A 288,358-nucleotide genomic window follows, 5' to 3' on the forward strand; every position below is an offset into this window, starting at 1 on the left:
ATTTATTAAATAGAATTAAAAATAGGTTCAAAAACTAAAATCCACTTCTGAATAATCACTCTCTATAAAGTATGAAATATTCAGAAAAAATTCTCCTTTGAAATTATTCTACTAATATTATAAACGCGAAAGTTGGTATGGATGTTTAGATGTATGTTTGGATGTTTGTTACTCTTTAACGCCGCTACTACAGAAGCGATTTGGCTAAAATTTGGAATGGAAATGGATTTTACTCTGGATTAACACATAGGCTACTTGTTATCCCGAAAAAATCCATGGTTTCCCGAGATTTTCGAAAACTGATGATTTTAATGATATGAATATTTGTTACTCTTTCACTCCTCGACTACTTAACTGAATTAGCTGGAATTTGGTATTGAGATATATTATAGCATAGATTAATACATAGGCTACTTTAAATCCCGGAAAAATCCATGGTTCCCGAGGGATTTGTGAAAAACTAAATTCCACGCGGACGAAGTCGCGGGCGTCCTCTAGTTATGTAATTGATAGCCTAGTGGATATGAGCTCTGCCTTAGATTCCAAGGGAGTAGGTTTGAATCCGGTCCGTGGCCTCCAACTTATCAGTTGTGTGCATTATAAGAAATTAAATATCAAGTGTCTCAAAGGGTGAAGGAAAAACATCGTGATGAAACCTGTATACCTAAGAATTTTCTTAATTCTCTGCGTGTGTAAAGTTTTCTAATCCGCATTAGGCCCATGTGGTGGACTAAGGCCTAACCCCTCTCGATCTGAGAGGAGACTTGCGTTCAACAGTGAGCGGAATATTCCATGTTTCACTCCCGTACCTGTGGGAATATCATTATAAAGAGACGCCTATGTTATATACACTGCTATATGTAGCTACATTTTAAGGTTGGAGCTGTAAGTCTATGGTTTCTAAATACTTGCAATTCTTTGCACAATTTTCTTTTTTTTGTCTTTCCATAAGAACCCTTTGAATCTGCTGGCTTTTGAATAGATATTCGAAAACGACAAAAAAAAGTTAAACTAATTGAATGCTATGTCGTGGCCAAGTGAAATTCTTTTATGTATACCATTTCGTACTATAAATGTGTATTAACACATTTATAGTAGGTACTAGTTTTTAAGTTTAGAAGGACACCCATGGTTAAATACCACTTCCTTCAAAGACAAAATACAGATAAAACAATTCTCAACTGATACATCAGAAATGAAATTCAGATTAAAACATCAACTAAATAAACAATAAACATCCTCCATGTTTGTGTAAATAACTTTAAAGTTGTTTATGTTAACACGAAATACAAATCACTGAGCGCGTCCGGCATCTCTCAGAAATACTCGAGAATTCTACAAAGTCTGAGTTTGTAGCTATCCGGAAATTAGATTGTACACAATTCTTATGCTACATAAATACATCAATAGCTCTCCGGTTAGAGATCCGACTCAAAACCGAGAGGTCTTGGTTCGATACTCGCGTCGGCACATCTATATTTATACTTCACAAGTTAGCCCTTGACTACAATCTCATGTGATAGTCAGTGATGATGCAATCTAAGATGGAAGCGGGCTTACTTTTTAAGAGGAGAATGAAAATCCAGACCCCTTTCGGTTTCTACACGACATCGTACCGGAACGCTAAATCGCTTGGCGATACGTCTTTGCCGGTAGGGTGGTAACTAGCCATAGCTAAAGCCTTCCACTAGCCAGACCTGGACTAATTACCAGACCCACTTTTGTAAATCCACTGCGCATAACACTGCGCCACGAAGGCCGTCAATTTTTTTTTTCTATAAGCGTACATTTATTGTGTAAAAGAACAATATTTTCTTTTATATGTAGTCATGTACAACAAGTTAGCCCGATTCCATCTTAGACTGCATATCATTTACCATCAGGTGAGATTGTCAAGAGTTAACTTGTAAAGAATAAAAGAAAAGAAAAAAAATACCTAACGGTATGCGAAAGATCACCCATCAAAAAAAATATATAACAATTAGTGTCATCTAATAATATGTAATTTACCTTCTGGTTAATTATAGTAGGTACTATAAAATAAAATAAATTGTTAATATATGTATCTTCACGCATTAATGACTTAGAGAAACTAGTAATAAAATTTTTATTATCTTGTTTTTTTTCATACGACCTCACTGATCCAGCTTTAAAAACGCGGAAGAGTTATTTTTTATGTTCGTCTGACATTTTCATAGATAACAAAAATAATGTTTTATTTGTCAGAAAAACGTTATTTTCACCTACATATTGTACGAATTAAATATTAAAATTCCAAGCATCAAAATTGTTTTTTTTTATTTTCAAAACTTGATGTACGAATTTTTGGTATTTATAAGTATTATGCACATACTTTTTGGTGTTGCCATATAAAATAGGAATCTTTGGAAATATCTAACCCAAATCCTCAAAGCACTACACCAATTTCTAGTCGAATAACTAGTGTAAAAATCTTTCTTCAAAATCGCAAGATTATAGTTTTGATTCATAAAATAGATTTTATGATTCTAAATTTTAGATTTTCAATCAAATTAATCCCGTAAATTTGATTAAAAATTTAAAATTTGGATTTTATGATTGTATAACTAGAATTGTATAACTAGCGGGGCGTTTAATATATTAGATAGCCTAGAATAACTTTTTTCATTGTAACTACCATTAGATTTAGTAGCCATCTGTAGTCGAAAAAGCTCTTTATGGCTATTGTTTTTACATTACTGTCAAACAGTTTATGGATCCGTAAGTGCCTTTACGATGTAGTTTTGGTCCATTAGTCTTATACATAAAAATTTTTGTGTAGATATAACGAGAAAATGGTTTAGTAACTAATTTACCCTTGCCATTCTTTATAATTTTCATTTATTCCATTTGTTTGTTTTTTTTTTGTGTTATACTCGTATATTTGAACATATTATGCGTAATTTGATTTGCCTGTTTTTAAAATTCGGTTCATTTTCGGTGCAAATCATTATATAATATTATTATTTATAAATGTCATAAATATACTTTAAGTGGGTATATAAATAAAACACTGCAATAAAACTAAACATGTAATAACTTTATAACGCTTATATAAGTAATAACGAGATAAGCTATAAACTCTTCATAAAGTTATAACAACGGGCCATAAGTGCCAATGTAAACTGAGCAATACACCATGTAAAAGCTCGCCGTGTGTTTAATATATAACACGACTATTACATAACGTAATAATTAATATGTAATCTCTAAGATGCATTACTCTGTGCCCATTGGTTCATATTATTAGTATTTACAATAGCCCCTTTACTATATGAGCTCCTTCAGGTATGAATCCGCGTTCATCAGCGGTATAGTCTACTCTGTACAGAACTCCATCGGTGCCGACGTATTCGTAGAATCCTTTAGCTCTCATGCCTTCACGTTCGTTGTCGATCTTTTCGATCCTACCCGCTTCTTCGGCAAGGATCTTGTTCTCTGTCTCGTAGAGGTAGTGGTAACCGTCAGGTGATTGTTCTTTTTCGAAACGAATGATGCCGTATTTGTAGTCGTATGTGTTGACTTTAGGGTCAACTGGGTAGTAGATAGGTGTGGGTTTGACGTAGATTGGTGTGGGTTTGACGTAGATCGGTGTCGAGCTGACGTATTGGGGAGTGCTGGAAATTATAACGACGGGTTCGGGTGTGACGGGTGCAGCGGTGGTCACGGGTGCGGCGGTGGTCACGGGTGCGGCGGTGGTCACGGGTGCTGCGGTGGTCGCTGGTGCGCTGAATAAAATATGTATACTTACATTTTTGTTATAATTAATTGAAAAGTCTAAGCTGAGTTTGTTGTGGACTCTTCACGAACCATCTATGGAACCCTCGTAATTTTAATTTTAAGTTTTCGACTTTACTTATCACCATTAAATAATGACATAACTTGACGTTTCAAAAGTGCTTGTAAACTAAGCCTAATTTAAATAAATGAATAAAATTTACAATTTAAAGGTGGCAAAAACAAAGACTTGGAAAACCGATATTCCTTGGATTCCGAAATGCTATTAAAACAATGATATTGAGGCACACTTCACAAGTTATGTACACTATAGCGAACAAATCAAGTGGTTAAATAACGACAAACTTTTATTTAACATAAAACCATGATATATAAATGATAAAGCTTACAAAATGTCAACTCGAAAATCTTGCTTAAAGCTAAATGGTGTTTTATTTTGCTCAAATTTTGTGCATTTGCAAATTCCCCGCGATAATTCAATAACAATAATTTGATACTCTCTATCTCGCAATAACTCACTAGTACTCACTCACCTACTCTTTCTAACTCACTCTTTCTGTGAGAATTCTAAGAAGCGACTGAGTAACTATTTTAATATTACTTTTAGATCAGTCTACTCTTGGAAGCGCGAATCTAGTGCGCCGTTTTCTATCTATATATAAAAAATCTACCTATAGGCTTCAATCTATCCAGCCCTGTAGCCACGTCGATTCTCTTCGAAAATTAGAAAAATGTATGAGAATGACAGATCTTGATCACGTGACCTGTCGATAGCAAATGTCATTCCTATACATTTTTCTAGTTTTCGAAGCGTTAGCGAACGTAGAAAGAGAATCGACGTGCCACTTGGCTACTGGGGCAGTGTAGACGCCATCTTGTAGGAGGAACCGGTCCCTCTCTCTCAGTCTCTTCACTCACTCTTTCTCACCCCACTTTTTTCATAGTACTTTTAAAGTGTTTTTCAGATAGTTAGACGGTGACAGTTGCCTTATGACGTCCATAATACGTACTATTATCCCGAAAAGCGGCCAACTTTCAAGAGCGAAACGAACTGTCACCTGCACCATGCTAACTGAAAAACACTTTAAGTATGTCACTCTTGGTAGAGCCCCACTACTGCTGTTGGTATTCCATAAATATTTACCTAGGCTCCTTATCACCAGTGTAGGCGCCTCCAGGACCTCCTGGACCACCCTTGTCTGATGAACCGGTGTAGAAACCACCAGCATCACCACGGTCTGAGGATCCAGTGTAAAAGCCTCCAGCGCCGCCACGGTCGCCGCGGTCACCACTACAAAATAGTTTTTTTTTTAAAAAGTTAGCCCTTAACTACAAGCTCACCTGATGGAAGTTGATGAAGAACTTAGAAGTAGGAAGAATATCCATACCCTTTTTGGTTTCTTCCTAATAACGCTAAATCGCTTGGCGGTACGTCTTTGCCGGTAGTGTAACTAGACCAGTTAAGCGTACTACTACCTTTCGGAATGGTTAAGCGGTTTCCATGGATTAGAAGCATTTACAATTATTTTCCCATTTATGGTTAATCTAACCGAAACAGTACCAGAATACCTCTGATTAATTACGTTTGGTCTTATATCGTATACAAATTCACCAACAATAATATATATAACACTCGCATGATATGCGGGCGACATGGGGAAAGACTGGGCGGGTGTGAAATCGTGCGTGCGGGGAAGTGACGTGCATCAGTGGTGGGTTATTCATTCATCGCTATAGGCCCCCCGGCCCGCGCCCAACATCTGGAGTGTTACGAACGAAGTTGCCAAGCTATATACTTTACGTGTAGGGGTGTTACTTCAACAAAAATATTTTACAATATTTTATTTTACGAATTTTTCGGCGTGCATACATAAGCTAAAACACAGCTTTCTAGTGTAAACAGTATCTGAGCTTAGCCGTGGGTAAAGGGTGGTAAAGGAATAAGGGTTGATAAATGGAAAATATTAAAAAAAAAAAACATTGCGAACTTACTTGTAAGCTCCGGAACTGTCAGGGTTGTAACGTCCAGACTGGTCGTATTTGCTGGGGTCGTAACGGCCTGGGTCGTATTTACCCGCGTCGTAGCGACCGGCGTCGTAGCGGCCGGGGTCGTATTTGCCGGGGTCGTAACGACCCGAGTTGTCGACACTAGCGGGCCTTGTAGTGACCCTGTTGTAGTACCGGTACGGGTCGTATCTGGTCGTGGGCCTCAACGTTGTTGGGAAGTATGTTGATCTGCTGAAGCTGAGTGCAAGTGGGGTTGGCTTCCTAAAAACAAATAAGTGTTTAGTTTTGACTTACTGTGTATTTGACCGCCTCTATGGTTCAGTGGTTAATCTATGTGGCTTTGAATCACGAGATCCTGGAATCTAGTCTTAGGTCGGTCTATGAAATACTGAGCTTTTGTTTCTTTTAATTTGATTAGGAATTTATATTAAACCTAACTGCCTGGAGTTTAAATGTTGTGGTATTACAACCCCTTGCTCTTAATCTCTTTCTTGGGTCATTAACATGAATTGATTCGCACATCGCAGTTATGGAACCGTTTTGGGTTAAATTTTTACTTTTTGCCTCAGTAAATAACATAGTTCCCGCAATATTCTTGAAGTACAAAATTTCACAAAAACAGAGTTGGGGGCGTTTGTTAAAAACTGAAAAGACACTATAAAAATATTTAAAAAATAATTATTCTCACGCATATATTTTACCAGCTGACGCCGCGTGGTTTCACCCACGTGGTTCCTGTTCCCGTAGGAATACGGGGATGATATATAGCCTATTTTCTTACTCGATAAATGAACTATCTAAAACTGATGGAATTTTTCAAATCGGACCAGTAGTTCCTGAGATTAGCGCATTCAACCAAACAAACAAACACTTCAGCTTTATAACATTAGTATAGATACTACGCATGATTTAATTGATTCGTACAAGAAAAAGCTTTGTAACTAGGTAAGTAATTGACAAAGACTACTTAAGTATGAGCAAATATTTGGCGTAGCTTCTCAGAGAGAAATGCAATAAGCATTCTTGGCACTCTGCCAACGTGTCTACTTAAGCTTTATATTAGGTTGTTTTTAAATTAGCTACTCATTATTATCAGCCTATTTTAAAGGCCTAATACATGACCAGGCCTCCCTCTTTATAAGAAAGGGGATATGGATGCCCACCGCAGTCCCACCACGCTGACCCAGTGAGGTTTTTGCGAGCTTAGGGTAATGACATCATTAACAACCAATAATCGGCTCACTGTTGTGCACGAGTCTCCTCTCAGATTAAGAGGGATTAAGCTAATAGTCTATCACTGGCCACATGCGGATTGGCAGACTTCGCATATCTGAAATTCTCAGGTATGTTGATTTCCTCACGATGTTTTTCCTTCACCGTTTGAGACATGTGATATTTAATAACTTAAAATGCACATAACTGAAGAGTTAGAGGTGCCCCGGACCGGATTAGAACCTACACCCTCCGTAATCGGAGATAGCGATCATATCCACTGGGCTAACACATATCACGTATCCAAGATCATAACTTGTTATAATAATAAAAATAATAGAGATAAGAAAATCTTAGAATACTAACACGTCATCAGCAGCCAAAGCAACCGCTGCTAGGGCGGCGACCTGGAACAAAAATGTTAAGTTAGGTAAAGTACAGTCACACCAGTATTGTGTGTGTAAGTTCTATATTGCACTAACCAGAAGTAAATTAAATAAAGTTTCTACAACATTACTTTTAAAATTCCATTCTGACTTAAATTTGTTATTTATTTTAAACAAAAAAAAAATATTATTTTTTTTCACAATAGCAAAGGTGTCCAGAGATTCAAAAAAGTTATTGTATATTCGTCGTCGTCGTTATCAACCCATATACGGCTCACTGCTGAGCTCGAGTCTCCTCCCTGAATGAGAGGGGTTAGTCCAATAGTCCACCAAGCTGGCCCAATGCGGATTAGCAGACTTCACACACGCAGAGAATTAAGAAATCTCTGGTGTGCAGGTTGCCTCACGATGTTTTCCTTCACCGTTTGAGACACGTGATATTTAATTTCTTAAAATGCACATAACTGAAAAGTTGGAGGTGCATGCCCCGAACCGAATTCGAACCCACACCCTCCGGAATTGGAGGCAGAATTCATATCCACTGGGCTATCACGGCTCAGTATTGTACATTATAGCACACCAATAAATGTTATTTTAAAGTCGCGTGGGAATCTATAAACTTTTTAAACTTTTTCAAGGAATTCACTTGCTAACTTTTTTCGTTAATAATTTAATTCAATAAAAAATTAAGCGTATAAAAATAAATTAAATACATACCAGCAGAAGAGACCGCATTATGTATATATTTTAATACTTATTCTAATTTAATGACGATAATTCAAGACGCCCACCTATATATATACTGTTCCTCCTCAACTCTACGACTCATCACCTGCTCTCATTTTTCAATATTAGATTATATTAAAAACCAGCGGTTCCCAAACTTAAAGCATTTTTTATCTATGAAATTAGGTCGCACTTGACCACGAACTAACTTGACGGTCAGGATGTGGTCTAAATTGTAATACCTTCAAATTCCTTCAATTTCGTGCCTGGCAAGGCAAGGCAATTTTCCAACCTTACACGCTTTGGTAGGGTATGGAACTCCTTTCCGAAGCCTGTATTTTCTTATTCATACAACCATCAGCAAGCCAATAATTATGTATCTCAGTGTACCACTCAAATAATAAGTCACTAGTTTTTCAACTCTAGTCGTGACTCATTATTTCAGTGGTACACTGAGATACATAATTGGCCCGCTGATGGTTGTATTAATCAGAAAATACAGGCTTCGGAAAGGAATTTCATACCCTACCAACGCGTGTAAGGTTGGAAAATGCAAAACGCTTTGTATTCTTGTTTGGGAGATAACATTAACATGAAAATCATGGTGTCTTACAGGGACTTTAGCAAAAAGCATGATGTAACTTTTAATGTAATTGTCGATAGTGACATTTTGTATGCCTGTGGCCCGTTCCTGACATCAGTCGCAGTAGCGTGTTGCTTGTTGATTGGTCGCAGTCACACTTTATTCGGTGGATATAAACAAAGCATATGAATATGCAAGTGAAGCCTTTGTGGCTGATCATCGGAAGCTTGTATGAGAGAGCGTTATTTTTTTTTTAATAAAATTACATTTTCTATCCAAATCAGTATAATTTTTTATCGAATTTTCATTAATGAATAAAGATTACAAACATAGATATATAATATACTAGCGGACCCGCTCAAGCTTCGCTTTGACTTATTAATTTATTTATTTGCACTTCTTCCCTATCCCTACCTTACACTACCCTACTCCTACCCCTACCCTACCCCTACCCTACCTCTACTCTACCCCTACCCTACCCTACCGCTACCCTATCCCTATACCATAAACCTACCCTACCGCTACCCTATCCCTATACCATAAACCTACCCTACCACTACCCTACCCTACCACTACCCTACCCTACCCCTACCCTACCCCTACCCTTCCCCTACCCTACCCCTGCCCTACCCTACCCCTACCCTACCCCTACCCTACTCCTACCCTACCCCTACCCTACCCCTAAAAAAAAATTACCTATGTCCTTCTCCTGGCTCTAAACTACCTCCCTGCCAATTTTCAGCTAAATCGGTTAAGCCGTTCTTGAGTTACAAGTGGAGTAACTAACACGACTTTCTTTTATATGTATAGAGACAAATTATTAGCAATAAATTAAAATTGCGACTATAATTTGAGATTTAAACTATCCTATCTCTCAAGTTGGATCGAACTGCACATGGTGTGCGAATTTTATTATAATCGGTTAAGTGGTTTAGGAGTCCATTGAGGACAAACATTGTGACACGAGATTTATATATATTAAAATAGAAAGCGGCAGCACAATTCTTATTCTACTCGTATTACGATGATTACAAAGATGAAAAATCTATTTATGAAAATGTTTTCTTAAACACACTAAAATTTTATGAAAAATCGACATGAATATATAACACCGACATCACAAAACCTTCATGCCAAAATCGCATACCGCCAGGTTGTAATTTCCGGACTCCCTCTTTCTAAACTGTAGTTCTTGAGATTTGAAAAACCTCTTTACCGCTTTCAATGCGGTACGAGGTCAAAAAGTCTAGCGGCTTCAAGAGTTACGAGGTCGATCGACCTCGTACACAATTTTAGTACGAGGTCAGTTGACCTCGTAAGTCTAGCGGCTTCAAGAGTTACGGGATCAATGGACCTCGTACAAAGTTTTAGAACGAGGTCAAAAAACCTCGTACAGAAAATTGACGCCGCAGCGAACGTATTAACGCTGCAACTTTAATAGTTTTCTGGCACGTTTCCTTATTCAAAATAAATTCAAAGTAAAATATTTACGATTTCGCAAAGACATGTTTGCTAAATCGCTAAAAATTTAAACCCAGGTTTTGGTCGGATAAAAGATTGGACTATGAATATAAGATTATTGGTTATTCATGATTGGAGTTGGCTTACTTCCAAGAAGTTGTCGGTAACAGCCCAGAATTGGAGAGTTGATGGTGTTACATATATTACCTCGTTAGCCTCGTTAAACTCTAGCACCCTGAGCAATTTAATATATATTCGCATATGAATATTATTGCGAATATAATATATATTCATGTATTATCATAAGTGCTTGCAACAAACGGGCGCTTAGCAGTGGTAGGTTGGTACCTACATGTCTTAAGTTAATAATAGTTTATTACTTTGTAAATTATGTCCTAATTGTTTTTCCTGCCATTATTTTAAATGTTTATAAAGGTGTGTAACCCTGTACAAACAAATGACCATAGCATGTTAGCAATAAGAAATATTTATAAGTCTATTGTTCTAACAACACTGTTACAATATATTATATAATAAAGACATTTAAAAATCAAAATCAATCAATATATATTCGCAATAATATTTGCATTGGAACATGTGAGGATAGACCCCAATAAACCTTTTTACTGTCGGAGCAAAGAGATGTGCACAGCAGTATGTCAAGCTGATACTGACGATGCATAATATCTGTACTATGAATGATATTATAAAGCCTTCCATTTTGAATTACACTTCACGTATTTATATTTTTTTATTTATATAATCATCATCATTAACACCCAACATATGACTCACTGTTGAGCACCAATCTCCTCTGATAAGATCAGATGAGGATGAGAGGGGTTAGGCTACTAGTCCACTACTAGTCCTTTGCTATATTTATATATAGTCAGAATTCATTTATTTCAAGTAGGCTTAGTTTACAAGCAATTTTGGGTTAAGTTGAATTGAACCACCACTTTCTTTAGTATCTATATTAAAACTGTTTATCAACATAATTCAGTATAGTGAAATTTGGCGTAGAGAGGTCCACGTCTAAAAGCTGGGGTGTAAAAGCTTTCTCTATTTTAACTCAAAAAAAATCCCATTATTCTAACAGTAAACCTCTGGAATAATCGTGAAAACTACGCAAAAACTCTTTAACACGTGTTTGAATTGTACCTTTTGTGTAAACAACCAAAAACGGATTTCTCTTGTAAAGCTGTAGCCAGTTTGCATTCGACTCTATGTTTGTTATCTTTGCAAAAAGCTTTAAATATTTTCTTAAAATGTAATAGCATTGTTGCAAATGGTTTTATTTATTACCCGTGATAAATACTTTTAGTGTGCGATAGCGATAGGTTTTATTATTACACTGGCTAAACATCAAACGACCTGAAATATAGAAAACGTTCTTTATTTTTTTAGACCACATCTGTAGATAGAAATTAAAGGAACTGTATTATGTCAGTAAATGTAGGTTAATTCTTGTAATGTATGTGATATTTTACAGTATTTATAGGGAATATAAAAATTGCCCATGAGTTTTGCATTAAAACGAGCCTGTAAAATATGTTTTTATGTAAAGAATGTTTTATTTTTTTTTAACGAATTCGTATAAGACGCTACTCATAATATTATAAAGGATAGTAATCCTTTATAATATTCATCCGATCCGATATATCCAATTTTAGTTTTTAGTTTTAAATTTTTTAACTTCCTCACCTTTTTTCCAAATTTTATTTAATTTTTTTATTATTCAATAATAATTATTGTCATTATCATATATATGATAATGAATAGCCTTTTAAGAAGCATATATCCAGCCAGATATATGCTTCTTTTAAGGGTTTCCCAACACCAAGATCTTGAGTCGCACACATGCAACGGCGTCCTGTAAATCGCTTGATGTCGTTGGTCCACCAACACAGCACTTTCCGGTGTGGAATCGCTATTCTAACACATTTACATATATAATTATTCTTTTTTATATAAATATGAACTCTTTTTCGAATTAAAAGCACTAGATCTCTGCCAACTATTACAAAATTTATAGATAAAATTTAATAGATACATGAAAATGGATTTTTTATTATTTTTAATCAATTATCGCGATCTTTAAATACAATTTAATATATCATTGCTTGTCAGAACGAATAAAGTAGAAATATGATACAAAATACATATTTATTTTTTTCTTTAGCATGTAAATTTTTCGTTAATGACTTCAACTTTGGGAAACTTTAGCAAATAATAGGAACCTCATACAATATGCACTGACCGGATAGCTATACAAGTATAATTGATTAAAATATTCTCCTAGCAAGGACAATATTAAATTATCGAAATGTTAAAACATGGTAATAAGCCACATTACGTTTATTTTGATCTATATTTTAGGATAATTTTTTTATTAATTAATTATAATAAGACAAATGGCTACCACTTATAATGTTTATCCCTGTAATTTTTCACATTATTTAAATACAAACTTAAATCAATATGTAGTTAATGTATTATTACATAAAACAGTTTTTAGACCGATTATAATGTTTTTGTTTGTATATGAGTATAATTTTTTGTATGTAAGTAGGCACAATAGCCCAATGAAGTGTCTCAAACAGTGAAGGAAAACATCGTGGGGAAACCTGCTTTACAGAGAATTTTCTTAATTCTCTGCGTGTGTGAAGTCTGCCAATCCGCATAGGGCCGGCGTGGTGGACTATTGGCCTAACCCCTCATTCTGAGAGAAGACTCGAGCTCAGCAGTGAGCCGAATATGGTTTGATAACGACGAGTAGGCATAAGAGTAGGTCGTAAAGCAGATATTCTTCATTCCTACCTCCATTTTTCAACCGCGATTTTTATTTAAAAAAAATATAGGGCAGATCTTTCGCCGGTCATTACATACCTATATTCTGGCGTACTTATTATCTTCCAGAAATGTGAAACGAAATTGGGCCTGCGGTTGGAGTAGTTCCGATCTTTGCTCTCCAATCACGAGGCACGTGTTTAAACAAAGTTTCGTGCCGGGAAGGCTTCCACCCAGAGCCCTTGGTCTTTTTGTTTAACACTCACGTTTCTACGACTTTCAATTTCATATATTTAAACTAGCTGACGCCTAGCGTACTTTATCAGCGTAGTCCTCGTTCCCGTTATGGCGATAAAATATAGCGTGTGACACAAGTAAGTGTGGTAGAAAAAATTCTAGTGGTAGAAGAATTTCAGAAAGAATCAGTTTATTAGACCCAAAGATGATGGCGCGCAACCGAGGAGCAGCAAGCCGCGGCGTGCGCACGTGCGTGCAAATGCTTGCGTGCATGCGTGCGTCTGCTAGGGCGCGCCCGCACGCGTGCGGTAACGCGTGGTGAAAGGTGCGCAGGATAGGTTGCGCACAGAAACGTAACTCTGTCATTCGTTCATCGAATTTCACTGACACACACATTTCACATATTTTTTCATACCTGGGGCTATATATAAAAAATCCATTGTTAAGGAAAAAACTTCTAAGCAAATGGATTGATTTTGATACGTTTGTTTTTGTTCAAAAGCTATAACAATATCGAGATTGTTCTTAGCTACAGATGAAAATCCAATATGCCGACGGTTTTCTATTAATAGAAATATTTTCAACGTTATCTATAACTATATTATAAAGATTTGATTGTTTGATAGTTAGCTTGTTTGTTTGCATTGAATAGGCTCTGAAACTACTGAAACGATTGAAGCTCAGTTTAACACAGAAGGCAAGTAACACGACATATGATACAGATTTAGACAATCATATCAACAGGAACGTTTTGTGTATACTTTATCGAAGCCCCGACCTTCACCGAACATCTGTTCCAATTTTTTTTATACATTTTTTCATTCGTAAATATTTATAATATTAGCGAACTATACACGAAAACGCCTTTATTACTAGTGTAATTTAGGTTATAATTTGATCTAGTTTGGTCAAAATCATCAGTAGAAACATACGAGGTCCTATTGCCAACAACTTTAACAAACGTTGATGCGATAAGCATTGTGGTAAATTGGAGCACCTGATTCCACCATGACACATGTAGTTTTGATGGCTTGGAGTAAGTTGTTGACTCTTAAAAACCATGTTGAGATTCATAGATAAAGTATGCCAATTCGCGTCTTCAATCAATACAAATAAATAGAATTGAAGTTATATGTTTGTGATTTTCCAATAACTTATTATATCAAGTACTTATTATATGAGTACAAAATAATCAAATTTTAAATATTTGTCTGTTTGTCGGTCTGGGCTAATCCCTGCAACGGCCAAACCGATTTTAACGAAACTTTCACTGGTAAATAGAGGAAGTCATAGAGCTACATAAGTATACGTTTTATTCCCAAAAATTACATGGTTTCCACGGGATTTTTGAGTAATTAAATTTTAAGTGAATGAAGTCGTGGGTGTCCGCTATTCTTTAAAATAAAAATGTAAGATAAAAATCTTAAAAATTAGTGGTATTGACGGTTGCAAGCTTTTGGGGTGTGAGGATAAAGGAAATTATCATCTGAAATGCTCAAGTCCTAAAAAGAGTGAATTGTGACTCAGGTGGCCGGGTGAGGTTCGTCATCATCAGTCTATACCCGACCACTGCTGGACTTGGGCCTTTCCGAGAACCCGCCATCACACACGATCCTCCGCCTTCCTCATCCAGCCCCTTCCACTTCCCATTACGTTCTTAATGTCGTCCAACAAGGTTCGTGACAACCATGAACAGAAACTTGAAAAAGGATCCTTCTATGAGTTTCCTGAGCTATCCAAAAAAAGTTCACCAGAAAGACAACTGAGGAAATTGATATACAATGTGAAGGAAGTGGACAACGCATCTTGAGCGGATTCCAAAAGACTGGAACAGTCCTTTTATTCTTTACAAGTTAGCCCTTGACTACAATCTCACCTGATGATAAGAGCAAATGCAATCTAAGATGGAAGCGGATTAACTTGTTAAAAGGAGGATGATAATCGCTTGGCGGTACGTCTTTGTCGGTAGGGTGGTAACTAGCCACGGCCGAAAGCCTCTTACCAGCCGAAACAGTTGTCTCCGTCTGACCGCCTTTCAATCAGAAGAAGGCACTCGGTGATGATGATGATGATGATACTACGACTATATGTCAATAATACTCAATTTCTCTAACTTACTAGATTTATTATATAGCCGTGATAGCCCAGTGGATATGACCTCTGCCTCCGATTCCGGAGGGCGTAGGTTCGAAACCGGCCCGGGGCATGCACCTGCAACTTTTCAGTTGTGTGCATTTTAAGAAATTAAATATCACGTATCTCAAACGGTGAAGGAAAACATCGTGAGGAAAGCTGCACACAAGAGAATTTTCTTAATTCTCTGCGTATGTGAAGTCTGCCAATCCGCAGTGAGCCAGCGTGGTGGACTATTGGCCTAACCCCTCTCATTCTGAGAGGAGACTCGAGGTCAGCATTGAGTCGAATATGGGTTGATAATGATGATGATTATAATTGAAAAGACCTTCAGCCAATCGTAATCATATTTTTTTTTCGATAAATACTTGAGAAAATTACACAGGTATAGAGTATTAGATGAAAGCATCCACTTGTAATGATAAAAGTGAAATTGGTTATATTTTTATACTTTGAAGATTGGCAATTGCCGAAAAAAGCAAAATTATTATCGGTACGTTAAATGGGTTCTATTTAATAAAGGAAGGGACGATTTTTGTAAACATCCTGACCTCTTACTTTCAATATTATATTTACTTACTTTGTAAATACACTGATTAAATATTAACCAATACGTACTTTCGCAGAGAAAAGTGTCTTCAAGATATTCTATTTTGGGAAGAAGTTTTGACTTTAGTTGTAATAGTTTCAGTATAGCAGAAACGCAATGTTATAGTGATACAGGTGTGGTAATATCAAAACCAACAAATTTTGGATTTATTTATTTTGACTATTTAACAGGTTACCTACGAAACAATGTCAGTCTTCGCTACTGGTACCTACTTTCGCATCTATATAAAATAGGAATTTACTATTTCAGTAAAATAAACTCTTCACTGGCGCCAAACTATTAAGTTATCGAAATTTATGTCAAGAAATTCTTAGCAGAAGCTCGAAGTTGAGGAGTTGGTTTCGATTCACCCCGCTCCGAAGAACACTCGAAGCCGGTCGGTCTCGCGACTCTCAGACAATGATAGTGGGGGGAATAGAGATTCCCCCTTTGTTTTCGTACACACTTGTGCACTGTATCTCGTGTAATAATAGGAATAATAGGAAATCTCGTGTAATAAGAAAGAATTTGGACTGGTATCGCACTCAAATTCACCATCAAAATTATTTGTCGTTCTTTGAGGGGAACGAGGTATACGCAAACATCTAAAATAATAACTCGTATATCCTGTGTACTTACACTACACTTGGTCGCTGACTATGGGCCTTATTAGAATGCTCAATGTCACTCAGCGGGCGATGGAGCGAGCTATGTTTGGAGTTTCTCTGCGTGATCGAATCAGGAATGAAGAGATCTGTAGACGAACCAAAGTCACTGACATAGCTCAGCGAGTCGCGAAGTTGAAGTGGCAATGGGCAGGCCACATAGTTCGAAGAGCCGATGGACGTTGGGGTCCCAAGGTTCTGGAGTTCCTTCCAACACCTTCGGTGATGAGTCCGACCACTCTTACCGTTGAGCTATTGAGGCTATAATCTTTAAAACGGCTGGGCAGATTTTAATGGGAATTTTACTGACAAATAGAGGAGGTTGTTGAGCAGCATATAGGGTACTTTTTATCCCAGAAAAATCCATGGATCCGTGAATAAATGAATTTCACGCGCAAAAAGTAACGAGCGTCCGCTAGTATATCCAAGTTTTATAAAAACTTATAAAATTAACTCTCAATTAAACAGATATAAAATGACCACCTGGGGGCGTATTTATTAACCTTTGGTATATTTGGAATGTTTTTACGGAAGATGACTATCTAATATTATTTAATGCGATGTGATTAACATCGCAGAGTCACACTAATTGAGCTAGTTATGGTGAACCGGTAGCACTTTAGTATGAATTATATCGTGGTTTAAACGAAGATACTTACCATAACTATCTAAACGCCAAGAAAAACTAAGAATATCATATACCTACATAAATATTTATTTATCCAAACACTGACAAAGGCGTTTCTCTTGACAGTTTAATCTGTGTCAGAAGTTAACTATTAAGTTTTTTAAATTTTATATAAATTAAAAGTATGCTAATAGTAAAGCAATTTTGTAAAAGTAACAGGATATCTGCGATCATTACTTTCGGAGCTACAGGGATTTAAAGGTTCATATTTGCGATACCGTCAGATTAATAGACAGATCTCTAAATCGCAGACATGCGACTTGCGACGCTTCAATACCGAGCGTATCAAAGATACAATAGAGAACAATCGAGGCTCGAAAGTGTTCGCGAGAGATCTGTCTATTGGACGAAGACAGTTGACACGTTTGAAGACCGATCAGGGCAATATCATTTCTTCTAAGCCTGAGATCTTGAGTGAGGTCGAGAAGTTCTACGGACAGTTATACACCTCTACCCAAAAGCCTGTTGACAATTTGGCCAAAGATCCTAGAGCCAAATTGACCCGACACTATACCGAACATATCCCGGACGTCAGCCTAGACGAGATTAGTATGGCTCTCAGACAACTTAAGAACAACAAAGCACCAGGTGATGACGGAATCACAGCAGAACTCCTGAAAGCGGGTGGAAAACCGATACTTAAGGTCCTTCAGCGGTTGTTTAATTCCGTCATTCACGAGGGTACAACACCTAATGCGTGGCACAGGAGCGTGGTGGTTCTGTTCTTCAAAAAAGGTGACAATACCTTACTGAAGAATTACAGACCCATCTCGTTGTTGAATCATGTCTACAAGTTGTTCTCGAGAGTCATCACGAATCGTCTCGCCCGTAGGTTTGACGACTTCCAGCCTCCCGAACAAGCCGGTTTCCGAGCAGGCTTTAGTACCATTGACCACATTCATACGCTGCGGCAGGTTATACAGAATACCGAAGAGTATAACCAGCCACTTTGCTTAGCGTTTGTGGACTATGAGAAAGCCTTCGATTCGGTGGAAACTTGGGCTGTGCTGAGGTCTTTGCAGAGATGCCGGATCGACTACAGGTACATTCAAGCGTTGAAGTGTTTGTATGAAAGCGCCACCATGTCAGTCCGTATACAGGATCAGACTACGAGGCCAATCCAACTGCAGCGAGGAGTGCGGCAGGGAGATGTGATCTCCCCAAAGCTATTTACCGCTGCATTGGAAGATGTCTTTAAGCTTCTGGACTGGAACGGATTTGGCATCAACATCAATGGTGAGTACATCACTCAACTACGTTTTGCCGATGATGTAGTCATTATGGCAGAGACTCTGGAGGACCTTAGTACCATGCTCAACGACCTCAGCAGGGTTTCTCAACGTGTGGGCCTAAAAATGAACATGAGCAAGACGAAGATCATGACTAATACTCATGTACCGCTCCACCCAGTTATTGTTGAGGACTCTGCGCTCGAAATTGTAGACGAATATATATACCTAGGACACACAGTCCAGTTAGGTAGGTCCAATTTTGAGAAAGAGGTGAATCGCCGAATCCAGCTCGGCTGGGCAGCGTTCGGGAAACTCCGCGACATCTTTTCGTCCGAAATTCCTCAGTGCTTAAGGACGAAAGTCTTCGATCAGTGCGTGTTGCCAGTGATGACATACGGATCCGAGACTTGGTCGCTGACTATGGGCCTTATTAGAAGGCTCAAAGTCACTTAGCGGGCGATGGAGCGAGCTATGCTTGGAGTTTCTCTGCGTGATCGAATCAGGAATGAGGAGATCCGCAGACGAACCAAAGTCACTGACATAGCTCAGCGAGTCGCGAAGCTGAAGTGGCAATGGGCGGGCCACATAGTTCGAAGAGCCGATGGACGTTGGGGCCCCAAGGTGCTGGAATGGCGACCCCGCACCGGAAAGCGCAGTGTTGGGCGACCCCCCACTAGGTGGACCGAGGATATTAAGCGGGTTGCAGGGAGCCGCTGGATGCTGGCGGCTCGAGATCGTTGTGCTTGGAGGTCCATGCAAGAGGCCTATGTCCAGCAGTGGACGTCTATCGGCTGATAAGGTAAGGTATATTTGCGATACTGCCGCGGATCCCTGAAAAACGCCCACAAAACGGCAGCAATTAATGACGTCGTTGATCATAATGATCGTTAGATTTGTATGGGCGTTAATTAAAATATAGTGCTATCAATTGATATACCCATAATGTTTTTGATGACCTATCCAACGATATCCCACACTGTAAGATAAAGGTGTGAAAAACGAAAACGTGAAAAACCTCCTAAGGTCCTACCCAAAAAAATTATATTTAAAATTTGATTTGACATTTGTAATTTACATACTCATGCTAAATTCATGCTTTCTAATAGTAATACTTAGTCTCTGAGTTAATATGCTGGATATGGCGTTTCCGTGTGGACTACGGAACCCTAAAAATGACGTAACGAAACCTCGACTGGCCACCAGACCACACCTGTACCACAGTAGATATATTACAAGCAGTAGTTGGACTTCATACTAAAGGTCGAAACGCGAGCTATACCTACGCAGCTCGTACGTGGGGTGATCGTGGGGTGAAGACCGTTGCGACTGTGCCGCGGTGACGAACGCAGTGTATTGGATTTTTTAATTATGACGACTAGGAAAAAAGTTATTATTTTTATAAAGTTTGATTAATATTTTGTATTCTAAAGGCATAATTTAATAAATATATATATAAATAAATGCTTAAATGATAAAATTGTGTAAATAGGTAAATGACGTAAACGTTAATATAATATTATTAAATAATTATTTATTATCTTCTTCATTTAGGTTGTTTTCTTTGATTATTATGTAATACATAGATTTAAATCTTATGACATGTATGTTTTGTATACCTGTATTTTAAGGTAATAAAGAAGTTATGTAAAGAAGTTGTTTGAATTTAACAACATTATTGTGTTGCTCATACTTTAATGTATTTGAATAAAAAAAGTAAAGAGCCAGCTGATATCAATATACCTATCCAGATTTTTTTTATTAAACTACTAGCGAACCCGGTCAATCTCAATTTGTTTTTTGTAGTTCCTTCCCTACATGCCAAGTCAGGGTCAATTTTTTATCGTCTATTCTATAGTGTGGGGGTATCGTTATCGGTATTTTTGTACATTACATAAGGGGTTAAAGTGCTAACATAATCTACGGAACCCTACACTGCGCGTGGCCCGACACGCACTTGACCGATTTTTTATTATTTGGTCACCTAGTGTGGTGGTAATAGATAGATGGCATCACCAAAATAAATATATGAAGGTCCTTCAAGATCATTGATTAGTATCAGCTTTATTTAAATCTACCAATCAAAAAACAACACGCATTTTATTGATCACTTCCTATTTTACTACAATTTACAAAGTATTTTATTTGTTTATTTAAAAAAAGTATATTTACAATCACATAACTAAATGGAAACACAAAGTTGGCAAATGTAATTAAAATGCTGGAGGCAGGCAGCCCTATCACATGTTTACGGAGCGCGCGGCTGTAGGTATTTATTTCAAAAATATGGCCGAGTTATTATACTGCTTGTAATATATCTACTGTGCCTGTACAATGAACATGTTATAAATTGACCCCAGCTAGAAATTACGTCAACAAAACGCAGTAGAGGTCACCGAGAACAAAATACTTATGAGAGATCCCGGATTGTCATTTACTTTAACAAGCTCGTCCGGTCTTTTATTTGATCACTATCATTAAATAACTATTAATATGTTTAATCTATTCTTCCGATGACTTACTAAAAACAAATATATTAACCTTTTAAACTGCATATAGAGTGATCAAGTTAGTAACGGCTCGTTTACATGATTCCATTCACTGGATGCTGTAATTTTTTTTATTGTAGATCATCATTAACAAACCAAATCCGGCTCACTGGCCCAGTGCGAAGAGGCAGACTTCACACACGCCGAGAATTAAGAAAATTCTCAGGTACACAGGTTTCCTCGCGATTTTTTTCCTTCACTGCTTGGGAAGCAGTGATATTTAATTTTTTTAGAATGCACATACCTAAAAAGAAGAAGAAATACTTAATTGCACAAAATATCAATCGAATTTAAATATCAATCGAAAATTAAAAATGATAACTAGAAAAGCTGGGAGGTGCATGCCTTAGACTCCCAGAATCGAAAGCAGAGTTAATTAGCCCTCTGGGCTATTTCAGCATATAGAAAATACATAATAATTATTTATGGACCAAGCAGATGACCAACCTCACGGGTAGTGGAAATCCATCGCCAATAAACAGTGTAGGGACACGACCTAAAAGTGCAAAGTGCTTCCCTGTGTCCTACAAAGTCTCATGTGAAGCATTCAAGCATTCAATCCTTCGGTCCTATACCTCTTTCCTGTCGAGCCCATTTCCGTTTTATTTGAACTACTAGCAAACGCCGCGTGGTTTCACCCGCGTGGTCCCTGGTCCCGTTAGAGAACGGGGATAAAATATAGCCTACACGACTTGGACATAGTGTAGCTTTCCAACAGTGAATGATTTTTTCAAATCAAACTAGTTTCAGAGCCTATTCAATGCAAACAAACAGTCAATCAAATCTTTCCTCTTTACAATAGTAGCATAGATGACACTAAGAAAATAGTGATGTCACGCACTCGATCAAACCAGCAAAGACTCATGATGAGATCAACTTTGACCGAAGTTCTACCAGATAGGCAGTAGTATTACGAGTAATTACGTTAATTAATTCACAAAAGAAAATACCTACATATGTTTAAATTTAACGTAATCAGATCTTCAGAAAAGTTGGCACTTTTCCAAGCAAATGAAAATTTGAATTAACAATACATTTAATTGTGTGATAATTAAGCGATATTCTTTATTATTTAATATAATTTAATTTAGTTATACAATGAAATAACTAGTTCGCTGGAGGTTACTGGTACAATATGAAACAGCCCTATACATCTCCTAGTGACATTTAAGAGATTAGGTTTGACAGTTAAGTGCAAGTGGCGACGAACGTAAATCATTATTAACATATTATTAGCATAAGGAACAAGATAAATAAATATTTAGATACTTATATCCATATAACAACGTATAATATGATGATAACAGAGCCGTGATAGCCCAGTGGACAGTGGACATGACGTCTGCCTCCGATTCCAGAGGGCGTAGGTTCAAATCCGGTCCAGGGCATGCCCCTGCAACTTTTCTTCATTTGTCTCAAACGGTGAAGGAAAAACATCGTGATGAAACCTGCATACTTGAGAATTTTCTCTACGTGTGAGAAGTCTACCAATCTGCATAGAGACTGCGTGGTGGACTATTGGCGTAACCCCTCTCATTCTGAGAGGAGACTCGTGCTCAGTAATGAGCCGAATATGGTTTGATAATGATGATGATGATCCATGTAACATTTAAAATTTTGCAGATATAATGATTATAAGATTAATACAGGGCCAGCCCAACTTATAGAGGGCCGGAAGTAGAGCTTACCCACCACGCCACTCCTAAGCAGGTTGGTGGGTTTAGGGGTAAGTAATGAAATTTAACCACTCCCAGATATTGATATCTGATAGTAGTGATAATGACCCGGACCGACTTAACGTGATCTGAAAGGCACGTGGATGTAACACCACCAACTTTCCAACTCCAGACAGAATTAGCACTGAAAATTTCTTGAAAAAACGAAAAGCTCTCTCCTTCTCAAATGTCAGCTCAGCCCCCTTACAAAAGTGGCACGTCGATTCTCTTTCTACGATCGCTAACGCTTCGAAAACTAGAATGATGTATAGGAATGACAGATCTTGATCGCGTGACCTGTCGATAGCAAATGTCATTCCCATTCATCTTTCTAGTTTTCGAAGCGTTAGCGATCGTAGAAAGAGAATCGACGTGCGACTTGGCTAGGGGGGCAGTTCTGTAGGAGCGGCGTGAGGGTATAACAAACTTACACACTCATTTATACACAAGCTTCTGTCCATGACACTATCCAACTCAATTTATTCTCATTTATATATTAGTCCTTTTTTTAATTTTTAACAATGTTAATATAAAAGAAAAATACAAAACACTATTAAAAAATAAAAACTAAGTTAACCCTTCCGGTGCGGGACATTTGAGTGCCCAAGCAACGGGTGGTCAGGGCTCCAGAGTGAGGAACCTCCTCACAATACGCGCCGTCTCAAGAATCACTGCCTTCTGTATCCGACTCTTGATCCAACAGTTAAGTGAAAGCTTCTGGTGTGTTCCAACTCAGATTATTAAACTTATGAGCTCCCCAAATTCAGTTTATATTTTCTTCTCGTATCACAAAGAATAAAAATGCTTTCATAAATTAGTGACATATGAGAATTAGTCACTTAATATGAACACTGTAGTCATCATTCTATTTAAAATTCTTTTGGGGTCAAATGTACCATTCATCCTCGGTAATGTTCTGACTTTTAATATGACATTTAAAAATTAAAATGTTAGTAAACAGGGTCAAGATATATTTTAGATATCGTAGGTATTACAACCATTTGACACGGTCATGCTATTTAGTATCTGACTGTATAAACATAGTCAGATGATCGATGTAGGCTCGACTGAACCAACGAGGTAAGTACATTAAACCTGTAATTTATAACTTTTCAGTAATTTATTACTTTTTTATTAATATTCTTTTTTTTTAATTCTTTACAAGTTAGCCCTTGGCTACAATCTCGCCTGATTGTAAGTGTTAGGAGGAGGATGAACTCCACACCCCTTTCGGTTTCTACACGACGTCGTACCTAAACTAAATCGCTTGGCGGTACGTCTTTCTCGGTAGGGTGGTAACTAGCCACGGCCAAAGCCTCCCACCAGCCAGACCTGGACCAATTAAGAAAACCTCAATCAGTCCAGCCGGGGATCGAACGCAGGACCTCCATCTTGTAAGTCCACTGCGCATTATACTGCGCCACGGAGGCCGTCAATTCTTCAACCCCCAATTTTGAAAATATAAATACTTAATGTTACCCGCCTGGGAATCGAACACAGGACCTCTCAATTGCAAATCAAGACCAACGGCGCCAGAGATATCGTCCAAAAACCTTGCGAGTTTTTGAAAAACGATTTTTTAATTATCTCACCAAAGATTTTCGTATACCGTGAACTCTAAAGAAAATCATGAATAATGCAGAGACTAGAACAAAGTCGGCTATAAATCGTGCAAAGGTCATCCGGGCCCGATCGCTTAACACTACAGCCACCGTTATCAGCCACTTGGCAATAAAAAACCTGTCAAGTGCGAGTCGGTCACCGAGGGTTCCGTATTTTTTACATAAAAGGTGTCCCGTAAATATTACTACATACTCTACAGGGTGATAGCTGTCAGCTATTACCCTATAGAGTAGAGTCAAGGCCTACTAAAATAACGCAATATATTATGTTAGCCGAAATTTTACAGTTTTAAAGTTATTTTGATTTTTCTACAAAATACAAAAATTACTATAGTCATACCATGTGCTAAAAATTAATTAAACGTTGATTGTATACTTGGTAATTATTTTTGAATAGTAGTTTCAAGTAATGAAAGTTTAATTGTGTAATGTTGTAAAAGTGTAATAGTGTAAGTTTAAAATATATAAATAAAAAAAAGAAAATTAAAAAATTCGTCCGTCTGCCTGTCCTGTATTCTTCATTTACCTTACCTTACTGGTTGATTACGTACTTTATATAAAGGCTATATATTATTTGATTTAATAACAAATTTCAGTATTTATTACTTGTAGTAGAGATGTGTCAGATTTAAGATGGTAGTGTACCTAGTAGAATTATTTGCTTTTCATAGCAAGGTTAACGGAAAGTACTCTATAATTTATAATACCCTTGAGAGAGTCGAAATATACGTTTATTACGGCATAAAAATCAATATATCTTTGTTACGTTAACTTTGTAGATTATTTTTTCAGAGCAGTTTTAATTTAAAATTTATACCTCCACGTGGTCTTGACAGACAAATGGACAAACAGATAGCCAGACACACACTGACAGACAAACAGACTTTTTCCTTGTTTTTCCTGATCCTATAAATTGATCCTATAAAGATTCTGTTTTTTTCTTATCAGGTACGGATCTCTAAAAAACTAACAGATGTCTCTGACTATAAATATTAGCTTGAAAAACCCCGATTATTTTGTAATCGCTATATTGCTTTTCTATACGCGACAATGTTTCGTACCATACAAATACACATATACGCAAACCGGATACAATTAAGAGCGTAGAAACAGTGACCTAAATCTAATATTTATGAATTAAAATTGTTATTAAAATAACAGGAATTTGCGTGGGTTTTTCTTGTTCGGTCGGGTTGTTTTATTAGGCACTAGTGAATGCCCGGGACTTCGACTGCGTGGAAATTGTTGTATTTTTCAACCCCTATTTCATTCCTTTCGATTTATATTTGCTCATGTTTTGTATAATAATTAATCCACTAATCATTTTGCAAAAATATAACTCAAAACATGAACGATTTATGTTAAGAAAACTTCAAGCCCTTTTTAACCCTTTAGGGGTTATTAAAAATCTTGAAAGATATATACCAATTTTAACAATGTAATTTGAAATACGAAGGACTTTCCATACAAACTTTGAACCCCTATTTCACCCTCTTCTTCTTTTATTTTCGCCGATAAAAAGTATCCTATATCATTATGTAAATTATTATGTTCTCAAACCGTGTTGAGTTTCATCTGAATTAATTCAGTAGTTTCAGCGTGATGCCCGGTTAACATAAAATACGGACAGATATACAGACAAAACATACAAAAAAAATTACTTCAGTATCGACTAATTAATGTCCTCCAACTAAAATTTTCAATATCTCTATGTACAGAATTTGACCTGTTAGGTACAGTTTTAATAAAAGTATAGATAATGGGATTTTAATAATAATAATAATAATAATAATAAAATCCTTTATTCAGCTAAAAAATACAAATTAAAAAAGAAGAAGAAATTACAAACTAATACTAACAGAGCTTACAAACTACTTAAAGATACCTACTTAAATTACAAAGTTCCTCTGTCTGTACTTAGTATAATAATATAATAAAGAAATTCAGCTGAAAGGGGCGCTGCCTCAGCTCGATACTACAGTTGAGAGCTGTAGTGCTGATTTTCAGGCATGACCCCAGGGTGAGCTCACGGACCGATCGGACATACTTTTGCGGCGTCGCTAACAATAATTATAAAATAATATACGATTAGTAATAATAGGTACATATTAATCTTACATCACCAAGCTTAAAGAAAAGTTTAGGAGTATTTTACATCCTCCACATTCAGGTGCACTAGTTAGCCTCAATAGTTTAATGGTAAGAGCGGTCGGACTCATCACCGAGGTGGTGGTTCGATCCCCGCCCCGTTGGACTATTGTCTTACCCACTCCTAATACAGTTTTTCCAGACTAGTTGGAGGTGAATGGAAATATTGGTCATATTTAAAAAAGATATGGCAAAGAAAAAAAAACTGAGGGGGAAAAAAGGTTAATATGTTCATTTACTGTTGTTTTGTATAAACAAAAATCTGCGAGAAATATTACGGCCATAAAAGATGATAGGGGTCACATATCAAACGAACGCGCAAGTTGTCGTATAACACAAATTCAACGACACTTAAGTACCCCTATTTTATTATATTCGTGGATGTTTGGCGTTATATCACTCCCCAAAGTAAGCTAATGTTAAAGTCAAATAACCATCTAAAGATATCAGAGACACAATTATCCGCCCTCTTTAATATGACGCGAGTATATTAAAGTTGGTGGGTATTTGTGCCTCTGAGTGTATTATATTTCTATCCTTGAGGAACAGTACTTTTTGGGGTCTTTAAACTTCTACAAATTCCCAATTTCATATTCATATAACCTAAACCCAAAAAAATACAAGAGCATTTTTGTACACATTGAATCAATGGGGACGTTACACAATTTGAAAAAAATAAATATCATTATTGCTACATTACGCCACACATCACAATTATTTCAGAATACCCTGCAATATGTGGCATAACCTAGAAAAATGACCGGGCTCAGCATATTGCTATATGCTCTCCTTAAGTAAAGAGCATACAGCGCTGATTTTCAGCTGGGACTCCGTTCCAAGTGCCGCAAAACAGGCAACATAATATATTCAAAGCTTTATAAACCTATAACTAATGAGTAGAAAATAGTAATCTGATACAGAGTAGAGAATAGTAGTCGTAGACGGCTTCAGTGTGCTCATTGCTCGTGGCGTTCGAGCTGTTCACATTTCTTGTTGTGTAATTCTTTATGGGTTACTTGGGATAGGCGGGGAGAGTGACTTGGGTAGAAAAGTGTTAGTTAACTGTCAAGGACGTCCTTAACCCTACACACAACGTTCACAAGTGCGTGACTCCATTCTCAGCCATTCCAGTATCTAATTTTGGTTACAGTTTGATTTGTTGAATAAGTTGTTCTGATAAATTTTGTAAATCATAAACACTGTTCGACATTGGTTTTCTTATTTATTTAATCCACTTCTGAGCCTGTTAAAACTAGTTAAAATAATAAAAAAAATTAAAACTAAACTATATTATCTAAATCAACGTTTCTCAATTATACCCATGTTTCTCAAATTTCATTATAACGGTGTTTGTGACGTTCATAATTATAAAGTTTCAGCTTCTATTAATATAATTTATTTGAATCTCTACTTTTTGGGCTAAATAGACCGGACTAATTACTGTTTTTAATGAGACTGCTCAGAAAATTACGACTGTATTACGATTATATTATTATGGTCAATATTAAATGTTAATATTATTTACTATGTTAAGTTATTCGTTACACTAATGGATAATAAATTGGTCGTAAGTCAAAACGGATTGGCTTATTAATAAACATATATATTTTTTAAAATATTGCCTTTATTGACAACATATCCATAACAATGTGCTTGTATCGAATCAGATATAATAAATTGTTATCAGATATAATAATTACCTTATATTGTTATAGAGATAAAGATACGACGAGACGGTGAAGGAAAATATCGTGAGGAAACCTGCATACCAGAGAATTTTCTTAATTCACTGCGAGTGTGAAGTCTGCCAATCCGCATTGGGCCAGCGTGGTGGACTATTAGCCTAACCCCTCTAACTCTGAGAGGAGATTCGAGCTCAGCAGTGAGCCGAATATGGGTTGATAATAATGATGATGTTATAGAGATATTATAGTAATGTATTGTCTATACTAATATTATAAAGAGGTAAAGTTTGTAAGTTTGTAACAATTCTTTGAAATGGGGTAATCTTCGGAACTACTGGTCCGATTTTAAAAATTCTTTCACCAGTAGAATGCTACGTTATCGGGGAGTGCTATAGGCTATATTTTATATTTCTATCATATATAACTACTGAGTTATCGCGGGTTTTCTCTTACAGGTCGGACCGAAAAACTTACTTAATCGCATGTGCTGCATCAACCATTGCGTATAACTGAAATAAATGTATGGAGGTTTTTTGAACCTTTAAAAGTTCTACAAAAAAGTCCGCGACACCATATATCTATCTTTTATATTTTAGCAGATATAGTACCTTTAGTACTTTAATAAATTATTTAATTTTTAAACTTAGGTTTACGTCATTATTTACACAACTAAACTTAAATCCTTATCAAAATAAATTATTTAATAATCACAAGGATATTATAGAAATAAGATTTGCCCTTTACAGTATGTTAATTAGTTATATAGTTTCGGAGATATTACAAAATTTCTGAAAGTCGCAGAAATGCCGCTATATGACGCCCCGCGGTTTCAATTACGTGGTTCACGTTTCCGTGTGAATATGAGGACCAAACATAGCCTATGACACTCGCAAATAATGTAGCTTTCTATTGGTAAAAGAATTTTCCAAATCGGGAAGGGGTAGGATAGAGGTAGGGTAGGGGTAATTTAGGGAAAGTGTAGGGTAGGGTAGGGTACCGATAAGATAGGGGTAGTGTAGTGTAGGGGCAAGGTAAAGGTAGGGGAAGGATATGGAACGTATAGGGTAGGGGAGGAGTAGGATAGGGGTAGTGTAGGGTAAGGTAGGGTAGGGGTAGGGTACGGGTAGGGTAGGGGTAAGGTAGGGGTAGGAAAGGGTTAGGGTTAGCGGTAGGGTAGGAGTAAGGTAGGGGTAGGGTAGGATAGGGTATGGATAGGTTACGGGTAGGGTTAGGGTAGAGGTAAGGTGGGAGGAAGGGTAGGGTTAGCGTTAGCGGTAGGGTAGGAGTAAGGTAGGGGTAGTTTAGGGTAGGTTGGGTAGGTTTACGAGCAGGGTAAGGTAGAGGTAGAGAAGTTTACATCAATTTTTACGCGGACGAAGTCGCGGGCGTCCGCTAGTATTTAGATAATTTGATACAGCACTTCATAATCCTTACCATAGGAAAGGAGATTAAGCAAATATTATGAAGTTTGGGACATTGTGGCTTTGAGAGGAAGCGATTTTTTTTTCAATATCAATGTATTAAATATTTTACCAAAGTTGTTATTATTATTCCAAACTTAGTTGTTGTCTACCGCAATTACATAGGTATAGTAGGAATATCATTTGACCAACTTTACTTACTGTAACCTTAGAGCCTCAATCTCTCAACGGCAAAGCGGTCCGACTCATCACCGATTGTGGTTCGATCCCCGCTCAGTCGAGCTATTGTCGTACCCACTCCTAATACAGTATTTCCCGACTACTTGGAATGGCCAAATAAAATTAAAAAAAAATTTAAAGAACTGAGCTTTTATAACATGGCGAAGATCTATCCCTCTCTGTTTCTCGCTGAGGAGTACATACTACCACGTTCCAACTCTACTATCAAACCAGCTCCATAGTACTATTCTATTGCATGGTCTACACATCATCATCATCATCACCAACCCATATTCGGCTCACTGTTGAGCTCGAGTCTCGTCTCAGAATTAGAGGAGTGAGACTAATAGTCCATCACGCTAACCCAAAGCAGATAGGCAGATTTCATACACATAGGTAGGTAACAAAGATAATTCTCAGGTGTGTAGATTTCCCCACGATGCTTCTCCTTCACCATTTGAGACACGCGTTAATTTCTTAAAATGCACATGACTGAAAAGTTGGAGGTACATGCCCCGGGCTGGATTCGAACCTACGCCTTCCAAATCGAAGGCAGAGATCATATCCACAGCGGTATAACGGCTCTCCACATCAGGGCTATCACGGCAAGGTACCTATACTTAATTTGAATCCAATCGAACATCAGTGGTTCTTATTAAAAAAAAATAGCTTACATAAAAGCATCGATCGTAGATCGTTAGATGGGCCTCAAAGCGTCGCGGAATTGTCATCGATTTCGCACATTGAATACGTCATCACTCGTAACACATTTCTCTTTATTCATGTTGTGACTTGTGTTTTTAAACTTCCAAAATGAACACGAAGACATGATTAAGGGATTAAAATAAAAAAACAGAAAATATTTTTTAAATCCACGTCCACTTACAGCAAGCGCTTGTTACTTACTAAGATAAGATGTGCGTGCACGTCTTTGGGTAATGACATAGAACTGTGCGTTCTTTAGTATGCCCATCTAACGATTTATATCGATGCATAAAAGCTCGTAATATTCAAAGACTCAAATTCAGGAATAAAGCGACATTTAAATAAACGTTCAGAAATTGAATGCAAAGCACTTGAATGCACTTTAGCTGAGCAAGCAATTGCATTTGGATTCAAATCTTTTCGTCGGAAGAGTGAGTATTCGGCCACGTAACAACGCCCTACTTCAATATCAAGTCGTTGAAAGATGTTACAAATATTATAAACTAGCTGACGCCACGCGGTTTCACCCGCGTGGTTCCCGTTCCCGTAGGAATACGGGGATAATATAGCCTTCCTCGATAAATGGGCTATCTAACACTGAAAGAATTTTTCAAATCGGACCAATAGTTCCTGAGATTAGCGCGTTCAATCAAACAAACAAACAAACAAACTTTTCAGCTTTATAATATTAGTATAGATGCGAAAGTAACTCTGTCTGTTACGCTTTCCCGCGTAAACTTCTCAAACGATTTTGATGAAATTTGGCACAGACAATCTTTAGTATTTTATAACTTTATAGTTGTTTTAAACACTTCGTAAACTTTAAAATTAAGTTACTGTGAACAGTGAACACTGAAGACTGAAATTAATCTTTATCTACTCTCTTATTTTATATCTTATCTATATCTAACTTATCTCTTTATCACATTTTATCATATTATCATGAAAAAGTTATACAATTCAATAAATTTTTAAATTGATAAAATAATTTTCAAAATTGGTTTCGTAGATCCAGTGATTACTCACTAACTTTACATTGTAAATTATTCATTGATATCTTTTCCCATGTGATTATGTCTAACACTAACTACGTGACTAAAATAAACTGAGTAGGTATAAAATAATGCGGTAGGTACAGTTCTAAAATTTTAATTTTATACAAACAAAAAATATCTCATATTTATTCATTCGTTTATTTTATTAAAAACATATAAAAAATATGACTTTAAAATTGTTTTGGACATTATGAAAAATAAAAAAGGCCAAAATTTATTCCCGTACCGGGAATCGAACCCGAGCCTCCTGGGTGAAAGCCAGGTATCCTAGCCACTAGACCATACGGGAGTTACACATATCTTCAAATTTTTTGTGCAGAATTGTTTAGTATTAAAACTTAATACCTTTAGTAAGCTAAATGTGTGGTTGAATTAATATTTGGATGGGTGCCAACTGTTTACATTCGTTTTACCTTGTATACCTATATTATAATGTTATTTAGGTTGTCATGAAAAAAATTAGTATTCAACCTTATCTTATTTTCCATGCTCGTGAACAAGGTCCGGGTCCAAGTAATTGACAGTTTTTCCGTTTCATATTTCACTAGTAACATGACAACAATGATATAATTATTAATTTTTGTCGGCCTCCGTGGCGTGGTATGCGCGGTGGATTTACAAGACGGAGGTCCTGGGTTCGATCCCCGGCTGGGCAGATTGAGATTTTCTTAATTGGTCCAGGTCTGGCTGGTGGGAGGCTTCGGCCGTGGCTAGTTACCATCCTACCAGCAAAGACGTACCGCCAAGCGATTTCCGGTACGATGCTGTGTAGAAACCGAAAGGTGTGTGGATTTTCATCCTCCTAACAAGTTAGCCCGCTTCCATCTTAGACTGCATCATCACTTACCATCAGGTGAGATTTTAGTCAAGGGCTAACTTGTTAAGAATTAAAAAAAAAAAACATTTTTCCTACATTTCGTCTTAATCTAAAGGAAAATCATCTGGAAATCCTTCACGATATAGGGCCAGTAGTTATGTGGCACCTCAATTCTCTTTCTACAAACGCAAACGCTTCGAAAATTAATAAATGTATGGAAATAACATTTACTATTGACAGGTCATGTGATCGAGTTGTCGATCGGATCTGTTATTCCCATACATTTTGTTAGTTTTCGAAGCTTTAGCGTTTGTAGAAAGAGAATCAACGTGCCACATGCCCAGCTCCTGTAGCCAAGTGGCACGTCGATTCTCTTTCTACGATCGCTAACGCTTCAAAAACTAGAAAGATGTATGGGAATGACATTTGCTATCGACAGATGATGTGATCAAGATCTGTCTGGGCTGAGAGGCTGGGCACCTACTGTTGAGACCACAGGTAATCGACTTTAAGGATTTGCAACCAGTTTGTAAGTAAAGACATTTTTATTCATTTTATTTTCATCTAATTACTATTATTAAGAAAAACCTGTTAATCTTTTTATGAAGTAAATGGACGAGGCAACGAACATCAACAGCAATCTCAAAACATGGGCGTCACTTGTCAGTGAGTGTGACAGGCGCGTCCAAAATTGCAAATTTCATTAATTAATCGACATAATGAGGGTGCGGCGCTGAGAGCGGCGCTTCGTTAAATTCTATATTTTGATAAAATATAAATAAATATACCTAAAATATAAATAAATATACAATTAAGTCATTATGACGACCTCTTTGGCGCAGTTGGTTGGTAGTGCTCTGGTCCTCAATACAGAGGTTCTGGATTCGATTCTCAGTATAGGATTTTCATCATCATCATCATATCAGCCGATGGACGTCCTCTGCAGGACATGGGCCTTTTATAGGGACTTCCAAACATCACGATCCAGCAAATCCCTGCAACTCGCGTGATGTCGTCAGTCTACCTCGTGGGGGGTCACCATTCCAGCACTTTGGGACCCCATCGTCTATCGGCTCTTCAAACTATGTGCCCCGCCCATTGCCACTTCAGCTTCGCAACTCGTTGAGCTGTGTCGGTGACTTTGGTTCTTCTGCGGATCTCCTCATTTCTGATTCGATCACGCAGAGATATTCCTAACATAGCTCGTTCCATCGCTCGCTGTGTGACTCTGAGCCTTCTTCTAAAATCCTATGAGGATCCTATGGGCCTCATAGGATTTTGTTTTTTCTAAATTGACTCAGGACTGGTGAATTTCTATCTCAAGGCTAATCTAACTGTGCCTTTTGCACTACCTAAAAACATGGCGCAAAATGTTTTACCACAGTTTTATCGATGACTCCCTGTGAAAACTCACACCACCCAGTCTTTCATTTTGTTTGAGAAGGTCTAGGAGGTTGAATATATCCTGGGCCTGTAGCCACGTGGCACGTTTATTCTCTATCTACAAACGCTAACTCTTCTAAATTAAAAAAAAAATATCGATAACTTGATCACGTGACCTCTCGATTCCAAATGTCATTCCCATATTTTTTCAATTTTCGCAGCGTTTGCTTTGATAGAAGAGAATCGACGTGCCACGTGGCTAGAGGCCCTGAGCATATTTCGAATTATAACCTAACCGGACGCCCGCGACTTCATCCGCGTGGAATTCAGTTTTTCACAAATCCCGTGGGTACAATGGATTTTTCCGGGATGAAAGTAGCCCATGTGTTAATCTAGAGTAAAACCTATTTCCATTTCAAAATTCAGTCTAATCGATTCAGTAGCCGCAGCGTAAAGGAAGAACAAACATACTTACACACACACTTTATAATATTAATGTGAATAGCAGATGCTCTCAGTTTCTGCGAAGTCCCCGTTATAACGTGAACTATTGGTAAAAGAAATTTCAAAATCGGTTCATTTATAGATAGAAAGAAAGGAGATCATTCATTCTGGGTCCTTTTTAAAGTGCCAACCAACGAAAAAAATGGCACGATTCGTTAGAACTATTTGGAGTAATTGCTAATATGGCATGGCAAAATGTATGGCGCGTGAATTATCTCCTAGTATTCTTTATAGTATTAGTCTATAGGCACAAATAGCATTTAAATGTGGATTACACATCAAAAACATTTCTAATCACTTTATAAATATCCGTGAGCAACAGACTGTGCTATAAATAGACAACGTATAGAGCTCAGGGGTTAAAACCATCGTAAGAAAAGAGATTACTCGGGACGGTGAGCGTAATGGAGCGTATTGTAACGAAATTCAACTGTGAAAAAAATCGCAAGTAATTCTGCTTTAGCTGAGTCGACTTGATTTATGTTCCCTGAGACCATGTTACCCGATGGCCATGGCTTTTAGCGGCAGCACGCGCGGCAAAGTTGAGCGTCTCGATTCTACTAATTGTCTGTGAGTGTACCATTGACCATTACTATTTAGAAAACATACGTACGTCTACTTCATCTCCTTATTTTTTACTTTACGTAATGGAAACCAAATCCATGCAATTCGACAATGTCGTTCGGAGAAATAATTACGTACCTACGTGATTTCGCGTCCACCTTCTATCTACTGACTGACTGTCTAGAACAAGGCTAATTGGTGGCGGTGATTGGAACGCAAATAACAATAAGGAATAGCAACACTGTTTGGATGCGTTTACTGTGTCATCGCTAAATATTTACATTTTATTAGCAGTTACAAATTAGTACGAGATGTGTTGACGGTACAATCTAAACAAATATCTCATGATAATTAGTAAAATGTACATTTAGTTCAATGGATTAACGTGTTAGTTTGTTATTAAGCTTTACATGCCTGATACACTAATTTATATTTACTTATTACAAAAGCAATATATCTAACTGATAGAAATCAAAATATCTATCTAATTGAAATAAAGACAGTATCCACAAAGCGATGCCATATCATACTTACATTCTTAATAAATTACCTGTTTTGCTGTATTTGAAGTGAAATAACAAAAGCTACAATTACTAAAACAAACAAAACGCATATATTAAACATATCAACAAAGCCGTGGCCCCACCGTTAATCGTTACATTACAACAACCTTCCGCGGATTTAGCAAAAAAATGTTACACCGTAGAATATCTTGACTCGAACGACAGATGCTTGATGAGATTTATGATGGGAGCGTAGAGTAGGGGATTGAAAGTCACGTCAATATAATATATATGATCATGATCAAACATGGTCATCAAACTGCATCTGTAGAATCGATGTTTCAATGTGTTTAAATTACACGTGTGTGAATTACGATTTACAATTTCTATTACCTAGTCGTGTGTAGTATAAGGTCACAGGATATATTTGTTGGTGTTAAATATTTTCTATGTATGAGTTTACCTCGTCCTCCTCAAAAAACGACGGACAATTTTGTTGGTGAATTACAATAGAAGGTCTGAGCCCATGCAACTATCGACTCACTATTATCTACTTGATGATTTCTTACCACCTAGGGAGTCGCTATTCCAACATCTACCCTAACAATCCATCGTTTTGGCTGGTGGGCGACTTCCGCCGTGGCTAGTTACCACCCTACCGCTAAAGATGTACCGCCAAACGATTTAGCGTGAAACCGAAAGGGGTGTGGATTTTCATCCTCCTCCAAACAAGTTAGCCCGCTTCCATCTAAGATTGCATCATCACTTACCGTCAGGTGAGACTGTACCTACTAAAGAGGTAATTTGTAAAAAGCCTATAGCCACTTCAGCTATGCGACTCGTTGAGCTATCGCGCTATAACATGGGTTCTCATAGACTGGGGTTGGGACCTCGCAGAGATACTCTGAGAGTACTCGCGCCATCGCCTGCCAGGTGACTCAGTCTTCCTATAGGGCCCACAGCTAGCAATAAACTATAAAAAAAATATTCAAAAATTCAAAATTAATTTATTTCAAGTACCTATAGGGCCCACAGTTAGCAATAAACTTTAAAAAGTTTATTCAAAAATTCAAAATCTATTTATTTCAAGTAGGCAAAAAATTACAAGTAGGTACATTTGAAACGTCAAGGTTGACTCTACCACCGGTTCGGAAGGCAGATTCTGCTGTGAAGAGCCGGCAAGAAATTCAATATTTGAACACTATATTTACAAATTGTTAACATATTTAAATTTTTATTTAGTTTTACTTCCTGTCTAGAGCTAGAAGCTGATCCAATGACCCCCAAGCAATCTACATTACAAGTTACAGCAATATTACAGTAAGGTAATTTGTACATATACGGCTAAATAAACACTAAAATAAAGTTATGGAAGTCATTTGAAAACAACGATTTCAATTACGTTAGAAACGTTAATATATAATTAATTGTTTAGGTACTAAATTATAAACTCGAATAAGTTCAAAGACAAATTGCCTTACTCATTCCAAGGTTGGAAATGTGCGCTTACTTCCAACCATTTAGGTAAGTGGGTAGTCTTTCAATTATATTATAGAAAAGCTGGAAGATTGGTTGTGTAAACGACATTTTTAATTGAAGTTGAATTTTATTTCTATTTCAGGATTTATGTCTCTACTAGCGGACGTCCGCGTCTTCGTCCGCGTGGAATTTAGTTTTTCTATTTCTATTTCCATTCCAAATTTCAGCTAAGTCACTTCAGTAGTTGCGGCGTTAAAGAGTAACAAACATCCAAACATACATCCAAGTAACATCCATACTCGTACAAACTTTCACGTTTAAAATATTAGTAAGGTATTCCAAAGTCATAATATCGATAAATACTCGTAACCAGTTAGTAGAAAATACTTTAGATTATAAATAAAATTTCAAATTCTAATATATAATTTATTATTTAAATCGTCTTATCATAGAATACAAACACACACACTGCTGAAACTCACGTGATGGTCATGTGCTATTTCATACACGCGGCGTGAGTGAAACAGCCTGAGCCCTGAATGGGTTCGAAAATAGTAGAGCTTGCTCCGGCAATAATTAATTAGTTTCAGCCGAGTTTATTTCATTTATTATTGTGTATGTGTGTTAAAGGCTATATGAAGTTAAAATTAAATGAAAATCGTGGTCGATCAGACCACGCTGCATGTTGCATATTACAAAGTGACGAATGGTCTACGCCCTGCGAAGTGTTATAAAGTTTATTTATTTATTTAGGAAGACCAACCGCAGAACATTGTATCGTGTATACATATTGATTACATACGTTGTGCCCAATGGTGAATTTTCAACTTATTACAGATCTTCACAACGTTTACAATATTTAAAAAATATAATACATAGTTTATGTTATCTAACTACAATATATATCTTAATTCTAAAAATTAAAGTTGTAAATTGGTGTAGGCAGAACTAACCGTTAACTCTTATAAGTGTTTGTTGGTCTTAAACACATTAATTCGAATGCAATATATCTTTATCCGGGACGGTTATCTTCAATCCACTAAACTTCGCAAGTAACCCTTCTCTCTGAGGGGTGCAGCACATTGGCCCGACGAAATATTTGTCAGATATCGGGAAAGGACTCAACCTCAGCAAGGTCCAAGTGACGTTGTCAGTGGAGTACTTCACACAGACCACGCCGCCCACTTTGCTTAGCCGTATCCAAAATTTGAACGGATCACCGGTAAACACTCCTGCAAAGTTAATAAAATGCTCTTTGAATGGTCGTGCTTTTGTGAACACTGTTCATGTTCGTGTCTTCAAAAATGTCATACAACAACTATAATATTGTCAAATATCGTTGTGATACTTATTTTTTGGGGAAAGTTATAGCAAACCGCTATGGATAAAGTAATTTATTTATTATTAAACAAAAATTATCAAGTATTTTTTACTTTTATGTAAAGTGTGGGGCGGAGACGAAAGGTCTAGGCCGGGAATGGTCATCCCCCTTTACTTGTTAAGTTGCTTTATAGTAAGTCAAAATTCAAAGTCATAATTCATTTATTTCAATTATGATTAGGTTACAAACTTTTGAAACGTCAAGTTATTTCATGTTTTAATGATGATAATTAAAGTCGAAAACTTAACGAAACAAAAGTACCTACTCATATTGAAGTTACTCGACAGCGTGTGAGAGCTTTTAAAATACAGAGTATTTTAATTTTAGTAAACCTTTAAATCGATGCCGGTCCGGGGCATGCACCTCCAACGTTTCAGTTGTGTGCATTTTAAGATATTAAATATCACGTGTCTCAAACGGTGAAGGAAATACATCATAAGGAAACCTGCATACCACAGAATTTTCTTAATTCTCTGCATATGTGAAGTCTACCAATCCACATTGGGCCAGCGTGGTGACTATTGGCCTAACCGCTCTCATTCTGAGAGGAGACTCGAGCTCAGCAGTAAGAAGAAGAAGAAGAAGAAGAAATATACTTTATTGTACATTAAAACAAAAATAAACTATAACTTATAATAACACGTACAAATGGCGGTCTTATCGCTAAAGAGCGATCTCTTCCAGAGAATCACTGTGGAAGAGAAAAAACGCAAGCACAGTAAGCCGAATATGGGTTGATAATGATGATGATGAAACCTTTATAATATGAAGACAATGATTGCATAAGTAAACTTTCCTAAGAAATTTTTAATTTGATTCTTTAAAATGCTATAATCTGAAAAGTTATTTCGTAGAGGTACATGACGCAGCCTGGATTCGAACCTACGCCCTCCGAACTGAAGGCAGAGATCATATCCACTGGGTTATCACGGATTAAATATAGTTTTAGTTATAACCAAACAGTACCAGTAGCCCAATCAGAAACTCCATTGGTGAGTACACTGCCGATCATAGCTTGGCCATCGTTGTACTCAATGCCTGTTTTAAGCCAATGCTTCTCATCCACGTATATCATGAGACCAGCCTGGTCATACAGAGTGGTAAACGACGCTTCCACGCAAACCTGCGAGGAGTTCAAACAAATCTCCGTTAAACAATATTAGTCTCGTAATATTATAAAGCTGACGAGTTTGTTTGCTTGCTTGAACGCGCTAATCTCAGGAACAACTGGTTCGATTTGAAAATCTTTTTCAGTGTTAGATAGCCCATTTATTGAGAAAGGCTATGGGATGTATATTATCCCCGTATTCCTAAGGGAACAGGAATCGCGTCAGTTAGTATCTCATAACATTGGTCTAACAGAAACATCCTATATGTGTGGTGAATAAATACAAACAAAGAAGCCATGAATAACAAAGTTGCACTATTCTCTAGAGAACTCCTGAGCTAACCAAATGGAACGTATCTACGTATCTAATACGTTGAGAGGTTTTTCGTTCTTAACACTGGTTGGTCATTTTAGTGGAGAATACCAAAATTTTGTAAGCTACAGCCAGGTCATCTCGTCCCAGAAATAAATCCGGTTGAGGATACGGGCCTCGAGGCTTTGCCTCCTTGGCCGGGTAAGGCGTGGGGGATTTTGTTCCCACGGTCATGTTCTTCCAGCCACTTTCAGAGTATCTAGGTACAATGCCTTGAATACCAAGACCAAGCCCAAGGCCAAGACACTGTGATAGTGATTTATATTATTGAAGAAGACTCTAGGTAAACGGTATTTTTTTATAGTTAAAAAAATCGGAGTAAATTCTGAAAGTTATAGTGCAAATATTAGAATAACTTATTTGTACGTAGATAATGTATTCACAAACAAAAAAATAATTTAAACAAATCATGAAAACGTACTTTTTTTTTTAATTTGTTTAAATGATTTTTTAAATTTAGCGGGCGATTTCAGTCTACTTTCATTAGCCTATTACTCTACATCGAAATCTCGATAACTTCACAGATATTACTCTACATCGAAATCCCGATAACTTATCGAGATCACTTCCAATCTATTTAACTAACCTCCATTGTAAAATCCTCCTTGATCTCAATCCCATACACATGACCGCTGTTAAAAGTGAAGTTGTACCACGTCTCCTGCCAGAAATCCTTTCTATTGTCCGTTGTTACTTGAAGCACGTCATTAGATAAACTCCAGGAATTTGGTTCATTTAACCAGTTGAAGTTAGAAAACTTATCAGTGTTTCCCATTTTACCGAAAAGTAGGACAACTAGAACAAAATCACATTTTTTTGTATAAATTAAACTAAAAAGTTCCACATACTTTGTGGTCTGATAGTCTGATTAATATAACACAGTAGGTCCTATTTAATGTGCTCTTTTTTTTGTTTGTACTTATGTATTGAGGTGTTTAGATAAGTTATAACTTTTAACAAACTCTAATTACTACACTGAAATCAATTTGCTTGTAGTAGGTAGATACGGATAATATAAAATGAACTTCTTAACTCTACGGTTTGTTCGATAATGTTATTTGTGACTAATTAGACAATGCAGATTTAACATACCAACGCGTAAGTATGTAGGAGTACCTACTTACAAAACACACCGTTAACTGTAAACAAGTACCACGTGATCACAATAACAATAGCATTATCGTCATTGTTATTGGAAATATTTTAGATAACGTATAAAAACTTGGCCACTATAATAATCCTCTTACCTATATATCAATCGTTTAAAGAATAATATAAACTTGAGAAAACAAATCTTTTAAATCACGACGATGAATTAGCCACTAGCAATGTTTAGTTATCACTCTACTCGCAAGAACTACTGTCAAGTATTCTGATAAGATACTGAAAAGTTATACCTACGTCATAGATTATATTATTAACCGTTTTGAATAATAGATCAACAGAATAGATGGGTGCTGTAAAGCTCACATCGCAATCAAAAGCGATCCTATCTTCAAAAAGAAATCTTGTATTGGAGTAGACCAAGGGGAAACTGTACCTCCCTCAATATAAAATATGTATATTAATAACAACAGTATTTTTCGGACAAAAACAATAGTCATACCTGTAACAAATTTCATTCAACTTCACGACGAGTGAGAGAGTCACTTTGCTATAAAAGTGCTTTGATATCTAAAAATGTATGTCTTACTTTTATCTTACATAATAAAAGAGTAAATACCGAATGTTTGTACATTGAAATTCGTCATCATCATCTATTCGGCTCAATGTTGAGCACGAGTGTCTTAGAGTGAGAGGGGTTAGGCTAATAGTCCACCAATGCGGATTGGCCGACTTCACACACGTAGAGAATTAAGAAAATTCTAAGATATGCAGGTTGCCTCACGATGCTTTTCCCTCACCGTTTGAGACACGTAATATTATTTCTTAGAATGCACATGACTGAAAAGTTGGAGGTGTATGCCCCGGACTGGATTCGAACATACGCCCTCCTAATCGACGGCACAGGTTACATCTACTGGGCTATCACGGCTACTACATTGACAAAAAAATAACGAAAAATATTTGTTTGTTTGTCTATTTTATTACCTACGCTAATTTCATAGAATGAATTAAGGAATTAAGATAGATACCATGTATTAACACGTATTTTGTCACGAAAAAATATATGGTTGCCGCGGGTTTTTTGTAAAATTGAATTTCACGCCGACGAAGTCGCGAGCGTTTTTAATACTTCTAACGCAAATTCATATTGTAATATAAAATTTGTAACAAAAGGCAATAATATAACATTATCGAAAGAAAACGAAATGGAAATAAGATTCAATAATGTCAAAAATTGTTTTAGAAGCAATTTTCTTTGCAAGATGATATTTTTTGTTAGAGTGAGAGTATCTTGGAGGAAATTGTTTCATAGGCTCGCGTGAACATCTACATGCACAGACTTGCCGTTTTTATTCTAAAAATAGAGGAGTCTTTTGGAGTAGTTGCTTTGTAATAGAGAGATCTTGTCATTTCTTTCACATGATTCACTACCGGCGAAAATGTGTTAACAAGCAATTTAGCGTCCCCTTACGATTCCCTGTGGAAACTTGGAATGTGTGGATTGTACCTAAACCTATATCAAAGTCAAAGATTAACAATTGCCTACGCTACCTAATCCTTTCCTTCTAACTAGTCAAAATACAGGTTAGGTATAGTATAAAATGTTTGAGGTTAGGTAGATTTAAACCTAGGTCGAAACAAGGGATTGTTACAAGTTATAACCTTGTTACAAAAGCCTCTACGCACGTTTTACCCAGATACCGAATCATCCTCAGAGAGACTCTAAAACTCTGCCAAAACTCTACAACGCAAGTTGACTTTGCATGTCAACCTTTTTATACTTATTTTCCGGAAAGTAACACCTGCTTTTATTCAAAACTTTAATAAACGAAAATAACTGAAATGCATCAAGCACATCATACATTATAGTTTGACAGAACTTCATAATTCGCTTCGTTCCTCAAACAACCTAGTGCAAAGCCAACTAAATTCGTTTAAACTTTGTTTGCCACGACAGCCACAAGCCACAAATACTCGTTAATCGCTTATCAACAAATTCCATTTGTTGCCTCACTGTTTTCGATTGCTTTGTCAACATCACATGTGTCGCGTCGACCCGCCATCGAAAACTTATTCACGTGTAACTTGCTCGCTAACATTGCCAAAAATACAAATCGATATTCATTAGTTCTCACAATACCAGAACTAATATTGATTGGCATTAGAGCTGTCTCGAATTAACTTCGAACTTGGTTAACTTTATCAACAGGTCATGACGAGCAGATTTCTTATCCCGGATCAGACATAATTATCGAAAAAGGTTAGGTAGGTATTTCTGCCTAAGAAGGTAAAAAATTGAAAACATCCACTTTTACAGGATATTGAGAGTTTAACCTTTATGCGTTTGGATTGCCTGAAAAAGATCAATTTATAAACAAGGTCGCCTTTGGCTTGTTAAATGTGTTTTATTTTACTTAAAATATTAACCAAAATAAAAACAAAAATCGAAAATGAAAAAATATAGAAATCGCAGATTACCCTTCCCATGTTTCGTCCTTTTGTAACATCTACGGCAATTAAGCAGCAAGTTGTGAGGGGAAATCTATTTAATTACACTTCTTTGTGCAAGCAACGTTGATGTATCTGGTTATGATGCTTCGTTTGGCCCCGTTCTTTGCTGTAATTGCTTTTTATCACTGCCACTAATGTAGGACTTTGTTCAACATATTTACGACATAGCAATTAATTTCTTTCAAGCTCCTATTTTGTACATTAGACATTAGAGAATACGATAACGGCTTTACTTGTAATTTATGTATTTTGGCATTTCTAGAGACCTCGTCTGCAGGCGGATAAATAATAAATCAACTTACTTAGTCAATCTTAGCTACGCACTATACCACTCACTTCTCATGTTATGAAACACCACTGATGTTGCGACAAACTATCCCCCTCAAAACTACTTGTAGCCTTCCTTCCTTATTGTACTTTGTTTGTTGTTTGTGTAGCAGCCCTTATTGTCATGCAAACTCAGCGTTATTTCCGACGCGCGTTGGCATTTTAACGATTAGTCATTCGTTGATTTCTTATGAGCCACACGGTGCGTTGCGGCGCCGCATCGTAAAGATTTCAACGTAACAGCGGGCACACGAGCGGTGCGGCGCGGCAAAGTTGGACGGTTTGTAAATACTTGTAAAGTTGTGACGCATAAACAACTGAGCGGTGCCGATCCGACGTCGCAACGCATTCGTCTCGGTTGCAAGTCCGATGCGGCGCCAGAGAGCATCGAGTGACATGCCACAGATATTTCTATGTAAGACGACGCAGCGACACCGCTACGGCACCGCACCGCCGCCGCAACGCATCGTGTGTCCCCGCTCTAACGCAAAGGTCCGGTTCACGGTCCGCTTAACTCCTAGTAACATTAACCGTATTTCTTGACGTCAAGACTTTAACTTTTCCAAATCCTTGGTAGTGGCAATAGATATTAAAAACTAAGCTTCCCTCTAAATTATAAATTATTAGTCAAGTTCTATATCTGCTAAACCTATAACGTAATATTATCAGTAGATAATCATTCTAAAAATTGTTTTAAAAAAATAATCTAAATCATAGCAGGTCTTCCCTTCATCACTTTCTGGATACGATAGAACTTTTATAGCTAATGCCATAAATATAGGTATATATCTGAACACAAAAGTCTACCTTTCTATATCTGGATCGGTAATACAAAGTCGGAAAATATTAAAACGATCGCATAATTTTGTAATAAGCGGTTGCTTCAAAAGTATGCAAATTGTTCACGGCGCCATTTGTCGAAATTCAATTTATGAATTAAAATACACCTTTAAGTGCTTTTCTGATTTGATGTGAAAGAACTTAAAAGTTAAAAGTCTGATTTTTCACAATTTCATGGGACTGAACCTGATGTAGACCTGAATATACAGTTTAAAATAAACTTGATAGCTCCACCCATTCCCATATTTTTAGGGCAGTCAACTAATCATAATCAACTTCACTCACTTTAACTTTCACTTTTAAGGTAGGTACTTTTCGTGGTTTTTATGTCATTTAGAAGTAAGATAAAATATAAGTCGTCTTAGATTCAAAGTTTAAGGACAAAGCTAAAAACTATAGGTACAATGGTTATCGAGAGCAGTGATAGCCCAGTGGATATGACCTCTGCCTCCGATTCCGGAGGGTGTGGGTTCGAATCCGGTCCGGGGCATGCACCTCCAACTTTTCAGTTGTGTGCATTTTAAGAAATTAAATATCACGTGTCTCAATCGGTGAAGGAAAACATCGTGAGGAAACCTGCATACCAGAGAATTATCTTCATTCTCTGCGTGTGTGAAGTCTGCCAATCCGCATTGGGCCAGCGTGGTGGACTATTGGCCTAACCCCTCTCATTCTGAGAGGAGACTCGAGCTCAGCAGTGAGCCGAATATGGGTTGATGACGACGACAATGGTTATCAAATCAAGAGACAAAGTCTCTAATTAAAATAATTAGCGCGACGAGTTTTCACGAAGATCTGTCACTATAGAGCAACCAATTATTATTGATAGTTTTATTAGACCAATATTATTTATTTAGATGAGATTTACTTTCTTTTCTATATCGTTATCAACCCATATTCGGCTCACTGCTGAGCTCGAGTATCCTCTCAGAATGAGAGGGGTTAGGCCAATAGTCCACCACGCTGGTTCAATGCGGATTGGCAGACTTCACACACGCAGAGAATTAAGATAATTCTCTGGTATGCAGGTTTCCTCACGATGTTTTCCTTCGGTCCGGTCCGGCACTGATAACTGAAAAGTTGGAGGTGCCGCACCGGAATCGAACCCACAACCCTCCTAAATCGGAGGCAGGGGTCATGTCCACTGAGTTTTTACGGCTTTTCAATTTAATAAATGTATATCATGAAATCATCTATAATAGGATGCTCGGAGGTAGATTGTATGTAAGAACATACTTTCTTTAAATTTATTCATTTATTAACCCTAGAAGCCCAATCATATTTAAATAGCTATAAAGCCCAATCATACGTAAAAATTACGTGTAAAAATAAATTTCAGAGTTTTCCAATGTTTTTCTGGTAATGAACTATATTTTTGCATGAGTTATCATAATTTAAGTTTTAATTAATAAATAAAATACTTTTTAAGTTAAAAATACTCTTTATTAATACAATTATGGCACTTTAATCAAATCTTGGAAAAAAATCAACAAAAACATCAAGCTTCTAACACTATTTCTTAAAATTACGTAATTATAAAAAAAAATCAAGTAATTTTAAATGTTTTCATAAAATTAAATAAACTTGTAATAATACTATATAAGTCTCTTAGAAAAAAACAGTCTTTAAATGCAGTCTTGACAAACATCAATATTGTGTTCTCCACATATAGCCTTTAAGCATTTGCAACACTGCGCTTTGGTCATCCGCTTTTTTTTATATGAACAAAATCCACAATAGCGTCGTTTCTTTGGTTCTGGCTCATCACTAATATTTTCCGGAGATGGCGGTACCACATTTTTCAAAACATTTGTTATATTGTCGCGTAGAGTTCTCTTCAAAGTAGGTGCTTGTAGTCGTTCTTGCATCCAAGGTGTCGTTAGATCTATGCTTAATTTTTTCATAAATTCTTTGCGGCTCATTGGTTTTTCTTGTTTATTTATCTTATTGTGACAGTATATTATATAGGAGTTCACAAATGCCATATTCAACATCCCGTAAAAGACCGCCATTGGCCACCTATTAGTCTTCCTGTTAGCAGACATAGACTTACACATCTGATCAAAGGAATCAACGCCGCCTTTTGTTTGATTATAAAACAATATCATATCCGGTTTTCCGTTACTATTATTGATAACGGCATCTTCATCACAGGAAGACAATAAAAATACCATTTTCGACGGCTTTGGTTTATAGGAAACCAAGGTCAAAGGACCATCAAAGCAAAAAATTGAGGATCCTACCGGCCGTGAGCGAGAATTCTTGATCTCTTCAGGTATTTCTCTTTTGTTAGACCTGATAGTTCCTACTATTGTTCCTACTATTGGAGCCTGGAGCATGTTCTTAGCTAATGGGATAGACGTGAACCAGTTGTCGCAGGTAACATTTCTATTTGTGCCGTGTACAGTTTTAGTCAGCTCTTTTACATAAAACTCGCCCAGTGGTAAACCATTTGTTTTCGTACTTTTACCAAGGTAAGGTATGGCATCTAGCATATACTTTGTTGCAGCGTCACACATCATGGGGAATTTTATGCCATATTTATCAGGTTTATTGGGAATATACATCCGGAATGGACAACGGCCGCGAAAACCCAACAATTGCTCATCTACAGTCAAGTTACTGCCAGGAACATAGTTTTGTCTGCATTGATTGATAAAAATCTCCCATATTTTTCTCACCGGCAAAAAAGCATCATCGCTACGAAGAGTTGGTCGCAGTGTTTTATCGTCCATTCTCAAACATCTTATTATAAATTCAAATCTCTCTCTGCTCATCACTGATACATATCTGGTACCAGAGAATGTAGCGTCAAATAAGTCATCAGTTGAGAGGTGGTTATCTTTCATAACAGCCGTCAGAGTGAGAATTCCGACTAACGCCCAGATCTCCATTGTATTTGTATCCCTGTAGCTTGCTGAAATGTTTTTTAAATTTTGTCGTTTTACTGTCATCTCGACGTTTGTCCACTTGACTATTTCATGAATTATCTCGTCTGTTATATAAAGTTGAAAACAGAGCAATGGATCAACAATATTCCGACACATTCGCGTTGGTCCTTTATTTGTGCGTATAATATTGATAGTCGAAGTCCTTCCCGTCGTACGTCCCTTTGTAGTTGACCATATATGGTTGTTTTTTCCACGTATTGACCGCTGAGGCAAACAAATTATTCTGTGTGTAGTCAATGAAGTTACCTCAAGATTAGGCAATTCCCGAGAAGCAATATTGTTATCGGAGCCCTCTTGCCTTCTTGTATCTTAAATGAAGTCGATCATCGCGTCCTCGTTATCACTCCAGACATCATCTTCAACTACAAGATCTTCTTCCTCGGAGTCCGAATCCAGCGGAGAATAATCGTCATCATTTTCTAAAATTGCAACTATTTCGTCCTGGTTTAGCTGTTGACGGGATTCCATTTTGTATTCAACCTGAAAATATTAATATCATATGAAAAATGTAACGAAGCATTAAGATTAACTCAAATAAATCACAAAAATAAAAATTAGAAACAATTTCAAAAGTTACACAAAGCCCAATTATACGTCAAAATTACGTGCAACCTCTCTATTACAACAAAATGGCGGCACTTACCGAGATAACGCAACTGCGTCCTGCGAGGTCTTAATGGCCACTGAGTTGGTTCAGAAGTTAGCGGCGATCGGACGGTAAACGTGAAAGAGACAGAGATATTTCGCCGTGGTATACGTAAAATTTACGTAGATTGGGCTTCTAGGGTTAATGTTATAATGTAATAGTATTTTCAACAGATCATCTTATTTTAAAATAAGAACATAATATTACCTACATATACAATCAAATTAATAGCAAGTATCAAGGTAGAGTTTTTTTCATGAAAGAAGTCCCGCGGATAAAACCTGAACTAAAATTGATAGCGCCTCACACAAAATTTGACCATATGACCGGTATTATGAAAAAATAATTATCAGCGCCATTATAACACTAGCGTCGCGCCTGGGGGCCTTCTTTTATGAAAGGACTTTAGTTGCAGTGCTATGTGAATGTGAATGACAGAACACAGGGTTACCTGGTTACCACTGGTTACCATTTGAACAACAATAAGTGACTACAGCGCCCTCATTTATTTTCTACTCTTTTGTGGCACACTTTAAGTGATCTCAGACCAATTACTTTATACTTATGGAACCATCGGTGAACGAGTCCGACTCGGACTTATACAAATCAATAACAAAAGAAATCGTATGTAAAATAAAAGTGTATACCTAATCTATATTAAAACTATAATGAAAATCAAATCGCATGCTAATTAAAGCTCGAAGATGATAGGGTGCTGTATTACTTGCTTACCAACATTGGCCAAACATTGGCCATGAAAAGCGAAGTCCAGCTATGTGTAATAAGCTTTTAAATTTATGGTACTGCCAAAGACAATAGAAAGCACTCTTTCGAATTCTATTTTATTAATCTATGACACAGATTAATAGATACTACCTATCTATGACATAATTGTCTATGACACATCATGGCTGCTCACTACGGATGGAAATCAGTGCGGCTATATTTTCTTCATTTCTGTTTATTGTAGCCGGTTTTAAATGAGAAAATATACATTGTCTTATAACAAATAATGTAAGTCAATGTGTGTAATATAAATTTTGGCGTAAGTATGCTGTTATTCAAGTTAATTGCAGTAATTTCACGTATATCCTTGACCAAACTGTGTGGCGATGCAACTCACTTTCCGTGTTTATATTATCCGGTGTCTTTACAGGTATACTGAAGATGCCAGTTAATTCTTTGTTGGAAAATAAAAAAGGTGTTGAGAAACCGAAATTATCGCTGTCCCTCAATAGAAATAATGCTTCAAATTTGCGCAAGGAAAACAAACCTGCGAGTTTAAAGATTTTCATTTGGCCCGATTCTAAGAACAATAAAGAGAATAAACCAGCGAAAAGGTCTTTGAAAGACACGTATAATAATACACTACAAGCCGCTAAAAAGCTAAAGCCTCTGACAGACGTGCCTAAGGTTCAAGGTATGGACTCCTTAGTTTTTGTCATGATAAAATTAGACTGCTTACACAAAATTAATAAAGTGGTAGAAGTGGATGGTATTTTTTGTAAATTATAATACGACCAATAGCAGATTTACCAGCAGGTTAAGTCAGCTGGAGCCTAGGCTCACAAATTTGGCCTAAAAATGGTCTTTATGTAAGAAATAATAAAGAAAGACATCATTATAATGTGACAATTAGTCTTGAAAATAATATTAATATTTTAGTACTGTACTTACTGTGCAGTAAAAATCAATATAGAATAAGTATTGCTGATGTTAATGATATTTTTTTTTTTTTTTTTGTTCTATTATCCTCGTGCGATCAGTCGACAGACTATGAGCAGAGGTGTTGTAAGTAAATTTGGCGGTTAAAAGCAATCTTCCCCAGTGGGAGCAGCTCCATGTAAATGTTATTTCTGGCTTTCATGTTAATGATATAGGACTTAAATATGTAAACTTGCAATTTTAAATCTAATATAGTATTAATATGATAGCAAACCAAAACTGAGTAGTCTACTGGCAGCAAATTTGTAAGTCCACCACTGAAAAGCACACACGTCTTATATCTTATTGTATTGATCAACAGAGTGTGAGCTGGTAGTAGAGGTGCCGTTAGGGAACTTTGCCATGTTGAATGGCCACCACCCATCAGACAACCAGTATGGAGGGAGTGCACAGTGGAAGGCGCCTATCGCCACTCTCTCCAACCTTGGGAATACATGTTTTTTGAACAGTGTGCTTTATACTCTAAGGTTAGTACAATAATATCCTTAGCTAAACCTCATTTATAGATGATAGACATCCACTGCTGGACATAGGCCTCTTGCATGGACCTACAAGCACAACGATCTCGAGCCTCCAGCATCCAGCGGCTCCCTGCAACCTGCTTGATATCCTCGGTCCACATAGTAGGGGCTCGCCCAACACTGTGCTTTCAGGTGAGGGGACGCCATTCCAGCACCTTAGGACCCCCAACGTCCATCGGCTCTTCAAACAATGTGGCCCGCCCATTGCCACTTCAGCTTCACAACTCACAATACTGCTTTAACATAATTAACAGAAATGGAAAACAATTTTACTGTAGTCTGTACTATTTAAATTACTTTGGACTGGCAATGGCAGACATCAAAATAATTACACTATCTGCAATGTGTTCTTACAAGTACTCTGCAAGAATTGAACATCATAGTAGAATGATAAACATACATATGTGTTTGTGTTGCCTGTTCTATTTGCGGTCACTAGGGGTAGACTTGCGGTCTGCTCATATAACTGTTACTTATAACAAGAGGATATGTGCAGATGGTGGTCTGATTTAGCCGAAATTTTAAATGGAAATAGATTTTACTCTTGATTAAAACCATAGGCTATCTTTCATACCGGATATATCTGGTTCCTGAGGCATTTGGAAAAAACTAAATTTTTTCGCCGACAAAGTCACGGGTGTCCGCTAGTAAGTCAAGTAACATACATCAAAGTTAGTGAATTAGCCTTGCAGTAAAGATAATCGCTGGTAGATCAGCACAAACAACCTGCTTTCTTCATAAGTATGCCCAAAGGCAGGAGCGTGAGAAGTTTCACATTTACATACTCTTATAACAACTGTCCTGTGGCACTAACATGCAACCAAGAAGAGAAATATAGGCAACATATTGTGCAATGGCGTCGGAGTTGTCCTAGTCCTATCCCTTTCATACCAACAAAATAAAAGAGATAGCTGTATTTCTAGTTGACATCACAAGATTTTCTCATTGGTCTCATGTTAGCACCACTGGTCACTGATGCGGTAGTAAGCTGAATGTATGTAACTGAATATATGGTAAATAATGCATGCTTGCTAAATGTAGGTTATACTTAATATCTGATTCCACTGAAGCATGAAACAGGTAAATCCAGCTTTATCTATTATATCTTTATTAGTCTTATAATGTAAATGTTGTTCTGATATTAATATTATGATAAGATTGTATCAAAAAATTTATGTATAGGATCTTCCATGATTACTCAACCTGAATTTTTTGCTTTAGCGATATTAAAATCTAAAGGCCATCTATCTTTGCCTGTGTGTCAAGGAAACAATCTCATAGTAATTTATCATAGTCTCTTAACTCAAATTCTGTTTTGAATACATTGTCATTAACAACCCATATTCTGCTCACTGTTGAGCACATGTCTCCTCTCAGAATTGGAGGACTTTAGCCTAATAATCCACCATACTGACCGAATGCGAATTACCAGACTTTACACACAAAGAATTAAAAAAAATCTCAGGTTTCCTCATGATGTTTTGTCTACACCAATAGAGACATATGATATTTAATTTCTTAAAATGCATATAACTGAAAAGTTCAGTTAGTAAGTTGTAAGCCCCAGAGGATTCAAACCTACCCATTGTCTCTAACAGCAGGATGCATTTGCATTGCAGGATGTGTTATGATAACACATCCTGAAATGTTTTATTTGCATGTTTACAAATTTTGTGAGCAGATGTCAAAATTATTTGCTAGACTTTATAATTAATGCATTTCTCAGTATTTTTAAATGTTCAAAAAACCTTTAAATTCCTGTATTCATGTAATCATGCGAAAGAACCTCATTTAGGAGTGTTTCTACCAGACACTGTATCTTCAGATTATATAATTAGTAATGTCATAACACTGTAAATTGATAAATATTTATGTTTTTAGATATGCACCCCAGTTTGTACACAACCTCCACCACCTAGTGTCGGACCTGAGCCGGGTGGAGCAGAAGCTGGGCAGCATCAGGCTGAAGAGCTCGTCGCTGGGGCGAAGCGCTGCAGGACTAGCAGCGTCCGGCACCAGGTCGTGGAGCAGCAAGGACTTGCTGTCACTGGGCCAGGCAGACACTAGTGCCACTAAGAGCAAGATACAGGTATATTTTTTTTATTCTTTACAAGTTAGCCCTTGACTACAATCTCACCTGATGGTAAGTGATAAACTGCTGCCGAACCTGGCAGCAACCAGTATTGGAGGGTAAATCTAGTCAGTGGCGATCACAATAGATCGGTTATGGTCAACATGATACAGGGGCCTCAAGAAAACCTGCAGAGCCGCGACATCAAGAAGAAGAAGATGGTAAGTGATGATGCAATCTAAGATAGAAGCGGGTTAACTTGTTAGGAGTACGACCATCCATACCTTTCGGTTTAAACACAACATCTTACCGGATCAGTGTGAAGAAAGAAGTCTGGAGGGATTTTTTTCCTCCCGAAAAAAAATAATCATACCAGAACGCTAAATCGACAATCTAGTGAGCAGAGATCAAAGCCATAATGTCTTTTCATTCAATCTGAACCCTTTGTCATTGTATATGGTGCAATTAATTGCCAAGCTTTGATTACAATTTACATTGTAATGAAGTTTTTCTATAACTTATGTTATACTTATGCTTGGGTTTGACAAAATCCTTGGACTTATTGAGAGACATGACCTTTAAATAATAATAATTAATGAAACTGAAATGATGGTATACATAAGAAATACCAAGGGCCAAGGTCAAGACCTCCACATGCAATGGAAATCAATACTGAGTTTTATATAATGAGCTAATACCATACTTCCTTGACATTCTGAAGAGATTTATAAGTTATTTGTATTTCCTAAAAAAATTACAGGTATCCGAATAATATACAAAATCTGAAGCATAATCTTATTTATCAATATCAGATAAACAGCCTCTTTGACTGAGATAAATTTTGATATATGCCATGTCATTTTTAATCAGCTGATTGTGTATGCGACAAAAACAAGTATTTATGTAATCTTTTGCCTTCCTGATCACTAAACGAAAATGTATTCATTTTTAAAAGCAAAGATTTCAACAGTTAACCTATTTTGTTGGTAAAAATATTAACTCTTCTCTATAAATACGATTTTTAATGATACGAAACCAAACTAAAGTAGGCTATAAGCTTAGCCTACTTTTATGAATTTTGGTATAATAGATGGAGCAGAACATAGAATACTTTTTGTCGTGAAACTATAAATAAAATGAAGGGAAATAAAATAAAATTATTGAATGGGAGGTTAAATATTCATTTATATGTAAATTTAAAGTCTTCAATTTTTCAAGTTATACCTATTTATAAAAATTATTACTTGCATAATATGCACACGAAAAATTTTATAAATTAAAATAGTCTAAAATAAAAATTAAATATGTCTAACAGTATAAATCGTCGTTTTCGACTTTTTTCACGTTTTTAGTGTACTTACTCATGCTCAATTACGGCTTTCTAATAGTACTAATCTATGCGCTAAACCGCAGATAGACGGGACGGACATGGCAAAACTATAAGGGTTTCTTGTGGACTTTGGAACCCTAAAAACCGGTATCAAATAAATATAAGACATAGCTTCCCACGGGATTTGTAAAAAACAGAATTTACGCAAACACAGTCGTAGGCGCTTGCTAGTAGCTTATAGTATACCAATTAATTCTCAATACCTCCATAGGAGGAGGAGGGAGGACTCATTGTCTCCCTCCCTCCTCTTCCTTTTACTACCATCTGTACGGCCCAATTGTGGCGAACTCTTTCGTTCGCCCACTTTAGGTCTGGTCATCTACATTTTCACATTTCATATCATTTTCATATTTGGATATTTGGAATTCCGTGAACCGCGCATGCGAATATACATTATATTCGCATGCGCGGTTCACGGAATTCCAATATTGTCAACCTATTTTATATTTTGCGTCCCATGGGCTGTCGGGTATATATACAATTATAATAAGTGCAGTGAATAAATACACATAACAGATTACCACATTGTCTTGTATCACTATATCAACATAAAAACTCTTCGGCTTTTACAATACAAGGCTGTGGTCCCCGTCTCCTAGACTATTGTCGTACATACTCCTAATAGTTTTTTCCGATTAGTTATATTATAATAAATAAAAATAAAAATAGCCTTTATTCTCTGATTGCTGAATACATACGATATACTTAATACTATTACTTAATTTATATACTAGAGCAATCAGGTTGTCCTTCGACATAGGCCTCCTCCAGACTTTTCCACTCTACTCGATCTCTGGCCTTTCCTCGCCATCCTTTCGGCAGGTCATCCTCCCATCTCTTATGTGGTCGCCCTTGCCTCCTTTTCCCATCTCTGGGGTACCATTGAATGACCTTATTTATTAGTTATATTGGTCATGTTAAAAAACTTGGCAGATAGCAACAGAGAAGCTCCACGAGACGTACCTGAGCCTGCGCGTGGCGGAGAGCAAGTGCCTGCACAGCGGCGCCGACGCAGCGCCGGAGCCCTACGCCGCGGACTCCTTCCTCGCCGCGCTCAGGGAGGTCAACTCCACATTTGAAGGTTATTTGTTGTCTCTATATGTATAATAGGCTGGTTGACATATTTTTAAATAGGTTTAAATTAATCATTATCTACTCGATTGAAAAATTATCACATTTTTTAGGACGTGATTACATGAAAATTTTAACTTTTAAATATTTATTTAGCAATACAAACCAAAACGCTGTCGGCCATGATGGTCTATATTTCGAGTGTTTCATGACTGATTTGTCACGTTAACTAATCCTGTACCAAAACGGAGCGTTTGACAAAAATATTAGTTAATAATTAGTTTGACGTTTAGTACATCAAGTTTGTTAGTGACGTCACAAAATGGACGTTTATGACGTTTGGAAATTTTTAAAAAATAAGTGATAGATTAAGTTTTATAAGAAATCTTTAACTTTCATTATATATTGATATCGATATATTTCGGACCCTTATTCCATGTACCATACGAAATTAATATTTTTTTATATGAAATTTGAATTATTATACTTATTCTTCATAAATTGGTAAACTGATACCAGGAAGAAGAACACAAGCAATGAATGTGAGTGGTGATGTGTCTATGAAAAAGAAAAGCTAAAGGTTTTGCACCTTGCCAGTGTTTGATCGTTGTTTCTATCCAATTGCATCAGCGCGATTGTTTAATAATATTGTAATTAGAGGTTGGCACTCATAGAAGTTCTGATATGTGCGGAAGGTATTATTTTCTGAATTCTGCCATTATTGACCAATATAGGTTAGTACGTCGAGATATCCTACAAATTTATTAATTTGTTTTTATTAATGTTCGCAGGCAACCGTCAGCAGGACGCGCACGAACTGCTGGTATGCATCCTCGACAGCATACGAGAAACGTGCCGGGCGCTCAGCGCGCGCGCCTTGCGACTGCAGCTACAGGAGAATGGCGACAGGTAGTATATTTTTTTTAAATATTACATACACAAACACATTATCACACCTCATTCTCATAGCTCAGAAAGATTGCGCTCAACCTCTAATCAGGATCATCAGACATGGAGGTCAATACAGAAAAAACCTTCAAATGTATCCAACGCCCTAGCCCTTACCTATTATAATATGTGTTAAATACTGATGATTCGGATACAGGAGGGAAATACAGCGTGGAAGCAAAGTTAAATGATTACCATTTCAACTATACTAGTTCCCAATCTTTCGTTTTGGAATTTTCACCACCCAATCAGATATGCTATAAACCATGTCTGAAGAAAAGTGTGACGTGTCTTACATGTTGAATGGAAATATCAAGGTCCATTTTAAGTATATACCTACAATACAATCATAGGTAGGCAGGCTTCACGTCCTTTCACTTTCCACAAACCTTGCATATTTGCTCTTCCTTTCCCTTGGCCTGTATTTAGAACGTCCTGTGTTTTCGACAACACCGCGCGTTCTGGTGCGAATTCCAACTCTTTGCTCATTTGCTTTCCAATTATGTGCTATGTCCACTCAGCTTTGCCACTTGTTGAACTCGGTGAATTTAGCTCTGCGAATCTCATTTCTGGTTTGATTACACGGATATTTCAAGCATAGCTCACTCCATCCCCTTCTGAGTGACTTAAGCCTTCTTATGAGGCCAATAGCTAGCAACCAAGACTTGATCGCAAAGTTTTCTATTATATCTAAGATACTACAAATGCAATCATTACCTTTTACAGCAATGGTATAGGTCGCCAACCGACCCTAGTAGACGGAGACGGTGGTAAAACACTTGGCAACTTTCGCAAATCTTGGAAGAAACGCAAGGAAGTCAAAGTTAATGAGAAACGCAACTCGCCTTCAGAAGAGAGGCCGCCTTCGCCAGATCCAGAGAAAGACGAACGAGCAAGACCTGGATGGGACTTTGTTGCCGATGACTTTGAGGGTAGGTTATAATATAATTTTGTTAGTTGTGGGGCAGAAACCCAGACCAATTATTATTACTATAGGATCTGCCTCGCTAAAGGTTAGCTCTCTATCAAAAATATTTGATTGTGATCAAACATGTTTATACAATGTATGATGTGTGAGTTTACCTCGTCCCCCTCGTATTGCCACAGCCAATTTTGTTGCTGAATTTGAGTGTGGTACAAATCCAATAGAAGGTAATTGGTCCGAGTTCATAAGGTGTGTTTGGAAATATCATAGCTTTAATTTTGTGATTTTAGTTGTCAATTATGCCCTAGAAGCGGGTTCGAGAGGAATATATCTCTAAAATCTGCTGAAGACCTTGGCAACATTAAATCTGCAGCAAGTTCCATATAAGAACGAGTATCCAAAGCAGTTCTATATAAGAATCAAGTAGGATCATATCAAATTTCACTGGGTAGGGAAAAAAACACAAGCAGAGGAGTGTCAACATAATATTATCATAAAAGAACTCCCTTTACCTGTGTCACAAATCCCAGACTAAGGCTATGCTTTTTCAGTGAATCTGTGGAATGTTAAGTCTGTCTCGAGCCGTCAGAATCCAGCGGCTCCCTGAAATCCGCTTGATGTCCTCTGTCCACCTAGTGGAGGGTCGACCAATGCTGCACTTTCTGGTGCGGGGTCAGCATTCCAGCACCATAGGACCCCAACGTAGGCTCTTCGAACTATGTGGCCTGCCCATTGCTATTTCAGCTTTGCAACTCACTGAGCTAAGTGACTTTGCGGATCTCCTCATTTCTGATTCGTTCACTATTACTATTATTCATTACTTTACTGTATTGTGTCAGGCACAATGGTAGTACGGACGATGTGCCTGGAGTGCGAGGCGGTGACGGAGAAGGCGCAGGCGGTGTGCGAGCTGTGCGTGCCCGTGAGCGACGAAGACGCCACCGACGAGTCGTTCCGCTCCGCCTGCCTCTCCAGCGAGTACCTGCGCGACCAGAACAAGGTGAGAGACAACCTAGGCGATGTGAATGTTAGCTGTGTAAAAATTACATCTGTGTGTATTGCGAATCAAATTTATGGTTGTGTGTAGTGTAAGGATACAGAATGCATTTAGTGGTGTTGAATATTTTTTATGTGCGAGTTTACCTTGTCCCCCTCAAGAAACGACAGACAATTTTATTTGTGAATTTGGGTGCGATACTGGTCCTTCTATAATAGGCTACTCGCCTGCTGTATAAAACTAAGAAGATTTTTTGCATATAGGCAGTTTAGATGCCTAGAAACTAATCACATTTTTATTTGTGAAAATAATCTCGTAATTGTAATATTTTTATAAAACAAAATTGTATTTTTATCACGTCACCGCAAATGCCAATCATAAACTGCGACGTCATTCGCTACAAGGCATCGGTATGTGATTGGCGCTTGCGGGGACGTGATATATAACATCATTGCAAACGCCAATCACGATGTTATCTCTATGAATGACGTCACTTGCTAATGTGTTGTGTTTCAGCGGCAAAAAATTCACGTAGATATTTTTTCATTTATATTAATTTTTTACTGGTTATTATTGACGGGACAAAATAAAATGTAGCTTATAATACTTCCAGTTTAAACACTGTTTACAAAAGAGGCAAGTAGCCTATTGGTCTGAGGTTTGGAGCCGGCGTCGGGTATCAAGTGTGGTGATCGGTTGCAGTACTGGTGCGAGCGCTGCTTGCGCTACAACGAGGCGCGGCGCAGCGTGGCGTACTCGCGGCTGACTTTTGAGTTATATATATTTAGATGTATACCTAACGGTTATGGTATGTGGTGCGATACTGGTCCTTCTATAATTGGTCTGAGGTACCAAGGTGTCGGGTGTCAAGCTCAGACTAATTAGATAAAGACCTGCCTCACAAGACATTATTTTTTTGTCAAAGTATATGATCAACGATCTTATGCGATTATAAAAACTGTCTCTATAGAATCGATGTTTCATGGTTTACAACCGTGTCCGTCGGTTAAAAACCTCCGTAAAAATACCTTTTTGTGTATTTAAATGTGTAAAAAACAAACTAAAACTGCTAGTTTAGTATAAGATATGTATGAAATCTAAGCTCGTTTTCCTTAGAAAATGGCAGAAAATTTTGTTCGTGAATTTGGGTGCGATATTAGTCCTTATGTATTTAGTCTGAGGGTATCAAGTGTGGTGATCGGTTGCAGTACTGGTGCGAGCGCTGCCTGCGCTACAACGAGGCGCGGCGCAGCGTGGCGTACTCGCGGCTGCCGCGGCTGCTGGTGCTGCAGCTGAAGCGCTTCAGCGGCGGCATGGAGAAGATCACGCGCCACGCGCCCACGCCGCTGCTCATGCCGTGCTTCTGCGAGCCGTGCGCACGCCGCGCGCCCGACCAGGAGCCCGCCCACAAGTTAATAATGAAGCTTTTTTATTCCGTTATCCTCATTTCTTCATTCTTCATTCACGGACGCACGGACATGACGAAACTATAAGGGTTCCGTAGTCCACAAGGAAGAAGGCTCGAGAGGAAACTCAGAGTATCTCTGCATGATTAAATCAGAAATTAGGAGATCCATAGAAGAACCGCAGTCACCAACATAGCTCAATGAGTTGCAAAACTGAAGTGGGGGGGAGGGGGCATAGTTCAAAAAGGTGATGGATCCCAAGATGCTGGAATGGTGACACGAGAAAACGCAATGTTTTGGGGGACCCCTAAACAGGTGATCTGACTGACAACATCTGAGGGTGAATCACTGGATGCAGCGGTGGCTCAGGACTGTGGTGTTTCGATATCCCTACAAAAGTCCTATGTCTTACAGTGCACGTCCATCGGCTGATGTGATGGTGATGATGATGTAGATGTACTCTTACTAAAATGTCACATCAACTGGAGGCATGCACCTCCAAGATTTCAGTTATGTACTTTTTTAGAAATTCAATATAATGGCTATCAAACGGTGAAATAAAAACATCATGAGGAAATCGTCTTACCTGAGAATTTTCTTAATTCTCTATGTGATGAACTATTGGCCTAAGCCCTCTCATTCTGAGGAGATGACTCGTGCTATAAGCTGAATATAGATTGTTAATGATGATGACAAACCCAATTCCAGATACATCCTGTGGGCGGTGATAATGCACCTCGGTCAGACGCTCACGGGCGGGCACTACGTGGCGTACGCTCGGGACAGCTCGCAGGCGGACACCAAGTGCGAGCGCGAGGGGGGCGGGGACGCGTCCGCCGCCAACAGCGGCTCCAGCTTCATGCGGACACTCTTCAACAGGCCCAGGCCTTCGCCCGCAGGTGCGTATCACTACGATCCTTCCAATATCTCAATTGTTTAACTTCCTTATGTTCGCCTGCCGCGCTCGAGTAACTGCAAAAATCCCCATTTCGGCTCCTCTACTATTATTATACGCCCTTAGTAGAAATAGACGCCCAAAAATGTCCTTTACAACAAACAACCATATAACTACAAAAAGCGCCTTTTTGATAACTCGACCAATGAAATGTGCTAATGCAATGCACAAATGTTTTGAAACAAGGAAACCTTTACCGGCCCAATAAGATTTCAATGTGCTGCAAAAAATGGGAAAGCCAACAGAAGTACTGCAACAATGCGACACACCAAATATCACCTGCTCCAGCTAATTATCCAGGGAAAGATAAAGGGGAAACGAAGTCGTAGACGTACATCTTGGCTCAAGAACTTACGCCAATGGTTTAATATGAGTACCAGGTCACTCTTTCGGACAGCAGTGAACAAAGTTAAATTAGCCTTAAAGATTGCTGACCTCCGATAGGAGATGGCACTATCAGAAGAAGATGATTTAAATGTTCATGAGATTAGTTTATAATATTTATTTTTTTTTGTTTTAGGTTGTACAGCAAACGAGTGTTGCGTCCCCCGACCAAGGCCGGAAGCGTGCTGGCTTGCCTGCGACGACGACCTAGTCAAACCCATATCCAACGAGGAGTTTGAGGATCTCCTCTCCGCTGAACCCAAAATGAGGTCAGCGGCCACCCCATACCTCCTGTTCTATGTGAAGAGTGAAGTCGGCTAGTGCATTGTTTCTCCACAAAGAAAACACTTGACTAGTACCTTGATGACCTGTGTGAGACCAGTGCTGTTGTAATTTGTTCGAGGACTATGAAGTGAGGGTAGTTTTGAAAATATTATCGACTATAGTGCGATATAAAAGAGTAGATGTTAATAAAAATGGAACTAACAAACACTACATTTACTGTCATTATTAAAAAGATCTGTCACTATAGAGCAACCAATCAACAAATCATAGTGGAAACTCGGATTACATTAAATATCATTTATTTTGATGAAATTTACTTTTTGTTTTAAATTTAATAAATATATATCATGAAATCAGCTATTTTAGTGCCCATAATGTTTACTTCGCGGCTAGATAGTGATTTAAATTTATATTAAATGGTAAATTATAATTTTCGTCATAATATAATCTTATTTAAAAATAAGAACATGATATTATTTAGGTATAGAACAAAATATTAATTATTATCAAGTATCAAGGTAGTTGCTGTATCACCCTACCCTATACCCTATAAACGACAATAGGTGACAACAGCGCCCTCATTTATATTCCACTCTTTTGTGTCGCACTATATGTAAGCTTTTTGTAGGTTAGAGGTAAGAGGAACCTTACTATGGGTATGAAAAAGTGTACGTCAGAATGTGATACATTTGGCGCCACTGTAGCTATAGAGCGTAGACAGAGAAGTAAATAGACAAATGAGTGACATGCCACACACGTGACGTCAAATGATTGTGAACTCAAAAGATATACTTGGCGGAATTATTGCGAAACAATCGCAGTACAAAGTACCATAGACAAGAAAGAAGACAAAAGATATACGATTTTGACTTCCCTATACACTACACTGAATCTTTTTACATTGAACATGATTTATCAATAATAATAACAAAGTAGTAATATTTTGATTTTCCTTTAGACTGCACTGAAACTTTTTACACTGAACGTTTTTATTATCAACAATAATAATGAAAGCTGTATTTTCAGGGCAACATTATGTTTATTTTATAGTTAAAAATATAATCTGTATAAATTGTTGCAAACGGCACGTGTCATAACACCAAGACCCAAGTATTATCAACTGGTCTTGTCTCATTTAACGTTTTCATTTATTGTTTATGGACAACCCATATTCGGCTCACTGCTGAGCACGAGTCACCTCTCAGAATGAGGGGTAAGGCCAATAATCCATCACGCTGGCCCAATGCAGATTTGCAGACTTCACACACATAGAGAAATAAGAAAATTCTCAGGTATTTATTGTTACTTAAACTTAATTACTTCTCTGTCTATTCTATGTCTAGCACCATTAAGACGGATTTTTGAAGTAACAATTTCCATCTGTACACTATTTCAATAATTCATCCATACAACTTGTTTCTTCTTTCCTCTACCCTCATAATTACTCTTCTTTTATTTGCTGACACAATTTGAATAATCGATTACTTTTGTATTTGAGAAAATACATATGTAAATGAATAATTTATAAATTGAATTTATTCATCATCTTTCAAGAAATCATTGTCAAAAATATTTTGTGCTTTTAATATTATGTAATAAATTGATTGGACAATAAAAGACATTAATTAATATTTATTTGTCAAGGACACTCTTAAGAGTAGCTCATTACAGCGAGGCGGGAAATTGTGATTTCAATAGAGGACAGACTTTTTTTTGTATCTGTGTGTATTCACTCAGTTTAAAAGTTCAATGTAATAAAACATATTGGCATATTATTCACAATTCTGATCCTTATTATCAACTTATTAAAATAAACATCAAATCAACAGAGAAATGTCATCTACCTACTGTATGATATCCACCAGTAGGCACCGGATGACATTTGTTACATTGAACCTCAATTTCGCAACTAACATACGCCAAAGCTAGTGAATTAGCCTCCTGGTTATTTAGCTTTTATCATATCATTATAGTTTTGTAATGTCCACAATCAATAGATTGTAGTAGATCGATTGCTGCATAGCTTTAATGAACTATGACCTTTAGACTATCTCTTTAGTTTTTTCCCGATTTTTTGTGTATGAATGTATGTAATTGTATGAATACATTGAATTAGTATTTTTGACATAATATCGAAATCCCATGTGTGGGTTTTCATAATATTAACACAGTGGTCGCGCATTCCCAGTAGCTCTGAACAAATCTATATGTATATTGTACATAAATATGTTTGTTGGTATATTACCAATGGTGTTTCCTACTCACACAACTCTTCAGTGATGTAGCAATGTTTAAATGGTTTTGTGATGTAGAGGATTTTTCGAACTTGTGTTTGTCCATACATTTTTGTTTGTGATGCTTAAAAAGACAATTTATAGGAGGCAATGTATGTGTCAGCCTGAAGTGATATTATGAATGTAGCGAAAAAAAAAATGTATTAAAAACTAGAGTATTACAAAGTCTATCAATAGATATTATATTGTAAAGCATAAATATATAGCAATATCACATTTATCGCGTGTTGAAATCGGACAATATGAAGTAAAGGTATTTAAGGGAAAACTATAATTTTTTGAAAAATTTGTACCTTCCAATTGTTTAACAAAAGAAATATATATATATATATAAACCATTGTTAAATGCATCAAATATAACGAAAATGTACACATTGCTAAAATACTTCTAATATAAATGACAATATGGCCTAAGTACTTCTTGTAATTACTAACCCTGTCATATAAATGTTTATTATTCTATACATGTAATAAAAGAGAAATTAATGTGTCTGTATGTTAATGATTAATACAAAAACAAAATTTTAAAATGTCTTTTGAGTGTTAAATTGTAGTATCCATGCTTAAATGTAACACTATTTGAAGTGTAATATTAGACGAATAAAGTTGTATGTAAACAAACATTACAGTAATTGATAGCATGAGTTTTTTTTATGTACTTAATAAAAAAAATATTTAAAAGGTCTCATATAATGTAAAGGAATACTTCTTTGTATGTGGTTGTGCAGTCATTTTAATAGGGTAGTTGACTCAAATCAAATTTAATATAAACAATATTAATTTCGTGTAGTACATGGAGTAAAGGTCCGAAATATATCGATATCAATTAATAAAAGTTAAGGATTTAAATAACACTAACACTCTTGATGTACTAAACGTCAAACTAATTTGCTAATTAATATTTTTGTCAAACGCTCCGTTTGTAAGGGATTTATTATAGTGACGTCATTAAACAGTTGAAATATAGACTGTCATGGCCGACAGGCGTTTTGGCTCGTATTGTCATAAGCATGTTTAATAACCAAAATTTTCATGTCATGTTTTTCAAAAATAAATTTCAATCTAGCAGAACGTTAATGAACAATTTAAGACCATTGACCAAAAAAACATATACAGCCGAACGTAGAACCTCCTTTTTGGAAATCGGTTAAAAAGTGTCAACTAACCTATTGAGACGATAGGTAACTCCTTTGCCTGTGTTCCAAATTTAAATTCTGTTTTTAACAATCATATTAAGACTATTTCTTTGTACATGGTTGTATTCCAAGTTTAAATTCTGTTTTTAACAATCATATTAAAACTACTTTTTTGTATATGGTTGTGTTCCAAATTTAAATTCTGTTTTTAACAATCATATTAAGACTACTTCTTTGTATATGGTTGTGTTCCAAATTTAAATTCTGTTTTTAACAATCATTTTAAGACTACTTCTTTGTATATGGTTGTGTCCCAAATTTAAATTCTGTTTTTAACAATCATTTTAAGACTACTTCTTTGTATGTGGTTGTGTTCCAAGTTTAAATAATAATTTATTCTAATGATTATTTTAAATAAAATGTAGACTGCAGACTACACCTTAAGCCTTTGGTCGTGTTTCAAATATTTTAATTGAATGGAAGACCTAATAATGCTAATAATGTAACAAAGGTCGCTATGGACCAAGTCACCTCTTTCTAAATTCTGATTGTAACTAACTGAAAATCTTTTCTAAACTTTATATAGACAGACTGACACTCAATATTGTATAGCTTCTTTATTACTTGGCCTTAACCATTTATTACTGAAATAATAGTTCAAAGATAGAACAATATTATGTATAAAATAAAATAAATAATATAAATACAGTATTACCACGAATATTATAAGTGCACTTTGACCTATTAGATATATTTTAAATTAAAGAGAAAATATAGAATATATTAGTGTTACCTGATGTGTATAGCAACGTCCTTTATCTTAGTAGCATTGCCAACGCCACTGGTCTTCGTGGTAGCACTGTTCTGGGGAACACCGAAAATGTTCAATTTTTCCACATTGTTAAACTTGACTAAATGTGTCACACCAAAATTAATACTTCGGCCGAATAATTAAAAAAATAAATCTAATGTATTGTTAAATACTCAGTTTTGTTGATGTTTTTGGACGACTTTAGCCTAAAACAACAATATAAATTTTCGGGAGTATTCACACCTGATATAATGTCAGTTGGAAGATTACTTCGGTGTCTAACAGATCCCGCAAACATTAAATTGTAGAATATACAAGTGTGACATACACCTGCCCGCACATCTCCGACGATATAATTTAACTAATTAACAAAATTTCGATTACGTACAATGAAATTATAAAATTTTGCAATTTAGTTGTCCGATAGTCGACCAACGTATGTCTGCGGGATCTCTAAGGCCGCTATCGCGTTGGCAAGTAACATTTGTTGGCATTTCTCCGATGTCCAGGATGTGCGTATACGACTTAAGGTCCGTTTATATCTACAGACATTTAGCGTGAAAAACACATGACGTGGCCAGACATATAAACGGACCTTTAAACGTCGCGTTCCTAACTGCAAAGTTGAAGCCGTTGAACACTACTGTTCTTTACCGACAGCGAAAATTTCGTAAAAGAAATGGAAAGTATCATCGATAATTTTAGGGAAATTCTTTGTGTATACCATAAAGGATTTTTACCAAAATTGGAAACGGTCGCTTGACGCTGAAAGATTCGCATTTGTGTAGCCTTGTTGCTGGTCAAATGTTCACCAAATGAGGTAGCGGCCTCAGCAGAGTAATTATTATTGATAGTAAAAAACGTAATTTCGTTGAATTAACCATGTTAGATGATAGCAAAAACTGTTCAAGATAGGGCAAAGTTATACCAGACTTATCTGAAATTACAGCACCTTATACAAAATTGATGAATAAAGCGCGCAATGTCACTATGAGTGCCTCCGAGATTTCGTGACTTGAGTTTTTTATTAAGATAAAAGTTTAAAAGTTCAGTATAAAGTCATTAGTGTGCACGTATTTGTGACTCGGAAAGACAACTATGTATTTTCGGCTTGATGTTAAACAAATTCAGTACGATAAACAGGTGTGAAAGCTTCCTTGATGTATATTTTAGTATTGGATGGTAAAAAATTGTAAACATTTAAACTTTAACAGCATCTAAGTTTATATCTTACACTTTGTCTAGTTCTGAAAGTCTCTTTGGTTTTGCATGTAGTGGTAAGGTGTACATTGTCAGTCATGGATTAGCCTTTATGCTATTTAAGCAATTAGAACATCCTGTTTAAGGGGGCATGAGAGACCGGGAAACAAAAACGAGCACACGAATATTTTGAAAATCTGTGCGTTTTAAATTGGTGTGACTGAAGGAATGTTCATTAAAAACGAACATGCAGTTTATATACATTATACATACATAACAGTGACGAATATTTCTCTATATCTTGAGGTCCTATTACATGAACTTGTATTGTAGAAGAATTTTTCCAATTTTAACCGACTTCCAAAAAGGAGGAGGTTCTGCGTTCGGCTGTATGTATGTTTTTTTTTATAATTTAAATTTCTACGTGTAAAGCTTACCCTAGTTAAAAAAATTGTGAACACCACTGCTACATAAACTCCCTTGGTCTGTCATCTTACCACTCTATCCAAAACCTGCCCAAGGACTTCGCAGAAAAGATTTGACTATATTTTGATAGTACAATTTCTCAAAAAATTCATTATTTATGTACTACAAACTTTTTAGTTAGTCATTTTCGAATTAAACATTATTTTTGTTGTTTATTAATATAAAAATCATACCCACAACGATTGCTGCTTGCTTTATGTACGTTATACGACTGCTTTCTTTATAAACATTTTGACTATATACATACGAATTTGCTATTGTTTAAGAACTTGCCTTTCCTACAAGCGACTATTTTTCTACTTGGTACTCGTATGTAAGCCCCTTTTTGATGACTGTTGAATGCCTCGGATTTTGTTTTTACTAATACTTTAGACGAGCGGCAACTATACTGACGACTGGAGTCGATTGCAGTCGGCGACCGCCGTCGACCACCACCGTCGACCACCGCCGAGAGTCGCCTGCCGCCAAAACGTCGCCGACTGCCGTTGGCTGCCGCCGAGACATCGCTGACTGCAGTCGTCGGTAGCAGCTGCCGCTCGTGTAAATGAACACTTAGTCTCGAAGTCTATAAACTAATTATTACGAATAAACTAAGGTTAAGGATATTTCACCAACTTTGAATCTGAATCTAACATTAAATCCTTGTAAAAAATAAAAACTGAAATATAATAAGACATGAAAACACTTTAATTACCTATATGGACCCCTGTAGAACATTCTTGAACACCTATTTTTTTTTTAATAATGGTTTTGTTTTACATTTTAAATATACCTCGTAAATGTTTTATTAAATCCAGTATTCTGTGTGCATCATTTACATTAAACTTATAGCGGCCTGTTTAATTATTTTATTATTTGAATGCAATGAATTTGAAGATTTATATTACTGTTGAAAACATTTACATTCTTTGTCACATAGCAAAAGATTATATTAATGCTAAAAGAAAATTATTTGCTGTGTTATGAAATGTATAAATTATACAGAAATTTATCAGACCTCTTTAGTTTCTTAAAAATATATTTCTTTATCATATAAGTTATAAAAGAAAAACTTTTTATATATAAATAAATATATATATAAAAAGTATACGTATACGAGTACGTACCTATTGCGTGTTTGTATATAGATTATAAAAGTGGTCTCATGGTTTTATGTATTATTAATATATTTTAAAACATTACATCATCATCATTAAACCTTTGTTTATTTTCTCCTATTTAAATTGTAGTCTGTCTTTATGGTGATTGCTTTTATATTTTATGTGCTGTATAATATTTGTTGCGGTTGCCATTCCAAAAACCTTTGAAAAAGGTATATTCTTGTCAGTAGTTATACTTAATGAGTTAAATTTATACAAAAACCGTGTTACAATTAATTTTTAATGTAAATTTGATTGAAATAAATATAATTTAATTACAAATTGTTTTATTTGTATTCTTCTCTGCCCTAGCCTTTATTATGTAGCAATATTTGAAATAGAGGAGAGAAATCCAAGGAGCATTACATTACTATTTAATTTTTTTCATATACTTATTAGATTTTATATTAAAAAAATATATATCAGGAAGATACGTATCTACCTGTTGTTACATAATTAATTATAGTAATGAACCTTTACTTTATTATCATATCACATTCTAACTGCAATAATAAAGATAAGAAAATACTAATCTAATAAAGTAAGTTATATTAACTGATCGCCTGAGGGTAAAGTTTATTGACAACTGATACAGATAAGAGCCGATATACCTATATTTATCATCTGAAACGGTCGAATGGGACAAATCATCTAAAAGCTAATTTGCTGTTGATATTACGAGACGTGTTTATTTTATCTGAAAGTGTTACCTATCAAAATGAAGGCAATTGAATCAAGAAATAGAAAATTGAGAGTGAGTATGTTTATTGTCTAATTTACTTATATTAAAATATCAACCATAATGTATGAATATATAGGTAATAATGTACATGCAATATTATTTGTTCTCATATAGATGTATACTATTGTGCCTTAAACGTACTTAAGTACTATAATCTATATCTATGGTTAGTGTTTTTAATAACAAAACAACCAACAAGCTTAGAACAAACCTACCACGGACGGCTCTAAAGAAATATACTAACATAAAATACGTGTCGTATTATTTATTAACTATTAATATACCTACCTATGATGGAAATTTGTATATACTTACTTGGATATTTATTTTATTATCTGTTACGACAATCACAATCACAACAAATCACAATGTGTTAGTGGCGTTGTTGTTGGCTATCTATGGCTAGGCCAAAATCAAAATGACCGCCTTGTAACATTGCAATGACCTCTAAATTCTTCCTTCATTTCATTTCATTGATCATTCACTTGTGAGTTGCTGTCAAACTACTTGGTGACAAACTTTTTTTAATTATTTTTAGTGGCACTTTCATCAAAACACTCAAATGGCATTTGTAAGTAATTAATTATTAGTGTAACTTAGACTTACTGATATATCTATGTAGTTAAATATTTTTTAAAGAAAGTAGTAGGTAGGTTATACTACGAATCTTACTGTACTTCCATTTGCCGGTACCTACATTTTATGTAGTAAAAATGCGTTTTACTAAAAATAACTAGTTTCATTGTCTTAATTCAGTGTCAAGGATGTAAGTAACTTTTATTTAATGTATATAAATAACCAAGCAAAGTCAAGAAAACTTTACAGGTGCACTGTTCAAAGTTGTTTTTTTCCATTCAAGTATTTTTACAAAATTACTACCCAGTGAAAAAGATTTGATTTATTGAATGCAAGAATCCATTAATTGATGCAGTCGATTTTTCTGATACTAAATACTAGGTAATTGCTGTAAGTACATAATGATTAGGTAGTAACTAACTCTAGTATAACTGAAAAAAAAAAAACAATATTCGTTTATTTCAAGTAGGTAGGCTAAGTTTACAAGCACTTTTAAAATGCTAAATTTGTAACTTATGATTTGCCTTTCCACTCTTGATAGTAGCTAATTGCTGTTGCATACTCATATAACTAAAATGTGTAAGATCAGGGCGGTTAATTTGTACAGTATTATCTTTTTAGACAAAATAAGGTGGAGAAAAATTCAATATAAGTATGTTTCCCATAGAAAATGTAATAAATAAGCCCCTTCAAATTGGCCATCCTAATCTTACTACTCTGCTGTGCCCCAGCAAAACACTGTATCTTAATACATAAATTGTTGTGAAATTGCAGTTTCTTGTTTTGAATTCCAATGCTATCATCTTCTTCTTTCCTGGGAATTTTCTGCACTTAGCCACTAAAGGTTGGCTGTTGTAGGTCGGTCCATTTTGTGTTGGTCCCCACTCGAGCCAACCGAGCTCGTACTAATGGAGTGTTGCTGATCCCCCTACTATTTGCTCTATTGCTTGTATACTATTAATGCATTTCTCAGGATTTTTAAAAAAATATTTAAATATGTAACCATGTGTGTGGAACTCATTAATAGAAATTAAACAAAACGCTGTATCTGAAGATACAGTGTAATCATGGCACATCAGTTCTATTTATTTGTACTTGTTTCAGGTCAGATAGACTGACATATGACAGTTAGGGGCCATACAAAGTTTTACTTGTTTTTGAAATGAGAATTTAGCAACCTACATAGTAATCGAACTGAACTTAAATCTGAGAGGGTATTTGATTGATATCTGCCAATTGAATTTGTTGGATCCACCCCTGCAATTATTTGGAGTGTAACAGAGAATATTGATTGTTTAAAAAATCATGAACCATTTTTTGTAACATTTCTACCTAATTATGTTGAAAATAGTGAACTTTAAATTACAGAATATTCTTTTTTTATTAAGCTTAATTTTTCAATAAAACATTAGTGGAGAATTTTTTTGAAATGAATTTACTTCTAAATTATACTAACAAATTACTGTGCTTAAAACATTTTTAAGCAGTAATTTTAACATTGTTGTATAACCCAACACTTTTATTTATGTAAAGTCAAGACCTCACTCCATCTCTAGTTTTCATGAAACAGAAACAGAGATGAAAAAATACTTCTTTTTTCTTTTGAGGCATTGTTGTTCGTTGATAACACTCTCATGATATGCGGGCGACGGGGGAAGGACTGCGCGGATGTGAAGTCGTGCGCGTGGGATATCACTAGCCCCCTCCCGGCCCGCTACGAACGTATTTTCCAAGCTATAGCACCAAAACAAGCGTAGCCTTATATTGTGGGTACTAAGATAGCTAATTTGTCATGTTTTATATGTGTACTACATGTATAATGTATAAATACACTCAGACACTCGAAACACCCACGCTCTTTACACAAAATATTTTCCGGCTTTGGGAATCAAACCCACGGTCGTGGATGCAGAAAGTAGGGTCACTGCGCCACGCGGCCGTCGGAAAAATATTTTATTTTCCGCTGTTAATGTCCCAGAATACCTTTAGCTATTAAAACTTATACCTTATCCATCCTTAAGCTCACTGTGGATTTATTTAACAATACCATAGTGCTTCTATGCATGAAACCAGTTTAAATTTTTAAAATTGGAAATGGGCGGTTAGTGACCCGGAAACCGGAAGTGACGTTCGAAAATGACATTTATTTATTTTTTGAAAAATTTATGAAGTCTGTCACAATCCAGCAGGAAGTGGGAACGAACGCCAAACTTCCATAGTAGCGGGAAAACAAACTCGTCTCGATCAATAAATAGAAAGAAATTGACAATAGTCGTTAGTACGAAGTTTAGCACTGGCATCAGTTTTGGCACCCTTTCAGATGTTTAAAATAGAAATGCAAATTATTGTAACCGTTCTATTCAGAAATTTACGTTGTAGTAATTATTACATGTAAGGGGTCTACTGAAGGGTTGTTCAAAAAGGATTTGGTCCTTGAGATTATTCTTAAGTAGGTTTGATAATTATTTGGGTGCTTCTGTACTCACCCCGCGTGAATTCGATGCGCGCGCCGCCGTTTCTGATTCGGTATCCAATACGCAAGTCTGCGCTTCACTACAGACGAGAGCAGTTTTCCACGCTAAAGGGCAGTTCAAGATCACTAACATTGCAGTCTTTACCGCTTTATTGTAATTGTAAAAAAAAAGTTCACACCACTTTCTGTGTCAATATGGTTTGGCCCACAGTCTACGATGGTAAAACTGAGGTAATTCTTTTCTATTTTCGTACTATAGGTCAATAGTTACGTGCTATTTTGGACTGAGTTATTTGCTTGACCTTCCGTTTTCGTTAATTTATGACCAAAATGCCGGTCTGACATACCGAAAACAGACCTTATTTTTCATGTTTTGTTTTCAAAATATTTACGTATTGCTTTTAAATAATCAAACTATATTTTTAATTTAATAAATAAATTAATTTGTTACGTATTTACAATTTTGTAAAATCTTATTAGGTCGTATGTTAAAGGTATGGTGTAAATATGTACAAAAAAAATTATTAAAAATGTTAGTGTAAATATTTTATAATATTACAATTAATAACATAAACAAACCATTTACCAAAATAAACCAAAATAAAACCATTTTCATAAATCATAAGTGGTCATAAGTCTATTTTCTTCCTGGATATTGTTTGTACATTACAGAAAAGGTAGGATTAGGTATTATATATATACCTTTCATGTAGGATTTACTAAACTTCCTATGATGTCATAGCACTAAACACAGTTACCTATAGGCATTTAGCTCTTTCAGCATTCTATTCTGCAAATGACGTTCAGATATAGTACCTAAATGTTGAACAATTTTCAACTTTAACGCTCTACAATAAAGTACAAAATTGCACTATTTTGCATGTGCATGTGCAACATAATTTGTGTTGCATATGATAGTTATATATCAATACTAATGTTTAATCACGTAGAAAGATAAAACTCAAGTGTACATTAGTAATTATTATGTATAACTTTTATTTATTGTATTGCACTGAGTAGGTATACACTATTTGTTACAGTTATAATAGTTCAATGTCAAATGCATTAGTACTTACCTACGTCGATACTTACTTGCTATTCATTCGTACTGAAAAGCTTTGTTTACATTATGAAACATTACACATTTAATTAAGCATTCGCATCGGAAATACTTGGTTAAAATAAAATCTATACTTAGGGATATATAATAAATCTGCATGAAATATATTTCCATAATAACTACCAGGGGGTGATTAGTGATCGGTACCTACTGATGCCAAAAATGCAATCAGTAAAATTTTTGTCGGTTTGTCTGTATGTTCGTTATAGAAGCCAAAACTACTTGACGGATATTAACGAAACTTGGTACAATTGTTCTTCATACTGGGCAGGTTATAGTATTTTTCATCACGCTACGATCAATAGGAGCAGAGCAGTGAAAGGAAATGTTGGGAAAACGGGAGAAGTTACTCCATTTTTACAGCGATTCGACCTGTATGGGTTGGTTTAAAGAGGTTTAAGGGCGGACAAAGTCCCAAAAAATTTTTTAAGCTTTCGTCGCACGCGGACAAAATCGCGGGCGTCCGCTAGTTGGGTAATAAGATGTGGGTATCTACTTATTAAGTAGTTATGAGGAACATTTTATGTTTATTTTATTTAAATAAACTAATATTTGTCTATTACAGCAAAGGAAATCATAACTTCGACTTCTGACACGACATTGTTGATATGGGTTGATTATTAAAAAATAATTACGAATTAACTAAAAATGCTAACACTGTTTATGTCAGCAGCAATAAATCACGTATGATGTTGAACTTTGTATACAATTTAACACGGCTATTAATTACGAGTAGCAGTGTATTCAATCTATCGACGCTCCCTGAACGCACAGACTCTGACGTGTGTGGTATACCTACATAATAAATTAATATATGCTGAGCGAATAAGCATTAAGCAGACGTTAGGTAACCAAACCCCTCGGTCCTCATCTACACCGCTGCACGGTATGGAAATATTCAGCAACTTCGCCGGTGAAGACGAGGTCCCCGATATCTGGCTCTATCTCTGATCGTGAGATAGAGCCACATATCGTCCCTTTAAGCCGAGGTCCGAGTCTCAGAGAAGACACCCTTAGATAATCGTTCCGCCCATCTGCTTCTGCCTTTGGGCCCCATCAAGCGATGCTTCTGAACACGAGGTTCCTTAGCGACGTCATCCCCTGGTGACGTCGCTAAGGAACCTCGGTAAAAAAGGAACCTATAGAAATTCTGTATATGATGTCAGAGAGGAACGAAATAAACGTGCGCCTATAAATGAATGAATCAAGAATGCAACTGGCCCACTCCATACTCACTCTCATCATTTCACTCTGTCGTCACACCCAGCTCGCGTGTACCACGCAGACGAGTCCTCGCATAGAGGAATTAGAAAAATGGTCTAAGAGCCCTCGTAATGCGATTATAACACCTTTAACTGTCTTTTAGCATGTAAGAGCTAGCGAATGGATTTGTGTTGAGTTTGCATTCAGTACCTAGTGAGTAATCTTGTTCTGCAAAATTACATCTTACTCTCAGTGTTTAGTAGCGTAGTTTAACTGTGTTGCGAATTCGATTCGCATGTTTTCGAGCCACGCAACGCTTGCGTTTCTCATTCGTAGAATTACACTAGGAAGTTATCATTACTTATCTCCAATATTATTTATTTCTTAAATTCTACGAAGGGGATCGATAGTAAAGATTGCGCGGTTTAACCTCGTAGATCTCGTTCCCATTGAGACATCAGGATTGCATGTAAACCTACTCCATAAAATGGTATTGCGTATTTCTTTTTTGGAATGAAGTGTTTCAGCGCCGCTAAAATTGCCTCGGTGACATAAGGACTTAGTTGGCTTAGTTTTTGCGCAAAGCAAGGCTGGCTGTCCGACGCGTCAATATCATCCAAAGACGTTCAGCTCGTCTAAATTTACAAATAATGTGACTATCAAGCGAAAAGAACTGAACGTGTTTGAATTTTGGACCTTTGATATCAGTATACACCCTGAACAGTTTAGCTCTAAGTATATGTACACAGGTAGTATGTACCATACAATATACATATGCATACATTACATGCCATAGGGGTAGACAGACCACGTCTTTCCACTTGCTACTATTCTTGCCTCTCCTTGATCTTCCTTGCTTCTTCCACTGTCATCAACACTTTCATATAATTTCGTCTAGGGTACTCTTGACCTGGCCTTTAATGAGAATGTTCTGGATTTGGTCCAGGAACGTTCGTCTCTGCCTTCCCCTTTTCTGTTCACACTCGCTTTTATAAAATCCTTTTGTTAGGTAGTTCTTTCTTCTTTTCTTTTCTTCTCATCTCTTCATTCATCTTTTCATTCATCATGCATTCCTTTCTCAGCATACTAAGCAGAGCATTATTGTTCAGGCATTGATTGTTCAAATATTCTTTCACAGATGGGGTCAGCAGAGAAACCCGGGATGCAGCTTGCGGCCGCTGACGCGGGCTCGCATCTGCAGCACATGTGTTCCCTGGACATAGACTCCAAGGCCTCCTACGTCCGTCTCTCAGGCATCATCTGTACCATTGGTATGTACATTGTACACCCGAACATCTTTCGTGTCTTAATTACATTTTTTATTGATTTTTTACTATGTTAAAAAAATATATAATTACTAGCTGATGAACGCGACTTCATCCGCCTTTCGACCTCTTTAATGCGGTTCTATGGCAAAATCCTTAGCAGACGTCTAAGAACTGTAAATTACCTCGCTGCTAAATTTCATCTTTGTTCGTTAAGCGACCTAAGGGACCTTTCTTTAGTTCGAACAGACCAGTGGTCAAGCTTCGAGAGTGAATCTTTTCATAACATGCACCGTCTTAAAGATCAACCTAGCCAATTCCAACAGCCAAGCTAAGACAGCTTGACTGTTGGATCAACGGTTCCTTGACTAATTTTATTTTGTTGATTAAATAATGAAACTACATACTACAACTACATAAAACGACCTGTAGATCAACAATTCGATGATTCACATGATACGGCGATAATATCTTATTACATAGGTATTCAGGGACACTAATCTTACCATAAAGTAATACATTAGGATTAAGTGTGAAATCTTGAAACACAATCTGCTTGGAACCTGGTTATTGTTCCCACAAGTGGTTATTAAATGCTGACAACTTGGTTACCAAATACAAGTTCATGAAAATAAGACAATTTAACTTTTGATAAATACCTAGCTTAGTTGTAAACCATTTCTTTAATGCAGGCTTATAGATCCTTTACTGTTAAGTCAAATAACCGACAATGCGAGAATAGAGAGTGTGTCTACATTTGAGCATAACTTGTGACTTCATCTTCTTCGTAAATAGTTACTGGCCTAGGATGATCTTAGCCCAAATTTAGGAAATTTAATTTAGGCTAAAATCAAAAATTGCACATCTGAAAGTAACAATTATAGAGTCAAGCATTATCGCGTGGTCTGTCTCCAAATACGTTTTAGGGGAGAGAATGCCATCTGCCTAGCTGCCTGCAGAACTTAACTTAAAATAGTGTGTTGATGATGATTATTTATTTATCCTTTTTTAACAATGTTATTAATATAATACAAAACACTATGAAAAATTTATAAAAAAAACAACAACCCTCCAGCTGCGGGATAGTCGCTGCCTTCTATATCCGACCCTTGATCACAGTTAAGCGAAAGCTTCTTAAGAGTGTGTTGATGTTTTGTCTACAGGGCCTGCCTCCCGTGACGTAGCCATGCTAGAGAAGATGATGGAGACCGGCATGAACGTCGCGCGAATGAACTTCTCCCACGGCTCGCACGAATATCACGCTGAGACCATCCGCAACTGCCGTGAGGCTGAGAAGAACTACAGCGCTAAACTCGGCATTCCATTCTCTCTGGCCATCGCTTTGGACACTAAGGGACCGGAGATCAGAACAGGTCTTCTTGAAGGGGTAAGTCCTGGCATATAGAAATGTACTTCTTCGTGATGCGTCGAATATTCTGTGCATTATTTTCTTGAGGGGGTAAGTCTGGTATAAATGACGCGTGAATAAACTACTTCGTGAGGCGAAAAATATTGCTTTCTCTTTGCGTGTTATTCCTGACGAGCTGACGCCGCACGGTTTACCCGCGCGGTTTTACCCGCGTGGTTCCCGTTCCCGTAGGAAAACGGGGATAATATATAGCCTATAGCCTTCCTCGGTAAATGGGCTATCTAACACTGAAAGAATTTTTCAAATCGGCCCAGTAGTTCCTGAGATTAGCGCGTTCAATCAAACAAACAAACTCTTCAGCTTTATACAGGAAGAAATTTTTTTTAGTGCGGATATTTTTATATTTTGTACATAAACAAAATTTAATGATCACGTATTTTTTCTTTTTTTTTTTAACTCAAAAATAACAAAATTATCGTTAGCTAAAGTTATTTACTTTTGAACAGAATTTTAGGGTCACCCTATTGTGCGTTTATTTTATTTTCGTTTGATACCTAAAGGACGTCAGCAGATCACTTTTAAGCTGAATATATCTTGTTTAGTAATAATATGTACATTATTTTGTTATTTTAGAGACATAAATAAAAAAAAAAATTACATTAAATGTATCGAACTGTTTGTAGATTTATATTCTATTAATGATACAGAACCACGAAAAAAAATATCCGCACTAAAGACCGAATCACCCTGTATATTTTATATACCTCATTACTGAGGGTGGTGACCCATATCGAGGTCGCGCCATGTGGCTCGGCTTGTACCACTTGTAGCCCTGTGGCGACTTGTAGAGCTTTGTGTACATTTGTACGAGAGTGGTGCGGATTTGATCTGACCAACACATCGGGCTACGTCCTCGAGGTATCTTTCCTTCCACTTTACAAGTTTCTCTAAACTATCTCCTCTCCTGGCAATGTGACCGAAGTACTCGAGGATCCTCTGAAGACAGGTGGTGGAAAAATCAGAACAGAGCTACTTCAGTGACTAAGTGATTATATTATAGTGGCTTTATATTTGAAATTTTCGCAAGGCAAAGAAGATTTTAGTGCTAAACTCTGCATTACCGTCTCTCTGGCTATTGCTTAGGCACAACTAAGCTAACCAAACCAAACCACAACTGAAGAGGTACCAATTTTATTTTTAATGCGAGTACCTAATCAGAATAGTGGTACAGGTAGGTGTTTGTATATATCGCACGGCACAGATCTTGAGACGTATTTTAAATATGCAGATTCATATCTATTAACAATACCATATTATTCGTACAATGCAATTCATATTCCATATATGGCGCATAATATTAAACGTATCTTTATTTACTTCTAAACGGCAGACATTGTCAATAGCTTTGCCAAAACGTTATAATTTCCATTGTTTGAGGAAACATATGTTTAAATACAGCTGGTGGATATATTTTAATTTTGGGTTCACTGATGAATCTGAAACTACTAATGTCATTGTCTTCATAAATATATAGGTCATAGATGATACATTACATATAGGTATTAATATGGCTATTGTTCAATATCAGATGAAATAGGGAAGGAGGAGAGTCGAAAAACACACTTTTTCATTTTTCATTTTCAGTGAAGTGCCAGTTACAATATCTCATCGATATCGACAGTCTTACAACTACGAATACGTATTTTAAAATGATGCAAGGATAGATAAAGGCGTGTGTTACATGGATAGTCGGAATTATTTGAATTACTCTGTATGAAAACTTTTTTTTTTAGTTAAAAAAAAAATTGTTATGCAGTTCGTCTCCCTTAAGTGGACTTGTCAAAATGTAAGTGGAAAGGTGAAAATAAAAAAAAAACAACACGACGACTGTGAGACGCTTTCGTTTTGTTTTTTTTTTTAATATTGCGATATGGGTATCAAATTCAAGGGCTCATCAAGAGGATTATAAAATGGTATATCATGGCGATGTTAAAAAAACGTACAATAAGGAAAACGTTATGTATTTATCGCTATGCAAAATACGCGAGGCGGATGACTAGGTGCAAGCAGGTTAGGCCGTCGAGTTTTTTTATTATTGATTATTTGTATTTATTCTTTCATATTTTGAGATTGTGTACAAGAAAGATTTTCTTTATCAGGGTGGTTCTGCTGAAGTGGAGCTGAAGAAAGGCGAGACCATCAAGCTGTCCACCGACCCGGCGTACGCCGAGTCCGGGAACGTGAGCGTCGTGTTCGTGGACTACAAGAACATCACCAACGTGGTGAAGCCGGGCAACCGCATCTTCATCGACGACGGGCTCATATCCATCATCTGCCAGTCCGTCACCGCGGACACGTTGGTCTGCAATATTGAGAATGGAGGTACATACTTGTTACAATCATCATCATCATCATCATCTTCATCAGCATCATCATCATCATCATCATCATCATCATCATCATCATCATCATCATCATCATCATCATCATGTAAATCGTCATCTTCATCATCGTCATCATCATCAGCATTGTCATCTTCATCGTCATCATCATCATCATCATCATCATCATCATCATCATCATCATCATCATCATCATCATCATCATCATCATCATCATCATCATCATCATCATCATTATCATCATTATTATTATATATTAGAAGAACTACCACTGTTGGACTTGGGCCTCTTGCATGGACTTCCAAACAAAATGGAGCCGCCAGCACGTGAGGGTGTTACATATTTTTTACAAAAATCATCTTGAAGATTAATTTTAGCAGAAATATCCTGACACAAGTATCAAGAAAATTGCTGTGATAATATATGCCTGGATAAACACATAAGTAGTATTTTTTTCTCGGTATTAAGTAAATGTCAAAGGGTACAGGTGGTATTCAATAAAGATAAATCTATATCTTCTATTAAAAAAAAATAAAGAATAATAATGAAAAATAGTCTTAAAAGTAATTAGTTTTCCTCATTTAATACTTTGTTATTACTATTATTTTTATGGTTTGTTTGTATTTCATCAGGTATGCTGGGATCAAGGAAGGGTGTAAACTTGCCGGGGCTGCCGGTGGACCTGCCCGCCGTCTCTGAGAAAGACAAGTCGGACTTGCTATTTGGTGTTGAACAAGGCGTAAGTACAACCCAAAAAAGTACCAAAAAATGTACAAATGATCAGGGTAGCTACCGCCGTATCTGTGATACGGGGCCCCCGGACAACAGGGGCCCCTTACGTGCTTTGATTTTAGCAAAATTAAGTAAAATGTCACTGAATCTGGTGCTTCCAAAAAAACATATAAATTGCCTCTAGAGTTTCACTTCAGGAACGAACAACAGGACAAAAGATAAACAAAATTTATTTTCTCCTGGTTTTCAGAAACAGCCTATACTTAGGTTAGGTTACTTTTATATTTATTTAGAGCAAGCATTATTTGTTTCTTTTTTGAAAATTTTTTACCCATCAGTGGGCCCCCCAATTAATAGGTAAAGGTACAGAATAATTTGTGTGAACTAAACACAACAACCCTCACTAATATTTCTCTCCTTACAAACATACACAGTAGCGTACACTTCATAATGCAAAAAATATTTTTGATGGGAGGCTTCGGCCGTGGCTAGTTTCCACCCTACCGACAAAGACGTACCGCCAAGCGATTTAGCGTTCCGGTACGATGTCGTGTAGAAACCGTAAGGAGTGCGGATTTTCATCCTACTCTAACAAGTTAGCCCGCTTCCATCTTAGATTGCATCATCACTTACCATCAGGTGAGATTGTAGTCAAGGGCTAACTTGTAAAGAATAAAAGAAAAAAATGCATTGCTTAACCTGAGGACTCATTATGAACCTGACCTGTGTATAATGGTGTATGAGTTTTCATTTTTTACTTTTAATGACTACCCTACTTAAAAACCTTGTGCACATCATCGGAAATATGTACTCATATACAATTTTGAACTTGGACAGACTTTAAGAAGTGTGCATTCTTTCACTGGGTTTTTATAAAATTTTCTTAAGCTCACACTCGTGTCTGCTATCTATAACATGGCCAGAATTTCCAAGATGACGTCATTTATTGTGAGGTAAAAAAATGAATGGTAGCCGATATTATCATGGCAGCGCAAATCTGTAATATATACTAATAAAAAAAATAGATAAAACCTGTCATAGATATCATATCTGTCATATAAAAAAGTAATCAACATGGATACCGGTACAATTACAACAATGTGCTGTATAAAACAAACACAGATTAGCGATATCAGCACGATAGAGCGTGGGAGAGTCGCCAGAACCACGTGCTAGCGGCATGTATAACCGATAACTTTAAAACTACCAACAAACATACTACAAGTTACTGTCCGGCCGCTCAGAGATTGCGTTTCTGACACCTGTCAATGATAGAGATACACGTACGGAACACGACATTGTCGTAGCCGTTCCGAATACAAGATTCAAAAACGAATACATTTTGGTGTCACTACGACATGAAGCGTCACATCAGTAATTTTCAATATTAATTCAAGAAAAATGGCGTCTTTTGGTTTTAAATATTTTAAAAATTGTTTACAAAAATTAAAGATATAAGTATTTTTAAACAATATTTATGATTACACATTGCTAATTTTTCCGTAACGTTTAAGAAAAATTGGATCTTTGAATCTTGATTGCAGTGGCTTAAATTGAAAAAAAACTGATTCAAAAGGGAAAAATTTGAAAAATCTAAAAAATAAATATAACTTGGTCACCCTAGGTAGTTTGTCAACTATTCAAATTAGTTTTTGGATAATTAGGTGGTGTATCTACCACTTGCATTTAATATGTTAATTGTATAATGCTTTATTATAGCTTGCCAAATTCGTTCATAACACTCCCGATGGTCCACAGGGGACGGGTAGACGGTAGAGATGACAGGTAAACCTACAACTGATGCACCCCACTTCCAGCCTCTGCATCGCGCAGTCCTTCCCTCCCCGTCGCCCGCTTATCAAGGGAGTGTCTTCAAAGAACTTGCCAAGCTATAATTATGCTTTCTGCAGGTGGATATGATCTTCGCGTCGTTCATCCGCAACGGCGCGGCGCTGACGGAGATCCGCGGCATCCTCGGGGAGAAGGGCAAAAACATCAAGATCATCTCCAAGATCGAGAACCACCAGGGCATGGTCAACCTCGACGAGATCATTGCGGTATGCTCCTATATTTTCTTATTATAATTGGCTAATGTTTCAGTTTCTCGATGATAGCTTATTGATTACTTGCGTAACTGTACTAGCCAAGGGGGTGACATTGCCACGTAGAGTAGGGGTAGGGAAGAAGTATAGCGTGACCAGTTGACGACGACACAGTGGAGTTTTAGTTGGTTGAAGTCCGACATAACCGCCTCGCGGCGAGAAGGTATCCATGAGCATTTCCCCTGAAAAAACAGGGATACAATATAGCCTATGCCACAAATAACGTGAATTTCTAGTGGTAATAGGATTTACAAAACTGGTTCAGTAGATTCAGAGATTACCTCTTTTAATAATAGACTAAATAAAGTATAAAATAAAATCTACTATATGCATAAAAATAAGTCTGGTTTTCCTTCCTGACGCTATAATTCCAGAACGCACGAACCGATATCCACGGTTTTGCATTCGTTGGAAATGTCTCGGGCTCCGTGAGATTTATAGCAAAGAAAATTTAGGAAAAGGTAGGGTAGGGGGTAGAGGTAGAGTTGGGTAGGGGTAGTTGAAAGTTTACATCGCGGGCGTTCGCTAATTGGGCCAACGTGGTGGACTATTCGCCTATACCTTTTAATTCTAAGAGGAGACTCGAGCTCAACAGTGAGCCGAATATGGGTCACGATCAGACAGTAGCTAGTTTGCACCGGTTTGTATTTTCAAACCATTAAGGCTTGTTACTGAAATGCGGATGTCGTCAATTTGCAAAGTAATTGGGTCATGTTATGTTACAATACTTCGAGTTTGACCCCTTATTCAATTCAATTTGCTCAACTGGGATCACCATGTCAAGTAATTTTTGGATTGGAAATAAACAATTCTTTGACCAAATTTAAAATAACGTATGTCAAAATAACATTCGTTGTTAGGTAATAAATGATATCTTCATGTCGGTTGATATACTTGTTTAGCAAGTTAAAAGATTTAATACCTTTTTTTATGAAGTCGATAAAAGGTAACGGACGGACGGACCAGCACGTTTATTATAATATTAGTGTGGAAAATCCAATGCCACTGCCAATCCGCATTGGGCCAGCGTGGTGAACTATTGGCCTAACCCCTCACATTCAGATAGTTATTTCAGATTCAGATAATTAACCCATACTTATAATGATAATAATGACTAATAATACAAGATCATAAGACTTTTCATACTGACACTCTAACAATGTATGTTTAAATTTCAGGAATCCGACGGTATCATGGTCGCTCGCGGTGACCTTGGCATTGAGATCCCACCAGAGAAAGTGTTCCTTGCACAGAAAACAATGATTGCTAGGTGCAACAGGGTAACTATATTATCATGGATTTTTATACAAACTTCGTTATTTTTTCTAACATGGAACTCTAGTTCAAGATATATATCTGGAGTAACAAATTCATATCTACTAGCATAATCCAAATCCAAGTACATTTCGTATTAGTCTATGGAATGGGATAAACATACACATACAATTTCATAAGTGTAGTATTTTTGTATATGAATGGCCAGTGCTTAACCTAGACTTGTTTAGAATTTTAATTAAGTCCCGCAATAGTAATCGGTTCATAATGATAATGAATGAATAACTGAATGTTTTCTAACAGGTGGGCAAACCAGTAATTTGCGCGACACAAATGTTGGAATCCATGGTGAAGAAACCTCGTCCGACGCGCGCGGAAACGTCCGACGTGGCCAACGCTATCCTAGATGGAGCCGACTGTGTTATGTTGTCCGGTGAAACTGCCAAAGGGGACTACCCTCTGGAATGTGTTCTGACAATGGCCAACATTTGCAAGGAAGCGGAGGCCGCTATCTGGCATAAGCAGCTGTTCATTGACCTTAGCTCTCAGGTAAAGCCAATACAATGAAAAAAAATACATCGAATGATTGTCAGCATTGTCGGCACTAAGGCCACACGAGTAAAACTTGCGGTAGTTCTTGTTTAGATGTAGATGGCAACAGCTGAGACGAAAAGTTGTATTTATTATAGGAAAAATTGCCGATCGAGTCCGCGCAGTCGGTAGCCATCGCGTCCGTGGAAGCGTCCACCAAATGCATGGCGTCGGCCATAGTGGTGATCACCACGAGCGGGCGATCCGCGCACCTGCTCAGCAAGTACCGGCCGCGCTGCCCCATCATCGCTGTCACGCGCGTGCCGCAGACCGCGCGGCTGGCCCATCTCTACCGCGGCGTGCTGCCCATCGTGTACCAGGGTGAGCTTCTGATAATGCTAGTAATATCTAAGAGTACAAAAAAAAAAACAATATTAATACCACGATAATGATAATAATCTCTAATAGTACCACGATAATGCTAGTAACTAACTAATAGTAGAAAAAAAACGATTGTGTTGTAGACCACACAACTGCAGTGAAACTTCTTTCAAAAATAAAAAAAACAGCGCCATCTATGAGTCCTAGTCATCTGCAGTGCAACAGATTCTTGAAATGTAGGTACAATATGGGATTGTTTCAAAGTTCTCTAAAAACGCCATCTACTGGTAGTTTAAAATAACAAACTATGTTTTAATATGCATGTAGATGGCAGCACGCATCTTAAAGCCTTATCGACTCATTCTCCACTTTACTTCCTAAGTCAAGCTGAATAAAGAAGCTTAAAAGAAGTTTTACTTCAAAATATGCTTAAACAACTTAATTATTATCGGCATTATTATAATATATCCGTTTCCCAATAGAGTCAGTAGCCAGCGACTGGCTGAAGGACGTGGACAACCGCGTGCAGTACGGGCTGAAGTTCGGGCGCGCCCGCGGGTTCATCAACACGGGCGACCACGTGGTCGTCGTCACCGGCTGGAGACAGGGCTCCGGGTTCACCAACACCATGCGTATTATGTAAGACTAGTAGAGTTTTTTTTATTGAGAAATAATACAATTAATAACTTAATCTAACACATCCTATCCATATAATTATAAAAATCATGCCCACTTAGAATGGTAGCAAAAGAATACAGGCTGCATTTCCGCACTGGACAGCCAGGCTTTTGAGCAAAAAATGAACCAGCCCTTCTGTCACCAGTACATTTCACCACGGCCTGTGGTGAAATTAAATGAATTAAATTGTAATTTAAAATCGTTAAATTTAAGTAGAGGATTATTGTAACATCAAATGCGAATCCATATCTGTCTTCTGCTGAACCAATTGATGAATTTTGCTATAGAGAGATAAATTGAGCCTTGGAGCATTTAGTATTTGGTGAACTTTATATAAATAGAAAGGTTGAACCGGGTCAAAAGTTTGTAGGAAGAATGTCCTTCTTTTTTTAAAGGTCTATTTTTATGAAAATTGTGCATAAACCACGAGATAAATATAAAACGCAAAAATATGATCCATGAATTTTTGAAATTACACTTGTAAAGGGATGAAATGGTTGGAAATAGAGTGACCAACCATTTTTAAGATGTATTTATTAAAAATAGTATATACTACGATAGATAGTAGTTGTAATAGATAGTATAGTTTTTTTCAAATAACTCAACAGGTTAAATAGGGCTTGTAATTTTTTTTACATAATTGGTATATTGACCATCGCTAAAATGTAAATTGTAATGTGGTTAAAGAGGGGATGAAAGCATACACTGATTTCACAAAATATCGACGGCTTTCGTTTGTGTTTATTAATTGATTATTTTATTTTTTCAGCCAAGTGGAATAAGATAAACAAAGGAGAAGAACAAGAATATATCAAGAAAGTATTAGTGCAAAGAGCAGTGGTGAATATGTACAAGATTGACACCTTAGTAGTCACTGCCAGTGATACATGATATTTAATTATGTTGTATAAATGTAATTGTATCAATAAGCTGATAATTATCTCAAAATTCTACATTTAGTACTTAGGATATTTATTTATGCATATTGTTTAGAGAAGAAGTATATTTATTACATTGTAAGATGTGATTGGATTAAATTCTTATAACTGGTATTTTGATTTATTTTTCTACATAAAATATTAAAAATTAGTTTAGAGATGTCAGTGTGATGTTAGATTAGATGTCAAGAGCAGACTTCCACTCTCCTTTCCCCTATAAATTAATTAACTCTTTGCTCCTTTCCTTCTTTCCGCTTTGAATCAGCATGGTGAAACCCATTATTCGTGGGGAAAAAATTAAATGAGTATTATAATGCTCAAGTCTTCAAAGAAACTGCCACAAAGTCTGTGATAAAATGTGAAAGCGAAACTGACCGACGACGGTGATCTGACCTACAGAATCCCCAGATGGAGCACCTAGTATATTTTTTAATAAGCGGGTTGGTGAGCTTAGTGTGATAACATAAGTACATATAATGACCGTAACCGACGGCATAACGTGTTATCTGAGGCACGTTAAAACAAATCACATTTTCATGAAGTCTGACCTAGAATTCGAATCCAGGACTTCGTGATCGAAAACCACTTAATGTTGACCACTAGAACACCCTAGTCACCGAAACTAAATATTGAAAAAGGGTAAATTAATTCCTCTGAGATATCATTAAAGTAGACTGACAAAGAGAAATGGACTATTTATTATCTGACTTATTTTAACTATTACTTTAAAAACAACCTCCTCATATTTTTTTATCATTATAAATATAAACTATTAAATTAAATACAATTCTTTCGGAATTTAATTTACATAAATGTTTTTATTACTGGCAATACGTATTTGACGGAACATCCACTTCCTTCCCTTGTGTAGAAATGGCATGTCAGCCATCTTGAATAAAATCTAATAATGGCAAAAAGTGATACTACAAATAAAAATTAAATGCAGTTAATCAATCTCATTGTTTTCAAATTACAAATATAAATTTTTGTAGTTAATTTTAAAGTTTACTTAGCTTTAAAATAATTAGTCTTAACAACAGCCGTACTAAAAAGAGATCTCCAATAAAACAAATCAGCTGTTATCCGTCAATCGATGTCAACAAAATTACATAATTTTGTTTGGAAAAACAGTGAAGCATATTATTTTCGAGTGTCATTTTGAAATTTAAAAAAACATGTACATTTAAATCGAATTATTAGTGAAATTTTAAAAGTAAATGTATTCACTTATGATAAATGTGTTGGCGTGTTTTTTGTGTTTATGTTTAGAATGTAGCCAAAAATTATAGTCATGGATCGAAGCAATATTATCGAATCGGGAGGTTTTTATTTTATACATAACTTTGATTCGGGAAATCTAGGACATGTGGAGCGAGTACCCACCGAGTTTATTGGTACGTTGACAGTTCTTGACAGTGTCCAATTAGAGAGACGAATTAATCACTATTCATCACAAAGAGAACTAAAATTAAATATTACCTAAATTATTATAGCGCCAACTCTCAACCCGAAAACGAACGCGGCAGAGACCCCAGACTATGAGTTCAATTTGTGGACACGGCCAGATTGTGCGGGCACAGAATTTGAAAATGGAAACCGTACTTGGTTCTATTTTGGTGTACAGGCCAGTGAGCCTAATGTTCAGGTAAGAAATTGAAGCATATATCAACGAATTTACAATTATTGGGTGTTCTGAATCATATATCTTTGTAGCTTTTTAAATTTAGAGATGTGACTAAGTAAAGAAAAGTAGACAAAATATCATTGGAAGAGTTGTCCCAGTTCCATCGTAATGAAAGAGAGCTATGTTTCACAGCATTTTTTTGAAATTTGTCTATTTCTATTCACAAAATTATCTAAGTGGTTGCATGTTAATGCCACACATTCTTTTACTGGGCCTTTTCCGCACTTGGCCATTGAGGTTGGCCATTGTTTATGCCACACATCTTATCACAGATGTTGTTTAAATATAATTTTTAAAAGTGTAAAACTATAGCAAAAGTAGAGCATTAATTTATTTTTATTTTATTTTATTGAGGGCTTACAAACAACATCATAGTACATAATCATATTATGATAATAGTAATATAAATAAAAATTATAACTATGACACCAGCTTCGGAAACCACAGATTACAATACTATAAAGTAGACTACTACGCACCTAAATATTTTATATTAATTGATTATGAAACACGGCTAAAACTCACGTGATATCGTGATCACGTGTTTCACATTACAATGAAGTGATACAAGTGATAGCTGCTATTCCAATAAAAAAAAGGGAGAGGTTTCAATAAAAATGAATAAATAAATAGTTTATAAAACAAAAGTTTGTGTGGATGTATGTTACTCTTTTATACAAAGGCGAAATATATTTGGAATACAAATAGATTGTACCTGGCATAACACTCTGCATACATTTTTCTTGGGAAAGTCCATGGCTTCCTTAGCATTTAAAAAAAAATCACAAAATTCAAGCATTACTTAGTATTACTTAGTATTTTATTAATGAAATTTTTGTGCACTTTACATTAGATTTTCTTTACTTCTGTAATAAATAAAAGTTTACTTTACACTTGTTTGTGTATTATATTAGGTACGGCTTAACTTGATAAACCTGAACAAGCAAGGCAAAATGTACAACCAGGGTATGGCCCCTGTTACACGTACATTACCTGGCAAGCCACAGTGGGAGAGAATAAGGGATCGTCCTATCCATTCTGTAAGTTATACGCACATTTTTTATTTTTTTTCATGATTGCAATTCAAGAAAGTTATAGTATCGGTAGATACGAGGAATTCTCCGACTATAAGATTGGTACTATAAATTTCTTTAAACTTTTTGATGATTCTATACATAAATTATTATTATTATACATTAACTACTGGATATGTGATGGATATAATAATAGTAGTTTTATTTAAAAAACATTTAATGTTCATCAAATGAAAGTCTCGGCTCGAGATCGTTGTGCTCGGATTGAGATTGTTGTGCTTGGAGGTCCATGCAAGAGGCCTATGTCCAGCAGTGGACGTCTATCGGCTGATAAGATAAGGTAAGGTAAATGAAAGTCATCAGTTTAAATTGCTGCTTTAACTGGCCAGTATTAGTTAGGAAATTTTGGAGAAGTCTTCAAACGAATTTTTTGATAATTGAGCAATATCAAAAAGCATCATACACATAATTACATTTTGATGGCAGTAACTTTATCATAAAGAAATCTATTTAGAACTTTATTGTGAATATTAAATTATGGCAAAGTGAAACTATTAATATTAATTTCTTTCAGACGGACGACAACACATTCACTCTCACTTTTAGATACAGAACAGCTGAGAATCTCAAGGCAACAACATTCTTTGCATTCACTTACCCGTTCTCGTTTGCGGAGCTACAAATTGCACTTAACTCTATTGACCTGAAGATGTTACCTCTAGCAACCCAACAATCTGTCGATGACATTTACTACTGCAGAGAATGTTTAATATATTCTTTAGAAGGTTAGTTATTTTTCGACAAAACGATGTTAAAGCATAAACCTTCTTTTCGAATCACACTATCAACTGATAAATACTGCATTAAAATCTTTTGCATATTTTATAAGACCTAATGTCTAGCTCAGACTACTTTAGTATTTTAGTTGAGTACAAACAATTCCTGGGCGGTAAATCCGAAAAATTGTTCATACTTGACTAAAATACTACAGTAGTCTGAATTAGACATTAGTGCCTTATGCTGTGTTAAAACTTAGCTAAATTTATAATTATTTCTTAATTAAACAACAAAACTTAACTTTGAGGAAATTATATTTGAAAGATAATATCCGTTGAAACCTTACAATCGCAGTGACCCAATAGAATACAGTCAACATATTGTTGAGTGTTTTTAGTAAAAATATTTTAAGCATTTTTTTTTAAATTTCGGAATTTCTGGATTTTCATGTGCATTGTTTTTGCTAAAATAGCTATAATATGGTAACTAATATAAAATCAATAAATGTTTTAATATTTATGAATTTTTGATGTTGTAGGAAGGCGAGTGGATTTGCTGACTATATCATCCCATCATGGCATAACAGCAGAGAGGGAGGAGAAGTTAAGGAATCTATTTCCAGAAAACCAGGACAGACCATTCAAGTTTACTAATAAAAAGGTGAAGTTGACATTGTTAAAAACTAAAAAAAGGACGTATATAAATAAATAATAGAAGAATTTATAGGTGCAAAAATGGTTACAACTACTTAGTTATGTGCATTATTAAATGTAAAGTTACACAATTCATAAAATCAGATGCATTCTTTGTTTTGACTACAAAAGTCTTGTGAAAGTGTACTTGTTGGAAGCAGGCTCCTTGAGGTTGTAGTCTTTACAGAAGGCCACCTGTGGACGTTCATTGGCTGATAATAATGATGATTATCATAACTTTGTGCTCACCTTTGATGTGTAAACCATTGCAATAATATTTCTTTGCCAGATCATCTTCATATCTGCAAGAGTGCATCCAGGGGAGACCCCCTCAAGCTTTGTCTTCAATGGTTTTCTGAACTTGCTACTTAATAGGAATGACCCCATTGCGATTCAGCTGCGTAAGCTGTACGTGTTCAAGATGATCCCATTCCTGAACCCTGATGGAGTAGCGAGGGGTCACTATAGAACAGACACGAGGGGGGTGAATCTAAACAGGGTATACTTAAACCCTTCTCTAACATGTCATCCTACTGTGTATGCATCCAGGGCGCTTATAAGGTAAGCTTTTAGCAATGGAATTTGTTTTTTTTATAAGTCTATTAGTTTATGGACATTTCAATTCTACTTTAAGTTTTTATAGGGTGTGAGTGGTTTTTCTCTTATATTTAAATCTAAACCTATGATGTATGAGAATTAAGTTAACTAATTTTTATAGTAAATCTTCATTAATAATTATTATAAGAATTTATTAAGACATATATCACACATAACAGGTTGATAACTATTATTAATAGTTACATTGTTATCTTCAGAAATAGTCCAAAAACTAATGGTTATCTGCTTTCAGGTACTATCACTTTGGTCAGGAAAAAGAAGAAGATATTTGCGAAGAGACCAAAAGTTTCACGTCGCGAAGTATACAGAACATTAGCGAAAGTACTGAGGTATTTACTGTAGTATTATATCTGTCTAAAACAGTTCAGCACCAGGAGTCTTAATTTTACGACCCACGGGTCTAAAAAACACATATTTTTTTTACAGTTAACTGAGAAAAAGAAGAAGAAAGTTTCAAACTCGCCCTCTCATAAAACCGACAAGCAAAAGGATAAGGCCAAAGCTTCCAACAAGTCTTCCATCATTCTCAAGGACACATCCCTCGAGAGCTGCCGGGATGTGCAGTCACTGAGCGGCGAGGCGTCTAACTTGGCTGATCAGGTGAGGTTGACAGCCTGCGAGGACTAGACTGTCCCTATTGTACAGGGTGCTCGGGAGTATTTCCCATAACATCAAGGTGTTGGCATGTCCACTTATAGGAGCCGAACCGAATAACTAATTTTTTTTCCATGAAACACACGCCTTTATCTATCCTTGCATTTTAAAATACGTAATCGTAGTGGTAAGACTTGACGAGATATTGCAACTGGTGCTGAATATCAATGAATAAGTTCGACTATGTCATAATATAACATAACATAGACATTTTTAATAAAAGAATATAACTCTAGAGTTATAGGAACTAGAATAAAAATACTCCCGGGCAACCTATACATTGGATGGGATAACTATGGGATTTAAACATAGAGAAATTAGATATGGAGATGCATCACACCCAAATTCTGCAACAAAATTGTTGTTTCCTGAGGAGGTCAACTGTGTGAGTTTCGAAAATCGAAAATATTTTACACCAATAAATATATTCTGAGTTACAGTACTAAACACATAAACAATATAGATTTGATTCGCAATTCACACGTGTAATTATTACACAGACCAACCATTACATTGCTTACACTCGTTATACACAGTATTCGATTACTTGATGTACGTTTTGTTGTGTTATGAATTGATTCTTTTTAAATATTGTTTTTATTAAAAATTGTTTATAATTAAGTTAGAAATATGTAGTTAGAAATGAAACATAACTTCATCTTTTAGTGACTAGAAGATGTTGACTGTTTATGCCATTCAACTACACAGACTAGCATTTTTAGAGAGCTCTTTGCATGACAAAACGATTACAACAATGAAACCTTAATTCTATAGTTTAAGTCGCGTCATATCTGGCCACGGCCGAAGCCTCCCACCATCCAGACCTGGACCAATTAAGAAAACCTAAATCGACTCAGCCAGAGATCGAACACTAGACCCCCATCTTGTAAATCCACCGCGCATACCACTGTTCCACGGAGGCCGTCAAAAATATAAATTATATTCTTGTAAAGTTTACTAAACTAAACTAAAAGTTCCACAGAGTTATCAGAAAGTTAATTTTATATTATCAAAGCAGTAAGTTGAAATTAGATAACCAACGAGAGCATATTGCTAATTGAATTCATATTAGATACATCAAATGATATCAGTGCTTCAGTTTTATCTAAAACTCAACTTTATTACAAGATTACAAAAAAATCAATACGATCTTGTGGATTGATCGCATGTTTTTAGTTTGCAAAGAAAATGCTTTTTTTGTTCATTAAAACTAAACTATTTAGACAACTTTTCAAACTCATTCATTATGTTGGTCACAGAAAATCGAAAATATTGCTCTCTCTTTCATTTCTATGGGACGAAAGAAAGAAAGCAATATGTTCTTTCTCGTCAAGATATATGTCATTAACACATGCTACAGGTCAAGATATAACTGTATTAAAACATATATACAACCAAACATCTCCTCGTATTTAGAAATCGGTTAAAAACCAAACCATTATGTTGGTCACAGGTTTACGATATGAAGCTCCAAGAGAAGCCTTCGCAAATGAGCGACATATCCTCCAACATGTCGACGACGAACGTGGAAGAAACCTCGTCGCTTCTCAACGACAACGTACTGCGATCGTGTCTGGGGTCCAACGTTCATCTCAGCACGAGCGAGGAGTTGAACATCCAGGGCAGCAACCCTTTGAAACCCTTGAGAGACACTCTGAAGAACAGTATCAGTTTACTGATGGAGTCAAGCTCTTCCGTACTTGAGTAAGTTTGTGCAATAATCAGCCTATTTTGAAAGGCACGTTGCAGGGTTTAGTTTAGACCGTTAAAAGATAACAGAGCATTTTTGATCTTTGACATACCAATGCTGGTTTGGGGTAATAGACTAGTTGGCACTTTTTTTAAATGGTCTTAAATAGTTCATTATCGTTCTACTAGATTGAAATTTTTTTTTAATATTTTTTTGAGACATGATTACATTTTAGTTTTTAAATATGTTTTTGACAATACGACGAAAACTCCTGTCGGCCATGATGGTCTTTATCAACTGTTTCATGACGTCACTATAACAAATCTCTCAAACGGAGCGTTGATCAAAAATATTAGTTAACGTCGTTTTGTTTGTTTGTAATTGTGACGTCACAATATGGACGATACCGTTTTTGACGTTTGGAAAGTTTAAAAAAGTACATGATTTTTAAATTAAGATTTATAAGAAATCCTTAACTTTTATTAATTGATATCGATATATTTCGGACCCTTATTCCATGAATTAATATTGTTTATATTAAATTTGATATGAGTCAACCCTCTTCGAATTAATATTTGATTGAGCTAGTCAGTCGCTGATACAGTCCTTCTGAAAATGAATGCCCCAAATCTGTCTTGACATTTCATGATTTTCAATAGAGGTTATGCTACGAAATTATTTTTTTTAATAATCTTAAACAGTGTCTTAGTTGAAATGCTCAGTAAGACTCAGCGAATATTCTAGCTAAAATAGAAAAAAACGTTTGTATGGTGTAATGACAAAAAATCTTCTTGTCTATAACGTAGCGAGGGTTCCGGAGCAGAGACAAAAGGGCCCGCCAGTAAAGTGAAGATGGGCTGGTGTCGCGAGTGTCGGCTGGCGGTCGAGCGTCTTGAAGACACCATGCCAGGGATTACTAACCTCGTGCCCGGATATAGCGCTACTATGGTAAGATTTGGCTTGAAATTATAGATGAGTCTATTATCCTCATCATCATCAACTCATATTCGGCTCACTGCTGAGCACTAGTCACCTTTCAGAATGAGAGGGGTTATGCCAATAGTCCACCACACTGACCCGATGCAGTTTGGCAGACCTCACACACATAGAGATTTAAAAAAAATTGTCAGGTAAGCAGGTTCCTCACTATGTTTTTCCTTCACCATTTGAGACACGTGATATTTAATTTCTTAAAATGCACATATCTGAAAAGTTGAAAGTTCATGCCCAAACCGTATTCCAACCTACACCCTCCGGAATCTGAGGCAGAGGTTATATCTATCACAGGTCTTATTTTGGACATTGGTATGTCCAATTCGACAAAGTGAACCGCTGAATAGCTCGGCTGGGAAGCGTTCGGAAAACTCCGCGACATCTTTACGTTCAAAATTCCTAAGTGCCTCAAAACAAAAGTCTTCAAACGCACTGTTTATGTTGCCAGTTATGACCTTAAGATCTGAGACTTGGTTGCTAACTATTGAAGGTCAGAGTCACTTAGTGGGATCGCTTGGAGTATTAAATCTGTGATCAGAAATTCTTGGTTTCGATATCACACGCTACCCCTGTGTTACTCCAAAAAATTTATCAATACGTTTCTGTTGTGCTGTCGTTTCTTTAGTTAACAAACACAAGCACATAATAAATACTGTCATCTTACTAGTAATTTATACCTACAAAACCAAAAAAAGTTAAGCTAAACCGCGACGGACAGACTGTCATGGCGAAACTATAGGGATTCTTTGTTGACTGTGAAACACCAAAAACAACACATTTTTTTAGGGTTCCGTAGAACTTTTCGCTGTCGCGTGATGGTCTGCCAATAATCACTTATTTTTTAATTTTCTTATTTCAGACTTCAGAGAACGATGCAGACAACAATGAAAGCGACGATAATGTATACTTCTGTACTAATTGTTTCAAGAGATACATCGTTACCGAAAACAATGAAGAAATTGTAAGTCAAATCCTTTTATACTTAATATCAGCCATATCTTAAAATGTAGCTAATATTCTGTTCATCGTTCAAGACAAATCAAAACAGATCAAGACAAATCCATTGCTTAGAGTAGGCACAACAATGGTCTAGCGTGCAAAGATAAAAGTCAAAGTCAAAATTTATTTATATCAAAGTTTACAAGCACTTTCTTAACATCAGATAATATTATTAAGAATAAGAATAAGAATCATTTATTTGCAAGAAACATTACATTTAGTTATACAAAGATGTTCTTATGTATTAGGTAACAATGTTTCACCATTAATAGGTATATAATAATATATATATTAAATAATGGTGATAATAACTAGTCGAAAATTTAAAATTAAAGTTACGAAGGTTCCAATCAGATCAAAGAGGAATCGAATTTAGAATTGCTTGGTCTTTCAGGCTACTTAAAAGGGGAGCTATTAAGACATTTAACCATCTCATCTATCCTTTCTAAATGTCACACTATAAAATAAATGAAAATAAATGATATTATATCATTTATTTTTATGAGAGTCGATCAAGAGTTAAACACGTGATCACGCCCTCTACAAAATAATCTACTTCTGTTCCGCGCTCCTATTAAATAGGCTTTTGGTATTAAACTTTAGGGAACAATTGAAGGGTTTACGCTTGCCGTGTTTAATGTAAGTTATTGCGGTTTTGCGAAAAAAGCTGGTGAAGGGTTACGCTTGCCGTATTTAATAGATAGATAGATAGATATACTTTGTTTGCACACCACAAAGACAAATACAAGTGAAATAAAAACAAATTAGGAAGAGATCAGCATACAAAAGGCGGCCTTATCGCTAAGTAGCGATTTCTTCCAGGCAACCTTCGGTTTAGGAAAACTTAAGGACATCAGCAGGTAGGTTTAATGTGAGTTATTGTGGTACTGTGCAAGAAGCTGTTGTGCGCCGTGGTGGAGACGGCGTCGCACGCCAGCGTGGGCGTGTCCGCGGGCGACGGCAGCGACGTGCGCGCGCCGCCCGCGCCGCGCTCCCCCGCGCCCAGCCTCGGCGACTCGCTCGCTCCGGTACGTGGTACAACTAGCGTGTTGTGGATATCATCATCTTACAGCCCCTATCGCCATGAAGGTTTTATATTAGTATATAGTTATGAAGACGACGATGTTGATTGGTATATTTATTCACTTCACTTATTTTAACAATTGTATATGGATATAAAATAAAAGCTTAACAAATAGATGAAGTGGTGTGGAATGGAGAACTGGTAAAGATGTAATGAATGGGCGAAACAATTTATCTACGCATGCGCGGTCAAGGGAATTCTAAATATGAAATGAATCTGGAATGTGAATGGAGATGTAGATGTAGATGGCCTAACCTAAAGTGGGCGAACGAAAGAGTTCGTTCGCCACACCCCTGTTTCTTGAACTAGTATCGAATAATTTCCTTAGCTTACTAAGTTCCTACTTAAAATAAAAAAAAATAAATTAATTCCAAATAACTTAGCTTTAAATTTTATAATCATCATCTCTTTTCCCTTATCCCACTTCAGGGTCAGCGAAATATGTCTTTCGTCTCTATTACTCCTCATGTTATCATCCACTCCCTTTACACACATTCCAACTATCTCTTCTTTGACCTCTCCTTTTCCTTCGCTTAAAGTTAAATATTAAATCTATTTCCAATAAAACTCCAATTTCAGATTAAAATCTAGCTTAATCAGATCAAAATGATCTGATTTTGATTTTGCAATGCACCCAAAACTTGTTTTTAGCATTCATTATCAGGTCGCTATTATAAGTCTATCATTTTTATAAGAGGTCAATGCAAACAGACAATTTAGTAGTTCAGTTCTGAGTTATAGTCAAAAAATAACCAATAAAAAAAAAATTCTCTATCACATAGCAACCACCACCGAAGGACGAGAAGCCAAAGCTTACGAACACCAAGGACAAGCAACCAAAGAAGAAGCTCCCCACGGTCACTCCTGTGCCGTTGCTGCCTCGAGTCACACACAAGGAAATAGAGTCTGGACTGTACTTGTACATTGATTTACACGGACATGCATCCAAAAAAGGTATTTAATATTCGAATTTAATTTATTCTTTTTCAATATGATTTTGTCTCTTTATCTTTATTTGTAACGCAACGAAAAAGGGATATTTTTGACTAACAGACGCCCGTAACTTTGTTTGCTCTTAAACCTCCTTATTCCTGCCCTATTGCGATATCCAGTCTTCGCGGACGTCTGCTAAATATAAACTAACTCCCTAAATTTTGTTTTTGTACGTCAAGCCGTTTTTGACATTTCGCTATTATACATACATAGATTTCGCTGAGGTTGGTCGACCAATGTCTCTCTTGTCACGAGTTATAGGAGAGGAATGGGCTATTTCACACTTTTTTAATGGTCTTAAATAGTTCATTACCGTTCTACTACACTGAATTTTTTATTATATTTTTTTGAGATTACATATAATTTTAGTTTTTAAATACATTCTTGACAATACGAGCCATAACGCCTTTCGGCCATGATGGTCTATTCTATTCTATGATTTTAACTGTTTCATGACGTCATTACAACAAATCCCTAACAAACGGTGCATTTCACCTAAATTTTAGTTAATAATTATTTGACATATAGTACATCACATAAAATTGTGACGTCACAAAATAGACGACATCGTTTTTGACGTTTGGCAAATTTTAAAAATACATGATTTTTAAATTTACTTTTATTAATTAATATCGATATAATATTTCGGACATTTATTCCATGTACTATGAGAAATTAATATTGCTTATATTCAATTTGATATGAGTCAACTACCCTATTGTTCTGAAATCCAATTAGAAGTACCGCTTTGCCTTAGTAAGAATGAATGATGATGAACTATTTGCCTTTGATCTTTCACAGGCATATTCATGTACGGCAACCATTTCGAGGAGCTGGAGAGCTGCGTGGAGTGCATGCTGCTGCCGCGCATCATGTCGCTCAACAACCTGCACTTTCACTTCTCCTCGTGCAACTTCACCGAGCGGAACATGTATCTCAAGTACGTACTCTTATTGGTATGATACTACACCCGAATCACAAGTCCCACAATAGAGGAAACATCTCGACCTCGGGGTGTAGGTTTCAAATCCTGGGAATCGCTTTAGAGGGAACATCTCGAGCAGTTCTCCGGACTTGCGGCCTTGGGTGTACTCGGGTGACTTGTTTCCAATCCCGGGAATTGCTCTAGAGGAAACATCTCGAGCAGTTCTCCGGACTTGCGACCTCGGGTGTACTTGGGTGACTTGTTTTAAATGCCGGAAACTACTCTAGAGGAAACATCTTGAGCAGTCGGGTGTACTCTGGTGACTTCTTTCAAATTCCGGGAACTGTTCTTAAATTCTATCTCAAATTCTTAAATTCTCCAATAGGCTCTTTTATTATAGTCATAATAGCTTGAGAGTAACTGTTGTCTTAACATAACTTTTCAGTTATGTCCATTTTAAGATATTAAATATCACGTGTCTCAAACGGTGAATAAAAAACGTCGTGAGGAAATCTGCATACCTGAGAAATTTCTTGATTATCTACTTGAGTGAAGTCTGCCAATCCGCATTGGGCCTGCGTAGTGGACTATGGCTTGACCCCTTTCATTCTGAGAGGAGAATCGTGCTCAACAGTGAGCTGAAAATAGGAATATTTCTGCAACAGAGATAGACGCGACGGCATGTCACGCGAAGGATCAGGCCGCGTCGCAGTACTGAAGGCCACCGGCCTGGTGCGCTCCTACACCCTGGAGTGCAACTACAACACTGGCCGGCTGGTCAACGTGCTGCCGCCCACCGCGCGCGAGGGGCCCGGCGCTGTGCCGCCCGCCACGCCGCTGCCGCCCAAATACACCCCCCACATATTCGAAGAGGTAAACCCCTTCCAGGTTTGTGGGACAGACCATTTAAGTAGTCGTAGAAATTATGTACACAGGTATATGAATGCTGCGAATTTAGGGCATCACATCAGCTTCGAAATGGTAATTCAGTTTTATGTTAAACCCAGTACAGTTGTGATAGATTAAAAATATAGGAAATCCTCACAAAAACCCAATTTATCACCAAGCTGCAAATTGAAGCGTTAATAAACAGGGTATAGCTCAAAAACCAACATATGTTGGGGTACAATCTCAGGAGTAGGATGAAATCCACACTCCTTTCGGTTTCGACACGACATCGTGTCGGAACGCTAAATCGCTTGGCGGTACGTCTATGCCGATAGGGTGATAACCAGCCTGACTTGGACCAATTAAGAAATACCTCAATCGGCGGAAATAACAGTGACCTGCACCGAAAAACGTATTGTGATCGATCCCCCAAAAATTGCGGCTAAGGATCGTGGTGTTTGGAAGAAGCCCACGTCCAACTATGGACTTCCATCGTCTGATAATGATGATGAACGTATAGCAGGTCAATACGGACAATGTTTATGTCGGTAGTAAGTACTTAATCCCAATATACACCCGAACGAAGGTCACTAGTCTTCAAAACGCAAATAACAAGATACTAAAAAAACACTTATTCACATTGGAATTTGTGGTGCAAGGTACTGATTTTATGGAATTAACTCTATTTTCAGAGTGTAGACCTATTCTCTTAATTACAATAATGGCCAAAGTATTTAATTTTATAGCTAGCCTTCATAAAAATCTAATAATTGGAGACAAAATTAAGGTGACATGAATTAAATATTAGGCACAGTTATAACTTTAAAATGGCATTTGAGTATTTCTTAAGCTACTTTATACAATTCTACATCCAATAATAATGATCTACAGTTCTGACCATAAATAGTTAGTATAAGATCTGAAATAACTCAGATAGTGGATTTCAGAAGTCATACCACAATTTCAGGTAAGACACTGTCGCGCTAAGAATGTGGAGGGTTTTGAAGAGATAGACCCGGCGCAGGTGCGTTCACTTGCTTTCGTAATACTGTAGTTATTCTGTTTTTGTCAAAGGTAAAGTTAGTTGCCATCTTCAAACACAGTAGATATTGAGTGCTTTCTATGGATAGATAGTTCACTTTATCTCTTCAAAAATCTCCAAATTTTATAACATAAAACGGCTGTAAATACAATGAAAGCGCTTGTTTTAATAATATCTTATATTGAATATACAACTTTAATTAATTGACTAAATCAGTTTGGGCTACATTTATAAACAATAGTAGACTATTATTTAAACGGGTACATACCTCGATAAAACGACGACATTTTTAATGCCGATATTTCGCCCCAGTTGCAAGGATCGTGGTCACGCCAGGACTGAAGTTGCGAGATGCGAAGTTGACATCTGCTAGTGGCAGAACCGATCTACCCTCTTTCTTGTTCTTTTTTCTCTTTTGCATTTTCATTTTGATCCATGCAACTGGTTGTATTTTTTTGTTGATAAATTCATAATGAAATAAAATCAGTTTAAAATCAATAGTAGACTAGCTGACCGAGTAAGCTTTGTATTTATCTGCAGTTTCTTTATTTTTTTAATCTGTTCTGCCAACAAAATAAACAGTGAGTTGAGTTGAGATTAACGGACAGCAATCATTGTTTTTGTTATAACATAAATACTAACGGTCGGACGCAACTTCGCCCGCCCTCTTTAATCCGGCTCTGTCGCAAAATCCGTTTTTAGCAGACGTCTACAAAACTATTTCCCCGCCAAAATTCATCTTTGTACGTCAAGCGGGATTTATATCGCTTGTATATATTTAGATAGAAGATAGATCATAAACGACCTAAATGATTGGCAACAGGTGGGCCGTTCCCTGGGCTCGTCTATCCTGGACCTGACGGGGCAGCATCCCAACTCGCGCATCCCGTGCTCGGAGCACCGCAACCTGTCCGCCGTGCGCGAGTGGCTGCGTGCGCACACGCGCACCATGCGCCCGCAAGTACGTACACGCATTACTTGCGTACACACATTTATTACACGCACTGTTTACGTTCACACATTTATTACACGCATTGTTTATGTTCACACATTTACTATACGCATTGTTTACGTTCACATATTTATTATTTATGTGCACGAATGTTTAAACACGCGCATTTTTGACTCCAAAACATCAATGTTTTGTGCCAAGGGTGGAACGCGCTTGCCCTAAGATTCATATTGATGTCTTAAAGAATGTGGAGGTGCCAGGAATGCCAAATCAGGAAATACAGACTTCGTTATGGAATTCCATACTCTTCTAGCTATACGTATGACAAACATATACGTGGTATATTGCTGTGAAGTTCTACTGTTTCCTCGTGTCTAAACCTCAATGGTTAATCTGGCTGGAAACTAGACGCAGGAGTTAATATCACTCAGATATAGGATCGAAACACTATCAATTAAAATTGTCTATACTTGTATTGGTATATATAATTGGACAGCTTAATCGATTAACAATTGGTAAACTAATAAATATATAATTTTTATGTGTTATTAACGAGCAACTGTCTTTAATTTTCAGTGTTAAAACGCCCCCCAACTTCTAAATAAAATAAAATTACCAACTTAAAAACATAATAATTTGGGTAAGGATGTAGATAGTGTGTTCCGACTTGAATAACGTCACACTTTACCATCTACTAATACTATTGAATGTGACTGTTGATAGCTTTCATGTGGCCTGCGACCATGTGGCACGTCGATTCTCTTTCTACAATTGCAAACGTTTCGAAAATTAAAAAAAAAATATGGAAATGACATTCGTGCGCGATAAATTGATCACATGCACGCATTGTATGTGTCATACATGTACATTTTTTTAAGTCGTTTAAAAAATTTACATGTTTGAAGCGTTATCGTTTGTAGAACGATTATCGACATGGCTATAGGCCCTGTTTACTGATATGTGTAGACCATTTTTTCATCCGTGACTGTCCCTTAGTGGTAGGTTTAAATGATTGATTAATCAGTTCTTTTTTTCAGTTGACGATGTCTCGTCTCCGACCGAAGACTGCGTCCCCGACGAGGGTGCCGCTCTACGCTCGGTCTAAAGCCAAAGTGACGGACGAACGCAAAGAGAACGCATACGTCGCGGCTAAATCGGACTCAGAAAGAAAACGGAGCCCCCCCGTACTAGCGCAGCGCTCCGGTGAGACCATAAACATGAACATGAAGTTCGCCAAAAAGAACGAGCCCGTCAAAAGCACGTCCCGAACGCGTTATTTGGCCGAGAACGAACCGAAACCGAAAACCCTCTCAACAAAACGAAGGAACATACTGGCGGTTCGGAAACCTAATACTTCAAAAACGCAAACGAGCGGTATCGTCAAAGCGAAAGTCAACAGAAGAGCCGCAGATGACTCTGACAACTCCCGCGCGTTACTGACGACGAAGTTGAGTAAACGGAGTTTCTCGCGTGCTTTGCGTGTCTCGCGTGCTGGCACTAACCGTTGCCGTGCGATGGCTTCTTCCTCCTCCGATGACGTGATTGGCGGAGGCTGGGAGGACGTGTCGGGAGGGACTGCGTTGGGGGAATCCTCGATAGCGGCCAAGCGTCGCCCTTTCTCGAATACTTCGCCCTCTCAACTCAAAAAGATCAGACTAAAATCAGGTTTGTAGCGCAAACCGCGCGCGAGGATCGCCTCGGACTCCCGCTGAGGGACCGAGGACCTCAACGCGCACCGTCTAAAATATGTAAAAAAATCTCTAAGAACCACAAATTTGAACGGCAGATTAGGTGTTTTTTTAATTTGGCAATAAAAGTCAGCAAAACTTGTTATTCACAATGTTTTCTAATTATTATCGGTCGCTCAAGTCTGTGGTTTTCGTCGCGCGGTCTCTGTGGCGGCTAGTTCAATTTTAGATACATTTTGTGGTTAGCCTAGATATATTGATGTTTGATAATTATTACCGTAAAACTTGACTGCCACTACGTATTTAACCCCAAAAAGATTAGATAAACAATGATGATTAACGTAAAGGTAAATTGCAAAGGCAATATCTTTTACGAACGAATTAACATAACAGCCAAGCGTTTTCAAAGACTAAAACGTTCAAGTTCGTCGATAACACTCCCATGATATGCGGGCGACAGTGAAAAGACTACGCGTGTGTGAAGTCGTGCGTGCGAGGAAGTGACGTGCATGTCGTGGGTTTTTCATTCATCGCTACACGTCCCGTGGCCCACGCGCGACATCGGGAGTGTTATAAACAAAGTTGCCAAGCTATAAAAAGTAATTCGAGAAATTACCCCATTTTCGAGTATTATAGTACTCAGACCAATTATAGAAGGACCAGTATCGCAGCCAAAAACGAAATTGTCTGTAGAGACAGTTATTATAATCGCATTAGATCATTGATCATATACTTCAGAAAAGTAACGTCTAGCGAGGCAGCTCCTATACAATAATTGGTCTGAGTCGCAGTAGCTTATATGAGATGTGAATGCAATATATTTTTGTTCAAAATTAATTTTTTGAAAAAAGTCCTAGTACATTTGCACATTATTGATTCTCAAAATCTATATTGTACACCCAAATTTTTTTTTAATGTTTTTGAATGCATTTTATATTTGTTTTCGTTGCTTGCCTTTTAAATTCGGATTGTTTGATTGTGCATTATGATGGTCATATCTATAATTACAAGTTATTTTGTACAAAAATCTGATATTTGTGATGTGCATGTTCTTTTTTTTCTTTCACACAAAAGAAATTATATATTAGTATATATAATTTCTTTTGTGTGAAAGTATTAGTATATCCTTAGTCTTTTTAGTCTACTACTACTACTACTACTAGTTGGGCATACTCCGACCCAATATCACGTGAGTTTTAGCCGTGTTTCATAATCAATTAATATCCTTAGTCCTTAGACTGAGGAACAATAATATTTTATTCAAGACCGACCATTTTTCATACATCCATCCAGATTTAATGAACGAACCGTAGTCGTACGACATCGAAACCCGTTTATAAAAAAACCCGTGTCTTAGCTTAGCGCTCACAGGCAGATGATTAAATTAATAATATGGTTATGCATTGCTGATGCTTCTTAAGCCCTCATTCGCACGAGAGTTTTTTTAACGTACGTTAAAAAGCGTTAGTAAGAAGATAAATGAAGGTCTATTTACAACGCCCAAAAAACGCTGTCGTGTGAATTTTTAACGTCCGTTAAAAAAAACTCTCGTGCGAAAGGGGGCTAAGCCTAACATTCAAAGATTCTTCTGGAAGAGGAAAGTCTATAAGATTACCGAAAACAATTTGGTTAATGCATATGGCTGCTATTTGTTATAAATTATTATTATCAAAAATAATACCAAATATTCCGTTTGAACTTGTTCGCTTTATTCAAGAGCACCAATTTGCTAGAGCAATGTAGTCTTGAAATAGTTATATATTTTTTGACTTTAGTCAAACCTACACCCAATGATGTTAGAAGAAAAAAGAGGTAGATAGGTTACTTGGACCACATCCGATGTTTACAACTGGCACATAAATTATTTCAGCGGTATTGTCAACAGCGATGACAGTGCGGCGACTGAGCTCAGGTTTGCTAATTAGCATAGTTTTAACCTAACCTATCTATTTACTTCTTTTTCCTTGTAACATGATTGCCTACACCGATTTTTTAGGAATTGTTTTTTTCTTCGGACTTCCTTTAGAAAACACTTTATTAGGAATGAGAATTGTGTAGATTATATTGTATAATATATTATATACATTAAAATAAATTTAGACGTGGAATTTTGTTCTTTAAAAAGACAAGATGCTACATAAAATTGTAAACTTTATATGGAATAATTTATCTAGATCAGGGCCCAGGGGTAGGCAACCTGCGGTTCTTTCGATGTGAAGTTACGCTTTTTTAGTTCCATGCGTAAATATTAAATGTTTTATTAGGAAAACGTTTAAAAGTTGTGCAAACTTTTTCACCAAAATGCATCAAACTTTCGCACGCGTTTACTTAGTATTTGACTTTCCATTCCATGCTACGAATAAAAGATCAATCATTGGGAGAAGACCTACAAATACTTATTTTTTATTTTTAATAAACTAGTACTATGTTACAATTATATTACATGCAAGAATAATATTGGCAAAAAAAATTTAGTGGCTCTTTAAAAACATGAAATGTTATTCAATATTTTTTGACTTTTCTAACTCAAAAGGTTGCTGACTCCTGGGCTATATGAATTTCCACGAAAAGCGAGCCAGGGAAGTAATGATCTCACTGTAAATTTTACAAGCTCTTGATACATTTGCTGAGACAAAGTTTGTTTCAATATTAGTTTGGTTGGATAGTTTACGTAATAACTAAAACAATTAATATAGACAAATTTAGGTTTGTAATAAAATAATAAATAATGTTGTCTTGTACTGTAAAAATCCAATAGATTGTTGGTATATTAGATATTTAAGGTGATTATTATACTGGTGTTTGTCTAGTTGTATGTGCCCAAACACTTCTCTATACTATATTACTAGACCTGAATTTAAAAAACTATTGGAAGAAACTCTTTTGAAATGCTCCCATTCATTATATAAAATTTGTACCTAATTTTGAATATTTATATAGAGAAATCAAGGGAACAACAAGGCTCAGAGAATACTGAAAATTATTTGTTAAAAAACAGTTTTGCCTTGTCTAATAATAATAATCAGACGAAAACTATTTAGTCTGGTTAGAAATTATGAATAATCAAGGCCAATTTTATGGAGATGGGACTGTGGCTTTGAAAGATACGGGCCCAGACCCCCAACCGTTCATTGCTCTACACTCTACAGATAATATTTCATGTTGATGGGCGTCAGAGCAGTGCCCTATAGACATTCGTTCTGCAATAGGGGGTTTGTGTATGGTGTAGGTATGCCTCATAAAGCATAATATGATTTAAAAACAATGCTAATTTTGTAGAAAGTTTGGAACAAAAAATAAAGAGAATTGGAAAATGACAGAATTATGATAATTATATTTGTTACATTCTAAGAAACTGGTTGAAAGCACGTTCTAATAGGCTACAATGCTCTCATATGGCAGTCTGGCCGCTCAGAGATTGTGTTCCTGACTGGTCGTGATCGAATGGGCGATGTAACTTCAAACTGGCGTACAAGGTTGTTGAACTGTACTGTTGAAAGGGCATGCCAACTTGTCTTTGTAGTGATGAGACAAAAAACGAGGCAATTGTATTGTGTCATTCTGTCACGACTTGTTAAAAACGCAATCTCTGAGCAGCCGGACCTTAGTGACAAACTTTCAACCTTTCTAAAATAGTAGGTATGTCTTGGTTTTCTGGCTCTAAAGTCTCATTGTTGGGTCTAGTAGTATATTGAGAAGTTTTTGTATTCATAATCATAACAGTGCAATATTAAAAAGTTATACTTTTTTGATACAATAATGTAACATTTTATATGCATATAGGAAACTTACATAGGTACTTTAAAATTCATGTGCTCGTGTAAGATATGTTTATCATAGAGTAACAATATGTATATCAAATAGAAACTATTTATTTATAAAAACAAAATCTTAATATATTAATAACATACAATGTTCTCATAATTATTTTCCTTTGGCTTTCTTTCCTATCTCACAAGTACGTAGCAGTCCAAACCAGCACAGTAAAGTTGCTAATTTAACAATAGGAAATCCTGTGGGATTCATGGATTTTTTTGAGAATCTTCCAGTGAAAGTCCCATTAAAATCAGTTCAGCCATTAAAATATATTGTAATAAATATCTTTTCAATAAATCGCGAATACTTTTCTATTATGTTAAGCATTGTTCTATAGGTGATGCTATCTTACACCTCGCGCTTATTTAGAGGTTTATCAGAATTTATTTATTTGTTTGTTGTTATAGCAATAAGAGAAAATACATCACATTATGTGAAAATTTCAACTGTCTAGCTATATACAACCTGGTGACAGATGGTTTGGACCATTGGTATGATGGACAGACAGACAGGCATTGGAGACTTAGTGATACCATTTTAGACTTCGGTTACAGAACTTGAAAATATGGGTAAGAAATAAAAACATTTATAAACCGTAAACCTTTTTATTTCAGTCCACAGTTTACTTAAACTAGATTACAGCCTGCGTCCTCGTCTACCACCCTTCCTACGGGTTGAGTCTGATGGCACAGGTGTTACGTCTTCAATGCGGCCAATCTTCATGTTGGAACGGGCTAGGGCACGGAGAGCAGACTGAGCACCGGGGCCAGGTGTCTTGGTTTTGTTGCCACCGGTCGCACGTAGCTTGATATGTAAGGCTGTGATACCTAAGGTCTTGCATTTCTCAGCCACATCCTGAAAATAAAAGCATTATATTTTACTGCAAAGTTATAGTAACATTATGTTGGTTGATTACAAAACATTAATGAAATTAGCTAAATATGATGCATAAATATTATCATGGGTTTTATCATATTTGTCGGACAATTTTCAGGGGGCATATTTACTTTACTGATGGACACCAAAGTTTGGAAGGAAATCACCTACCATGGTTCACTACATACACATCAAAATTCATAAGAATAAGAATAATAATTGTTTTATTTGAATACATTTATTACATGCTTTTTATTAGCTACACTTGTAACTATGTAGAAAATCTTGGAATCTTAATTTTTTCAACTTGGTTCAGTTTACAAGCACTTTTGATATGTCAGTTGACTATTGGTTAAGATTCTTTTTGCCTAATTACATAAATGTCACATAAACAAAGCAGTAACATCAGGAAAAAGATATTTTATTCCTTGGCCCAATTACCATAATAATATGGGTGTTGTACACAAGAGACTTCTTGACAATATTATACCATTGGATTCTACAGAAATATATTTGGTGAAATTAGTTAACTTTACTATAAATCTTCAGTTAAGAACACGGATAGTTTTAGACAAATGGCTTGTTTAGTGTGGGCAGGTCTTTGTCATTATATAAAAGCTAAAAGTCAACTATTCTAGAGATCTGGCCTCAATTGGCACAGTATAATTTTTATATATCAAACACCGTGAGAATACAGGAGTAAATATAGTGTATGATACTCACAAATGTGGCTTTCAAGTGGTTAATTTTATTACATTTAAGTTTTTACACGACTATTTAAAAAAAACATTATTGTTTTTGGAGGTTAGGTACTGTTTACATACAACACAAAGAGAATATTACCTGGGCGGCCAACATAGCGGCGTAAGGGGACGCCTCGTCACGGTCGGCCTTCACCTTCATACCTCCCGTTACCCTGGCAATAGTTTCCCGGCCAGACAAGTCGGTAACGTGTACGAATGTATCATTGAACGAAGCGAATATGTGAGCCACTCCGAACACGGTCTCTCCAACTAAATGCTGGGGACCGAGGGTCACCTGCACCTCCTCTTTCGCAACTTTGTTTTTCCTCGGTGCCATGGCTCAGGCCTGCAAATAATGACACTCTTTACAGCACTTTTATAACCTTAAAAAATCTCTGCAATCCGCTTATGTATTTTCTCACAAAATTGCACCGATACTAAACAAACACTATCCTACTAAATGCTATTAATATTCCATTATTAGTCCACAAATAACACACAAGTTTTTGAAAAATAAAATCTTAAATCTTAATACCTTTAGCTTTGAAAGCTGTCAAAACAAGAAAGACATAGATAATGTACCACTTTGAGTCTTTGACATTGACACATACCCAAAGAATATATACCACATTACAGTTGACGTTTTATTCTCAATTTTATTGTGCCACGCTAAAAAAAATTAAACGTCCACAGATTAGTCAATAATAGACAGATGGAGCGCACGGAACACGACGGAGTCGTACTCGTCACAAATATGAAATTCAAAAACGAACACATTCTCGAGTCAGTACGACACGAAGCGTCACATGAGTAATTTTCATTATTATTCAAGAATAAAGTTACTTGTAAAAATGGCGTCTTATGATTTTAAATATTTTAAAAACTTTTTACAAAAACTAAATAAATAAGATGGAGTATTTTTTATTGTTATTTTATATATTTATATTAATGGTTATAGTTTTTTTTTCAGATAGCATGGGTACGGTGATAGTTCGTTTCACTCTTGAAAGTTTGCCGCGATTCACGATAATATTACATATTATATTAATAGTGTTAAATTTTGAAATAAAAATTATTAAAAAAAAGGTTGGCGGTTGACAAGGACACCCGTGACGTTGTACTTGTTTTTGACGTAGATACGTTTTAAAATTGCTTCCATTATGGGGTGTCATTCCAAAAAAACGAATATATGTAAAATATATAAAAAATGAAAATCGGGGGATACAGTTTGCTATTGTAGCTACGTAACTATCATATCTATCCAAAATATCATTACACCATTGAATAGCTGAAGAATCAAAGAATTTTATACGCTAAGTTACTTGTAAAATTATGATGTGTTTTATGCAATGGAGAGGGGTGCTTGATTACAAGCAAGTGGAACGGGAAAGACTGCCGTGAAAGTCGTGACAGTGATCGTTAGGAACCAAGTGAAACGCAGACTATAACAACGTAATAATATATCAAGTTACTGCAAACGCCAGTTACAAATCGATGCATTTTAGACTAATGACGTCACAGTTTATGATTGGCGTTTGCAGTTTGCATGATAAAAATACAATTTTGTTTTATAAAATACTACAACTACGAGATTATTTTCACAAATTAAATGCAACTTTAATTTCTAGACATAACTGCCTATAAGCACAAAATCTTCTTGTTTTAGTACTGCAGGCAAGTAGCCTATCCTATATTTGTTTGAAGTCTATGGATATAAAATATAATATAGTGGTGTGGTGTTTGACGGGTAAGCTCATAAATCGAAAAGAATAAATTTTCGATAGAGCTTAACCGTGAAAAACGACAGACAACTTTGTAGGTGAAATGGATGGGATGCGATGCAACTCCATAGTTAATTAATCTATGCCATTGTGCGTGCGTAATAATTGGTCTGAGGTATAAAATCTGATTTCTGACAACTAAATGCATTCCTAAACGTTAACAATGTGACAGTGTACCGGAAGTAGCATACGTCATTCATTGCCAACAGAATCAGATTGATATTTCATCGTATTTGTATAAGTATTGAGAAAATCGTCGGTTTTAACGACGAAACATATTGCAAATAAGTGTGAAACCTTGTGATAAACTTCCTTTAGTGTTAGTTAATCTAGTACAATTTTATCGAGTGAGTATTTCTGTTTTACATCTTCAGAAATGGGAAATTTCTTTCAACTACGCAAATGACGTACTGTCATTCACATTACTCAATTCATTATCGTAATAATACGGATTTGCGATGTTCCTTGACGAAAATGTGAACATCTGTCTCTAAATAAGTAACGTTTTTTATAGAAACAACGTCGTAATTGATAATGATGAGATGTGCCAGTCATCACAAATAGATCCTTTGTGAAACAGACTGAACTCTGTTCCAATATTAATACCAAAATTTAACACATTCCAGATTCAAAATGTTTATCTGGGATTGGTTTACTGGCGTCTTGGGATTTCTGGGTGAGTCAACAAAATCCTTTTCATTTCTTATTTAAATGTATGTACTTAAACACACAAGTAATGAACATGCAAATTATGAATACTTATATGTGTGAACTCTGGCCTGTTTAATCATCTGTATTTAGAATTATCTGTGTTGATGAAATTAAAATGAGGCCTTTTAAAGTTTTTGTAACAATTTATAATAATAACTTGTATGAAAAACTTTAAAAATAAATACACATTGTATCAATTTGTTTCATAATTCATTGTTTAATAAAGTTTCAGATTATTGGTAATTCAAAATACTAGAACAAAACAATGAAATCCTTTTTTTGGCCTCTGTACTCAAAGAACAATTTGAGGTCAAAATATACTTATGCTAATTTTGACGCTTCTTTGTTTACTAATTAATTGTAACTGCTTTTCAATACATTATTCTATCCTGAAATTAAATCCTAAAGAACATAATTTTCATTCTATCTTTTCACAAATATTACCTTTAGAAAAGAATATCTTTTAAATTTTGAATATGACCAATATCTTCACAATTAATCTTATAGGAGTGGGTACAACAATAGACCAGCAGGCAGGAATCAAACCCAAGACCTTTGTTTGCCCAAGTAAATATAACAGAAAATGCTATACAGTAAAGCTGTTGGGGCTATATTAGTAATATATGATATTATTAATACAATGACACAGTTACGCTGTATGATAATAGTGTATCATATTTGTTGACCTTATATTTAAATGGAATGAATATTTAATATCTTTAATACTCTGTATGAGAATAATTTAAATGAATATGGAAAAATACTGTAATAGTTAACTTTATGTTGTTATGTTTGATAATATGAGAAAGTAAGAGATAATTCAAATAAAATCAAAAGTAAACCTTTTTTTATTTAATACTTAAATAATGTATGATGTACAGGCCTGTATAAAAAATCTGGAAAGCTGTTATTCCTGGGGCTGGACAATGCAGGCAAAACCACACTTCTGCATATGTTGAAGGACGACAGATTGGCACAGCATGTACCTACACTACATCCCAGTAAGATTTCTTTTTTTTTATTATTGGAGTTAAGAATCGATTTTCCCTATATAGCTCCTGGTATGAAAAAAATATGGGCAGTAAAATTCAATGAATGAATGAAAGCATTACTTTTTGTGTGCAACCTTTCACTGTGCACTCCGTTGGCAGGCGTGCACATCGCGGCCTGCTGCTCCTCGGTTTCATGCACCTCACTTCAGGTGTAGGTATTGAGACACATGAGTAAATTGTGTATACTGAGAGGCAACATACACCTATTTAGACAGTTAATTTGAAAGAGTAAACTTCATTTGTGCATCGGAGCTGACTTTTTTTTGGAGAAAAAAGCTGACAGGATGCACTAAAATCTATTGCATTATAAGGCACTACAAGGTCACAATTACTTCAGTACATAACTATTATTAATATTGATGTTTAAATTACTTTTTTTAGACTGTTACAGACCATATCTAAAATTTAAATTACCAAAGAAGTATGAATAACTTTATGTCCTTCAAAGTTTTATGTTTTCCTATTTACTTTGCTACTATAAATAAAACTATTGAACTGGTTTTCTAAAGTAGTTTCCAAAGTCTAGTTTTATTGTTTTATACTTACATACTGATTGTAGCTTTTCCTGTGTGAAACTGTTAATCTTCTACTTTCTAGAACACTGTTTTTCATTCATGCAATTCTATGCATGACCCTGACAAAATGTATGCAAAATTTTATGATGATTCATTGGGTATTTAGCCTATCTAGATAAAGTGCTTGGAGGCCATCAGATCAATTTGCACCGTCATGTAGGAGGTAAAACTATAGGAAATTGTAATGATGTTACCAATTGTAAATTATAATACTGTATGATTTTTTCAAGAGCTTCTTGACGGTTCTTGAACAAGTGTTGAGTTATTTGTTGGTTCTTCTCAGCAGAACATGCTTTCCGAAACTGGTGGTAGAGTCTATAAAAAGTCAACCTTGACTTTTCAAAAGTGCTTGTAAACTAAGCCTACTGGAAATAAATTATTTTTTAATTTTGAAATTGTAAATCAACAAAAAAGAAACACTTTTTAATTTATAAATATTACTTTGGATTTTGTTAGTGTCATCATCTATTTTATAATATTTTACCTCATGATCATTTGACTTTTGTATCCTGTTATGAATCACAAATGATTTCTCCATCTTAGGTAATATACATTGATCAATACACCTGTGTCCATATGAATAATGGGTGTACAAAATAAACACAGGAGTATAACTTTATATAATTTGTGTTGCTTATTGATCAGAACTAATAAATTCCTAGCTTCCAAGCTGCACAAGTTTCTTTCACAGAATTCTGCACTGTGTTAGCTAGCTAGAGAGTGAAAAATTCCATTCCTTCACTATTGGTTGGAAATATATTTAACCTTACCTATTACTTACATTGATCCACCTAGTGCGGGTAAACCAACACTGTATTTTCTGGCGAGGGATCATTTCAGCTCTTTGGGATTTCAACATCCATGGTCTTTGAATTGTGTTCCTCCACCCAGTATCACTTCAGGGTCGTGATTCGTCGTGGCTGATGACATCAAGAAAGTAATGGGGGAAGTCAATACAATGATGTTTAAAAGTCCTTAAAAGGGACATATGTACAGCAGTGGACGTCCATCAGTTCATGATGATGACACATTATTTTTCTTACACCTGAGTAATGTGAGATACTGTGCCATAGTGTCAATATGTGTGACGTAGTGTGACGCAGCTGTCTCGTTCCAGCGTCCGAGGAGCTGTCGATAGGCAGCATGCGCTTCACGACGTTCGACCTGGGCGGGCACCAGCAGGCGCGGCGCGTGTGGCGCGACTACTTCCCCGCGGTGGACGCCATCGTGTTCCTGGTGGACGCGTGCGACCACAACCGGCTGCACGAGTCCAAGAAAGAGTTGGACTCGCTGCTGACCGATGAGACGCTCAGCAACTGCCCCGTGCTAATCCTCGGCAACAAGATCGACAAACCAGGCGCTGCCAGTGAGGACGAGCTGCGCCAGTTCTTCAACCTCTACCAGCAGACCACCGGCAAGGTTAGTGCTTTGACCTTCACACTACCGACTACACTCTGTGCCATGTAATTTACTCAACAAGTTGGATGCCACCAGTTCATCAAACTCTACCAGCAGTCTATCGGCAAGGTTAATGATTTGCATTTTGATTGTTAAATATCATGCTAAGTCAATGCTTAATATGATATTAACATCACTGGCTACTGAGTCAGGAATAGCCTAACTTTTCACAGTAAAAAGAAGACAAAGCACATCCTTTTTACATAGGTAAGTATGCACCAACTCACTCTGAACAGCAGTGTGCAAAAATATCTATTACTTACGAACCCTCAGTGTCACTCGCTTAGTTCCTGTGGGAATATGGGAATAAAATAGAGCTTTCTACATTTCTAAAGAATTTTTAAAACAGTCCCTGTAGTTTTTGATTTTAATTGTTACATACAAAAATACAAATCTCTTTATAATATTAGCATAAGTGTGTATTCAGTTTGGCTTACAACATCAGAATGCACTAGAGGTTGTTTCAACTAGTAATAAAATAAACACCAAATGATCATTATGGTGTTCTGTACCAATATTAGAAAGTAGTAAATAAAGAAAAAAACGTTTATTCTAAAATTGTGCCACCCACCGCAAATGCCTAAGCACTATTGTAGCATCCGATGCCTCAATCACCTGAGCTAGTCAAGAGCAAAACCCAAGTAGCATAAGCATCAAACTACGCACTGTCATGTTTGGCACAACCTTGACAAGGATATTAATAGGTGATGTTGTGTTCAGGGCAAGGTGTCGCGGTCGGAGCTGCCGGGGCGGCCGCTGGAGCTCTTCATGTGCTCGGTGCTGAAGCGGCAGGGCTACGGGGAGGGCTTCCGCTGGCTCGCGCAGTACATCGACTGAGCGCCCCCCTCCGCGCCGCCTGTCACTGTCACCCGTCGCATACGTACGCTTCCGTCACCGTCTACTGATGCGCACCGGTGCCAACCTTGTGATCGATCTAATGCCCTAACTGCTCATGTACAATCAATAATTGTCTGTTCTGTTCATGTACAATCAATTGCTTGTTCTGTTCACAATTGATCAATTGCTTGTTCTGTTCATGATTGATCAATTATCTGTTCTGTTCATAATCAATCTAATGTCTTATCTGTTTGTGATTGATCAATTATCTGTTCTGTTTATGTACAATCAATTGCTTGTTCTGGTCATGATCAATCAATTAATTGTTCTGTTCATGATCTATTGTCTATTCTATACATGATCGATCTTATTATCCTTTCTGTTCATGAAGAATCAAATACCCATTTGTTTATTGTAAAATATTTGTAATCTACGGTTTAATTCAGGAATGCCCAAACATGTTGACATTATACTTTTATATTTTCTATTGTCTATTATAAATTAATTAATTTAAATATAAAATATCAGTTCTCTAACTTCTTTTATTTAGTAGAGTGGGTGCTTCACATAGCCAATATTATTTAATTTTATTTTTTTGCTGTTTAAATACAAGTATAATTTAATTTCAATAAAGGTGATTGTTTAATAAAGAGCAAATAAACAACATTGTTATTCATGAAGATGTTGAAAGAAAGTTCACAAAGTTGTGAGAGAAAGTTCCATAAAAACATCTCATTAGTATACAAATGATGTTGCAACCTCAATAATTATGTCATCAGTAAAATAGATGTTTAAGTAATGTGTTATCATCATATTGAAATGATTATGCTTTGGCAATATCAAATACCAGTTGTCTATAATTCTGTGGCTGACTTGCTTAGAAATGTTGATATTACTTAAAAAAAACTACAATAAAATACAATATAACAAAGGTTTCTTAACAATTTACCATTAGGTCAGGCAACTAGTTGTTTTATCAGAGGGTTAGTGTTTTGAAACCTCAAATCGACGTATTGAACAACCAGTTTTATAGATTTTAGTTTTGATGGGCATTTCTAAACTGGCTGTATAGAATACTTCAATGAACTATTATGCAGTGACGTGCACTGCATACATGCAAAATGCACTGCATACTCTTAGTATTGGAGAAGGAATTTTCCAATTGGTACAATTTGTATTATGCCTACCCTAGTTAAATACCTAGTATACGCCACTGCTATCTTGGCTTTTTTTTAACTACTAGTATTTTTTTGAAAAATGAAAATTGACTTAGTTCGTTTGGAAACTGACAATATGAGATTGTATACACATTGCCCAATTTCCTATAAACTAAAATGCAGACAAAAATTTAAATGGCGCCACACAATTAATTTTTTTATTGTCAGTTGCAGATCTTGTAAACTTTCTGTCTATATCGTTACTTTTTGTAATATTTTCTTTTGAAAAGGGGAAGAATAATGTTTTAGATTCTTTACCAAGTTCAAAAGATATTTTTCTGTATGTGGAACTTCGTCATGTTTATATTTCAACCTTAAGGTTACTTATGTAACATAGGGTGAGTTTTGCTAATGGCAAAGATCTTATCGCTCTCATTATCGGGCTGATAATGATAGCGATAAGATCATCAAGAGCCAGCCTATAGGAGAGAAGATGTGGAGTGTGGACCCACCTCGCTATCCCAATGCGGATTGGCGATTGAGTCTAAATATTCGGACTTTATAGATAAGGGTCATTTACAAAATCATAGAAACGTGTTACTTTCCACTTGATGTTGCTTGATTGAAAAAAGTTGTGTTTTAAAATATTGTTGGAAACATGCAATTTATATAGGGTGCTGGGGAGTAGGTATTTCTCATAACTCTAGGGATTCTTTAACGAAAATTATTTAATAATGTTCAAGGAGCATGTGTTTTAAAATAATATTTTCGGAGTAAATAATTATTTTGTAGATTGATCTTAAATTGTGTCCTTTATATCGCATCCTTATATTATGACCTAGCCAAACTTCATTCATTCATTGATATAATTAGCTTACTAGTGAAGTGCGGAGTGCCAGTTGCAATATCTCGTCGATATCGACAGTCTTAACACTGCGATTACGTATTTGAAAATGCAAATATATTTGAATTACTTTGTATGAAAACAAAATGTTTAAAAAAAAAAATAGTTAAAACAATATTATTTATGCAGTTCGGCTCCTATCAGTGGACTCGTGAACACCTTCAAGTTATGGGAAATGCTCCCGAGCATCCTGTATATTGACTAACTAATGCATTATGTATTTTAGCTCGGGTTTATTTTTAAACAATATCAAAGCCTTGTTAGAGTATTTACTAACTCATACATAGCAGTCATATCGAGTTGGTGATGCGCCAAGCGTCGCTAGTCGGCGAACGAAATCAAAATCATTTTTAAAATAACTTCTTTTAAATAGCTTTCATTGTATTGCGTGTCAAGGTACTATGGCGGGCGATCATTCGTATAGTATAACTTTTATGTATGTATGTGCATATATTTAGCCATCGAAAACTTTATAACTTTTTTTTTTGGTTTGATATAGAATATTTTCAGGATTCAACTTTGTTTTTTCATAGTTAAACAATGCTAGTAAAATGAATATAATATTAAAGTGTAAAAGACAAATCACATGTACATTATTATTTTAAGGTTTCAATAGAATATTGAATTATATAAAATTTATTTACTGAAGTTGTGAGGAATTATGAGATGTCCATCCACGAGCGCAGGTAAATATGAATCACAGGGCTTGCTTTACTCTTCTATTTGTAATTGTAAAAGATTTTGAATACAGTAGTGCCAATTACAAAGAAACTAGTGTAAAGGATACTTGTACTTATCAAATTAATGCTAATTGATTACAAGTACCAACTGGCTTCATTCCATCAATAGAGTGGAAGAATACAGCAGTATACGTGGTGTGGTATACTTTAGTGATTTTCTCATAGAAGCGTGCGTATGATAAAGGGCGTGTATCACACACGGTGTCTACTAGTGCGCCAGTGGGCGAAAATTCGTACAGTACGATGCTAACGTTATGACATATCGGAAAGTCGTGCGTTAATCTGAGCAATACAAGATTTTAGGTATCAACGGTAATGCACGGGCGCGGCAACAAGGCATCACCCCGCGCCCGGCTCTCGCCTTGATTTACCGAAAGGGGTGTGGATTTTCATCCTCCTACTAACAAGTTAGCCCGCTTCCATCTTAGATTGCATCATCAATTACCATCAGGTGAGATTGTAGTCAAGGGCTAACTTAAATAAAAAAAAACGCCTGCGCGTAGCGACATCTGCAACTTATTTCCGTGACGTCATAAAGTTATCATCATATTGTACATTAAGCGGACTAAGTTGGTTGGTATCGGTGCAACTGCACTGCCAACGTATTGCATTATTTGCTGGCTCCATTCATTATTTCAGCATTACTTCCTGTTTACTCCTTTGTATACCTCTATTTATTATGGTAGTAATTATTTTTTTACTGTGTTTCTGTAAAACTTGGGTCATTGGTGTACGATTGAAGGTATATTTCAAATATTTAACGATTTTTTTTTATTATGGTTCTCATTCCAACTTAATTGAATATTTTGACATTTTCAATATGTAAGCTAATTTTGTTGTATATATTATTTAGTAAACGAGACATTATATTTTTGTAAAATACTTCTCGATTGTCATTGTATTATCTAATTACGTTTCGGAAAATTGTGGGACTCTTCAAATGGTTTTTAAAATGAAACGGCTTGTCGAGGCAGTATTTAATTTAATAGGTTGTAAATCTATTGACGTGTATATCATTAGATTAATTAGGTTATAGGATAAATTAATTAATTTGTACCTATGTCTTAATTATTCAGACACCTAAACGTGCTCATATTGTCTATGAATGAAAAAAAAACGTATAGTCTCTTGTCGTAGTATTTCAATTCATAGACGCTACAATAGCAGTGAGATGTCAGGTAAAACGGGCCATATATAAAAACCAAGTAAAATTCTTGGATGAATAGAATTAAAAACACCCAACTGTTTATTGATTGCCAATAGATATTTAATGCACAAAATGATTTATCGAAGCGATACAACTTTACAGAGTTGAATCCCAGACGATAAATGACAATAGTCATTGTCTTATTATGTTGTATAAATTAATAACAATAATAAGGCACTTGAATATTGTTTTTAGTAAACGATAATTAACTGAATTAATGTTAAGTGTTATTTGTATAAATTAAGTAGGTAAAACTATGAATTAAAATGAAATTATAATTGGAGACAATTGCACTTCTTTTATGGAAAAAACTCATTTTTAACCGACTTCCAAAAAGGAGGAGGTTCTACGTTCGGCTGTATGTATGTTTTTTTTATGTATGTCCAGCGATAATTCCGTCATTTATGGACCGATTTTGAAAATTCTTTTTTTAAAAATGTATATTTTGAAACTGCTATGACAAGTCGTTTCCAATCAGTTACAATCGAAGCTGACAACCTCTTCAGTACAACTTTGATTGCTCTTTGGTGTTAATTAATTTGCTGTTTAAGTCCAAACAAGTTTGTAATAAAATTTATATCGAATAGTGGTTTTTTTTATTTAATCCAAAATACCAATCTCACATTACTTTCAAATTTATACAAAAATAATTAACCAGAAATTTGGAGCATACACCCAGTATGCTGCTCCCATGTTGGTTGGCGAGTTTAAACTTCCCCTTTTGTACTTAACATGAAACTGATATTATATACTCAGAGGCACAATTATCCGCCCACTTTAATATGACGCGAGTGTATTAAAGTGGGCGGATAATTAACATGAAAGTAATTTTGTACAAACATCACTTTGGGTGATTCTTAAATTGCGTCACACCTTATGGTGTAATACCCCCGCAAGTGTATCGTACCTACTATTAAATGAACCAAAAAAGAATAAATATATATTTTTATAGAATATTTGCCATACCTTTTTAAATATAACCAATATTAGTCCCCCTCAATTAGTCAGAAAATTGGGAGTTTTCCGACTAATTGAGGAATTAGAGAGGACTTTTGGGAGTGACTACAACAGTCCAGCGGGGTTCGAAGCTCTTGGTGTACGGGCCCTTTAGCGTGATGCATTACTTACGGAGGCTTGAAAAATAATTACTTTAGTCAAATTTAGATCATTATTATCAGCTGATGGACGACGGTCTCGAGCCACCAGCATCCAACGGCTCACTGCAAATCGCTTGATGTCCTCGGTCCACCTAGTGAAGGGGTCGCCTAACACTGCGCTTACCGGTGCGGCGCCGCCATTCCAGCACCTTGGGACCCCAACGTCCATCGGCTCTTCGAACTATGTGGCCTGCCCATTGCCACTTCAGCTTCGCGACTCGCTGAGCTATGTCAGTGACTTTGATTCGTATTCGGATCTCGTGGCTAATTCGATCACAAAGAGAAACTCCAAGCATATCCATCGCCCACTGAGTGACTTAGCCTTCTATTAAGGCCTAATTAGCAATCAAGTCTCGGATCCATAGGTCATCATTATTCTATAGAAGTATAAATAAAATAAAAAACGGTGGCTATGTACTTAAAAGTTTTAATGAAGGAAAATAATATGACAATAAAAATATTTAAAGTATAGAATATTTCTAAAAGACAAAATTTCACTAGCACTCGAAAAATCCCGCAGTGAAGGTAGTCAGTTCCATTTTAGTTTCAAACACATGGGAATGCTTTCAATAAATAAATCGATGGAAAAGCATAGAGAAAACTATCACTTAAATTGTCTACAACGCATTAAATTATAGATAATAAACCTAATACATGATTATCGATTATCAATTAAATCTTCAAATGATCTTACTTGCAGAATGATCAATATTTACAATTTCGGTACTGACTCGATATTGCACGTTTAAAACTTAAAATAATTACATACACATGACAAAACATTCTCTGATGGCCACCGGTGAGTACAACCTATTCTTACTACCTTAAAGCCTACGCTAAGTGTTCCCAAACTAAAAAAAAAAATGTACAATACAGTGTTTATAAAAAATTACATATCTCTGATAAAAACATTACATACAAAAAAAAACATAAATACTCGAGTATTTCATATCATATATTGTGTATCTGGTAATTGAAAACACTTAGCGTGCAAGAAAACCCAACTATACTAATGCAGCTTCCAATTTCATATTTTATTACATTACAAAACATTTCTCACTAATTTATTTCCTAGTAACGACCGCCTCCGATACATTTTTATACAAACGAATATACACGAACTCAAATATGCACAAAAGCGATAAACAGGCAGTAGCGTGCATAAGGTTTTTAACTAGGGTATGCATTACGTACAGATAATATAAAATTAAAGATTTCAATTCACCTTCACCAATAGGGTAGTTGAAGCATAATATCAACTTTAATTTAAACAATGTATATTTTATTACATGGAATAAGGGTCCGAAATACAACGATATCAATCAATAAAAGTGAAGGATTTCATAGAAAACTTAATTTAAAAATCATGTATTTAATAAATTTTTCCAAATGTCAAAAACGCTGTCGTCCATTTTGTGACGTCACATGTTACTTGATGTCACTAGAGGAATAAACGTCAAACTAATTAATATCTAATCATTAAGTCAAATCTTTCGTTTGGTTAAGACTTAGTGTTAACGTGACGTCATCATGGCCGACAGCTTTATGGCTCGTATTGTCAAAAAATCATTTAAAAATTAAAGTGTTGATGCAAAAAATATGTTTTTTTTAAATCTAGTAGAACACTAATGAACAATTGAAGACCCTTTAAAAAAAGTATCAACCAGCCTATTGGTAGTGAGTTTTCGGGGTAGGCAATGCATTTATGCATCAATGAAGTGCGTGCCACTGTAAGCAGGGCTCTACACTGCGCACAACAGAAGTAGGTTACGCTAGTAGGGACGATAAGGAACTTACTAATAGTTACTTCGTTATCAGCCTATTTACATAGCCAATTAAAAGGCTTTATAGGAGATACGTGGAGGGTAACTAATTATGTTGAAATATGTATAAAGTAAATACTTTTTGTGATTTCATGTAATTTTTAACGTAAGTAATTAATGATACGTACGAACTAGATCCCTACGTGTGTACATATAAAACTGGTCAGGCACGATGTGGTATTACATACGAACAGCTAATGGTCTCAGATCCCGACTACGTGACTCTCCCTCATCGAGATTATTAATCAAAGATACAATTTATACATTTTGAAGGCCTCCATGGCGCAGTGGTATGCGTGGTTAATTTACAAGACGAAGGTCATGGGTTCGATCCCCACCTGGGCCGAATGAGGTTTTTCTTAACACGTTCGCTGCGGTGCGGTCAAATGACCTTGTACGTCTAGCGTATTCAAGAGTTACGAGGTCGATAGACCTCGTACAACACCAAAGGAAAGTACAGAAAAATCAGTGCCGCAGCGTAAGTGTTAATTAGTTTGGCTGATGGGAGGCTTTGGCCGTGGTCAGTTATCATACTACCGACAAAGTCCCGCCCGCTTCTACCTTAGATTGGATCATCACTTACCACCAGGTGAGATTGTAGTTCTTAGGGCTAACTTGTAAAGAATTAAAAAAAATGTATTAAAACCGTCTCCACATTTTGTAAAAGGACCTGTAAACTTCATCAAAATTGAATCAGTAGTTCGAATTCATGGGATATACATACTAATATATGGTCAAACAACAACCTCTTATTTAAAGTTAGTTTATGTGTTTGAGTGTCTCCAGTCAATCACACAAAGCGGCTTAACAGATTTTGATGAAATTTGACGAAAAAACTCTTAGTTCACATTTTGTATTACTAGGATACTTTTATGCCGATATATCCACCTATTAGGTCACTATAATTTTATCTAAATGGATTTTCTAACGATTTTTCTCACCCCTGGGCTCTTTATTTTCATATATCACTTTCAAATTAAGTATATTATGTTATAAACACTCGATATCTAATACCTACTTTGTTATATATTAATAATAACAGAATATTATTAAAAATATTTAGAGACCTTGTTTTTTTAGTACATTAACTGCAAAACAATATAATCATTAATATCAATCATTAATAATCTCAATAAAAGAAAGTCACTGTACATTTCGAGAGCTTGTACTATAACAACATTTGCTACAGACACTAAATGCATACAATATATAGTAATTGGTAACTTAACCTAACACTTTATATTTTCACCACTGAGATAGTCATTCATAAAGAAATATGACTAAGGGCCCCGTATGGGTTCGAAACTAGTCGGGCATACTCCGACGTAATATCACGTGAGTTTTAGCCGTGTTTCATAATCAATTAATATGAATAACACTCACGATAGTTTAAATTCTAAAAAAAAGAAATATGTTATTAATATATAATTTAATAATAACGAAGCAGTAGATGATTGCTTCACAATTATTTATATTTTATTAAATGATACTAAATAATAATTTACGTCACAATAGTAATAATTAATAATATAAACGACGATCGATCGATACCAACAGTGAATAAAATTTTACCCGATTAACAAAATATATGTATCATTATGATAAATGTCAAAGTTTATAAAAAAAAAGCGGTGATAAAAGAAAAAAATCCTCTAACCACTAATATAAAATTAAACTACGTATAATTTTGGAACATTCACATCTAAAAAACACGTTAAAAATTAATAACAAAAATGATTTTTTTTACTCGTATGTACAATCCTTTCCAATACAAGACTCTCAAATTAATAAATTTTTGAATTGTAAGACCCTAGTACGAATTGTTTTCGAAAACTCAACCCATAGCCAGCGTAATCTTTGGGATATAAAAATAGATAGTACAGTACTATATAAAAAAAAATCATAAATCTTTATTTCATTCTATCACACGAAAACCATAAACGTTTTCGATTTATCCAAACTCGTACTACGGGCACTGTTCATGTACAATTGTGACTATATTGTCTTTGCCTCATTTTATAAATAAGATCACACGTCGCTTTTATTATACAAAAGATAAGGGCGAGGCCACAACACTACAATGCGACGATGCACCATACAATCTGCACAATATTACCATTCATATTTTTATTTGTGTATTATAATAGGCTTTTTAAATGTATTAGGTAATTTTGGTATTTCCTTTATGACGAGATATTAGACTCAATTCTTTAAAAGATTTTGAATAATTTCATCTATCCTATTTACAATGTCTGAAGTTATTTCCTATTAAGTAATATTTCCTAATGGATAAAAATATCCCTTTCTGTTTCATTCTTTCATTTATTCATGAAACACATAAATGTCATTTCGAAATAGTCAGAATTGTGTCAAAATTAAGAACTAATGAAATGCCGCTATGTTGTCGTCTATCTCTATCTATTTCTAGGCGGGTAAAAGAGATAGCGGTAAAGGCTGGCATCAAGAGCGCCACGCGAGCAGACTTATCTTACTCGCACTCTACGATGCCTTTTACGCTACAGTATAGTATTGTGGACTCACCCGAAGCGCTTAACTATAACGATAGATTCGCTTACGAGTAGTAGTAGTAGTAGTAGTAGTATTAGTAGCAGTAGTGGTAGTAGTAGTAGAGTAGTATCACTTTGGTCTCAGTTCATCCACTTGCGGCAGTTGGGCGCGCCGCACATGCACATGATCTTGTGCGCGTCGTCCTCGATGTCGAACTTGTAGTCGTAGGCCAACTGGAACAGATTATATGTTCACTTGGTATAATACCATGGTAACTCGCTACATGGTAAACGCGAGGAATACCATGGTAACTCGCACTTAATAACTTTCCAAGAGGCGTACCACGAGATATCTCGTGACAAGGTAGAATATTTTAAATTTGTCAATATCTTTAATCTTTATATTTCATTGTATCACACGATGACCATGAACGTTTTCGAATTGTCCAAACTCGTACTACGGGCACTGCAGGTACGTGTCATCATCATTCATCTATCAACCCATATTCGGTTCACTGCTCAGCTCGAGTCTCCTCTCAGAATGAGAGGGGTTAGGCCAATAGTCCACAACGCTGGCCTAATGCGTACTGGCAGACCTCACACACGCAGAGAATTAAGAAAATTCTCTGGTACGCAGGTTTCCTCACCATGTTTTTACTTCACCATTTGAGACACGTGATATTTAATTTCTTAAAATGCACATAACTGAAAAGTTGGAGGTACATGCCCCGGACCGGATTCGAACCCACACCCTCCGGAGTCGGAGGCAGAGGTCATATCCACTGGGCTATCACGACTCTACGTGATAGCCCAGTGGATATGACGTGAGTGACGTGTACCTACAAAACTACAATTCAGCATGGTAGTTATTTTTAAATTTCTAATTCGTTGGCTACGCCAGAAGACATGCTCCGTCACACCTTCATCACCTGATGGTGATAATGATGATGATATCGATGATGTTGATGATGATTACCTCCTCCCCGCGCGCGATGCGTCGCTTGGCGAAGATGATGATGCGCAGATGGCGGTCCACCTCCACCTTCTCGGTGACGCAGTTGGGCTGGCACGAGTGGTTGATGTAGCGCGCCAGCCCGCCGCTCAGCGTGGCGTCGATGATGTCGATGATGTTGATGATGATTACCTCCTCCCCGCGCGCGATGCGTCGCTTGGCGAAGATGATGATGCGCAGATGGCGGTCCACCTCCACCTTCTCGGTGACGCAGTTGGGCTGGCACGAGTGGTTGATGTAGCGCGCCAGCCCGCCGCTCAGCGTGGCGTCGATGACGCGCCGCTCGTCCAGCCGGAACATGTAGATGCCGCGATTCTGCAGATTAACATTGTTATTTAGATTTCTGTGATTGTAATAAAGCTTTTTTTAATTTCAACCGATGGTAAGTGTAGATGGAAGTTCCACCTAAGGTGGAACGCGCTTGACTTGAAGATGCAAATTCACTCTTATCTTAATCTTAAAGATGTCAGGTTGTAAAATTCAGGAAACACAGAATTCGGGAGAGAGTTCCATATCAATATTCCATGAACCGCATATAATAATACCTTAGCTTCGTATTGTTTCTCTCTAATCTCCGAGAGCTCGGAGCGGATGATCTCGCCGATGTACTCGATGACCATGGTGTGCTTCTCCAGGTCGCGCGCCGCGTACAGGCCCAGCCCCTGGATTTTTGATCTGCACCAAAGTATAATAATATGTACTTTATCATAGATAGAAAACATACGTTACGTTAATAGGGATGATGAGTTTTATAAATTGTATAAAAAATTATGTAAAAATTAAAAGTATGCTGTATATGTATATGTATATTATTGTCAAAGCTTTAGACAGTGCCGCCACAACGTGTATCGAAGATAGTAAGAATATAGCTAACAACATTTCTGAAACTAGGTCAAAGTTCACTAACTCATATTTAAAAAGGATTAAAAAGGATGTTAAACTTTTCATCGATTTATTTTTTTATTTTTGCTAGCGTGTAAATTAGCTTGAACTCATTTTTAATATAGCTAAGGGGTTCCTTGTATTGGACACTTAAATGTCGCAGTTATGGATGCGGCCGCTGACACGGTGTACATACCTGGCCAGGTAGACGTTGTTGCGCCACTCCAGCTTCATCTTCTTGTACTGACTGCTCTTGGTGTGCACAAACTGCTTGGAGTAGGGGCAGGCGGGGTGCGCCGACAGCGCGTCGAGCGGGGGCGGGGGCGCGGGCTGCAGCGAGCGCGCGGCGGGCCGGCGCCACACGCGGGCACAGCGCGCCTCGCTGCGCGCGCAGCCTGACGGGTTCACGGCCAGTCCGCCCTCCAGCAGCGCCGAGCGCCCGAACTTGAAGCGGTAGTCCGTCAGGGTCTCGATACCTGAGGGAGTAGCACTGTTTCACAACCTATATGCTATATATGCGCACACCGACAGAATTCAAAATTCATTTATTTTAATTAGGCTTCTTATCTTCATATCTTCATCATCATCATTAACAACCTATATTCGGTTCACTGTTGAGCACGAGTTTCCTCTCAGAATGAGAGAGGTTAGGCTTATTTTACCAAGCTAGCCCAATGCTTACTGGCAGACTTCACACACATAGAGAATTAACTAAATTCCCTGGTATGCAGGTTTCCTTACCTTCACCCGACACGTGATATTTAAATTCTTAAAATGTGCATAACTGAAAAGCTAGAATTGAGACCGGATTCGAACTTACGCCCTCCGAATTGAAGGCAGAGGTCATATCCTCTGGGCTAACACGACTGATCTTGAGAAGAAATAAAGACAAATGTTGACCAATAGCGAGCAATCGAAAATATCTTCCCATTGCAGCGAAAGGGAGAGCGATATTTTCGTTTGCGTCGATTGGTCGAAAATATGTCTATTAGGTACTCTTCACTAAATATGTTGTTAATCCATGCTAGAGCTACTGGAGGACTTGTAAATATAATCAACAACAATGTTGTAACCCTTTATGACGTTGATACCAAAGCAACTTATCCGCTGAGTAAAGCGAATAGTCGCGAATCACAACTGTCGGAATTTTAAATCAAAACCATTAACGAACTTACGACAAACACATTATCTAATTATAACCTAACACAATTATATTGTCATATGTACCTATTATTTTTCAACGTCCAGTTACAATTTTCTGCAACATCTGCACAATTTCACTAACCTGGTAAACTCTCCAGTACTCTGACTACCGCAGGCTCAGTCAGCCCAAACAGATCTTCTCCAGTCACGTAGTTCGGCCATAGCTTCAAAACACCCTCTTCTCCTCTGCCCTCCCTTAAAACTGCTATTGCGTCCAAAACCTGTAACAATAGAAGCGTATTAAAATAGATATCAGTACTTTTAGTTTGTACACTTTTTTGCCATCTCCCGTTGTCATTCCATTGGGAAGACAACGCACCTAAGGATTTACATCCCGCGTTTTTTCCATGATGAGTTAAATCCTGGTGGCATAGAGTCTAAATGCGCAAATAGGCTACTCGCCTGTTGTACAAAACTAAGAAGATTTTTTGCACAGAGGCAGTTTAGATGCCTAGAAACTCTAATCACATTTTTATGTGTGAAAATAATCTCGTAATTGTAATATTTTTATAAAATTAAATTATATTTTTATCATGTCACCACAAACGCCAATCATAAACTGTAACGTCATTCGCTACAAGGCATCGGTTTGTGATTGGCGCTTGCGGTGACGTGATATAATCACATCACTGCAAACGCCAATCACGATGTTATCTCTATGAATGACGTCACTTGCTAATGTATTGTGTTTCGGCGGCAAAAATTTTACATTTATATTATTTTTTCCTGGTTATTATTGACGGGACAAAATAAAATATAGCTTACAATACTTCCATAATTCAGTTTAAACACTGTTTACAAAAGAGGCAAGTAGCCTATTGCCATTGTCCCTGAGAGAGGGGTACGTACGTGCGCCCAGGCGGCGCGCGGCGTGGGCGCGCTGAGCTCCTGCTGCGCCTCGTCCTGCGCGCGCACGTGGAAGCGCGGCCGGCCCTCCTCCTCCGAGATCCAGCACACGTAGCGACAGCGGCTGTTGGCGCGCCGCATGGACCAGTAGAACCGCACCTGTTCACGTAACATCATAATAAAATGATTTTATTTAAAAGGCAATCCGTGATAATTCAAGAGAAAATCGGTCCAGGCGTCTTTGAATAATCGGTGTACATACAAAAAAAAAAAAATACCGACGGAATTGAGAACCTCCTCCTTTTTGAAGTCGGTTAAAAAGTAGCGGAAAAAGGGAACCTGTCACGATCCGAAGCCATAATGACATATATCCTGAACCAACAAAGCAGTTATTGTATATCTTCTCTAACTGCGAAACACAGTAGCGCTATTCTGTAACGATGTTTTGATAGCTCGACAATGTGAGCCGTGAAGTCACCTCTATCTCTGTCTTTGCCATACTATAGAGAGAGATAGAAGCGAATTTGCGACTCACTCTGTCAAGTTGTAGAGGCAACGGTACACATTACTGGTAACATTTTGGCTGGTGGGAGGCTTCTACCGACAAAGACGTACCGCCAAGCGCTTTAGCGTTCCGGTACGATGTCGTGTAGAAACCAAAAGTGGTGTTTTCATCCTTCTCCTAACAAATTAGCCCGCTTCCATCTTAAACTGCATTATCACTTACCATCAGGTAAGTGCTGATGCAGTGTAGTCAAGTACTAATTTGTAAATAATAAAAAAAATATATATATATGTCATAGTGAAACTCACGATTTTATATCCAATGGGGTAGATGTAGTCGGGCGTGTGGAAGGCGGCGAGCTGGTGCGGCAGCAGGTGGCCGGGGCTGAGGAAGATGAGGCCGCCCACGCGGATGAGGTGGTTGGTGTCGGAGTGCAGCATCACGGACGCCACCTGGCGCTGCTCGTCGCGGCACACGAACACGCGCCGCCCCACGCTCAGCGTCGTCAGCTCGTTGTCCTTCTCGTTCTGTGGAGGTCCTCGTTAGTTAGTTTGCGTCAACGGTACCATTCTTGTCCTACTCACTCCAACGCTAATAATAATCTTTCTATTTTATATTCCTGTTATAGAATGAGAGAGAACTTCCGCATTTTATAAAAGATGAAGTTTTTCAGCTTGTGCTCCTACCATTGAAAAGTTCTAAGTACGGTAGGCTACAATGAAGTTTATACCATTGAGGATTTGGAAGGTTTCGATGTCGAGGGTCCAAAACCTCAAATATCCATAAAGAATTTTTTATATGAATCTGGATATTCATGAGAAATCATGTTCTCAGTCGCCAGTCACATTCTCCTAGCTTTGTGGCACTTGAAAGACTATTAAAGATCAAATTTCAAGCGAAAGGTTGCCTTCTTGACAAATATAGCAAAAATATAATCTTTAGAGAATACTTGCCTTAGGTGCGTGCGAAGCGCAGAAGGCAGTCTTGTTCTTGTAAAACACGCAGTTCTCCTTCACGGCACAACCGACGTGGTACACGCTCCCGCAGCGCACCTTGAAGCATCGCACGGTCGCTCCCAGCCGCCGACACACGGCGCACGTCGCGTTGGAGCCGTTCGCCAGCGCGGAGTCCACGTTCATCAGTGCACCGCTCACTGTCTCGTACACGCCCTCCGACCAAAGAGCACAGTTGAGGTGAACCCATCGGTCGACGTCACAATTCAGTAACCGCGATACACCGTCAGCGACTCCGTCTCCCTGAATGCCACACAATTCACATTTCCTCGAATCTTCGTTAGTGACCGGCATAATCGCTACTCCAGTTCTGAAGACTAACTCCGTCAGTTCTCGATCGGTTGGGCGTTTGTACTTAATCGGTGGACCGATGCAGCCCGGTGACCAAGTTTTGTACCGTGTTCCTCTAAATTTCTCTTTTTCGACGCTTTGATTGCTTTTCTCGTCCGTCTCGATACTTTTTAGGTCGTCATCGAGGGCGCTGACGTCGTCGCCGACTTCCTTCATCAACTCATCATTGTCTAACGAGTCAATGAATGAGAAGTCCATTTTCTCGTCTTTTATGTCAGGTTTAATATCTAACTCATCGGTTTCCATGCTTTCAGTTGAAGCAGTGTCAAAGTCATCTCTGTCTTTTGATAAATTTGTTTCTATATCAGATTTGCTGTCTTCTCTCATGCTCGTTTTTGATTTTCCATCTAAAATAATGTTTGTTGGTCGCCAAGCGAACCTCTCGTAGCACTGTGTACTGCAGAAATATAACTCTGAATCACTATCACACAAGATTTCTTCTGCGTTTCCTTTGTTAGCAGATAAAAGAGGAAATTCTGACGCTTTTGCTCTAACGACAGAATCCAAAATCACAACGTCACAGTGGCGGCAGAATTTTGCCGCTCCATTTAGAATACTTTGAATATCAATCGGCGTCCCTTCCTTGCCATCTTTACCTTTAGATCTGTAGAGACCGAGTTTATGAGACGGCGGAGTGGCCGTCCGTTCTATAATTTGATACGAAGTGGGCGGCGGTATGTGCAATATTCCTGCAAGCTCCTTTAATACACCAAGAATATCTTCTGCTGCACCAGATGTTAGAGTGAGAGTGACCGTAACATTTTCGTTGCTTTCCGTACTACTTGGAGAATCTTCCAATTTTGTTTTAAGCGGAGCTTCGGTGTCTAAAGTTTTCAACGATTTCTGATTATCTTCTTCATCTTTCAATTGGTATAACGAGAGCGGCTTAACTCTTATTGGTATAGGAGCTACTAGAGGTAAATCTGGTGAAACACGCCCTGATAGAGACGATTCTTCGTCCTCTTCATCATCTTCATTATCAATTGGCTTAAGGTATGGGAATCTATCATCATGATCAATATCATATCCCTCCGGACTTGAGCAACTTACTATAGTGTCGGGGGTATCAGTATCTCTCTCTTTACAAATAAAATCAAGTTTCTTGTCCTCAGGATCTTCATCAAATACAATAGGTTGGAATTCTTGATCATAAAATCCTCTTTGTGTTGATGACGCAGGTTTTTCAGGTAGCGGTTCCTCATCTCCAAATGGTTTGGTATTATAATAATCAGCCACGCTCGGTATTTTAGCATTACCAAAGTCACCCAATAAATCACCTTTCAAAATATCGTAATCTTTATTTTTCAGTTTCGTTAAATCTCCGGATCCAAACAACGGACAAACCGCAAAGTTTGTAGTTAAAGCAGGTTCCTGTATTTGCATTGCAGGAAGTAATCTTAGTTGGGCCATCAAGTTATCAATGAAGGTATCGTAATCTTCTTCATATCGCGAACCTTTCCGAGGTCTTTTTTTGGCGTTAACAGCATTCATGTTATTTTCAGCAGCCGCCTTCATATTCAGTTGCATTTGTTTTCTCTTTTTTTGTTGATATTCTCGTCGTTTACGTCTTTTAGCTTCAGATGGAGTTTCTGAGGGATTGATATCTGACGAACTCTCCATAGTAACACTTTCAGGAAACTCCTCTTTCATGGGCTGATCCAATTTACCTTGATCAGAAGCGGTAGAAACGCCGGATGTCGCAGATTGCTGCGAGCTTTCGTCGAGAAGTTCCTTTTTAACGTCCAGTGGTGTAAAAGGACGGTGTATAGGGCTTTGTTGTGGTGGAGCCACTTCTTTCTTTATGGTTTGTTGAAGTTGTTGGTTTTCTATACTTGTAGGATACACAGGTATAGTTTTTATCGTGGGCGAGCATTCTGGTAAAGGGGTTGTTTCTTCTTTATTTATAAATTTCATTGGAGTCTTTCTTACATCCATTAAGGATTGTGTCAAGATCAAGGGGGACATTGCAGATGTAGGGATTGAAGTCTGAATAGGACGATTGGAATAAGGTGAACTTACAGTCGTTATAATATGTCGAGGTGAACTCTTTGGTATTTCCACTTCTTGAGTTAAAGCTAGAGTTGGTGGCGGTATTGCAGGCCTTGCTAACTGAGCTTCCAACGATGGAATAGTACCTAAGGCTGGGGCACTTCTTTGTATTGTAACTGTTCTTTGTGGAACAACTGTTGATGTAGTAGTAGTTGTCTGTAGTAACTGTTTTAATAAAACATTCTGTGACTCATCGTTTCTTTGGTTCGCTGAATTTTGTTGAATTATTTTATTACCTAAATTATCTGTTGCATTTGCAGACATATTGTTAGATTCATCAGTTTCCATTGGTTCAGATTTAACTATAACCGATTCCACACTATGTCTTTTGGTAGGTTGAATATGGCCGACAATGACATCACTCTTTGGTTCGTCAGTTGATTTCGATCGTTTTAGTGGTGAAGTTAGTTGCGTATGTAAAAGTTTCGACGAAGTCACAAAACTAATGGGACCTTGTGCAGGTTTCTGTTGTATTTGCCCCATGCCAGTACTGACAATACTATGTGTCCGAACAGTAACATTAGGAGCAGGTTCTTTATTACCTATGATTGCCCTTGAAGTCATTACCAAAGCTGGCGGTTGACTGGAACTGATATTTTGAGGATTAAATTGTAAATTACTTGTACTTATTTGCCTGGTAGGTTGCAGTAAAGTGTGTCCTAATATACTAGTTGGCAATGATTGTGGTTTAGGATAATTACTAACACTTGTAGTCGTAATATTACTAGAATGCATTAAAGAAGATGTTGAAGGATTATTGTGAATTTTTGATAATGCTGGCATTTGCATCATTTGAGAAGTAATGGTTGTATTATGAGATTCGTCGTTTATATTAAATGTTTGATTGTTTATAAGAGGAGACTGTGCCGGAGATTTCATCATAGGGTTTTGTATTCCCACAGGTGAATTAATAGGTGACACGGTTGGCGACTTTCTTATTTGTCCCATTGTTGACAAGGTATTTAGCCTGGATCCAATCAGTTGAGCTGCACTCATAGGTATTTCTGAGCTGGAATTAGATGTTTGAGGTTTCTCTATTCTTTGTATAGGCGATGGTCGCGAAGTGGATATTTCTACTTTTGATGACGGAAGTAGAGTTTCAAAGTTGACTTGTGTAGGTGCCGTAGCGTCACTGTTTTTTCTCATAACAGTCTGAGTTTCAGTTTTAGGAGTATTAGTATTTAAAGAAGACATTATTGACCGTAATTGCTGTGATACATTTGCCATATTAGAAGTCAACTCAGCTGGTTGTGACAGTGGAGATAATTGCGGTATTGTTGCAGATTGCATAGCAAGCCTTTCAACTTCTCTAGTTGAAAATGGTTGATTTGAATGGTTTGGAATAGGTTCTTGTGATTCCCTACTTTCTTGTTGCTTAGACGCTAGATTTGGATTTAAATTAGGATTTTGAGCTAGCTGTGGAGTAGGTTTTTTAATACTTGCTTGCTTCATACCCAGTCTTTTACTATCATCTGTAATATTTTCCAGAAAACTCAACATATGCTCAAATGATTCTACATGTTTAGGTGCACCTTCTACCGTTTCGGAATGTTCTCGCATAGTTATATCATTTAAATATCTTTCTTGTGAAGGAGTTGGTGACGGTATTGATATCTGAACCGAATCTTGCGTGATATCTGAAGTTATCTGCATATTTGAATCAATTACCATCTCTTTGGTTTGATTTGCTATTGCTTTAATAGTCTTCACTACATTTTCTTCAGAGTTCTTGCCTGTAGAAACTGTATTCGGTATTTGTTGTTCCTGTAGAGTTTTATTGTAAGACAACAACAACTGGTTCTGTAAAGAGTCTTCTGGCTTGTCTTCATCGTCTCCTTCCATAATATTGTCTGGTATTTTTTCAGGTATAGGATCTGGACTCTTTATATCTGCCTTTCCTAGTAAAAGTGGAGTTCGATCTGACATACATAGAGTATGTGGTAACTCTGTTTGTTTACTGATTTCACTTTCGATATCAATGTCTTTGTTTGGTTGAATGGACGATTGTTGATCTTTTAGTTTCATTTCTTGCGATGATATAGAAAGTAAATGCTGGCTGACAGAAGGATTTTGTATATCCGTGTTATGTTCTGAAGTCACTGTGCTATCTGGTGATGCAGCATCATCTTGAAATATTTTTGCAGGCAAAGTAGCATCATGTGTTACTGATAAGCTTGAAAGTTTTGTGTTGGATAGTGACAATGCCATTGGCTTTTCTATAGTTTTCACAATCTTTTGTTTTACTTGTGGCTGAGTTAAAATGGAAACTGGTACCCTAGATGTACCTGCAATTGTGTTTGAGGTAGCAAGAGTAATGACTGGATTCATATTGACATTTTTTGCGACATTAGATGATATTACACTAATTACGGAATTCATGGGCTTAGGCATAGATTGAGATGACATGTTTACAGTCAGCGGAGGATTAGTTATGTTCAAAGGCACTTTCTTCATTTGGGGCTTAGGTATACCAGAAGCATGACCAGTGACGTTAGCTATTGGTACGGAAAGATTTTTTAAAACGGGTACTGAAATAGTTTGATTAGCAATTGACACAGACGCAACTGTAGCTTGCGACACTTCATTCAATATTTTAGTATTTGTATGTGGTGAAAGCACAGTAGCGCTCAACACCGGTAAACGCGAGAGTGCCGAACCTTGAGTTGCTATTTTATATTGCTGCATATTGGATGACGGTTGTTTCGCGGGCGCTAAACTTATTACTGCCACAGTTTTAGTCGTTGTTTCTGTGCGCGTCGGAGGTTTATCTTGAAAAGTCTCTTCCTCAACTTCATCTTCCGGCTTACCACTGTCAATCAGTTCCTCAAAATCTTCTTCTGTAGCTATTCGCTCTTCTGGTGATATAGCACCAGGTTCTACTACAACTATATCATCATCATCCAACTGGTCGACGAAATCTTGCATGTCTTCGTCGTCATCATCTTTGGAAAAGCTCATACGAGCAGAATCATCTGATGCACTCGAATATTCAACACTGCCTGAAGAATATAGAACATATTTCCTCGCGTCACTCGTTTCGCCGATATCATCGGAACGGGTTTCACTGCCGGGAGCGCCAGTCTTTCCCGCAAACCTCGGTCGAGGAGGCGTACGTCTTTTTAGTATGGAGACTTTATTTATATGAGTAGTGCGTCGCCGATCGTCTTCTTTTGTTGGCCACACTGGAGCACCACCAAAGAGACCGGGTTTGAAGTATCTGTATCCTGGGGGAAATGGTGCCATGTGGTGGTGGTGATGGTTGCCTCCGCCATGCTCGTGGTGGGGTGCTGGCGAAGCGGCAGGCGACGCAGATGGAGTGGGTGTACGAGCCACGTGAGGTGATCGTGACAGTGAAGGAGAGGCGGGCGCACCACCCATAGGACTGTATTGTTGTCTTTGAAGGATTTGTTGACGCTGTAACAATAAATATTATAGTTTAAATGCTGTCGCATTTTAGCACTCAAACTTGACTATTTCTACCATTGTTCTCTTATAATAAAAGGACGCGCAATCATGTAGAAAATTTTACTTAAAAACTGGCTAATTTTCTTGGCTTCGGCATTTTTAGAATTATTGGTAAAGAAAATTATACCTAATTGCCTTTAAATATAGTCCATCCAATATTCAATAAAATCCCAAATTCAGAGCAAATTCAACCTTAAGGCAAATGCGACTACTTGAATTGAGTGCCAAGAAGTTGTGTTTGGCACTCATTCAGTGGGGACGTTTTTCGCTGATTGTGCATCCACTTTTATATAGGAGATCAATGATTTCTACTTCATTATTTTCGTATTGAATAAATATTGTGTATTGACAGATTCAAATATATTTATCAACGGTTTAATAGTTGTTAACACTTACAGTCATTTCATTTGCGGAATTCCCAGGTGACGGCAGAGGTTGCGGACTACCGAGCGGTGAAGTCTGTTGGCGTCCCACAAAAGGTACACCAACACGCATTCCTAAAAAAATAACAACATTAGCAGTTGTTTTTCACCATTAAATCACAACTCTAATATCGTAGATAGATTTTGTTTTTAAAAAAAATATTATATATTTTTAAACCTTGCTGATGATGTGGTGGCCGAGCAAAACGTGTAGGTAAAGGTGAACACCCAGGTGTTGGTCGAGAAAATCTTCCGGTTGTATAATCATTCTAAAAACAAAATAAGACATTTTTAAAGATAAAAATTACTCAAAATTGCGGCCGGTTGTCAATGTAAAATGCTGACAATAGTTTCACAGAGTAGCCGCCAGTTTTTTTTTTCAAGTTTATTTGTAAATAATAATTTCTTCATTAAAAATATTACTTACGTTTTGTAGTTGTGGTGAATGCGAAGCAACAGGACTCTGTATTTGTGATTGTTGATAAATCTGAAAACAAGAAGAGATTATTAAAAACGTAATTTTAATTTAATAAAATATATGTTAAAGTTTACGAACAAGTTACCTGTGGACTGCGGCTAGGCGTAGGCAGTTGTGGACTTGTTCTCTGAGCTTGAAATTGATGTATAAAATGTTGCGGAGACATTGACGATTGTATCGGCGATTGTTGGGTATGCATCGGCGACTGTTGTAAATGCATCGGTGATTGTTGAGAATGCATTGGACTTTGTTGATGGTGCATCGGGCTCTGTTGCGGATGCATTGGACTCTGTTGAGGATGCATCGGGCTTTGTTGCGGATGTATCGGACTTTGCTGCGGATGCATAGGACTTTGCTGCGGATGCATCGGACTTTGCTGCGGATGCATCGGACTCTGTTGCGGATGCATCGGGGAGTGTTGAGTGGTCATTTGATTTTGGGAATGCATAGGACTCTGTTGATGTATAGGTGATTGCTGCGGATGCATCGGGCTTTGTTGTGGATGCATCGGACTCTGTTGCGGCAAACTAGACGTCTGTTGAACGTGCATCGGCGACTGTTGAGAATGCATCGGCGACTGCTGAGTGTGGTGAGGTGACTGCGTCGACGAATGCAATGGAGATTGTGACGTATGGTGGAGTGGAGACTGTTGAGAATGCAATGGGGACTGCATCGGTGACGCCATCGGGTGAAGAGGGGACTGGGGAGCCAGAGAGTGAAGGGGTGACTGTGAATGAGGAGATTGAACATGTAGCGGCGACATGACCGGCCTCTGGTTTGAGGGGCGCGGAGTCTGGTTTCCCACGGGCATGCTGTTTCGGACGTTAGCCATCTGTTGTTGATTGAACTGCACTATGCCGCTCACTGACTGCGGCCTCTCTTGCACTCCGGACAGTTGGCGGACCAGCTGTTGTTGCGGGGACCCAGTCTGCTCGATGACTAACGTTCGTGCTCCTTGTAAGATCCTTCCCTGACTGTTGAGGGGCGACGTGACTAAACCTATCCTCTGTTGAGGCAGCGGTTGCCCGTCCGAACCGAGCACGGTTTGTTGTGTTCGTATCAACGTTTGCTGCTGTATTGTGGTACCTTGCAATCCTATTTGCATGGGTCTGTTTAAAGTGGTCTGCTGTTGCATTTGTTGACCTTGGTTTATATTCTGATTTTGTTGAGCAAATACAGTTTGATTTGATATCTGCTGTTGATTTATAATTGTTTGTTGTGCCATCTGGGGGTTTAGTTGACGCTGTTTTGTTTCGTACTCCTGTAGAAATAATAATATTAAGTAAAAAGTTGAAACGCAAACATACAATCAAAATCTAAAACTATATTTAGCATTACTCAAACTGTAGAGAAATATATTATTACCTGAATGAGCATACTGTGCTGTCTGGCTTGCTTCCTAGCAGCTTCCAAGTGCTTCTGTAACGCCTGTTGTTCAGTCGACACTCGCTGGAGTTCCGCAGCGTCGTTCGGCATCAGCTCGTTCCCTGATTTTCTAAGTTGACGCTGCTTACTATTCAGTGACTGAAAAAAGAATGCGCACAGTGTAGGAGACGGCGGTAAAATGATTCGCATTCTAGCACCCGGTTAGTATACATCGACATTCGGTTAACACAGGTGCCCACTGCCCGGATTCATACCTGGAATAGAAAATGACCGCGAAGTGGAGGACGCAAACACGCGACTACGAAGCGCACGAACACAGAAGCGGACTACGGGAGACACCGCGGCGCGCGGGCGGTGCGCACTCACCTTGCGGATCTTGCGCAGCTTCTGCACCTCCTGCTCGTAGTAGCGCAGCTGGTCGGACGCGAACGTGTTGTAGGCGGCCAGCCACTGCTCGTAGGCCAGGCGCGCGTGCTGGTCGGCCTCGCTGGCGGCGCGCTCGGGCGGCGGCGGCGGCTGCGGCGGCGCGGCCGCGGCGAACAGCGGCACGGCGGGCGGCGGCGGCGCTGGCGCCACGGCCGGCGGCGGGCCCGCGCTCCACTCGCCCCCCTCGCGCTCCTGCTCGCGCTTCTCCTGCTCCAACAGCTCCTCCAGAAGCAACGGTTGCTCCTGGTTTACGTTCTGACGGTTAAATGTCTGCTTTCACATCGCTCCTCGACTAGAGCCGACCGTCGACCCTCGATCGTCGGCCGACAACTTTCTCACGTCTCGTCGTTCGGTGGTTAATCGTTGAGAGAGCGATGTGTCAGTCGTGTATCGAGTTTAGCACTTCGGTTGGCAATTCTGATTTTTTCAGATTTTATTAATGTATTTTGGAGGGGATTTTCATCTAAACACATTTATCTAGTTCTTTTTACCGACAAACGTAAATAATTTCATAAACAAAATTACTTTAAATGCTAGAAAACAAATAGAAGGTGCAGTTTATAAGACGGCCGACAGTTCTAATGCTACACGGTGCGAAATTTACGTTTACAATATTTCTATGGCAAAATAACAATAAAACAAATTAATGCTGTGTAAATGTTTGTGTAAACCACTACTTTTTAGGATTGTCGCCTGAGTTAAACATTTTACGTCATTAGCAATCATTATTAGTAAATATTCAATTAAATATTATTATTAAATTACTTTCCATATTCGATTTACGTTAATTTTTATTTCATAATTGAATGAACTACTGTGAGTTGACTTTTAAATATCGGTAGATGTATTACCCGTAACCATTGATTTCATGATCTTCCACCACCGGGATCCGATTGATAAGCGAAAAAGATGCTTTCCTCTGTCGAATTATGTCAACCATGTATTATAATCTAAGTTGTTTATTTTAATGTAACATTCTTATATTAGTGTGATGTTAGGATAGATGCTGAAAAGGAATAAAGGTTAGTATTTATGCATGCGTGCGGCGAGCAAGCTGAGAAAAAGCTCTAACTACGAGGTGATTAGTAGTGACAAGGCCCTCTACAGCAAAACCAACGATTTGAATCATAACCGTAACAAACGTTAAGGTTAATCGCTTGTCAGAGACACGATGCCTTTGTATGTCACGTGACAAAGTTTCTTTACAACCTTTATGTCGTCTCGATGGCCTCACTTTTTGTTCATATGTACCATACACATGAACCCCTTCAGAAGTAAATCGAGGGAACCATTCTATGGAGGATGGAGAAATATGGTAGGAAGGTACAGGTTAAGTAAGTAAATAACAGAATACATAACAAAATATAACACTTTTTCTTTCCTATATCTTTATAGTTGCAATGGAAATCTATAACTGGATATTTGGACGTGCATTTTGTGTTATTTAGCCGTGAATAGTTTACTTTGCGTTTCAATAAATCAATATTTTCTCTATAACATAATTTAGAATACAGCTTCTACTTGTGTGCTTAGGGCAGATTTAATAGTGCTTAACAAGTTGTCCTAATATCTAATATGTTGGCTTACTATACGTAAACATAACAAAATCATTAAGGTCAGCAACTATCAAATAATAGGGTTAAATGAAAAATGCACAAAAGTGCAGCTAAAAGACTAATGAGTCTCTAGAAGACTTGCAAGTTAGTGAAACTAAAGTAAATGTTTATTTTAAGAACTTGGGAAAGCTGGATTTTGGAACTGGGATAATTAAATCAAAAACTATTCTTAAAATTCGTAAAATTCGTAAAATTTTTCTTTTGAAAATTCAAATAAATATATAATTGGGAAATACGAATTTAACCTTCTATAAGAAATGTAATTTTGCAAGTTTTTTCACGCAAGTACTTGAGGTGAAAAAGGTAAGAGGACATTATCTACGGTATCTCCAATGTACCTTTTTCACGCAAGTTATTGATTGAGGTAAAAAAGCTAAGAGAACACTGTCTACGGTATCTCCAATGTATCTCTATAGCTTTAATACGAGTAGAATTTTTTTACAATATTAAGTAGTTTAACCTGAATAACCGTTTTGTGATTGTGAGCTGTACCTAACTAAAGTTATTATAATCAAGATAAGAGATAATATGCAAAATTATGACGAACTTAAGACGGTACTGCATGATAAAATACCTAAAAGTTTGTTTCTTGGCTATCGCACGTTTTGCGAACGTTTGTCCCGCGACAACGCTCTGTACACACAACGTTAACGATGCAATCTCTTAGCGTCAAGCACTCGTATGATCACAATAAGGATTTTCCCAAAATTGTAGATGCTTTTTTTTCTTTTACGTAATTTTAGTCTAGGAAATTTTATATAGTTTCTCTTTTCTATAGTACATTTCCTCGTTGGAATCTATTTTGTTGTTTGTACGCCGCCAATCGCAGCGTTTCCACAACAGTGTACATATAACATTGCAGTAGATAGGCGACGAATGTAAGCAGCGTCGACGCCGGAAAAACGCCGGCGCTGAAAAATCTTTAGCAAGGTGACGCTCCTTGCATTTTTCATCGCGTCAATTTGGTTTTTTTTGTCGTCACTTTGGTTTTTTTCGTCACTTTGGTTTTTTTCGCCACTTAGGTTTTTTTCTCGTCACTTTGGTTTTTTTCGGATTTGTTAGTAAAGGGATAAACTAAGGGGGATGTAAAGGGGGGCACAGTGAGGGTGGTGTAAGGTGTAGGGCATAGTTCGGTACCTGCAGCAGCAGCGGGCGGCGGTGCAGCCAGTCGCCCCAGTCCGCGTCAAAGGGCGCCTGCACACCCCCCATGCAACAACACGCCTGTATACTCCGCGACCACAGCGCACTACCACGACTCAGTCTCTCTTTCATGCTACCGGCATGTTACAAACCCAACCCTTTTGTTTTTTTTTTAATAGAGTGTATTTTAACGAAATAGTTCATTAAATCTGCACTTTTAAGATTTCTTCTCCAAATACGCGAAAAGTCTGTGGTAAGAATAGGTCAGCCATTAGTTCAACGGCCGAGAATTGCACCCTAGATTTAGAATATGGATTTTTTCGTGGTATTGACAGACCTGTTACTATAGTATTCCAAAGATTTTGTAATAGTAATGGACCAGCTATTAGACTCGACTTTTGGCATATTTTGATATAACTACTGCAATTTAAGTTATTCATTAGGACCCATTGATGGCAATTAGTTTAACCAATTTATCAAACAATAGTTTCTTTTAATTATTTACTCTTTTTCAAAATGTTCTTCATGTAAAAGGTATTATAGAACATTTTCGAAATGCTAGTGTATTCCGTAGGTTCGATTTCGATAGCACATTTTAACGAACTATTCCATTACACTCAACAAGTACGAAAGTGAGGCTGGTACTATAATTATACCCATGCAATATTAGTCTCTGATACTTGTTATTAATAAAACAAGCGATGTTTTTGTATATACCATTCGTTTGACATGTATTTACATTTTGTTACTGAACCTCCACCAAAAGTATGGACGATTTAATATTGCTCTGGATATGTTTACATCAATCGAAGTCATATAAATTGGCGATGCGGTCACAAATAGAAGCGGACAAATCACATGTACCGGGATGATATTTAAAAATCTTTTCCGACAACGAAAAGACCAAAAATATAATCCTAGTCTCGGTCGCATACATTTAAAGCTTTTAATTCAGTTCGCTTTATAAAATCTACACGTCAAAGCGAATTCAGACCAAAAAAAAAAACAATTTACAGATAAAATATTACGACATGCACAACATTAATAAAAAAATATCCTCCAAGACAAATATTTATATTATAAATTTTAAAATAATGCATTTATTAGTATTTAAAGACAGTTTTTAATTTTATTCATAACTTTTTAAAAAGATTTATTTATGCAGTAAAGACATTTATTGGCTTTAATATTTTCTAGTCAAATACCCCTCTCATTCTGAAAGGAGAAATACCCCTCTCATTCTGAAAGGAGAAATACCCCTCTCATTCTGAAAGGAGAAATACCCCTCTCATTCTGAAAGGAGACTTATAAGACAAAATTGTATGGTAGAAAATCGCTACCATATAGTGCGACCACGCCATTTACGCTCTTTTACTTATTAATTAACGTATTTTTTTTTAAAGTTGCCGTACTATAGCAATCTATTGCAATTGCCTAGAGAATACATATTTTTACAGTTGATAATTATCTTAATGACTTTCTACATGGGATAATTAAAGGCAACAAATGTCTTGAATATGTTACATAAGGGATTTCAGAAGATATCTCGTACAAGTGACTAATGCAAGCAGCAGTATTGATATTTTCTGTGAAATTGATTGTATGTATATTTTATAAGATTTCCTATTTTGAGCCATTTAAAATATTTATTAATACCTGACAGATAAAATGAAACCACTATATTATATAAAAAAAACAACCCTATTTCAAGAAACAATTTTATATTATTTTTAAATATTTTTTGACAATACGAGCCAAAACGCTGTTGGCCCTGATTGTCTAAATTTTATAGTTTCACTAGCGGACGCCCGCGACTTCGTCCGCGTAAATTTCGATGTCAACTTTACTACTACCCCTACCCTACCCTACTCCTACCCTACCCTACCCCTACCCTACCCCTACCCTACCACTACCCGAACCCTACCCTACCCCAAACCTACCCCTACCTTACCTACACCGTGCCCCTACCCTCCCCGTACCCCTAATCTCCCCGTACCCTATCCCACTCGTACCCCTATCTCACGCCTATCCTACCACTTCCCTATCCTACCCGTACCTCTACCCTACCCTATAATTTCTCTATCTTACTCCTACCCTTAGCAAAATCGGTCCAGTCCTTCGAGAGTGGTGGTATGACCAAGGGAAATAGAGACTTCTATGCTAATAATAGAAAGACTTCTATGCTAAAGATGTAAAGTTCGTGTGGTTGTAGGAGGTAATCTCTGGATATACTGGACCGATTTGGAAAATTGTTTTACCAATAGAAAGCTACGTTATTTGCGAGTGTCAAAGGCTATGTTTGATCCCCATATTCACACGGGAACGGGAACTACGTAAATGAAAGCACCGGGCGTCATATTTCTGCGTCTTTAGCGGAATTTCTGCGTCTTTTAGAAATTTTGTATTATCTCCGAAACTATTTAAGTAATTAACATACTGTAAAGGGCAAATCTTATCTCCATAATATCCTTGTGATTATTAAATAATTTATTTTAATAAGGATTAAAGTTTAGTTGTATAAATAATGACATAAACCTAAGTATATAAAATTAATAATTTTTAAAACACAAAAGGTCTTATATCTGCTAATATATAGAAGATAGATATATGGTGTCGCGGACTTTTTTGTAGAACTTTTAAAGGTACATAAAGTCTCCATACATTAATTTCAATTTTACGCAATAGTTAAGGCAGCGCATGCGAATAAGTCTGTTTAAGAGGATTTTCAGTCCGACCTGTATGACAAAAACTGTGATAACTCGGCTAATATATATGATACCAATATAAAATATAGCCTATAGCACTCCCCGATAATGTAGCATTCTACTGGTGAAAGAATTTTTAAAATCGGACCAGTAGTTCCGAAGATTACCCCATTTAAAAAATGTGACAAACTTACAAACTTTACCTCTTTATAATATTAGTATAGAAGTATAGATGATGTCACGGACATTAGTGTTTATATGACATCATGAAACTGAAATTAACCTTAAACGGTTTAGCGTTTGACAAAATTATTAGCTGTTAATTAGTTGATATTTTCGTTTAAGACAGCGTTTTTGACGTTTGGAAAAATTTAATAAATACATAATTTTAAATTAAGTTTATTAATCTTATGAGTTTTATTAATTGATATCAATATATTTCTGACCCATTGATTCCATGTACTACAAGAATTTAATATTGTTTGTATTAAATTTGATATGTCAAGTATCCTATTCTGTAACTGTCAATGATTGTATGTAGCAAGAAATTATTATTAATATATTTTTTTTGTACTGCTTGCATTAGTAAAGGATAGTGGGTGTGGGGTAGTGGGTGTGGGGTAGCAGCGAGCTGCACGTACCTGTAACTGCGGGTAGGGCGGCGGCGGCGGCGCGCGCAGGCCGGGGTAGGGCGGCGGGGGAGCGCTGCGGACTCCTGGTGCACCAGGGTTCGCTGCAATTAAAAAAGGAAATTAATATAAATGATGATTTTTAAAAAGAGGTATGAATAAAAAAAAATTCAAAGCCTCAGTAGCTCAACGGTAAAAGCAGTTGGACTCATCACCGACACCGTGGGGTGGTGGTTCGTAGATTATTTTCCAAGGTGGTTTTTTGTTTTTGTTTTCTTCTCATTGAGCACTAAGTTATTAGCTTCAAACCAATGTACTACTTTTTTGAGAGAGTTATTTACATCGTGATAATTTATTTCTCCTGTATTAATTTCAAACGTAAGTGATGTGTCATCTGCAAACAAAACTATCTCATAATTATCCTTGTCAACATAAGGTCATTAATAAAAATGTTAAAAAGAAATGGCCCTAGTATATATCCTTGAGGAACCCCTAGGTTAGGACATCAATGGAAATCAGTCTACCAGGTCTGTTGTAGACCCGGTAGACTGATTTCCATTGATATCTACTTTCTGAATTCTATAGTGTGATAGTCCTTATGTAATTAGTCTGAGATATTAGTCAAAATAAAATAGATGTAGTTACCAGTAAGCGCGGAAACGGCGAGCGGCGCGTCCTGTCGCAGCGAGGTGGGCGCTAGCTGTCGGGCCGCGGCCACCATACCGCGCGCTGTCAAATGTTAACAAGACAGTTGCAGAAACAGAAAAACTTATGGTTTACAATTTTTATATAGTCGTACATACAGTGAAAGATTTTTCTGCTTTTCAAGGTGCCTGGTAGAAATGGCAGAATTGTGATGAGATGCTATACTGATATTATATTTAAGTTCTGTTTGATAACCAATAATAATTCTGAAACAATATTCATCGCCAAATGGTAAATGTGACATTTGGGCGCGGAAACTAACGCCGTCGTGGCGTAATGGAGTTTTCCTCTGTGCGCGCAGAACTTTCAGTCGCGTAATGCGCCGCACGATGTGTCAGGGGCAATTGGAAAACCGAACGTTCCAAGCGGGACGATCCGCGTGGCTACAATAATGACCACACCGACCGGAGTACGGGCAGCATAGAAAGTGCCACAAACGGGACTTGGCTTAGACCATTAAAAATAATGGACCTGTTTCGCACCCAAATTCACCAACAAAAAAGTCTGTCATTTTTTGAAGGGGACGAGGTAAACTCACACATCGAAAACATTTAACACCATTATGTATATTCTGTGTCCATACACTACACACAACTATATAATTGACTCGCAATAACACATACGCGTAATTTTTACACAGACTAACCAACACAAAAGAATCGATTCTTTTTAGAAATCGTTTTTATTACAAATTTGATAAAATTATGGTAGAAATACTTACAAATGAAACGTTACTCCATCTTTTACTAAACTACAAGTTCTTGGCCATTTTTTTATGCCATTCAACTACATAAACCGGCATTTTTAGGGAGCTCTTTACACGACGATAACGATTACAACAATGAAACATCGATTCTATAGCAACAGTTTTTATAAACGCGTTAGATCATTGATTCTAGATCTTTGACAGAGGGGTAACGGTTTACGAGGCAGGTCCTTTCTGTTTAATGGTCTAAGAGGCCTGGCGCACGCCCATAGACGAGCGACTGGCACGATGGAGCAACCTGTCTACGTCGTCAACACACTGACCGGAGTGCGGCAGCGCGGCCAGCGCCACGGAGCGATCCTGGCGCACGACGCCCACGGCGCCGTCCGCGCCCAGCAGCCGCGTGCCGGGCGCGATGGAGCGGCCCGCCGCCAGCGCCGCCTGCACCTGCGCCGTCATCGCGTTCACGATGCTCTGCGTGCTGGCGCTCAGCGCGCTCACCGCCGCGCTGGGGTTCTGTCATAAATTAACATAAAATATTTATCATTATCAGCCTTTCGTGTAATATCGTTACCAGAGGCTAACTAATCAGTTACAATAGTTATCGATGTCGTGTCATGCTGTACCTGAGTGAACTGCACATGCTGGTTGATGATCTGTCCCTGCGGGCGCGCCGACACTTGCTGCGCCACGCCCTGCGGCCCGGCGCGGATCTGCTGACTTTGCTGAAACACAAACCAATAAAAACACATGAAAAAAAAACATGAGGTTTATCAATGTTTCATTTTCACAGAAATGTATTTATATACGAGTAGGTACATATATATCCCGTAATTATTGGATGAAACGAAAATGGTAAATACATCACCTAATTTCTTTTAATAAATATGTAGAACTAATTTGAATAGTTATGAAAAATATCTCTAGGGTGACCAATTTATATTTTATTTTTCGATTTTTTAAAATATTTTATCTTAATAATTTTTTTCAATGCTTTTTTTAGGATTTTTTTCAAAATTATTCAAATTACTTGTAAGTGGTGGCACTTAAAAAATAAAAGCTGATTAAAAACTGAAAGCTGACTGACTTACTTATTATAAAGTTATGGCATGGTTCCTTACACGCGTGGGCGCTATTAAAGTAAAAAGAAAAAAAAACAAGAATATAAAACGAAAATAAAAATGTAATATCACCTGAGTAGGTATCTGAAGTCCGAACATGTGCGAGAAGACGGGACGCGGCCATTCGCTCTCCTTGCTGTCTTCGCATTCCGCCTTCACCTCGCCCTTCACCGTCTGCATGGACTGCTGCTGACCACAGAATAGAGAATGATAGAATGAGTCATCACAAGTTGCGCACTGGAGGTGGTGAAGCCCATAAAAAAACACACGTCACGCGTGCATCTCCTTGACATCATGATCATCACGCTATATACCATAATCAAACATTTTTCATAATTTGTATTTCAAGATTTAACACTAACAACAATTACGTAAATTAATATCATAAAAGACTAATAATCAATAACTAGAACTACCTACTAAAATAACTCCATCTTTTTATATTTTTTCAGTTTTTGCGAACAGTTTTTAAAAATATAAGACGCCATTTTTCTTGAATCATATTGAAAATTACTGATGTGACGCTTAGTGTAGTATTCTCTCGACTCGAGAATGTATTAGTTTTTGAATTTGTATTCGCGTTTGTATTTGTATTCTATCTGGCTATTATTCTTTAATTTGTGCTGCTAACTAACACATTGCACGCTTGAGGGGCATTCGACTTGTGCCTACAAGTGTATACTTTGTCAAAGAATATAAATAACTAAACTGAATTTAGCAGATTATAGATAGCTTGAATTAAAACAAAATATTTTAAAATTCGAAATACGCCAGAAGTCGGAATTTAAATCCGACACATATGTGTCATAGTATTGCTAGAGTTAAATTGCTCATTTTGTAAATTACTAAAATTATATACATGATAGCAATGTTTATAAATACATACATGTAATGCAATTTGGTGGTTCTGTGATATTACTCTTTGGACATTGTCTTGGAACATTTGTCCCATGCTCGAGGAGACAGGGACTTCTGTTTTTGCTTCTAGAATCTCCGATTTAACCTCCCCGAGTTCAGATTTCACAGTCATCTTGGCGTACTCTATGTTCTTTACGGCTTTCTGTAGTTCGCTGTCCATCTTGTTGTCGCCTTTTTGCTCAGAGTCGTCTCTGTTGGATCAAACAATAAATTTGTTAAAAAAAAATATAGATTAAACGATAAAAAGAAATCCAAAAAAGACTGAATATAAAAAACTTTATCCACTTTTGTGACATTTGAAAAAGGGTAGAAATGTGTAATGCTTTTCAGTATTCATACTACTAATACAGAAAAACCAGGAAATACAAATACAGAAACGAAAATCCGGGTCCGCGTACTCCAGTATGTTGAACTGCTGCCTATCTCTGACGTCACACTCCAGCAGCTACTCACTCGGGAATGCGTTTCTGGTGCGGATGGTCGCGGTCGGCCACGTCGTCCGGCAGGTCGAGCCCGTCCAGCAGGTGCTCGTCGCCCAGCGCCGCCAGCTCCGGGTCCGCGTACTCCAGTATGTTGAACTGCTCGCCTATCTCTGACGTCAGAGACTCCAGAAGCTTCTCATCATCCTCACCACTCAGGCCCGTTAGAATGTCAACCTACGAGTAAAACACAATGATTATACAACAACCTACGCCTGCAATACCCAGGTAAAGAATTACACTATTTTTAGCGGAAATTTATCAATACAACTTTTTCGAAAAGTATTTTGAATTTGATCCTAAAATGGTCGTAAATAACAACAAACAAACTAATATTTTATTCAATCCAATTTTGCAATTTTACCGAAATATAGGGTAAAATTTACATTTAGTGAACACCAAATTACCTCTCCAATGTTGCCTGTATCTTGTTCAAGCTTGTCCATATCGCCGATATCCATTTCGTCCGTCCCTTGATCATGTCCACTATCTTGTTTATCAGTAGTAGCTGTAAACAAAATATTGTATTTGTATAATTATTTCATTTATTTTTCTCTTACTTTCCACACTTATTTTGTCTTCTTTCCCACCCTTTCTCATATTTATGTAACTTATAATAATGTCGGTATACTCATAGCATTGACGCTTTTTAACAACAATGCACAATAAATTGTATGAATATAACCTTTACTATGCTCCACGCTTAAAACAAGTTGATTATGTCTTGATACAACTTGCAGAACGACTGTGGAGATAATGAGGTGACGAGAAATAACTGTTCTTTTAAAAATAACAATTAAAAACATGATTTTTGTCAAAGATTCCAAAAGGCAATAGGCTAGTTGTCACTTTATTTTTAATGGTACTTAATAGTTCAGTATCGTTCTACTAGACTGATTTTTTTAAATATTTTTTTGAGACGTGATTACATGAAAATTTTAGTTTTTAAATACGTTTTTGACAATACGAGCCAAAACGCATGTCGGCCATGACAGTCTGTATTTCAGCTGTTTCATGACGTCATTAAAACAAATCCCATACAAATGGAGCGTTTGACAAAAATATTAGTTATCAATTAGTTCGAGATTTAGTACATCAAATGTGTTAGTGACGTCACAAAATGGACGATAGGTGATATTTAAATTAAGTTTTATAATGAATCCTTAACTTTTATTAATTGATATCAATATATTTCAGACCCTTATTCCATTTACTACACGAAATGAATATTCTTCATATTAATTTTGATGTAAGTCAACTACCCTAATCTCTAAATGTCATACCATTCCCCTGAGAGGCAGCGATTTGCTTCTGCTCGGCCATCTGTTGTGCGGCCGCGTTTGCGATGTTTTGTTGTATTTGAGAGTTGTCGCCTCCGATGAGACGGTGTTGTATAATCACTGCAACAAATTACATATTGGATATGTTTCACGCTCTTTTATTGTATGTATTCATGTACAGTGTACGAATTTTTTAGACAAACAAAAAATGCTTATAAATGAACAAATGCCCTACAGTAATAAATGACCAATGTTGCAACTGTCGACAAATTAAAAATTTGTACTGACTTTCGGTACCACTACTTTAGTATGGCACTAGGTTTTTAGACATTTATTTTTAATAATCTATAACACTATAACAAAGCCGTACATGAAATCAAGTACAGTCGTCCGAACAGTAACAGCCTTCTAAGCGTTAATCACGTTGGTTCATTACACGCAGGTAATTTTTTTTCAAGGACTTGTAGTCTATATATTAATAAAATATATTTGTAAAATATCTATATATCCATTAAAGATGTATGTACATATGTATTTATTATAATATTATATATGTAATCATGTATTGAAATAATAGTATAATATTTTTTATTAGGTCTATAGTTTAACTCATTTTAGTTCTTTTTGGTTATTTATTATTAAGTTTGTTTTTCAGTTTAATGTCATTGTAGGTATTAGTTTAGATTATAAGGTTGTGTTGGCTGTGTTCGTGGCGTTACCCAATCTGTGGTTCCAACTGAAAATCAGCGCTATATGTCCAAATTCAAATGGTCACGTAGCATTATGCTGAGCTGGGGCCATTTTCTGGGTTATGCCACACATCGCAGGGTATTGTCTTGGATGTCATGGTGTACTGGAGATATTGTGATGTGTGGTATAATTTTGAAATAAACGCATTTTTCTTTCTTTCTTTCTTTCTATATACTTTATACTGATAGTACACTCACTGTGGTCGGGCCGATGTTGCATGGGCATCTGGTGCGGCAGCGGCGCGCGCGCCCGCAGCGCCACGGGCGGCGGCGCGCGGAACGACCCGCCTTCTGCGCCCGCGCTCGCTGACACGCTGTCGTCGCCGCCGGGCTCTGCTCAGTACATCTTTACATTTAACACCTATACATCCTCTCTACGAGTTATATGTAGTATTTATTTATTTAGTTTCATTGAACTATAATACAAACAGAAATCATTTATATAGATTGAGCCGTGATAGCCCAGTGGATATGACCTCGGCTCGGTTCGAATCCGGTCGGGGCACCTCCAACTTTTCAGTTGTGTGCATTTTAAGAAATTAAATATTACGTGTCTCAAACGGTGAAGGAAAACATCGTGAGGGAACCTGCATACCAGAGAATTTTCTTAATTCTCTGCGTGTGTGAAATCTGCCAATCTGCTTTGGGCCAGCGTGGTGGACTAATCCTAATTTAACTCTCTTTCTTTCCGAGCCATTTATAAGTCTACAGCATGAGAGGGCAAAAAGTTTTTTTAATAGATATTATCGAGGTCTTCTACAGCGAGACTCAAATCTCAGTTTAGAGTTCAGACAGCTGATGTTCGAATAAATGAGGATTATGGGCTGTGCGAGCTGTGTCGCGCAGCTGTCACCTGACTCCACTGTGGCCGTGTATAACGTGACGGGTAGCAGCGACAGTGATTGTACCATCATTTTGTGGTAGAGGAAACACCTCGAGCAGGTCCCGGGACTTGTGACTTTGGGTGTTTTCTATAACACAATATAATGGTACAATCACTGTCGTTTTAGAATTTAAACTATCGTGAGTGTTATTCATATTAATTGATTATGAAACACGGCTAAAACTCACGTGATATTACGTCGGAGTATGCCCGACTAGTTTCGAACCCATACGGGGCCCTTAGTCATGAGCTGGTTCTTGCAGTTTGGATCGTGCCGCGATGCAAGAACCAGCTCATGACTAAGGGCCCCGTATGGGTTCGAAACTAGTCGGGCATACTCCGACGTAATATCACGTGAGTTTTAGCCGTGTTTCATAATCAATTAATATCACTGTCGTTGCTACCCGACACGTTATATTTCAGAATTTTTTTATAATAAAACTAGCTACCGCCGCGCGGTTTCACCCGCATGGTTTCTGTTCCTGTAGGAATATGGGTATAATATAGGCCTATAGCCTTCCTCGATAAATGGGCTATCTAACACTGAAATATTTTTTCAAATCGGACCAGTAGTTCCTGAGATTAGCGCGTTCAACCAAACAAACTCTTCAGCTTTATAATATTAGTATAGATTAGTATATATACTAATATTATAAAGCTGAAGAGTATCTGAGAGCCGTGATAGCCCAGTGGATATGATCTCGACCTCCGATTCCGGAGGGTGTGGGCTCGAATCCGGTCAGGGGCATGCACCTCAAACTTTTCAGTCGTGTGCATTTTAAGAAATTAAATATCACGTGTCTCAATCGGTGAAGGAAAACATCGTGAGGTAACCTGCATACCAGAGAATTATCTTAATTCTCTTCGTGTGTGAAGTCTGCCAATCCGCATTGGGCCAGCGTGGTGGACTATTGGCCTTATCCCTCTCATCCTGAACTCAGCAGTGAGCCGAATATGGGTTGATGACGACGATAGATTAGTATAGATAATAATATATACCACCCGTACTCGAGGAACACGTAACACGTGGTTACCTGTATCGCGCTGGGGCGGCCACAGCTTGTCGGGGTGCGGGTGCCGCTGCAGCAGGTCGCGCAGCTGGCGGTTGATGTCCTCGTTGGTGGCGTACAGCGGGAAGCGCTGCGCGGGGAAGGGCGCGCGGGGCGCGTCGGCGGGCGCGGGGGAGGGCGCGCTGCCGGCGCCGGGCGGGCTGCTGCCGTCGGGCCCGCGGATACGCTGCATCGCTGCTTGGGGAGTGAATACACGCTCACATATCGAGCACAAAGCAGTGACGGATTAAGGAAACTTAATGCCCTTAGCTATCTTCTCTTGAATGCCCCAGAATCAATTGAAAAAAAAATGCGTACTGTAGAATACGGTCAATCGACGTCAATTTAAAACGAGCGGTTGTTGATATTGCTTAAACTTTCGTGTGCTCGTTTTTTTCCATCCCGTGTCGGCCAACATTTTTATCTGATTATGTTATTTCTGTAGGCTCTTTAATGGAACCTCATTATAGTAATCGAAAAGTTTAAGCGACCGTAAAAGCTTTGCAGATCAGTTCAATTTAATACATAAATGATTGAATAAAATATGTTGTTTTTCTCTCGGATTTAAAGTCTTTTGTGTTAAACAATAAGATTGAATTGACTTGCCTAGTGATGTGGGTTTTAAAACTAAATCCAAGGTTGAAGCAAATTTGAACCATTAAGACGCTTTAAATGTTTTAGTAATGTATTAAATAGACCTTAAAGATTCTTTGGATCCTGTAGTAATGTATAATCAGTAAGATACTTTGGATCCTCCAGTTTCTATAGTGATTATATTCACAAAGATACCTTGGATCCTCTGGTCGTGTATGATCTGCTGCTGCTGTTGCGTTTGCTGCTGACGCATTTGCTGCAACTGCTTCCACTGCCGCTCTTGTTCAGCTTCGCGTGCGGTTCTCTGTTGACTGCACGCTCGCTCTTGCTCCTATCATATTAAAGTTCATTTTACTTTGGCCGCAAAATACGCGTTTGTATATTCAAAGCATTTAACTACGCGGCTTTCTTACGATTCATTTAAAAGTTTTATCGCAAAACAAAAAGTACTTAACATTCTCAGTAATAAATGACAATATACAGCATCCCCAGATCTCATCAAATCTTACGTTCTGATATTAAGTGTTGAGGTAACTTCAATTCGAATTCGACAACTTCATCAGTTAGAACGTCACTTTGAGTTTCATCCCTTTTTTAACGCCATTGCATTAAATATAAATCCGGTATCTTCTCAGCAGGACCTGCCTTCCGAACCGGTGGTAGAATCTTTACAAATAGTCAACTGACGTGTCAAAAGTGCTTGTAAACTGAGCCTACTTGAAATAAATGATTTTTTGATTTTTTTTTTAAAGTCTAGTTCAATTTAAAGAATAATAGTTTCATTGAAAATTAATCTCATAGGGGTGAAATTTTCCAAATTATTGTTATGAATGTGTTATATTTAACAGACAATTAACAATGACTGTTTAATATTTTTAAGGAAGAGGAATTCAAAAAGTTCTTGTTTTACATTAATCGACCATAAAGTAACGGTAATTGTACGGGGAGTGTAGAAAGTCATTGTCAAAGTCAAGTCATTTTCGACCAAGTATTTCTCGCAATTCTGTTGTTGTAAGGGCATCGGTTCGAACATGGGAAATTTTTTAGACAAATGACTTTTTTCATTTCGGCGAAGTGATGGTTTTTGTTCTTGTAGGGGATTCCGGCCTGCCGTAAGTAAAACCAGAGTTTACAGAGTTGCACCGTGTTTTAAAAATGGAGAAATGTCTATTCGACCGTCGACCAAATTCTGTCCAGGACGGCAGACAACTTCAAGAAATGACGAAAACGTCGATATTGGATGTTTGGAATGTCATCAAGTTCAAATTAGGGGATTTTATAATTTTGGGAAGTTGAATAGCAGCCTCAGCTTCTCCCAGGTGAACAAAGGAAGTGTTGGTTTCAGGCACGTTGGAGTCTCAAAAAAAAAACAAAGAAGCCCTGATTTTTCAGGGTGATTAATGAGGATGAAGAGATATATAAAATGAGGAATGAGAAGAATGTGTTTTACGACTGTGGTGAATAACAAAAAAATCGCTGGATGGCCTAAAGATAATCCCATTAAGTGAATTTAAAAAAAAGTTTGACCAATAGGACGAAGATTTTCAAAAGTGCATTGTGGTGGCAGGAGTTTACTTTGAAGGTCATCAAAATATGGTTAAAATATTTTAAAAAATCAAGAAGTTATGACGAAATTCCAGATATTTTTGGATCCCCCTTGTATTATGTCATGTAATGCACCATTTATCATAAATTCACCTAAAAAAATAAAGAACTTTTATTCAATCTGTCACCCCCATTGATTTATATTTTCGCTACAAAAGGTAGCTCATGTTCGGCTCCAAGGTCCAATTTATCTCCGTTTTTAGACCGTAGATTTGTTGAGATATGTGAGATTTTTTTAAAATCAAAAACTACATCAACAAACGTGCCAATTCTTTCAATATATTATATAAACTTCGTTATTATAAATTACATGCAAATACATATAAATCTAAATCGTTTGATATATAAATATCTTTGAAAACTTTACAATTTTCTATAAATCATTTGTATAAGTTTTGCTAGTTCATATCCACCTTTTCAATGGAGTTAAATATTGTTTATTATGTGTTATTTGATTTATAAATTTTGAAAAATATAATATATTATCATGCTGGAGTTATTTTTCATCAACCATAAAATTGCATCCGCTATTAATTTGTGTTTATGATATAAATTACAATTCATGTGCTCTTTGTTAATGGATGATTTTGTTATAAAAATTTAATATTTTACTGCAAAATAAATATTGATCGAACATTATATAAGTGATATAGTATTATGATGCCTTTTATTTACAGTGCAGAGTAGGAATTATATAGAGATATATTCATTAATAAATGCAAATCGCTCATTAGTCGTATAAATTTTTGTTACGCTGTTACCTGCAAACTTAAGGGCTAACTTATAAAACCTTATGAGCATAATAACGCAACTAAATCGTCAATTAATTAGGAAACAAAGTTAGAATTTGTTAGCACACCATCCAGTACCAGCCACCAAAGACATGTTAAAGCCAACTCTACCAAGACAAAGCGAAAATGAAAAATAAACAACGTTACGGATACAGAGGACGCGAGTCCGGGAGGCGTTTCGTGATTTGTGTCCTCGAGAAAAAAAAAAGCTAAAAGAAAATTTAAAAAAAATAATCACACAGCTTACAACGCCATTGAACAGCCAAAGTTTGTTGGGTGACGACTTGAGTTTAAATGAATTCAGTAAGCGCAGAGGACCGCGAGTGCAGCGCGCGATCACCCAACAATGTCCGAAAAGCTTCTCGCATACACACTGGACATGTATCGCACCGGTCGGTAGCGTGTCGTGTAGGATTGTGGAGTTACATATGTCGATAAACTATTTATGTATTGTGTTGTGTGACTATAAAACTAAAAACGCCAATTACAATATTTCAAGAGATTCAATATTTCAATATTTATGAGTATTAGATATAAAAATACATAGTACGAGATCCGCCATAAGAAATATATACCCTCATCTGTTATTCATTTGGGATAAGAAATAAATGATACATAATATTCACATTGACACATTGCAAATAAGTTGCCTAGTTAAATTGCGGCCGGATAGTATTAAACGATATTTTTTATTTAATTTAAATTTATTTAACCTACTTTCCTCAAAGGTTAATTAAAATAATCGTACACTACACCAAAAAGAATTGAAAACGACAATGTTTCTTGCATTCATAGTGCAACTGTGGGGTTGTTATATACCCTCATCAGTCATTTAGTCATATAATATGTCAAATGAAAGCTTTTTTATGCTTAATTGTATTAAGTTGCCTTTGATTTGGTTATTGGTTTCCTCAATTTTGTATGAAAAACATGTCTGACTAACTAAGCAATCTATTTGTTGACACTGTAAATATTACCTATCATTTATTTCTTATCAATGATGAATAAAATAACAGATGAGGGTATATATTTCTTATGCCGCATGTTAGACTAACACTAAATAGATATCATGAAAATCATAGTAAATTCCTATTCATAGTGTGAAGTGTGTAGGGTAGGGCGCGCGTGTGGTGTGTGTAGTGTGTGTGTGTGTGCTACGCGTGCATATGCGAGCGCCTGAGCGAGTACCGTGTGGCGCGTGGTGGCGAGGTGCGCGAGGTGCGGGAGGTGCGCGAGGTGGGCGAGGTGCGCGAGGTGCGCGGGGGGAGGCGCGAGGCGCGGCAGCGTGCGCATGATCTCGGAGGGGGTGAGCACGCGGATGTGCGCGTCCGCCTCCAGGAGCCCGCCCGCCGTCACCGTCACGTTGGGCGCGCGAACCGTGCCGCCGGGGCCGACCGTGGGCGCGCTCGCGGCGGGCGCCGGGAGCGTGGGCGTGGGGGGCGCGGGGGGCGCGGCGAGGGGGCTGGGCGTGGTGGGCGCCGACGCGGTGGGCGTGGGCGTGGCCGGGGAGCGCGCGCCGTCCTCGGCGCCGCCGGCTCCCGCGCTCGCCGGGCCGCTCGTGCTCTGCCGCGCCAACCAACGCTTAGTGCTTACTCATATACCCAGCGATCGAATCCAAATGGGCGACCGACAGTCTCCTTACATAGATTCCTACCATGACGACCTCGAGCTGTTATACAATTCTCCTACTATAAAATTAGCGAGCACTACTCATTAGGTGCAGTGATAAAGTTGAATTTTGTATTACATTCAATGACGGTCATCGTAGAATCCTAAGTAAAATGTGATACACAAACTTAAACATTTTATTATACTAGTATTTTATTATCTTAAAAACTTATTAAGAATATGTTAGTGATCCATTACAATTGATATTTTAACATCTATACATTTTAAACTAATTAGTTAAACAGTACAAAATGAGACTAGAATACCAAATCAAATTTTATTTCAATAGATTTCAGCACTAGTTTTAGTCTGCTTGAAATTTAGATTATCTAAAATGATTAAATAAATTACAAAATATTTTGCAATAATAACAATCTTTTGAATATCTGTTATAATTAAATTTTGTAAATATACCCAATGTATGTAAAACTGTATTTGGTGTAACAAAACTACGCTTTATTTACAGCTGTGCTGTGTTACAACAAGCAACAGGAACTACAGCTCGCTCTATTTGACGCAAAACAAAAGCCTTTATAATTAGCAGCTTTTACGAACCCTCTTCACACACAAACACTAGAATATTCCCAATAAATTAGTCTAAAAAATAGTCTATAATTTGCTAAGTCTGATGAATAAAACAGTAGACAATATTGTAATAGACTAGCATGTCACATCACTCTTCCAACACTAAAACCTTCCATGATTACTTATATTATTAAATTCTTTTGTATATCAAGTAGTGTTAGTAACGGATTGGACGAGGACAAGGCGTAGTGCACACCAGGCGTACTGTCAACTGCGGAATATCAGCGTCAAACTTTACTTGATATCACTAAGTAAAGACTGCATAACGTCTTGATGTCTTATATATAAAGATGAATATTTACTTCAAATTAAATTGCAATTAAAAATATAAAAAAATACTGTCATGTAATACAGAATAATATGAATAATATTTACAGTTCTTTCAACCGCTGTATCACGGAAATACTTATGAAAAAAGTGCAGATACATTTTTTGTAGGGAATCGGATAATCTATAATTTTTGTCCCAACTATTTTTGCTGCAAAACTCACTGTTTAACTGTACGCGAAAAACCTATTTTTGCAAACTTTCACCATCAATAAAATATTAACACAAAGGGGATTGATGGGGACTTTGAACAATTTGTTTATAATAGTATTCTGAACATAATCTTACTTATATTTCAAGAATTAATTTGACTGAACTAAAAATTCTCAAATGAGACAATGCCGATAAATAAATTGTTGATTTCTAAAACACAAATTTTTAATTGGAACCTAAAATAAAGATGGTTTTTTGTAATTGTATGAGAAAATCATTACTGAAGCAACGCTCGTGCCGCAGCGGACAGTACGCACAGTGTAAACCACGCCCAACACAAGCCGTGGTGGACGCGCGGACTAGGTGGGCACACGAGTGAGTACAACACAGTGAGTAATGGTTAGCACACACGTATGGAAGTCTAAGGCCGAGGACATACCTGCTGAGCTTTCTTCATGCGGATTGCGCTGCGGTTGTCCCTCGCGCGTTGGAGGTACGGCGCCTTCTGTTCGGAGGGCAGGGCCCGCCATTTCTTCAGTATCTGCTTGCACCGGTCGACCCAATTGGGGAACTCTGTTTTCCATTCCGGGTGGTTGGTGTTGGCGTATAGCACTGCTGATATTGTGGCCGCTGAACCTAGACCTGTGCACCGTGATTTGGGCATTAATGGTCTCTTTTAAGGAATTTAAATTTTATTTTCAAGTCGGTTTCACCCGTGTGGTTCCCGTTCAAGTAGAAATACGGAGATAATATATATGCCTATAACCTTCCTCGATATATGGACTATCCAACACCGAAAGAATTTTTCAAATCGGATCAGTAGTACCTAAGATTAGCGCGTTCAACCAAACAAACAAACTTTTCAGCTTTATAATATTAGTATAGATTTATAATAAGTATCAGAAAAAAGTGTTTAATCATATTTTAATATTTTTAGGATTTAATGATAATGTAAATGTGCCAATGCCAGCAGTCCCTCAGCCGATGGACATCCACTACGGAACTTGAGCCTTTTGTATGGACTTCCAAACATCACGATCCTGAGCCGCCTGCATCCAGAAACACCCTGTGACTCGTTTGATGTTGTCAATTCACCTCATAGAGGGTCGCCCAACTCGAATCACGTACCAAGCCCATTGCCACTTCAACTTCGCGACTGAGTTATGTTGTTTACTTTAGTTTCCTGATTTTCTCATTTCTGATTCAACCACGCAGAGAATCTCCAAGCAAAGCTCGTTTCATCATGCTCAGAGTGGTTCTGGGCCTTCTTATGAGTTCTTAGCTACCAAGTCTCGTAACATAGGTCACCGTTAGCAAAACGCACTGTTCAAAAACTTGTCCCAAAGTGACACTGTAAAGGGTAATTAGAATGGGTTACTGATGAAGGGTGATTAAAAATGGGTTACTCACTCTCGTCAGCGCGCATCTTGTCCGCACTGCGCTGGTTGTAGGAGGGCGGAGGCGCGGGCTGGTCGCTCCACGCGCCCGCGCCCGCGCTCGCGCCGGACCCACCGCTGCACTCGCCGTACAGAGGACTGAGGGCGCTGCTGTAACGGTACAATCATCATTACAGTTCGTTTTACTCTTGAAAGTTTGCCGCGATTCACGATAATAGTGCGTATTATGAACGTCACAGTCGACTGTCACTGTACTCATGCTATCTGAAAAACACTTTAACAACCCATATTCGACTCACTATTGAGTCTTCTCTCAGAATGAGAGGGGTTAGCTTTTAGTCCACCATGCTGGCTCAATGTGGATTAGCAGACTTCACACACAACTGAAAAGTTGGAGGTACGTGCCCCGGACCGGATTCGAAACTACGCCCTCCGAATCGAAGGCAGAGGTCATATCCACTGGGCTATCATATCCCACTTATCAATTATCGCGTAACATTACAATACGATGCTTAGTCTTAAAAACACAGATAACCCCCTATAGATTCTGCGCGTTGAAATATTGTTTTCGAGTTCACTCTGTTCTAAAATCTGGCATTAGAAATATATACCCTCATCTGTTATTTATTAGTGGTAACAAATAAAGATAATATTCACAGTGACACATTGCAAATAGGTTGCCAAGTTAAATTGAGAACCTCCTTCTTTTTGAAGTCGGTTAAAAAAGTTTCATCAAAACATAAACAACAAATTTGTACGAATATGAGAAAGTCTAGAAAGCACTTAACTGTGCATATTAAGAAAAATGCAATAAATACGGCTAGTTTAGGTATAGGTAATGTAACACAACTGACCCACTGCCAAACTCGGAATGATAAGGTGATGCGTATTCCATGGGGCTCTGTAGCTGCTGCCGTTGAGAGTATGGGGTCCCGGTCATCGAGTTCACGTACGATACTGTCGATTCTTGAGATTCCTGGACAGAACACGCAAGAATCAATTGAAAATTACATATATTAACTACGTAACGTGAGGACATTTTTAATCAATTTCTTCAAGGCACGAACCCTGCCCAACCCTTAAATATTTTTATTTATTTATTTATTTGCAAACTTACACTAGCATTACAGGTCATCCCCAATTCACTAGTGTAGCAATACACAATTTACAAGTAACAAAAAACTAAAACAATAAAAAATCAAAAAACTTATTTTACCTAGGTACTATAACAAATAGCCCACTGGGCAGCCTTTGTGAATTCACTCAAAGTACAACATAACATATAATATAACATTGCCACAAATCAAAAACTATTTGTTTCTTTAAATACCCGCAAAAAGTTAGTGATTTTCAATTCATTTATGACTGCTGTTTCTCATTTTACTTCATACTTCCACTAGAGGCCTTCGCAACAAATACCTTTGCCTCAAGTGTTACATCTCTACTTAGTCTATGTGAATAGGTGTAGCGAGGGTACCTGCGAGTCATCCGTGAGCACGCCCTTGAATATCTCGTCGACGTCGTTGCTGTCCATGTCGGGCAGCGAGTCGCGCACCATCGCGTCCAGGCTCACTCCCAGCAGAGACAGCTCGTCCTTTGGTGAGATGCGCGAAGACTGCGAGCCCACGCTTGTTTCTGTGTATCAGACAATATGTTGGCGATATTTACATCAGGGCGATCAGCGTTTTATATTGCGTCGTAGCAACGGATCAACGCGCTACGACGCTCGTGTCGGCGCGAGTAAGTCATTCTATCGGTGCGGAACATTTCATTCATCATTTGATTTATTTCGTGAGTTAGGTGGGTAATAGTGGGAGACCGATCGCGCGGCCTAGCTCATTCTTGTTGTGACCTCCACACTTTTTGTTGGATAATCCTTCATGGATTATTTTGGGATAGGCGGGGAGAATAACTGGAGAAGAAGGGGAGACTGGTGGAGAAGGGGAGTGTTAACTTGTTCTAAAAGACGTCTTTAACCCTACATCCCTCGGTCACAAGTTAGGGACTTAAGGTTATTCTCTGCCATTCTTGGTGGGAATTATTAGACCTGACAGACTTTCATTCAATAATAGTGTTTTGCCCTTTAAATTTGCTACTGATGTAGACCCGTTTTCCGACACACGCATGGAATGGTAGATGCTGCGATGACACATCGTATCGCAACGAACTAATGAGTAAAAAGCCTTAGTTGACAATTTAATTTTATATTTGTATGGTTATTCTTTAGCAATACAGCTTAAACCATTTGACGGAACTCGACGTAATAAGTAGTTAGTAAGATAGTTATGTCTCAGATGTGACACTCATATTATTTTAGGAACTGATTTTTGATTTTTTTTTTTTTTAGTTAATTCATTGGTATTATTGCACTCAGCTCAGAATATAGCACTGTTTTAACGTTGGCCTTGGCATTTTGTCTTTGGGCCTCAAGCGGTTTTCGATATATCGTGAAGAGTTAACTTCCGCTTTTATATATTTAGATAAAGAGCCGCCATGTAGTTGCTCAGAACTAGTTGGTCCCTCACCAGCACTGATGTTTTCTTGTTTGGGAGTGTGTAGAGGCGCATCAACGGGCGCGGCGTCGCCGTCAGCCGGCGGCGGGCCCAAGAGGGCGTTCTTCAGCGCGGTCGAGTCCTCCGTGTGCCTCAGCTGGCACTCCTCCGATGCTTCAGTCTTTATCTTTGTGGCGTCCAATAAGGAGTTCCCATCGTCTTTCTCCTCCTTAGGCCTCAATGATTGCAAGATGTCACTCTCTTCCTGTATAAATATTTAAGTTTGTTAGTGGTTACTGTAATATTTCATTGCACGGAACAGAGAAAAGATCATCAATAACGTATCATTTGAAGTGTATAGAAATATAATAATAGACTCTAATATAATAATAGACTCTTAACTCAAGGGTTACATTATTTAAGGAAAATTAAAAATATTTCTTTTGTAAATAGATCTTAAATTTTGTCCTTTGTATCGCATCCTTATATTATGACCTAACCAAACTTATTCTATTACTAGCTGACGCCGCGCGGTTTCACCTGCGTGGTACCCGTTCCCGTAGGGATACGGGGATAATATATAGCCTATAGCCTTCCTCGATATATGAGCTATCTAACACTGAAAGAATTTTTCTAATCGGACCAGTAGTTCCTGAGATTAGCGCGTTTAAACAAACAAACAAACAAACAAACAAACTCTTCAGCTTTATAATATTAGTATAGATATATTAATATCTCGTCGATATCGACAGTCTTACCACTACGATTACGTATTTTAAAATAATTTCGACTATCCATGTAGGATAGTCAAAATTATTTTAATTACTTTGTATGGAAACATAAAAAAAAAATTGTTATGCAGTTCGGCTCCTATAATTGGACTTATCAACACTTTGAAGGTATGGGAAATCCTCCACTACACCCAAATCAGTCAAACCGTTTCTAAATTTTACCGCAACCAACGCAAACGATCTATACTAGCATCTTACAGTGTTGAGAGTGATGAACACGCTGTTGTCGTGGTCGTTGACGGAGTAGAGCGCGGAGAGCACGTCCTCGCCGTCGCTGTCCGAATTGTCGAAGTCTCGCAGCTCGCGGTAGCCCTCCGGAGTAGCGCCGCGCGCGACCTCGCCCTCCAACATACCTCCTGCACCTACACACACAGGTACTGGACTTTATCGTCTTAAATTGTGTACAACATACATCTGCACGAGCGCACACGCACGCTCGCACAGACACATACATTCGAACCTATCCCCTCCCAATCGAAGGCAGAGGTCGTGTCCACTGGACTATCACGCCAAATCAAATTTATTTTCATTAATTTAGGAGCAAGTGAATAAAAATTTATTATTCACGTTTGTTGATAAAAATTGTACAGCGGGTTTGGCTTTACAATTGTGTCAATGAACTTTACGTCTAACGAGTGAAAAGTATGCTGTAAATAAGTTTCAATTCTAACTTCATGATAAAAATAAATAATGATTAAACGAACTTACCTGTAAGTGAAGTTCTATCATAATTATGTGAGTCGCTTCATTCGAAGATATAATTTTACCAAGTAGTTTCCCTTAACTTACAAGCAACAACGCACGTTTCAGAGATTTATTTTCTTAGAACCGGATGTCAACAAACAAAATATTCACCCACTATGCTATATCCCCACTATGCCACCTGTTTACGTGGTGGTAGTGTTTGCGTCTAGAGTGTGTGAAAAGTATGTTGTAAATAAGTTTCAATTCTAACTTCATGATAAAAATAATAAAGGGTGTACTAGTGTTACAATGACCACATTCAACAGACAGTTTTTCAAAAAACTCCGCTTGCTATAACTCAATATATTTTAAAATTATTTTGTTGTTGTTGAGTTGAAGTACTTCGCGAATATTCTAGATTGGGTTTAAATCTTGATTGCCCGCAAGGCATATATATAAAAAAAAATAAACACTCACCAGTGGAAGTAACAGCGGGTTTAGACGGCTCGAGCAGCTCTTTGCCGAAGAACGCCTCCTGCATGTAGGACGGGAACTGTTCCATCAGCTTCGAACGCGGCTTGCGGCGCGGCTTACGTTTGTTGCTCGGAGAATCTATATAAACAACAGTATATTAGATTAATTATATTATGATATATGTCAGTCCTGAAACTTTAAGCAAAATGGATCTTTTTAGAACGAAGTTCCTTATAGCGCGTTGCAAAAGGGGGTTAGACGAGAAAAATTAAGACCAAAAGTTGTAACGACACTTTTTGCTATAGTTGTAAGCCGTGTGGCGTGTTTTTCTCTCATAGAAAGCAAGCCAGTTATATTCGTTTCGTCTTTCTTTTTCGCATTGTCAGACACTTACCTTTGTGCCAGCTCTTTGTTAGAGACTCAAAGTTTTGACGGCCTCCTTGACGCAGTGGTATGCGTAGCATTGAGATTTTCTTAATTGGTTCAGGTCTGGCTGGTGGGAGGTTTCGGCCGTGGCTAATTACTAGTGGTGGCAAACGCCAACCGATTTAATGTCCTGGTACGAACTCGTCGATGTCTCGTCGAAACCGAAAGAACTGTGGATTTTCTTTCAACACCTAACAAGTTAGTCCGCTCCCATCTTAGATTGCATCACCACTTACCATCAGGATTGTAGTCAAGGAGTAACTTGTAGAGAATGAAAAGAAAAGTTTTAAATTGTTTTTCATGCCTACGGTACAAACTTAATAACATAAAGAAAGCTTTACTAAAACACTACTTAACAGTAGTAGTTATTGTCCAAAATTGTCATAAATTGTACAATCACTTACCACTAGAGCCCTGTGTCCCGTCTCCCTCTTTCTCGTCGTCCGCCTGAGCTTTGGTGTTCTGTCTCTGTCGCACCACAAAGCCGCCGATGCCGAGCTTGTTCAGATTCCTCTGTCGCTTACGTCTCAGCACAGTCAGCCCGGAGTCTGTGGTGTATATGGTGAAGCCTTCGGGCACCGGCCCGTCGTTGGCGATGTTCCAGAGGATTCCCTCTTTTAGATTACTTGTTGGTGTCAGACCTGAGTAACACACTTATATTCATTATCAACCCATATTCGGCTCACTGCTGAGCTCGAGTCTCCTCTCTAAATGAGGTGGGTTAGGCCAATAGTCCACCACGCTGGCCCAATGCGGATTGGCAGACTTCATACACGCAAATAATTAAGAAAATTCTCTTGTATGCAGGTTTCCTCACGATGTTTTCCGGCACCATTTGAGACATTTAATTTCTTAAATATCACTTGTCCAAACTTGTATTTTTTTTTACACTTTTTAAATATTTATCTTATATATTATTTAATTCTTAAACTTTTTACACTTTTAAAAAGGCGAAAATTTGTGTAAGTGTGTATGTTTGTTACTCCTTCACACCGCAAATATTAAACCAATTTTGACTATAATTTAGAATAAAGATTGTTAAAGAAAAACCTATCTTAAATAATGATAATGTACCTTTCTATTAGTAAAAGAATTTTTAAAATCGGTCTAATAGTTTCCGAAGCATATCTATACTAATATTATAAAGCTGAAGGGTTTCACTGTTGGGAAGATCTATTTGAGTGTCATATTTTATCTCAGTATTCCTACGGGAACGGGAACCACGCGTATAAAACTGCGCAGCTTCTGCTAGTAATTATAAAGTTATACCCACCCGGCTCCTCTTTGACTTCGGCGGTGCTGTCGGGCTTGGAGTCGTCGCCCAGCTCGCCTTCTGCATTCTGAACCACTGTTTCAATAGATGCCATTATTTCTATATCCAATAGCCAGCGTCCAACACACAAAAATTCATGTTAGATACTCGATCTTAACTAATATCTATGATAGAATGGTGTCAAATGACCTGGTGAAAAACTGACTGAGACTGAGCAAGAATGGCGTGCCATTGTCAGTCAAAAGATATTCGATTATTTTCACACCACGAAACACTACACTGAACCATTTTTTCACTAATATATTTTAATTTATTTGGTTACTTAAATTTTGCAACAATTAACTCTGTAATTATGTGCTTGTTTAATGTATAATGCGACAAAAAAGAGTAAAAGTCAGTAAAAATAAACCAGGGTGCTTCCTATAAGAAAGAAGGAACCCTGGACCTGTAGTGAGCGATTAAAATAGGCTGATAATAATTCATTATTATTATCATCATCATCATCATTAACAACCCATATTCGGCACACTGTTGAGCACGAATCTCCTCTCAGAATGAGAGGGGTTAGGCTAATAGTCCACCACCCTGGCCCAATGCAGACATATAAAAAAATTAAGAAAATTCTTAGGTATTCAGGTTTCCTCAAGATGTTTTTCCTTCATCATTTGAGACAGGTGATATTTAATTTCTTAAAATGCACGTAACTGAAAAGTTGGAGATGCATGTCCCGGACCAGATTCGAACCTACGCCCTCCGAATCGAAGACAGAGGTCATGATGATGATAAATGATGACCCTAATTCCGCCTACATTAGAGCGGCGTGGTGGGTTTTATTCCCTTATCTGCTCTCATATAGGAAGGAGACACCCTGGCCTTGTAGTAAGCCATTCAAATAGGTTGATAATAATTCATCATCATCATTAACAACCCATGTTCTGCTCACTGTTGAGCACAAAGCTCCTCTCAGAGGCCATACAGTCTACTTTAGTATTTTAGTCGAGTATGAACAATTTTTGGATTTACCGCTCTAAAATCGTTCGTATTCGACTAAAATACTAAAGTAGTCCGAACTAGGCCCCAGAATGGGAGGAGTTAGGCTAATAGTCCACCACCGCGGCCCAATGCGAATTGACACACATCACTCATTTAGAGAATTAAGAAAATTCTTAAGTAGGTATGCAGGTTTCCTCACGATGTTTTTCCTTCCCGTGTCATTTAATTTGGAGGTGCATGCCCTGGACCAGATTCGTTCCTAAGTCCTCCGAATCGAAGACAGAGTCATATCCGCTACGCTAGCTCAGCTTTTTTTTTTCTTTACAAGTTAGCCCTTGACTACAATCTCACCTAATGGCAACTGATGATGCAATCTAAGATGGAATCAGGCTAACTTGTAAGGAGGAGGATGAAATCCACACCCCTTTCGGTTTCTACACTACGTCATGCCGGAACGCTAAATCGCTTGGAGGTACGTCTTTGTCGGTAGGGTGGTAACTAGCCACAGCCAAAGCGTCCCACCAGCTAGACCTGAACCAATTAACCTCAATCGGTCCGTTAAAATCCAATATATCCATAGCTCCATAATAATTATTACAAAAAAAAAAAGCAGAACTCACCGGCATCCTTCTCATTGTTCTCGTTCTTGAATCTCCGCTTCCTCCTCGTGTGCGTTATGCCCATCTCGGCCTCCAGCTGCTTCATGTGGTGCGCGCCGCGCTGCGACAGGCACACGTCGTCCACGTAGTACTCGCCCGCCAGCCCCAGCGCCAGCGCGGTGAGACGCGGCCGCGCGGCAGGTGGAGTGGGCGGGCGGGCTGCTTCTATGGCGCGCGCTAGGTGCGGCGGCGGTACGTCCCGCCCGCGGCATAGTAGGCACTTGTACCTGACGTCATGTGAGTTTTATTTATGTATGTGTCGCCGAGTGAGTTATTTGAACGGTTAGCAAAATCTACGTTAATTATTGTGATAATATTAGAATCAGATTTTCATGTAATTGGGTTTTACTTATTTACTGTTTAAATAAATAAGACTGTGAAAGATTGATCACGTGACTCTCGTCCAATAGCATTGCTACCAATATGGCGGGCGTATGATACGCTTGATAGTGTATCCTGCCACACTGTAGCCTGCTGGTTGAGCAGTTCAGTGTAATAGAGTTCTCGGAATGTATAGTTGTCTTCCATTTGAAGATCGACCTTTAACCCAGTTACCAGCGGTTGCCAGCCCGTGATCTCGCTCGTGCATGGCTACCTGCCCTATGATAGATAACCCTGGTTTACATGTGATAGTATCAGCGCTGTACTTGATCAATATTGTTGTTAGTAAGTAGAATTTTATTAGTAAGTTAAATGATCGATTTGGTGATGATTGATAGTGTTACTTTGTGTATCTGCCATCCTTGACACGCAAAGCTTAGAACCTGCTCTTAGACTACGGCTTATCCGTTATCAGAAGTAAGATTTAATATGCTCCGCCGATATATGCATGATAGTAATAAATGAGGATGTGGCTTACGAGGGGGTACGTTCGTCTTGACGATACACAATTAGACGTGATTCTGAGATACCTACATTCAATGAGGGGTGCTAGGGAAAAAGAGGGATTATGATAAACTCTCCATGCGAGTATTCTGTGCACTCACTCTCATGCCTCTCTACTCTCTCCGCACTCACCCGGCTCGGCAGCAGGTCTCGGCGTCGGCCTCGCTGCGGATGGAGTCGCAGGCGGCGTGCAGCCAGCGCGAGCAGCCCGTGCACTGGATGATGAGCTCCCCGTCCGAGTACGGCTCCGTGCACACGCAGCACATCACCAGCGACGCGCACGGAGCGCATTCTGCAGAGCAAGACATCGTTACAGTACTATAATTCACGGTAAGAATAGAGTGAAAATAAAGCGTAAGGTAGAAGATGTGGCGTAAAATGTCTGGTGAGACACGTTATCAACCCATATTCGGCTCAATGCTGAACTCGAGTCTCCTCTCAGAATGAGAAGGGTTAGGCCAATAGTCCACCACGCTGGCCTAATGCGGATTGGCAGACTTCACACACGCAGAGAATTAAGAAAATTCTCTGGTATGCAGGTTTCCTCACGATGTTTTCCTTCACTGTTTGTTACTTAAAATAATTACTTAAAATGCACACAACTGAAAAGTTGGAGATGCATGCTCTGGACTGGATTGGAACCTACGCCTTCCAGAATCGGACACAGAGGTCATATCTATTGGGCTATCACGGCTCTAAAATTCAGGGTAAGAATAGAGTGAAAGCGCAAGCCAAAAGGTGTGGCGTAAAATGTCTGGTGAGGCACGCGCAGTATGTATCCCATGAAATGTTGCTCACCAGTGTAGTTATCGCACCAGAGCGCGGTGTCGCGCGTGCCGCAGACCAGGCAGCGTCGGCAGCGTGGGCAGCGCCAGGCGCCGCGCGGCACGTCGGGCAGCGTGGGGCGCGCGCAGTACGTGTGCCACGCCGTGTCGCAGTCGTCGCACAGCACGAGCAGCGGCTCGTCGCCGCGTGAGCCGCAGCCCTCGCACACTGTGCAGTCCAGGCAGCGCCAGCCCAGGCTTACTATCACTTGAGATACCTAGAAAGACATGCTTCGTATATCGTCGGTCTAGAAGTGATACGTCGTAACTAACAATTTTTGGTAAAAATTTATTTTGATGCAGAAAGCTTCAAACAGCTTTTCCAGTGGTAGCCCGTAAATATCATGTAGTAATTAAATTAAAAAACGACTTTTATTGATACCTTAAAGATGTTTCTTGTCTCTCCTGTAAAGTTCGTCAGTTTGCACTTACGAGCTATCACATCTAGACCGACGATATGTAAGTTATTATTACCTTAACCTCATTAGATTCATTCGTTATTTAAATACGCAAGTGAGATAGACATAGGCGTAAAAAGAGGCTGACTTGGAAAAGACACATTTAAATACTCAAACATATTGCTAGGGTATGGTGATTTGGAATAATAACAGTAGGCCCGTCAACAACATAATATCTTGTGAAGGAAAATATCATATTGTCGTCCAATAGCTACTGAGATGTTTGTTATTTGTCTTGTCTCAAGATATGTAGTAGCGCGCATCTTATGATGACATAGAAGAAACATCAATCAGTTCTTCTAAAATTCCAAAAATACACTTTCAAATTACAAATGCAGATCAATTATTGTTCAGTCTATCTACTGGTACTTACTAGCAATTGTGAACTTTAACTACCTAGTAATAAGGTTCTTTAAAACATTTTTATCAAAATCTAGAGGTTTTATTCATGCAATAGTGACCATGAATCCCTATGTTTACCTTAATGCTGACGCAATAGGGATGGTAAGTCTGCCCGCACTGCGAGCACGCTATGAGGCAGCCCTCCGAGTCCGTGCCGATGGCGCCGCACATCACGCACAAGTCTTGCGTCAGCACGAACTTGTCCTTACTCGAGCACAGCACCAGTTTGTTCTCTACTCCTGAAATATGAATAATGTTCACAAATCCTCTTTTAATCGTGATCATGGATGGTTCCTGCCGACAGTGTGGAAACCGCTATATCATTCATTGTCACAAAATAGCAAATTTGGAACAAGATAGTGTTAGTTTGGTTTGCTTACAAGAAGACGGGTCCAATCAAGATAACATTCAGTAACCATCAAAACCTTCACTCCCCACCCCTCAAGCACCTCTCTCAACGCGCGCTGCGCGCGGTTGCACGCGTTACCAATGTAATGGTACTTAATAAGTTATTGTAAATAAATACCAATAAGTTGTTATAAAAGTTAGAAAAAACCTCCTGCATTATTAACTTTTAACAATGCCACAAACCAATGATAAAAGTAAATGGACTGACCATATTAAAAACCACCTTAATATTATAATTTTGAAATTACCTGGATCATCGTCAGATGTTTTATTGTCAGGCGCTTGAGGTCTCTGCAGCCCCAACCCTGGGACCCCGAACACTCCTCTCATCTTCGGCTTAGAACCTCTCTTTCGGCCCAAGTCAAAAACAGATCTCTGCCGCTTTTGAAAGCCAAGTTTTCCAGCAGGTGGGTAGCCACCTTTTAATTTGTAGCCACCTATTTTTTTTTTGGCTACTTTTGATGAAACTGTATACGGTTTTCCTTTACCGAGGCCCACGTCAATTTGAGAAACAACCTGAATAATCAAAAAAGTAGCATCAACACAAAAATAGTACCTTAGGGACTTAAATTTTGAATTGAATAATGTTTATGACTGCCCTACTGAAAATGTTACGGTTTTTTATCATTATCAATATCATCCAGCAATATACAGACATCTATTGCTGACCCCAATTACTAATTAAAACTATTATGATCATTACTATATTACACATTAGAGACAGAATTATGTACTATATTTTATAATACCTAATTATACATTTTTTTGGTTAAGTTAATATTGAACAATGTGTATATAGGTGCCCAGCTGTAGACCATGCTCAAGTCTGGCATGGTCTACAGCTGGACGGCGAAAGCGTCTAACACTAAAGTTCTTGCCAGAATTCAGAGGAAGTCAGAGCTAAAACCATCAGGCAGCAGAAGATTTCGAACCTAGGACATATTTTATATGCGACACGATAGGTATTACTAGCTTCAAACCATTATGATAGGCAAGATGAAGGTTGCAAGCAAAAGAGGAGCAGGAAGAAGTCCTTAGAATATACGCGAGTGGACTGGCATAAAGACAGTCGTAGAACTTTTCCGCCTAGCCATGGACAAGAAGTTTAGAAAGCTGACTGACCTTCAGTAAGGGAGAGGCACTTTAAGAAGAAGATAGTCTACAGCTTAAATAGATGGACTGTTATAATGAGTATATTTGTCTCTGTTGTGACATAGAGAATTTATTGTTTTGTTACATTTATCATAACTTTTTACACAATCCTTCTAACATACATTCAAAAACATAATCCTCTGGCAGCCGTGATAAATGAAAAATTAATACCTTGGGTTCAAGAGCAAGAGGGTCTTGGTCCTGCGGTGTATCGTCACCAAACGATGAGTCTTGCGACGTCGACGCCATATTGTCATCTTCAAAGGCTGCAAACAACAATGATCATTGACACAATTCAGCCTAATATTTAATAGCGTTTCTGCTTTTAAGACTGCTTATCTGTTTCTAATCCAAAGTATTCAAATAAATTATTATGTTCTTACAATACTAATTGTATAATTTATTCAGTTTTGTAACTCTAGTTTTAATGTAGTGGTAAGACAAGCGTTTGACAGTCTTGTTTGTGTGTACAACTATCTGTTGTTTACACACACACACATTTGGTCTGTTTCGAGTCGAAGAACTTTCCGCCTAGCCATGGACAAGGAAATGTTTAGAAAGCTGACCGCTGTCCTTCAGTAATGGAGAGGCACTCTGAGAAGGAGAAGACCACTACATCCAAAACCAAATAAATTTCCTGGAACTGATTAAATTAATTTGCACTTAAACTTACTAAAAGTAGTAATGTTTAAAAGTATAAACTCAAAGAGAACTCACAGCCAGGTTTGGATCCAGTCAGCTGTTGGTTCGCTTTGCATATGGGACAGCTGTATTCGTAAGTCGGGTTTTGCTCTTTCTTATGTCTGTATTGTTGCGGATCCGCGTCCGGGTCACAAAGTCCGTGGACATATCTGTTTAAATAAATAAATATAGGGAGAAATAAATTAAAAGTTTTATAACTAAGATGCTAGTAGGGAGATATATCTGGAAGACATATGGTACAGTCAACCCATAAACAACATACTCCACCTATGAATCGCTTGGTATTCCTGTAGGTCAATGTCCTTTGTGACAGTATTTTGATAATGAACTGACTGAATATGTCTTTTTAAGAATATTTGATGATATGATGATATATAATTTAGATGAGTTTTCATAGTGTTAAACTTGTCGTTTTAGCTTGAACTGTAAATGTTGTCTCCTGTGGCACACTATGTACCAAACAAGACTAGAACATAATGTGGCATTTGGGTATGCCAGCACAACTTCTTTCAGGCGGTAACGGCCATGTCTATGATAATGATAATGATGGATGATGACGATAATGATGAATGATGATGGATGATAATAATGATGGCAGTAACGTACCTGCGACAGGTGGAACACCGTATCATGTCCCGGTAGGCAGCAGCACGGTAGGCGCGCCGGCACAGCGGACAACACGATCCCTGCAATTATATTTATTTGCTGTAAAAATTTGATTTGATACAAAATTTGGTGAAGTAGCCATTGCACATACAAACAGTAGTACTGAGGTGTGTGACAATATATACTAATAAGCTGAAGAGTTTGTTTGTTTGGTTGAACGCGCTAATCTCAGGAAACAACTGGTCCAATTTGAAAAATTATTTCAGTGTTAGCTAGCCCATTTATCGACTTATTGTAGGCTATATATTATCCCCGTATTCCTACGGGAACGGGAAGCACGCGGGTAAAACCGCGCGGCGTCAGCTAGAGAGAGAATATTTGTGATATAGGTTCCTATTCCTGAATATGTTCCAATTATGTTTAAGTTTATTCAGTGTAGAGATTATGAGGCGGCTACGGGACGTGCTTTTATGTAAACACCACGCCGCCGTCCTGCCTATGCCTGTGCATAATGTAAACGTGGCGTAGGCCTTTGACTATTTAGACTGTGGATCTGTTTCGCACCCAAATTCACCAACAAAAAAGTCTGTCGTTTTTTGAGGGGGACTAAGTAAACTTACACATCAAGAATATTTAACACCATTAAATATATTCTGTGTCCATACACTACACCAGGGAGGGGACAGTTCCATACATTCTGAGCAATTTGTTGACTTACAGGCCATCTAGATCTAGTAGTGAAACAACTTTTCGACTAAGTTGGTAAAAATATCTCAACAGATGGCAGCAATTCCATCGCTAATCTTAGTGTGCCCAGTATCAATATTTGCAACCATTTCGTAATATTTAATAATTTTAACGATAATGAAAAAAATAGTACCTCTGTAATAATTTCATAGACCACATCATGAAATATATATTTAAATCGTTTTGCAAATCAAACTTCTTCATTTAATAAAATATGTGACGCATAAGTTAACATAGAGTGTTTGGTTAGTTTTTAAGTAACAAATGGCAACTACGCAACAATCTATACTAATATTATAAAGAGGTAAAGTTTGTAAGTTTGTAAGTTTGTAACAATTTTTTGAAATTGGGTAATCTTCGGAACTACTGGACCGATTTTAAAAATTCTTTCACCAGTAGAATGCTACGTTATCGGGGAGTGCTATAGGCTATATATATTTTATATTTCTATCATATATAACTACTGAGATATCGCGGGTTTTCTCTTACAGGTCAGACCGAAAAACTTACTTATTCGCATGCGCTGCCTCAACCATTGCGTATAACTGAAATAAATGTATGGAGGCTTTTTGAACCTTTAAAAGTTCTACAAAAAATTCCGCGACAATATATCTATCTTTTATATTTTAGCAGATATAGTACCTTTAGTACTTTAATAAATTATTTAAATTTTAAACTAAGGTTTACGTCATTATTTACACAACTAAACTTAAATCCTTATCAAAATAAATTATTTAATAATCACAAGGATATTATAGAGATAAGATTTGCCCTTTACAGTATGTTAATTAGTTATATAGTTTCGGAGATAATACAAAATTTCTGAAAGTCGCAGAAATGCCGCTATATGACGCCCCGCGGTTTCAATTACGTGGTTCCCGTTCCCGTATGAATATGAGGACCAAACATAGCCTATGACACTCGCAAATAATGTAGCTTTCTATTGGTAAAAGAATTTTCCAAATCGGTCCAGTAGATCCAGAGATTACCCCCGACAACCACACAAACTATACCTCTTTATAGTACTAGCATAGAAGTCGCTTGGGAAATTATAGTCTTTTGGTCATTGCACCACGCACAAAAGGCTGGACCAATTTTGCTGAGGGTAGGGATAGGATAGAGGTAGGGAAGGGGTAGGATAGAGGTAAGGTAGGGGTAATTTAGGGAAAGTGTAGGGTAGGGTAGGGTAGGGTACGGATAAGGTAGGAGTAGTGTAGGGTAGGGGCAAGGTAGAGGTAGGGGAAGGATATGGAACGTATAGGGTAGGGGAGGAGTAGGATAGGGTAGGGTAGGGGTAGGGTACGGGTAGGGTAGGGTTAGGGTAGGGATAAGGTAGGTGTAGGGAAGGGTTAGGGTTAGCGGTAGGGTAGGAGTAAGGTAGGGGTAGGGTAGGGATAGATTAGGAGTAGGGTAGGATATGGTATGCATAGGTTACGGGTAGGGTTAGGGTAGGGTAAGGTGGGGGAGGGAAGGGTTAGCGTTAGCGGTAGGGTAGGAGTAAGGTAGGGGTAGGGGTAGGGTAGGGTAGGGTAGGGTAGGGTTGGGTAGGTTTACGAGCAGGGTAAGGTAGAGGTAGAGAAGTTTACATCAATTTTTACGCGGACGAAGTCGCGGGCGTCCGCTAGTATTAGCTAAATGGCTAAGATGATATGAAGTAATAATCTTTATATTATGTCCGGGAACAAAATATTTATAGTATGTGATATTCATGGGGAGGCAAAACATGGAGCAGTGGCGTTTTTCTTCCAAGCCATTTTCCAGTCCTTAATGCGTTTGATAGCAAATAATGTCTGCAAATTAGTTACGACTTCATATACTTTTCTATATTTATTCTGCAATTATTTTTTTAAATAAAAATATTTTGACTCCTCAGTTTTGTCCGATTGCCCGTGAATATTATACTTAAACAGTTTTTACAGTATGATCATGAATTAAATTGTGTTGGTTGCGATTGTAAGTTATTGGGTATAACAAAGTAAGCGTATATTAATTTCAACATGGCCATGAACTGTCATCTGGTCCAGTGGTGAACATGGTCGAACGGATTCTAACAAAGTTACATATGAATAGGAATAGTCATGGGTTCGAGCCCGGGTGGGGAATGGATTACATCACAATATATATTTTTTTTTTGTTTTTTTTTATTTGTTTTTCTCAATTCGTTTTTTTTAATATTTTTTGAGTTTTATTAAACCTCGATTAAAAATCTCCATTTAAATAAAATTGCCGCTGTTTTAGTAGTACCTATAAGTTTACTCCAAACCGCAGTTGGCGCTTCAATTTAAGCCACCGAAAATCTTCAAGAGGGCTCTCTTTTCCCATATACTTATTATACTCTTTGCACTACACACAACTATAAATTTGACTGCCAATACACACACGCGTAATTTTTACACAGACTAAACAACACATCGCGTAAACTATCCACAGAATATATACATAGAATGTTCGATTACTTGATCGATTTTTGCTGTTTCGTCAAAAGAATCGATTCTTTTTAGAAATTATTTTTATTACAAATTTGATGAATTTAAGGTAGAAATACTTACAAATGAAACATTACTCCATCTTTTACTAAACTACAAGTTTTTGGCCGTTTTTTATGCCACTTAACTACACAACCTGGCATTTTTAGGGAGCTCTTTACACGACGAAAACGATTACAACAATGAAACATCGATTCTATAGCAACAGTTTTTATAAACGCGTTAGATCATTGATTTTTGATCTTTGCCAGGTTAGCGAGGCAGGTCCTGTTATTAATGGTCCAAGGGCGTGGGCTCACCTTGTTGCGCTGCTGGTAGCACGAGTCGCAGACGGTGTAGTGCGCGTGCCAGCGCGACGAGGGCCCCGCGCCGGGCGAGCGCGCGCCGCAGTCGCTGCACACGCGGCAGCACTTGCACTTCCAGCCGTACTTGGGCACGGTGGCCATGACGGGGCGCAGGCACGTGGCGTGGTACAGCTTGTCGCAGTGCTCGCACGCCACGGCGCGCGCCTCGCCCGCGCCCGCGCCCGCCTCGCCGCGGCACACCTGGCACACGCGGCACGCGCGGCACGACCAGCCCGCGCGCACGCCTGCAACACACGCCGCTGTTATCGTTTCGCGACGTACACTTCGCCGAAACAGAACATATTTTTTTTTTTTTATTCTTTACAAGTTAGCCCTTGACTACAATCTCACCTGATGGTAAGTGATGATGCAGTCTAAGATGGAAGCGGGCTAACTTGTTAGGAGGAGGATGAAAATCCACACCCCTTTCGGTTTCTACACGGCATCGTACCGGAACGCTAAGCCGCTTGGCCGTACGCTTTTTGCCGGTAGGGTGGTAACTAGCCACGGCCGAAGCCTCCCACCAGCCAGACCTGGACAAATTAAGAAAATCTCAATCTGCCCAGCCGGGAATCGAACCGAGGACCTCCGTTTTGTAAATTCACCGCGCATACCAATGCGCCACGGAGGCCGTCAAACATATACAAGATGCTAGATCAAATACATTACAACTCTTACTACTACAATAGTAGCAGCATAGCACTGTTAAGTATGGAACCGGACTTCCAACACAAAGTATATGCCCATTCATCCCAGCAAACAATAAAACCAAAGTGTCGCCTTTTACGGATATACATCTAAAAAATATAAATGTAGGGTTAACAGGTAAACAGTAGTTTAATTTCCGCGCATTATTTGAGAAAAGTACTATACAAGCCTGGGCCGCAACTAGGCATTGATGGAAGAACGTGAGAATATAGGCCGAGGCGAAGCCGAGGCACACATATGTAAGAATCAATGCCTCTTTTGCCGGCCGCTGTAGTAATGTACTATTTCTTTCTTTCTATATATACTTGTAATAAAGTCTATAAATAGAATATTATTAGGCCTAAATGTCAGTAAAAACTTACCGGGCAGCTGGGCGAGCCCCACGCAGGTGCCGTGGTAGTGGCCGCCGCAAGCCACGCACGTCATCAGGTTCGTTATGTCGCCGATGGTGCGACACGTTCGGCAGTCTATGTCAGCTGAACCTACAATTAAATATTTCATTATCAATTCTGTATGACAAAATGACATATTTAGCAATGAATTGATCAGATAATAATAATAATAAATTATAATAATTCATTGATTTCAAGTAACCAAGACTCATTTTGTTAATAAAAAATTTAGTTATATCTATGTTAATTGTATGTAACCTAATATTTTGTTAGTAACCTAATAACCTAACCTACATTAATCGTCCAGAGACTAATCTCTAATAGACAGGAAAAAGAAAAATATATATATCATCAGAAATAAAAGCAGAACCATAAGTAAATAGTTGTTGCTATAAAAAAGATATTATTATGTAATTTAAATCATATATTCTTATGAATTGTTTGATTATTTATTTTAATTCAATAATTTTAATTCATTGAAATAAATTCATTTGACATTTGTATGTAACAGCAAAATAAATTAACAAATGAAACTTACAATCAACAGGCACTTGGTATAAATGATCTTTGCAGAATGACGATCTGCTTTGGAAGTCCATAAAGCCACCAGATGCAAGAACACACGGCAGATGGAAGTATTTACTACAGCTAAACTGTAAACAATAAAGGTATAATTGTATAAATCAAACTATAAGTATGGTTTATTTAGAGATTGAAATCTTGTAGAGAGGTCTCCTGTATGATGAATTTAATGCTTGGATCAATTACCACAGGACCTGCCTCGCTAGACGGCTCCCTCGGTCAAAGTATATGATCACGATCTAACATATTTATACAAACTGCATCTATAGAATTGATTTTTCATTGTGTTTAAATTACACATGTGTGTATTATAATTTAAATTTTCAGTTATGTGTACACAGTAACACAGGATATATTTATTGGTGTTGAATATTTTTGATGTATAAGTTAATAATGAGGGGGACAACTCTCAAAAAATGACAGATTATTGTGTTGGTGGTTTTCAGTGTACAAGTCCAAAAGTAATTGGTCTGAGATTGAATGTCATATAACAGTTATGAACAAACAATATTTTAGTTTAATTCGTTGTGTAATTCATTACCTATTTCTTTACATTCTTGATCAAAGAAGAAATGTTATAATTTATTAAATTAGGGATGAAATACTCAATACTAATTGTTATTAGTTTATTTTATGTCTTTGTTTCAAGTCATCAAAAAACATGTAACACTGACCTTGCAGGGTATGCTTGCTCCATGTCGCAGGCAAAAGGCACATTTTCTATTGAGGGCTGCTGTAACAATGCCCCTGACCCTGGCCTCCTCCAGTTGCTCTTTGTCCTCTTCAGAGTTACATGCAGCAGCAACTTGGTCGTGGAATGGGGGGCTGAATTCAAGGCAGCATCGGTGAACGTACAGCATACCGGATGATACCACTGCTGGCAGTTCCAAGCAATCCAGAAACCCAATGATGGATAGCTCATCTGTGTGCTCCATGTTGTATAATGGAGTCCTATAAAGATAAATGAAAATTAGCTCACATTTTATAGCACAATAACACATATTCATAAATACTACACAAAGAGTGTTAAAATGCTGGTAGAACTAGGATAACATATAATATATATCTTGAGACAAAAGAAAGAAATGTTAATTAATGGAACGGTAACTAAGGAAAGAAATATTGTCCACCTTCAATATACACTTTGAGGTATCATCTAACCAAATATAATATAATTGTTGCAGCTTGTATGTCACTTACTTGCATTTATTGAAAGCCTTCTGCCGTCTGCTCAATGGCATGGCCTGTTGCTGCTGGCTTCCATCCATCAGCTCTGGCGGTGGTGAGGCCAGCCCTGCGGGCAGGGTCTGCACGGGGGTGCTGGGCGTGCTCGTGGGGGTGGCGCCCCCCGAGTTGCTCACCACAGGGGTGGTGCTGCCGTCTGTGTCCACCGGACAAGCGAACTGACGCATCTCGCCCTGCCCCAGTTGGCTGCGTTCGCTCAGGTTGCATAAGGCACATACTTTTCCTGGCCTGAAATTAACTTGCCAGTTTTATTTTCATCCAGCAATTTTTAATGGCTCACTAGGGCCAGGATCTCTCTATCCCTAAAGGAGAAGGGTAAAACGGAAAGGACAATGCGCAACTAACCCAATCTCCATAATGACACTACTTAAGCCGATCAGTGACCTGCCTCTCAATAGGGTAGTTGACTCATATCAAATTTAATATAACCAATATTAATTAGTTAGTACATGAAATACGGGTCCGAAATATATCAATATTAATTAATAAAAGTTTAAATTTTTCTAAAAACTTTGACTTTGCAATTGCACGTTGTAAAGTCAACATCTCCTGAGGATGCTCCGGTTTTGGGGTGAAACGTACGTAGAGAGTATTTTGTCGGACCTGGGTGACGTTGTCGCATGGGTTCGTCGACTTTTCGCGGATGATAGCAAAATAAATAAATCATTATATAATCAAACTAATTGATAACTAGTAATTTCGTCAAAAACTAACTTTTGTCAACTAGCCTATAATGTCAGTGCATGATTCAAACCATGAGCTACTGCATTGTTTTGAATCATATTTTTGTTTCGTAGACAGAGATACTCGTACATAATTGATAGGCTGGGTGGCTAGAAAGCTTCCACAGCAAGTTTGACTGGCTGGTTTGGAGAGGGTACACAGTGGCCAAACCTTGGTCTCTTCTATCTTAGTAAAATCAAAATAATAGCATTGAAATTAATAGCACTACCATTTTTCTGGCATATAGGGTGGTTCTTCAGGTGCAGGCATGGTGAAGTCATCCTCATCTACTATGTCATCAGGGGCCTCATCTCGACTGGTGCGGTGTCTTTTTGCACCCCTGACGGAGCCAGCTAAATTGCCTCTATATCTGTAACAATACATTTATGTTATAACTTATTCCATAAAAGTCGCCATAATACTACAACAATCTATTCAAGTCAATGTGAATCACCATAAATATGTTTTTAATATTTTTTCATTATGATCAATGATATATTTGTGATCAATGATTTATGTTAACTTTGTACACTTGAATTTTGTTGTTTGTTAAATCTTCCTATTGCTTCAATGAGTCTTCAATCTTAGAATTTAATTGTGTAATTGTGTAAAGACATACATATTCCATAAATAGTTTAAAAAAATGAACAATAGAAACACATCACGAGCTGTTAAATTATATTAACATAACAATAGCCTAGCCTACTTCTTTATTACACATATAAAAAAAATCAAAATTGGTTCAATGGATCCAGAGATTACAATAACAACACACAAACTCTCAAATTTTAACTCATACAGATAACTACAACCACAAGCTGTCAACTGTAATTAGGCGGAAGGTTGCATTTTTCGAACATCTGCAAACAGAACCCTTCTACGAGATTCCTAGGTTGATCCTAGAAGGCAAGATAGTGGGGAAATGGGCACCAGGGCTACGGCGACGTAAATGGGTGGACGATATTAAGGAATTGACAAAGAGTTATTACAGCCAGCTGATAAATATTTCAAGAGATTGGAAAAGTTTTCTCCACCTGATCTCCAAAGTTTAATTTGAAGAAGGGCACCTAAAGGTTAAAATCAGTGTTTCTAAATCATGTATTTAAAATATTACTACAAAAGTTTAGTGAATCTGCCTGCCCCTGTAGACAAGTGGCACGTCAATTCTCTTTCTATGATCGCTGACGCTTCGAAAACTAGAAAAATGTATGGGAATGACAGATCTTAATCATGTGACCTGTTGATAGCAAATGTCATTTTCATACATTTTTCTAGTTTTCGAAGCATTAGCGATCATAGAAAGAGAATTGTCGTGCCACTTGGCTACAGGGGCTAATTTCTGTTGGACAGTTTCTGAGTTGTAGTATGTAATGTTATTCATGTCATTCCAATAGATCAAATGGAATTTGTTTTTTAATAATTTTGCAGGCCAGATTTAGGCTAAACATTGTTCAAATATTGTATTTCTCACTACAAATTTGATTGATTGATTGGATTAGTGCTAAAGAATTCTGTAATTCACAAAACACTAAATGTTGTAGCAACTTTTGATATAGACACAAATATTACCTATATTTGTATATATACCGTATCTATGCTTGTTTTTCTCTTCCACAGTGGTTGTTTGGAAGAGATTGCTATTTAGCAATAAGACTGCTTATTGTACTTTAGTTTCTAAGTCTTGTTATAAGTTTTTGTTTATTTTTGTTTTTAGTGTACGATAAAGTATATTTCTTTTTCTTCTTACCTTCTAACTATTTTCCCTTCACGTGCCAGCTTGGGACCCTCTTTGCGTGGTCTTCCCGGGCCCCTCCTCCCAGATGTAAAGAATGGGCGAGTATAGGCCTGGTGATGGAAGAATGCTGGCTGTGATACCACTGCCAGTGGCGAAGCTGGCTCCTCGCCCCGTGGTGAAGAAGCACATGATGTTGGTGTGGATGCTGGGCCAGGGTAGAAATCTGTAGGAGAGCAACTGTTATATCTGATGTCCCATTTAGAACCTGTTGATAACATCAAACAGAATTTTCATGTGATTCAATTTATAATAAGAATGAATACTCACAACAATGTTTTTTTAATTCACTCAGTTGATATTATGAATTTTAGCAATTAAAAAGTTTGTAACATCCCTAAGAAATGCAATAATAGTAAATAATACACACATAAAATGATATTTTCTGTATTGTCAAATTACACCTTAACATTAACAGTTTGAACAGATATTTTGAGTTTCTAGATTTAATTCTATTGCACAAATACCATACTTTTATAAACTTGTCATGTAACTGTAGAGCTTGGCTAAGATGATATAAAAATGCCAAACTTAAAATAAATTATTTAATTATTTAATTATGTTGTATAAAAGCCTAACATTCTGACCCATATTAGTAATGGGGGGTGTGTTTATTCAACTGGCACATTGAACCTTCCATTATTTTAAGACCTATCAAGATTGTTACAAATAAAAAAGAACAAATTACATTCAGTTGTAAAGCAGAATGGTCTAAATCTTATCTCACTTTCATGAGAGAGAGGTCTGTATTCATAGGTGTATTTAGTAGTCAGAGAATACATTTAAAGTTAGTAATAAAAGCTTGCGCGCCTTTTTTATTGTACATCATAGAAACACAAATTTAACAAATGACTATAATTAAGTTGTGTATAACTATGACTATAATATAGAATACATAAAACAAATGGGTACCTGAGGACGGCGGGACCTCGCTCTCATCGTCTGACCCATCATCAGCTAACAGATCCACATCCAGGACCCCTTCGTCTGGTCCGTCCATCTACAACGTACAACACTTATACTTTTCTAACAATACTCGCAAGTAATTTATATGCACTTTTTAACGCGTATTACTCACTACGCGACTCCAAACATAAAACTTAATGTAATCAGACGGCCATAATGAACGACAAGTGGATATACAGACACTTGTGAAGCGGGACTACGAACTTACCGCAACTTAATGCGACGGGCCGGAACGCTATTAAAATTAGGAATATGACATAAAATGCGATAATAAAATCATTTTTAGCTTATTTTATGCAAATACGAATAAAATTACGAAAGTACAAAATACAACATTCCCTGCGTTGCGAATGCGATGCACAACACAGATTAAAAAAAAAGTAAAAACTATCCCATAGACAAAAGTAGATAAGAAAAAAAAAAACATACAAAATAAAGGCGTAGTAGACGCGTAAACAGTCATACGGAGGAACCAAAACCAAAGAATTTAATACTCCAAGGAGAAGTTAATCTTAAATCTACATAAACGAAAATGTTGGACGTAGCAGTGAAATTATTTCCGCATACGAAATATTTTTGAGCAAAAGACCGCGGCAATTTTAAATGGATATTTTTGATTTTAATTTTTTTTTCTCATCGAGGTTTAGTAAAACACTTAAATACTTTTAAAATATTTGAAGAAACCAATCAAGAAATGTATAGAGAGAATACCCAAGCGTTCCTTATAATAAGTTAATAATACTAAGTTAATTGTATCCAAACTTCAAGGTTTTTGACCAATTAAAACGTGTGCGTAGTACATATTAAAATGAAAACTTGATAACGATTTCCGTTTAAATTAAAATATTTTTGTTCTCTGTGATCTAAAATTCTATTATGGACAAATCTCATTTTACTAACCTTGGAAGTTTAGAGTTTGGTTTAGGACCATGGTGGCATTGTGTGGAGTGGAGTGGAGGTACCAAGTTAAACAAGTTTGTAATCCAGACCCTCAATTATTCATGGAAATAAAGTAGTTTTTGACGTGACAACGTCTTATAATTCGATGGAGCCGGCTGCACACTCGAAAAAATATGACGTCATGCGTCGCTCCCTCGCTCTAGTATTGCCAACTTTTTTTACAAGAAATAAAGTATATTCTAATTTCTATGTTTAATGGTGTATTAAGATTATTAGACAGTATTTTAGAAAAACGAACACATTCTTTTGAAAAATGCATCCTTTCCATCAGTATTTTCTTATGATGCTATCACGTTCAACTATCGTCAGTAAACCGACTTTACAGGCAACTGATTTTTTTGAATGTTTTATATGGGAAATCATGTGAAATCCCCAGTACCATGCCTCAGTACCTCCCAGTACCTAACTTTGTGCGGCAACATTTCTCTTGAGTTTGTAAAATGTTTCTAGAAGAGTTACCATTGAGTGTCTAACGACTCAAAACATGACTTATCATGTGTTGAGGTAATTAAATGAAAGATACTTTGTTTATTTGCAAACAAATCCCAACGCACAAGTTCCAATTGGTCAAAAACCTTGAAGGTTGGATATAATTAATTAAATTAAGATAAACAAAAAAAAAAGAAAATAAGTACTTTGACCATAGTAATTTATTTCCGCAACCAGCACATGCAAAATCTGTGTCCAAAATGTCCAAAAGTCTTTCTACTAATGTTTCTACCCTTTGCCCCAAACATAGACTTAGAACATTTAGTTATATATATATGGCCCCAAACCTATCCAAACTACAAGTTACATAATATGTGAAATTATGATGCTGTCAGTCAAATAGTTGTATCTAGTGTTGGGTAGGACATGATTTGAAAAAGAGTTTGTAAGTGTTGCCTCTTTTTTGTACCGGGGCAGTACAATGTCCCACTTCAAATGAGGCGAGGCGTACTGAAGCTTGGCACTACATTTGAATTTTGAAGTAACGAATACAAATGTCATATTTGAACTTTGTTTGAAGTAACGTGTACAAATGTCATGTTTGTACTAGTACAATTATATAGCTTAGTAATCATAGATTTACGATTCGGTACAAGTATTCTATGTTAGTAATAGTTTGTCTTACATACTGATATTAAATGCCAAACCTATTTTTAACCTATAAAATAGATCGATTCACCTTGGTTATTATATTTCAGTTTTTAAATTATTAAGTAATTTTTATTTTTATAAAATGTCAATTGAATAGATCCAAATTCAAAAAATAATATTTCTAAACGCATCGTATACTATTTCCGTCGCGTTAAGGGATATAGTACAAAATTATATGACAGGACCACAGAATGACGTCCCATTCGACTTTTGTACTAGTGTCTCGCTTTCTCTCGCGTACGAGTAAAGCAACTACCGCGACAGAAAATGTGAAGTAGTACATTTTTAAATGTTGAGCCGCTCTTACATTGTGACGTCATGTACGGGACAAATGTCCTGCCTCTTGTATGTCCTACTCAACACTAGTTGTATCGTTGACACCTTGTATACTCTTTGGTATGGAAGCGAAATCGAAACGTGTCCGTTCATTTTTTAGTTACATTTTTAAAATATTAATTAGTTATTAAAAATTTTGTAATTGCAATGGCAGGAGTACCGACGGCTTCAAAGATAATTATACTTTTAGGTTTCGTTTCTAGTTGTGTTCATTCCACTCTATTTGAAAGCGATTCCTGCTATTCGTTCGGCAGCGGCAATGTTTTTCCCGGTGGTGCTCGAAAAATTGATCACAAATTGCAATTTACAAAAGCAATGAGTAAGTTTTATTTGAAAATTATGTTAATATTTTATTATTCAAAAGTTATGATAAGAATATAATAGTCCACGTTGGTTTTAGTTTCAAAACCGGCTCCCGAGTGGGAGGCGACAGCAGTGGTGAACGGCGAGATAACACAGCTTTCTTTATCTAGTTTTAAGGGAAAATATCTAGTATTCTTCTTTTATCCATTAGATTTGTAAGTATTTACATTTTCTTTTTTTTTTACGTCTATCAAACTTTTCATAGTTACAAGACCATGTTAATGCAAACCAGTACTAGCCCAACAATCTATATTTTCGAAATGTCCTAGGCTCTCAAGGAATAATAAAAATTCTTATCTATACTAATATTATAAAGCTGAAGATTTTGTTTGTTTGATTGAATGTGCTAATCTCAGGTCAACTACTGGTCCGATTTGAAAAAATCTTTCTGTGTTAGATAGCACATTTATTGAGGAAGGCTATAGGCTATATATTATTCCCGTTTTCTTATGGAAATGGGAACCACGCGGGTGAAATCATGTGGCATCAGCTAGTTTGATATAAAGCAGTCAGGTCAATAGTTATACTATTTATTGAATACAGCACAGCTAAATTGATCTTGATGAATTTTGGCATATATTCAGATTATAGTTTGGAATAATTGAAGATTATAGTTATAGACAACTTTTATCCTTGTATTAAAACAGGAGCGAGATCTATATGTTATAGCACAGGGCAAAGCTAGTAATAAATGAATTTCAAATATTTAGTAATTTACATTATAAATTTATTTTGAATCAATTTTATTTTCAGCACTTTTGTATGTCCCACTGAAATATTGGCATTCTCTGAAAGAGTAGAAGAATTTAAGAAGATCAACACTGAGGTTGTAGCATGTTCTGTTGACTCACACTTCACTCATCTAGCTTGGATCAACACTCCACGAAAAGAGGGTGGACTCGGAAAAATAAACATACCCCTATTAAGTGACCTCACTCATTCTATTGCTAAGGATTATGGAGTGTATTTGGAGGACTTGGGCCATACACTGAGAGGATTATTTATTATTGATGATAAAGGTATTCTGAGACAAATCACAATGAACGACTTGCCAGTAGGCCGGTCTGTTGACGAGACTCTGAGACTGGTGCAAGCATTCCAATATACTGACCAACACGGGGAAGTGTGTCCAGCGGGATGGAAGCCAGGACAGGATACTGTGAGTAATCAAGTATATTCTTCTCTAACATAACAAGCAAATATGAATGCTGAATTATAAAATTTATAAAATGAATTTATATTTTTTATCATTTACAGCTTAATTTTAAATCTGTTAAAGTTCCTGTTAAATACAAACTTATTTAATATTGGATAATAGTTAGTTAAAATAATATAACAAATTTAAAATTTTCAGATAATCCCCAACCCAGCTGAAAAGAAGAAGTACTTCCAAAAAGTTGCAGATTAAGACATTTTTCGGTATTGATTTTTTATACAATTTTAAAATTAAATCCCTCTTGAATAACATTGTTACAAAGACAAAACATGTATAAAATTCTGTGAAATAGGAATATAATTGAAACTATTAAAGTCATCATTTTTCAGTTGAAATCATTATTATTGTCTAACATAATATTAATAGTTAATTACAAGTAAAAATTTTCCATAATCCTTTTGATTAGTATTAAAAACTTAATCTAAGATTACATGACAATTTTATTGTATTGATAAAAAATGTTTTATAAATCAATTTACAATTTTATATCTATAAGTATGGTATGATAAAAATAAAAAATCAATTAATTAGGTTAATAGAAACTATGTCACATCATCACAATTTTAATATAGTGATTAATTTTTAAACTAACATGTCCTTATACATTTTGAAATCAAATTTATGGTGTGCAGTTAATTCAAAGTTTTGATATTCACGTGTTTTTTGTAACACTAGACTATTAACAACATAATTACATTTACATAGAGATTGTTTCATGTTGTGTTATATATACTTACAAAACCTAAGTATGTATTTGCTATGGAATTTTTGATTTAAGTTTTATATAAATTTTATTCATTGAGTTCATAAATAATGTACACAAAAGAACTTGGAATAATTAAGAAATACATGAAATTAAATACTGCATGATTTTAAATTTTTTGTAACTGATGCTTGATTTTTAATTTGTAATAAATGTTCAGTAATGAGAAGACTGATGAAAAACATTACATTCTTGGCCATCACAATAAATATGGAGAGCAATAAATTTATTTTCATATAAATGTCTTGTTTATTTTATGCTTGTGCGAATTTCCGAGTAATTAATATCAAAATCTTCATTTATTCTATATATTTCTAGTATGAAACAACAATCTAATAAAACTTCAGTTATTATCTTAGTGATAATACTCCAAGTTCAAATTAGTTTGTCCTTTGTATCTTATCAATAAATGTTAGAATATATCCCCAACAACTCCTTATCAGTATATTCTGTTTTGTAATAATGAATTGATTGGATATAAAAAAAAAAATAACATAATAGTAAATTTTATTTTCATATTAAGTTTAATAATTTATGGACACAGTAAATTAGAATAATTTAACCATTGAATAGACTAGTAGGATAGGGCTGATAAACTATTTTTTTAATTAACCTTTTTATTTTTCATCTATTTTTTTTTCCTTAATTCATGGTTATGTTTATTGTTATTTGGAAAGAACAATTATTTATAACGTAAATTATTGTATCTTGCTCGCCCAATCTGTCCAACTGCCAAGGTAGTTTTTCACACTAAAAATAGAGTAATCAAATTAGAAAACAGAAAAATATTATTTTAAGAATGTTCTCATTTTAAGTACTAACTTTTTAAATCCTAAATTTATAGCATTTTGCTGTGCCATTCCAGACCTCTTTCCAATCATGCAATAAAATATAATTTCAGTATCCTCAGTGGGTTTTGGCCTCTTGTATAATGTTTGGAATTCCTTATCTGACATGGTGCCTAAAGCTGTTGATACAGTTCCCACTGCAAAATAATATTTAAAAGTAATATGATTTTTAATTGTTTCATTCAATTGTTTTGCACAAAATAATTTATATGTAGCCATCTGTTCAAATAAGAAAGTCATGATTTTGTTTATACTGCATTACTAAAAATGTGACAATAGGACTGTCTGACCTTTTCACAGCTATACTACTGAACTGATTTTGATGAGTTATTAGTACAGAGATAAAAAGATCTTAGAGCATAGAGCTTCAGCTTAATAGACTTCTTTTGTTGTGAAAAAGGGGTTAAAAATATACAAAAAGTTTGTAGAAAGTCCCACATTTATCACATTAATTTAAGTTTAAAAATTAGTATTTTTTATAAACTTTTTACTAACTTACATGGAATATTAACACTGTTAGGAATTTTTCCATGTTCCTTGACTTCTTCAGGCTCTCTCACATCAACAATTAATGTCTTATCATTCAATGTTGCATTTTTGACTTGGTTATAATCAACAATTAATTCGTCAACCTTTACTTTTTCAGAGTAATGACGAAAAGGTACAGTTTGTGTATACCTGTTCTTTATGTGAGCTCCATCTGTAAATATTTAATCATAATGTTATATACATAATGATTTCATCTATTGACCTATGATGTAACATGACAACTTGTAGCAAGAAAACCTCAATATAATATTATATAGAGAACATTAGATGTATTTTGCCATTCAATCTGAAAATATACTGATTTTCATATTATTTTCGGAGTAAAACCAGACACATAAAAACATACTTGCTAAGATGTACTACTTAATTAAAACTGCTGCTGTACCTGGCGGGACCAGTATTGGAGGGGAAATGTAGTCAGTGGTAATCACTCTAGATCAGAAGCAATTAACATGATACAGGGACTGCAAAGAAACCTGCAGACCTACTTAATTAGTGCAAATGGATTTGTCTTTACTAATTAACTAGCTGACTTGGTCAAGCTTTTCTTTGACCCATTCCCTACCTTACTCTTAACCTACCTGTAATTTATTTGAAAATATTATACAGCCTATAAATAGTATAGCTTCCCAACAGTGAAAGAATTTTTCAAATTGGTTAAGTAGTTTTGAAGCCCATTCAATACATACAAACAAACAATCAAATCTTTCCTCTTTATAATATTAGTATAGATAAACAGAGAAATAAATACTTAGGACACATTGTAGTTTTGAATCTACAATGATCAATTGTGAATTACAATGCTCCTTATAGAAAAATTTTAAATTGAATGTTGTAGAATAACTTCTGAGCATGCTCCAAGGGAAATGTTAAATTTTTAGATCAGGAAGACACTGAGTAGTAAACGGGTTGGACTCAACCCCCAGGTGTGGTGGTTCGACCCCCTGTTTGTCTATTGTTGAACCTACTCCTAACACTCTTTCAAACCAACACTGTTGCTGTTGCTCGGTTATTTCATAGTGAATAGCAAAACAAAATTGATTATTTTCTAATTATTACATATATACTTCCAAAATGTGACACCTGCTTTTATTCAATACTAGCTGACAACCCGCAGTTTCACCTGCATAGTTTGTTTCTATTAAAAATATAGCCCATGTCACTCGCAAATAATGTGACTTTCTAGTGGTAAAATAGGTACTAATATTGGTTCAGTAAATCCAGAGATTAGAGATTTTATAAAATATTAATAATTACTAAAGATATTAAATGGTATAGATAAGGTCTTTATATCTAACTATAGTAATTTACTCTTTGATCTAAACTTTCCCAAAGGAATGAGATTTTCTCGGGCGACACCGACACCGAAAACCAATTGACAGTAATCATTATATGTAAGTTTATGGTGAAAAATAAGCGATTTACTTTAATTATGTATTTTATGGCTGATTGAAAACTTACGAATGGCAGATATATTAATTGCACATTGTCGTTTTGATTGTACTGCAAATTTCACGAATTGGATTTGCAATGAAATGTAATTTTTGTTATTTATTATCCGGCGTAACATTTTATTATTTTTCTAAATTTTATTTTGCTCGTATTATAATTGTCACTGTCATCCACAGGTTATTAGGGTTAATAGCAAAGATTACAGTGTATTATTGGAAATAGATAGGCTACTCTAATTTTTTTCGGAACGCCTGTGATAGCGCCATCTAGTAACTAGCCACAGAATTTTTAGTACAGTATCCATTATTGTTATAAAAATAATAATGCATATTTTTTGTAAAGGAGAGATTTTTTAATTTGTAATAGTTGAAGAAACCAATAGAGAAAAACAAAAAAAAAGACAAAAAGTTTTCCATCGATACCCCCGGGCTCGAACTTAGGATTATTAGATCGTACCTTTGTTATACACCACTAGGCCAAACGACTATGTGGAATGTCGTTGAAATTAATTTACACTTACTGTCTTTCTTAAATAATCCCTTTGCTTTAGAAATACAATCACATTCTTCCTATTACGCGTCATAATTAAAAGGAAAAATAATTCTTTTTTTTACGCTTTTTTCCGTGGTTTCAATCTCTAAAAACATTTTATTACATACACACCTTAAGTCATTGAATTTACTATCCTGGAATCTTAAATCTAGAATGTAGATGGCGCTGCTTCATAAAGATTTCACGTTCTTCTAAGTTCCCATGGCATGGTTAATAGCACAGACCACAAATGAATGTTAATAGCTTAAGTTGCTGTCAGTGTCATTTAATTCGATTAACAACATAGATATACGAGTCGGTATTCGATACGACCAAAGATTAAATACTCCAAGGAGAAGAAGTGAAGGTACATTCACGAAAACGTTGGACGTAGCAGCTCTAGTATTTCCGCAAACGGAATATTTTAGAACTAAAACAGCGTAAATTTAAATGAAGATTTTTGCTTTTAATTTTTTTTTATCGATGTAAACTTACCTACATTTTAAATTTGACTCCTAAATGGACGACCGGTCGCCCATCGTATCCGTTACGTGACATGTAAAACACAGCGAGCACAGTATCATGCTCCTCGCGATAAAGGAATATAAAGATTTTTTAAATGGCTCACAACGGTAGATTAAAACTGCATTCCCTGACTCGACAGTCAGGGAATGCACTTCTTCAACGCAGACGGGCTTTTCGATAAAATACTTGCGGGCAGTGAATGGTTAATAAAGAAACCAATCATTGAGAAAAAAAAAGAAAATTCTGTTACCTGGGATCTCAGACCAATTATAGAAGGACCTGTATCGCACTCATAGTCACGAACAAAATTGTCTGTCATTTTCTGAAGAAAATGAGCTTAGATTTGGTATGTATCTTATACTAAACTAGAAGTTTTTCCCCGTTTTTTTACACCATTAAATTGCACAAAAAGGTATTTTTACGGAGCTCTTTAACCGACGAACATGATTACAACTATTTAACATCGATACTATAGAGACAGTTTCTATAATCGCATTAGATCGCTGATCATATAATTTGACAGAAAAGTAAAGTCTAGCGAGGCAGGTCCTATATAATAATTGGTCTGAGCCTGAGATCGAACTTAAGATTATTGTAACATACCTTAGTATCATACCACTAGACCAAATGATTCAGTAGTACTTAGTAGAAATTAATGCTCGCTTCTGATTCCTGTAACTACTAATTTATTTTCGCAACCAAAACATGCTTAATCTCCTATGCCCAAAAATCTTTTTACTGAAGCTTCGGCTCTTGCCGACGAGCAAAACTTCGAAGTAAAATAAATAAACTCTTCTTGCTCATACTGTCGCTTTTACCTACCGATCACATCGATCTCAAGAAATAAGCAAATCAAATCAAATCAAATCAAAAATCATTTATTTCAAGTAGGCTCAGTTTACAAGCACTTTTGACACGTCAGTTGACTATTTGTAAAGATTCTACGACCGGTTCGGAAGGCAGGTTCTGCTGAGAAGATACCGGCAAGAAACTCAACAGTTGCTCTTTTGAAAAAGTCATACAGTATTATAATTTACAATTAATAACAATTACTGTTTACATTTCTTATAGTTTTACTTTCTGTGTGAAGGTGGAAGCTGATCCAACGGCCTCCAAGCATCTTTATCATTAAGGAACTCATCAATGTTGTAGTACCCTCGACTAAGTAAATGTTTTTTAACACATTGCTTAAAGCTATGCATTGGCAGGTCCATCACAGTCTTGGGGATCTTATTATAGAAGAGTACACCCAAACCTACAAAAGATTTTTTTACTCTTTGGAGACGATATGCAGAAATAACTAACTTATGCCCGTGTCTAGTAAGACGTGGGTTTAAATCTCCTTTTCGTTTGTACAAATTAATATTTTGTCTTACATATACTATACTGTTATATATATATTGACAGGCTACTGTTAGTATACCTATTTCTTTAAACTTTTGACGAAGGGACTCGCGTGATTTTAATTGATATATTGCTCGAATTGCTCTTTTTTGAAGTACAAATATAGATTGTATATCGGCAGCCTTGCCCCACAATAAAATACCGTAAGACATTACGCTGTGAAAGTACGCAAAATAAACAAGCCTAGCTGTATCAACATCAGTAAACTGTCTTATTTTTCTCACGGCAAATGCCGCTGAGCTAAGTTTACCAGACAGTTTTTCTATATGAGCACCCCACTGAAGTTTACAATCCAAGGTCACTCCCAGGAAAACTGTGGAACTCTCCAGCGTCATGCGTCAACATGTGGAACTCTCAAGCGTCATGTTGATTCGTACTCCTAATCTCTAAAAGTATAGAACCCACACCTAAAACCATAAAAATGCTTTGACAACTGACTGACAACTCCCTGAACAATATTTTTATTATTTCTCTGTGAAGTTTCTATCAAATGAAAAAAAATTGTCCTCGTAAAAGTAAATTATTTTCGATTTAATTTTTTTGTAGGACTAAAAACGAATGTGATCTGTATTTTTACAATTTTGTGTTTTTGCAATATTGTGAGTTTGTTTATGAACTGGCTTTTGATAATAAATTATATTATGCATCGTCAAACATGTGTTATTCAGTCACGTTAATTTACACGATTACAGTGTTCACATAGTAAAGAGAGCTTATCCTTAGTTTTTTTCTTATTGCAATCTATTTCTACGCATATATGTGATGTTTTTAACAGTGGCATGTGATTTAATTCCAGATGGATGTCGCATAGCATAATATTTTAGTGATATTAATATACAAAATGTGATGTGAATTGTGTTCATATTAACTTGTGGTTGTAACATAAAAAGGTCGCGTAATAAACATGGGGTCCATGCGACCGACGGGTCGTTTCCTCACGTTCGCTAACAATATTCAGAGGACACAAAAACAAACTGGTGAGTATTATGGTTTATGGTTGACAAAACTGCATACCTAACTCATGAATCATTTATGTTATGTGAATGCCCTTGTTTATCTTCCGTACCAACGGTTACTGTTAGTTTACACAACATACCTGCAATTAATTAACTTGTACTCAGTTTTTTTTTTGGTGAATTTCAAATCTCAATCATTCAATGAGGCTTATTTTTGAGCAACTTTTGTCACCATAATTGTAAAAACTAGCATATTTTGTATTCTCTCCAAGCTAGCGTAAAACATTTACAAAAGCAATTTTTGTCTTTATTTCTCGTGGGTACTTATATATTTTATTTGTTCCCAGTACCTAGTGGGTTTCCTCAAAGTCTGTCAGGCAGTGAGACAGATGTTTCAACGTCAAACGAGAACTTATCTAGAGAGGAGAGGTATGTTGTCCGCCACACAGCTCGGGTGGAGCCACAGGGTCAAGAGAACCACAGCCAGACCAACAACAATAACAACAATAGGAATTCACTCAAGGTAACTTGTTATATCTACTCTCAATAAGTTTACACAATGGCCCCAGTTTGTCAAACAAAGAAATAACATTGACACAGTGAGCAATGAGCTGTGAATATGATATTCAATTTTGTTTGTAATTAATAATAATAATAATAAATATACTTAAACAATATACATCACTATCTAGCCCCAAAGTAAGCATACAGAGTAGCTTGTGTTATGGGTGCTATGATAGTTGATATTATAATATTAATATACAATTATATACTACATATAAATACTTATATAATGTATCAATACACACAGACACTGGAAAACACTCATGCTCATCACACAAATATTTTCCAGTTGTGGGAATCGAACCCACAACCGTGGATGCAGAAAGCAGGGTCACTACCCACTGCGCCATGCGGCCGTCTAGATTACAACATGCAGAGAATGCATTTATTTTTACATATTCGTTATTTATGCCACTGTCATGTAATGTATGCCATTGTAGCCATAGTGCTTTTTGTGCAATGAGGTGGAGCCAAATTGCACTAATTTGTTTAGATAAGATTAATATTGAGAAAGAATACAATAAGGAACTTAAACTAACTTATCCTAATAACTATAGAAATCATGCCCAAATGGAATGATGGCAAGAATACTGGCTGCATTTCCGCGTTGGACAGGCTAATATATCCTACAGGATGTTTGGTAATACCTTTGTGATATGGTTTGGGTAGATTATGAAATGGTAGTAGAAAAAATACATAGAGCAACAATATTTTTTCCTTTACAGTGAGAGCTGTTGAGGCATAATAATTTGATTCAGCCATACATGTATGATATAATAGATTAAACATATCAGAGAACATCCTTCAATCAACAAGGGTGTGCTTATGATTTTTAACTAGGGTAGGGTACGACGGAGGGTGGGAAAGGTTACTCGTCATGAAATATTGAATCCACTTGACATACAAAGATAAAATTTGTTAGGGAGGTAGAGTACAGTTAGTAGACATCTGCAAATAAACGAATTTCGCAAGATGGCCAGATTGAGGAGGTCTAAGGAGTGGACAAAGTTATGTACAAAATGTAGAAGAATGAAATTTTCTTCTCCAACACGTTAGTAATGAGTTCTCAGGTTAAGAAGTGCATTTTTGCATCTATAAAGAACTTTATTTATAAAGTATAAATAAACAAGTGATACAGTTAAAAACCCTTACTTTAATATGTATGTATCACCAATAGGACAGTGTGTCAGGCAGCAACCGCAACTCGTTAAAAGACTCAGTTGGTGGTGGTAACAGCAACCGAAGTTCTTTGGACGTCTCCTCTTCATCATACAACACACTCATCATACACAACCAGGATGATTCCTGGTCGTCACGACCAACACCTATCCGGTAAGTATTTGCAGTCTTCTTTATTAAACAAACACCTAGGTGTATACAATGATTAAGAAATTTAAAACAAACGGACAAACAGTTACAATCCATACTTATACATATAGTTAATGTTAATTAGAATTTGGAAGTAATTTATGCAATAAATCCAGTCAGTTGGTATTGAATAGTTCTTGTTGTATTTTATTAAACAATAATAAGCTACCTAAATTTCAAGATGCTTAAAGAATGTTAGCTTTATCTCTTTAGGCCCTTAATCCTGAAGCTATTGAGATGAGAGAGAGAAGTTTTTAATATTTCTACATATATCTTTTTTTTTATTCCATGACAAGATAGCCCTTGACTATAGCTTGGCAACTTCGTGATGTCGTACCGGTACTAATTAGCTTTCTCTCTTTGGTAGAAGTAAGTATCCACGCCGAAGCTTACCAGACCTAAGCCAATTTAAATAAATTAATTAATTTTCGGGACCTTTTAACTATACTAATATTATAAAGCTGAAGAGTTTGTTTGTTTGTTTGATTGAACGCGCTAATCTCAGGAACTACTGGTCCGATTTGAAAAATTCTTTCAGTGTTAGATAGCCCATTTATCGAGGAAGGCTATAGGATATATTATCCCCATATTCCTACGGGAACGGGAACCATGCGGGTGAAACCGCGCGGCGGCAGCTATATTGAATAGAATGATTTTCGTCTACATTTATTAATAGGTCCCGACTGTTTCCTACACTTCTGGACTGTGCTTGTTTTTTTTCTTTTCAGTTTTTGTATCATTTATGCAGTCGGGTTTTTTATTTATTTAATTAATTAATTTATTTCACACTTTTTAGTTACGATAGATGGTGAATTTCGGATATATTTGTTACCTTTGTTACAAAGTACGATAATGTATACCTACGTTCAACCGAGGTTAAGTAAATATTCAAAAAAATCTATGGAACCCTCGGTGGGCGAATCCGACTCGTACTTGTCCGATTTTTATAATCAATATATTTAACTTAGTCTATTTTAGGTGTTTTATAACTACACTTCACAAACCTCGCACCTTATAGTCGTCCGCCTCGCGTATTTTGTATAGACAATTAATAAATAACGTTTTTCTAATTGTAGTTTTTTTAACATGACCATGATATACCATTTTGAAATTCTCACAAAAAGCCCTTGAATTTGATTCCCATGTTGCAAAATTAAAAAAAAAAAAAATTTTTTTTTCACCTCGATTCTATAGCGCCTCACAGTCGTCTTGTTGGTTTTTTTCTTATTTCTCCTATCTAAGAACACTTGGGTTATTAAAACAAATCTAACGATATCTGAATTACGTCAATCCGTTCAGCGGATATGAGGTAATAAAGAATATTACATACATACATACATACATACATACATACAAGATACGCGCGAAAAACATAACCCTTCTTGCAGTCGGGTAAAAATAAAAAATCCTAAACTGATCTGATGACCTATTCATTATTTTGATCTTTATTATCAACCTATATTAAAATAAACATGAAATCAATTGACAAATTGTTATTTATTTATTATTTATAATAAAAAGTAAAATAACAAATATGTATACCTACTTGATGATGTAATTTACTTGATAAAAAAGTCATCTACATTAGGGTAAAAAACATATTTCTTTTTTATAGTTCTTAAAATAAAAAAGCCTTTTATGCTCAACAAAGGTTAATGGTGTGGAATATGAATGTAAAATCATTGAATGGTGAAAGCTTAAAAAGTACTAAAAGTGCATGAAATTTCGCATTGAAAGTGACATTGTAATTTTATTATAATATTAAGAAATTAAATTTTACTAAATACTTTTATTCTTTTTACTCTTTGGAACACTTGTTTAACATTATCTGCTTTTATTTTATCATCAATGTTAAAAATGTGAAAGTGAATTTGTTTACTTATAGATTAAAGGCTACTATACTCGTAATGTATGTATAATTATATATTTGAAGATATTTTTTTATGACCAGAATTTTTACTTGTGACGGGAGAATCATATTGTCAACAAATAGTGGCAAAATCTCTTTCATTGCAATGGGCAAGAAGAGTGAGCGATAATAAACGTTATAAGAGTAGGTAGGTATGTCTTTTTCTCGTTACGGGAATATTAAAATGCGAATGTGCAAACATACAAGCTGTTTGTTACTCTTTTATGGTCACCAAAAAACCCAGTAGCCTTGTCTATACACATTGTTAGGTGTATGTAAAGAGCACGAGGGTACCTTTTATATAAGAACATATTGTGCCAGAGAGTTAGTAAAAAACGTCAACCTATATTCTCACTATTTGGTCTAAACCCTCGCAGAATGAGAGGGGTTAGACCAAATAGTCCACCACGCTGGCTCGCAGAGAATTACGAAAATTCCCAGGTATGCAGGTTTCCTAATGATGTTTTTCCTTCACCATTTGAGATACTTGTTATTTAATTTCTTAAAATGCACATAACTGTAAAGCTGGAGGTGCATGCCCCGGACTGGATTCGAACCTACGTCTTTCGGAATCTGAGGCAGAGGTTATATCCACTAGGCTGTCACGTGGACAGATATATAAACATTTTATATATATTTATATTTGTTGTGTCTTTGATATAGAGAACACGAACGAACAAGTAGTGAAGTCAAACATTCAAATACACAATCGTCGCCGTACCACACGTTAAAGAAGGAGGGTGTGAAGAAACCCAGCGGCATCCCCCTGCCAAAGATGCATAAGGAGCAGACTGTTACAACAAACGCTAACTACATCGATATCGGTGGACAGAGGATCTATACTAGCCCACCGGACCATGGAGTGCAGGTTTGTTTTTTTTTAACTTTTCTATGATTCCCAAAAAGGAGTTTAGTTCATATTAAAATCTGTTTAACGAAGATTCTACATGCAAAGGGTCCAAAATTATTCTTTCTCCCATAGTCTGTTATGTTTGTTTTGATATAAAGTTATATCTATACACGGCCCCCGTGGCGCTGTGGTGTGCGCGATGGATTTAATACGGAGGTTCAGGGTTCGATGACCGGCTGGACTGATTGAGGTTTTCTTAATTGGTCTGGTGGGAAGCTTCAGCCGTGGCTAGTCACCACTCTATCTCGTGAGACAAAATGACATTATTCGACCAATAACGCCGAACTGGAAACATCACTCTCTTTCGTTGCGATAGTACGATATTTTCGTCGACTATGCTTTATCTTCCCGATATTCATGTAGTGGGTACCTAGCCAACTGAACAAAGATGTATTCCACTGCTTATTTTCCAACTCCAGGCTGCTATTTCAAGATAGAACAACTCTACAATTTTGAAAAAAGAACATATGAATAGCTCAACCAAGGAATACAATCCAAACCTCATGACTCAAAACTAACAAGGCAGGGAATGTGCAGTATCATCATTATCATCCTATTTTTGTAACCAGGAAATCACTGAGATACCAGACGACTTCCTCAACCAGTCCTCAGTATTGAAACACCTCGCGAAGGAAGTGGCGCAGTCGCCGACGCCGCGCGGCCCCACCCCGCCCGCCTCGCCCCTCTCCCCGCACCCCAATAGAGCGCCCTCTAAACCAAGGGAGGAGAGGAAGGGCAAGGGCTCAAAAGCTAAACTCAGCAAGGAGAAGCTCAACTTGTCACGATCACAACCCGATTTGACTAGGTGAGTTGTTGTTTTACCTACTAAGGTCCTAAACTCAATAGTTGCCTGTAAATTATACAGGCACATGAGGTTTTAACCCTGTGCCTCTGCTTGAACGACGCATAGTGCCCCATTGTGCCCAATGTTGCATGTCTTGGCAAGTGTTAATATATTGTAGATGGTGGTTTTTATATAAATATCAGGTGGACTGTGCGATACTCTGTGGTATATTGAATATTTACTCAGTACTAAAATTAGAAATTAATTTTAAAAATATTGGCTGTCTGTTTGTCATAGACTTTATAATACGTAAACATGATGTGTTCCGTAATAAACTACAGAGACTAGTGACGATGAAACAATTAGTCATGTGAGACATTTTAATGTGTTTTCCTTGAATTTCGGAGGTGTCAACAGTAGATAGTTAGAAATTCATGCGTTACTTACGCATGAATTTCTAACTATGCGATTTTTGCCAGCATACATTAGCAACTATAGGATGGCAGGACAAAATGTCACGGGCCCCTGACTGGCCCCCAGCCGAAATCTAACATGAGTAACAATACAATGTGACCATATTTTCTGGGGCCTCCTCAAATGAATTTGCCACGGACCTCAGATACTTATTAGTTATACCACTGTAGACTCCATTAGTCTAGGCTGCCTGCAGCACTGCAGGTTACTTCACTAACATTGACTTAAAATTGAAATTCTATGTAACAAATGTCATCTGGTGCCTATACTGACAACCCTTTGCGGAAATTATGCAGTAGGTAGATGACATTTCTCAGTTGATTTGATGTCTATTTTAATAGGTTGTTAATAAAGATCAATTTGCTGAATAGGTCAGCTGGTGACAATGCTCTAAGGCTGGTTTTAGAGTCAGGCTGACAAGACTCTTCAGATTAACGCGAAGATATCAGAGCGTGCGGTGTTCAGCGTCCGGTCAGCGTGACTCTAAAACCAGCCCAATAGTATTTGCCTAGGTTACACTGGGCTAGGCTGCTTGCTCACTGATGGTATATCCCCATAGCGTGGGTGTGCGCGCGGCGCCGGGCGGCTCGGAGTCCAGCGGCTGGTGCAGTGGCGGCGAGGGCTCGCTGGAGGAGCCTGACGATGCCTTCGCCGCGGTGCTGGACACGCTGGCGGCGGAGAACCACCAGCTCAAGCGACAGCTGGCTGACGCGTGCGAGCGGGTCGCCAAGACCAATAAGGTATGTTTATTAATCAACTAGAGCAGTGTTTTTCAATGGTATTCATTTGCATTCGCATCCAATTATCTATTCTTCTATATCTTCGCAAGTTCTCTCGTCAGGGGTTGCCTGGTAGAGATTACTTATAGTAATAAGGCCGCCTTTGCATGCTAAGTTTAAATTATCTTTTTAATGTTTTAATTTATAATTGTATTTTGTGTGTGCAATAAAGTATTTCTTCTTCTTCTTCTTATATACTAATATTATAAAGTTGAAGAGTTTGTTTGTTTGTTTGAACGCGCTAATCTCAGGAACTACGATTTGAAAAATTCGTTAGATAACCTATTTATCGAGCCTGGCTATATTATCCCCGTATTCCTACGGGAACGGGTACCACGCGGGTGAAACCGTGCGGCGTCAGCTAGTATTAGATATAAGCTGAAAATTTCTGGCTACCCCCTTGTCTTGAAATTTGAAAAAAAAAAGAATTAGTTTTTAACAAGACTATCCTTCTCACTAAAATTGTGTTTTTAGTGTGGTCTAACTTGCCTTCTTCCTTCTGCCGTTGACTTCCCAACTAAGGCTTCTAGGGGTTGCGACCCATAGATTGAAAGACATAGAACTAAGTATAAATAAATATGTATAAGTTTAATAAAAATAATTATTAGTTCTACTTTAAAGTTTTCCCCATCCTGACCCTTCGTCAGGTTGGGGATGAAACATGACAGACACGGTAACTAAGTCACATGTGTGAGAAATATGAAGAATAATACAGTTCAAAGTGATTTGTAAATACAAAAATAGGCCACTCAAAAAGATATCGCGTGTATGACCGTGTGATTCCTCGTATATCTAATTTTGATTGTGAGTAATGTTTATTTTGGCGCGTGTGTGACGTCACACTGGATTTGAATGAATTTGAGCGCGAAAGTACATTGCACCGAATGTTGCTCTATATACCGATGTGATTCACAGAATACGTAACCTTGGGGCTTCAGTGTTTGCTTTCTTTATATGATTTACAATGTCTAAATGTATCAGAAATAACTTGGTAAATGATTTTGTAACTTCTGCTACTATTTCGTATTCTTTGTTCTATGAATGGGTCTCAGTTAGAGACTAAACTGCACAGTGCCAGTAGGCACTGCACATTGTAGTGCCTGTTTCCTTCTAGATGTTGTTCTGTGTCTTTTCAATACAGTTGCTTTTTATGACAAATATTTTTAAGAAAGACATCATTAAATAACCTGACATTTTTGCTGGTGTGTAATTCCGCGCAGCCTAAATTGGCGAAGTCTGTGCAATTACTGGTTAAAAAATGTTTTTTTTTTACATAAATTACATGTATATCTTAAATTCTCACCTCATATAATAGTCTAATAACATACAAAAGTCTTCGAACAGTGCGTGTTGCCAGTGATGACCTATAGTTCCGAGACTTGGTCGCTATCTATGGGCCTCATAAGAAGGCTCAGAGTCACACAGCGGGTGATGGAATGAGCTATGTATATAGATCGAATAAGAAATGAGGAGATCCACAGAAGAACCAAAGTCACTGACATAGCTCAACGAGTTGCGAAGCTGAAGTGGCAACGGGCGGGGCATATAGATCGAAGAGCCGATGGACGTTGGGGTCCCAAAGTGCTGGAATGGCGACCCCGCACTAGAAAGCGCAGTGTTGGTCGACACCCCACCAGGTGGACTGACAACATCAAACGAGTCGCAGGGATTCGCTGGATGCAGGTGGCTCAATATCATGATGTTTGGAAGTCCCTACAAAAGGCCTATGTCCAGCAGTGGACGTCCATCGGCTGATATGATGATAATGATGAACATACATACAATAAACAGACCTCTATTGTGAACAGTTGGAAGAGGAAGTGGAGAAGGTCCGCACGGCGCACGAGGAGCTGGTGGGGTCGTGCGAGCGGCGCGAGCGGCTCGAGTCGGCCGCGCGCGTGCGCCTGCAGGCGGACTGCCGCCGGCTGCACGAGCTCAACAGGGCGCTCAAACAACAGGTACAGGTGACAGGAGGAGCAAGTGGAGACGGTCCGCACGGCAGACCAGGAGCTGGTGGTGGTAAAGGTATTAGGGTTGAAGATATTTAAACTTTATAATAATGTTGTTCAGGTGGAGCTGCTGTCGCAAGGCGTGCGCGCGGACAGCGACGGCAACAGCGAGGCGCTGCGCAAGGAGCTGCAGAACAGGGAGATGCTCATCGCGCAACTCATTACACAGAGTTAGTTTTTGAACTTCAAGTCTATATTTGATTGACAGAACTGACTGGCAAACTCGATGTGAAATGTTTACCAACAAACAAATTAAAAATGAAGGCAGAAAACGAATGACATTTCATACATACTTTGTTTATTATTATGTATTCTTTTTTTATAAAATGTTATTCAAAAGACTGTATTAATTTTGTGGTTCTAACCTTATTAAGTTTTTATTTGTTTCTATTAGATAAAGAGTTAGCGTGTGCTAAAGAGCGGCAAGAGATAGAGATGGCGGCGCAGCGCGCGACGCTGCAAGAGCAGCGCACGCACATCGACATCCTCGACACCGCGCTCACCAACGCGCAGTCCAACGTGGTGCGGCTAGAGGAAGAGGTGAGCTTGTGTCTATATCTCAGCATCATCCAATCCTAGTGGCCAGTGCGGAACAGGCCCAGGAAAGAAGAAGAAGATCAGCATCATACCTTAGTCTAAGATCATTATCGGCTTAGCAACGTCTTCAAACTAATCAGCAGGTAGAACATCCTCCCTCTAATGATAATCACAACACAACCCATCTAGGTCGAAAATTCTTATCAATACAAATTAATCAAGCCCAAACACAAGGTAACTACTGTAAACCGTTAAAGGAGTTCCCATTAATTGTCCTAGGTCTTTATCAACACACCCCTAATGACAGTCACAACTCATCTAAGTGGAAAGTTCTTATCAATACAAATTGATCAAGCCCAAACACAAGGTAACTGCAGTAAATCGTTGAGGAGTTCCCTCGTCTGTATTTTGGCTCCATCATCGGAACGATTCCAAACCTCCATAAAATTGTAGTGCTTTAAAATACTTAATGAAAAATTTTATGAACACACTCGTCACGCATATAATTTTTTAAAGTTTCCGTCGATTTCTCCAGGATCTAATCATCAGATTCTAACATAGATATTGGCTATGGGACCACATAGTGAGGGTACTCTTTAAAAAAAAAATTATTTTTTCAAATTGGTTCAGGCGTCTTCGAGTAACCGATGTTCATACATGAAAAAAAACATACCGATCAACTTGAGAACCTCCTTCTTTTTTGAAGTTTCTGAAGAAGTCGGTTTAAAAAAATTGCTATTGAGAGCTGTTCTGCGTAGTCGATTAAAGTTATAAAGGTAGGGTATATATAGGGTAGGCATAAGATGAGAATAGGAGTAGGGGTACCGGGTAGGGTTCACGCGGTGGGCGTCCGCTAGTTTCATATACAAATGTATTTTGACGGCCTCCGTGGCGTAGTGGTATGCGCGGTGGATTTACAAGACGGAGGTCCTGAGTTCGATCCCCGGCTGGGCAGATTGAGATTTTCTTAATTTGTCCAGGTCTGGCTGGTGGGAGGCTTCGGCCGTGGCTAGTTACCACCCTACCGGCAAAGACGTACCGCCAAGCGATTTAGCGTTCCGGTACGGTGCCGTGTAGAAACCGAAAGGGGTGTGGATTTTCATCCTCCTCCTAACAAGTTAGCCCGCTTCCATCTTAGAATGCATCATCACTTACCATCAGGTGAGATTGTAGTCAAGGGCTAATTTGTAAAGAATAAAAAAAAAATACAAATGATGATGTGTACTTGCAGTGCCGGCACGCGAGCGGCTACGTGGAGCGCGTGCTCGGCCTGCAGCGCGCGCTGGGCTCGCTGCAGCAGGCGTCCGACCGCCGCGAGCACACCGAGCGCAAGCTGCGCGCGCAGCTCGAGACTGAGCTGCAGGCCTTGAGGTACTATATTGTTATGGAGAACCCTATTGCCGGAGAAATAGGGTTCATAATCGCTCGCCTCGCTCGAGTTGTTAACATCCCAGAATGATCTGGAAGCGCTCTGAGTGGCTACGCGACGGAGACGACGGCTTGGGGCAGTTAACTTCGAAACAGTGTGAGGTGAACATTTTTTTTTAAAGATATTTGCCATATTTTTTATAATATATTAATTATTATTATTAGTATTAATATTAATAATTAATATATTTAATAATAACATTACTAGAGACGACTGAAAGACAAATGTCTACCAATAGCGGCGGAATCAAAAATATTGCTCTTTCGTTGCGTTAAGACGAGAGTGAGTTAAAGATTGTTTTTGAAAAACTTCATGCTAATCACCCACCATCTGATAAACCCTACCTGGTCCAATCAAGATGACATTTAGGAACCGTCGGAGTGTGTAACGGAACCTTCACCCCTTAACCTCTCTCTCAACGCGCACTGCGAGCGACCGCGCGCGCCGATGCCTCGCAGTTTGGATCCTACCGCGTTGCAAGAACTAGCTCATGATTTTTGACCCCGTATAGGCTCACGTGTCACGTACATGTATGTATCACGTGAGTTTTTAAATGAATACTAGTTGTTGACTTTACCAGGAAGCGCGAGTGCGCGTGCGGGGGCGTGTCCAACAGCATCGGCTGCGCGGGCGGCGAGGCGGAGGAGCTAAAGCGCGCGCTGCGCGAGCGGGACGAGCGGATCCTGGCGCTGGAGGGCGAGTGCGCCAAGTGGGAGCAGGGCTACCTGGAGGAGGCGGCCCTGCGGCAGGCCGCCGTCTCCGCCGCCTCCATACCCAAGTGAGTCCCTCTGTTTGTACTGTGTACATTCAATCAGGAATATGTAATTATGCTTAGGCCCGCTCTTCACAGCGTTCGCACCGTGAACAACGTGAACTGTGTGTGTAAAGGCCTCTCGCGTTTGCGTGTTTCCCTTAGTACTTTGTCTTGCTTCAAAGGGTTTGCGCCTTAGTTCACGCCGTGCGAACGCGAGCACATCACACTTTTTAGTGACTTTTTGACGGGCTCCGTGGCCCAGTGGTATGCGCGGTGTATTTACAAAACGGAGGTCCTGGGTACGATCCCCGGCTGGGCCGCTCGAGGTTTTCTTAGTTGGTCCAGGTCTGGCTGGTCGGAGTCTTCTTTGGTTCGCTAGTTACCGCCAAGCGATTTAGCGTTCCGGTATGATGAGTAGAAACCCAAAGGCGTGTGGATTTTTGTCCTCCGCCTAACAAGCTGAAATCAAAGATGGAAAATCTTTGATTGCACCATCACTTACCATCAGGTGAGCTTCTAGTTTAGGCTTACTTGTATAGATTAAAAAAAAGTGATCGCGACTTGTATTCACGTTGCTGAGAACGCTGTGAGTAGAGCACGAAGCTATACTGGCACTGTAGGGGAAATCGCCATGTGAGAACAGGCCTGCCTTAAAGATAGCATTTACCTTCAATTTATTCATTCTACAACCACAAAATAACCAATGAATCTAATGTTTAGAGACGTGAAGATCGCGGCGTTGGAGAAAACGTCGGCGGAGTCGGAGCGTCTGATGGCGGAGGCGCGCAGCGAGAAGATACGCCACATGGACGAGCTGCACCTGGCGCAGAAGAAGGTCGCGGACCTCGAGAGCAGGTGAGTCGGACTACATCTTGTATACTACAGAAAACGTCGGCGGAGTCGGAGCGTCTGATGGCGGAGGCGCGCAGCGAGAAGATACGCCACATGGACGAGCTGCACCTGGCGCAGAAGAAGGTCGCGGACCTCGAGAGCAGGTGAGTCGGACTACATCTTGTATACTACAGAAAACGTCGGCGGAGTCGGAGCGTCTGATGGCGGAGGCGCGCAGCGAGAAGATACGCCACATGGACGAGCTGCACCTGGCGCAGAAGAAGGTCGCGGACCTCGAGAGCAGGTGAGTCAAAACTAAAAACGAAGTTTATTTACGGACAATAATTTTTTATTAGTAAATAATAACTTCAAATACAACATCGATGAAAAATTACATACTCTTATGAATAGAATTATTAATTATTATCATTATTTTTTACAATACAAAGAAGGAGTTTATTGAAAACAATTTTTTCGATAAACTAACTAGATATGTCAAAAGCCGATCGTGCCACGCTTCGCTTGCACGCTCGGCTTTGGCGGAACGTTACATTTTTCGTGTGTGCAGCCGGTATTCATCGATTTATAAGACGTTATCACGTCAAACAGTGTCAATTTTCAACTGGTATATAACCATACCAGCATCATCTTGTCATCCATGGCAACATAAATTAGCAGCTTTCCATAGTTATGTTCATAGACTGATGTCCATTCCTCTAACTAGGGATCAGTATAACAAGGAATTAAATACAATATATCGCATGGCATTTTCGAATGGATACAACCCGAATATTGTGAATAGAATAATCAATAAGAAACAATTGGTGTTGATTAGAAAAGAACTTTATGGAATTCCATTAGAAAAACCTAAAAAAAATTTAAAGCTAGTCTAACATACTTTGGTCCAGTGTCGGAACGTATTGCAAAAACACTTAGAAAGCATGATATAAATGTGGCCTTCAGAACAAATAACTCTCTTAAAAATATTTGCAATGGTAAAGATAAACTAGAAAAGCAACATAAATCGGGAGTATATAAATTGCAATGTTCTGAATGTAATGCAACATATATTGGTCAAACCGGTCGGAATTTTGATACACGTTACAAGGAACACATATCCGCTGTTCGAAATGACCGTCCACAAAGGTCGCACTTTGCAAAGCATCTCCTAGACACTGGTCATAAGCTGGCAGATAATCATACGTATGACATTTTACACACTTGCAATAAAGGCCTACGACTATGCGTTTTGGAACAATTAGAAATAATAAAACATAATAAGTCAGGAATTACCTTATTAAATGAACAAATAGAGTTATCGAAGTCACCACTAATAAAAATGTTTGAATGCGATGAGAGATAAATCGCTTATATTATGAGTATCTTGGCAACGCCCACCTCTTGCCCCACCTACTTTTTGGTCTATAAAAGACGAAGCAAAGGTCGAAAACGACACTTTGCAATTGCACGTTGTAGAGTCAACATCTCCTGAGGATGCTCCGGTTTCGGGGTGAAACGTACGTAGAGAGTATTTTGCCGGACCTGGGTGACGTTGTCGCATGGGTTCGCCGAATTTTCGCGGATGATAGCAAAATAAATAAATCATTATACAGGGTGATTCGGTCTTTAGTGCGGATATTTTTTTTCGTGGTTCTGTATCATTAATAGAATATAATTCTACAAACAGTTCGATACATTTTATGTAATTTTTTTTTTTTATTTGTGTCTCTAAAATAACAAAATAATGTACATATTATTACTAAACAAGATATATTCAGCTTAAAAGTGATCTGGTGACGTCCTTTAGGTATCAAACGAAAATAAAATAAACGCACAATAGGGTGACCCTAAAATTCTGTTCAAAAGTAAATAACTTTAGCTAACGATAATTTTGTTATTTTTGAGTTAAAAAAAAAAAGAAAAAATACGTGATCATTAAATTTTGTTTATGTACAAAATATAAAAATATCCGCACTAAAAAAAATTTCTTCCTGTATAATCATGATGAACTTCCGCAAAGTAACGCCTGCTTCACTTTGCGATGCAATTGAATCCAATATTCAATTTTCAACAACTAATAACTGTAAATGACTTACGAATTAACTAAAATGACAGAACTTCTGTTTCAGTTGAGTTCTAAGATTTATGTATTGCAAGGACAACCACAATAATACATTTCACTAATGTAACTTTATACTATTTCAGAGTAAAAGAGCTGGAGTCGAAGGTAGCGGAACGAGACGCGATGATAAAAGTGCTGCAGAAGCACACGAGCGGCGCGCTGCGGAACAACTCGAGCCGGGAGGAGCTCGGTAACCAGTACCTGAGCAACGGTAATACATTCACGAGTAATTTTTTTTTTTATTTTGGGCCACAGATTAAAGAATAACAGGCATACAGAGCGCACGGAACAAGTCAGTGATGCAGACATTCCAAATACAAATTCAAAAACATTTTCGAGTCAGTATGACACAAAGCATCAGTAATTTTCGATATTATTCAAGAAAAATGGCGTCTTATCCTTTGAAATATTGAAAAAACTTCACGAAAACAAAAAAAAATGTAATGGAGTATTTTTTTAGTATGTAGTTATTTATTAATAGTCTTTTGTGATATTATTAGAATAATAGCAACATTAAACACTAATAGGCTACTCGCCTGCTGTACAAAACTAAGAAGATTTTTTGCTTAGAGGCAGTTTAGATGCCTAGATTTTTATTTGTGAAAATAATCTCGTAATTGTAATATTTTTGAATAATATTTTTGAAACAGAATTGTATTTTATCACGTCACCGCAGACGCTAATTATAAACTGTAACGTCATTCGTTACAAGGCATCGGTTTGTGATTGGCGCTTGCGGTGACGTGATATATTACATCACTGAAAACGCCAATCACGCTGTTATCTCTATGAATGACGTCACTTGCTAATGTGTTGTATTTCAGCGGCAAAAATTTTATGTAGATATTTTTTCATTTATAATAAATTTTTTACTGCGTATTATTAACGGGACAATTCAGTTTAAACACTGTTTAGAAGCAAGTAATCTATTGTATCTGTGGCTGAACTAACTTTTGTATTGTCTATGACAGCCGTCTCTCTTATCTATCTTAATGGTTGTAAAAAGTTCTACAAATAAAACGTGGTTTAATAATACTTTACATAATAATAACACGTAATAATACATAATGATAACAGCTTGACGACGTAACTTTTGCAGCACGTGTACTTTTGTAGCTGACAACTAAATTAAGTCGTCAAGCTGTTATCGACTTTACGTTATGACTGTTATGAAATTGTTTCGCATCACTAATACAGCTGTCAGTTGAAACGTCTTACGGATCATCATTCGGCGCGCGAAGAATAATGACTTATTTTGTATTTTTCTCTGTTTCTTCTGTGTGTGTTTGGGGCAATCATTTTGCCTTTAATTTTAAAACAAAATTGAGTAAGTGTATAACTTTTCCAGTGGGCCTGTCGTCGGGCACGTCGTTCTCGAGCGCGGAGGGCGTGGGCGTGGGCGCGGGCGGCGCGGTGGCGGGCCGCTACCGGCACCTCGCGCGCCGCAACTACTCGCCGCACAACGACAACACTAGCGGTACTTTTTTTTTATTATTATTTACATATTAGCCCTTGACTACAATCTCACTTGATGGTAAGTGATGATACAGTCTAAGATGGAAGCGGGCTAATTTGTTAGCAGAAGGATGAAAATCCACACCCCTTTTGGTTTCTATACGACATCGTACCGGAACGCTAAATCGCTTGGCGGTACGTCTTTGTCGGTATGGTGGTAACTAGCCATGGCCGAAGCTAAAAAAAATAATTAAGAAAATCTCAATCGGACCAGCCGGGGATCGAACCCAGGAGCTCTTGTAAATCTACCGCGCATACCACTGCGCCACGGAGGACGTCAAAAATACTAATACTTTTTTTATACTAATACTAGCTTCCGCTCGCGACTTCGTCGTTCGTTATATGAGTGAGTAAGTACTAGATGAAATTTTTACCATTTACTCAGCGCGAGCAGCGTTAGCTCCCGAAAGATAAAAATTACCCGATTTTGAAACATTCCTCATTGGTGCTCCGCTCCTATTGGTCTTGGCGTGATAATATATAGCCTATAGCCTTACTCGATAAATGGGCTATCTAACACTGTACGTAAAACGATAATAATTATGTAATGTTGTATAAACAAAGTTAGATGGTTGTAAAAATTAAAATATGATAAAAAAACAATGTAATGACTGATTATTTGGTACACTGACATACATAATAAGTCTGCCGGTCGATGGAATGAATAAATAACATAATATTCTGTTTCAGGCTGCGGCTTCGACAGCTCGTCGCTCCGGCTCGAGGAGCAGCTGGCGGCGCTGGAGTCGCGCCTGGAGCGGCCGCCTGTGCCCGCCGTGAGTTTCCTCCCCGACCCGCACTCCGCGCACTCCTCCCACTCCTCGCACTCCTCCCACTCCTCGCACTCCTCCCACTCCCCCCACTCCCCCCACTCCCGCCCGCATGCCCACTACTACTGACTACACATATACGCGCATACAACGTGTACAGGCGCCTTGCATACATGCTCATTGCCATTTGGTAATGGCGCTGTCATCGGGTTTTAGCCGCGGGACTTCTTTCGTGGTACAGAGTCTAGTAGCTCGTGACCTGCAGGATTATTATGGAACTCGGTGTATCATTCAAATAATAAGTCGCTACATCGTTTTTAATCGTATTTTCGTAAATGTGATGATCTATCTATATCTATATCTATCTACAGCCTTTCTTGATGAGTATCGTTTACCAAAAGAAATTAGAAATGAAGGTAGAAAACGCATGTCATTTTATAACATATTTATTTTAAAATTCTGTATGGTTTGTTTATAAATTATATTAACCATATCTAATTGGTTTAAGCTTACTAATCAAATTTATTTTCATTAATTTAAGAACAAGTTATAATTATAATTATTTAATTATTATTAGGTGTGAAATGACCAGTCATTTATACCCTCATTTTTAATTTGTTTGTTGGTAAACAGTATTCAAATTCAACGAAATAATCTTAAGGACGTTATTTTACAAATGACAGTGATTTTCTTGTTTTACGATCATTTAACATGATTATTTCAACGAAAACACGTAATAAACGGGTTTTCGTTAAAATAATCTTATTACTTGCTACTACTACTATATTACTTCCACTTTACGTAAAATGAAAATGCCTATGTTATTTCGTTTAAAATACGATGTTAGACGAACACTAACGAAAATACGATGAAAACCGATGTAGTAACTTATTATTTTAACCTACACTTAGTTACATAATAGGCCTTATGTGGGCTACAGACCTTTTCTGTCCATTCTGGTCCAAAAAAGTCATTTGTGAGTAATACTTGACTGCCAGTCTATACCTGTGGGAATAGTAACCCTGCTGAAGGTCTAATGTGGGCTACAGACCTTTAAAGTCCATTCTGGCCCAGAAAAGTCATTCGTGAGTAATACTTGACTGCCAGTCTATAGTCTATACCTGTGGGGGTATAAAGTATGGCTGTGCTTGGGTTTTTTTCTGCCTGGAGAATGCAGGCCCGAATTCAATCTGTATTTTATTATTAATACTTCTATTTATTACTTACTAGTTATAATTCTTGCTATACTTTGAGGCTAGTCTATATAAATATGTCTCGACTTTCAGAACCTCAGGTTTACAATTTTATTATACGCGTTTTTATATTCACTATACATAAATATTCACTGTAAATTTTGTATAAACGACACTTTCAAAAAGATTTCTAAATGATTTATATAAAAGTGTAATGTTTACTTTGTTCAGATATCCTAATTGTTCCCAATTTTACCTGTTATTGAGAAAACTAATTTCCCAGAAATACTTTAAAATAGACAATGTCCTTTTACAATATAACAACAATTTTATGTGATATCTCTGTAACATTCCTACAATCTGTATTGAATGTTTGTTATAATAGCTTCCCTGTGTTCTGTGTGTTTTTAGATTGTGTTGTATTTGAAGTGATTTTGCCTAACAATGAGCTTTAATATCATTACAGTGTGTTTTACGAGTTTTTAAGATTTTGCCTAAAACTAAACTATACAAACTTTTATATACAAACTCGTTTAACAAACTGCTACTTTGTTGTTTGCAAAAATCGGCAATTTATGTAAGTTGTATTAAATGTAGTTGAACGAATAAATCGTGATACTTGAATTCCAATAAATGTGTGGCTCGACTCTGATAGCATACGTTATCAACCCATATACGGCTCACTGCTGAGCTCGAGTCTCCTCTCAGAATGAGAGGGGTTCTGATAGCATATTATGAAACTATTCGCAAGAATAGTTCGAAATGTTTTACTCAACAAACTTTTATGTACTCCAAAAGGCCTAAAATTCTAATTCTGATGAGAAAAAGACAAAAGTCGATAAATAGCGAAATACTGACTGAAATATATTGAGACGCATTTCGGATTAACTCAATATTGTTGAGTATCGGTCCTCCCTAGTCTGTTTTTCAGTTAATTTTGGGAGGAGGAGGGAGGGGGGGGGTTCCAAATAGACGATTTAATTTGTTGATTTTTGGATTGTCTCATAATATGCTATCAATTTTAAATAATATAATTACTTGTACACAGCATATATATTATACAGTGACTGCAAATCATACAGTAAGAAATTTGTGGCAACTTTTGAGAATCTCGAAATACGTTGGAAGAATTTTAACTCCACTAAACGTCGTAATTCATTTTAGAGTGTATTTTATTGATATTATATGTCTTTATGTCTTTATATCACTACTACAGTGTTTTATATACTCGGATATCTAGGTAATTAGTATTTTTTTTTAAATGAATATTTATTAAGAAGCCTATATTTTGTTAACAGAAATTTAAAATATTTTCCTAATAATATTTTAACTGTAAAAAACTAATGAGATAAATTTTGATTAAAATTACATAAACAAGCCTTAAACTATTTTAAGTTTATTATAAAACACGGCTAAAATGGATATAACGTCGGAGTGGGCCCTACTAGTTTCGAATCTTATGGGGGTTGGAAAAACCATCTCATGACTAAAGGCCCCGTTTGGTTACGATACTAGTCTGACATACTCCGACATTGTTTCATGTAAGTTTTAGTTGTGTTTTATAATAAATTTAAGCCTTAAACTAAGTAAACTTACAATGAAAATCTTTAATTCCAATATTTCCAACACTGTATCTATAATATGTAAAGCAAACGGCCTTCAGAATAGACGGTAGCTATATAGGTTTAATGGATTGGTCACAAACCTATGCCAAAGTTAGAAATAAAGATTATTCGGGTACTTACTCAAAATCTGTACAGTATTTCGAAATAATTTTGTAATATAACGGTTTTTATGAGAGCGATATTGTTTTATTCTGGTATTTATTTTAGGTATAATATTTACTATTTATATTAAGGAATGTGAATTTTTTTGATTCGATCGATACGAAAATGGAATTTATTATTTTCTATACAAACAGTAAAAAGATACTATTGTATAGCGAAATAACTAAAAAAACTATTGGTAAATTATTTCTAATCAAATATTATGTATTTGACATTTGTAAAAAAGTCAATTTTGTGAGGTGTTATTAAAAATATTGTTCCAAAATTGTCATTTTCATCTTTTTGACAAAAGACGAAAATATGATGAATTCGAACAATCACATATTTATAGGACATTTCACATTGCATACGTGTGCCTTTATTAGAAATGTCTGCCTGGTGTTCCTAACGAAGCTTACCTCTGGAGATGATTTTAATGTTTTGAATAAAATTTAAATAATAATTATTATTTTTGTCAAAGTAAACTAGACCTTCTGCGTCTCGTTTTACGGTTGTGTAAGTAGTTGCACCATAAGTGGTCGCCTGACGACCTTTACTGTCACTTTTATCCCATGCCTTAAGCGCGGCGTCGCCTCCTGGCGATATATGCAGGGCGCACACGTTGTCAAGACGGTTGATTGTTAGGATTAAGCAAACTAGCTTCATAATTGCATTACATTTTTATTTATATGCTGGCAGCTTTGTTATTAAATAATCTTTCAGATGTATTATTTATATTATTTGTTATTTTATCCTAGCTTGAAGGCTACAACTTGACATAAGAGAGATTATTATTTTCATGTAGGCGGTCGATCATTCTTGGTTGAACGAATCACGAGATAAGTCGAGTGGAATAAAAACAGTTTGTAAACAAACATTTTTTGAAAAGAGCTAATGCAGTGTTTCTTATCGATTCTTCTCTGCAATATCATCGGGATTAGTATATAAAAGTAATAAAAGAAGATATTCAAACAATCAAGAATTTATTATTACTTGAATCCTGAGAACGCTTACACGTATCTGCCTAACCAATACAACCTTAGGCTAGCGCTTCGTACCTCCATATATTTTGTGTCGCAGATTCTCGTACATATGATTCGGCTCGAAGGACCACTTTGTAACAGAAACAAAACACACAAATAATCGGCGAAAATGAGCTCTTCGGGAAGTATATCGGTACAAGGGATGTTGACAGTTGGATAATTCGTAACGGACTGAGTGGTTTAAATATCTGTCAATACTGACAGTTGCCCGGCCAGTTTATTTTATTAAATAGGTACAATGAATAAGGTCAGGATTTCTTTCTTAAACATAATTTGCGTCGCTAACACTGTACTGCTGATTTTTGGTAGAAGAATTTGTGCTTTAAAATTTTTGTGGTTAGGTCTATTTTATTTTGACAATGCAATATTTCTCATAGTTATGGTTAGGCCAAAACTAGTCTTTAAATTCTCTCGGTCTAATCTGAAAGCAGGCTTCGTTGGAATTCAGACTAACAATAAGATCTAATTTTAAGAAAGCGAATATTTTGGTAAGCCATTTTGTACTCGACATATTTTTAGAGGCATGTTGTTTAATAAATGAAACATGTTTTGTTTGTTGTAGTTTTAATAACCATTCCTAATATTAGAAGCTTTGAGTTTCGCTATCAATAACAAATAATGTCTATGCTTGGATTTTTGAAAAACATAGGTTAAAAGCATTTAATTATACATAGATAATAATAGGTGTTAAAGGTTAAAAGTAAACCTAAATTGTTTTGACAATAGATTTTGCTTCTTGTTCATTCCGTAGACGGAGAAGTAAATAAACAATGGATTGACGTGCCATTCTAGTTGAGTAAGTTTTCTTCTATTGCAAAATGTAAAATAATCATACATGGATAGAAATCGATGAAGACGTTTAATGAAAAAAATACATTTTCTTTCTTGAATATTGAATTTAATTTAAATATTTCTGCTACATAACAGATGCAAAATGAAATTTATAATAATCTAATTTATGCCCTATAGGGATATAAGATGGTATTTTATCCCAGCTCTGGTAAGCTACAGGGTCGATTTTTTTCTGTTATGCTACAATCTCGAATTGTATTAATTGTTTGAACTTTCTGAAATCCAATGCATAATATTTTTTTAAGCTAACAAAAAGATAGCTTGTGGAGTGACGCCTATACTGACTTAATTTATTAAAAAAACACGGCTAAAACTCACGCGACACAACAGCTGTGGATGCCTGATTAGTATCAAACCCATACGGGGCCCTTACTCATAAGCCAGTTCTTTGTGTGACTGCTATACTGACTTTATTGTATTAAAAAAATACGGCTTAAATTAACGTGACACAGCAGCAGCAGTATCAAACCCATACGGGACCCTTATTCATAAGCTGGTTCGTGAAACGTATACTACGCCAATCGTATACTACACTATTTTATAGAGCCTGGGTGGTGTTGCTGCTTTAATGCAGCGGTATTTGGCAGATTAACTAATCAATTCGTAATTAGCTCCTCTCCAAAGTGCTTATTTTTATTCCGCACATAATGTGTGCGGAAAATTGCATAATTGATTGTAGATAGGTACTTGTGCGTTGTAAGCTTTCTATTCAATATAAAAAAAAAGTATGTATCACACTCCTAGATAATAGAGTAGGTACAGAGATCACACTAGGTAATATTATAAAGGCGAAAGTTTGTGTGTGTGTGTGTATGTTTGTTCCTTCTTTACGCTGCGGCTACTGAAGCGATTTGGCTGAAATTAGGAATGGAAATAGATTTTACTTTGGTTTAACATAGGCTACTTTTCATCCCGGAAAAATTCATGGTCCCCGCGGGATTTGTGAAAAACTGAATTCCACGCGGACGTAGTCGCGGACGTCGGCTAGTATTTATGTATTTTCATCAGTTACGTTTATTTTCATTTTTAATATAACAATATCATCATCATCATCATCATCATTAAACCATATTCGGCTCACTGCTGAGCTCGAGTCTCCTTTCAGAATGAGAGGGGTTAGGCCAATAGTCCACCACGCTGGCCCAATGCGGATTGGCAGACTTCACACACGCAGGAGTGCAGGTTTTCTCACGATGTTTTCCTTCACCGTTTGAGACATGTGATATTTAATTTCTTGAAAAAATGCACACAACTGAAAAGTTGGAGGTGCATGCCCCGGACCAGATTCGAACCCACAACCTCCGCAATTGGCGGCAGAAGTCATATCCACTGGGCTATCACAACCATATAAATATAACAATATACCTATAAAAAGTTAAAAATTTTTTTTGGAAATTGTCTAGTCATAAAGTCTGTACACCTAAATAGATGGGTTTGTACTAAAGTCAGCTTGCGCTTTTGTGGTGAGTTCCTGTTGTTTGCAGAACCGTTTGTGTACGAATGAGGTAAGAACTAATGGTAAAGATTAATTATTTTTTGTTTATTTACTAACTTTGTTGTACGAATTTGTTTATCTATTGTTTGTTCAGTAAACATCTTTTTAATATGAATACAATAGATCATACAAATATGCGGCTACTTCAATATGTTTCAGTTGTATTATATGTATATACTTCACTATTGCTAAAGGTTTGTGAGTAAACCTATAAAAGAGCACAAAATATGTCAACGAATGTACCTATAAATTACGCGAAACAGCTAGTACGCTCAGAAAGAGAAACTTATGGTTGGACAGACATATCTCCTTTAAATCAATAGATATATATATTTTATACCTGCGCAATTCAGCGTGGTGGTGTAGAGTAGACTAGAAGTTTTCCGCGGACTCTACAAGTAGGTATTATTGGTACTAGGTAGCTATGTACCTACCCTTCTGTCTCTGTTAGTGCCATCTATCAGAGATTAGCAATCACTAAGGCTACCTAATTTAACTGCGTTCAATGCAGCCCGGATTCAGTAATCTGGTACTTATGGAACCATTGGTGTATGTTTCTTAGCCAAGATGTACATCTAAGACCAGGTGTACGTTTTTACTTCATCTTTCCTGGATAGTAAACTGGGACAGAACAGGTTATATCTGAAGCTTCGCATTATATAAGAATAAGAATTGTTTTATTTGAATAACTCAGTACATAAATAGCAATGGCATCCTGGCCCTTAAACTAGGTAAGCCCGTGTCTTAAGGGCTAGTGACTTCCCTGGGTACATATGCTACATACAATATCCAAAAGAATTCTTACAAGGATCTTAAAAGTACAATACAAAAAAAAAATTATAAATTATTAATTTTGTGTGCATGTGTTAGTGTGTGTGTGTGTAAATACATGTGTGTAAGTGCGATTATGTCTGTGTGCGTGCGTGCGTGTGTGTGTATGCCGCTGTGTGTCGTGCATAGACAGATGGTCCAGATATTCGAGCTTCCTCTTTGAATATACTACCTATGTACCCCAACCTATCCACAAAATAATAATGGAGATGGAGAATCTTATATCAGTTCAAATGTTCGTCACGTCCCATCACAGCGTGGTCTATGCTGTTTCCCCGGGCTGGGCACGGTGGGCGCGCGCGGCAACGGTCGCGGCGAGGAAGCATTGCTGTTGGAGCGGCAGGGCCGAGCGTCGCAGCAGACGCGCTCGTCGTCGCTGCCGCCGCCGCCGTCGGCGCTGCCCCGCCCGCCGCGCAAGCCCTCCGCCAGGACCACGAGATACGATCGTCTTGAGCACAGAGACGCAAGGAAGGTGAGTTGCACATTTCACCGGCTTAATCGGCATTCCTACGTCTACGTAAAAATAGTGGATGCGAGAGGGGGGGGGGGGGGGGATCAAGTTCATAATATTTTGGAGGATGAGAAAATATATTAATTATAGGTAGGTAGATACAGTCGACAACGACGAGTGTTATTGCAAGGCAAGTGAACTGAATATCCACTCAGGGCCGGACCGTCCATACGGCGAACGGAGCGGTCGCTCCAGGCGCCAAATCCTAGGGGGCGCCGAAATGATAAAGACAAGATCGAAAAGAAATTTATTTATTTTTTCTTTTCGATCGCCTATATTTAAAGCGAAGAGATGAATGCAACGTGCGTGAATTTACTTCTAATAGAGGCGTCTTTCTTTACCTATGCTGCAGGGAGTGCGTTGATTTTAACCCGGGTATATACAGGTGATGATTGCACCCGGGCGCTGCGTGAGCTAGAGAGTCTTTACTTATAGTGCAGGGGGTGCGTTACACCCGGGTGTCGCGATCTCAGGGGCACCCAAGCGCCACTCGCCGCGCGGGTTCTATAGGTACTTGCGGGCGCTAGGGAGATGATTGTACCCGGGCACTACGTGATCGAGAGACGGTATTGTGCCTGATTTTCAATTGGCCTGAGTATGGTCAAAATCTTCGCGTTCCATAAGTTCGTAGCCTAAGTAAACCAGGAAACTACAAAGCTATAATTTTTTAGTTAATTTATTTTTCAACTTTATTTAGAGCTCAATACACTTATTTTGTTGGCCTGGAAACATTTCTATACCAGCTATTTTTTTCTTTAAACTCTTAGAAAATGCATAGACCACTTTCATAAAAAATTTGAACTCGATAAGTGCTTTTCTAGCTTCGGAAATAGATAAAAGTCTGATGGAGACGAGACTAGATCATATGAATATGGTGGTAAGGTAAGAATTCTAAATTATACTGATGAATTTCTGCTATGCTTTTAACAAACGTTTCACACGTTTCTTTCTTTCGTTTCCTCTGAAACATCGCAGCAGATTTCACTATTAAGCAGCGTTTATAATTACGCCTTTTTTTAGTAATCCACCGTAATTACATCCCGCGAATCTCAAAAAACTAAGGCCATTACTTTTTCAACACGCAAAACCGCTTCTGCCTTTTTGGAACATTGGATCATTTTGTTTCTGGAGTTAAAGTAGTATACTCAGGTTTTAACCATGGTCACAAAACATACAAAAAAGTATCTGCCTCAAACAACTCCAAGCAGTTGCGAAAATTCGTCAGTCGATCGCGTATTTGTTCAACTCAAAGAAGCCAAGGCGATTATGTGATGTTTGCCTTCTGTTGAGATGCCAATAGTGTCAGCTATCTTCCTAAAAGTCAATCTATCTATCTATATCTATCTATACCTACTATAATAAAAGAGTAGAAATCTAGTGTCTGTACTTCGCCCAAATTTAACTAAAATCAAGTTAGGACAATTAGAAATGAGCAATTGAATACGAAAACATTTTTTTTAATTTTCTTGTCTGTCTGTCTTTCTGTCTGCATGTTCGCGCTATTCTCTGGTTCTACTGAACGGACTTTGATGCGGATTTCACAAATAGATTAAGCATAGTCCAGGGCAACATATAGGCTTTGTTTCATTAAGATCAGATATATAGCAAAAAACGCGAGGCCTTTGGCCGCGAACTTTATTACACACCGGCCTTCGGCCGGGGGTTTGTCATAGGGCTTTCGACCGTGGCTATGGCTGTGCATTTTACCCAAGCGCAAAAAACGCGCGGCCTTCGGCCGCGAACTTTGTTTTGCCCCAGCCTTCGGCCAGGGGTTTGGAATAGGGCTTTCGACTGTGGCTATGGCTGGGCATTTTACCCAAGCGCAAAAAATGCGCGGCCTTCGGCCGTGAACTTTATTCTACACCAGCCTTAGGCCGGGGGTTTGTAATAGGGCTTCCGACTGTGACTATGCCTGGGCATTTTACCTAAGCGCAAAAAACGCGCGGCCTTCGGCCGCGCACTTTATAATATACTACTGTATCATAAAAAAGTTTCCATTAAATTAAAAGCGAAACATAACATCGTATGTGCTATCTTCTGATCAGTTTGAAGGCGGTACCAAGTTAGTGCTGTGTTAATTAAAGCCATATCTGAAAGAAGTGTCTGAAAATCCAGTTAAAATCTTTATGATTTAAACGGCTTGAATCGAATCGAAATCGAACGGTCGAATTGAGTAACCTCCTCATTTTTCGAAGTCGGTTAAAAATGTATGATATTCCGATATACGTTAGGTTACGAACTTTTCAAACGTCCCTAGTATATAATGTTAGGAGCAAACAGGAAAGGCGCCATAATTGGATCTCGCTCCATTCTAAAATTTACCTCGGTCCGGCGCTGTATCTACTAAGTAGTTGGAAGATATTTACTGACGTTGTTATCGTTAAAAGAGCTTACGTGTACCTATTGAGATAATTGGCGAGATGGAGTATGTTTATTTACGCCCACTTCGACATCCTCCGCTTATAATGAGACTAGATCGATACCGGAGATAATTAGGTACAAAACATATTATTTAGGTGACTTCAAGAAGTAAAGTTTATTATGGAATGGAAATTCTTAGTAGGTAATTTTTATGTATTAGAACGAAGCAGATCCAATGTTCTATGACAATTGCTTGGCTTCTCTTTCATATTGCATTCATTAATTTTTTTTTTATAAGAATATTTGCCATATCTTTTTAACTATGACCAATATTTCCATTCCCCTCCAATTAGTCGGGAAAGACTGTGCTAGGAGTGGGTACGACAGTAGACCAACGGGGCGGGGATCGAACCACCACCCCTCGGTGATGAGTCCGACAGCTCTTACTGTTGAGCTATTGAGGCTATTCCCTACCTTCACTGGTATGGACCGCACTACCAATGTACATGTGATAGTGTATGTAGTATTGTACTTCGTAGGTATCTATTTCGTAGACACAAACACTACACCTATCATTCGTCATTCCGCATTTGATGGCAAAAAGTCAAACTTAAAAAAAAGAAAAACCACACTCTGCAACAGTAAATAGGCTGATGATGATTTGTTTTCTTTTTAAAGGACTCTGACGGATCTGGCTCGATAGCGTCGACAGCGTCCCGCAGTTCTCCGCTGCCGTACGACACGGTGACCCAACGCAAGCTGCCGTCAGTGCCCACCTCCGCGTCGCTGCCTGCCGCGGAGTCGCGCGAGTCGCTCGTCCGACCGCGCGACTCCAGTCTACCCTCGCCGTCCAAACTGGCGGTGTACGCCGCCGCGCGACGACGATCCGCCGAGTCTGCCAAAGACAACAATAAAAGAGGGCACCAGTATCGCATACAGTTTTAGAACCACTGGTCCTGTACCTAAGTTACACGTCAATTCTCTTTCTACAATTCTCATTTTAGGGATGGCATTCGTTATCGATAGGTCACGTGATCAACTTATCAATGGGACATGTCATTGTCATACATTTTTGTCGTTCGTTTTAGAGGCGTTTGTGTAAAGAGAGTTGATGTGCCTTCTCTCGAGCTTTTGACGTGATTTAACATTCATACAAAGCTATTGTTTGAACCTTAAGAACCTTTTCTTTCTCTCAAGATCTTGTAGGCCTTTAATACGTATACCACGCATCTCTCTTCTCATTTTGTCTCTCTCGAGACTTGAGAAAACAAATATCGATCAATAGCGGTCGAACGTACCTATAGGTAGCATCATGTCTGATGTGTTTTAACCATGAACCTATTAAGTTGGTTTTAACTTACTAGTGGTCTAGGAACTGAGACTGATCATTGAAATAAATTTCGTTGGTGCTACGAAAAGAGATACAAAACACAAAAATATTGTTTTTATTTTTGTCTGTTTATTCATTTTCGGAACAAATTTTATTTTCACAGATTTATTTTCCTTAAAAAATAAAAGTATTAGAAACTGTAATATTTTTTGTAATTACTAGCTATAAGAGAAAGGTTTCTGTTTCAATATATAGAGAGAAGTATTGAAGAAAAATAACGTACCTAATACATGAAAATATTATTTACGGACTTAAAAAATTGCTCATTAAAGCTGTCAGAAGTTAAGATAACAATTTATAAACATGGTAGGCAAATAGAAAAGGTAATCTACTTAGGCAATCATTCCAATCCCTATAGTAGGTAGGTACCTACGTATATATATTTAGATTAACAACACATAGGTACTGGAAATCGAGTAAACCTAGTATCATTGATCAAACAACCTAGATTCAAAATGGGTCTGTTTACCTACTATTTTGCCTATATTATTGAAACTAAACCAACGACTAGATGTCTTAACTTGCGTTTTTATTAAGGGTTGTGTTGTGTTAAAAGTGTTGTGAATTGATAGTTTAGTTTTTTTTTTGTTGTAATTAACTATTTTTAGTTTATTTAAGAATTTATAAATTTATACATAACTTAGATATCAATTATGTAATTTAAAATGTCACAATTCACAAATAAAAAATAACATAATAAAAATTAAAATGAAAGTTAATTAATTAATAAATTCAATAATAAAATTTGATCCACGAATTCATATTAAAGAGAAATTTAAATAAAAATATATAAATAAATTATATGGAGTAATATGTCTATCCATGTGATTTGTTTTTTAAATTATTTTTTTAAATACTTAATGTCCTGTCTATTAGGAACCATCTAGAAGTAATGGTTGCATTTGTATGTAGGTGAAGAAATAAACCTTTTAGATCAAAAATTTATAAATCATTGTAGAACACATATAATCACATAAATAAATAAATTATAAATAGTATTTAAACTTTATGATTATGGTATTTGTGTTAAATATCTTTTGTTTAAAATCTAGTATTGATTGTATTCCGTCCGGATATGGATATGACGTCACAATAAATCATGCTACCTACCTGACTTTGCAACTGTTTACAAGGTTTATATTTAAAGTGTTCAGACTGACATTAAACATTTCTTCTATATTAGAATTACTGGCGTAACTACACCATCTGAGACCCGTGGAGTATTCATTGTAGGGGTCCCAGAAATAATCACACTTTTTTATGTGTTATATTACTTCTGAATTACAGCTTCATAAAAAACCGTTAGGGGCGTGTAATTTTGCCAGACCCTTTAGTTACACCATTGAATATAACAGTGCCTATATGTTTTGTCCCCTTGATTTCTACCCAGTGCTTGTCCCATTTTTTTTAAATAAAACCTATTAATAAATAAATTATTTTTATACATTTCATGTGAAATTTGTAACGTAGAGTATGATATCTAGAACTAATTGTATATTAGTTACTATATTATCGTCTCAACAAGTTTCTACAAATTATAAGTGGGCACAAAGATTGCTAATGGGCAAATCATTCAAATAATGTAACTTTGTGCCGAATTCTTAAAAGAAACCTACTTTGGGAACCACTGAATTATACTTGACTTAATTATTATTGCATATTGGGCTCGAAAATCGTATCTTCTATTTCGGATCGAAATTGTTTGTATGACGATAATGTCGGGTAAATAAGATTTTGTTTTGGAGCCGGAATATAAATTAAAGCTTACAATTAATAACTCATATATTGATATCTATGAAAGTCAAACACTTTGCAAGACATTATTGTAAATTCTGAATATTAGTAAAAAGCCTTACCGAAGTAAGTACGTTATAAGCGTCACACACGTTTGTTAATTTTTTTTCACTTTCATCAAAATTAATTGTTAATCATGGTAAAAAATCTGTCTCTAGCTTCCTACATTATCTATTCAATATTCAATATTTGTAAAACGTGTTCTCAAAACTATCTAGTCTTATTTTTATTTATTTGTAATTGTAATTCATAAAAATAACCAGATCTTGTTGAATAAGATATCGGCTTAAAACTTAAAATGAATTTAAAAAAGTGTTCTAAAATAAACTAAGTTTGTAAACTAGGAATTATTTTCTAGATACATTGAAAACATTGAAAACATAGAAATATATAAATTAATTTATGATCTCAAGTTGTTTTTTTGGTGTCCTTTGCTACAACGTTTTATTACATTTCTAATTCTAATCTTTAATTTGTCTACAACGGGGATAAGTTAAGATCATTGACCATAAATAGCCTGAGAATTTACCATATTTTTTTTAATACTTTTGATTGGTCTGTTTGTATGTTTTCTTGTTCTTTAAGCTTGTTAGCAACAGAATAAAATAATACAAAAAAAATATTACCGACAGCTTTAAATGTAATTTGCCGCTTTGGTACACCGGCGAACATTTTGCCCTAGAAGAGTAATAAATAAAATGTATTTTTCTAAGAGAAACATACTTTTATTAAACCAATTATTTAACCATATCCTTATTTATACATGATGTTATTATCTCCATGTACTTTTATACGGGGGTATTATACCTGGGTTCCCTGGTGGGCATTCTCCTTTGTATTCAGCAAGCTTATTCTCAGTGTCTTTCGTAGTATAAAGGCAACCATGTAATGTAGGTGTCATTTTCCATTTAAAATATGTCGAACGACTTCGGTGGCTTTCATTGTCCAAAACCAGCATTAGGCCAGTAGAACTTCGTCATATCATAGCAAGCAAACTATTGGACCACAAGGATAATATAAAAGGTAGGTACTTATATACAAGTACTTATACTGCATGTTTTAGACAACCTCTCTTACATCATAGTAGGTTAGGTAGGATACATTAACGACTGATTAAATAAACTAGTAGATCGTTACTTATCATCAGGTGTGACAACTGGCACGCGTTAGCTAAATAAAAAAAAGATTATGTAAAAATCAAAATTCACGTCCTTGATCCTGACACTAGATCTAGAGAAATAAGGCCGCGACCTCGCCGCGTGCGCAGCGCGTCGCGCGTTTGTAATAGTAATCGCCTGCCTACCGACTAGTGTTGCTAAGTGTTCCTATTTGCTAAGGACTACGATTTTCTGGGGTCTTATGACCAGTTCTGAATTAGCCGATAAGCTATTTAAGCAATTGCTTAGGGCATCCTATGGGGGCATCAGAGACGACTGAGAAAACAATTTGATAATCAGCGTATTTAAAAATAACGTTGATTGAGATATATTCTACTTAAAGTACGGAAAAACATAATTTTTAATTGATTCTTTGTTGTATTTATCACTTAGAGATAAAGGGTCCACAAGAGTAGATTGCTTAGGTCCTAAAGTCCTAAGCCTTAGGACATCAAGTTACCATAATGCATGCAATGCACTGCTAATAACACTTTCCTCCGGTATTTCCACGCAGATCCTGAAATCTCTCAAGATCGTCAACGTATTTGCTGTGCCCCGGACTCTGTAAATATACTTACTTGATTTTTTAACTAAAAATTACTGGTAACACATCAAATGTAACTGACCATCCGATTCATAGCAAGTCGGACATCGTGCTAGACGTACAATAAAGGCAGGTATAATCATAGAGTACCTTATCACCGACTGTACATATGGGCGATGCAATGTGACAAAAGAAAATTTAGTCGTAGGCTTTTACTAGTGCGTAGAACCTTTTTAACTTTGTATGGTACCTAATTAGCACTTACTTAATACGAGTAGGTAAGTAATTTAGTTCATGGTAAACACTTGTTTAGAAGGCATCTTGTTTAATCTTATGTACATAAGCAGGTATTTACATATTCTTTTAGATTTTTTTTTCATAGATAGCCACAACCTGGACATGATGATTGATGGATCTTCTACGATTTTCATTAAGTTAAGAATTTTCAATTGTCTATTGGGCAAATAATGTCTAGTTGTCATGCCTGCTACCAGTGTTATAATGGTAATTGGACACTTTCGACAGTCTTTTCTTTTATTCTTTACAAGCCCTTGCCTGCAATCTCACTTGATGGTAAGTGATGATGCAATCTAAGATGGATGCGGGCTAACTTGTTAGGAGGAGGATGCAAATCCATACCCCTTTCGGTTCTACACATCGTACCGGAACGCTAGCGTTACGTTTGGTAAAGGTACGTCTGGTCTCTTTCGTTCTATCGTAACGAATGAGAAAGCGATACTTTGTATTCTGCCGGTATTGGTTGACATTTGTCTATTTCTCGCTTTGAAAATCCATACGGAGCCCTTAGTCATGAGCTGGTTCTTGAATAAAACATACGCAAATTTTAATTCTAAAAAGGTAGGTTCGTATTTTTAAATAGTTCATAATTATTAATTACACACCGACGAATGGCGGTATATCCATTCCCACAGGCTAGATTACGAAATGCCTCAGGCCGGTGTCGGGCAGCAGCGACACCGGCGCGAGTAATCTAGCACTGCGCTGACCAACCCGCATGCCCAGCGTGGTCAGTACTGGGCAAAACTTTGTATGGACGGCAAAAACAAAACACAGCCCCTAGTCCCCGGCAGCCCCGCTATTCCTGGCTCTGGCAGCGGTTATGGTAACGGCGGGGCAAGGGGTGTTAAGAATCTCCGGCAGAGATTCCGCTGCCAACCCCGACGACTAGACCTGGCAACATACAACGCACGCACTTTGAGGTCTGACGAAAAGGTCATCGAGCTGGAAGAAGTTATGAGCAAGTTGCACTGGGATATCATAGGATTGTCTGAAGTCCGAAGAGAGGGGGAGGGCTCGATAATCCTTGAATCCGGCAACATGCTCTACTACCGGGAGGGCGACCAACAGTCCCAGGGTGGTGTCGGATTTATCGTTCACAAGTCCCTCGTGAACAATGTTGTAAAAGTCGAGAGTGTGTCGAGCAGGGTAGCGTTCCTGGTCCTCCGAATTACCAAACGGTATTCGTTGAAGGTTATACAGGTTTACGCACCGACCTCGACACATCCCGACGAGGAGGTAGAGGTATTGTATGAGGATATTTCTAAAGCCATACATGCCTCAAACTCTTATTACAATGTTGTGATGGGGGATTTTAACGCAAAGCTGGGCGAACGTAGCGGTTCAGAGTTGAAAGTGGGACGATTTGGATATGGGCAACGGAACGATAGGGGCCAAATGTTGGCTGACTTCATGGAGAAGGAGGGCCTCTTTATGATGAACTCCTTCTTCAAGAAGCCACCACACAGGAAATGGACCTGGATGAGCCCCGATGGTTCCACGAAAAACGAGATCGACTTCATCTTGTCTACCAGACGGCAAATATTCAACGATGTTTCTGTGATCCATAGGGTGAAAACCGGTAGCGATCACCGAATGGTTAGAGGCACGTTGAATATCAACATTCAGCTGGAACGGTATCGACTGGTGAAGTCTACGCTCCGACCTACTCGTGCCCATATTCAAAATCCCGAGTCCTTTCAACTAGAACTGCAGAACCGCTTTGATTGCCTAGCAAATTGCGAAACTGTGGACGATCTGAACAACAGGTTCGTGGAAACTGTCCATTCCGTTGGGTCTAAGTTCTATAAGACCCACCGTGCGAAAAGAACCAAAAAGTTCTCGGACCAAACACTTAAACTCATGGAAGAGAGGCAAGAAATGAGATTACAGTCTTCAGCAGATGCGTCAAAATACCGACAAATCAGTAGACAGATCTCTAAGTCGCAAACCAGCGACTTGCGAAATTTCAATACCGAGCGTATTAAAAATGCGATTGAAAATAATCGAGGCTCGAAAGTTTTCGCCAGAGATCTGTCTATTGGACAGAGGCAGCTGACGCGTTTGAAGACCGAACACGGTAATCTAATTTCTTCCAAGCCCGAGTTATTAAGTGAGGTCGAGAAGTTCTATGGACAGCTATACACGACTACTCAGCAGCCTGTTGCCAATTTGGCTAAAGACCCCAGAGCCAAGTTGACCCGACACTATACCGAAGATATCCCGGACGTCAGCCTATACGAGATTAGTGTGGCTCTCAAACACCTGAAGAACAATAAGGCGCCAGGTGAGGACGGAATCACAGCAGAACTCCTGAAAGCGGGTGGAAAACCGATACTTAAAGTCCTTCAGCGATTGTTCAATTCCGTCATTCACGAGGGCACGACGCCTGAGGCGTGGCATAGGAGCGTGGTGGTTCTGTTCTTCAAAAAAGGTGACAACACCTTGCTGAAGAATTACAGACCCATCTCGCTGCTAAGCCATGTTTACAAATTGTTCTCGAGAGTCATTACGAATCGTCTCGCTAATAGGTTTGACGACTTCCAGCCTCCCGAACAAGCCGGTTTCCGAAAAGGCTTTAGTACCATAGACCACATCCATACGCTGCGGCAGGTTATACAGAAGACTCACGAGTATAACCAGCCACTTTGCTTAGCGTTTGTGGACTATGAGAAAGCCTTCGATTCGGTGGAAACCTGGGCTGTGCTAAGGTCATTGCAGAGATGCCGAATTGATTACAGGTATATCCAAGCGTTGAAGTGCTTGTACGAAAACGCCACTATGTCAGTCCGTATTCAGGATCAGACTACGAGGCCAATCCAGTTGCAGCGAGGAGTGCGTCAGGGAGATGTGATCTCTCCGAAGCTATTTACCGCCGCACTGGAAGACGTCTTTAAGCTTCTGGACTGGAGCGGACTTGGCATCAACATCAATGGCGAGTACATCACTCAACTGCGGTTCGCGGATGATGTAGTCATCATGGCACAGACTCTGGATGACCTTAGTACCATGCTCAATGACCTCAGCAGCGTTTCTCAACAGGTGGGCCTGAAAATGAACATGGGCAAAACAAAAATAATGTGTAATGCTCATGTATCGCTCCACCCAGTTATAGTTGAGAACGCTGCACTCGAAATTGTAGACGAATACATATACCTATAGTCAAATTGAGTAGGTATTTTAAACTATGTAAACAAACAAAAACAGCTGACTCAGGGGTGCTCAACATTTTATCATTATTTACGAATATTATCATGAAATAAAACTTCCTGTGATAAACAAATATTTTTTTAATTCTATATTCCTATATAATATATCCTGATATTTATCAAACAGATAATGCTTCACTTATATTAAGGGTTCCGTAGGCAATAAAGAACTCTTATAGTTTTGTTTCTTTATTATGTAGAAGCAAGCATAAGGTTTCCTCGACATATTTAAACACATTAATCAAAACGGTTTTCTCGGAGGACGATAAGGGTGATTGATTCGTACGTTTCTTTTTTGGTGACGGAAACAATAGCAACGCGGAATAACTGCTCCGGCTAGTACCAGGCTCCGGTTCACTAATTTTCGTACTAAACTAAATAAAATTAATTAATTAAACTGATAAAAAACCCGACTGCATAAATGATAAAAAAAACTGAAAAGAAAAAAAAAGCTCAGTCCAGAAGTGTAGAAAACAATTAGAAAACAGTCGGGATATTGAATAGAATGATTTTCGTCTACATTTTTTATTAGGTCCCGACTTTAGTTTGATCAATTTTTATATCATTTATGCCGGGTTTTTATATTTGTTTAATTAATTAATTTATTTCACACTTTTTAGTTACGATAGATGGTGAATTTCGGATTTATTGGTTACGTTTGTTACAAAGTACGATAATGTATACCTAAGTCCAACCGAAATTAAGTAAATATTCAAAAAATCTACGCAACCCTCGGTGGCCGAATCCGACTCGCACTTGTCCGATTTTTATAATCAATATATTTCTTTTAGTCTATTTTAGGTGTTTTATAACTACACTTCATAAACCTCGCACCTTATAGTCGTCCGCCTCGCGTATTACGTATAGACTTAATTAATATTAGAATTAATAAATAACGTTTTCCGAATTGTAGTTTTTTTAACATGGCCATGATATACTATTTTGAAATTCTCACAAAAATCCCTTGAATTTGATTCGCATGTTGCAATATTCACAAAAAAAAACTTCACCCCGATTCTATAGCGTCTCACAGTCGTCTTGTTGGTTTTTTTTTTCTAATTTCACCTATCTAAGAACACTTGGGTTATTGAAACAAATCTAACGTTATCTGAATTACGTAAATCCGTTCAACGGTTTGGAAGATATGAGGTAATAAAGAATATTACATACATACATACAAGATACGCGCGAAAAACATAACCCTTCTTGCAGTCGGGTAAAAACAGTAAACAAACAACAAATAAACTATAATTAACAATAACAACGAAACGAGAACAAAACGAAATAACAAAAATTACAAGGGAAGAAAATACGCACGACAGACTGGATTTAGTTAACGAATCATTAACGAATACTGATATATAAGTAGGAGTATTAGTCATAGACAGCAAATAAAGTAGTGTTCTGTGCTGTGAAGTGTGAACTGTCAAATGTCAAATCTTCTTTCACTTATTAATACAAAATCAAAAAAATTATCATAGTATATGGTAATTCTGCAATAAATGAAAGGTTAAATTCACATTAAAATAAAAGAAATCATCGTTTTAATTACAACTTCTTTCTTCTTTTGATATGAAAATACGACATTTATAAAATAATTAAAGTTATAATTTAATTTTATAAATGCACATTTAATACCCATAAAACTCAATATGTTTATTTTTCATAATGGTTTGTGACTCATGTCTGCTTGGGTTCTTTTTATGTCGTTTGTATTGTTTTTGTGCAAACTCTATATATTTAACATAGAGGAATTAGAAATGGAAATGGATCGCACCCAAATGCAGCAACACAATTGTCTGTCGTTTTTTGAAGGGTACGAGGTAAACTCAGTCATCGATAATATTTAACAAAAATAAATAATAAAATATTTAACAAGAATAATATAATCTGTACACAGAATATTAAATTAATGGATCGATGTTTTGCTGTTTGTTCGTTCGTTAGAAGAATAGTATCTATTTTTCTTTTAGATATTGTTTTTATTACAAATTTATTATTTATTATAATTATGTTTTTGATGACTTCCGTGGCGCAGTGGTATGCGCGGTGGATTTACAAGAAGGAGGTCCTGGGTTGGATTCCCGACTGGGCTGATTGAGGTTTTCTTAATTGGACCAGGTCTGGCTGGTGGAAGGCTTCGGCCGTGGCTAGTTACCACCCTACCGGCAAAGACGTACCGCCGAGCGATTTAGAGTTCCGGTACGATGCCGTAACCGAAAGGGGTGTGGATTTTCATCCTCCTCCTTACAAGTTAGCCCGCTTCCATCTAAGACTACATCATCACTTACCATCAGGTGAGATTGTAGTCAAGGGCTAACTTGTAAACAATAAAAAAAAAATATCTTAGATTGCATCATCGCTTACCTTTAGGTGAAACTGAAATCGAACGTCACGTCATCTTTTAGTGAATTAGAAGTTGTTGACCATTTTTCATGCCATTGAACTACTTACTACACAAACCGGAATGATTAGGGAGTTTTTTCAGTCGACGAAAACGATTACAACAATGAAACATCGATACGATATAAGTATACACGCGTTAGATCGTTGATTGATTGACAGAGAGGTAACGTCTTGCGAGGCAGGTCCTTCTATAATTAGTCCAAGATAATTAATTAATTGTATGTGAATCCGGGCTCAAAAGGGCTAGAACCCAGAGCCGTAAAGCTTATTATTAAAAATAAAATGTATGTGAATCGAAACGAAAAGTGTCGCCTAAAAGAACCTTTTTGAGTAGTGATATTGTTGTGTAAAAAGCCTAAAGTTGTGGACTATAGGACATATGATCCAGTTAGGTAGGTCCAATTTCGAGAAAGAGGTGAACCGTCGAATCCAACTCGGCTGGACTGCATTCGGGAAGCTTCGCGACATCTTTTCGTCCGAAATTCCTCAGTGCCTGAAGACAAAAGTCTTCGAACAGTGCGTGTTGCCAGTGATGACCTATGGTTCCGAGACTTGGTCGCTAACTATGGGCCTCATAAGAAAGCTTAGAGTCACACAGCGGGCGATGGAACGAGCTATGTTAGGAGTATCTCTGCGTGATCGAATCAGAAATGAGGAGATCCGCAGAAGAACCAAAGTCACCGACATAGCTCAACGAGTTGCGAAGCTGAAGTGGCAATGGGCGGGGCACATAGTTCGAAGAGCCGATGGACGTTGGGGTCCCAAAGTGCTGGAGTGGCGACCCCGCACTAGTAAGCGCAGTGTTGGCCGACCCCCCACCAGGTGGACTGACGACATCAAGCGAGTCGCGGGGATTCGCTGGATGCAGGCGGCTCAGTATCGTGATGTTTGGAAGTCCCTACAAAAGGCCTATGTCCTGCAGTGGACGTCCATCGGCTGATATGATGATGATGATGATAATTACATAGGATACTGAAAACTTCCGTCTTTTTAGAAGTCGGTTAAATTTTAAAGCGATAAATCGATCAGTCTTGACCTAAATCTTTCAGGTCAAAGCCGGTTCGCTCGCAAAGGTAACACGATAAAAACTTTTTCTTTCTATTTTGTGAGCTTATACTTACCCACATGTTTAACTACCACTATTTTTTTTTTATTCTGTACAAGTTAGCCCTTGACTACAATCTCACCTGATGGTAAGTGATGATGCAGTCTAAGATGTAAGCGGGCTAACTTGTTAGGAGGAGGATGAAAATCCACACTCCTTTCGGTTTCTACACGACATCGTACCGGAACGCTAAATCGCTTGGCGGTACGTCTTTGTCGGTAGGTCGGTAACTAGCCACGGTCGAAGCCTCCCACCAGCCAGACCTGGACAAATTAAGAAAACCTCAATCAGCCCAGCCGGGGATCGAACCCAGGACCTCCGTCTTGTAGGTCCACTGCGCATACCACTGCGCCACGGAGGCCGTCCAAAATATTCATATGACAGAACTTAAATCGTTTATCATTGATATTCCTAGGTACTTAGATACATATTCGTACTCGTATAAGATCCGTGATAGCCCAGTGGTGTGGTAAGGTGTGGGTGTAGGGTGTGGGTTCGAATCCAGTCTGGGGCATGCACTTCCAACTTTTCAGTTGTCTGCATTTTTTAAGAAATTAAATATCACGTGACTCAATCGGTGAAGGAAAACATCGTGAGGAAACCTGCATACCAGAGAATTATCTTAATTCTCTGCGTGTGTGAAGTCTGCCAATCCGCATTGGGCCAGCGTGGTGGACTATTGGCCTAACCCCTCTCATTCTGCCGAATATGGGTTGATAACGACGACTCGTAGTACTGCTTAGCTATCTTATTCTTAGGATGCCTCTCCGACTAGCGAAGGTTGGCAGTCAGTTCCTTGAACTCGTCTCTATCCTTCGCGAGGCGAAATAATTGTGCGGCGCTCGCGATTCCGGTCCATTCTCTGATGTTCCTCAGCCAAGACTGTTTCCAGCGACCAACGCCTCTTCTACCAGCAACCTTTCCCATCAAGATGAGCTGTAGAAGCTCGTATCTCTCGTGTAGCACGTGCCCTAGATACGCGATTTTTCTCGTTAGCTCTATACGACTTCATAATTTTACTAAACAGAATTGGATGAATTGCGGCTATTCTAAGCTATCAAACGGTAACTGGTATGAGTCTGTTGTTTTCATGTCTTGCTAGAAATTCTCATGACTTTCACCTTTTTTAACGCGCTTATATTACTTCACTTGTAACTATTTGACGGCCTCCGTGGCGCAGTGGTATGCGCGGTGGGTTTACAAAACGGAGGTCCTGGGTTCAATCAATCAATGGGCTGAGCAGATTGAGATTTTCTTAATCGGTCCAGGTCTGGCTGGTGGGAGTCTTCGGCCGTGGCTAGTTACCACCCTACCGGTGAAGACGTACCAGCGCCAAGCGATTTAGCGTTCCGGTACGATGCCGTGTAGAAACCGAAAGGGGTGTGGATTTTCATCCTCCTCCAAACAAGTTAGCCCGCTTCCATCTAAGACTACATCATCACTTACCATCAGGTGAGATTGTAGTCAAGGGCCAACTTGTATAGGAAAATAAAAAAAAAAACTATTTGTGTAAGAAAATCAAATCTTGGAATCTTAATATGACCCACTTACCGGTCTTCGATTAGGATGAAATTTTTTTTTGATTGAAAAAAACTGGATTAACACAGGCTACTTTCATCCCTCAAAAATCCATGATTTCCGCGGGATTTGTGAAAAACTAAATTCCACGTGGACAAAGTCGCGGGCGTCCGCTAGTAAGTTATAACCTCGACTGAATCGACCGTCAATGTCAATTTAAATGTGCGGATTTTGAAATTGCTTTACAAGTACTCGATTTTTTTTTCTTTGGTGCCTCCCTAGACGGGACGCCCTACGAAATTGCTTAAATAGCTTATATGCTCATCCAGAAGTGAAGGGTGTCCTTGTAGTGGGTTTTTAAAAAGGCTTGACTATATTGTAGTGAGTTTTTAAAAAGGCTTGGCTATGACTTTTTCAAAAGAGCAACTGTTGAGTTTCTTGCCGGTATCTTCTCAGCAGAACCTGCCTTCCGAACCGGTGGTAGAATCTTTACAAATAGTCAACTGACGTGTCAAAAGTGCTTGTAAACTGAGCCTACTTGAAATAAATGATTTTTGATTTTGATTTGATTTGATTTGAGGCTGATATAATAATACTTATGAGGCCTGGCCTTCGCTGATATGGATGATTATAGTTTAAGGCGCATTAAAAGAGTCAACCCAAAGTGACCCTACGGTCAATCGCCTGTACGTACTGGTTACAAATCGATAAAAAAGTAAGACAATGCAGCAGATAACTGTAACGTAACAGTAAAATCGCGTCGAACGAAAATAAATGTACGCAGAACGCGCGCTGGCGGTCGAGTCGCGCGCTCGCACGGTAACCTAATTTCTGTGTTGTGCTATCGGCTTTCACAACTGTGTCGTCACGTCAGGGCTGTCAACGCCTTTCTTAGGCGTTCGTGTGGCTTTCCTTTCGTTTTGTTTCTTTTTTAAGCACTGAACATGCGTTATGTTTAATCATAATTAAAATTCTCGTTCTCCTCAACGAAGCGGAAAAGTTGTGCTAGCTTTGGTAACAGTGAATTGAAGTGGTGGAACTTGACTGCTTTGATTTACTTTTTATAGTTCCAAAGGTAATATGTAGGTATTTGAGCTGAATTGAAGTTAATATCAAGTATTGCATTAAATTCAGCTGTTACTTATGCGTTTCAAAAAAGGTCTTGACAGACAGACGAATGACCAAATTATCCTACAAGGGGTTGTTTTTTTCTACAGGTCCTAAGAATTTTGCTTCTGTACTATATGCCAACTTTATCTTACAACTTATAATAGTTATCATTGACACGGTATACAGACAGACAACCAAGTAATTCTACAGATTCGTTTTTTAGACGTATGGAAATCTGAAAATTATTTTAACATCATACATTTTAACGGCCTTTTTGTTTAGTTAGCCCTTGACTACAATCTAATCTGATGGTAAGTGATGATGCAGTCAAGATGGAAGCGTGCTAACTAGGCCCAACCGGGGATTGCATTGCATCATCACTTGAGTCTGAGACCATCAGGTGAGATTGTAGTCAAGATTGTTGTAGGTAAATAATTAAAAAAAAAATTTAATTATGGTTGACAACCATAGTAATACATAGAGTTCACTTGCTTACTTACCTACGGATATAAGTCGGTCGCGAGCACGACAGATAAACTTCGTAAGTTATACTCACTTGTTACGTAATTGACATTCTTTGTTTTAAACATCTTGGTATGTTAAATAGAAACAATTTATGATTTTTTGTCTGTATAAGAAGGTTATCAGTTGTGTGCATTTTAAGAAATTAAATATCACGTGTCTCAATCGGTGAAGGAAAACATCGTGAGGAAACCTGCATACCAGAGAATTATCTTCATTCTCTGCGTGTGTGAAGTCTGCCAATCCGCATTGGGCCAGCGTGGTGGACTATTGGCCTAACCCCTCTCATTCTGAGAGGAGACTCGAGCTCAGCAGTGAGCCGAATGTGGGTTGATGACGATGACGACGAAGAAGGTTATCTTCATTTGAAAATGAATGAAATAAAGATATATTATAAGGAGAGTTGCATAATAACACTCCAGACTCTCCATAGCTTCAGAGCATCATTAGCTGTCGACTACGTGGGCGCCCGGCATGGACTCCGCATCTAAGGATAAAACCATAATTTAAGTAATATTTCTGGCTAAAAACTAAGTTTGTCTATTGTATTTGTGTTTGATAACGTAATTTTCGTCGGCTCCACTTTTACAAGATCGAAAACAAGCAAAACTAAAAAGTAAAAGCATGAAAGCGCTAAAGTAGGTACCTAAAAATAAAAACATAACGACCAAATATAAATGTTTACGGATGTGTATGTCTTATTATGTATAATATGTCTTTTTCATTATATACTTTGTGTTCTGTAAATCCAGAATTTCAGAATTCGATTTCAGTAATATTATTCTAACTTTTAAACAATTAAAAGAAATAGTTGACAAACCTAATCAAAGCTCAATTTTGGAGCTATTAAAGTTTAAGTAGAGTTAAAAATTTCTTGACCATGGTTTAGGTTAACAATGCTATTTAACACTAATCTAATAATTATATTAGATCAAAGAATCCAGCTTTCATTCCATTTATTTTCCACAAGGTAATTAAAGCAATAAAAGCGTGCTTTGACTGTAAGTTTGTATCGATGTTTGTATGGATGTTTGTTACTCTTTAACGCTGCAACTACTGATCCGATTTGGCTGAAATTTGGAATAAAATAGATTTTACTCTGGATTAACATAGGCTTCATATATGGAAAACTATCGCCTATGACATCATCACACAACCCGCACTCGCTAGAACACTAATTATTGTAACAGGGTACCTACCTATAGATAATATTATGCCAAGATATAGGTATGCATATTTTATGCTAAAACTTCACTATTTATGAAGAAGTGTCTAAACATATTCGAATATTCGTGTATTAAATATATCTAGTATTATAATCTTTAGTCAGCTATATGTACTCACTACTCAGTAGTAGATAAAAGCCAGTTAAAACAGTAAACAATAGTTTCGTAACCACAGCAACGGGTAATTTCAACAAAGTTCATATTCAAATCGTATCGCTTTCCGCGGCCCGTTTTCTAGGTCAAGATAAGTCGACATTATGAAGTCGAAACTGGCCCGCTTGCCAAGCGTTTGAATTGAACAATCTTTATACTGGATGTGTTTATACTCCTTCAGTATGTCCAGCATGCGATAAACAAAAAAATCTCATGACGAGGAATAGACAAAATGTCAACCAATGGCGGCGGAGTAGTCCCGGTGTCTTCTCTTTCGTCCTAACACTACGAAAGAGATAGCAGTATTTCCGGTTCCGCTGCATCAATTTGATTGTAATTGAAAGAGGATAGATCGATTATCATCATCAACATTATCAACTTCCGATGAACGATGAACGTCCGCTGCTGGATAGGCCTTAATATACGCCATATGGACTTCTAAAAAACACGGTTTTTATCACGCCTGCATCCATCGGCTCCCTGCCACCTGCTTAGTCTTCGTACACCAACTTGGGAATCACCCACTGCGCTTTGCGGAGCGGGGCCGGTCTCCAAGGACCCCTACGATCCCCGATAACTATGGGTATGGCTCTCGCGGTATTTGTTAAAAACAGAATTCCACGGTAAAACAGCCTTGTGGGCGTCCGCTTGTTGTAAATAAATATACAGGACAATGTCCTCAATATATTTTAAAATAAAATAATTTAGAAACAAGAAGATTTAGACAACGATTAATGTCATTCGTTGGTGTTTATCCGCGCTACCATCTCTGTCAGTGACCAATGATTTAAATAAAACATTTGAATGTTATTAGCGCACCGAGGACGGACCGCAGTCCGCACGTAGTGTTTTTTACAAGCTTCTATTCAATTAGCAATGTAACAAATATAGCAAATATAGCTTGTAAAATATGTTTCGATTAATAAATCTTGCAACGGAATGAACTGAGATATTTAAATATACTTACCTACTTTTTTGTATGCATCATCTACTAAAGTGATATACATATTATTGTGTAGAGTATCTGTATTATCCACCTATGTTTTGTATAATTTTAATAAGAAACAGATTGCCTCTATCTTTTTAAAAATGTAAGAAAACTTGAATAGAGATAGGTATTTGATGAAAGCATTGCCTTAAGTTATACATATACATTGTACGTATGCACGTGACGGTAATATCGCTAACTATGGGCCTTATTAGAAGGCTTAAAGTCACGGCGGCTTTCAGCGGGCGATGGAGCGAGCTATTGGAGTGGAGTTTCTTGGAGTGGAGTTTCTCTGCGTGATCGAATCAGTAATGAGGAGATCCGCAAGCGAACCAAAGTCACTGACATAGCTCAGCGAGTCGCGAAGCTAAAGTGGCAATGGACCGGCCACATAGTTCGAAGAGGATTTTGGGGTCCTGGAATGGCAACCCTGCGCCGGATAGCGCAGTGTATGTCGACCCCCCAATAGTTGGACAGAGGATATCAAGGCGGTTCGAGACCATTGTGCTTGTAAGTACAAGAGGCATATGTCCAGCAGTGGACGTCTATCGGCTGATTACGATGATGATGATGATGACGATGATGATGATGATGATGATGATGATGATGATGATGAAGAAGAAGAAGAAGAAGAAATACTTTATTGCACACAAAAATACAATTATAAATTGAAACATTAAAAACATTAATTAAACTTAGCATGCAAAGGCGGCCTTATTACTATAAGTAATCTCTACCAGGCAACCCCTGACGAGAGAACTGAGAGGTGCAAAATATGTATTTATATATATAAATAATTTAAAAAAAAATATATAAATATAATATAATATATACGTAAATATAATATTAAAATTTACATATGTATTACATAATATATTACAACTAATACAAATACATATACATATATATATATATATATATATATATGATGATGATGATGATGATGATGATGATGATGATGATGATGATGATGATGATGACACTAATATCTAGCTATACAAAAATGAGCCTTACTCGACACGGGCATGCGGCTCATCCGTAGTGTGCGAACAGCATTGAGCTCCGTTTATTAATCATAGTCTTCTTCAGTCACAATGAAACAAACTACATTTTTAAAATGTTTTATAAACACGCGACGCTGCGACACGGAAAACAAAAAAAATCGCGACTTTTTAACCTACTCAAAAATAGGTAAAAATAAAAACGAAATTCAAATTGAATAGCATTGGTGGCAAGAAATTCAAAGTGAATAAGTACAAAGTTAAAGTAAAATAAAAAAAGTCATCCCCACTTTAAATGTAGGGGTACCCTAAAAATACCCCAAGATTTTAGTTTATAACTTTGTTCATATTTTTACCCGACTGCAGGAAGGGTTATTAATGTACATACTCATGCTAAATTACAGCTTTCTAGTAGTAATAGTCTCTGTGCTAAACCGCGGACAGACAGACGATATTAACTGATTATGAAACACGGCTAAAACTCAAGTGATACAACGTTCGGAGTATGCACGACTAGTTTCGAACCCATACGAGGCCCTTAGTTATGAGCTGGTTCTTGCAACGCGGCACGATCCAAACGATGTGGATTTGTATTCATAATCAGTTAATAGCAATAACACTCACGATGGTTTAAATCCTAAAACAAATGGTATTGTACGATAATCACAACAACATTCTACAATTGAAGACTAAGGATTTGGCAAGTCAATAACTAATAAAAGCTGAAAATTTTAAAGTATCTACTTACTCAATTAACTACTTAAATAATAATATTTCATCTAACTACTTGATACTTCCGCGCCACGATTTCTTTGTTTCTAATTACATTATACCTACCTACTGTATATTCTTTAGAAAATCTCTGTGGTAACACAAAAACCAATTTCTCACGCTTTAAAAGCTGTATACAATAACTCGGAAAGTTGTGCGAACGAAACGATGGTAAACGTCGGATGAATGTACGTAAATGCGGGTAGGTATAGAGAAAAAGCAATGACTTCTGTGCATACTACTATAATGACGGAGGATGTTTCTAAAGGAGGAACCGAGAGTAAGGTTTTCGCAATTGAAGCCTTAATTACAGGGCAAATTAGACTATTATCGCATAAACTCCACTCTTCTCTTATATCTCCCAGGATCTGCAACAGTAGTCAGCACTGCTGACTTCCATTACCGTCATGAATTCTTCAAAAGTCAACGAGTGTAGACATTGAGTTTTGTCGGTTTCAATGTTTTACCAGCCGTAAATGCATGTTTCGAGTAGGTAATGTGCTTATTTTTAACCCCCAGCGCAAAAAAAGGTGTTATAAGTTTGACGTGTCTATCTGTCTATCAGTCTGTCTGTGGCACCATACCTCCCGAACGGATGAAGCGATTTCAATTTTGTTAATTTTGCGCAAAAGATGACTTATGTGCGAGTGATCTTAGACATGTTTGATGAAAATCGGTTGAGCCGTTTAAAAGTTGTGTGGGGTGAAATTGGCGAAGAATAACCGAATGACTGCAAATACATATACTCTAGTGGAGTCTCAAATAAAAGCGCACTGAAAGAGAATGTTGATGACTTGATCGAGAGTGTAATTAATAATTTCATAATCTTCGGGAAAATTTCGAAATTTTCAATTTTATGTTAATATCCAGTCTCAACGGTGATACGGCTTGACAATTTAACATGTAAATTAGTTAGATAAATGCTCTCCAGAAGACTGTTAAGACCTCAGACGAAGGTTTGTTTAGAAAAAGATTTATATAACTAGATTTCAATAAATTGCTCGTGTAAATAATCTTTTTCTGTGTGCCACGCCGCTAATGTCCCGTGCAAACCTCGATAGCGTGGAACGCGCAAAAAAATTCCCGCGGAGAAATTGCCTCAAAGAGTTTTTGCTGAATGCAAATTAGTTCTAACGGAGTTTTATTGCTCGTTGAATAGCTGTTGATGTAGTGTTGTTGGTTTGATGGGAATCGTGCGGCTAAACACGTCGAATATGGCTCAACAACCGTTCCAGATCAATACTTATGTTAAGGAATACCGGGTACGTACCTAGTTTTATTAATTTTACGATTACAACCTATTTACGTTACTGTTAAACAAAGTGAGAAAATTAATATTCAAATGATACAAGTATTTCAGTTATTTATTGTTTAGATCATCTTCATCATTATCAACCCATATTCAGCTCACTGCTGAGCTCGAGTCTCCTCAGTAATGAGAGGGGTTAAGCCAATAGTCAACCACGGTGTCCCAATTCGCCGCTATGACATATTATAAAACCTACGCTCTCCGGAATCGGAGACTCTGTCTTAATTGTTTAGATACTACCCGCGTTCAAATGTTGGTAGAGCAGTTCATGGTGCCGAAACATCTTGTTGTGTACCTAAAAATCGTTGAGGTAATGATAAAAACATAGTAGATGACAGATGTAGATGTGCAGTTTTACACTTCAAATATAGACACAATGGTTACAATAAATATTGTTAACAAATGTTGTTTATAAATTAAACTCTACATCGTACTTGATGCACGCACGGTGACGTGTGCGATGTTTGCCAATATGCTATCAACGTAGCGATGAGCATTGAGCCCAAACTCCAAGGCATCCGTCACGTCATCCACAGGCCACAGCCGCCCGCGCGTGGTGTCGTGAATCGTAGCAATCATAGCGGGATCGGCGAGCTTCGTTCGGCTGTTATTGGCCTCCTTGTCCCCTCCTTAACGTGTGCCCGCGAGAGTGAACGAGACCTCGCTGCCCCTCTTTACCCTCCTGCCAGGGCCGGTCGGCGCGCAATCGGGTTTTATCGTCGACAAACTACCAGTTTTCAGCGGTCTGTACGCGTAAGTGTTCGTGTCGCTCGTTAATTACAGTTGAATCCGACTTTTATTTCGTACGTCTACTAAAAAAAACTCTTGTACAAAAAAAAACTGGATACGCTTCGTCGCAACGGATCAGTGCCGTGCAGATGGTGTAGTGTTGAATTGATTCTGTGAGAGTGCTTGTGACTGCTTACGCGACGTTGTCCAAAACGACTGCGTCGTGGATCCTTGACGCTCTGTGGATACTTCTCGTGAGAACTACGAACCGTCTACGTGGAATTGAACCGGACTGGTGTCACGCGGTGTTCCTTGAAGCTCTACAGTCTACACGCAAAAGAATACAGTAAGCGAGTGCATCATTTTCAAACCACTTGGCAGTTAATTATACTTAATTACGTTCCGTTATCTGTGCCGCTGTAACTATGTCGTCAATAAGCGATAACTTTTAATTTACTAATTGTGCTCTCGATTCAATTGTATTCAATTTATTTGTAAAAAAAAATAAACCTACCTATTCAATTTTTAATTAGCGAGCCGCCTTATGTTACTAAACGTTAAGTTAAACAAATTTCAATGTCACTACTTATCTTGATTGAGGAGTTACGTACGAGGAAGCGTAACTTTATTGTTCCTCGAAAAAGCAGCTGTTCTTTTATTTATACAGTTAAGCGAAAAAACGTAAAAGAAACTTGACTAGAATCAGCAGATTGCGTTGATAATAGGTTAAAATTGACAGTTGGTTAATTACAAGCAACGACTTGGCTGTGAAACTGCTTTCCAGCAAGTCTGGATGGGCGTGGCAAGTGGCCAAGTGTTGCCAAGGCCCACAGGAACGAGTTTTTTTGAATCGTTTGCCGAGAACAGTATTGCGAAATATCAGCATCCAGCTTTCTCGACGCGTAATTTTATTAGAGTTGATATTATTTAATGTGAACAGCGGGTTAGTTGTACCTACCTATATTGAATTTTAGATACTCTAGGTAGGTTAACTAAAGAAAACTGGGTTTAATACCTATTAATGCACATTAAGGGCCTACTTTTTGCAGTTCTATAGAAAGTAGAGTCCGGCGATGTTTTGTATTCATGCTTCAAACTTTTTTCCTAACACTGGTTAAAGAAGTTGAGAACATAATGCTATGTTTTGGTAGAAATCCCCTATTCGACAAATAATTTTGTCTTCAAAGCCACTTTAGTCGTGATTATGGCGTATTTCGAGCCTTATGCATTACTAGATATACACTCAGACAAATTATTGTATAGGACCTGCCCTGCTAGACGTTACTTTTCTGACAAAGTATATGATCAACGATCTAATGCGATTATAAAAAACTGTCTCTATAGTATCGATGTTTCATAGTTGTAATCGTGTTCGTCGGTTAAAGAGCTCCGTAAAATTCCTTCTTGTTTAATTGAATGGTGTAAAAAACGGGCATAATCTTCAAGTTTAGTATTACTAATATTATACTAAAACTAAGCTCGTTTCCCTCATAAAATGACAGGCAATTTTTTTCGTGAACTTGGGTGCGATACAATTACTGTTCAAAATTCATTTATTTCAAGAAGGCTCAGTTTACAAGCACTTTCGAAACGTCAGTTCCTTCTATAATTGGTCTGAGGGTATACATAATATCAATCACCTAGTCTGAACTTGGCGCTAGTAAATAATTATTATTTACGCATAATAATTATGGCCTTTTAACCTTGCGCAAGAGTCACGAGATTACCGCCATGTTGAATTATTGTTCCGATAGTCGTTTCAGTCATGAGTCAATCGTCTTATAGCGAAAAACCTCAATCAACAACAAAAGCTTTCGCTTGAATGTTGGATTAAGGGTCGGGTACCGAAAGCAGTAATCCTTGAGATGGTTCCTTAGTCAGGAGCCCTGATCAACGAGTGCCTTGGCACTCGAAAGTTTCGCAAACGGAAGAGCGAACTTTTTTTTAGAATATTTTATCTAGTGTTTTTATGTATTTGTAGTACTTCAAGAAGAGATAAAAAAGGCCTCTAAATTAACTAAGAGTATCTCGAATTTTGGTGATATCTAACCTTCCTAAAACGATAACATCGTTAATAATTAATAAATTTTCAAACAAATTGTAATGAACAAACTAACTAATAAAAAATCCGCAAAAAATCCATTTAGGTACTTACTTACTATCTTATAAATAATCGGCCAAGAGCGAGTCGGCCTTGCGCACGACGGGTGTCATTATATTTTAATCTACTATCTATAAAAACGGCAAAAAAATTGTTGTATGGGAGGCCCCTTAAATATTTGTTTTATTTTGTTTTTATAATCTTTGAAAATTTCAGCTTTCTCATGAACCGTGATTGTTAATCACGTTTCATTTCATGTAGGACGGACTAACGGACGGATAGACAGAGGAGTTTTAGTAATAGAGTCCCAAGTTTTCCTTTGGGTACGGAACCAAAAAAGAGAGCGAGAATTTTTTGTGTGCGTGAGTGCGTGCTTTTCATTTATTTGAAGAATTGTCCTATAAGACATTAATTGTGGTACATAATTATTATGTAGGTCACAAACTTTCTCGTATGTTAAAATTGAACTATATACAACACTGAACTCCTACAATAGGTAGATCCTCCTCCTCGATATTTTCTTATGAATGAATGACAATATAATATGAATTGCAAATTATGATGTAAATTTTGCCGAATATTGCCGTATGATTAAATCTAATAAATAATAATTTAATTAATCGAAAGTAATCGATCTCTATGCTTGTTATAGTCAACATTTATGAAGAATTCGTTTATTTTGAGCAGTGCTAATGTGGAAGGCGCACGGTTTCGTCGCTAGGAGCAAGTAGGTCGCGCCGCGCTGTCGGCCGCGACGGCAGAGGCCGAAGTTGCCAGCTTATAAACTACACTTCTTTGTTGTTAAGGCTCGTTCCGCTTATGTCCGAGTCGACGGAGTGGGTTGCCAGTTTATACACTACACATCTTTGTTGCTAAGGCTCGTTCCGCTTATGTCCGAGTCGACTGAGTGGGTTGCCAGTTTATACACTACACTTATTTGTTGCTAAGGCGCGTTCCGCTTATGTCCGAGTCGACGGAGTAGGTTGCCAGTTTATACACTACACTTCTTTGTTGTTAAGGCTCGTTCCGCTTATGTCCGAGTCGACGGAGTGGGTTGCCAGTTTATACACTACACATCTTTGTTGCTAAGGCTCGTTCCGCTTATGTCCGAGTCGACTGAGTGGGTTGCCAGTTTATACACTACACTTATTTGTTGCTAAGGCGCGTTCCGCTTATGTCCGAGTCGACGGAGTGGGTTCCCAGTTTATACACTACACTTCTTTGTTGCCAAGGCTCGTTCCGCTTATGTCCGAGTCGACTGAGTGGGTTGCCAGTTTATACACTACACTTATTTGTTGCTAAGGCGCGTTCCGCTTATGTCCGAGTCGACGGAGTAGGTTGCCAGTTTATACACTACACTTCTTTGTTGTTAAGGCTCGTTCCGCTTATGTCCGAGTCGACGGAGTGGGTTGCCAGTTTATACACTACACATCTTTGTTGCTAAGGCTCGTTCCGCTTATGTCCGTGTCGACTGAGTGGGTTGCCACTTTATACACTACACTTATTTGTTGCTAAGGCGCGTTCCGCTTATATCCGACTCGACGGAGTGGGTTGCCAGTTTATACACTACACTTCTTTGTTGCCAAGGCTCGTTTCGCTTATGTCCGAGTCGACGGAGTGGGTTGCCAGTTTATACACTACACTTCTTTGTTGCTAAGGCTGTTTCGCTTATGTCCGAGTCGACGGAGTGGGTTGCCAGTTTATACACTACACTTCTTTGTTGCTAAGGCTCGTTCCGCTTATGTCCGAGTCGACGGAGTAGGTTGCCAGATTATACACTACACTTCTTTGTTGCTAAGGCTCGTTCCGCTTATGTCCGAGTCCACGGAGTGGGTTGCCAGTTAATACACTACACTTCTTTGATGCTAAGGCTCGTACCGCTTATGTCAGAGTCGATGGAGTGGGTTGCCAGTTTATACCTACACTAGACTTCTTTTTTGCTACGGACGCTCCGCTTCGTATCGAGTCAACGGTTTTGGTTGCGAGGTTTTCATAAATGTTCTAATAAAAACTTTCATGAAAAACTAATAATTAAACTCTGCGATAATAATCTATACTTATGTGAAGAAGGAAAATGAAAATCAAAGAACAATCAAATAATAAAAGCGGATGAGACACTCGGAATTCGCTAATGGGCGGAAGTTTTGTGATTCAGCCGGATCTTAATGTTTACATACATTTTCTTAATATTTCACTTTCTCTGCTGTATACTGAGTTTATTGGATTCATTTATTATTTTATATATTTACTTATTATCGAAGAGCTTAATATACTTAATATATGTTTATTTTAAGTATTCCCATTCCAACGGGAACAACGCGTGTGAATCCGCGTAGCGTCTGCTAGTGTCTTTTTTTTATTATTTCTTACAAGTTAGCTTTGACTACAATCTCACCTGATGGTAAGTGATGATGCAGTCTAAGATGGAAGCGGGCTAACTTGTTAGGAGGAGGATGAAAATCCACACTCCTTTCGGTTTCTACACGACATTGTACCGGAACGCTAAATCGCTTGGCGATACGTTTTTGCCGGTAGGGTGGTAACTAGTCACGGCCGAAGCCTCCCACCAGCAGATTTCCACAATGTTTTCGGTTTCTCTCGGTACACTAGTGAATGACCGAAATATTGCACGAAAGATAATTTCCCCGCAGCCGCGCGATGTCGCCAGCTGATAGCGGGGGTTAACGGCCGCGACTTTGTCTCGATGTCCGCTCTTTATCGCACCACCACGTAATACTTACAGGCATAGAGTTGTTGTGCAGAGAAGCGCAATGTGGTCACCAAGTGAAGACGTTCTGGAATGTTACCAATCAAGGTCAAGTCTAGTCATAAAGTGAAAAAACTACACCAAGCCAACCTATTAAAATAAACATTAAATCAACTGAGAAATGTCTTCTACCCACTGTATGATATCCACGAAGTGGATGACATTTGTTACATAGCATTTCAATTTTTTATATGTCAAATACGTCATTTTTATATGTCAAATTAATATACGTCAAATTTAGTGACTTGTTTTGCCTACTCACGGCCGATTTAAAAATTTGATTTTGAAATAAATTTTTGATTTTTATTATTAGGCGGTTGAGCGTGTGAAAATTGAAAGATACAAAAAATGCGACATACAAGTAGTAGTACTAAAAAAGCATTATACCCTCTATCGGTAGGTAGTCAGGTAAAAGGAAACTCTTTTATCTAGCCTTTTTAGGCCTTATCTTATCTATAAAAATCAGTTCATTGTTTTAATTAAGTCTTAGGTGGTTGAAGCTTCGCTTCGTTGCATTTCTGTGCGAAATTACTCTATGACAATAGGTATTTCTGACGAGGGCGAAGGGTTATCGGACATCAGGACGCTTGGAATCCGATTCGTGTTTCTAATTAACCGCGCTCCAGCTTCGAAGTGGGGCATACCTTTGTACTTGTTTGGAACAATAGCGGGTGTAGCCATTTTAAGTCAAGTTAGGAACATCAAAAAATGTCCGAGTATTTACAAAGTGTTCGAACGAAAATCCAAAATGTTCTTTACAGTATTTGAGTCGACGAAAACACACATTCTGTTACTGAACCGTACTTATATGTATAACTAGCCGACAGCCGCGGTTTAATCCGCTAGTAGTAGTTCTCGTTCACGTGAGAATATGGGGATAAAATATAGCCTGTGACAGTCACAAATAACGTGGCTTTGTAGTGGTAAAAGAATTTTCAAACTCAGTAGATCCAGAGATTACCTAGCCCCTATGACACTATAAACTTTAGCTGTTTATAATTTTTTTTTTAAACAATATTTGCCATATCTTTTTTTTATAATATGACCAACATTCCCATTCCCCTCCAACTAGTCGGGAAAGACTGTGCTAGGGGTGGGTACGACAATAGACCAACGGGGCGAGGATCGAACCCTCGGTGATGAGTCCGATCGCTCTTACCGTTGAGCTATTGAGGCTATAATACAAAATGTATCATACGATTCTGATGCGTCACGACACGACACGTCTGACAAATATAATTCCGCCTTAAATCGTGCAAGTGTCAAGCGATGAATGATGATTCACGGCCTTATAGCGGAAGCTGAATGGCTGAGAGATGGGAAGATCTCGTTCAATTTCACCCTCTCTCGCCCGGCGGTCTGGGATAAGGATATCCCAGACCGCCGGGCGAGAAAACTAAGTCGATCTGTTGATTGAGTGTTATGAATTAAGGTTAGGATGTCCTTTCTCCTCACTAAGACGATCTAACGGATTCGCTAAAGGATGAATTAGGGATCTTACTTAGGTTTCCGATTTCTATTGATATTGAAGTATCCGTTGCACAGTGGTGCGCGGTGGATTTACAAAGTGGAGGTCCTGGGTTCGATCCTCGGCTAGTCTGATTAAGGTTTTATTAATTGGTCCAGGTCTGGCTGGTGGGAGGCTTAGGCCGTGGCTATTTACCACCCTACCGGGACAGACGTACTGCCAAGCAACTTAGCTTTCTTGTACGATGTCGTGTAGAATCCGCAAAGGTTTTATCCTACTCCTAGCTAGTTAGCCCGTTTCCATCTTAGATGGCATCATCACTTGCCTTACTTATGGTGAGATTGTAGTCAAGGTCTAACTTGTAAAGAATAAAAAAAAAAAATGCATCAACGTCAGCGGCTTATTAATTGCCAGATACTTTACTTTGAAAATCTTTACATATTCTCAAACGCGATGATTGTATATCAACGGAATTGTAACAACACTATTGGGTACTCTATAAATAGTGTTGGACTGTCGGCTCGCTTCAAGGTCGCTCGTCTTGTTAGAACCGCAGACTATTGTAAAGATTTTAATTACATGCCATGGATATGTGTTCACAAAGTAGTGTTGCGCTGTTAATAGTATATTTATATTGTTATCGATAAAAATATTTACATAATAATGTGAATAAACACATTTATATTGTTAAGTTATTTCGCTGATATTTCGTTTGACCGAACCGAAACCGTTTGTTATTGTCGAAACCAACAACACTTTCTTCTTTGTATGTTGCATCCATCCATATGTCCCCCATATTTAAAAGCAGTCCACAAATGACGGAAATATCGCTGGACATACATAAAAAAAACATAAATACAGCCAAACGTAGAACCTCCTCTTTGTTGGAAGTCGGTTAAAAACGGGAGATATTCGTATTTGGATCACTTTGTTCGTTTGTCTGTCTGTCAAGAACTTGTTTTAAAAGTACCTATACCATGTGCGTTGTAACATGGTGCGGGTGACAGTTGCCTTATGAAGTCCATAATACGTAAAATTATCAAGAATATGCTATAGCACCAACTGTACATTTATGTAGAGGTACTCCTATTAAGTTGACTTCCAGTTGGACTCGAATTAAATCAAAGATCATTTATTTCAAGCAGGCTTAGTTTACAAGCACTTTCAAACGTCAATTTTAACTATATGTAAAGACTCTACCACCGGTTCGGTAGGCAGGTTCTGTTGATTATATTGCTAATTTAAAGGATGTCACGTTGACCATCTGCTTATTCCGCGAATTTATATTAAAACTAGAGGACGTCCGCGACTTCGTGTGGGTTAATTTAGTTTTTCACAAATCCCTCGGGCACCATGGATTTTTCAGGGATGAAAAGTAGCCCATGTTAATCCAGAGTAAAATCTATTTCTGCCAAATCGGTTCAGTAGTTGCGGTGTTAAAGAGTAACAAACATCCAAACATACAAACATCCGTACAAACTTTCACGTATATAATGTTAGTAGGATACTATATACTAATATTATAAAGCGGAAGAGTTTGTTTTTTTGTTTGATTGAACGCGCTAATCTCAGGAACTACTGGTCTGATTTGTAAAACACTTTCAGTGATAGATAGCCCATTTATCGAGAAAGGTTATAGGCTATATATTATCCCCGTATTCCTACGGGAACGGGAACCACGCGCGTGAAACCGCGCAGCGTCAGCTAGTAGATTATATGTATAGGGTATAAGTACCACAACAAAAACAATCTAGATTTTATTATTTATACACGTTATTAGTGTTTTCATGTCGATTGAAACGGAAATTACGTTATAAGGCAGAACTGGTATATTTTTCACTTCACACCGCGCATCACTACACTACAGATTATGTATGGAAGGTTATGGTTACATACATATACCGAAATATTTATATTATACATTGCGATCTCAGACCAATTATATAATTATATATATATAATTATATCTGTATCGCACTCATAGTCACGAACAAAATTGTCTGTCATTTTCTGAGGTAAACGAGCTTAGATTTGGTATATATCTTAAACTAAATTAGAAGTTTTTGCCCGTTTTTTATACAATTCAATTACACAAAAACGTATTTTTACGGAGCTCTTTAACCGACGAACACGATTACAACTATTTAACATCGATACTATAGAGACAGTTTTTATAATCGCATTAGATCGTTGATCATATACTTTGACAGAAAAGTAACGTCTAGCGAGGCAGGTCCTATACAATAATTGGTCTGAGATTGCGATAGGCGGTAGGTATACATTGTTATCGTTTACGTATATTTTACGATTTGCAAGATAAAAGCGATTTTCAAATTGTAACCGTCTTTTGATACTTACGTTAAATATTACTTGCATAAAATTGTTTATAAAGAGTTTTACTGCTACCTCTTAAACAGATCGTGTTTACGATAACTAAAATTTTTGCATTGCATCGAAATCTGTTTTGAATATTAATGTGTGCTACAGATGCGTGTGTAGGTATAGGTACCTACTCTGATTCGTAAGGTTTGGGTAAAATTAGAATTTGGCTCAATGACCTGTGTAATGTATATTCTTTTTTACCCGGCTACGGCGAAGCCAAAAGGAAGGGTAATGATGTTGGCAGTCTATTTAATGTATTCCATTATCAGCCCATATTCGACTCACTGCTGAGCTCGAGTCTCCTCTCAGAATGAGAGGGGTTAGGCCAATAGTCTACCACGCTGGCCCAATGCGGATTGGCAGACTGCACACACGCAGAGAATTAAGAAATTTCTCTGGTATGCAGGTTTCCTCACGATGTTTTCCTTCACCGTTTGAGACACGTGATATTCAATTTCTTAAAATGCACACAACTGAAAAGTTGGAGGTGCATGCCCCGGACCGCATTGGAACCCACACCCTCCGGAATCGGAGGCAGAGGTCATATCCACTGATAGCCCTAAAATGCACCTCCAACTTTTCTGTTATGTGCATTTTAAGAAATTGAATATCACGTGTCTCAAACGGTGAAGGAAAACATCGTGAGGAAACCTGCATACCAGATACCTAATTTTCTTAATTCTCTGCGTGTGTGAAGTCTGCCAATCCGCATTGGGCCAGCGTGGTAGACTATTGGCCTAACCCCTCTCATTCTGAGAGGAGACTCGAGCTCAGGTATAACTTCATATAGATAGTCGCTGTAATAATAGAAACCGTATTTAATTCGCCACAAGTTTAATAAATTGTGCAACAGCTCTCAAGTTTTTATAGATGTTCGACATTGCCGGCAGTCGGCAGCGAGTCGGTCGGATGCCGTCCGCAACACTTTCACCGCCGCCATCTTGGTCGCGGCCATGTTGCGCGCGCGCACCTCATTGACGAATTGGCACTGTTGACTGTGATATTGTTGCTTTGAGATGATTTGTGCCTCACGTGACTGGGGCACGAGCAAGATAAATTATCATTATCTACTACTAGCAGAGATAGCCCAGTGGATATGACCTCTGCCTCCGATTCCGGAGGGTGTGGGTTCGAATCCGGTCCGGGGCATGCACCTCCAACTTTTCAGTTGTGTGCATTTTAAGAAATTAAATATCACGTGTCTCAATCGGTGAAGGAAAACATCGTGAGGAAACCTGCATACCAGAGAATTATCTTCATTCTCTGCGTGAGTAAAGTCTGCCAATCCGCATTGGGCCAGCGTGGTGGACTATTGGCCTAACCCCTCTCATTCTGAGAGGAGACTCGAGCTCATCAGTGAGTCGAATATGGGACCTCAAATCGGAGATCTTAGGTTCAAATTCAGGCAGGGCATGCACCTCCAACTTTTCAGTTATGCGCATTTTATTTACAGAAATGAAATATCACGTGTCTTAAATGGTGAAGGAAAAACATTGTGAGGAAACCTGCATATCCTGCATATATGACGGCCTCCGTGGCGCAGTGGTATGCGCGGTGGATTTACAAAACGGAGGTCCTGAATTCGATCCCCGGCTGGGCAGATTGAGATTTTCGTAATTGGTCCAGTCTGGCTGGTGGGAGGATTCGGTCGTGGCTAGTTACCACCCTACCGGCAAAGACGTACCGCCAAGCGATTTAGCGTTCCGGTAAGATGCCGTGTAGAAACCGAAAGATGTGTGGATTTTTATCCTCCTCCTAACAAGTTAGCCCGCTTCTATCTTAGACTGCATCATCTCTTACCATCGGGTGAGATTGTAGTCAAGGGCTAACTTGTAAAGAATAAAAAAAAAATATCCGCTTGGGACTATATCAATGCTCGTGCTCAATCATCATCATCTTTAGCAACCTATATTCGGCTCACTGCTGAGCTCGAGTCTCCTCTCAGAATGAGAGCGGTTAGGCCAATAGTCCACCACGCTGGCCCAATGCGGATTGGCAGACTTCACACACACGGAGAATTATGAAAATTCTCTGGTATGCATATATAACCCTCATGATGTTTTTCCTTCACCGTTTGAAACACGTGATATTTAATTTCTTAAAATGCACACAATTGAAAAGTTGGAGATGCATGCCCCGGACCGGATTCAAATCCACACCCTGTGGAATCGTGCTCGCTCGTATGATGAATACTACTAGAGAATTCTTCCCAAAAGGAAAATTTTAAACTTGTAAGCAAAGTTAATTGAAATTAGAATTTGCGAGCTAGCGAATTGACTCTAAACGGAATTTATAATCAGTTGGATTACCCTCGGGGACGGGGCCAATATACTTCGACCGTAATCCTAAAATCTTCGCCGCGTATCTCTATCAAATGCCGTATTTTATCGCTTATTTCATTCGCATAGATTGTCTTATTAAAACTTTAGTCTCGTGATGGTGGTCTTTGTTCTTGCTTTATGAACCGAGAATTGCCTATGCCTGGCTTTTGGTTGGTTTTTACGTTTTAATTTAGAAGTTAAATAGAATTTGCAATAGTTTAGAGGTACAGCTAATTCTGATATACTTAGGTGTATTTTGAGTTTTGCTTAGCTTCATGTGCTAATTCAGAGTGGGTTAGGCAGAGAATATCAATTGAATATCAGTTACTAAAAATTACTGAAGTAGTAGATATATTTGATTTTGCCCGTTTGGACCTATGGAATACAGCTGTGGGGCTGTACCAAAAAGAGCAACATCCAAATTATACAAAGATTCCAGATACTGAACAAGGTACTCAGGAACATTGTAAATGCATCTTGGTACATTCAAAATGACCTTAAAATTGAAAACGTCTACAAAATATTTCAAAAAATGTCTCTTGCTCATGAACAAAGACGTTACGAATAGGTACAATGAGAAGACATAAACGGACCAAACCATTTGAGTTAGTGTTTTGTGATAGTGTGGTGTTAAGTTCTACATGGAAGGCTAGATAGTATTTTTATGAAGTACCAAATTGGTACTTTACAACAGAGAGAAAAAAAAATGATTTTGATTTAGTACATACCTAGATCTTTCATCTTTAAAAGAAGTACGAGAACCCAAGTTCCTGGCACATGGTTACATAATATACTTACTGACATTTAAATGATTTTTTAGAACTGAGAAACTATACATAATATCACTTTAACTCGAAATAATAGGGTTCTAATTTGAGTACAAACAAAGAACTGCGATTTCTGGATGCTGTTTATTATGTCATGACGCAGCAATGTCTGGAACGCATTGCTAGCCTCTCACCATCCAATAAGTTCACGTTCCAGCAGCCAGTCTGTATAACTGTATAACTCGTGCGCATTACTTGACACCTGAATACTAAACGCAGTACAAACATACAAACGAGCCAGGTGTCAAGTTAATCCGCCCGGACTGTAATAAGATCCACAGTTATTGCCTAGTTAATTTCAGTAAGGCGAGAACGGTATTCAAACGATCGTTATGTATGTCAGTTTGTACGAACTAGATAAACACTTTCGTTCTATACTTACCTACTTATAACCGGCGTGGAATTATATGCAACAAAAATATGATGTCAAGGTCGATTATAACTCGCGCAACTATGATCTGTTTTTCTTATTTTCCGCGAAAAAAGTCTACACACACCTATTTTTTCGTTTAGCCTATTAAAAAGCTATATCATATTATTGTAACCTCGGTTCATTTTTATATTTGTGTCAGTTGAATGTTTATTTTGAATGTTTTGATTAGACTGAATCTGATCTGATTTAAACGTCTAGACAAGCTAATGTTGGTCCTGAATTCGCTCCTACATGAGTAATCGAAACAGTACCTACAATCGATCCTTATTCACTGGAATAATATGAAACAGAATTGACTCTACTTAATATCTGACAAATTAAAGAATACATACTTACCTGTTTTCGACAACCTTGGTCTTATGACTGACTAACTAATAACACCCTGATAACTCCCGAAAGTTTCATATGTGTGTAATTTTGTTAGTTTGTATACCCTGGGCCTGCAGCCACACCGGTTCTCTTTCTACAATAGTAAACCCTACGAAGTCAAAAAATGTATTGGAAAGACATTAGTTATCGACAGGTCACGTGATCAAGTTAACGATCGGATTTGTCATTCCTATTTTATTACTTTTCGAAGCGTTAGCGATTGTAAAAAGAGAATCGACGTTCACATTGCCACAGGCCCTTTTGTGTCCTTGTAGCTCACAAACAGATGACTGGATTTTTTTTTTATTCTGTACAAGTTAGCCCTTGACTACAATATCACCTGATAGTAAATGATCATGCAATCTAAGATGGAAGCGGGGTAAGTTGTTAGGAGGAGGATAAAAATCCACATCCCTTTCGGTTTCTACACGACATCGTACCGGAACGCTAAATCGCTTGGCGGCACGTCTTTGTCGGTAGAGTGGTAACTAGCCACGGCCGAAGCCTCCCACCAGCCAGATCTGGACCAATTAAGAAAACCTCAATCTGCCCAGCCGGGGATCGAACGCAAGACCTCCGTCTTGAAAATCCACTGCGCATACCACTGCGCCACGGAGGCCGTCAATATAATTATTGCTTTTGTATGAAAGCTTTCTTATTCGAGAGTGTTTTAGTTTTTTCGTCACCGCGGCACAGTCGCGACTGTCTTCACCCTACGATCACCCCACGTTCGGGGTGCGTAGGTATAGCTCGCGTTTCGACCTCTAGTATGAAGTCATCCTACTGGTTATACTGTGGTTGTATCTAATGAAAGGATTTGATTTGTACATGTATTGTAATAAAAAAAATAACTTGGATACTATTTCAAAAAGAAGCAATCTCTTACAGAAAACCTTTAAAGAAAACATTCATAGAATGATAGACTAAACTTTAGTCTCGGTTCTGCTCTAGACACGTACTCGCTGGAGCACGGGGTAGTATAAGAATACACAAACGTCTACTCAATTATCATCTACGAGTAAGTAGAGTAAGTCTACCATTTACACTTACTCCACAAACAAACTCACAGTCACACCGCAGGTGCCGGACGACTCTCGCGAGTGGTGACACCGTTTCCGTAGTTTGTTTAACCCAAAAACATTATCTGTTTTTGTTTTGGTATTACACGCGTTGCCAACATTCCTTTTGAAATTTTATACTTTTAACCGACTGCCGAAGGTGGGTTATATTTTTTTTAGCGTTCATGTTAGTCAGGTCTTATTATAGTAGAGAAGCACAAAACTAGAATTCAGCTAAAATTAGTAGAAATGTTTGGAACACAAAATGTGGGCAGCAGAACTAACCTTCCGTATTGTATCGTTAGTAATCTATAAATTAAATAGACAATAATAAATAAATAGAAATAAATGGACAAACTTGACGTTCCAAATGGGCTACTCAAAATAAACGAATTTGGAATTTTTTGAATAGCGTTTGTTTTTCATTCTATGAAACACTAAATCGTCTGACGATGATGTCAAGGACCTGACATCTGACGTCACCCAGACGTGGGCTTTTAAACTCACGATCTCGGTGGCGCCCGGACTGATACACTCAGGCCAAAACACCCTTCCCGAACGGCCCTCTAAGTCGAGGTCCGAGTCTCAGAGGAGACGCCCTTAGAGAGTCGTTCCGCCCATCTACTCTGCTTCTGCCTTCGGGCCCCATCAGGCGATGCTTCTGCGCTCGCCCAAACCCCCCGCTGACGCTGCTGAGGTCCCATAAGGAGCCTACGGCACTTACACAATCAGGAAAAAATAAAAAAATCGTCTGACTTTGAGCACACATCGTGAATTTTATTAAATTTATTATTTATTTATCAATAAAATATTACTTTTTTTTAAATTTGATTTTTACTTGAAAGATCTTTCTAATCTATAACTACTTCCTTTTTCAGATTCGCTAAACGTCGTCATCAGTGATCACGAATGGTAAGCAAATCTGTTTATTTATAACGGCGAATATTCATTGAACTAACTTAAATAGCATAAAGAATAAACACATAAAACGAAGAAAGCTGTAGATATTGGAAAACATCTTTAAGATACTTATTTATACGTTCATAATAAGATTGTTAGCAGCTTAGAGATATTTTCGAACTATATTTTCCCGATACTTCAATAATCCATCAAACAATATTCCTATAATAATTTAAGAATAACAAAAGAAGATAATAACTTAAGAAGCTTATGAAGAGCTTATAAAATCAATTAGTTGATTATTTTCATACTACATTACTTAATTGGGAATAATTAAGCTCCATTCACATTGCCGAACGAGTAGAAGCGAAACCGGAATGTCGTTATCATGTTTTTATGCGATATGGCTCTAAGCAGATTACTTTCGAACCGCTACTAAAATAACTAGCGTTGAAAATAGAAATAAATAAAAACCTCCGAAGCTCATGAGATTAACTCTAGAAAAACTATTTTAAGTAATTAAATATCACGTGTCCAAACGGTGAAGGAGAAACATCGTGAGGAAATCTGAAGTCTGCCAATCCGCATTGGGCCAGCGTGGCCCCTCTCATTCTGAGAGGATATTCGAGCTCAGCAGTGAACCAAATATGGGTTAATAAAGATGATGATTATGTGAGCTCGATCAAAGAAATTATTTACTTACTGGCTGGCTGGCCATCCGTTTGAGAGCTACGGTGACACAGATAGCAATGGATGTCAAACTTATTCCCTCTTTTTTGTGTCCCTTAAAAAAGCTTTACATCATTTTGGAAAAGAGCTGATAATCTTACATTGCTGGACTGATATTAACCGAACATTGATAAAATGATACTCGTATGCCACAGACAGACATCGACGTCAAACAATTAACACCCCTTTTTTGCGTCAAGGGCTTAAAACAGAAGAACTTGACGTTTCCAAAACGTTTGTAAACTATGGCTAAAGCCTAATGAAATGAACGAATTTTGAACTTTTATGATGAACGAACGAACATCTCGCAACGTTTCGCTTCTTCTCTTTGCCAATGTGAATGCACCCTGATTTCGATAGAGCATTTATAGAGGCAGATTCCCAAATTGCAAATCACGTTCGTAGAAAATTGTGATCAAATCTTGTATGGATTTATTTCTGTTGATGACTATTCGTACATTTTGCTGTCATTGAACAGTGACGCCTACATAATGCCAGTGACACTACATTTTTGTACCTACGCCATTTTTTGTAGGCGCTTTTTATTGCGGCTCGTAAATATCGTTTCACTTTGTAGGTAAAGTGTAATTTTACCCACTAGTGCACATGATTTGAAGCAAGTTGCTTTCAGAATTTAGTAGCTACTGATTTCAGTAACAATGTCTATTTAACGAAAATTAAAAAAAAAACAGATTTATGCATAGAAGAATTAAATACCTCTTAGCTTGAGTTAAATGCTCATTTTTTTAGTTAAAGTATATACTAATCAACCGATGGACGTCCACTACTGGACATAGGCCTCTTGCATGGACTTCCAAGCACATCGTTCTCGAGCCGCCAGCATCCAACGGCTCGCTCCAAACCGCTTAGTCTCCGTCCACCTAGTGGGAGGTCGACCAACACTGCGCTTCCCGGTGAGGGGTCGCCATTCCAGCACCTTGGGACATCAACGTCCATCGGCTCTTCGAACTTCGCCTGCCCAGTGCCACTTCTACTTCGCGACTCGCTGAGCTATGTCAGACTTTGGTACGTCTGCGGAACTCCTAATTTCTGATTCGATCACACAGAGAAACTCCAAGCATAGCTCATAAGCTTGGCCCGTAGTTAGCGACCAAGTCTCGGATCCGTAGATCATCACTGGCAACACGCAATTGAATTTTGGACGCAAAGATACTATACTATACTACTTAGTAATAATACTAATACTTCGTATTCGAGTACTATAGTCTCTGGTTTGGTTCAATTTCAGTTCGATTCTGGATTTAGGGTCCAGTGTAGAATCAAAGGACAACATTGAATAAATCTAAAAGGTTTATCTCAATATTTTTTCTCCGAACTGATAAAGAGTGGAATGCACATCCGGCGTTGTTTCCTACCTATTGTATAATCAAAACACACAAAAGAGAGAATAGGCACATTTAAGGCAAGCGCATCCCATCCTAGATCATATATATTTTTTTCAATTTTTAAATTTGTCATATATTTTAAATATGACCATTATTCCCATTCCCTTCCAACTAGTCGGTAAAGACTGTATTATGAATGGGTACGACAATAGACCAACGAGGCGGGGATCGAAGTACCATCCCTCGGTGATGAGACCGCTCTTACCGTTGAGCTATTGAGGTTCTCATCATTGCTTATAATCAGGCATGATTGTAGTCAAATGCACGCTGATTTACCATAAAAGAAAATCTCTCTTATTGACTGCTATGGAACATAGAACATGGAAAAAAAATAACGAACGAACCCTAATAGAACACCAGTTTCGAAGGCCAAAGATCAACTCGAGTATTGAGACATTATTTATTTAAATATAGAAGCTTTGTATTTGTTGTAACGATTGTGGGTAGGAAGGAACCAACTGACCTCTGACTCGGCATACGGGACAATACACATTGATTTGTGAATAGAGCGTACGGGCTGCGGACACACACTGTATTGTGTTTGAGAACTTCGCAAATCACTCTTCTGGTCTATTCATTAACTTTGACTAGCTTTAGTGGATATGCACGAAAACCAACTACTTAGCTATTGTGAGTAATTTCTTAAATTACTTGATTTCGTATTCACTATACTATTTTAACTTTTTTCACTAATAAATTATTCCTAACTGATATTATATTACTAAATAGTTTGCCATTGTGTGCAATTAGATGATTTCCTAAAATAATATATTGGTCGTGACGTTTATTTAAAGCTAATTAATATTAGTATTCATTACTTAATCTATATGTAATTAAATGATACATGCGAGCTTAGTTGATTTTACTGAAATGATAATTATAGATAATATTTTTTCTTTATTATATACAGCAACGTCGTTAACAATGACAAGTCTTATGAGACCAATTACACGAATTCTCATGTAATTGGTCTCATGACGGACACAGAAATCCTATTAATGAATGTCAACGGACTTTATATTATTTCTTTTTTCTGTATTGTTAGTAACAAGCAGATGTCTCACCTGATGCTAAATTGTATAACCATTGCCTATAATAGCGACACCTTGCACAACTTGCACGTTCCAATGAATGTATCCAACAATGCCCCGCGTCAACCTGAAGCAAAAAAAACGTACCCCTCAAATCAGAACACTGTTGAGGTACTTTGTGCGGTAGGAAGGTAGTTTTAAGGTCGCTAATGACGGTCAATTATTCTCACGTTTCTGTAAAGCAAACGGCAGTACCCACGCGGCATACTATACAAATCATGTACGCAGTGTCCAACACACGATCAATTATAGTCGTGGGTGCTACAGAAACGTGAGAATAATTGACCGTTTGTGGCTAGCATCAAGACGCAAGAACATTTTAGACATGATCTTATAACGAGATCTATTATTCCTCAAAATTCATGTATCAAATTGAATTAAATCCTTGTCTACTATTTGTGGTATATTATAGTCTTCAATAAAGAATTCACTATCTTAAACCCACCATCGATTATCTATTTAAACGATTCTCATCTTTAACCTACTTCTAAAATGGTGGAATTATTTAGTTTGATGTTTTTTTGTTGTTGTTTCCCGATTACTCGAAGGCGTCTAGACCGGAAAATTCATATTTGGTTTGGTTGCTTTATGTGGTTCCAAGGTCATTTGGTCAGGATTTGATTATTGGATCCTGAATAATCGTTAGAACAGTTTAAAGCTGTGTGTTTTCTTTTACAAAATATCCAGTTATTTTCCCTATAAAGCTATTCCTGTGGGACCTTGACACAAACAAAGTTACTATACTCTTAAGTAGGTACTGAGAAAGTAATTATGGCACAACTCCCTTGCCTATTTCACATCGGCCATGTGTCCAATGCCTCTCGACACTCAAGTGCGTTTGGGGATGTATCCCATTCCGACGAGAGGTCTCGACAACTCCATTGCACATGTTTACCATACGACATTTAACCTTTGCACCATGAATTCATAATATTATGCATCTGCATACTAAAATATTTATATTTTTGCAGTCGTTTCATGTTTTAAGGGTGTAGGTAATTTTTCTTTTCCTTTCCCAAAAATTTCTTTGCCACATCTTTTTGCGAAAGTAAAGTAGCAATCCTTTATGGGGGGTTCACTGGATTATCTTTACATAACTTGGCAGAATCAAGACCGGGAGCCGCAGCAGAAACCGGTAAGTGTCACAAGACGTATGCCTCTGTGACTGAGAGTTACATATTTGTTCCTTTTGCCGTGGAGACCCTTGGGCCATAGATGCCAAAAAATTTCTTCGAATCATTTCACCGCGGCAAGTTGCCTCAACTGGTGACAAAAGAGCTGGCTCATTTTTGCGCAAAGGATCAGCTTGCTATCCAGCGAGGAAATGGAGCCAGTATTCTTGCCACCATTCCTCGTAGGCATGATTTGTATTTGGGATCTTTTGTAATAATAAAAAAAAACTTTAAAGCAAAATGAAATTATTATCAAAATAGCTTTCACGTGTACTTAAAGATACTCCAAATTAATCTCTAATTTGCGCGTAAAGGAGCCAATCTCAACACCGAGAGCCGAGACGAGAGGTCATTACGTCGATCCCCGCCCACTGAACTATTATATATTTATCGTATCCAATACAGTCTTACAGACTAATTGATGAAAATTGATAAATTGTAATTATTAGATATATTTAAAAGATCTAGCAAATTCCTTAAAACATATCAAGTAACCTAGCAGAGCTGTAGATTCGGATATACGAATCAGAAGTGGGATAAAAATCAAGTAACGTTTAGATTTTGAACTTGACCCAGCGGATTCGAGGAAGAGTATGAAATGATCGTTCGCTCCACGAATGCGCACTGAACCGACCTTCGGGGTAAACTTTTTGTTTATCGCCTCAGACTTCGGCTGTTTTTGTTCGAGTTCTCTGTAAAACATTTGCTACAATTTCAAGTTTGTTTAACTGTTGCTCGGTTAGTAACAACTGCTATTAGACGGGATATTGTTTGGTAAAGAGAGCGCTCTGAATCGATCTACCCATCTTCAAGGCTTTCGTTTTTGCTAGTTCCTTCTCTGTTATTAGAATTTGTGTAAATCTACTAAAATCGAGATGTTTCCATCGAACTGAGAATTTTAGTTAGGAGTAAAATTACATCATCATTAACAAGTAACAACCCAAATTCGGCTCACTGTTAAGCACGAGTTTCCTTTCCGTATGAGAGCCAATAGACTTTTTTTAGAATTGGTAGACTTCCCACACGTATATATAGAGAAATAAGAAAATTCTCAGGTATGCAGGTTTCCTCAAGTAGTTTTCAAACCTACGCTTTCCAAATTAAACCCAGGGTCGTATCCTCTCTTGGCTCTTGAATGTACATGAGAATAATAATTTATAACTATGTTTCTGTACATACGGTAGGTACCTGTTTGCATTGTGAGGTAATGTGCAAGTAATGTACTGTATAAGTGTCTCGTACAGCAAAATCAAAGCAACTCTCGCCAAAGCGTTTCGCAACAAAGTTAGGCACGTCGTCGACTTCGATTACCGCGATTCCTCGTAGCCGCTATCAAAAAGCCGATTAATCGAGTTCACTTGAACGATGTTAGCAAAAACGTCTCCGCTACACCGAATTTGATTCGCAGTGCAATACAATGAAGTTACGGTCCGCGCGGGTGTTTGCGGGGTGTGTGCGGTGCGGGGCAGGGCGGGGCGGCAGGTCAATGACGTCCCTCCGTCTGGGGCCCCCCTCCCCCCTGAACCAGTTCCCGACCGGCGTGTTCACCATCTCTATCTAGTTTACAGCACGGAGATACAGTACTTACCTGCCAAGTGCCGAGCATTCTTGCACATCTGAACCCCAGCTATCTGTTACAGGGAATAATTAAACAAGTGATGCTCGAACCGGTGACGTCTCAGATAGCGCTAATGCTGGCTACAGACCTTCAGTTTCAACTGAACGACTGTTCAGTTAAAAACGTCCTCCGTCAAAACGTGCACAATTTAACTGACAAACTAGGTAATCCAAAATCATTAGATAATGTAGCCTAGCCTGTATTACGAGTATGTTGTCTTTAGTTCTGCTGATTTGGAACTCTTTTTGATGTGCTGTTACATTACAATAACAAAGTAAAGTATAGCATATGTTTAAGAGTATTATAATTTATTCTTGGAACGTTGAGACAGACAATCTGTGAGGTTAATCTTTAAGTTATAATATTTAAACCTTTATTGTTTCCATTATAGGTTTTGTTATCTAGTCGAAATACCTATCTGAAACCAAAACAATTTTTTAAAAGTTGGAATTTTGCTTATGTTCATTTCAGCATTCAAAAACAAATAGCATGCAGTTTGTATTTGTTGTTTGAAGAAATTCTCATTCTAAAAAGCAGGACATCTTATGATAACTTATGCCAGCAACTGACGATCAAGTAATCTCAAAAATCTCTAAAACTGATCGTGTGTTGGTCGCGATGTACACGACATCATGTCGATCGTTACGAACACACAATCAGTTTTATCGGACAATCGTCAGTGGCTGACTTTATGTTGAAATATGTTATATAATTTGTCATACAGCTCAGGCTACTAGGTGGGCAAAATAATGAGATATACTCGTAGAAGGTTACGTTACACATTAACCCTCTTTCGAAGTCTTGTAAATAGGTACGGCAACGGACATTATCGTACCATCAGGTCAGATCCTAATCTGTAATTGGACGCACAGACTTACCAACAAATAATACAAAATGTAGCGCGTTGCAACCACAGAACTTCCATAGTGAAATGCTATTGGTTATTGGTATCTATAAGAGCCTGCGATGGGCAGACTTTCGTTAATTATCATAAAAGCTGAAAGCTTGTCCATGCTTCTATTATAGGTAGGCAACTATGGAGTTGTATACAAATATAATTCTTTATTGTTTACATATATACAAGTTTTTTTAAATAGCATTGTTGAGACCTTCTTTTGGTGATGATGGTGCCTGTGACAGATTGCCTCATTCTTTCAAAGCCAACATACAATATGTAAGTGTGTGTACGTTTGTATGTGTGTGGTTTTTTTTCATCATGGGGCATTTAGATGATCCAGATTTAAAACCATAAATATTTATTTAAATGTAACCAGTCACTTTTCTTTGTAGCTGTTCTCTGTGGCGGCTGTCGCTTAGTGTTCGATCAACTGTCATTGTTTTAAGAAAATACTGAAAAGTTGTTATGAAGATATTCTTTTTGAACTATTAGACGGCCGGACTTAGATATTCTTTGGGTTGCCACGAAACTGAATTTTTGGTGATTGAGGACACAATTTTACATTTTACTATCCCGAAGCACATTAAACAAAATCTATAGCTATAAATTTGAAAGATTGAGGGTTTGTACCTTTAAAATCTGCTATCTCCCAAAGCAACCATTGCCCAAACTTTTTTGGTTGATACTTTACCTGCAAGCGGCAAGGCCTGAAAAACTCTCAGCTTTTATAAAATGACGAAGATCTGGTCACCGCAGACTCGTTCTACATCGCTGGAATACCGGTTAGATGATATCGTTGTCAAAAAGTCGTCGGTCATGGCTCGTGTCGCAACAGACGCTTTCGCAAACCGTTTCACAATGCTATCGGGCGAGAGAATAGTTGAAAGTTTCTTTACATAGTTTTTGTCCTAAAGCCTTAGCGGCATCACGGAATTCTTTTTTTATTTATTCTTCTTGCGTTAAAATTGCAACAGTCGATCTTAATTTTTTACGACCTTTCTGACGCAGTTGTGGTACTATTTTTAATAGTTATTTTGACGATTTACAAGATAAGTACTGGGTTCGATCCCCGGCTGGGCCGATTGAGGTTTTCTTAATTCTAGTTACGAATATAATATATTAGTGCGCCCCAATATTACGATACAACGTTGACAATTTATGGCTGAATTTACATTCCGTTTTGAGTGTTTGCCAACCGAGGAGCGTGGTGGGTTTAGGCTCCAATATGCGGGCACACGTTTAAGCCAAGCTTTTCCCTTGGTCCGAAGCACTATTGCAGCGTCAAATGCCTCAATCATCTGAGAAAAGGAAATATCTATATAAATATCTACTAATGCTCGCGGACCCCTACCCAACCCCCACCCTACCCCTACTTCTATCCTACCTCTACCCTACCCCTACACTAATTTTAAATACCTTATGTGTAAGTAAAAAAAAAAAAAGTATTTTTCATTTATTGTATACATTACGTTATACAGTGGCGTGGGTCCGAGGCGCAGTGGTATGTGCGGTGGATTTACATGACGGAGGTCCTGGGTTCGATCCCCAGCTGGGCCGATTGAGGTTTTCTTAATTGGTTCAGATCTGGCTGGTGGGAGGCCTTGGCCGTGGCTAGTTACCACCCTACCGACAAAGACGTACGGCCAAGCGATTTAGCGTTCCGGTACGATGTCGTGTAGAAACCGAAAGGAGTATGGATTTTCATCCTCTTCCTAACAAGTTAGTCCGCTTCCATCTTAGATTACGTCATTACTTACTTAGGTGAGATTGTAGTCAAGGGCTAACTTGTAAAGAATAAAAAAAAGTTTCATTTGTGGCACGACGAATGTCACTGTTATACAGTTACATTCGCATCACAAACATGTCTAATTCATATTCGCATATTCTTCCAAGTGCGTATATCGCATCGGATAATGTGTAAACGGTGTCAGTGTCAACCTTCGTCGAGTACCGCTGTGACACGTGCACAGAGTCGCAAGGTCACAGGCGCTAAGCGAGACGCCTCAACGACCGGACGAACTCAGACGACCAGATGTTAGTTATGTCCTTCAAGACTTACGACATTGTTGCTTTTAGTTTGTACAAAAAATTCGAATTTTCCAAAATTTGGACCCATAATAATAAAATTTATCAAATCAAATCAAAATTTATTTATTTCAAGTAGGCTCAATTTACAAGCACTTTTGACACGTCAGTTGACTATTTGTAAAGATTCTACCACCGGTTCGGAAGGCAGGTTCTGCTGAGAAGATACCGGCAAGAAACTCAACAGTTGCTCTTTTGAAATGAAAAAGTCATACAGTACTATAATTTACAATTGATAACAATTACAATTTCCTATAGTTTTACTCCCTGTGTGAAGGTGGAAGCTGATCCAATGGCCTTCAAGCACCTTTATCGTTTATAAGGAACTCATCAATAGTGTAGTAACCTCGACTAAGTAAATGTTTTTTAACATATTGCTTAAAGTTGTGCATTGGCAAGTCCATCACAGTCTTGGGGATCTTGTTATATATATATCATCAAATTAAGATGGTCCGTTGGATCACAATCACAATGATAGTAGCTATCGTTACTTCTTATACTCGTACTATAAAAAATTCTCGTGTCACAATGTTTATTCCCATAATCCTCCAAAACGGCTTGACCGATTCATAAGAAATTTTATATGCATATCCAGTAGGTCTGAGAATCAGCCAACATCTATTTTTCAAACTCTTAAACCCTAGGGGTAGGGGTAGGTACAGGTTGGGTGGGAGTAGGATAGGATAGGGGTAGGGAATGAGTCAAAGCGAAGCTTGACCGGGTCTGCTAGTAGTTTAATTGTTACGGAGAAGTTAGTTTTCAGTCAGAAAGTCTAGGTTAGCACCAAGATTTACCGTATGAAAAGTAGGTTACCCGAGTATGTTCCCAATCGGGTAATGTAAATGATATCAAATATTAAGAAATACTTCGTTCGCACATAGTTCGAAGAGCCGATGGACGTTAGGGTCCCAAAGTGCTCTGGAATGGCGACCACGCACTAGTAAGCGCAAGCGAGTCGCAGGGATTCGCTGGATGCAGGTGGCTCAGTATCGTGATGTTTGGAAGTCCATCCTGCTGTGGACGTCCATCGGCTGATATGATGATGATGATGATGACTAAGAAATACCAAGAGGTCGTTCATCGTTCAGGTACAAATCTATCCTATTTATATTATTACTTAGTGTAGACGAGTTGATGTGTGAACAACTTTGTATGTAAACATTCTGCATACAGTATGCTCTTCAAATATTAATGAGTGCCAAATCGAGGAAGACCGGAAATACCCGAGTAAAGTAATTCTAACCTCGGCGGGAGATCCTTTACTGCGCCCCTAGTACGAATACCTACGAATTTGTTCATCGTTTTTGTGTGTGAGACAGACACACGACCCACAAATGACTAGCATAATTATTCGCATAATTAAACAGGCCAGGCATATGGAGCTCCAATACGGGTGTGCGGTGACTTTAACTCTTGTAATCTTAAAGAATATTTCTTATATCTTTTAAATTTGACGAGTATTCCTATTCCCCTCCAATTAGTCTGAAAATACTGTGTTAGGAGTGGGTACAACAATAGTCCAGCGGGCGGGGATCGAACTATGACCTCTCGATGATGAGTCCGGCCCCTTTACCATTGAGGCATAAATTAGTTGGTCATGTGTATAATCTTGTCTTTGCTGCTTATTTTAATTTTGTTTATTTGAATGTATTCATATTAGCTGTGACGTCACACGGGTCCCCGCTGAAAATCAGCGCCGTGTATTATGCTTGTATGTAGTGCACGGCATATGCTGAGCTGTACACCCTTTCTTTTTAAGGGTTACAGACAGACATACTGTCATAAGGATAAGGTATTTATTGACTGTCTGTAACTTTTAGATATGAATAAATTTATTTTCTTTCTTTCTTTCTTATCTGTCTCACAAAACGATGAACACATTCGTAGGTACTCGTACTAGGGGCGCAATAAAAGATCTTCCGTCGAGGTTAGAATAACTTCACTTCAGTATTTCCGGCCCTCCTCCTCGATTTGGCACCCATTTATATTTGAAGAGCATACTCGTGCATGCATAATGTTAACATACAAAGTTGCTCATACATTGATCAGTGTATTTTGACGATTTTATATTTGCCCAGCAGCGGTATCACCCGCGTAGTACTCGTTCCCGTGAGTCGATGACTCACAAATAACGTGGTTTTCTAGTAATAAAACTAATGTTAAAAGAATTTTCAAAATAGGTTTAGTAGATCAAGAGATTACCCCCCACAACACCACTAACTTTACCTCTTTATAATATTAGTAAAGAAGTATAGATTTCATATAGATTGCCTCCTTGGTTTAGTGGTTAGCCTATATGACTTGCTTACAAGTTCCTGGGTTTCTATCCTAGGCCAGGCTTTAATAAAACATTGAACTTTCTCAGTAAAAATAATCAGACCAGAGGAAATTGGTGGTAACACTCTAGTGTCTGTCATTATCACGGAAATCTGATAACGGGTTACAGCCGTGATAGCCCAATAGATATGACCATGATTGATGGATTGGATGATGGATCCGTCCAGGGCACGCACCTCCAACTTTTCAGTTATGTTACTTTAAGAAATTAAATATCACGTCTCAAACGGTGAAGGAAAAATATCGTGAGGAAACCTGCATACCTTAGAACTTTCTGAATTATCTATATGAAGTCTGCCAATCCACATTGGGCCAGCGTGATGGAGTATTAGCTTAACCCCTTCCTGAGACGAGACCCGTGCTCAACAGTGAGCCGAATATGGGTTGTTAATAATGATGATGTTACAGCCCAAGTGTATCAAAAACTCCGCTCTTATATAACTCTAATAGACGGCCGCGTGGCGCAGTGGGCCTGCTTTTTGCATCCACGGCCGTGGGTTCGATTCCCACAACTGGAAAATATTTGTGTGATGAGCATGGGTTTTTTTCAGTGTCTGTGTATATTTATACATTATATAAGTATTTATATGTAGTATATAAATGTATATGAATATTATAATATCAACTGTCATAGTACCCATAACACAAGCTACTCTGTATGCTTACTTTGGGGCTAGATGGTGATGTGTATTGTATAAGTATGTTTGTTTATTAAGTATTATTATAAAAAGGGAAGCTTGGTCCTGCAGAGGACATAAAATAAACTGTTATTATAGGAAATAATTATTGCAAACTTGTAGGTACAGGTGCGACGAAGCGTCACAGACGCCATGAATATTATATAATCCTAAATTGCTATGCCTGCAACTTCTAAGCATGGGGATTTGCATTTTAAAAATATGCATTGCATAATCTAACGAATTGTAGCGCTAAGCTGCTGTGAAAAGCGTGAATTATTTGTATGGAAATGTTTTTGGCGTACTTTAAGATTAATCTAGACATTGTTGAGGTTTTTTTTATTCTTTACAAGTTAGCCCTTGACTGCAATCTCACCTGATGGTAAGTGATGATGCTATCTAAGATGGAAGCGGACTAACTTGTTAGGAAAAGGATGACAATCTACACCCTACTTTTTCTACACAAAACCGTACCGTTAAATTGCTTGGCGGTACGTCTTTGTTGCTAGTGTCGTAACTAGTCACGGCCGCAGCCTCCCACCAGCCCGATCTGGACCAATTAAGAAAACCGCAATCGGTCCAGCCGGGGATCGAACCCAGGACCTCCTTTTTGTAAATCCATCGCACATACTGCACCACGGAGGTCGTCAAAATGTCGGCTATGTTTGGCTAGACTTACTATACTGCTTCAACTCTTCTTGTTGCCCTATAAATGATAATATATGTTTCCGTAACTATTATTTTTAAATGTGCAAATCGCTAGAGACTCTTCTTAATCTTAAACAGTGTTTTTCTAAGAATTGCTATGAGTCTAGCGACAAGGGAAATGATCTTTCATAGTATACCAAAGAAAACTATTTCAGCTCGTACCACCGTCATCTTTTTACCATCGCACTGTAAGACACCGGGTAGGTTTCCATCCCTATGTCATTAACATCCTTAGAACTCGTACGAAGCGATTTGCTTCTTCGTTTCTTATACGCATGGGCATGGAACTCTCTCTCCCGAAGTCAGTGTTTCCTAATTCTTACAACCTGGGCATTTTTAAGATGAGCGTAAATATGCATTTTCTAGGCAAGCGCGTTCCATCTTTGGCCACATCTACACTTACCATCAGGTGAGATCGCGGTCGAGGGCGATCCTATCTATACTTCTATACTAATATATAAAGCTGAACAGTTTTTTGTTTGTTTGATTGAACGCGCTAATCTCAGGAACTACTGTCCTGATTTGAAAAATTCTTTCAGTGTTAGATAGCCCATTTATCGAGGAAGGCTATAGGCTATATATTATCCCCATACTCTTATGGGAACGGAAACCATTTTTTTTTTTACCACCGCACTGCAAGACACCGGGTAGGTTTCCATCCCTACGTCATTGACATTCCCAAGACTCGTACGAAGCGATTTGCTTCTTCGTTTCTTATACGTATGGCTAGGGTATGGAACTCTCTCCCGAAGTCAGTATTTCCTAATTCTTACAACTTGGGCATCTTTAAGATGAGAGTGAATAGGCATCTTCTAGGCAAGCGCGTATCACCTTAGGCCACATCTACACTTACCATCAGGTGAGATCGTGGTCAAGCGCGAGCTTATTTTGTATAAAAAAAAAAAAACCACGCGGGTGAAACCACGCGGCGTCAGGTAGTACCATATAAAAATAAATAATATATTATTTTGCTGAGTAATGACCTTTGAAACCTGCTTTTGTCTTTAAGCTACCAAGGCTCTTATGGTCCAAACTCCATACTTACTTATGTAGGAGCTTGGGTGAACAATTTTTCAGTGTTTATGAAATTAGAAAGTCGCCGCGTAAGCAAGTTCAAGCTTAAATTGTACTGTTTGTAAGATTTTTATGAATATAACAAGTAAGTGTTCCATTTGCGTACTGGTACGCGAATACTTGCTGTGCCCAACGAGTCGAACGATCGGTCGTTTGTTAATTATTGCGGATGTCAAGATATCGCTCGCATAGTTCAAGGTTCGACCTCGCTCCGCTCGCGTTTGTTTACTCTATATATTATACAATAGAGATATTATGCGTCAAATACAACTCTTTACTTTATGAATTTATCGTTCGTAAATCCAAAACTCATAGGAGAAATACGAGCGTGGCAGATATACGTTCTAAATCTCTACTAGGAGTAACTAGGTAGGTACCGATGGCTGCAGTGTGGCTATGATGGCATAAGTCGAACCGACAGGCGTATAGGTTCATTATCATTTTCAGCCTGTTTTAACCACTACAAGGCCAGGCCTTCCTCCTTATAAGAGAGGGGATGTGGATAGACAAATTTCCTTTGGACTTGTATCGCACTCAAATTCACCAACAAAATTGTCTGTCGTTTTTTGAGAGGGACGAGGTAATCTCACCCGAGGTAACTGTTGAAACGTTTCGTTTTGTGATAATACTAGTAGACGCCCTGCGTTTTCACACGCGTAGTTCCCATTCTCGTGGGAATGCGGGAATAAAAGATACCCCATGACACTCGAACGTAACGTGGCTTTCTAATTGGTAAAAGTTTTTTTTATACCAGTTTATTAGATCAAGATATTACCTTCTGTCTACAATCACACAAACTTTACTTCTATAAAATATTAAGTATAATATTTCTGTTACTTTTATAATAATAATCAACGACTTTTTATGTACCTATAGTCGCCGTTCATGATAATATAGATTGTCTCGTAAATAACATAGAAAGACTGTCTATTATTGCAAAGTGATGTACACAAACGCAGTTAGTGCAGCCAGGGCCGGAAAATACACAAGTTACCGCTACCGGCCGTTAGAGGGACGCCTCCGTAAACAAGTTATCCTTCCGGGTTCAAGCCCGCAGTGCTACGCTGCCGTGACTCGGTGGTTTTTGCTGCGAGCTGCCACTGCAGACCCATCCACCTTGACGGTATTAATTAAGCGTGTTTTTTACTTCCTATTTCTGAACTTACACTCATTTTGTAGTTAATTATATCCACAAAGTAGGTATATTAAAGTACTGTTAACTAGTAGACGATTGCTATTTCGTCCGCGTGGAACTCGGATAGAAAATAAAACATCCCAGTTACATTCCATATATTTTAATATTTTAATCTTTGGTGAAAGGTCCATCCAGTCTCCATACAAACTCGGCTGAATATCCTTCGTACTAATATTATATACTATACATATATTACAAATCCTTAAAACTGTCGCCTTAAACTGTCGCCTGTCAGTTAGACACAGATAATGCAATGAATTTTATGTCAAAGGGATGCGAATTATTGCTAGTAATTTAACTGATTATGCAAAACAAAAATGCTACAAACATAAAAGGCCTTAATAATTACTTCATTTTTTACATAAAACTTTTCCCCAAGAACTTCATTGACGTCTTAACAGGCTGTATGGTCAATGATATTTGCCTGTCCCCGAATTTAGTTGGAGACAAATTAAAAAAAAAAACACAAACCTCTTCACAGCTGATGACAGCAGTTCTAATTTTAAAGTTTATTCCGGCCCTTAAGCAGCATTTTCCGCCCAATACTCAGATCAAAACAACACTACTTTCCGAGTATGAGAAATGAAACACACTCACTTACACACACACAAACTTTCGCCTTTATAATATAAGTGTGATGTACATTTGTATAGTGAGGATAGCTGTGATAGCCCAGTGGATATGACCTCTGCTTCCGATTCCGGAGGGTGTGGGTTCGAATCCGGTCCGGGGCATGCACCTCCAACTTTTCAGTTGTGTGCATTTTAAGAAATTAAATATCACGTGTCTCAATCGGTGAAGGAAAACATCGTGAGGAAACCTGCATACGAGAGAATTATCTCAATTCTCTGCGTGTGTGAAGTCTGCCAATCCGCATTGGGCCAGCGTGGTGGACTATTGGCCTAACCCCTCTCATTCTGAGAGGAGACTCGAGCTCAGCAGTGAGCCGAATATGGGTTGATGACGACGATAGTGAGGATGATGACTAGGTTTGAATATATTGATTTTTATGAAACATTCGAGTAAATAGGGTCAATGTTAACTAATTTATATATAACTAGCGAACGCCCGCGACTTCGTCCGCGTAAATTTCGATGTCAACTTTACTACTACCCTACCCTACTCCTACCCTACCACTACCCCAACCCTACCCTACCCAACACCTACATCTACCCTACCTCTACCCTACCCTATCCCTACCCCCATCCTACCCCTACCCTCCCCGTACCCTATCCCATTCCTACCCCTATCCCACCCGTACCCTATCTCACGCCTATCCTACCCCTACCCTACCACTACCCTTAACCCGGCCCTAAACCTACCCTACCCCTACACTACCCCTACGCTTCCCTACCCGTACCCTACCCTACCCTGTAACTTCTCTAACTTACTCCTACCCTTCCTCCTCCTAGCAAAATCGGTCCAGTCCTTCGAGAGTGGTGGTATGACCAAGAGAAATAGAGACTTCTATGCTAATAATATAAAGAGGTAAAGTTCGTGTGGTTGTAGGAGGTAATCTCTGGATCTACTGGACCGATTTGGAAAATTGTTTTACCAATAGAAAGCTACGTTATTTGCGAGTGTCATAGGCTATGTTTGCTCCCCATATTCACACGGGAACGGGAATTACGTAAATGAAAGCGCCGGGCGTCATATAGCGGAATTTCTGCGTCTTTTAGAAATTTTGTATTATCTCTGAAACTATTTAAGTAATTAACATACTGTAAAGGGCAAATCTTATCTCCATAATATCCTTGTGATTATTAAATAATTGATTTTAATAAGGATTAAAGTTTAGTTGTATAAATAATGACGTAAACCTAAGTATATAAAATTAATAATTTTTAAAACACAAAAGGTACTATATCTGCTAATATATAGAAGATAGATATATGGTGTCGCGGACTTTTTTGTAGAACTTTTAAAGATACATAAAGTCTCCATACATTAATTTCAATTTTACACAATAGTTAAGGCAGCGCATGCGAATAAGTCTGTTTAAGAGGATTTTCAGTCCGACCTGTATGACAAAAACTGTGATAACTCGGCTAATATATATGATACCAATAAAAATACCAATATAGCCTATAGCACTCCCCGATAATGTAGCATTCTACTGGTGAAAGAATTTTTAAAATCGGACCAGTAGTTCCGAAGATTACCCCATTTAAAAAATGTGACAAACTTACAAACTTACAAACTTTACCTCTTTATAATATTAGTATAGAAAAGCAAAGATTGTCTGGATATTTGCAAAATAAATGAGATTATAAAATTTCAAAATCTTTTATCGTAATTAGATGAAAATTCATACAGTTTTAGCTTCCATAGATTAAATGTGACATTTTTTAATACATGAACTATAAACATAAACGCACAAATAACAAAGATATTAGTAATTTTGTTTGTACGCACATACAAATCTAACGATCATTACATTGCCTACGACGTCATTAGTTCATACCATTTTGTATGGGGCGTTTTTCAGGGATCCGCGGCAGCGCCGCAAATCTGATCCTTTAAATCCCTGTAGCTCCGATAGTAATGATCGCAGATACCCTGTTACTTTTACAAAATTGCTTTACTATTAGCGTAATCTTAATTTATATACAATTAAAAAAACTGTCGTCATCCCTGTTATCGCGTATAACATATTATAAGGTTCGTTGATTGAAACTAGAGTGTGCAAGAATCTGTATCGTACGTAAGTGTATCGTACGTAAGTGGTCCTACCCGCAGAGCCTCTCATACGCGGATGTGATCGGGCCGGGGGTCAACGGTTCTCCTTGGTGGAGTGTTCACCTCGGCCGACCTTAGCGACACGAAAATAAAACAAGCGCGGATATTGCTCCGATCGTCGATACCAATCCACCTTACCAACGATCGCAGTAGATCCTTTATTATTGCCCATTTTATTACCCGACTGCAAAAAGGGTTATGTTTTTCGCGCGTATCTTGTATGTATGTGTAATATTTTTTATTGCCTCATATCTTCCAAACCACTGAACGGATTTACGTAATTAGGATATCATTAGGTTTGTCTCAATAACCTAAGTGTTCTTAGATAGATGAAACTAAAAAAAATATAACAAGACGACTGTGAGACGCTATAGACTCGAGGTGAATTTTTTTTTTTTTTTTTTTAATATTGCAATATGTGTATCAAATTCAAGAGCTTTTTATGAGTATTCTAAAATGGTATATCAATAAGAAACTTAGCTAAACTTATCCTAATAAATATACAAATCGTCTGGAAAAATATAGCTTTTCCCTATTTTTTACAAAAGCTAGAAGGTCTTTTTTCCGAATGAGGAGGTAATGCTTAGTCGAGATATAAACAAAGATGCACATGACGTGAAGCCTATACTTGAATAAGATTAATAACAGTGGCATAAATAAATAATTATTTTATAACTCGACAGTGTGAGTTTCAAATTCGTGTTTATCTCGCTCTATCTATAAACGTAAACGCGAATTTCTAAAAAATTTAAACAGCGCCATCTAATGGCACTACTGTTTCAATTCCTTAGAAATTCGCGTTTACGTTTACGCGATCGTCACAGTATGAAAACATTGAAAACTCCCATTAGACACTCTGTAACGAACGATGTTTTTATAACTCGACAGTAGGGGCTTCGAATTTGTCTCTGTCTAACACGATAGAATAGATAGAGCGAGATAAATACGAATTTGAAACTCACACTGTCGAGTTATAATGATTATTTATTTATGCCACTCAGAATAGCAGTGCAGTATAGAAGCGTTTTAGACGGTGTAGCGAATGTGTCTTGTCCTTCAAGTGTGTAAGGTTATGTGTTTTATAGCCAAAAATATTTCCAATATAGATCAGGGAGGTCGTCAGCTTCTATCAATAAAATTGTAGTGCATATGTTCTAGTCTATTAAAAAAATATACGTTTACCGTTTACTTTTTCAACTGTGAGGTATAAGTATCGATAAACCTATTATGTAGTTCGTAAAACGTCTCGTAAATCAACGTCGATTATTCTAGAAACTCCTACGAATCAAGATCGCCTTAAATGTCGACAACGGTGACCTTCAGTTCGATCAACAGCTTCGTTTTCAAGAAATACGAGTTTTTGCGAAAACACTCCTTAATGATCTCGATCGAAAGGTCAAGGAATAGGTAGTAGGTACCTGTACATTAAGGGTCCACCTTTGGAAGGAGAGAAATCATAAAATCTTATTAAAAACATTGCAACGAAAAGAAGCATTGCAAGAACAGCAGTTATTGATCTAAAGTCGAAGAGAAGGTACCTAGTACAGACTTTTTCCGTGTAAGATACGAAGTTATACCTTACCCATTATTTTATATTATCAGAATACGAAACACATTCTAGTTTGCCTGAGATACAACACCTACAACTATCATTAATGGGAAATTATTGTTTTATAGCGCCAATGAATTAAACATATAGTTAACGCACATGAGGTAAGAATTTTTACTATGGCAACATGCTCGTAACTCACAGCCTATAGCAGACTGTCAGTGATCTTCGTGTAGTCGCGTTCGTTTAAGCCGACTTTATAGCAATTGAAAGAATTATTGTTTTGTTTCTCTGTCTACGGGCTAATTTTGAACTTGTCATAAATTGACATTCGACAATATTGCATGACATTGACATCTTACACCGGATATACGAGTAAATTCAATTCCAATTATTCTTATTGGCTGTTTGAGCACATTTACTCTATTGTCTATGGTTAATTTGTTGACATGGGAGCGAAACTAAAATAAATAAAAAAAACATTTAGGTGGTTTAGGTGCTTCCAAAACTTTTGAAAATTGTTTTCTGATCAACAATTTGTGTCTTCTATCAATAAATCCGCTCGTAAATATTTTGGGACTCGTACTTTAAATTTTGTTTCCACTTAGAAGAAATATTCGTCTTGAGGTCATGATGAGGCAGGCCCTTAACAATGACCTCAAGTCGGATAGGTCAAAGGACGACACAAAACGGGCACCTTTTACATTAATAACCTGTAATCTATTCAGATAATACGCTATCGGTGAATGTACGATAACAGATTCGCAATGATTTCCTATGTTATAAAAATATACAAATGTATGAGTATGTATATTTACCTATTAACAATCCATATGAATAAAATTTAAGTATCTGTCTGTGTTTTAAACATAACTGTGTTTTCTCTGTTTCTAGGTTTTTACACTATACTAAAGTCTTAATCACAATATTTAAAAAATATCTGTCTATCTGTTTCTTTATCTTTGAAACGGCTGAACCGATTTTAATGGGACTTTCACTGGAAGATAAAAGAAACTGAGCAACATCTACGTTAGTTTTTATCACGGAAAAATCAATGGTCCCTGTGGGATTTGTAAAAAAATAATTTCATGCGTACGAAGTCGCGAGCGCTCGCCAGTAATAGGTTTTAATAAACATAAATATTTATATATGATATTTATTCTCGATTTATATCCCGATACATAATTATATATTTATTCTCGACGTTAAACATGTTTTAAACGACCAAAAGCATTTGTTGGGTAGGTATCTATAGTAATCTATACTAATATTATAAAGCTGAAGAGTTTGTTTGTTTGAACGCGCTAATCCCAGGAACTACTGGTCCGATTTGAAAAATTCTTTCAGTGTTAGATAGCCTATTTATCGAGGAAGGCTATAGGCTATATATTATCTCCGTATTCCTACGGGAACGGGAACCAGGCGGGTGAAACCGCACGGCGTCAGCTAGTATGTCATATGTTTTAATTTAATTAACTACGAATCTATTGTTTTATTCATATTGGATGATGAGGAAATCTAAGCCGATAAAGACAAACAAAAAATATCAGTTATTAACTTTGTAGAAGAATGAACAATTTATAAAGTTGACATAATTTAGTATAGAGATTTATTAGCGCCATTTTTAAATACCGGCGCCATTTGCAACACGAAAATGAGGAAGCGTAACGAAGAATATTTGAATATCGAAGTGAAACAGCGTCGTGCGCGCAACCTTGCGGCGCGCGGCGCAGGTCAGATATTTCGAAGGTCGATGACTCGTTTGTAATCGCTACGAGTTATTATTATTATTGTTAGCGCACTCGGCCGCACGCTGCTCAGGGTTGCCACCAATCGATTATGATATACTTAAATCTTATTACTTACCTGACTTCTCTCGTCAAAACTAAAAGAGCGTTTAATGATTTATTTATTTTGCTATCCTCCGCGAAAAGCCGACGAACTCATGCGACAACGTCACCCAGGTCCGACAAAATACTCTCTACGTACGTATCACCCCGAAACCGGAGCATCCTCAGGAGATGTGACTCTACAACCTGCAATTGCACGTTGTAGAGTCAACATCTCTAATAAATAAATCATTATATAATCATGATGAACTTCCGCAAAGTAACGCCTGCTTCTTTCCAATATTTAAAAGAGCGTTCTCTTAACGTGAATTTTAGGATTGTAGATTCATAAGAGATATATTATTTTTAACATAAAAATGGAACTGACTTCATAGACATATTTCAGTTATTATGATTTTAACACAAAATTACTAAAACGGTTTTCATAAAATGGTATAAATTAGGAAGTCAGTTGAAAAGATATGCTGTCACGGAGTATTTTATTTTTGTTGTTTGTCCCGTATAGGTGTTTATGGTACCAAAAACGTAAGAGGTAGAGGTTTTCGTTTACACGACATATGTCAGAGAAGCTTTCAGAACATAATATTCAAAACAGATGAGTAAGTACCTAATTTATAAATAGCATTTGGGAGTCATATTATTATATTTTTTTGCTCATGAATGGCTATAACTTTTATTTGTTATATGTATAAAAATAGTAGCCCTAACTAATTCTAATAATAAATTCTCTTTTTTTGTTGTTGTATTAACTCCTATTTTTTGCCGCCAGTTCAACCCTAACTCTGCATTAACGCGACACGACAAATAGAAGTCGAGATTCGAAATTCGAACCCAGTGAGACATCTGGTGGGATACGCTATTATAAAACTGTAACCGGGATTTGTCTATGGTGTTCTCTGTCTATATGTAATATAGACTAGCTGATTATAGCATTATAATTAAGGCTATACATATTTATGTCATTGAGAACGCAGAAAAAAATTATCTTACTAACAAACGAATGCGAACGAATCTAGTAATATTAGTAGTACTACATCGAAGATTTCGTTTAACTGTTGGATCAAGAGTCGGATACAGAAGCCAGTGATTCTTTAGACAGCGCGTATTGTGAGGAGGTTCGTCACTCTTTAGTCCTGGCCACCGGTTCCTTGGGTACTCAAAAGTCTCGCAACAGGAGAGTTGATTTTTTATATTAACATTGTTAAAAAATAATAAAACGACAAATAAATAAATGTGAGTAAAAGTAGTACGATTCACGACACGATTTGATGATATATATACCTTGTATGTAGATGAAAGATTTGCGTTAACAGAATTAGCATCTGTGTCGTTAATTCACGGTTGCAACATCGTTGCGCTCGCGGGCGGTTGCGCAACATCTGCGGCAACTCGCTGTAGAGTATAGACAATTACAATTTACGACTGCCATGTGCATGTTAGCGCACTTTAGCTCTATATCATTGTCTATGGTCGGTTAACTGCCTCGTTGGTACAATAGTTAGCCTATGATTACGAGATTCTGGGTTCGACTTCTGGGCTTTATGAGATATTGACTTTTTTTCTTTTAACAGATTTAGAGTTTTAAAGTCTCGTATCGCAGCTGGGAAGTAGGTGGTACCACGTGCCTCGGAGAGCACGTTAAGCCATAGCCATTTTTATCTGTAACTGTAGGTCTAACATGCGAGCAAGGACAAAAAGAATAGACATAGATAAATATAGCGGCGGTACTGGAAATATCGCTATTTTTTTTATTGCGTTGTGATGAAAGAGATGGAACTGGGACAACTCCACCACCATTGGTCGAAAATTTTCTATGAGACGTAAGAATACAGGGATAAAATATAGCCTATACACTCGGGGATAGTGTAGCTTCCCAACAGTAAAAGTATTTTACAAATCGGTACAGTAGTTTCAGGGCCTATTCAATGCAAACAAAGAAACAAACAATCAAACCTTTCCTCTATATAATATTAGTATAGATGTCGTCACTCTAGTATTTAAAATTATAATGTAAAATGTATCAGCTATGAATGGAATTTTCCTACAACTTATTATTAAAATAAAATGCATATACAGGGTGATTCGGTCTTTAGTGCGGATATTTTTTTTCGTGGTTCTGTATCATTAATAGAATATAAATCTACAAACAGTTCGATACATTTAATGTAATTATTTTTTTAATTTATGTCTCTAAAATAACAAAATAATGTACATATTATTACTAAACAAGATATATTCAGCTTAGAAGTGATCTGGTGACGTCCTTTAGGTATCAAACGAAAATAAAATAAACGCACAATAGGGTGACCCTAAAATTCTATTCAAAAGTAAATAACTTTAGCTAACGATAATTTTGTTATTTTTGAGTTAAAAAAAAAAGAAAAAATACGTGATCATTAAATTTTGTTTATGTACAAAATATAAAAATATCCGCACTAAAAAAAATTTCTTCCTGTATATCGAAGATTATAGATCGCACATAAATTTTAAATTTGCCATTCATAGGTAGTAGAAGCAATCATCTTCTGCGGTTTGACGGTCGCATTCGCCCTTATTTGGTTGGAATTTAGTTGCCTTAATCGCGCCCACTAATTAATATTGGTGGGTGCGATTAGAGCAACCAAAAAAGCCCTTAATAGGGCTCATACTCGGTGGAGGTACTGAACAACATGCAAGGTATACTCCCTTATGTTCATCTGCCGCGCTCGAGTAACTGCAAAAATGCCCTCTTCGCCTCCTATACTATTAGTGGATAGTTTTAATTCTACAAAACTCGTTATCAATATTACGTAGTCAATAACGACACGGTTCACAAGTAATAGTACCCGTTGATATGAGCCGAGAGCCGAGAACTGCGATCTATGAACCGACGATATTGTGTAACATCGTTATCACTATTGTATGCGCGATGTGAACAATAACTCTAATATTTTATCTTCTAAAAAAAAGTGTATCCCTATTCCCTGTGTTAACATTAACTAGGGTTGTCACTGACAAATGAAGGAAAATGGAAGAGGAGCAATCGTTTCTTAGCAGATATTTTTTTTTTGGGCTGTCTAAAATAAAGCAACACATTGTTTTCTACTATCGTAGTAGTATTACATTAGTATTATTTTTAATGCTTATTTGCCAATCAGCTATTTACGTATGTTTTAATTCTCTTAGTCATTTATGCGAAATTACAAGTGCATAGGAGGTTTAACAATTAATACCTACAGTTTATCATCAAAGTTGTGTTATATTATCAGCGATGGTTTAAAATTAACCTTATCAACACGTGGACCACCGACTGCGTTACGGTAAAAGATACAGTAAAAGTTATGGAATTACATGACTATTACTATAAAATAATCAAGTTGATGATTTATAAAGTGTCCATTTCCTACCAATTACCATCGCATGTTCAGTTTCTCACATTCGACATTCATACATGATTCATGTATGAATGCCATATGTCTTCTGTAATCTGTGGTGACAACCCTAGATCAAATCTACCTGCGTCAACGGATAAGGGAGAAAGGCAATAGGACATGTTTTTGTACCTCACCCATGTCTATGGCTCTATGGCCGATCTTTATTTATAGAGGATGGTAAACGTTTCGAATGAACACGTGGAGTCACAAAAAAATCAAATCGGAGACAGATTCAACATGTAGCTTTGTTAGGTCTCGTCCACACTACGTTCGCAATGCGTTTTGAATTGGATTTTTCACCTATAAATCTTCGCTTAAACCTAAATGTTGTTCGATTGTTATGTTTTCTTTTTATCGATTACTAACGGGCCCGGTCAAGCTTCGCTTTGACTTTAGTGCACTTCTTCCACACCCTTACCTAGCCTACTCCCACCCTACCCCTACCCTACCTCTAGCCTACCCCTACAATAACCTCTATCCTTCAGGTTCCCGTAGGAATACTGGGATAATATATAGCCTATCCCAATTCGCATTGGGCCAGCGTGGTGGACTATTGGCTTAGACAGCTGGCCTAATGCGGATTGGCAGACTTGACATACGTAGAGAATTAAGAAAATTCTCTGGTATGGTTCCTTACGATGTTTCTTCCTTCACCCTATGAGACACGCGATATTGAATTTCTTGAAATGAACATAACTGAAAAGTTTGAGGTGCCCTCCGGAATCGGAGCCAGAGGTTACATCCACTGGATTGGGCCGTTAAAAAATAATGATGAATGCAAATAATGCAAATATAAACTGGTAATAAACAAACAGTGGCAAAGGTATCGACAACGATCGATGCACAGACAGACGAGCTGCAAAAAGAGCAAAATGGTGTCCCAGTGACCCATTTATTGGCCGGCAGAGACAAGGTCGGGTCAGTGTCGCCCGCTACATCTGACCCACTACTCTGTTAGCTGTTAGATTATATTATCTGCAGATCTATCTAGATTACAGACTAGCGGACGCCCTAGACTTTGGCCGAGAAACTTATGAAATTTTACTACTACTACTACTACTACTTTAAAGTACTTTCATTCCCTTCATCTTTATCTTTTATGGCCTCCGGCGCAGTTGTATGCGCGGTGGATTTACAAGTCGGAGGTCCTGGGTTCGATTCCCGGCTGATTCGATTGAGGTTTTCTTAATTAGTCCAGCTGGTGGGAGGCACCCTACAGACAAAGACGTACCTCCAAGCGATTTAGCGTTCCGGTACGATGTCGTGTGGAAACCTAAACGGGGTGTGGATTTTCATCCTCCTAATTACAAGTTAGCCCGCTTCCATCTTAGATTGCATCATCACTTACCATACCAAGGTCTAACTTGAAAATCTCTACCACAGAATACATAGTAGAAACAATACCAGAAAATGTCAAAATATTTTTTTAGCTTTTAAAAACGACTATGCTAAATATTCATGGTACTAGTCCTAGTAGTTTAGGGAAATTCTATTTCATTTTGTGTAAGTAATAAAATAAAATATATCTAGCCTTTAACCTAACGGAAAAACGAGCTCTGTTGTTAGTTCTGTACTGCTAGTACTGCTCTTGTTCTATTAGTGTAAGAATTTTTAAAAAGATTCCACGTAAAAGCGTAACAAACAATCTCCCATTCGAAATTTTATTCAAATCATAAGGCATGGGTTTAAAATATTTATTATTTCACTAAGAATTAACTCATTCACTTATGTGAACTTACAGGCTAGTACATTTCAGTTTGAGCGTACCAGAATAGTAAAAAGTATTAATAATAGTAGTACTATTAAATAAACTATAAACAATAATATAATAACAAATATACAATAAGAATTATAACGTGATAAACAAAAATACATAATAATTCAATTTTTAATGACTATTTGTAGGTAGTCATTGAAAGAAAAATACCAACAGCGGCCAGGCATCATGGATAAATAAGAGTAAATAAATATTAGTATTGTAAAAAGTGCAAAATGTCGCGTGTCCGAGTGACCCACTTGCGGCATCCGCGAGGTGCAATGTCAGATCAGTGTCAAATGTTTCACTTTCATGCTGATAACGGTCAGCGAGAGCTTCGTACGAGTACGATACGAGTAAATTGGTCGATGAAAAAATTAAAAAAATTAAATTTAGTTTATGGAACAACCCTTAAAAAGTTGGATCGTTGTGTGTGTTGTGGATTGATTGGGTGGATATCATTCTATGTATATGCTCGTAAATCCAAATCCAAATTACATTATAATCTTTGGTTTACGATATAATATTTCCGCTGTGAGTTTTCGAATAATCGGTATTTTTGGCGACCATTCTTGTTGCAGCATCAGGTCGAAGTTATTAATTAATTGTCATTTGACGATTATACTGCGTAAAGCATAATCAGAGTAATTATACGCCAAAATGCCTTACATCATTTTAGAAAAGAGCTAATACTCTTACACTGCTGGGCCGATAGCAAACATCTAAGAACCATCGCAAGTAAACTGACATTCAAATGAAGAAACCGCATCGAAATCGGTCCATCTGTTTGAAAGCTACGATGCGACAAACAGGCACCCCATTATTACACCTCTCTTTTTGCGTCGAGGGTTAATAAAATAGCAGCTTATGAAATGGTTGCTTAGTAGTTTTAAAACAACTACTTAAACACTTAAGTAGTTTTAAAACACTAACTTATATTAAAATTTCACGCATAACAAAAACATTGAAACTTTTTCAAAAACTTGTAACAACAAAAATGACTCACAAGAAATGTTTCGATGTTTCTCGCAAATCCAAACACGTCTTAATTAAATTAACCAATAAGTCGATTTTGTCGACAAAGTGGTTTTAATTGTTTGTGCGGAATTCACAATATACCTACAGTGAGTTTATGTTACTCCGTATCTTATCTATATCTCAATAACAGTTCTGTCAAAATAGGTTCAGCCGTTTATCGCTCGAGTAATATCCAGATACTATTATCAGTAATCTGTACCATATCCATTTTGCTCAGTATTTATAAGCCGTCGATCGGCAATTCTATTTCCTCGAGGGAATTATTTAATTTAATCACTTAATGAAAATTACCGTAACATACATTGTTAACCTGCGGTGTATACGTGTGTGTATGTTTGCGTGTGTGTAGACTGTAGGTGTGTTTATGTGTGTGTGTTATTGCGAGTGTGTATGTATGAGTTGCGAACCTCGCGAAATTGGTTGTCCGACTGACCCAATTGATTGCGTTGTCCGTGAGACGCAAGGTCAGGCGAGCCTTGCAATCGTTAGTTTCCACAGACTAAGCGTTCTATTGCAATAATATCCAAAACCACAATCATCAAGCCTCGTCGGTCCAGTACATAGCCAGCGTATGTGGTTTTAGATCACGAGGTTCAAGGTTCGTCGCGGTATAAAGTACCTCGTTATCAACCCATTTTCGGTTCACTGCTGAGCTCGTGTCCTCCAGAATGAGAGGTGTTGGGCCAATAGTCCACCACGCTGGCCCAATGCAAATTAGCAGACTTCACACGCGGAGAATTAAGAAAATTCTCTGGCATGCAGGTTTCCTCACTATGTTTTCCTTCACATGAGACACGTGATATTTAATTTCTTAAAATGCACACAACTGAAAAGTTGGAGGTGCATGCCCTGGACCGGATTCCAACCCACACCCCCCGGAATCGGAGGCAGAGGTCATATCCACTAAGTTATCACGGGTATAGGAGTTTACACTGTTGCAATTTTATATGTACCTACTACCTAGTACCAAATCTACCAAGGTCGAGAATTATAAATTAGATCCATTATTTGTTATGAATTTGTTCCCATATTAATTGATCAAAAACATGGTGGTGGACTATTGGCCTAACCTCTCTCATTCTGAGAGGAGACTCGAGCTCAGCAGTGAGCCGAATATGGGTTGACAATGATGAAACATAAATTCGAATCACTTTTTTCGGTATTTGAATCCTGATGTATTATTCAAGTGGTCAAACGCCGAATTGTTCACGAATCCATTATAACGGCATCGAATACCGAATCTGTGATGTGAATCACTTGAGTCTTAAACTAACTCCAATAAACGCTCGTGAAACAATGCGACGAATACGCCGTGAAACCTGCATACCAGAGAACACGCATGAATCCATTTAAAAGCGTTAAAAAAATAATGCTTGCCGATCGTAAAAGTAAAAGTTAACTGTATAAAGTGCCTCAGCTGAGTACTTCCTGTTTGTGATTGGTATAATCGTAACTAGACGGCGCTACTTGTCTAGTGTACAAGTACTTCTAGTGATAGCCATAATAACTTCATTTTATAAGAGCTGAATGTTTATAGCTCCTACCATGTATGGTAGCCAATGGGGATGGCTAGGGTTCCTTTTTTAATCCCCGACGCCAAAAGAGGGGTGTTATAAGTTTGACGTGTCTGTCTGTCTGTTACCGAACGGTGAAGCGATTTCAATTTTTTTTTTGTTTTCGTATGAATGTTGATTTATGAGCGAGTGTTCTTAGATATGTCAGATGAATTGAGGAAGAATCACCGAATATATTCGAGTTTAAATGAAAACACACTGAAAGATAATATTGATGACTTGAAAAAGAGTGTAATTAATAATTTCGTTTGTAAAATAAACAAGATTATAATTTGGTGTACTTGTTAGAGGTACGAGGACACGAGGATAAAATATAGCCTATGGCATTAACAATTAACGTGACTTTCTAGTGGTAAAAGAATTTTAAAAATCGGTCCAGTAGATCCAGAGATTACCCTAGTTCCTAGTTCCTACAGATGATGCAATTTAATACGATGTTGAAATATTTTCTTCAAACAGTTAATATTTTAGTAGTAAGTTTCTTAACTAGTAATAAAGAAATAATCAATAAAACGTTGTATCAACGTTACCCATATTGATTTTATATGAACAACACTTAATAACTCATTAAAAATTGATTTATAGACGTATTAATGCTGCTTTAAGCACATTGTTTATTATCATGATACAGTATAGGATTTAATTAAAAAGAAAAATACAATGCAAATAGATATTTATATATGTGCCTATTAGTTTGTTTTGTTTTTTCGCTTCGTACTTTTGTAATTTTTTAATGTTTTAGTTTATTAGATCGAGTTCGTCTTGAAGTTATTTCCATAAATTGCTAGACGTACCAAAGGCGCTGAAAGTGATAGCGCTTATTTGTATATAAAAGTAGACTTATGTATACTAATACATATTATAAAGAGATAAAGTTTATAGTGTTATAGGGAGTAATCTCTGGATCAACTAAACCGATTTTGAAAATTCTTTTACCACTAAAAGCCACGTTATTTGTGAGTGTCATATACTCGTATACTATTCCTGTATTCTCACAGAAACTACGCGGGTGAAACCGCGAGGCGTCGTCTAGTTATAAATAAGCTGATGATGTAGTGTCAACATCTTAGTTGTGAACTTTACTTGTGGCCTGGTTACGCGAAACGAGGGTAACGGTCGCTTCCGTTGCAACGCGCACCGGTCTAAAACTGGACGACGAAAGTAATCGCTTGCTCACTTTCTCTCCGAAGTACTCTTAGTACGAAATTATTTAACTTAAGAGTTATGATTACGACTCTGTGGCGCAAGCGATGTCTATTCTCGAGGTAATTTCCTTATATACTTAGTTACCTTGAATAGATTGTGAGGTTGTGATGGCTAGATCTTCGTAGTTTTATGAAAGCTGTATGTCAGTCTATGATATGAGGAGTTTGGACTGTACTGCCTTTAGGAGAAAGTAAGTTCCAAGGGTCCAAACACTCCAAATTTATACTTAGTAAAAAGCGAACAAAAGTGACACAACTAAACTTTAAGCTTAGTTTAAGCCTGTGTAGATATTGTCACAGGGGCGTCTTTACCGGGCTCTGACCCGGGACAGAGTAAAGAGGGCGCCGCGATCCCAGGGGCGGCCGAACGCCACTCGTCGCGCGGGTTGTAATGGCAGGCCCGGGCGCGGTGTAACCTAACGTAACCTCAAGTATAAAATGTTCCTTTAAGCATACCTATATGTTGTATGGAATTCTAGAGCTCTTACTAAATAAATGTGTCTAGTTTTAGCAAAGAGAGGCAAATAGAAAACTACTTCCAAGGTGTTTGTTTGCTACACAGACAGTTTGTGGTAAGTTGGAAGTGCTGTTTGTAAGCAGGTACATATTACATTTTAACAGTGCTCAGCACGCTTAGGTACTTAGCTAGAGACGCCTCTGTATTGTCATCATCGACGGACATCCATTACGATGTAGGCCTTTTATACATACTCCAAAGTTACACACACCCGCAAACGCGAACTAAAGCAGCGTGGTGGATATAAACTCCATATCCTCTCTCGTATTTAATAGTGGGCCGATTAAACAAATGACTCCGGACAGTGGAGTGCACATCATAGATGCAACAATCAACTGCCTACCCTAAGGTCTCTTTACGAACCTGTATTGAAAAAGTAATTTTCCGTTGTGTACTATTTGTACTTACGTCTTGTTCCTCGTCATTAACAACCCATATTTCTCACTGAATGAGTCCTCTCAGAATGAAGTGTTAAGCCTTAGTCAACCACGCAGGCCAAATGCGGATTGGCAGACTTCACACTCATAGATAATTAAGACAATTCATAAGTATGCAGGTTTCCTCACGATGTTTTTCCCGGACCAGATTCGAACCTACGCCCTCGAATCGAAGGCAGAGAATGCGCATATGACGTACACATCATTAATGCTAAACTATACTGCGTACCCTGAGGTTTGTGAACCTGCGTGTATTGAAAATTATAAAAAGTAATGCCTACCCTAGTTAAAACCTTGTGCATACCAATTATCTGCACGCCACAAACAAGTATGGCGAATTTTAATACTCGTAGTAGGTAAATTATTATTAGAAAAAACGGCTCGCGAAGACGTGACTGACCTCTAACGCTATCTTTCCCGGCAACGCGCTTGCAACCTTGCGAATTAAGGTTTTGCAATTCCGCTGGCGTATCAAGGAGACTGCCGATATGTTAGTTTGTATTACAGCTATAGCCAGTGATGTGTTATGATCTAGAGATTCTATAGAAATCGCCCTGTTAAAAAAAAATCCAATTATTTCAAGGTTACCTAATTCATTGCATTGAGATGCTAAGGAGACTGCACTGCAGATAAGTATTTTTTTTAATTTCAGCTGTACCAAGTGAGATGTTATTTAGCTCTAGAGTTCGCATTGTATAAGAAAAAGGCTTACAAGGTTATCAAAGGTTATAGCAACTGCAACCAAGGTTTATAGTTTAAATTATACAATGTTTTTTTATTTTAAAGGGAAATATTTTGATGTTTGTCATAAAGTTTTTAACTTGCAAAGTAATGAATTATTTGCGAAGGTTTTAAATTTCTCACACTCCTAAAACTACATAAATGTGACTAAAAACCAAATAATTACAAATGCGGTAATCTACAAATGTCAAATTACGTAAACTTTGTTGAACTCTAGCCGGTTTGAGAGCTAGTGAATTTCACAAAAACTCGAAGAATTTGATGAAATCTCGTGCTCGTTTAGTGAAAGGTTCGCCATTTGCCACCAGTGGAGCTGCCATTAAAAATAAAGAACTGGTAAAGCCTCAGGCACACTGGTGCGTTTGGTTTTGCGTTTAAACTTGCGTCGTTACACGCGCATTTGAAATAGTCTCGTGATCGTAGGACGCAGGGCACAACCATATGCTCAAGGCGTAAGGACCCATTCACACTGGTGCAGAGTTGAAGAAAAAAATTGCAACGTGGCAGCCCCAGCAAACTGTGATAGCCCAGTGGATGTGAGTGTGGGTTCGAATCCGGTCGGGGCATGCACCTCCAACTTTTCAGTTGTGTGCATTTTAATAAATTAAATATCACGTGTCTCAAACGGTGACGGATAAACATCGTGATGTAACCTGCATACCAGAGAATTTTCTTAATTATCTGCTTGTGTGAAGTCTGCCAATCCGCATTGGGCCAGCATGGTGGACTATTGGCCTAACCCCTCTCATTCTAAGAGGAGACTCGAGCAGTGAATTGAATATGGGTTGGTAATGATGAAATGATCGCAACGTGTTAAAAATGTGGTGAT

At 37.5% G+C, this 288,358-nt stretch overlaps 13 protein-coding genes, 1 long non-coding RNA gene and 1 other non-coding gene across 31 annotated transcripts in view; 7 read left to right on the forward strand and 8 right to left on the reverse strand.

Annotated features, from left to right (window-relative positions):
* Positions 1-3,241: 3,241 nt before the first annotated feature.
* LOC112043477 (larval cuticle protein LCP-30-like) lies at positions 3,242-13,554 on the reverse strand. Its single transcript, XM_052884793.1, has 4 exons — positions 13,358-13,554; positions 5,749-6,024; positions 4,901-5,047; positions 3,242-3,746 (listed from the first exon to the last, which is right to left on the reverse strand). Exons 1-4 carry the CDS (start codon positions 13,552-13,554, stop codon positions 3,272-3,274), a joined length of 1,095 nt encoding a protein of 364 aa, XP_052740753.1. The 3' UTR covers positions 3,242-3,271.
* Positions 13,555-31,798: 18,244 nt separating this feature from the next.
* Positions 31,799-31,870, reverse strand: Trnae-uuc (transfer RNA glutamic acid (anticodon UUC)). The gene has a single exon. It is a non-coding gene; the product is annotated as a tRNA-Glu (tRNA).
* Positions 31,871-37,243: 5,373 nt separating this feature from the next.
* LOC112043478 (uncharacterized) lies at positions 37,244-43,761 on the reverse strand. Of its 2 annotated transcripts, XM_024078895.2 has the most exons (4): positions 43,614-43,761; positions 40,280-40,488; positions 39,179-39,335; positions 37,244-38,063 (listed from the first exon to the last, which is right to left on the reverse strand). In XM_024078895.2, the coding sequence occupies exons 2-4, from the start codon at positions 40,466-40,468 to the stop codon at positions 37,822-37,824; spliced, it is 588 nt and encodes a 195-aa protein (XP_023934663.2). In that variant the 5' UTR covers positions 40,469-40,488; positions 43,614-43,761; the 3' UTR covers positions 37,244-37,821. The 2 variants fall into 2 exon arrangements, with proteins under 2 accessions (XP_023934663.2, XP_052740490.1); XM_052884530.1 differs by lacking the exon at positions 43,614-43,761 and having other exon boundaries at positions 40,280-40,737.
* A 1,971-nt stretch (positions 43,762-45,732) lies between these two features.
* On the reverse strand, positions 45,733-48,557 carry LOC112050011 (piggyBac transposable element-derived protein 4). The gene is made up of 2 exons (XM_052884531.1): positions 48,073-48,557; positions 45,733-47,909 (listed from the first exon to the last, which is right to left on the reverse strand). Exon 2 carries the CDS (start codon positions 47,523-47,525, stop codon positions 46,104-46,106), a length of 1,422 nt encoding a protein of 473 aa, XP_052740491.1. The 5' UTR covers positions 47,526-47,909; positions 48,073-48,557; the 3' UTR covers positions 45,733-46,103.
* Positions 48,558-48,935: 378 nt separating this feature from the next.
* On the forward strand, positions 48,936-68,105 carry LOC112043475 (uncharacterized). Of its 2 annotated transcripts, none has more exons than XM_024078889.2 (11): positions 48,936-49,089; positions 49,232-49,495; positions 50,102-50,267; positions 52,203-52,410; positions 54,716-54,863; positions 55,645-55,762; positions 56,528-56,733; positions 57,566-57,726; positions 58,932-59,134; positions 59,838-60,028; positions 60,605-68,105. In XM_024078889.2, the coding sequence occupies exons 2-11, from the start codon at positions 49,243-49,245 to the stop codon at positions 60,787-60,789; spliced, it is 1,839 nt and encodes a 612-aa protein (XP_023934657.2). In that variant the 5' UTR covers positions 48,936-49,089; positions 49,232-49,242; the 3' UTR covers positions 60,790-68,105. The 2 variants fall into 2 exon arrangements, with proteins under 2 accessions (XP_023934657.2, XP_023934655.2); XM_024078887.2 differs by having other exon boundaries at positions 48,964-49,120.
* LOC128198538 (uncharacterized) lies at positions 57,199-65,047 on the reverse strand. Its single transcript, XR_008251295.1, has 2 exons — positions 64,977-65,047; positions 57,199-57,708 (listed from the first exon to the last, which is right to left on the reverse strand). It is a non-coding gene; the product is annotated as an uncharacterized LOC128198538 (long non-coding RNA).
* A 408-nt stretch (positions 68,106-68,513) lies between the features above and the next one.
* LOC112043476 (pyruvate kinase) lies at positions 68,514-85,720 on the forward strand. Of its 4 annotated transcripts, none has more exons than XM_024078890.2 (11): positions 68,514-68,573; positions 75,072-75,204; positions 76,362-76,585; positions 78,727-78,949; positions 79,602-79,708; positions 81,612-81,758; positions 82,982-83,083; positions 83,382-83,627; positions 83,768-83,990; positions 84,473-84,629; positions 85,438-85,720. In XM_024078890.2, exons 1-11 carry the CDS (start codon positions 68,538-68,540, stop codon positions 85,448-85,450), a joined length of 1,611 nt encoding a protein of 536 aa, XP_023934658.1. In that variant the 5' UTR covers positions 68,514-68,537; the 3' UTR covers positions 85,451-85,720. The 4 variants fall into 4 exon arrangements, with proteins under 4 accessions (XP_023934658.1, XP_023934659.1, XP_052740494.1 ...); XM_024078891.2 differs by lacking the exon at positions 68,514-68,573 and adding an exon at positions 68,973-69,132; XM_052884534.1 differs by lacking the exon at positions 68,514-68,573 and adding an exon at positions 69,217-69,327.
* A 754-nt stretch (positions 85,721-86,474) lies between these two features.
* On the forward strand, positions 86,475-106,232 carry LOC112043472 (cytosolic carboxypeptidase-like protein 5). Of its 4 annotated transcripts, none has more exons than XM_052884698.1 (18): positions 86,475-87,000; positions 87,100-87,251; positions 88,205-88,330; positions 88,899-89,109; positions 89,640-89,761; positions 90,083-90,354; positions 90,644-90,740; positions 90,838-91,011; positions 92,519-92,769; positions 93,562-93,703; positions 94,608-94,709; positions 95,644-95,775; positions 96,614-96,785; positions 97,626-97,764; positions 98,415-98,622; positions 99,605-99,661; positions 100,503-100,640; positions 101,669-106,232. In XM_052884698.1, the coding sequence occupies exons 1-18, from the start codon at positions 86,898-86,900 to the stop codon at positions 102,302-102,304; spliced, it is 3,234 nt and encodes a 1,077-aa protein (XP_052740658.1). In that variant the 5' UTR covers positions 86,475-86,897; the 3' UTR covers positions 102,305-106,232. The 4 variants fall into 4 exon arrangements, with proteins under 4 accessions (XP_052740658.1, XP_052740659.1, XP_052740660.1 ...); XM_052884699.1 differs by having other exon boundaries at positions 95,647-95,775; XM_052884700.1 differs by having other exon boundaries at positions 101,656-101,884.
* Positions 106,233-106,720: 488 nt separating this feature from the next.
* On the reverse strand, positions 106,721-108,428 carry LOC112043474 (40S ribosomal protein S14). Its single transcript, XM_024078886.2, has 3 exons — positions 108,290-108,428; positions 107,855-108,100; positions 106,721-106,990 (listed from the first exon to the last, which is right to left on the reverse strand). The coding sequence occupies exons 2-3, from the start codon at positions 108,089-108,091 to the stop codon at positions 106,772-106,774; spliced, it is 456 nt and encodes a 151-aa protein (XP_023934654.1). The 5' UTR covers positions 108,092-108,100; positions 108,290-108,428; the 3' UTR covers positions 106,721-106,771.
* Positions 108,429-109,723: 1,295 nt separating this feature from the next.
* LOC112043471 (GTP-binding protein SAR1b) lies at positions 109,724-118,762 on the forward strand. Its single transcript, XM_024078883.2, has 5 exons — positions 109,724-109,882; positions 110,162-110,211; positions 111,128-111,247; positions 112,991-113,292; positions 114,052-118,762. Exons 2-5 carry the CDS (start codon positions 110,169-110,171, stop codon positions 114,166-114,168), a joined length of 582 nt encoding a protein of 193 aa, XP_023934651.1. The 5' UTR covers positions 109,724-109,882; positions 110,162-110,168; the 3' UTR covers positions 114,169-118,762.
* Positions 118,763-119,744: 982 nt separating this feature from the next.
* On the reverse strand, positions 119,745-182,371 carry LOC112043441 (histone-lysine N-methyltransferase 2C). Of its 9 annotated transcripts, none has more exons than XM_052884706.1 (54): positions 182,224-182,371; positions 181,962-182,049; positions 181,005-181,215; positions 179,487-179,627; positions 178,490-178,762; positions 177,964-178,240; positions 177,246-177,360; positions 176,678-176,797; positions 175,563-175,852; positions 172,031-172,110; positions 171,440-171,573; positions 170,894-170,988; positions 169,819-170,086; positions 169,241-169,401; positions 168,277-168,520; positions 167,611-167,770; positions 166,555-166,820; positions 164,942-165,016; positions 164,073-164,309; positions 163,246-163,380; positions 162,283-162,446; positions 161,327-161,558; positions 160,279-160,436; positions 159,656-159,777; positions 158,815-158,951; positions 157,844-158,046; positions 156,049-156,234; positions 152,471-152,606; positions 151,667-151,879; positions 149,948-150,082; positions 149,004-149,120; positions 148,128-148,228; positions 147,695-147,897; positions 147,210-147,432; positions 146,396-146,512; positions 145,829-145,927; positions 145,526-145,718; positions 144,437-144,520; positions 143,804-143,895; positions 140,455-140,511; positions 137,642-137,956; positions 137,255-137,413; positions 135,975-137,150; positions 135,839-135,898; positions 135,590-135,680; positions 135,386-135,486; positions 129,065-134,938; positions 128,420-128,638; positions 127,610-127,765; positions 126,843-126,981; positions 125,754-126,033; positions 125,221-125,350; positions 124,640-124,990; positions 119,745-123,897 (listed from the first exon to the last, which is right to left on the reverse strand). In XM_052884706.1, exons 2-54 carry the CDS (start codon positions 182,047-182,049, stop codon positions 123,805-123,807), a joined length of 15,486 nt encoding a protein of 5,161 aa, XP_052740666.1. In that variant the 5' UTR covers positions 182,224-182,371; the 3' UTR covers positions 119,745-123,804. The 9 variants fall into 9 exon arrangements, with proteins under 9 accessions (XP_052740666.1, XP_052740664.1, XP_052740663.1 ...); XM_052884704.1 differs by having other exon boundaries at positions 158,815-158,948; positions 164,942-165,040; XM_052884703.1 differs by having other exon boundaries at positions 151,667-151,876; positions 164,942-165,040.
* Positions 182,372-184,498: 2,127 nt separating this feature from the next.
* Positions 184,499-187,034, forward strand: LOC112043468 (peroxiredoxin). Its single transcript, XM_024078880.2, has 4 exons — positions 184,499-184,770; positions 184,852-184,969; positions 185,568-185,973; positions 186,169-187,034. Exons 1-4 carry the CDS (start codon positions 184,599-184,601, stop codon positions 186,220-186,222), a joined length of 750 nt encoding a protein of 249 aa, XP_023934648.1. The 5' UTR covers positions 184,499-184,598; the 3' UTR covers positions 186,223-187,034.
* On the reverse strand, positions 186,349-189,811 carry LOC112043469 (rhodanese domain-containing protein CG4456). The gene is made up of 4 exons (XM_024078881.2): positions 189,652-189,811; positions 188,141-188,341; positions 187,616-187,778; positions 186,349-187,543 (listed from the first exon to the last, which is right to left on the reverse strand). The coding sequence occupies exons 1-4, from the start codon at positions 189,758-189,760 to the stop codon at positions 187,492-187,494; spliced, it is 525 nt and encodes a 174-aa protein (XP_023934649.2). The 5' UTR covers positions 189,761-189,811; the 3' UTR covers positions 186,349-187,491.
* A 2,732-nt stretch (positions 189,812-192,543) lies between these two features.
* Positions 192,544-223,455, forward strand: LOC112043466 (angiomotin-like protein 2). Its single transcript, XM_052884586.1, has 18 exons — positions 192,544-192,701; positions 192,899-193,079; positions 193,406-193,581; positions 194,800-194,954; positions 197,563-197,767; positions 198,379-198,614; positions 199,627-199,807; positions 201,655-201,804; positions 201,917-202,025; positions 202,250-202,395; positions 203,624-203,763; positions 204,402-204,599; positions 205,296-205,430; positions 207,612-207,739; positions 208,877-209,005; positions 209,734-209,819; positions 217,250-217,465; positions 220,544-223,455. Exons 2-18 carry the CDS (start codon positions 193,007-193,009, stop codon positions 220,808-220,810), a joined length of 2,730 nt encoding a protein of 909 aa, XP_052740546.1. The 5' UTR covers positions 192,544-192,701; positions 192,899-193,006; the 3' UTR covers positions 220,811-223,455.
* A 17,633-nt stretch (positions 223,456-241,088) lies between these two features.
* LOC112043465 (uncharacterized) overlaps positions 241,089-288,358 on the forward strand; it is a 104,422-nt gene continuing 57,152 nt past the window's right edge. Inside the window, exons 1-2 of the mRNA XM_024078876.2 lie at positions 241,089-241,440; positions 255,699-255,732. The gene's annotated coding sequence lies outside the window, so the exon portion shown is untranslated. The remainder of the gene's footprint in view (positions 241,441-255,698; positions 255,733-288,358) is intronic.

This window comes from Bicyclus anynana, chromosome 12 (genome assembly GCF_947172395.1).
Source record: "Bicyclus anynana chromosome 12, ilBicAnyn1.1, whole genome shotgun sequence".
Lineage (NCBI taxonomy): Eukaryota > Metazoa > Arthropoda > Insecta > Lepidoptera > Nymphalidae > Bicyclus > Bicyclus anynana.

What these genes read in the sequence shown, in the direction of transcription:
- LOC112043477 (XM_052884793.1), bottom strand. Translation starts at nt 13,554, where the DNA reads ATGTGTGTGTCAGTGAAATTCGATGAACGAATGACAGAGTTACGTTTC. An exon ending in TTGCGCGCCATCATCTTTGG is followed by an intron (nt 6,025 to 13,357) that starts GTCTAATAAACT and finishes ATTTGTTTTTAG; the next exon opens with GAAGCCAACCCCACTTGCAC. An exon ending in ACTGGTGATAAGGAGCCTAG is followed by an intron (nt 3,747 to 4,900) that starts GTAAATATTTAT and finishes TATTTTATTCAG; the next exon opens with CGCACCAGCGACCACCGCAG.
- LOC112043478 (XM_024078895.2), bottom strand. Translation starts at nt 40,468, where the DNA reads ATGGGAAACACTGATAAGTTTTCTAACTTCAACTGGTTAAATGAACCA. An exon ending in AGGAGGATTTTACAATGGAG is followed by an intron (nt 39,336 to 40,279) that starts GTTAGTTAAATA and finishes AACTCCTCGCAG; the next exon opens with GTTTGCGTGGAAGCGTCGTT. An exon ending in AGTTTCTGATTGGGCTACTG is followed by an intron (nt 38,064 to 39,178) that starts GTACTGTTTGGT and finishes TTAACTTTGCAG; the next exon opens with GAGTGTTTACCGGTGATCCG.
- LOC112050011 (XM_052884531.1), bottom strand. Translation starts at nt 47,525, where the DNA reads ATGTGTCGGAATATTGTTGATCCATTGCTCTGTTTTCAACTTTATATA.
- LOC112043475 (XM_024078889.2), top strand. Translation starts at nt 49,243, where the DNA reads ATGCCAGTTAATTCTTTGTTGGAAAATAAAAAAGGTGTTGAGAAACCG. An exon ending in CCACTAAGAGCAAGATACAG is followed by an intron (nt 52,411 to 54,715) that starts GTATATTTTTTT and finishes AAAACTTGGCAG; the next exon opens with ATAGCAACAGAGAAGCTCCA. An exon ending in ACCTGCGCGACCAGAACAAG is followed by an intron (nt 57,727 to 58,931) that starts GTGAGAGACAAC and finishes GATCGGTTGCAG; the next exon opens with TACTGGTGCGAGCGCTGCCT.
- LOC112043476 (XM_052884532.1), top strand. Translation starts at nt 71,638, where the DNA reads ATGCGCGCGCCGCCGTTTCTGATTCGGTATCCAATACGCAAGTCTGCG. An exon ending in TCTACGATGGTAAAACTGAG is followed by an intron (nt 71,842 to 75,071) that starts GTAATTCTTTTC and finishes ATTCTTTCACAG; the next exon opens with ATGGGGTCAGCAGAGAAACC. An exon ending in TCATTGACCTTAGCTCTCAG is followed by an intron (nt 83,628 to 83,767) that starts GTAAAGCCAATA and finishes TATTTATTATAG; the next exon opens with GAAAAATTGCCGATCGAGTC.
- LOC112043472 (XM_052884698.1), top strand. Translation starts at nt 86,898, where the DNA reads ATGGATCGAAGCAATATTATCGAATCGGGAGGTTTTTATTTTATACAT. An exon ending in CCGGATATAGCGCTACTATG is followed by an intron (nt 93,704 to 94,607) that starts GTAAGATTTGGC and finishes TTCTTATTTCAG; the next exon opens with ACTTCAGAGAACGATGCAGA. An exon ending in TCGGCGACTCGCTCGCTCCG is followed by an intron (nt 95,776 to 96,613) that starts GTACGTGGTACA and finishes TCTATCACATAG; the next exon opens with CAACCACCACCGAAGGACGA.
- LOC112043474 (XM_024078886.2), bottom strand. Translation starts at nt 108,091, where the DNA reads ATGGCACCGAGGAAAAACAAAGTTGCGAAAGAGGAGGTGCAGGTGACC. An exon ending in CCGCTATGTTGGCCGCCCAG is followed by an intron (nt 106,991 to 107,854) that starts GTAATATTCTCT and finishes TTTTATTTTCAG; the next exon opens with GATGTGGCTGAGAAATGCAA.
- LOC112043471 (XM_024078883.2), top strand. Translation starts at nt 110,169, where the DNA reads ATGTTTATCTGGGATTGGTTTACTGGCGTCTTGGGATTTCTGG. An exon ending in TGGCGTCTTGGGATTTCTGG is followed by an intron (nt 110,212 to 111,127) that starts GTGAGTCAACAA and finishes TATGATGTACAG; the next exon opens with GCCTGTATAAAAAATCTGGA. An exon ending in ACCAGCAGACCACCGGCAAG is followed by an intron (nt 113,293 to 114,051) that starts GTTAGTGCTTTG and finishes TGTTGTGTTCAG; the next exon opens with GGCAAGGTGTCGCGGTCGGA.
- LOC112043441 (XM_052884701.1), bottom strand. Translation starts at nt 182,049, where the DNA reads ATGGACGGACCAGACGAAGGGGTCCTGGATGTGGATCTGTTAGCTGAT. An exon ending in CTCTTGCTCTTGAACCCAAG is followed by an intron (nt 170,087 to 170,893) that starts GTATTAATTTTT and finishes TTGATTATTCAG; the next exon opens with GTTGTTTCTCAAATTGACGT. An exon ending in CATTCCGAGTTTGGCAGTGG is followed by an intron (nt 158,952 to 159,655) that starts GTCAGTTGTGTT and finishes GTACCGTTACAG; the next exon opens with CAGCGCCCTCAGTCCTCTGT.
- LOC112043468 (XM_024078880.2), top strand. Translation starts at nt 184,599, where the DNA reads ATGGCAGGAGTACCGACGGCTTCAAAGATAATTATACTTTTAGGTTTC. An exon ending in GCAATTTACAAAAGCAATGA is followed by an intron (nt 184,771 to 184,851) that starts GTAAGTTTTATT and finishes CGTTGGTTTTAG; the next exon opens with TTTCAAAACCGGCTCCCGAG. An exon ending in TTCTTTTATCCATTAGATTT is followed by an intron (nt 184,970 to 185,567) that starts GTAAGTATTTAC and finishes TTTTATTTTCAG; the next exon opens with CACTTTTGTATGTCCCACTG.
- LOC112043469 (XM_024078881.2), bottom strand. Translation starts at nt 189,760, where the DNA reads ATGTTACGCCGGATAATAAATAACAAAAATTACATTTCATTGCAAATC. An exon ending in TAACAGTGTTAATATTCCAT is followed by an intron (nt 187,779 to 188,140) that starts GTAAGTTAGTAA and finishes ATTATTTTGCAG; the next exon opens with TGGGAACTGTATCAACAGCT. An exon ending in ATAAATTTAGGATTTAAAAA is followed by an intron (nt 187,544 to 187,615) that starts GTTAGTACTTAA and finishes CTCTATTTTTAG; the next exon opens with TGTGAAAAACTACCTTGGCA.
- LOC112043466 (XM_052884586.1), top strand. Translation starts at nt 193,007, where the DNA reads ATGGGGTCCATGCGACCGACGGGTCGTTTCCTCACGTTCGCTAACAAT. An exon ending in GAGGACACAAAAACAAACTG is followed by an intron (nt 193,080 to 193,405) that starts GTGAGTATTATG and finishes ATTTGTTCCCAG; the next exon opens with TACCTAGTGGGTTTCCTCAA. An exon ending in TCACGACCAACACCTATCCG is followed by an intron (nt 194,955 to 197,562) that starts GTAAGTATTTGC and finishes TCTTTGATATAG; the next exon opens with AGAACACGAACGAACAAGTA.